The 288358-nt window shown below is 37.5% G+C and overlaps 2 protein-coding genes across 5 annotated transcripts; one reads left to right on the top strand and one right to left on the bottom strand.

Annotated features, from left to right (window-relative positions):
• Positions 1 to 53404: 53404 nt before the first annotated feature.
• Positions 53405 to 219529, top strand: FBN2 (fibrillin 2). Of its 4 annotated transcripts, none has more exons than XM_065745584.1 (66): positions 53405 to 53625; positions 54208 to 54290; positions 57283 to 57381; positions 57942 to 58037; positions 60061 to 60156; positions 91102 to 91299; positions 100908 to 101033; positions 111377 to 111502; positions 115586 to 115738; positions 116509 to 116745; positions 117518 to 117655; positions 123440 to 123559; positions 123764 to 123889; positions 124523 to 124645; positions 127817 to 127939; positions 131973 to 132125; positions 132998 to 133051; positions 136725 to 136850; positions 139504 to 139629; positions 149335 to 149454; positions 154300 to 154437; positions 155707 to 155757; positions 156199 to 156324; positions 158914 to 159141; positions 160967 to 161092; positions 163190 to 163318; positions 167348 to 167473; positions 168270 to 168395; positions 168713 to 168835; positions 168965 to 169090; positions 170502 to 170627; positions 171689 to 171811; positions 173129 to 173251; positions 174541 to 174666; positions 175706 to 175828; positions 176171 to 176293; positions 182085 to 182246; positions 183009 to 183077; positions 183712 to 183837; positions 184296 to 184421; positions 185042 to 185194; positions 190104 to 190172; positions 190676 to 190801; positions 191179 to 191304; positions 191727 to 191852; positions 192857 to 192973; positions 194779 to 194907; positions 195214 to 195333; positions 198494 to 198619; positions 198852 to 199004; positions 199602 to 199667; positions 199944 to 200069; positions 200180 to 200299; positions 201476 to 201598; positions 202020 to 202151; positions 202854 to 202979; positions 205293 to 205499; positions 206873 to 206998; positions 207584 to 207706; positions 207841 to 207957; positions 208616 to 208744; positions 211678 to 211797; positions 213493 to 213724; positions 215019 to 215178; positions 216312 to 216323; positions 217665 to 219529. In XM_065745584.1, exons 1-66 carry the CDS (start codon positions 53405 to 53407, stop codon positions 218037 to 218039), a joined length of 8709 nt encoding a protein of 2902 aa, XP_065601656.1. In that variant the 3' UTR covers positions 218040 to 219529. The 4 variants fall into 4 exon arrangements, with proteins under 4 accessions (XP_065601656.1, XP_065601655.1, XP_065601654.1 ...); XM_065745583.1 differs by lacking the exon at positions 216312 to 216323 and adding an exon at positions 216087 to 216098; XM_065745582.1 differs by lacking the exon at positions 216312 to 216323 and having other exon boundaries at positions 217671 to 219529.
• Positions 219530 to 230958: 11429 nt separating this feature from the next.
• On the bottom strand, positions 230959 to 285320 carry SLC12A2 (solute carrier family 12 member 2). Its single transcript, XM_065745608.1, has 27 exons — positions 284582 to 285320; positions 269151 to 269270; positions 267188 to 267263; positions 266524 to 266619; positions 265236 to 265375; positions 264605 to 264715; positions 262501 to 262609; positions 261898 to 262025; positions 261718 to 261802; positions 256731 to 256879; positions 252756 to 252863; positions 251426 to 251549; positions 250289 to 250390; positions 249033 to 249188; positions 248034 to 248133; positions 246204 to 246315; positions 244459 to 244599; positions 244148 to 244254; positions 242287 to 242366; positions 240940 to 241080; positions 240198 to 240245; positions 238738 to 238860; positions 238479 to 238590; positions 237964 to 238050; positions 236261 to 236396; positions 234819 to 234886; positions 230959 to 231726 (listed from the first exon to the last, which is right to left on the bottom strand). Exons 1-27 carry the CDS (start codon positions 285146 to 285148, stop codon positions 231591 to 231593), a joined length of 3462 nt encoding a protein of 1153 aa, XP_065601680.1. The 5' UTR covers positions 285149 to 285320; the 3' UTR covers positions 230959 to 231590.
• Positions 285321 to 288358: the final 3038 nt, after the last annotated feature.

The following is a 288358-nucleotide window of genomic DNA, read 5'->3' as shown; positions in this document are numbered from 1 at the left end:
GTTTTGCTCACAATTTTTTATCGTTAAAGTGAATTTGGGAACAGAATACCACTTGCCTATTGTAAAACAACTACCTGATTACCTTTTTAGCTCTATGTATTTGTTGGATGAGTATAATATGGTAGTAAAGAACACTGCAGTAAGGAAATAAAACTACTTTAAGATAAAGAGGGAAAGCATGGTGGTTTCACTTTGGTTGTAAGCATAAGAAAGAAGGAAATAGCTAAGAGCAGTCAGTTTCAGTGACCCTGAGTTGGAGCTATTGTGAGGACACTTTTCTGGCAGAAACCAGGTGGTGTTAGAAGTTCTTATTCATCAGCTTCTGAGACTTTCCAGGAATAAGACAAAGTCTGTTTTTAAGTGACAGTAACGGTCTGTCTTGAGTGCTTTATTTTTTTGTATTCTTCCAGATACTCCTGGCAAACATCATGTATCCCCAGAAATTGCCTAGCAGTGAAAATATGTACTTGCTTTGTGGTTTCAGTGTAAAACTATTTAAGACACTCTGACCTGGCTACACTGTTCACTGAGCGCGTAGTTCAGTCCTGAAAACTGCTGCAACACAGCAATTATGTTTTAATTTTTACACTAATGTAATTGAATTGAAATACCAAACTAGATTCCCTCTAGTTTGGTAGGGAAAATTCATTCAGTTACTGGATAGCTTTGTGCTGTACTATAAAATGCATGCAAGTGTTTTGCTCTTAGCAACCAGTCATTTTCAAAATCCACCTTCTGCCTTACACTGTGACAAGTAATGCACACAAATACTATTAAAGAGTATTTAAGGGTCTTAATTATTTACAGTATAATTGAACTGACCAGAAGCCACTGCACCGTCAAGAACAAGAACTAGCTCTACTTTCTTTGAGTTTGGTTTTTGCTTTGGCAGGTGTTGAGGCTGTTTGGATTCAAATATTACATAGCAGCTGTACAAATGAGAGAGATTTTGCTGTCCCATTGGTTTTTGACAGGGTCTGTATGAGATCTTTAATGCTAATTGAAGTCCATACACATTTTTGTTGTCTTAATATTTTTGGAGGTCGTTGTGCATGTTGAGGTGCTGTAACGATGGGGTATGGAATCTCATTCCTTGCTATGAAGAGCTGTGACAGACTATGAAAAAAAGTGTTACTTAAGGAATTTCACCTTTAGTTTTACAATTTTCTTAAGAACAAAATGATTTTCCCATATGTTTTAATGTCGACAGAGGCATTTTTCTAAAATGTCTATTCTTAAAAATATTTGCATGCTGCAATTTCTGTAAATAATAGAATGCTTGTTCTCGGCTTTCAAGAGCATATCAGTATATTTGGAGCTGACAAGGAATAAAACCATGTAAATCTGAAGCCAAGTAAATGTAAATGATATCAAAAAAATGACATTAACGCAGCTGTGCAGATGCAGTCACGGTTACTATTTTAAACTTCCATGTATGGTTACAAGGTAATGTTATGGGAATTGATTGCTAGATTCAACAGCAAGAGTGTAAAAGTTAATGCTGAAATTAGTTCAGACTTCAATAGTTTTCTCCTGTCTGTTAGTTCCAAAAATACATTTGGAGTCTGCTGGGTAGCTCTGGAGATATAAAGAAATCATTTTTTGTAGTTCCACACTATTAATATGCTTTACTGATTTTAATACAGTAGTTTTCTATAGGTTCAAGCTGTGGTTCTAAACTGAACAAAATAGCACATGTCTAATCCAGTTAATCTTACAGGTTAAAATGTTGTGTGAGGTCTGTATGTGTGTCTCAGTGTACGTTTGTCTGGCTAATGCATAATAGGACCACAAAAAAGTTTTGATTAGTTGGCAGATCACTGGTGGCTAGAATAAGTATTAGCTGTGGTGGCCTGTGTAGCCCATGGCTGTGAAATGGGCACGAGTCTAAGCTGTCTACATATCATGGACAAAATAACTAGCAAAATTCTTTTTAATTTTTTAATTTTTATTCTTTTTAGTATAAAATTCTGTCTCTGTACAGTTTAGAAAGAAGTTACTATTATTTTTTTCTTAGCATTTGCTAATTGCTGAAATGTAAAATAAAATATCACTAGCAAACAAAGTCTCAGTTCTCAAATGTTTCTTGCAGTTCTGATAAATAATGGGAGTCTGTGCAAATTGTGAATGATCACAGCAGCCTTTTCTTCTTGTGTAACAAGAAAAAGAGATGTGTATCAACTATCCCAACTGGAATATTGGCATTAATTCAAATTGTGCTAAATAACACTAGGCAAAACAGTAAGACTATTTTGCTTTACTTTACTGTGGGAAGTTTCTAAAGAATGGAGCAATCTACCATTTTAAGTAATTCAGAATAGAAAAAAATAGTTGTATACAAATCACATCAGAAACATTAGATCTTCATTTTATGCCACAATGATGCTGGTTGCAGTAGCTGTTAAACATATAATCTAACATAAGGATCTTAGAAAGTAACCAGCAGCTAGCAACATTCATTTCCATTTGGACATTTATCAGTTAACTATTAGTTCTAGTAATAGGTTAACTAAACTAACTGCAATGGACCTAATAAACTGGTAATGAAAGAAGACATTTTCTTCTCTTGACTTCCTATGGCACATCCCTCAGATAGTCATTCATCATTCGCTTACAGCCTTTCCTGGGTTCTAGACCTGAGACTATTTTTCTAGGTGAATTTAAACCTACTGACGATGATGTTGTCTTAGTTATTTTTCATGGATCTCACAGACTTGTGCCAGTGGTGTGTCAGCTGCCAGCTGAAAACAATTCCATGTGCGTATTGAAGAAAGATCTTAGTGAGAAAAATATATAGCATATGCTTTCTGCATATGTTGGTGGAGGTTACCTAATGCAGTATATGGTACAATGGAACAGCACACTTTAGGTAGATCTGAGAAATCCCATGAAAGACTGTTTCAGTTTTTTGGCGCCAGTCTGATGGTATTAAAAATATTTTAATTAGGTGACTTTCATGGCCTTGTGTGTGCCATGAAGTGCTTAGAAGTGCTTTCCCAACATCTTAGCTTTACAGTAGTACAAAATTTATAAAAACATTATCTTCTCTAACTCCTGCTTTCTAATGCTAAACTTCTGATGAGAGACACAGACAAACTGTGTTCATTAATGTTTAACTGATATAAATATGTTATCAAACAGAGTTTTTACAATCACAGTATGAAATACATGTATTCATAAAAAGAGCAATAAGGTACATTAATTTTCTAGCTGGAATGGTATCTTCAGAGTAAAATATTTCTATAGTATGGATAATGCAAAGCCACAAATTTAATAAGTCGCAGAATATGCCGTTTTCTTTCTGAAGCAAGTCTCTAATTTACAAGGTATGTTTGACAACCATGTGCTTTAACTATTAACTTTTTGCATACTTTCTGCACAGTCATCAGTTAATACCTCTTATCTTTGTCTCATAAGACAAGACTTCAGTTCTCAAGGTGTTCCTCGTTCCCCCTTCTCAACCTTGTTCTCCCACTTTGACTTCTTAGTTGCTTTCATCCTTTATATGTAAGGAAATAGACTTCATGATTTCCTGGACAGTTACAGCAACTGTGTTGAGAGTAGACATACTACTTGCTTTGTTGTGTGCTGCCTTCGTGTCTGAGGACAAACATTTCATATTCTTATTTGATTCTTTCTGTTTAAATTTCAATACAGTGTTCTGATCAGGGTTAGGAAAGGTACAAGAGAATGAAGAAGAGCATAGGAAAGCAGAACACTGTGTATGGAGAGTAGATCTAGCAGAAAAAAGATGTTGATGTAGCAGTCTTGAGTACTTACTCTTTACTAGCTATATGAAATAAGGGCCTGATCCTGAAAACGCAAATGTCAGTGTAGTTGAATTGAAAAGAACGTCCTAGAGAGCTGTACATTTAATAATACTTTTCAGCCTTTGGCATCGTAAACCGTAGTGCTCCCAGTCCAAAGAATACAAGAGAAACACATGCTTGGGATTAAGATGACAAACAATTACATGTTCTTCCACTACATGGCAACAATACAGCTGGTATTGTATGGTCTTCTACATTTGTAAAACTGCCTGTCTGAGATCATTAAAAGCACCCAGTATTGCCTTATCTCTGCTGCTTTTGAAGTTGGGGTAAATTCTACTGGGTAATTCTGAAAATTCAGTTCTAGTATCTTTGTTTAAGTTTGACCATTAATATAATAGTAGTACAGTGGTCTTTTTGTAATTCAATGTGAAGCAGATGGCTGGCTCTTAAAGGAGACTAGTGTTAAAATCCAGCCCTAAATCTTAATAATTCATTCCTATTCTGATACCAAATACATTAACACCACGCATTTTTTAGACAATATTTTAAAGTGGAACTAACATGAAGTAGCAAACAGGTATAGTTTCTTTGATTTAAGGTCCAGTATTAAGTTGGTAGGTATGTAGTGGCTGGAAAGACCAGAGCAGCAACACCAACACTGCATGTTCCAAGTGCCATGTGTTAGGTGTTATTTAACTTACACAGAGTGCTAGACAGGAGAAAGCCAGACAACAGCTGTACAAGGTCTTTAAGACCTCACCAGTAAGGAAAGGTGTGCTAACAAAACAAACTCCAAAAAATTCCATTTAAAATAACCACAGAATCATGGGAATTAGATCATCTTTTCCACTCCTGTGTCAGTTGTTGCTCCAGTCTAGTTCTAAATGACTCGAGCAAAAGAATTTCCCTTAATAAACTATTTCATTAGTAGATTTCTCAGGACATATTTCCTGAGGTTTAGATTAAGTTCTTTTTGTTTTTTTTTTTCCCCAGTGAATTCTGTTACACAGTCCCTGCCAGTTCTTCCCTTATTTGAACACAACAAGATCTTTCAAGGCATTATCAAAATCTCATCCTACCCTAATTGTTTATGGTTTTGGTAAGTCTGAACTTACCTTTTACTCAAAACTTTGTATGTGTTTCTCTTAAGAGTTGACTTGTTTATTATCCCTTGTCCAATCTGCTGATATGTTATTACCAAAGTAGCAGCTATGCTTAGTTTTAGAGAATAATCTGTCTCACACCATAACATAGTGAACTACTACTTCAGTATATAAAGTTGTGAAAGAAGTTCTGAGAGCACAAACAAGTCAAAACTGCATTTATCATAATGTTTAATTACATAGGTATATTTTATTTATACAAGCTACTCTAGGGTTTTCTGCAAACTATTCCTTCTTGAGCTGGAAATGAGGTTTGCACAAGCTGTCTGCTGCTCTCTGCATGTTTTAGGTGTTACTTGCATACACGTGTGTGATGACAAGGGTTAAAAAAGAGATTCTAGTAAGGAAAGGATGATTTATATCCAAGGAATAGTGCCAGTTAGAATGTAGTTTTTTATTTTTTTAATCTTTTTATTTTTAAGTATTTGCTTCAGATTCATTGTTCCAATATTCTAACTGTTGATACTACATCTTACAGTCAATTTCTTATATACCTGGTAGTAATAATAAAATGCTGAACTGAATGCTTCTTCATTGTGTTGATTCTGAGGTTATTATCCATCTACTGCACAGGTGATTGTGATCTATCAAGTCTGATATATAGAATAGGGGCAGTAATGTAATGTTTGACCCCAGAGTAAATAATGCTAAATCTTTCTACTTTCCCAGTTCTACTTTTGAAAACATTTTGGCTTGAAGCCACAAACAATATTAGCTTTTTTTTCCCCCCCAAATATTATGGATTTATACTGCTCATCCTGGTTATATGTGGAAAATATTTGAATCATTTATTAAATGAAGTATTTTTGATAACACATATGGTGAAATATCAGTGAAGCATTTTAAGAAATAAAACTAACAAACTGAGATTAATATTCTTCACAGAGCAACTTGGTCCCCTTTCACACTCAGTAAGGTTGGGTTAGGGTGTGTTACATGTGGAAAATACTCAAAATATATAATTCCATTAAATCCATTGAGATGTCAGGGTTTATCTTGAAAAACGTGAATGCTCTTATGCTTTTCAATGGCTTCCTTAATTCCTGGAAATGATTGAAATATACACTGATTTAACCTTCTACACCTTAGTACATTCACTGACCATGAGTTGACATTATTTTCAATTTCTCATTTTAGAGTTGTATTAGGAGGAATTGAATCATACTCAAACCACAAAGTAAGTAAGAAATAGAAAGGATAAAATTTCTAAGTGGTCTGAGCACATATTTTAGTATGTAAACTCTTCTCCAGAGAAGACTTTTTCCATTTTAGAATCCTAACAAGTGATCTCAAAAGAAGTGCTGTGGTTCTGTGATGTCATGAACTAAATAATGAGTTCAACCTTTTGGCTTGCCTGTGCCCCATTGAGTGAAAAGGAGTTGTTCTGGGCCTCAAGCAAAAAGTTCACTCTGATAGTGATGCCTCTTAATTATTTCCATAGAAAATAACTGTTACAAAGATCACAATAACTCTATTTGATTAAGCAATATCTCAGCAACAAAACACTATTTTTCAACACAGTTGCTTCAACTGCTATTATTTTTCACCATCAATGGATGAGAGCCACCAGAGGTGACCGGCTGTTGCTATTACCACTGCTGAAATGAACCACCCACCACATCATGGAGCTCACATCCAGTGTTTGATCTTCACTGATGTTCAGCAAAAATCAGTGAATGTCAGTGGTCACCGTTTTTTTCATGGAGGAATTCCGTGGCACACCTTTGCATCATTCATACTTCCTTGTCAGACGCCATCCTGCCAGACTGCCCCTCTGCTGCCATCTGTCACACAGCAACAACATGTAATGGGACAATGGTGGGAAAGTTCAACCTCTACTGCTGTACCACCAACATCTGCCTCTGACACTGTGGGCCAACATCACAAAATAGGAGGCACTGCTTTCAGAGCAGCCCCCATAAAACGTATAATACAGTTAATAAAAAATAAGTAAAAAATTTTTTTAAAATATTTTTATTAAAAGAACAAAAGGGAGCAACAAAAACACAGAACTAGTGGGATGTTTGAACTTGTTATTGTGAAACTGAAGCATCAGTTGGGTTCAGCAGTATTTGTTGTGAGAGATTTCTGATAAAATTTTGCTCTTTCTGTGCTTCATTCTTGCAAATATCTGTTCATAAATGTATGCACTGACAAAAAGCAATGACACAAGTAAGGTGCAGTGGGGAAATGAGCAATGTTTGTCACTTGTAGAATACGTCTTATAAAAGTAAAGGGACACAATAAGATTTTTAAGTAGAAAGTCCAACTGCAATTCTATACGTTCCATTTGAATATTTGTAGGTAATGTGTTTATGTCATCTGAAAATTCAGTTGCTAATATACTGAAAAAAATGATGATATGTATCCAAGAAGGCCGATGCCAAGAAATATGAACTGATACTAACACTTCCATCAAAGGCTTTTCAATTTATCTCTTGAGGTCAACATCATAGGATGGTGAGTAAATCTTATGCAGTTAAACTACTGGAATGTGAGTAATAGATACTAAGCTGAGGAAAAAAAAAGATTACTCTCTTTAGAGAAGATGTCAGCATTATTTATTCTGTCAAATGACATCATGAATTTCAGAAAACTGTATCTAATCCAACTGAAATAAGCAAACAATGGTTGTATGTATATTCTCTAATTGCTTATAATAATAATAAAAAACATAAGTATACTTACTGACTTGTTAAAGAAATTTCAAAGCTTTAAACTAAGTTGACGAAACGTTTCATTCTGAAATCCTTCCTACTTAGTGAGCTGCAGCAGAAGAACTTTTGTTTCATTTGAATAAACAGAAATACAACATTTAATTCTAACTACCAGTGTTAGCACATAAGTTGTACCAAAGAAACTCGTATTGGTTTTTTTTTCTCTCCAAGGATATAAATATACTGAAATAATCATAAATTGCCTTTCTGTTTGCTGATAGAGTCATTACATGAAAATCCTCAAAATCACTTGCTATTGACATAAAAACAGCTCCCAAAAGGAAGAATTAAAGGAGATGACCCGTATATACTCCAGCCAATCTACACAGCCTTCAAAAGCAGTGCTGGAGCTGTCAGAAGGTCAGAACAGTTAGTGAAACACTTAGCCAAAGAGCCAGATGCTGCAGTTGGAAAGATATCAATAGCACCTCATCTATATGGCCCTCTGTGATGAAAATGAAGACAAGGCAGCAAATAAAGAAAATTAAATCTACCTAAGAGTTTTGGTTCTGTTGACAAATGTAATTCAAATTGCAACAACAGTGAGATAAAAACAGGGTCATTGTTTTCTTGTTCTGTGGATTTAAAGGATATTCCATGTGGACTAAGAGATAAAGATCTCATTATTGGAAGTTTTTGGAATTTGGAAAGGTAGGGGAAAAGGAGAAAATATACAGCTGTAACTTAGTTACTCTGAATATGGCAACATATTCCCAGCTCTTGCAAAATAAACTCTTTCGAAGCTCTGAGTCAAGGCATAGTTAAGCAATGATATTAAGTCAAAGAAGCCACATTCAACACTAAGAAATTGTACCCTAGAGTGTTTTTCTTTTTACACACACACAAAAAGTTAAATCTAACAGTTTCCTGAAAGGTTGACTTCATGTGACTCTTTGAGTCATCTCAATGGATCTTCTTAATATATTCTAAATAAATGGATGAACTATATAGGGATTATTTCAGGAAACAGGTTATGGAAAAATGGAATACTGCTAAGAGAACACCACCAACAACTAAATGTTTCATTAAGCATTATGCTCCATGGTAAAAAGCAGAAACTTGAGATAATACTAGAATTAAAAAAAAAACAAAAACCTGTTCAATTCATTTAGAAATTGTATTAGCTCAAAATACCTTTCAGTTGTAGATTTCTGTATGTACAGCTCTGATGTGCTTATATCTCAAAGGCTTTTTGCAGATTTTCAGAGGAAAATTCATTTATTGTTGTGGTACTCTGAAAACTAGCAGACTGAGCACTGGTGGGGCATATACTGTAGAGTTCTCTCTTCACTGATATGCTGCATGATGCCAGTTTGCATAAGCTGTCAGTGTCCCCTCCTGATCCATACAGACAAGCATTCACACTGAAAAAGAAAGCAGTGAACATTTACATATGGAAATATTAGTAATAGTCTGATTGCTACAGCAGTGTGGTGAGGGTCAGCAACTCCAGATTTGCTTTGTGGGCATACAGCTTACCTAACAGCCTTTCAAGTTAGCAGTCATTAATTCTTCTCCCAGCCTGCTTACATATCTGGGATTGACCTGACCCAAGTGGAATACCTGAACCTCATTCAGTTCATACAGCTTCACTTCTCAAGCCTGTCCAGGACCCTCTGGATAACATTCCTTCTTTTTGCTGTGTCAGCTTTAGCACTCAGCTTGGTGCCATCACCAAACTTGCTGAGGGTACACACTATCCCATTGTCTATGTCATTGATAAAGATGTTATAGAGGAACAAGATGGGCCACTGGGAGAAACCACTTGCTACCGGTCTCCTCCTAGACATGGAGCTATCGTCCACAACACTTTACCTGCAACTATCCAACCAATTAATATTTTGCTGATGCCACATTTATCTATCCTATCTTGCCTCAGACTCTAGCCAGGAGTGGCTTACTAACACAGCTTTCACAGACAGCAAGGTATTGTAAAACCTCACAGACTCTCACAGACTCTGCAGAGGGATAGTGTATGGAACACAACAGGTACAAGGTAATCTGTTCTTATGCTCACTGTGCGTCACTTCCCCACGTATTTCCTACCATAGCACTGGTTGCAGCAGAGTACTACTTGAATCCATCCATGATTTTGGATGAGACATAAAAAATGTAAGGAGAAAGACCGAAGGTTGGAGAAGTGGAGTTTTGGATGGGTGGCACACACTGTATTATATTGACACACAAAAAACGTACTAGCAATCTGGAGAAGTGTAGCATGTTGTAGACTGTACAGTTTAAACAGGCCAATGGAATGGGTCTCCCAGAGAATAGGTTGTCAAAATAGTGTTATCTTGCATAAATTAGGATCCTCTGTCTGAACTGTGTTTGAAACCTAGTATTACTACTTCTGGATTAGGTTTCTAAACCAGCTCACAAATTTACAATTATATGGAAAAGGAAGCAAGGGAATAATTCCACCATGTTCTGTAATTTTATTTCTCATTTCTTTTCCTTTGGAAGAATGTTTTTGGAACTACCTTGCTGCATGATCCTAACAAGTGTTTTAAACTTTGCATTTCCTGTTTTGCAGAGGTGTCCTACTTTGTGGTAAGTGCTAGGCCACTCCAATTAAAAACAGAAATGTCAGTTTTTAACTTTGTGAGTTACTTAAAATTAAAAATCTTAGTAATGTTCTCTGATTTCAGAATCTGGCTATCTGCTCCTTCCTGGTATCCATGTCTAGGTGATACTCACTGGCCTTCCTGTTGCACCATGCAATAGTTCACATGGTATTCAGAAACATTCAATAAAGCTTGTGCACACCCCAGACAGAGCCTGTATTGTATTTTCTTATCAGAGGGATTAACACTTGCAACACATGAAACAGTTTAAGAAACAACAAAAGACACAGTCTGCCTCTATTTTCAGTCTCTTGTTTTTTGTGTGAGTTTTTAAATAATTCTTCAAGATGCATGGAGTAAACCTGGAGAGTGGAGAGGTAGGTACATCTGCATCCCTGGTGATGATGCTGGGCAGCTAGCAGCTGGGCATCAGGCCAGGCAAATGGATTCCATTAACCTGAGAGTGAGCAGTGAAGTATTAGTCTTCTCGTAGAAGAGAAGCACAAAAAAAAACACATAGTCAGTGTGGGTAGGTACAGTCTTTTTCCTGTGGGCTTTTGTATACCTCCCCATCCATTATCCCTGGTTTTCTAAGAGGGAAGACATTCATAGGTTTCTGCAATGAAAGCATAGTTATATCAATTGCCTTCTCAGGAAAGGAAATTAAGGACTACTTTCTATCTTAGAACATGCTGTAGGAAAAACTGTGAAATCTCAAGTCTTCTTGGAATATTAGAGCCTCACTATCCCTTTCAATCAGAGTGCTTGAAAAACAAGATTAGGCTCCAAACTCTTGAATGCCTAAGTGCCCTATATATCCAAACGTGGTAGAATGAAACACTGCCTGTTTTCATAAACTCATTTGGCAAGTGAGGGAATATTGAAAGCAAAGTTGTGTAACTCTTTTTCAGCAAACAATGGTTTCCCCATGGAGTGTTTTATAGCATTTTCTAGTATGTAATCTGTTATTTGCTGGAAGCTAACATATCCTTTTCTCCAATTCTGTTTTTCACAGCCTATTGCACCTGAAAAGTATCAGTTGCAAATGATGGTGCTAAACTCTCAAGATCTGATGGTTTTACTTGTTTTTCGGTGATGACTTTATACACGCATATATATAATACTAAAACACACCAGTGCACACAGTTTACAGAGAAGGATATTCCTCCTTTGTCTATGCAGTAGTTTCTGATAGTGGTTGAGTCTTTCACATTTTGAGTAGTATATTCAATGTGAAATGGGAGAGATTTTTCTTTTTGTGGAGGAATGTTTGTACAGATGTGAGAAACATTTAAATGTAAATGCTACACTACTCACCAGACATCTGCCTTCCACTCTTTCTGCCATTAAACCTTTATTTAGCATTTTGTTTAATTCTATGGGGGAACCATTTTTTCTCACAAGGTCACAAACATTCTATATATTCTTCAGTGCCAAACATGTGCAAACTACAACACAGTCAATCTCTGCAACGGCTGCAGCCTTTCACAGGAGATTACTAAGCCTGTATGAAAAGATCTGGGGAGCAATGGGTGGCTTCCAATAGAATAATTTTCTTTCTTATCCTTTCTCCTCTTCCCCTTCTTCCCCTTCTTCCCCTTCTTCCCCTTCTTCCCCTTCTTCCCCTTCTTCCCCTTCTTCCCCTTCTGCATCTTTCTCTTTCCCTTCCCTTCCCTTCCCTTCCCTTCCCTTCCCTTCCCTTCCCTTCCCTTCCCTTCCCTTCCCTTCCCTTCCCTTCCCTTCCCTTCCCTTCCCTTCCCTTCCCTTCCCTTCCCTTCCCTTCCCTTCCCTTCCCTTCCCTTCCCTTCCCTTCCCTTCCCTTCCCTTCCCTTCCCTTCCCTTCCCTTCCCTTCCCTTCCCTTCCCTTCCCTTCCCTTCCCTTCCCTTTCCCTTCATTTAAGAACTGAATGTTTCTTGCCCACTTGCAACAAATCCTAGTATTGTCTGACTTTCTGCAGCTTAGAAAGCTGTGGGTTGTATCAAATTTGATTGGAATTAGTTGTCCCAACAGTGAAGGAAAAAAGTAGTCAAAGAACACAGTGACTCCTCTAAAGGATGACATTGCCTCATTTTATCCACCTTGTTTTATTTATTCATTCAAACTATTTTTGAATCATATTATTATAACATGGGTAGGGAAAATTATAACAAGCTAAATCTGTTTTCATAAGACAACCTTTTTATCTCCAAGATAAATTCATTGCTGACATAGCTATGGAATTAAGAAGTAAAAATTAAGATAAAGGAATTAATGAGAAGAAGATTGTAAGAAAGCAGAATATCTCACCTAGGAAACATCAAATGCTAAACTGAGTAGTGCTTTTTATATCATGTTATGTTTATTTGCTAAGTGACTGAGTAAACTTCATCTAGTGTGTTCTTCTTCCTTTCTGTGCTGTATTTTCAAGAGTTCAGTGCTGTTTTGAGGTAACTTAGTGATGTTTCAAGCTGCTAAAAATGTGAGGTGTTAAATTGTGCATTGTCACAGCCATGTATGTTTGTAGTATCTCCAATGAAGCCTTTAGAATTACTCAGGATTAAATTTGAAGCATAGATTAGCTTTTCCCTAAAAGAACTGTTGAAAAGGCAATACAAAATCGGACTGGTATGCATCATATGTATCATGCATTTCCATTGGAATGTCAAGCGCTCTAGAGCAGAATAGGTAGCATGGACAATTTCCAAAATACCTATAAAATAATTTAAAGAAAACCAACAACCAACCAACCAAACAAATGAATGAACAAAAACAGTGAACTATTCTATCAGTTATCCCTTACCTATTAAATTTGCCTATATCACACCTCAAATTCCCATTCTTTTTATTTATTAACGTAATGTTCTATTTATTAATGGCAGTGGATGTAATCTACCTTGATTTCAGCAAGGCATTTGATACTGCCTCCCATGACATCCTTATAACAAAGCTAAGGAAGTGTGGGATAGATGAGTGGACAGTGAAGTGGGCTGAGAACTGGCTGACTGGCAGAGCGCACAGGGTTGTCATTGGCAGTGCAGAGTCCGGTTTGAGGCCTGTAACCAGCGGTGTCCCCTAGGGGGTCCGTGCTGGGTCCAGTCTTGTTCAACATCTTCATCAGTGACCTTGATGAGGGGATAGTGGCCGCCCTCAGCAAGTTTGCTGATGATACAAAGTTGGGAGGATTGGCTGACACGTCTGAAAGCTGTGCTGCCATTCAGCAAGACCTGGACAGGCTGAAAAGCTGGGCAGTCAGAAACCCGATGAAATTTACCAAAAGCAAGGGTAGAGTTTTGCACCTAGGGAGGAATAATTGCATGCACCAGTAGAGGCTGGGGGATGAGCTGTTGGAGAGGAGCTCTGCAGAGAGGGACCTGGGTGTCCTGGTGGACGACAGGTTGACCATGAGCCAGCAGTGTGCCCTTGTGGGCAAGAGGGCCAATGGCATTCTGGGATGCATTAAAAAAAGAGAGGCCAGCAGGTCAAGAGAGGTGATCCTCCCCCTCTACTCTGCCCTGGTGAGGCCTCATCTGGACTACTGTGTCCAGTTCTGGGCTCCCCAGTATAAAAAAGACAGCGATCTCTTGGAAAGAATCCAGCGCAGGGTCACAAAGATGGTGAAGGGCCTGGAGGATCTCCCATATGAAGAAAGGCTAAGTGAACTGGGTCTCTTTAACCTTTAGAGAAGAAGACTGAGAGGGGACCTGATCCAGGTTTATAAATATCTGAGGTGTGGGGGAGAAAGTGGTGAGGCCAGACTCTTTTCAGCAGTGTTTGGAGACAGGACAAGGGGGAACGGACAGAAACTGCAGCACAGGAGATTCCGCACGAATGTGCACAAGAACTTCTTTACTGTGAGGGTGACGGAGCACTGGCACAGGCTGCCCAGGAGGGTTGTGGGATCTCCTTCTCTGGAGATATTCAAGACCTGCCTGGACACCTACCTCTGCAACCTGGTGTAGGGAACCTGCTTTGGCAGGTGGGTTGGACTCAATGATCTCTTGAGGTCCCTTCCAACCCCTATGATTCTATGATTCTATATAAGCAGTACTTAATACAGGGAGTGTTTGGGTAGTAATATTAGAAAGCAGAATTCTTCAGAATAACACGTTTAATAACCACAGTAATTAACTAAATTTGGGGCACTTTAAGTACTTCTATATGACTGAGTTGAGTCTGAAATTATCCCTCCCTCCTCAGTGAATATCCTAATCACTTGCACTGAAGTAAGTCCAGTTTTCTCAAGCACAGGAGAGAACTGAACTAATCTGTGGCATTCATTATTTCAGAGCAGAGCATGTCTCCAGGACGTGATTTAGCAACATGGATCATAAGAAATGGAAAATTGTCAGAAGTTTGGCAGATAATGAGTTTTTAAAGCACTGTGGCATTCATTTGTCTCTTGTGAACTTTGCATCCACAGCATTGTTTTATTTTTTTGTTGCAATATATAAAACATGAAGATGCTAATATGTAATCTAGTATTCTGGGCCATCTCTGGTTTTCTTACAGATATAGTTGTTCTCACATTTGCAGTAAAACATGCAGTGATTACGTCAGTGTAGAAGAAATAGATGGAAAATACCATTTGATGTATGTGCTACTGTCAATGAAATCATTTTTCCCACTGACCTAAATGAGTAATAAAACTCATTTAGTTTAACTTACCTGCTTCATGCAGTTTTCCTGGAAAAGCAAGTGGTAAATTCTGTAAGCAGAAAAGAAGGTGAAAATTATGTTTTTGAGAGTCTACAGGAACCAGAATTCACCACCCAGGAGTACAGTTTTCATGATTTGGATGCTCTGAAAACTATTGTTAAAATTCCAAGTCATTTGAAAGCACTCAAGAAAAAAAAATTACAATTTGTGTGCAGTCCTTAGAACTACAACAGAATCCAGTTTCCCACATTATTTTTCTTTCATGATAGTCTCTAGAGAACCAGTGGAGCAACATAAGGGCTAAAAGCATAACTGCTCTAGACTCAATTCCTTGTTTTCATAGCCCTAGATGACTACAACACACCACCATTACAGAGGGCCTAGTGAACACTCTCTTGATCTGTTGGTCAATTGTGCACAACATACAAATTTCTCAAGATTGTTTATATTCCATTTAGTCTGGTCACAAACCAAGTTACTTTATTGTGGACTATGAAACTATAGGCTGCGTATATTGTTTTTAGATATACTCTCCTTTGTACTCTCTTACCTGAGAACATGAAATGTGTGATCTTAAAATACCAACATAAAACTATGATATATTTGGATACAAGTATTACATATTACTATAAGAGATTTTGCCATAATCAATGACATTCTAATTTTGAAAAGAAACATTCAAAAATGCAAAAGAGTGACAGACCACAACACACAAGTTTTCAAAAAGTTTGGCAAACTGCTCTTTAATTTCCAGACATCTTTAATTTTTAATTTTTCTAATGCTTCATATGGTTCTGGATTTCATTATTGTAAATGTAGCAATGAAGCTGAATGTATACTCTTTTCACATCAAATATTTCTTCAGATATGAGGGCTTATGTTTAAAAAAAGAGCATAATTCTCACTATGCAGAGTAGTGTGAGGTTTCAAAAACTTTCCTCTAGCCTGCAAAAGAATGGATAGTTTCCCATGTAGAGTTTATTAGTAGAGAGCTGTCATGGTTTTATGACTTTTGTTATTGGTATTGCACATCATAACATCATGTAGTGCACTGGGAGTTAGCAAGTTAACACTTCAGTTCCATGGATTGTATTATCGAGGTACCTGGCAATTAGAAAAGAAGAACTACAGCAGAAGACTTTCTGTTTCCATTTTCCTTTCAGAGGGAAAGATAAAACTGTCTACAGATCACGAGATGTCCCTTTTTTCCTTCTGCTGCTTGGCTCTGCAGTGTGCAGGCTCCTTAGCCATCTCATCTTCAGAATTAGAGGAAGGCCTTTGTTTTTTGGACACTGCCTCTCACATTTACTTGATTTATTAGCTTCAGTTCCAATTATATTGTATTATATTGTGTTATCTTGCATTATGATATAATATTTAGTAAATTAAATTTCCTCCTCAGATTGTTGTTGCCATTGTTGTTAAGACCGTTTCCTTACCCTTTCCACTTCTTCCCCTCCCAGTGGGAGTGGGTCTCTGGGTCCTCCTGCCCTGTTAGTCATGGAACTGGGCTGAACTGGCCTATAAACTATTGGCAGAGTGCTAAGAAGAGTTTTTTAAAATATCATATTAATGATAGTTCACATTTTCTGCAGAGAAATGAGGATGACTCATACTAGCATTTTTAATTGAAGTAAATACTGATAAAACTCCCATCAAGGATTCCAAAAACAAATCATAGTGACAGTTTAATATATAGATCATAATTCAAGGAAATAAAATTTTAAATTATAAGAAGGATGTGCTTCTATTGCTACTTCACCAAATATGGTCTGGAGACTGATCAGCAAGAACTTTTATTGTAGATATACTGACATGTATTTATTAATTGAAAATCTTTTATTATTATTAAATTACTTTATTGCTGTGGTCAGACAAGTACAATATTTTCAATGTTCACTGAAGAAATCATTAGTTCATGATCTTCTGAAAAATGGCAAATGACCTGTGTATTAATTATTCTGGTGGAGTTACGGTAACTTGTGCCTGCATTTCCAAAACTAAGCACAGGTAAGGTTTGAGAGGTTTTCCTGTCAACCAGTGATGTCCATCCCAGAGGACTGGGGGCTTGCCAATGTGACTGTGACTCCCATCTAGAAGAAGGATCAAAAGGAGAAACTGGGGAATTACAACCTGTCAGCCTGACCTCAGTACCAGGAAAGGTTGTGGAGCAGATCAACCCAAGTGAGATACACAGCTTGTGCAGAATAACTGGGGGAGGATCATGTCTGGCCAGTACAGATTCATGAAAGATATGTCCTGCTTGACAAACCTGATTTCCTTCTGTGATCGAGTTACCTGCCTGGTAGACGAGGCAGTGTTTACACTGCCAACATCAACACCCCATTGTTGACCAATACTCCCAGGTCCATTTCCTCTCCACAGTCTTCAGCAAATCCTTTGGCAATGTTGCCCATAGTCATCTCCTGCAGACTCTGGCAGCCAGTGACATGAACAAATACACTCTTGGTTGGGTGAAGAAGTGATTGGAAGGCCAGGATCAGAGAGTGGGGGTGAATGGAGCTAAATCCAGCTGGTGACCAGTCATGAGTAGTATTCCCCAGGGGTTGGTACAGGGGCCTGTCCTCTTCAGTATCTTTATTGATGACCTCACACTCAAGTCAGTTTGCAGATTACACCAAGTTGGCTGGGAGTATCAATCTGCCCGGGTGTAAGAATGCCCTTCAGAGTGAAGTCTGGATCACTGGACTAAGCCCAATAGGATGAAGTTCAACAAGACCAAGTGCAAGGTCCTGCACTTTGGCCACAACAATCCCAAGCAACACTACAGGCTTGGTGAAGAATGGCTGGAAGAAACAGACCTGGAGCTGTTGGTCAACAGACAACTAAACAGGAGTCATCAGTGTGCCCAGGTAGCCAAACAGGGAGGTGGTCAACTCCCTGTGCTCAACTCTGGTGAGGCTGCACCTTAAGTACTATGCTCAGTTTTAGGCTCTTCACTACAGGAAAGTCTTTTAAGACCCTCAAGCACATCAACAGAAGGACAACCAAGCTGATGAATGATGTGGAGCACAGGTTTTATGAGTAGGAGCTGAGGGAACTGCAATTATTTACTCTGAATAAGAGGAGGCTCAGGAGAAATCTTATCACTTTCTACAACTCCCTGAAATGAGGTTGTAGCAAGGTGGGGGTTGGCGTCTTCTCCTAGGTAACTGCGACAGGATGAGAGAGAATGGCCTCGTGTAGTGCCAGGAGAGGTTCAGGTTGGATATTTGGAGAAGTGTGTTCTCTGTAAAATTGTGAGGCACTGGCGCAGGCTGCCCAGGAAAGTGGTGAAATCATCATCCCTGGAGGTGTTCAATAATCATTTAAATGTTGTACTAAGGGACATTTTTTAATGGGAAAATACTGGTTGTTGGGTGGACAATTGGAGTAGATGATTTTGGAGATGTTTCCAACCTTGGTGATCCTAGGATTCTATGATTTTATCAGCACATTAACAGCATATTCAAAGTTCGTTCCAGTGAGATTTCTCACACAGGAAAGAGCTTCTGAGAAGCTTAGTCACTATGGTTGGTTTCTTTGAGTTATGCTTTCTCATTGCTAACAGACACGGTGCTTGTATGCCATTATGGAGAACATATGTGATTCTCATATGTTCTTAAGATACCCAATAGAAATATTTATGCGTTGCTTATTCCAGTGAAAATTAGTCTGTTCTGAAAAGCAATTGGATTCTTGTGGCAGCTGTGTTCTAAACCAAAGAAAATGTGAGAGCAACTTGAACAAAGACTTTGTGGATAAGCCTTTGCTATTTGAAGCCTATTTGAAGCAATAAATAATTTTCCATGTGTCTAGAAATACACAACACCTGTGTGTTGTAAATAGAATATGTCAGCAAACCTAGCACAAAATGTAAATTGAGAATGAGTGATAAAATTGCATTCTGGTAGTTTTCACAAAAGCTGTTTATACTTATCACTGGATTTGGCAGCTAGCTTGAAATGTCAGCACGTGATGTAGGTGAAAGTTGCAAACATAATGGTTAAGGTCTAGATAATGCTCATATTACCTGCGTTTCTTACATATAATCAATTACATTGAACATGAAAATACTCACATCTGGTGCTCCATAGAGGGTATGATAGCATTTCCTGCATTATCATATGGATGTTTTAGGTCACACAGAGACAAAAGATACTATTTGGTATACATGATATGGGTTACTTGTTTTACTTGCTGTTGTAAGCAGGGTATAGGCAGTAAACACAAGTCCTATGCTATCAATCACCTATTATTACATTTCAGGAAGGAATAAAGAAATTACTTTATAAAACTTCACAAAATAAAATAATATAAAGAAAATAATATAAAAATGCTCTCACTAGCTTTGCAAAATTTCCTGAATTTTAATGCGGTGTCATTCATGCTTCTCTGCTTACATGTGTTGTAGTGTGACAGTCCTCAGTGCATAAAGAGTATTCAACAACAAATAATGTACAATAATCATAAACAGATATGCACTCAAACTCAGTCACTTCTAGTATAACTGCAGCCTGTCTTTTCTTGCCCATTCATTCATTGTTCTTTCTGTATGCTGATCATAAAGAAGATGGTGTTTTTTCAGATTTCTGCAGTAGTACTAAGTATCCATGAACCTAGTGAGACTTTACCTAGAGCTTACTGGAGGTCTTGAGGTCTTGCATAGTTTTGTTGGTTTTTTGCTTTAAAAATTATTGCAACATTTTCTTGGTAGGGAGGAAGCAAAGTAGACCCTTTTTTTGTTGTTTTATATTGGTTTTTGGTTTTTCACATTCTTCATAAACAATTCTGATTATTGTCACTGTTTTCAGTCTATGTTTGTATAACAAACGTTAACTCCAGGATCATTTAGAAATCCTGGAATTTTTTTTATTCAAAGGAAAACTGATTTCCAGAACTACTTCCAGAGGTATTTGTTGCTTGTTAAATATTAGAAGGAAGAGTTAGTAGTGTATGCTCCAATTTGATATGTTTGCCATAGTATGTTTCAAATGCATAATGTAATATTATATTAGACTTCTCTGGAGTGTTTTATATTAAAATGCTTTGGATTTTTTTGGATTATATGACACTGTATTAGCTTTCACAGTTTTGCATTAACTTCAGGGGAACGTGAGAACGCAAAGAAATGAATCTTGAAGTTCGAGCAGGAATCAATCATGGCTGATGACTTAAGGCTGAGTTGAGATTTGTATGCATGCAAAGAATTGAGATTTGTATGCATGCAAAGAATTTTTTTTGTCTTCTTGACCATATATATGTATATATATATATAAACACACATATCTCATTCCTAAATTTTGAATATACACTGTAGACGTAAGTATTTGTTGTACATTTATACGTTGTTTCTATAGACTGAGCTCAAGCAAGCAATTCTCTTAACAAAATTAGTAAAATCTTGAGGACACTTTCTGTTCTTCAGAATGTCATAACGGAGATTTTATTTCTGTCAAGTTAAAACCTAGTAATGTCTTGAGTACACACTGTACTTTAACCCTAAACAAAGGAATTCTTTAAAGCTAATTTATTATCTTTTTTCAAATAATTATTTTGCCTGGTGGAAACTATAGAAAAACCTTTAAGAAACAGTGAAGATTGATGTCTATCAAAACAGCTGTTTGTCTTTTTAATTATTATTTAAATTTAATTATTTTAATTTAATTAAATTTTAATTAAAAATAAGCAGTCTATGTAATCATGTTCGTATTTCTACCATTTCACAACATCATATCCTGCTGAAAGACTTCTGTAGGCTTGGGCTTCTGATCTGTAAGTGGGAAATAAGCATCAGTTCTCAAAAATTAAGTGTAATGATATTCACAAATTTTGTAGTAAAATTATTTTTATAATGGTGAAACATTCAGCTGTTCTGTTACTACTTACCACCTACTTTAAAGCTTGATTTAAAGCCTGCATTATTTTTTACTTAGAATAACATTTTCTATGATTATATTTTATTTTCTGTTGCTTAAGTGTGTGTATATATAGAATTTCATTACTAGGCTATATGTATGTTTCTTTTTTGTTTTTCTTTGCTACTTCAAAATAAGAACAAATACAACAAGCTATCTGAAGAGAAGTATGTATATGAAAAGACTATTTGGGCATAGTTAAGACTGTACTTCTGTCAGTGCTGCCTTTCTTGTTTCCTGTTTGAGCAGCTCCAGCACTATTGCACCAGTTCTGTTCCCATTTTGCGTAGACTGCTACAAGTTTTAAGCAGGAATGCAGGAGGACCTGAATCCTTAGGCTACTTTCTGTTAAATTACCCATTTGAGCGCAATTGTTATGAAGTCAAAAACATAGTTTCCTTAGTGGCAGGTTTCTTGCTTGCTTACTCCTCTGGAAAGCTGTGATGGTGGCAGCAATCCTGTTACATACTATAGGGTCAAAGGCCGCCCTGGTGAAGATGTTCCTTGTAAGTTCTTTTGCAGATGGGAAGGAGAGTGCTTGAATAAAAAATATAGTAGATCTATAATGATCTATACTGGGCATCCAGTTTCTCTGGTTGTACCAAATAGATGTGGTTTTTGAATAAGGACGGGTCTTGAATTCTCTGTCTGGTTCTTTATTTTCACTCTCTTGCCCTTCATATGGCTTTAGTACAGCCAAAACTGCCTTTGAACTTGACCAGGTCCAAGACCTTCTGGAGTTCTGTATGCTACTGATGCCATACGCTACCTTGCTTGTATTCCTCCTTCACTTGTATTGGAAGATGGAGGAGACTACTGGAAGACAGCTTAGCTGGTAGCCAGTTGACTTTGAAAGGTTATAGGATTCTCATCCTGGAAATCTGATTTCTTTTTCCAAGGCACAGACAACCATTCTCAGTATCTTTTTTTTTTTTTTCCCCCCCTCTTGTTCTTGACCACCCAAATAGATTTTAATCTCTGCCCTAAACTGGTTTAATCCAAGCTCAGCCTGTGTTCTGGTGTTGGAATAACACAGTTCACAGAGCACTGCTGAGAGGACTGTCTTTTAAATTGACCATGTCCAGTATTCATCAGTATTCATTCATCTAAAGAACAATGATACTCTGCTGTCCAAGTCAGGGTTTGAAATGGAAAACAGAGCATAGGGAGTAGATGCTTCTGTTTTAGTAGTTAGATAGAAAAATAATTATGCTACACAGTTGCCTTTACGGTTCCTTCCAACTCAATTTTGTGATTCTATGATTCTATGAAAGCGACACAAAAGACAAGAAGTTACTAACAGTGATCTCTTTTGATTTTTATCACAGTTTTAGAAGTAGATGATGGCTGGAATTAGACAGCATAAGCGTGTTAGATTTGTCTGGAGAAAAGATTACGAAGGAAAATTTACTCAAAAAAAAAAGAGAGAGAGACTTAGAAATAATTTTTTGTTAATATTTGTAATACTTTTGAAGCCTAAGGAGTTAGGAGGGGTTTAAGCTGCCTGCCATTAATCTCTTAGCCACAGCAGGATTCTAGTCACTTGAGCCCTGGACTGGAGCTGGATAAAATCACGTTCAGTTTAATTGCATCACTGCTTGTTTTCATGGTGTAAGTTTGTGTTTGCATGACTCAGCACTGCACTGTGTGGACAAAGCCACCCAAGCCAGAGCTATCATGGTCTCTGCACTGTGCTGCTAACACACAACACAAATGTGCCTTTGGAATAAAAAGTGAACTGCTGAGTTGTAAATCAAAGTAGTTAGAATTTCGGAGTTTGTGAATGTCTACTACAGTACGGATTTTTTCTGTGCCTCTTGAGAATGAAGGAAAACTTGTAATTTTAGCTTTATAAGGCTATATTAAGTTTTATTACTCATTTATTGTGAGAGATCCTATTACATATTTTGTCATAATAAAAAATATTTAGTGATACAATATTATCACTATTTTATTGCCTCAGAATGTGTAGCTAGACATGCTGGGGAAAACCAAAGCTTAATGAAGTTTTAGCATAGGCTATAAAGACTCCTTGAGAAGCACTGAGCTTGGTATTCTGTCCCTGTGATGTCAACCCAAGTAAAGTTGGGTGCTGAAATTTCCAGAGAAGCTAATGAACCTGTAAGCCACAAGTTCAATGTATTGGAAAGGGGAAATATTGAAAAGGAAACAACAAGATAAACAGTCCTTCAATATTACAAGCAAGGAAGCATATTGCTCTGACAACCAGATTGGTTTGGAAACTTTGATCTAATGGAAGGTTCTCTTTATCTTTTCCTACTTTCACAGGTCATAAGACATTGTGAAATGCATGGGTCTCCAACCTTTTGGCTCACTTAGAGCTGCACTAAATAAAGAACTATTGTTTTGGGCTGCACAAATGTAAGTCACTCTAAAAGCAATGCCTCTTATTTATTTCTATGGAAACTACAACCATTACAAAAATCACAATAACACTGTTTCATAAATTCTCAGTTTTTCAACATAGGCATCACCATGCATTTTCACCAGCAATAAACAAGAGCCTGCATGCCACTCTTGTAAAAATCTGCATGGCCCATTGGAACATGTCACTTGCCACTGCAGAAATAGCAACGATACGCTGAGAAGTAGTTGAATTTAAAAATAATGTGCCTTGTATGCAGATTTGATTTTATAAATCTTTTGAGCGATGTCCCTGAGGACCACAGTAAACATTATCAGTGATAAATACAGTGAATTCTGACTTTTGTACAAGGGTGGAAAGATCATTTTTGCATAACAAGTGAAAATACAAGGGACAGAGATAAACATAGGTTGCTCTGAAAGTAATGCCTCCTGTTTCTTCCCATTGAAACTACAATAGAAGAAAATAGCACAATAACACTATTTGATAGAGCAAATTCTCAGCTAGAAAACACACTTTTTCAACAGTCACCCCAAGTAATTTTAATAAGGCAAGCTCTGTTTCCATGCCTTTTTGCTCTGCTGTGCCAGTAGGTGCTATTAAAACACTTATTTAAGCAATAAATTTAATAATAATTAACATAAATCATAGAAAAATATATGATTTTATTGGGGTTTTACAATTACAATTACATTTTATTAGAGTAAATTAAATACTACTGTAAATCATGGTGCCATCAACAGCAGGCTGAAGTCTTCAACAGAAGTTTAATAATCTAACATCTTGCTCAGCAGTGGAAACGCTTTCCAGGATGAAAGGGCTTGTTGAATGAGTAATTTTCTGGCCTGTTTGTTCAATTGCCTTGAACAAGAAAGAGCAGCCTTTGTAGTGGTCAAGATTTAAGACATTCAAACATTTAATCTGGAAAGCAGTTCTATTTTTTTCTTCTTCTTGGTGATCATGAAACATGAATCAAGAGACAAATCTTTTGTATACTGTCCTGTGTCTGTGAAAAATAATACAGTTCATTTCTATGATATCAAAGTGGCTGCATTTTGCCTGGTTACTTTGCATTTCCTGTCTTTGATATAAAAAATGAGTTGCTGAATTTTTTTGTTGATTTTTTGTTATTGTTGTTATTAATTTAATGTGATTTACTTCTAGGTCTTTAAACATTTTTTCATTCGTGTGTTTTTGTTGTTTATTTTTTCCACATGGAAACTGCATTAATAACTGCTTCCTCTATAACAAGGAATTACAGTCTAAAAGTGTATTATGAAAGCAGTAATAATAAGCTGACTCAGGAAGACTTGCCTCTAAAATATTAACTCCTGTGTTATCAAGAGACATAAAATAATTTCCTCCAGTTGAAATAGAAAACAATAGTTTACAACAGGAAGCACCTCATTCACTCTGTAACTATTGTATATACAGTAACAACAAGGATTCTGAGCCAACTTAATACTGTTGTCCTGGGAAAAGGAATAGCAAATACCTCTTAAGGTATTGGAGTGCAGATTAAATATTTGGCATTACTGTGTTTATACATTCTGACAGAAACCTTCTATGTTATGGATGAAACCGTTGTATGAAGGAGTTTGTACAAACAATCCAGAAGACTCCTGGAGTCTGATGAGGACAACTTCCTGGTCCAAGTATTGGACAGACCATCCAGAGGTAAACCTTTACTCGATCTGGTACTCGACAGTGTAGAGGATATCATTGAAGAGGTTAAGATCTGAGGTAGCCTGGTCAGCAGTGACCCACATGTTGTGGTCAAAGGCCCTGTGTCAGAGTGGAAGCCAATAATGAGTAGTGTCCCCCAGCAATCTGCCTTGGGACAAATGCTCTTCAACATATTTATCAATGATATAGACAGTGGGATTGAGCGTGCTCTCAGCAAGTTTGCCAATGAAACCAAGTCAAGTGGTGAAGATGACACAATAAAAGGAAGGGATGTCATTCAAAGGGACCTGGTTAGGATGAAAACTGGGCCCAAGTGAACTACATGATATTCAAAAGGGCCAAGCTCAAGATGCTGCACTTGGACTGTGGGCAATCCCAGATGAGTATTCAATCTGAGAGACAAACTCATTGAGAGCAGCCCTATGGAGAAGGACTTGGGGGTCCAGGTAGACAAAAAGTTCAACATGAGTCAGGAGTGTGTGACTGCATCCCAGAAGATCAACCATATTCAGCACTGCATCATGAGAGAGGTAGCCATCTGGGAGAGAGAGGGAATCATCCCTCTCTATTCTGTCCTCAGGAGACCCCATCTGGAGGATTATGATCAGGCCTGGAATGTCCAGCACGAGGATTCAGAGCTGTTGCAAAGGAGGCCATGACACTGATCAGAGGGCTGGTGTACCTACCCTATAAAGAATGAGGGAGCTGGGCTTGTTCAGCCTGGAGGAGAGAAGGCTCCAAGGAGTTTTCACTGGGCCCTTACAAGTCCTGGTGGGAGTTTGTAAACAGGAAGGAAAACAACTTTTTCACTATCTGACAATGATAGGACAAGTGGGAATAGGGAATAGTTTTAAACTGAAATATGGGAGATTAGTATAGATGTTAGGAGGACATTCTCTATTCAGTGGATGGTGAAACACTGGAATTTAGGTAATTCAGAACAGGTTGTCTGCTGTTCCTGGAGGCATTCAAAGCTAGGTTGGATGTAACCCTGAACAGACTTTGGTGAGTGGAAACCCTGCTCATGTCAGGGGGTTGGAAAAGGATGGGTGTTAATGTCCCTTCCGAACCAAACCATTCTGCGATTACATACCCAGATCATTACACCATCAGTATCTCTGCTGCATTATCTGGTCCCAGGGAGATGATTCACAGAGAGCTCCAGAAAGATCTGTAATTCTGAATTACATGGATGTTATGGATAAAAGGTATGTCATTTCAGACATACTCTGTAGTTCAGACCAGTGTCAGAAACTAACATAAGATATAAAACAATAAATCACTGAATAGTCTAATGAGGAATAGCGATACAACATGATGACCTCCATGATATAAAAAATATTTAGCTTCCTACAGAAGAGAAATATGAAATATAACTATACTCATTTTGTAACTCTGTAAAAAAATATTTGTTAGAAGTTGCCTCAGGAGATTGATGTAACCTAGAGATTTTTCGGGTGATCATTTGATGTGACCACATAAGATTAGGCAATGACGACAGCGGTTGGAGTGAAAAGCTTCTATATTCCCATCATTTATGTCTCTGAGGGAAATGGAGAAACACATGACACATTTACTGTACTGTGGTCAGAGTGATTTCTTAATTTACAAGCGAAGAAGACATACTCATTTATGAAGGGATTTCTGCATAAGATTGACCTTAACCTGCTGCATACTTTTCGTGAAATGAATTAGTTGAGAAATATTCTGTGCAGTTCATTAAACATGATGGTACTTTTTCCTCCTTCATTCCTTCTATTAAAGGAAGGTGTTTAAGTTGATGTAAGAGCAAGTAGTTAGAAAAGCATACTCTTAAGAAATTACATGTAGCATGCTACTATGAGGAATGAGTTGCTTTATGTCTATCTACAGTCATTTATGTTCAGAAGTAGCTGTATATGTGTCTGAAGGAGAGCTACAAACATTCTTGTTCAAACAATGCAAAGTTTCCTGTTCTGGCTCAGAAATTTTTGAGCTGAGAAATATTTCTGTCATGTTGTCTGTTTTAAGTGACAACTGTTTAACTTATTTATGAGTTTTGAAGCTTGATACCTGTTGTCCTGGAAATGGTTTGTGGGTATAAAATAGGGAAAGCAGCAGCAATCTAAAGTTTGTACAAAACTGGGAGTGACAAATGCACAGTAACTTATGTACATAGTATACCCACAAATGTATCCGAGGAAGACACCTTTTAACTTACTACAGGAGATGGAAAAAGAGGCAATACACTTTCAAACTCTGGCCATACTAGGTTCTAAACTTGAGCTGATGATGGTTTTAAGAGTACAGTTCTCCAAGAGAGAAGTTCGAACATTCGGGCTTGCGATACAGAGCTGAAATACTGACTGCTTTTATTACAAAAAGTAGTAAGTTATGGCAGCACTCAAGACACCAAGAGATTGTAGTAGCACTATGCAGTGTGGCTACTGATTGCCTGTCTCTTTTGACTTGCTGTGAACAGCACAAAAACATTAACAACTATCTGTTGCTTAGGGACTCAGAATTCAAATATTTTCTCAGGTGTAGCACAGGTATGCTGTATTCACGGATATTAGCTTTTCCCACCTTACCCCAGCATGAACTTTGTGTGTGAGGGACATGTAGTACAGTGTTGCTTTGTGAGTGGATGTTCAAAGTTTACATGTGAACACCTCTTCAAAGTTACAGCTGGAATTTTCATAGATGTGTAAAAGGTGAAAGCACGTCTGCTTAAAGTTAGCTACGTTGCCATGGCATCAGCTGTGTAACTTTACATGTAAAACTACTTGGATAGCTTTGTAAAACTAACTCCCTGGGAAAGTTTACTGATTATTTTATATAAATACCTCTTCCCTTTGCTCAGTGATTAAAAAAAGGTTAACTTTAACATAACGTAACTATCAAGTTCTTGTATGGAGATGGAGGTAGAGAGCACTTGAGGTATTATTTTGCAATTCTTTATCATGATAAGTTTTATAAAGACAGAGTTACAAATTCTCAGAAAGTAGTAATATATAGAAATGCTCCATGCCCAATTATATTGTTGGAATTTATTTAAATTTCCTGACAGCCATAAGCTTGTATGAAACCATATTTCATTCAAAATATACATTACATTTGCAGAACAACACAGCTTCTTAGGACTTCAAATACTAGAGGGAATAGAGGTAATTTCTCAGAAGTAGTGTTTGGAATGACCAAACCTAGGGAGTTTCCTAGATTTCTGGACTATGCCATTCAAGTTTACTCTGAGTTCAGGAGATGTTTGCTTATTGTAACTGAAGGCGTTATTATGAAGTTAATTGTTCTTGTTTTAAAGTTATCTACCAGTAGATTTAATACTGTCAAATAGTTCATCAGCTATTGAAAGAGCAATTTATATGCAGTGTGTATCCCCTTGAGCTTGGAAAACTGGTTTTTTGCTAGGGTGAGGTTCGTGCAAAGATTTCTGAGTTTCTTATAAACCTGCTATTTCTATTTCCTTCCCCAATTATATCAAAGCTCCCTCAAAACTCAGGCAAATATTGTAAACTGTGTACAAATACTCTTACAGTGAAAGAAAGGTTACCATAGGAAGATTCCATTTAGTTTTTGTATTCCCAAAATTAAATCAGGGTCCGTAAGACTTCTATTCCCAATGCATCCATACTGTCATTTACATTCTTCCACTCCTGGCTCTCCAAATGCATCTTTATTTATTTATCCACTGTGTGTGTGTGTGTGTCTGTGTGCGTATGTGTCTGTAAGGAGAAGTGGTGCACATTTTGCAGCTTCAGTCCTTCTTGAAACTATTTGGCATCCATCAGGCCCAAGTAGGGGTACCCAGAGCAGGCCATCCAGAAAGCTACAGGGAAAACCCTTGGCTTTTATTCTTCAGGGAAATCCCAGCAGAGGAGAAAATAGGGGTTCCATCACACATCTGAATTATGCATTTAGTCAATTACAGGGCCGGTGTCAAGCTGGATTGCAAAAACTTAGATTACTGGGACAGGAGATTCTTGCCCTCTGAGGTCTATGGTCCAGCTGACCTGTGGCTTCTCCTCCTGCTCACACAAGAAAGTCAAGAGTAAGGAATTCTGCAAACAGATGTTAGTGTCCCTGCTCTTCACACCCCAAATTCTGCACATCTGTAGTGAGGTCTGACAAAGGAAGTCAGGAAACCTTTCAGCCTACCATTGTGGTGTGGTATCCCATCACAATGTGTGACCTGAAGCCCTCCTCTGCATTCTGCAGAGCAGAACTGTGCCTCGCTAAATGCCAGAGTTGCAAATTACATTTGAAAGAAAACTTTTAAGATGCTGTGCTCCATTCTACAATTAACTCTTGTGAGGAAATTTATTAGGAGCACTTTTTTATTCTTTTCAGTCCTTTGTGAATATACAGAAGACTTTTTCTGTATCCTTTCATCCTGCAACTGTTGATACTATAAATAAACTTTCCTTAAGACAAATGTCTGTGGGACTCCACAGAAAAAGGAAAAAAATCCTCAGATTCCTCAAGTACGTCTTTACAGCTGCAGTAGTTGGCACCAGCTATGAGAGCTGTACAACATTAAATTTTATGGTTTTCTAAGCACTTCAGGTACCATTTTATACCATTCCATTGTATCAAGCTTTCCATTATTTTTGGCAGTACATCCTAAGGAATGTCTGCTTCATTCAGAAGCAGTACTTGTGCCAGTCTCAAAATGGGGGGAATTGCATGAGATGGCCACCACATCCACAAGTCCCCCATGCTTAGAAAGACCCTCAGCACATTCACAAATTATCCCATGTTTAAGAAGATACTGATTCTTACACCATATTCAAATCAGCTAAGAAATTCTACGTCCTCAGTTGTTGGAATTAGAGCCTTTCCAGAAAACTTCATTCACATAATTGCTTTCATTTTCCTTGTTGGCTAAAATGGTCATAGGAATCAGGGCATCACTTTAAGATGGAAAGCTGGCTTCACTTTATTTACAGAAAGGAAAAAAAATGAAAAAAAAAGAAAAGAAAAACAACCAAATACTTTTGAATATCTCCATTACTGAAGCACCTGTTATGGGCAAAGTTGCATAATGATTTTGGCTCAGAATGCATTGTAACCGTCTAAACTATTGGTTTGGATGATGTTTAAAGAACTTCTTTAAAGATGTTTCTTAGTTTTATGTCTAGACTTTAGCTCTGAGGTCATTAAGCAGCTGTGTTTAGTAGTTGTTGGCACACTTTGGTACGCTGGCAGAAGTCTGAGTAAGGAAAACGGAAAGTGGCACACTGCTGACACTGCTCTCAGACACCCTTACATTGGCCAATAAAGAGTTAATTGTGGAAGGTTTGAGGCTTGTGGCTGTAATCCTATAAGAAACTATGGAAACCCTTCTTTGCTTGGTAACACCAGTGCCCTTGTGAGAGAGGGGGGCCTGGAGCCAGGCTCTTCTAGATCAGGTCTAACAGTTGTCCTGGGAGAAGCCAAAAGCTTGGAGTGCCCCAGGCCTGAAGAGGACATCAGGAGATAGCCCTGGATGGGGATCAGCAGGATGGACACACATAGCTGGGTCACAGGTTGAGGCTGTCACTTCCCAGGAAGGCTGCTATTGTGCTACTCTTCCTCGTGTGAGCCATTGTTGAACTCCAACAGTAAGCCTGCTGAAATCATTATGACCTTTCACGTGGTTCTGGGTCAGCTTGTGTCAGCATGTCAGCACATGGTTCAAATGAAGTACATCAGTGAGATATTTCTCATCCCAGCTGTAAGAAAAAGGATCTGCCTTGCACTTAGACTACACAAAGGGCTGCCAGTAAAGCAAGAGTAATGCTGATGATAATGTGCTGGGGGCTGATTTCTCATCACCTGTAAGGGACTGAACAGACTCCAAGTAAAGGCCAGTGGGACAGACCCTGTTTTTCTTATATCAGTTCCCCATACTTTATTGGCATTACAATGATATGAGGAAGAAACACATCATAAACTGTTCTTTCTAAAAAATATTGATTCACTTGGTAAACATCAAGAAAAAGCAGCAGAAATTTCAAAGAAGTCACATGAACTTGCCGAAAGTAATATTTATCTTCATTTTATTTATTTATTTTCTATCCATAATGGATATGTATTTCATTTTAGGACTTTAGTACATGAAATAAAGGCCTCCTCCAGTTCTCATATTTTAATGCAAACTTTGAAATACTGATTTCATTAAAAATTTTAAATATTGACATGTTTTGAATGATCAGTCCTTCTAGACTATAGTCTAACTCAGAAAAAGAAACAAACAGTAAACTATTTTTATACAAGACTTTCCCCTTCAAAGTATACATATCAATATCAAACTTATTTGAAGATATTTTATTATGAAAGCTGCTCTAAAGGTAATTCATCTTATTTATGTGCATGCAAACTAATGAAGAGCATAATAACACTATTTGATAGAGCTAATTCTCAGAGATGTAACTCTCTCATGGGTGAGCTGGTTGAGATTCTCTTCATTTTGTGTTGTGACAGCCATGCAGTGCTGTCTGGAACATGGTGTGTCTTTCATGTTGCTGTTGCCAATGCTAAAACTCACCACCCACTCTCTCACTGTGCTCACACCCACTGTTTGGTCTCCATAAATGTAAGATGTTTACATTCAGTAAGCATCTATAACTGTCAGTGGGTACCATTTTTTCTACACAGAGGAATTCAGTGACACACTTTTGTTTTGTCCGCACCGTCATGCCAGACACCATTCTGCTTCCATCTGTCACATGGCAACAACATGTAATGGGATATTGGTGGGAAGGTTCAACTTCTACTGCCATACCACCAACATCTGCCAACCCTGACTTCATATGTCAACATAATAAAATAGGCATTACTTTCAGAGTAATCCTAACAGAAGAGAATTTTCTTGTGGTCACCATTTAATAGCTGCCAGTTGGAATGATGGTTAAAGATGACTTTATCTGTTTTATTAAGTGCTTTAAGAAATGCATCTACAGATAGCATGACACCCTCGAGACTACATAAGTATCCACAGTTAGAATGGATTGAAACAGTAAATGTTGAAGGGAAGTGTCTCCCAGCAGGTACAGACTAACCTGTTGTACAGCTGCATGTATGAAGGTTTGTCTGTTGGAAACAGTAGCTGAATTCCTATTTTTTCATAACAACAAAGTTTTAAGGAGTAAAGACCTTGAAGACCGAACCCAGTTTGAATCCAGTTACTTTGCGTTGTGAGCTAAAATAATGTTCATCTATGACTAGTCCTTCATTTTTTTAAGTTCCCAGATAATATGTTTCTTACATGGTAGTGCTCAGAGAATCAAAGCATTGTAGTATTACTTACATGCATTCATTTTCCAGATTTATTAGTGAAAGGTACTAGAACTTTACTCAAGGCAGACATTTAACAGCTTCTAGTGACAGATACCAGCTCCTAAATACCGCACAACACTATCAGTCTTAAAACTCAGTCATTTTTCATACATCACTATCCAACTTCACATGTCAACTAAAAGTCAGCTTAGTTTATTTAAAATTAAACACGTTAAAGTTTGAACATTTTAAATTTTCTTTAAGATATTACAGTTCATAGGGCAGCCTCAGACTTGGTACCAGAGCTTTAAAGCTCAAGTACAGGAATCACAGTTTTAGACCAAACTCAGATTTTTATTTATTTATGTATTTATATATTGCAAGGCTTTAAATGTTGTCAGATGTAACTCCACCTTTTTACACAATTTTTTCATGACTTCAAATACCTTCATGGATTAAACCTAAAATCTTATTCCATCTGCTTACTTACCTAATGTTGTGTGTGTTATATATTGGAAGCAATTTGAAAGCATATATTTTACCCAGAGCTTAAAATATGATGCTTCTTTGAGATGCTGCTGTAATATGTTCCTATACAACACTACCATATATACATTTTTGCTTAAGATAAAGTGCCTGTCCTGTGGAAAGATGAGAAAGCATCTTGTAGCTGTGAAAGGGATAGAGACAATATACTGCAAAAGGAGATGAAAACAAACACGCAGTACTTGTCTGAATTAGTTCCTTTTACATTAAGGAAAACAAAAACTCTAAGTCTCCATGGAAGGGAAGTGTTTCTCTCCTCAGTAATATTTTGAGCCAGTTCAGCAAATTCACTCCAACAATTAAATGAGACAGAGGCTCATGGAAAAATCTCTCTCTGGCAACCTGTAGCAACATAATCAGTGGTTTTCACATGCACGCAAGAGCTCTTTTCACCGGAAGATTCAAACCAAACAGCATGTAGCCAGGGGTGAAGGAGTAGCAGGGACCAAACATGAACTGGAATGGGGAATGCATTCTTCAGGAGCTTTGATTAGCAGTACTAAATGAAGCATGATTTCCAGGTGCTTCTTTCAGCCCATGCTCCTGTGGAGCCAGACTGATTTGTCTAGCGTAAGAGAGTCTTTCTGCCTGCCTGATTCTTGTAACTCTCTTAGTTCAGGAATTTGTGTGATTTGTTCTCTGGGATACATAGAGCGTTCAAGACAAGCACTAATAATTCTTGTCACAAACTTTTTAGCTAGTCCTATATCTATTTCTGTCAAGGCAATGCCCTGTTTGTCAGCCTGCTGTGCTCAGAATATATTCTGCCAAATAATTGCAGAAACAGAGCAATTTGTTTAGTTAGCAATCTGAAGGTAAGGATAAGTGCAAGCAACACGTAATGCAGGGGAGAGCTTTATTTTCATTTTGGAATGAAAATTTAATTGCCTAATGCAGAAGTAGTCAAATGGTCCACCCTAAATTAAGAGGACATTCTTAGTCATATTATTTTTCATTCCACATAGACGAATATTTTGATACTAGGCAGACATTCTAATAAGTATAGAATGGGATCTTAGCCCATACTTGAGTGTACCAGGCTTGAAGGAAGACGTGAGAAAACTACAGAGGGTGGTAAGGACAAATTATGAGCAGATTCTTGTCACCTTTTGGTGGTGACTTGTCATCTTCTTTCTAATATGTCTTCAGTGTGGGCAATATTTGAGAGGTCCGTAATCAGTTGCAGAAATGGGTCAAGTATCTGCTCCACTCTGTGCATTACACCCATTCCAGAGGTTCCAGTTGTCTTTGTCCAGTGTATTTCTCAATGTGCATCAGAGCATTCTCATGCATTCAGCATATGTGAGCATGCTGAAAAGCACTAAATGTTGCTGACTCCAGAATATTTGAAATACTAATTTTAATGCAGTCAGCAAGAGCAACAGTTACATTACACAATATATCCATTAATATCTTTTAATCATGTCAGATTTTCAGAATTTTTACCCATGGGGGAATAATGTGGGTTTCTATGTCCCTCTATTGTTTGCTTTGTTTTCTTCTTTGTTCAAACTGAAGGAAAAAAAAAAAAAAGTTTCCCCCCCAAAAAGGGGAATAGTATAACAAGATTCTCAAAAAGTTTATAAAAAAATATATATAAAACTAAGATGGTGACAACCATTTCCTTCTGAATTCACACAAAGTCTCAAAAAATTACATTATTCTTTAAGTGGACTGCGAATAAACTTCATCATATGGTAAATTAAGAGGCAATAATATGTTGCGTCCAAACTAAATAGCTAGAATATTCATTTACTTGATGTGCTTGTGTTCAGGAAAAGAGCCTGCCAGCTTAGTGCTGAGCAAATATCTGTCAAAAGTATCTTGCTGCGAGGAGACAGGAACAATTTCTTATTATAGTTGAACATAAGATGTTGAATTAATGGAAAAAAGACTAAATAAGTAGTTGAATTAGTAGACTTCTGGAAGACAGATGGAGGAATTAGGTACTCAGCCAAAATGCTGTTTAAAGAGCTAATAGCTTGTATATGGATTATGCACTCATTGAAACACATCAGTGACACGCAGCAACATGAAATGTTCTTTACATTTCTGTAATACTCCACATAGAATATTGGCAGACCACTTATTTTCATCCTAAATAATCTTTGGATATGTTTGACTTACTCAGCCATGAACAGTCTTAATTGTCAGTAACAATAACAATAATTACAACACGTAAGTATGTTGCCAGCTGTCTAATTTGTATGGAGCATGGGATAAAAGTTTTCAATCTTATTTGTTGAGTGGTGTGAAGCCCTAGTAAACACAGGAAAGCATCTTTCTCTCTTGCAGAACATTTACATCTTATCTTCTTACGTGGGTAATTTGCCCTCTTTTCTTTATGGCAAGTTAAATACATGAATAGGGAAGACAAGAACATAGGAAAGGGTGAACAACCAAATACCATTACCGTGGGTACTTCATAGCAGGGCAGATTAGACTTCTTCTCACCCCATACAGGTTTCCAGTTCTTTTCAGCACAGTGCTGCCATTTGTGCTAGAATTTAAAATGTTTCAACTGAACATTTAAACTAAACTACAAAACTTATCCATCTCTCCCATCTTTTCCCTAGTTCAGTTAACAAACTCACCTCTAATCGTTCAAGAGAGGACGTAAAATTAGCAAACTCCCAATAGATAGAATCATATAGAATTAATGTTCATTTAAGATAAATGTGAACAAACACTACAGGTAGTGGATAAATACATCACAAAGACAAAGAAGGTTAAAAATGATGAGAAATAATGAAAAATGAGGAAAATAGTGTTTTTTCAGTAGCAATTTTTGAAGAAGTGACTACAAATTTTTTGCCAAACATACATATACTTTTTTCTATATTAATGTTTTGTTTTTGTTTTTTTTTACTTCGTTAATTTTTTGAATATTTTTCTTCTCTTTGTTTTCTTTTTCCACATTTTTTTCCTCAGTTAATATGTCTTAATTGACTCTTTCTGTTAGATTTCTTTCATTAATTTACTAGTCATGAAATGAATACAAGATAAAATAAAACTTCTTACACAATCTAGATAATCTATCTGTTCCAGCAATGGTGTAGAATTGCCATGGAGTTTTCTAGAAATCAAGACATAAACTTTATAATTCTATTTTTTTTATCATTATTCTATTTTTTAAATTTTGAACATAAAATTGTGAAAGTCTTCATTATTTTTTCAAAAGCTAAAATGATATGTTAATTAATTTAATAGATCTTTATAGTAAAATAAGTGAATCAGATTGTCCAGCTATGTGATTAAGATGTAACAAGCTGCTCATATTTGAAAACATATCACCAGTATGTGATACACAAGTGAATGAATGTAGTAAATCTAGGTCATTTTATGACTCTATTAAAATTGCGTTGCCTTTCTGCCCCTCCAATCTGTTTCATAAATCATTTTTTAATTGCTTTGTTCTTTTCTGAATATTTTGTTTTCCCCTGGAAAGGTTGCAAATATTCATATTCAAAAAGCACTGTTTCAGTTGCTGCCTGTCCTGCTGGCAGAGATCATGAAGTATCCTGAAGTGAATCGTCCTCCCAGTGACTGGCATAAGCAAAGTGCATTTTGGGGTGCTTGGTGCTCCCAGATGCTGATCCTTCTACATGATTAGTAAGCTTACAATAGCACTTAGGAGTACTGTGGTAGTGCTCTTTTAAACAAAGACTGAAGTAAACTGTTCTTCTCAACCTAGCCATAATTCTGTGCCCTCCCTTCTCTGAGCAGAAATACTAAATACTGTATAGTATGGTTTGCTGAAGCTGATACATGAGATCCTTTGAATTTGAGAATGGAGTGGATACAGTGTGAGTTTTGATTTTGGCTTGCAGGACTTTACAGTGTTATCTGATCCAATCCACAGATGATGGCACAAGAAAACTACTGCCAGATCTAGGCACGGGACTCCAAGTCTTGATGGAAGTACCAAAACCTCAAGTGATGAAAACCAGACTTCACAAAGTAGTAGAAAATACATGGTAAGGAGCAATTGTAATTGGTGGAACTGAATAAATGACCTCAAGAAAAACCATAAACTGTGGGTTTATGGAGTAGAGAAGTGACAAGGTGACATGAGGCTATCTTTCTGAAATATGATACGTCACAATTTTTACACCAAGGTAGACATGGGATAAAAACCTTATGTTTGATGTAACAAGTACTTGAAGCTACTGGAGACTACTGCTCAGAAAGACTCCTCCTCCCCACACCCACACACTCGTCCATCTTCAGTAATACTGAAGATTTGGGATTCTCATCTGTGTATGCATATTTCTCTAAGTTTACATATTTGGGACAGTTACACATAGTTCCCGAATTCAGTTACTGGAGACAGAATGCATTAATGAAATCTCATCTGAACTGGCTATGCACTCACTATTTTGGATGATTTCAAGGTCAGTAAGACAGAAATGATAAATGAGTTACAGTGACTCAAAACCAATAAATACTAAAGTCCAGATGGGTTTTATCCAAGGTTGTTAAAAGATACTATGAAAGAAGAATGTAGACTGGTGGCAGTAATGCTGGAAAACTAAATTATTGAGAGGAGGCTTTGGAAGCTGCAAGAAAAAAGAAGGATGATATTAAAAACAAAAAACAAAAAAAACCAAACACCATATACTAAGCAAAATACTATGAAGTTACTTAAAAGGCATGTAAAATTGATGCAAGCAGTTTGCATCTTATATATAAGTCCTGAAAAAAACCACATTTGGGTAATAAATAAACCCTTCCAGGAGATTATGTGTAGCTAATGGTGCACAGTTGCAGATGTCCCATTCTGAAGAGTCACCTTCATCACCTTTACCCCACCTCTATTTTAGCCAAGGTCAATTACAACAGCTTCAAAAGTATCAGTTCAATCCTTTTGCTGGGGCTGAAAGCAAGATGACAGACCTTCCTAGATATCTCTAAGAAAATAATTGAATAAGATGCATGAGGAGGGCTGTCACACTGCTGTTTGAGATCATTCTTGAACAATTCTAACAGCCTCTGATAATTATTTTCTATAATTTTAGGTAGAAAAAAGAACCTAGCAAATTACTGATTAGTCAACCACCCACTGTATAGAATTGCAATCCATAAAGATATTACTGAGAAACATCTGGAAATCCTGGAACTCTGATGTCTATGGACTGAGGAATGCTGAGGAACCAGGTTCTGTGTTGATCAATAAACAAAGTGGTCAGCTAGCAGAAACAAGTGGGAGGTGTCTTTTATTTCATTGCCTTTTTGGTTTGGTGTGGCTTGCCTTTCTTTTATTGATCTCTACGTTTTACTCTGACTACGTAAAATTCTGTACTTAAACCAGGAATAACTCTTATCTCTTCGAAGGACCAGTTGTACTCTGCCGTATTACTTACAATATCTAGCTGCTGTTTTAGTCTCTTCATATGATAGGGCTATGCAGAAATACAATGAGAGTGAGCAGTATGGAATAATTAGATATTTAAGATGTTTCAGACAAAATGTACTAGAAAGTTTCAAAATGCTTAACTATGGTAAGTTCTGGCACATTTAAATATTGGAGAATGTCCAAGTATTTGACAAAAAAAAAAAAAGTCAGTCAGTACTGCTAAAAATGTCATCAGTTGATCGTGCAACCTAGAGGACTTCAGATTTAACCTGATATTTAACCGAAACCTTGCAAATTAATATGTGATGTGAATTTCTAATAACGACTACTTTGTCTGACATGCACATAATTTTGGTGAAAGTAATTATGTGGAGAACATTGTCACCAGCACTGTCGTCTGCAGAACTGAAGGATAAATGTAACTGCGTGCATACTATTTCATTGCCAGAAAGGGATCTGATGTAATAATGTATAATACTGATTAAAAGCTTTAATATCACACAAAATGTAATATTCATAAGGAATATTATATGATTATATGATTAAAGCTGGTCAAACAAATGAAGGTTTTCAAAATTCAGTGATAGTGGGAATGCTCTGCATAATTCTACTGATGCTTTATTCTTCTAATGAACCTCCCCCCAGAAGAGTGGTACCTACTAAAGACTGATACAGGTGTCTTCAGAAAACAACCAGGATTTCATGTGACATTGCATTTTGCCCAGGTACAAAGAACCTAGATTGTACAGCGAGATGAAATTTTCACTTCGGAGAGCAGAAATAAGAAGTCTGTGGAGGGCGATCATATCAGCATGAAGTTTCATCACAAGCCTACAGGCAAAACTGTGGTAAAGATTGAGAAATTATGGCACTGTACAAATGGTCCAGCTGAGGTTCCAAAGATATTTTACAATGCAAGCAGCTTAGTAAATGGAAAGATGAGACAGAGTGGAGTCCTGTTTGCATAGCACTGCCTAATTTAATTAAAAATAAATAAATAAGAGCATATTATATTCAGTTACACTAAATGTTTGATTACAACTAATATAACTCAAAATAATTTTACAACATCAGGGAAGAAATTATTTTGTGATACAGAGCATGATACAGAGCTTTCCTTTTGTGAGGTGATAATTAAAATTATTGCTAAGTTCTTCATGAGCTGATGTTTCTGTCATTTGGATTAGTTACTTTATCTATAAATAATCTTTAGATACTGGGTTGTTGATGAATTTGCTTCACCTTCATCATTTTTGTCACAGCTGTAACATTTAATTCATTTAATTACTATATAACCACCTAAATTAGAGAAGAGATTTAAGAGTAGCTGCAATGTTGAAAATTACCTTCAGAAAATATAACCTTACTGTGATAGAAAAAGGTAATTACCAAAATAGTTAAATGCAGACAAAGTGAAAGGAGAAAAGGAGGAGAGCAAAGGATAGAAATGAATAGATTCATAATTCCTCAGAAGAAGACTGTTAAATTTATTTCTCTGTCACAGTTAAAACATGATTCTGGACCTAGATAACACTTGACTCATGACATTAATCTATTTATTAGGAAGATCTTGCCAAGATAAAGGAACTTTGCCTTCCCCAACAGATGAAGTTTTCTTACTGAAATGTATTCCAGGTCATCATTACTAAGTAATTGACACGCAAATGGAAAAGGTAGTTTTCTTTCTACAAAAATGAGTTTATTTTCTAGCATGGAAGTAAAAAATGCTAAATCACCACATAAGATTTACATTTATTAATAACAAATGCAGAGCTATGTTAATTACATGAACTTCTACCTAAAGGATGTGTAGGCTGCTTTGAAACACTCAGGTAGAGATGTTCTGGCCTCTCTGAACTGTGTGAAGCAGAGCTCATTGAAGTCTAAAGCTATGCTATCCAAAAAGTGCTATCAAAATCATTAACTTCATAATTAAAAACAGGAAAAATACTGAACACAAAAAGAATACTAACATTTAAAAATCTTAACTTAAGGAACAGTGAGAAAACCTTGATGAAAAGTAGCTCTAACTCCTTTATATAGTGTCCATAGAGTCACAGAGCTCAAGCTAGACACGAGCTCAAAGCTCTCTGGTCCAAAGTTCTACACACTTCAGGTTCAGATCAGATTGCTCAGGGCTTCCACCTATCCAGGCTTGCACTTCCTCTCTGGACATCCTGATCCACCACTTGGACGTCTTCATGGAGAAGTTTTTCTTCCTTATATCCACATTAGAGATCAGAGCACCATTGTGCTAATAAACTCAATTCATAAATAGTGATCTGGAAATCCTTTGTAGCCTGCTATTGCAATTCTCATAGTGAGAGTAGTACATGATGTCTCTGAATGAAGAAGACCAAGCTTGGTTGAACTTCTTTGGAGAAAAAAATGATTGTGGTAGCAGACACACTGAGTCTGAGCCTATGATTCACAGAAGCACAATTGCCGAGATACAAGCTAAAATCTGTGGCGGGCATCAGAGCCCTGTGGTGCTAATGAAGTGACCAAAAACAGCTTCTGGTGTGGGGAGTTCTGGTGCCCTTGCTGAAAATGAGACGAGGAAAAGATGGTAAAATTAGATAAAAGCCTTCATGGGCAGCTAACAGATGGGACTGTATCTTTTATAAGAATATGTTGTATGGAGGGAACAATTTCCTTCTCTTGTTCTATAGAGCTGAGATCCTTAAGGAAGCAGAGTTGTAGACATCCTTTAGCTCTGGGTCTTTTATAACCAATTCATCAGAAGCATCCCCTGCCCACCTCTCTTGCTTCAACTTAAGCCTGTTTTTCCTTGTTCTTCAATTGCAAAGGAGCATTTCTCATAGAGGCTGACAATTACTCTGATCTTTTCTTTCAGTCATGATTTTCATTGCTACATTCTGAATGAACACAAAGATGTTCTCTACTCAAGTACTATTATTCAGCTTGTTACTTGTACACCTTGAGAAGGTTGAGCTGTCCTGGCTTGATCTCCTCTTATGGTACTTCAGTTAATGAAATTGTAAATTATTGATAATTTTTTCAAAAGTTTTTCTCTTCACTATTATTTCAATTAGGATGATAATGCTAACCAAAATAGCTGCCTAGGCTTTTGCAAACCCTGAATTGTGCCTCCATCAGAACATCTCTTTCTGCCCCGTATCTTTAGTTCTTTTTCTGTGCATGATGAACAGAGTATTAAACATCACAATGTTTTCAGATGCCAGCATTTCCTCACAAGCAATTTTTGTAGTCTGAGTTCAAACTTAATATTAAGGGTAAAGCTATGAATTCAAAACTAATAATTTTCAAAATCAAATTAGAAATATTAATTACACATTTTCTGAAAAAAGAACAAAAAAAAAACCAAACCAACCAACACATTGTAACACTTGGAAAAATTAAGAAAACGATCGGATGCATGTGTATTCTTATATTATTCAATTTGTAATGATGAGCAATTAAATTTGTAATGATTAGGAAAACATTTTAATTTGTTACCTTATTTATATTGCTATGCTGCCAATACCATAAGGAATGATAATTTTAGGGTAAGAAGGTGAGGAATTTGGATTTGAATTTTGCTACATCAGCAAATGAAAAAGACTTTAAACTACTTTTCCTTCAGAGATTTATTAGGTCTATGAACATTAATAAGAGCTAGGTCCATGCAATCACCTGCCAGTTTCTGTTCTCAGTTTCTCCAAGACTTAAATCTGTGTAATTCTGGTATTAAAGTTTTCTTCTACTTTATTTCAGACAAGTGGTTGAAAATAAAAGACAATATTCTACACGAAAATACCTTTCTTCCAAAAATTCTTATGTAGTCAGTATCATCAGTTTCATACTGCTTTGTATGGTAGATCATTGCAATATCTGTTTCTGGAGTGTAAATCTGAAGCAATTAAATTTTGGGTTGATGTGTTTTTTTTGGTTTTTTTTTTGGTCTTTTTGTTTTTAGCTATGACTTGGCAAAGCTAAGCAAAAGCTTCCTCTAGTCTCAAATTACAGATTTTAAATACATCACACTTCAGTAGGTGATAGTATCATACTTTTTAAAATACCAGAAAAACCTGAAAATGAAATTAATGAAATTTTTCAGAGAAATACGCCATATTGCTTTTACACAAAGAAAGTTACTTACTTTTCCCCATTTGTTTATTTAATAAATTATTTCAAGAATAAGCCTTAAAATAATTTCCACTCTTTCCCCAAGAGAATGGAAGTATTATAAAGTATATTATAATTAAATTAATATTTTACAATTGTATCTATATTTTACAATTGTATTGATAATTTCATACGTGGAAGACAGAAGTCCATTCTACAATTAATATATTTACATAGATCACTCTGAAAGTAATGACTTCTATTTAATTCCATGGAAATTACAACAAATACAAAGAGCAGACTATTTGATAGAGACAGTTCTCATCTAGAAAAAGCTATTTTTCAGTGTAGTCAGAACCATTACCTATGCACCAGTGATGAACAAGAGACTGCATGCCACATTTTTAACTATCTGTGACAGCAAATGTGACCTGCTGTCATTGTCGACAGTGCTTAAATGCACCACCTATCTCACTGTGCTTGTACTCGCTGTTTGGTTCTAGAAACATTCAGCAAGTGTTGATGAATGTCAGTAAGTGCCATTTTTTTCTGCATGGAGGAATTCAGTATTTCACATTTGCTTTATCTGCACATCCATATCAGACACCATTCTGTCAGACTGCCCCTCTACTGTCATCTGCCACATGGCAACAACATGTAACGGGATACTGGTGGGAAGGTTCAGCCTCTACTGCCATACCACCACCTGCCTCTGTTGTCAAGGGTCATCATAGTAGAAGAGGAGACATTACTTCTGGAGTAGTCATCATACTTATGGATGCAAAGATATAGCTATGAAATATTTAAATATGTGGCTACATCGTTGTTTAACATCTGAAAGCAAATTTAGCAAACAAACATAAGAAAAACTGCATTCTTGCTTCTCTTCTTCCAAATTCTCTATTTTGATACTTTTCTAGAAGACTGATACTACTACTGAAGTGGGGAAAGTAATCATCAGCTCCTGCTCAAGCAACAGGAAAGATTATATGTATTCAAAGTTAGACAGCTAAGGGACACAAAATGTGCAGGGGGTTGGTGACATACTTTCCTATGAGAAGTATCTAAGATCAGAGCCATGAATCAACCTGTTAATACCACAGAGATCATAGAGATTAAACCAGGCATATATCTTTGAAGTAACGTAGCTAAACTTAAAATGGAAATATTGTAAACTAAGTTAACTTCTCAATAACAATTGCAAGCCCATTCCTACTGCTTATTTCCTAATAGTGTTGTAGAAACATGACAAAAGAATTCAGTGTTGCATTGAGCCAGTTAAGAATTTGCTGAATTAGCAGATACAGATGGCAATTAATTTTCTAGACCTGACAATAATTTGCTGTCTGTCAAGAGAACTGGTTATAGTCAGGATTCATCTCATAGATTTAAGATTTGTCAAAAATTTTAGTTTTCTTTGAAAAAAACAATTCAGAGTATGATTAAACATGAATCTTCATGTTTCTTAGATTAAGGCATCAGAGATGAAAGTGAACTTGTCAGACCACCAACCTTATTTTGAAAACTCAGGGCTGTATTTCTTTTTTTTTTTTTTCACCTTCAGTATATGTATGGCTTTTTTTCATTCTAGTCTCATCATTTCAGACTTTAAAATGAATCTGTTCCCTGATTTATTGCCCAGGAATTCAGGCTGCTAGTGCAAGGTGTGCAAGAATTAATGAAATTGTACTAATTGTACTTGTATGTTTATTCCTCTATTTCCTCAAACTGTTTAGAGTGGAATTGCTACCTTCTCTGTCATTCAGGCACATACTCTCTCTCTCTCTTTCCCCCCCCCCCCCCCCATTTACAGGACTAAAATTCTTGTTCTGTCTGATATCTTACATTTTGACTATGATACCACTCCTTGTCTGCACTTTGAAATGCAGAATACATAAAGACTGCAAATACAAAGTTGTTTCACTGATTTCACATCCTTTACTATGTCAAGTATAGCTTATCTGGCTGTCCTTTGAAACTCTTGCAGTCCTCTTTATTATGCCTTGTTTGGGACCAAGGGACAGTCTGGCCTGTGATAAAAACTTTCAAGCAGAAGCATGCTTGAAAACTTGATATACTGCTGCATCTCTCCTGTTCTCTTTCCACTTTGGAAAAAACTCCAAAAGGCATCTGTGAAACATTCCTTTCCTTCCTAAATTCTTATTTTAACTTATTAGAAGCATGTTTATGCCATTCTTGAAGAGCACACTCCCGATCCATTAATAAAGCCCCTAGATGTCACTGTAATGATATAAAAAATGTTAACCGTTGTATGGAATTGTTTTACAACAGAGTGCACTCAAGCAGCTTGGTATTGATCGAGATTGGTGAGGATTGAAAGGATTGTTTTGTAACTTGCCATTCTTTGAGAATATTATAGAGAGGTTGTGTTCCTTCTGCCTTTGCCATTACCTGGATAAATGCCTGAGACCAAATAAAAAGGAAAATAGAAAATACTTCCAGAACAGCACTGTTTGAGTAAAGATAAATTAACTGCAACATAGTTGAAACTGTACTCCAAATAGCAAAATTTGAATTATAAGGTCAAGGAGAATCCAGTGTGAATAAGTAAGTGGCCATTCTGACCACAAGCAGACTATAAGTGAGGTAAAGTATACTCATGGTTTCAAGCACAGATTTTGTTTGACCTTTAGTTAAAGAGTATTTCTGTTTGGCAACAAAAAACTTCGTGAGTCCCCAGAGGAGTGACATAAGAGAGGTTTGACTGCGCTGTGTTTACGAACAGGAATCTTATTACTGTTGTTGAAGTATAGACATCACTATCCAGATCCAGGACTCAGCATGAAGGATGAATACTTTGAACAAAGAAACTATGTTGAAATCTGCCTCCTTTCAAAACTGGAATGTCATGTGCAAAGATGACTTTTCATTTGGAAAAGTTTGTGTGGGGTTCACCCAACTCGGCATATTCTGCCATTCTATTATTTCAGTCATTTCTCCCCGCAGTGGGGTCTATCAATTTTCTCAGGCTGGAAAGATAGATATTAGATGTTTTCTACTGACACATTCACACATATTTTTCAACACTGAAGGTCTCTTTAATATCTGTGCCAGTGGAAGTCAGTAGAGAATGTGGCTTAGTTTTAGCAACTGTTTTGAAAAGCCCTTACATGGTAGTCTTACAAGATTTTGCTCTTACTCTGTGCAAAACACTTTCCAGGCAAAGGTAAGAATTACTAGTATTTTCTTTGTTTTGTCTCCTTATCTCTTTGTGAGAAATTGACAGTGATAAAAAGTATATATTTGTATGTTTGTACACAAATAAACATAACCTTTTTTTCCGAGCAAATGTGAACAACAGTTCAAATATTGTATGTATGCTAAACAATAACCTGAGGTCCAAGGGCTAGGTTTCCTAGATTGTTTAAAAATATATATGTCCTAGGTAGCACACACAAATTGGAAACACAGACTTTTGATTTTAAAATGTCATTGATGAGTTAAAAACAGGAGTATTTGGTCAAAGAGATCTATGACTGTTTTTCTTCAAATGCAAAACACATATGCAACTTGTGAAATGTTTTACCATAGGCTGCAGAGGAAAGGGGTGTAACTAGCATTTCCTTTTCAGTCTGAAAATTTACAGGAATGCAACAGCACATCTGTATGGAATTAGCATGGCTTCTCTCTCTTTATACATTGAGATTCATATGACTGCAAAGCTAGTGTCTGTAATCGTGAGTCCAGTTTTATTTTACATAAAAGAAAACATCAGGACTGATTGTACTTTAGGGTCCAGTAATTAAAAAGTCTGTAGTTATATTTTTGAAAAGAAAAAGAATATATATATATATATATCTAACAATGAAAGCTGACAGGTTCATTGTATTTTTTATCCCTTACATCTTTAGGTATCTGTTTAAGAAGCTGTTCTTAGCTAACTATATACTAAATCATGAACTTACATTTATAGCCACTGCAGATGAATTTGAGACCATCCCTAAAAGTTCAGATTTTTTGTATGTGTCTACAGGCATTTTTGGTGATTGCCAACTTACAGCACTTGCACTGCTATGTGACATATCCATCCCATCACTGTTCTATGTGAATAGTGTGCTGTATGTGACATGCCGTAATCACTGTGTGCTAGAATAGTACTTCTGAAATAAGTTAATGTAAATTTGGAATTTGTCTTAGTATAGGTAGTGCTATCGCACATTAAAGAAGCATTTCATAAGGACTGAAAATATATGACTGACATTTATTTACTCTATGTCTTTGAGCATAGGCCTTATTTAAACCTCCTGAACAATGATCAAAGTTTCATACATCGAGATCATACTGATTTGAACTGTAAATAAATGTGGTATATGTCTACTTTAATTTGCAGGAGAGTGAAAATTTCCAGCTATGTTTTTCACTGTCATGTGCCTACGTAAAGGAACTGCCATAACAGTGATTTAACAATGTAACATTTTTAGCTTATACAGAATGCACACAGTCAGAGTCTATCTATAGTTTTTCTATAGTATCTTCATAAACCTATTTAGTTCTGGTAAAAATAAAGTAAAAAATGACTCTAATATGCAGAAATGATGATCTCATGTCTATCACAAAAGGGAAAACAAATTAAATACAACAAAAAAACTGGCTTCATTGATTTCCTGTTAAGAGTTATTTTTGTTTAGATACCATTACTGCATAGCGTGGGGCTTGTGAGAGACTCTTGGGACTGCTGCCAAGTTCACTTTACTTTGGTGATGTTGCACAGATGCAATGGTATTCATTGAAAAAGAAAGAACATGGGCTTTAAACAATGATGCAGCCAGAGCAGCAGATAGTACAAACCAAACCACTGGCAAGAATGGTGGAACTCAGGTGAACTGACATTTTGCTGCCACACTTAAATATTCACCCAGTTCATCCCTACTTCTAAAATTTGATCTTCATATGAGCATGCAAAATTGAAGCTTTGAAGGGATCAAGGCTGATGCAGTCTGTTTTTTTCTTTCAGGTTCCTGATTCGTGGTGCAGTGCTCAGATGTTCAGTGGTCAAAGCTGCAACTCCTGGAACTTCAACACTGACTGGTTTAGACAAAGAAAACTGCTTCAGAGCATGGAGTAACTGTGGAAATGTTGTTAGCATATTATACAATAAATGGTACACATGCTTTTGTGAAGGTAAATGAGCAGAAAAACACAGATGTGAACACATGGTGTCATCTTGGTGAGATTTAGGATACTGGGATCCTTTGTTTTAAAGAATGTTGTTAATGAGAAGCTGAGTCAGAAAATAATGCTTAAAGGCACCTATAAAAGAACAACCATTTAAAATCACACAGCCATAAAATTATTAATGTATTTAAGTAATTAAAACCACATAGTCCGTGGTTTAGTGCCAGATTATATTTCTCTGGAATAATTGAGTCCTTTCATGTGCTCCACCTACAGACTCCCCAGGGTAGAGTTTCTAGAACAAAGACAAATCAAAATAATTATAGCTACAGACCTCTTCCTGAAATCTGGGAATTACTACACCAGCTACACACTTTTTTCAAAGACACAACAGAATATCCAAGAATCTCAGTTATGTTTTCTATTTTGTTTAATTTCACTTGTTTTAAAATAGGCACTGGTGTGTCTGAGCTCTAGGAAGGGATGAATTCAATTTCCTGACATGGACACAGATCTTGTTTCACTGCTGATTCTTGCAGATAAAATCCTTTTCTGCACCTAGGGAAAAAAAAAACGCAACAAACAACAATCAACAAAAACAAAAAAGAACCCTGTTTATTTTTTGTTTTTATTTATTACTAATACCATTCGATGTTAAATTTTAAAATTCTATGTGGGATCTCATTAGTAGTGGCTGTCTAAATTAGGAACATTCACTTTTGTTTTTCTCACTTAAAAATGAAAAATCAGTGGAGTGATCCACCCTACCCTTTCCATGCCGAAACAAACAACATGGGAGTTACAGGTAAAATAATCACTTGAGTCCTGGAAGGATGTATTAAGGTAGTCTGCCCTGTTTGTACTTCCATTTGCATCAGAAAGTTAAAATAGCTGCCAATTTAAATGTGTTATTAACTTACTCAAGAGTTATTAATTCAGAAGTAGGATATCCTTCTATAGCTGAAGCATTGTATCATTTTTTTTTTTGTTTAAATGTAGGGGAAAATTATCTCACAAAGCATTTCATTAATTTTCACCTCATCTTTTCATTACTCCTTGTTAACACACACCATATGCATTTTTAAATCTGTAGTGACAATTTTGCTTTGAAACCACTGTTAAAATTATTTTGAATTCTACAGATGGTAAAACACACAGGAATGCAGGAATTATGAGAAGGACTTTTTGTTGAGGAGTAGTATCTGAGGTCATAACTGTAGCACAACTAAAAATGAATTAATAAAAAACATGAATATAGAGTAGAACTCGAATGGTCATAATATACTTTAGACGCATGAAAATTTTACAGAGTACAGGCACAGAATTTTCTAATTTCTTTGGATTGAGAATAAATTTAGAGTTAGAAGTAATCATTTTTCTCTCATCTTGCTTACTACTGGTTAATCACTGCGACTAAATTGTGGGCAAATTTAGAGAGGAAAAAAGGAAATTTGGCCAACTAGTCCAATTCCTTGGCTTCTCACTTACTGAGAGAAACGCAGAAATGCAAATAAGAAAAATTTCAACTAAGAGTTTACATGAGAAAAATTTCAACTAAGAGTTTACATGAGAAAACAGTAACATCAGAAAAAAAAAAAAACAACTTCTCAAGAACAAGCAAGTTCCACACAGATTTTATGTGACAAATAGCAGAGTGGGTGGATAGAAAAAAACTATATTTTATATATATGAATCAATATCATTCATGATTTGATAAATATGGGAACTCTCTAATCTTATAAATTATAAATCTTATACATCTTATAAATCTTATAAACACTGTGGATCTCAGGCTGTAATAAATAAGTAGATCCTTCCTCTCTGGACAACCTGGGCACAGTCTCAGCTACAGAACTGACTTTGGCTTTGAGAACCTCATGTCAAATGAGATCAGCTCTGCAGAATGAATCAAGGTCACAAGAATGGATGAAGATCGAGAAAGTCTGAAGAAAGACAAAAAAGTAGAAGGTAAGAAGATATTGGAAATAAAAAGTGAACTGTGGGAGAGGTCTTTAACATGCAGAAAGTAGGATTTGTACCGGACATTAGAAACAATTTTTAGTAGTAAGCCATGAAGGATTGCCTGGGAACCTAGAGGTTATTGGGAAGCAATAGGTATTTCATAACTTTCTTTATTAAAAGAGAAAATGTTCCTATAAAAGGAGGAAAGAACAGACTGCATTTCACAGGCATTCTACTCAACCCATTAATAACATCACAATTTACCCTTCCCCAATGTTTTCCTATATTGAAATGTTTTCTGACACATCTAGAAGATGTTTGTGTTCTGAATGCTCCAGAAGAGTTGTAACAAGAAGTAAGGTGAGAATATTTGTATTCCTGTCATGAATTTTGCTGAATAATATTGAAAAGATGTTTATATTTAACAAGAATCGTTGTTTTGAAGAACAAGACAAACATATAGGTGGAATTTGAGATGTAATTGGAAAAGATAAAGTGAAATCTCTGAGTGAGTAGAGCTTCTTGTTGGGTATTGTTTCCAATTGATCAAATTCCTCTCAGTGATGTGAAAGAGCATCATATCCATAGCATGTGGATAACAACATTGTGAAGAAAAAAAATTTTCTTTTGTTTTCTTTTTTCAGTCCTGACATGCTCTTATCATTTGTGCTTGTCATATTTGTACTGTTACTGTTGGTGGCTTCTTGTTATTTCAGAGTATGGCATGGGTAAGAATAATTTCAACTGTAAGTCAACTGTTGACACTGAGAGAAATCCATTTTTAGAACTAAAATAAAATATTTACAGCTGAGAGTATATTTGGACTTTTCTTTAGGAAAGTGATAGTGTAACAGCTCATTCTTTATCTTTGTTTCCAAATGTCAAATAGTAGGATGCCTTAACTTAAATATAACTCTTATCCTGGTTTGGAAAACAAAATTCATACATACATAGATGATATTCTACATCACTACAGAAAAATTTGGATTCTAAAATAATCATGAATAAAGTAAGAGGTTTTTCTCAGGAAATATTTTCTGTATAGAAATGTACAATTATACATTTCCTGATCATCCACTATATGTAAGTTCATAAGTTCATAAGTTCATAAGGTTGGAAAGGACCTATAAGATCATCTAGTCCAACCATCCTCCTATCACTATCTCTACCCAACTACTAAATTAAATCCTTTAGCACCTCATCTAAACGCTTCTTGAACAGCGCTAGGGATGGTGCCTCAACCACCTCCCTAGGCAGGCCATTCCAGTGCCTGACCACTCTTTCAGAAAAGAAATGCTTCCTCAGGTCTAATCTAAATCTTCCCCAGCGTAACTTGTGGCCATTCCCTCTCGTCCTGTCATTATTTATCAGGGAGAAGAGGCTCACCCCCTCCTCACCACAACCCCCCTTCAGGAAGTGGTAGAGTGCAATAAGGGTTCATGTAACACTATGAACTATTTTTATTAGAATTGGTCAGACTAGAAATGAAACTGCAGCTAGAGCAATTCATCCTTCCACTGAGGTCACTTGATATCTACGCATCAAGGCATCTTCCATTTATAATAGCTACAGAATAAGATCGGAGGAAATCTCATCAAATTCACGTGCTTATTAACAGTTGACAGACAAAGCCTATCACTGCCTTCCTTCCCCTTCCTTCTCCTTCCTTCCCTTATACTTCCTTCTCCTTTCCCTTCTCCTTCCTTCTCCTTCCTTCTCCATCCCTTCTCTTTTTTCCTCCCTCCCTGCTTCCCTTCCTCCTTTCCTTCCCATCTTTCCTTCTTCCTTCTTCCCTTTTTCCCTTTCATCCTGTCTTTCTTGTGTTTCCCTTCTTTTCATTCTTCCTGTATTCCAGAATTGTCACTAGCTAAAGAACCCAAATATTTAGAGTGATTCTTTTCCCTTGTCCATGCTTTTTTCTTGTGCAGCTCTTCAAATTCTTCTGATATTTTTCTAGTGCTTTACCTATAAAAAGTAGTAAAGCTTCTCTTTCTAATAAAAAACCCTCTTTCTTGATAAGTATTTCACTTGTACACATATTTATATGGATCTTGTATAACATAATCCTAACAGAACTACTATTCCTTACTTTTGAATGCTGCATAGTTTTGTGTACTAGTTTCCTTCAAAATTCTAGAAAGATGCTGCCTAGCTCTCTCTAACTTTAGTACACTGGGGACTCAGCCTTATCACAGACTCGTAGAATGGCTTGAGTTGAAAAGAACCTTAATGGTCATCTCCTTACAACCCTCCTGCTGTGGGTATCGTCACCATCAACCACAGGACCACGCTGCTCAAAGCCACATCCAGCCTTGCCCTGAATGCCTCCAGGGATGGGGCTTATCATTTATGTGCATATCAGCTGTGGTAAGCTGTTTTGTGTGTGTGTGTGTGCGTGTGTGTTAAACAGCTACAGTTTTATATTAAGAAACTAATTCAAAGTATCCATCTCTTGGATTTGAACCATGACTATTCTTTTTCCTGAATCTTCACTGCATATCTGGTTCTTTCTGTTGTCGTACTTCACTCTTACTATTATTTAACTTCTTTTTGAAGATGTTATTTTGCCATTCTTTTCAATATCTAGCTCTATCGACTGGGAATTATTTATTGATATCTGTCTTTCCTGATATCCAAGGCCCTAAGCTTATCTTGGATCAGCCCTTTCATTTTTATTCTTTGGAGGCTATCTGCCTATTCACAATTTTTCTTGAGATAGATATTCACTTTCTGGAATCCTCTCTCAATGTCTTTGTTTGGAGCACCTCATTCATGACAGGCTTAGCAACTCCAAATTTGAGGAAATTCCAAACCTCAGCTATATTCTTGAGGTTCCTGGTCTCTTATTTCCAACTATTTTCATAAACTTATTCATTTTGTTAATTTCTCAAGGCATTACTTTAAAGATTCAGAATCTCATCAGCAAGCTTACTCTTGGTACTCTTCCAAACTTAAATGAAAAGAAGAATGGACTCCTGATCAATTGGAATGTAGATCAGATAGGAGCCACGCTTAGAGCAACAGCTATCAAAGCAGGACAGTGACTTGAATGAGAGGATGGCTTTGTGACCTCTAAGCTGATAACAAAGCATAGTTCCTGCCCCTCATTCCAGAATTAGAAGTGCCTGATAACACTCACTCAGACCAGAGGGCAGCTGCTGCTTTGTTTGTTTTGCTTTGAAAGAAAAAAAAAAAAAAAGAGGTTTTGTGGTGGTTGCAGTAGCCTCGGAGTGCCGAGGTGGTCATCCCTATAGCTGTAATTCGGAGTGACGATAAGAGCACTGTCCCACGGCAATCAGAAGGGCCCAGAGTCGGTGACTTCCAGCAAAGAGACTATTGTACTGCTTTTGTTGGGCCGTGCTGGTGCCTGGCTATCCCACACATCTACCTGCACGACCTACAAGAGTAAATGAGAAGATCAGCCATGTGCTTTCTTGTCTGCACTGGTTTGATGACGGTTGTACAGGTACAAACGATGAAAGGAGAACACGGAGATCTCGAGGGCTGTGAACTCCATGAAACATCTGATGGAAACTTCACGTTTTCCAGGGCGCTCTGAACAGCCCGGCCAACCTGCTGGCACCGCTCGTGCAGGAAGCACCGGGCTGAAAGCGGCCCCTGCCTGAGCCCAGGGCCCGGCTAGGCGCTGCACTCCGTCCCGCCCCCCGCCCGTGGCCGAGCTCGCCCCTTCCCCCCGCGGTCGCCTCCTCACGGGCCGGGAGGCAACGTCCCGACCCCGCCTCCCCCAGCTGTAAAACCGCTCCTTGTGCTTGGCAGCGAGCTGCGCGCTCCTCGCAGCCCATCCTTGCGCGCTTCTTTCTTTGGACTTGGTTAATTATTGCCTTACTACTATTTTTACTAGGGACGTTCAGCCCGGTTCCGTTGGATTTCCTTCTTTTAAAATAGATTTTTTTTTCTCTTTTCAGAGGGAGGGGAGTGGAAGTTCTGTCTCAACTCCTTTTATTCTTTATTTTATTATTTTTAATTGTTTTTCCTTACCCCCCTCTTTGGAAAGAGAGGAGGTGTGTGTGTGTGTGTGGGGGGGGGATGCAACGTGGACCCTGCTGCTGGCACCACCGCGTCCCGCTGCAGCCTGCGGAGGAGGACGAAGAGGAAAGAAGGAGCCGCAGCGACTGAAAAGCCTCCCCGCGAGGAACTGCGGAGCGCTGCCCTTCTCGCTGCTCCTCCGCCGCTTCCCTCCGGGGCCGCCGCCGCAGCATGGGCAGACGGCGGTGGCTGTGCCTGCAGCCCTGCGTCCTGTGGCTCAGCTGCCTGGCGCTGTGCGCGCACGGAGCCGCCGGGCAACAAAAGCCGCCGCCGCGGGTCCGCCCTGCAGGAGGAGCGGGCGGCATTTACGCCGCCGCCGCCGCGCACCGGGACGAGGGGGCCGGCAGCGCGGGCCGGGTCCGCCGGCGGGGACAGCAGGAGGCGCTCCGCGGGTACGGGCGCGCTCCGCGGAGGGGAACGGGGCCCCACCGCCCGCGGTCCGGGGCTGCGTGGCGCTGGGAGGGGTAGCTTGTCTTTTTCTTGCGCTGGGCTTCGTTGGTTTGAGCGCTGAGAAACTGAACGAAAAGCGTCTTTCCCGAGGGTCTCGCGGGGACTTGTTGCTCTCACCTAGTTTATGAGTCTTCGCGATCCGTCTTGTCCCGTGTGATGCAGGCAGCTCGTGTAGCCAGGCGTGCGTGCTCTGCTCTGCATCCGTCCCCTCGGGAGTGCCAGCAAGAGTGGGTGCATGTGTGTCCTGCCGCTCGCGCTAACCGGTGCTGCTAATGGGAGATAGAACGGCTTGGAGCGCCATGCCGTAGGGAAAGGCTTACTCCTTTGCGAGGGGCTTAGTTCTAAGTCTTGGCTATACTTTTTGTTTGTTTCGTGTCCCTGGCAAACCTAAGTTTCTTCACCGTGTGCTCCTAAAACAATGCATTCTGCGTGCATAGATATATACTTCAATGTATTTATATACATACTCTTAAGTATACATTGTTGTACATGCACACATTCATACGTATTTATCTGTGTGACAGGCCAAATGTGTGTGGCTCTAGATTCCATTCCTACTGCTGCCCTGGATGGAAAACGCTCCCTGGAGGAAATCAGTGCATTGTTCGTAAGTGTTTTGACTTCAAGTTTCTACTGCCCGAGGGGCAGTAATTGTTCTGTGAGTTACTGCTCCGTTCAGTGTGAGAGAAGAGAATTCCTGCTGTAATTCATTTGGCTGGATTTGTCTTTGGCCTTGAGTTGTTTTTTCTTTCCTTAAAAAAAAAAAAAAAAAAAAGGATTTACAGGTCCACATTTCCTGTACTTGAAAGACTGGCAAATTGCTATATTTTCTTTGGTGTATTTGTCAAAGGCATGTTTCCACTTATGTGTAGAGCAAGACAGTGAAGGAAAAATGAAAAAATAAATAAAAAACAACCTTCCATAAATCAAATAATCTACTGTAATACTGGAAAGAAAGAAACCTAAAAGGTCTTAAAAGAAAGCAAACAAGATCTGAAGTTTTCTGCTGTGGTGGGCTTGGAACTGCAGTTCTTGGGAAAACTTTTACATCTGGGGTGCCCATTCTTTGTTTTTTTCTAGTTGTATTTTTATAGGTATAAGGCATGCAGACCGTGATTACTGCCTGGCTGTAGTAGATACAGCCCTGACTGATGCACCATTCACAAGGTTTGGCAAAAAAAAAAAACCCTGAAAAAAACCCAAACAATGGGAAATCTACTGGATACTCTCTGTAGGAAGCATCACCTGTCTAGAAAGGAAATACAGAATTAAGTCAAAGTTTCTGTCTGTTAGATAAAAGCTGATATTGGTCACATCCTTCTTAATTTAAGGCTGTTGCCAGTCATTCCAGCCTGTTGTCTTCATTTTTCCTAAAAAGCATGCTCAGCTTCAGAATTCAGATTCAGGAACAAGTAATGGAGGGCCTTGTAGTACTCTGTCAAATGCGCTACAGAGGTCCAGGACCAAGCAGGTGAACCAGCTCCTTGGTATGGCACTGAATGTTGGCTGTGGCTGCTGCCTGCAGACCAGGGGCTGTTCATACATCTTCATTTTACGAGTCAATTGGCATTGCTGTTTCAGCTTACTGCACCATGGATTGCTGATGTTCATCTCAGACTAACTGTAGCGTTTTTGGTGTCAGTACAGCTGTGGAATAAAAGGAGCTTCTCACAACATTCAGTCCTCATCTCTCACCAAGTCTCAGTTGTGTTACTGACTTACTTAAACATGAGACTGAGATTTAGGAGTGGATTCGGGCTGCCCAATATGCTATTGACCTGTATTAAATTTTTCAGTCCGCTGGATATCCAGCTCCACAGCAATCAGAGAGAGACAGCGATTTTTGGTGCTTTCAGAAATCTTGATCAGTCACTCTTAAGACTCATTGGGAATCAGACTTACAGACCTCCATCTCAGGTCTCTTCACATCCAGAATAACTTCTGACTTGCTATTAATTTGTATGCACAAAGGACACCTTTTAGCTCTTGTTTAACTTCCTGGAGATTAATTACAACACTCCAACATGTTTGAATTTGCCAGGTCAGTAGTCAGCAATGCTTTCCAATTTTTATTTTGGGTAAAAGTTGAAGAGTGTGAATTTCTACACTTACGGTTAATATTTGTGTAGGTGATGGTCCCTCTTGCTGGAGCTGCTGAGCTAGGCAGTGTCCCTGGGCAGCAAATGTCATACTGGAGATGAGTTGATTATAATTAGCTGGTGACTGTAGCTTGCAGTTTTCAAGTATGCTAATGAGGACACAGCCTTATAAAATCTCTGGTTTGATCATGTTCCGCGTCAGTACAGAGCTTTTGATTTTGTGGAGAAAGGGTAAAAGAGGATGCAAATTCTGCATAAAGAATATTTGAACTCTAAACTGGGGCAAGAAAAGTTTGCTTCCTTATGAGAGGTAGCTCATTCAAGCAAGTTCTCTTAAGTCAGAAGTGGAGCACAAACATTCTGGGAAAGGCATCATCTTTTTAATGTACATGGAGATTTTTTAGGACCTCAGTATATCTTTGGCAAATTATGAGGAATTTGCTCCTTTTGTATTCCTTCAGTTGAGCTGTTCTTACTGATTATTTAGTTCACTCAAAACCCCAGAGATAGTTATAAAGGTACAAGGCTTTTTATCTGCCCATCTATCTGCCCATCTATCTACCCATCTCTGTATCTAATTTGTACTCCTGAGATCCTCCCGTGCTAGATAGGACCTTGAAGTTATGCGCTCTGCCGTAGTGCATTTGCTAATCCAGCAGATTATTTAGTTGAGTTCACTGGGATCCCATTTAAAGTTTCGATTTAGACTTTTAGCTCTTTTTTGGCTCTGTGGTTTCTTTGTGCAGTAGAGCTCCCTTGACTGGTGGGGGGAGGAGAGAAGGGACAATGAGGGGCATGGTGAGGACAGCACAATGGTGTGCACTGTGTGCACACAGTGTGTTGTGGTTGGGCTTCCCAGAGACTCATGTAAAATTAGTTTCACAATGAGAATGTGGGGATATTTGAGCACAGAAACAGTATATAGGGAAACTCCACACAATACAGAAAGATCAAACATTGGTTTCCCACAAAACCAGTTGTGTGGGGATGGCTAATCTTAGAAAAGAGAGATCCTAAAATGTTTCTAAAATGGGGATTCTAAGAGAGAAGCCATACCATAAATTAGAATTCATTGATCATATTGTTAGTATTCATTCAAAACTTGGATTCTTCCTGAAGTTTTCTATAGAACTTCGTGGTCTAGAATATAGAATTCCAATAATTTAACTTCATTTATGTAGTAGGCTGGCATTTCTAATTAGGGAAAGAGTTGATTATTTGTATGAAGTGGTCAGACCACTGTTTGAATATGCCAGATTCAATTCTGTTTGTCTCCAGGTTTGTCAGAAACACCAGTTATTCCAAAATTCCATTTGCTTTTCTTAACTTACATTTATTTTTTATGTGTATATTAGCTGAACTAATGAGTTGAGGGCTCTGGTTTTATTTTTTGTTGTTTGTTTTTTAAAGAGAAGCTGTTAAAACATTTTCAGCTTTTTCCTGTAACTTAAGACTAATGTTACTGTCAATCATTGACCTTTAAAATGTGTTCTTCCTCAGCAATCTGTAGAAATAGCTGTGGTGATGGATTTTGCTCTCGCCCTAACATGTGCACTTGTGCAAGTGGACAAATATCACCTACTTGTGGACCAAAATCTAGTAAGGACATATTGTATTTATTTTCCTTAGAGATTTCATTTTAAGTAATTCTTGTTGCATGTCGACTTAAAAATAACTATTGTATAAAGCCTTTAAAAATTACTTTTTATTTCTAAATATGTATGTGTAACTTAGACTTCAGTATCTCTAGGCTTCTTGATATGGATTGGTTTTCTGTATGTTCATTATTATTCTGAGTGACAAAATTGGAAAAGAAAAAAAGATGTGTTTAAACAGATAAACATGTTTAAATGCAAATGTATGCGGTATTAATGTTTTCCTTAAGTCCATTTTCCTAGGAAAAGAAAATCATGCAGCCTTCAAGTTAATTAGAAGTACTGAGTTGCTAAATATGGTTGTGGAGAAACTCTCCTCCCTGTATCTTCATCTATGCTTTTAAAATAAAGGCTTTCCAATAGCTTCAAGTGACAGCTTTTGTTACAGGATTCATGAACGTGCCCTTACATATGACGCTGACATCTGTTTTTAGCCATACTTGCTTGCTGCTGTGATGTTTTGCTCTAATGCTCATGCCCATGTGTCTGTCCTGGCCCCTGCAGCGCAGCAGTGCAGCATCAGGTGCATGAATGGTGGTACCTGCGCTGACAACCGGTGCCAGTGCCAGAAGGGCTTCGTTGGGGTCTCCTGTGGACAGCGTGAGTAGCCATCCTGGTGTGTCTGTTCAGTCCTGCAGGCCAGCCATCTCACTCCAGAGAAGGTATAGAGATAGAAAACTGCCTCTTAGCAGGGGCAGAGCAAAATGTCAGTGAGCAGTGTGATCCTGTTGTGGGGGACAGTTGGAAGTCAGTTTGCATATGAAGTGCATTTGTAGTCTCTGAAATTCAAGCTAAGGATTGAATTCACCAGATAGTTTTGGCTGGAAAAATCCTCTGGGAGTGGTGACAGTATACATCCCACTTACTTTTTTTTTTTTTTTTTTTTGGTTAATTTCCAAACCATATGGTCAATAGTTTTTCATTCTCTTTGAAGAAGTTTCTCAGAAGAAGTGCTTAACTGGTGTATTAGAGCAAGTTTTTCTGTTTTCTCTTTGACTAAGGAAAAAGATTCAGTATGGTTCAAGCTCTTGGATGTCTTTTTAGTTGTCAGACAAGGTAGATATTGAATTATTTGCACAGTTCTGCCTATCTCATAGGACAGAATTGACAGGGTATACGGATTCAGCAAAAAAGAATTACTCGAGACTGCAGACTTTTAGAAAGGATTCAAAGAAGTATGGTGTTCTGAGGCTAGATGTTGAGTCATTAGCTGAGAAAATAGCTCCTGGAGGTCTGAAGGAAACAGAAAAAAATAAAGGCCACTATGCAAAAAAATGGTCAGATTGGGTAGTGTGGAAGAACATCCTTTTGTCTTACTGTTTTGTCTTACTCTTTAGAGCAGACTTTTTTTTTTTTAATTCTGCTTGTGTAAGCTCTCAAAAAAGCTTAAAGTAATGGTTGTAATAATACAATATAACTTTTGTTCACTTACAAATTTATTCTAAGGGTTCGTGGCCCCATCCTTGAAGTCTTGAGTCAAACTGTGAACACTCTCAGACAGGGCACGTTTAGATTAAATATATAAAAAAAGATGTCTCTGAAACAATCCATAAAACCTGAACATGCTGTTGAGACTGGTCTCAGGGAACATCTTTTTATGTTTCCCACTGTAATATAGAACACAATTCTGATTTGAAAGATTTACTGTCTCTACATTCCTGAGGTCCTTTTGTGCTGAATACTCAAGTACATTATAAACCCTGGGCTAGAAACTTCTAGGTTGGGACCTCTTTGCTGCCATTTGGATGACTTTAAGACAGTGGGACTGTTTTTTAGGTCAAATTTATTGACTTGGATTGTATGCTAACTTTGAACAAGGCTATATGTTCTAGAAGCAGTGACCCAGATAGTGGCAGAGTTGATGAAGAACTTAATTGGTATTATTTGAACTGGTTGGTGAATTGACTTTCTTTCAAACTGGGAAGACTTGTTTGCTTTGGCAGTAGGCTTTGTTCTTGATTCTCCTTGTTAAATAGTGTGAGTGAGTGTGCAAAAATTCCTTAACTGCAGAAGTACCTCTTCCTCCTTTCTATACTGTGCCTTTTTACCAAGAAAAAGAGAAGTTTTATTTCGTTTAGGGATCCTTTAGGAAACATGCTTTCTGATGGTACTTAAATTAGTAATTAACTTAACTGGTAATTCCTTTCCCTTGCTTGAAGCATATCTTCTTCTGCCAGCAGTATGAATCCTGAGTGCTGTGTTATCTGTCTCCCTGAATCTCCAGGTCCTTTCTGAGAGGTGTGCTGCTGTTGGAAGTCAGTGTCACAACTTAATGTGTGCACAGATCAGCTGAGTTTATACCTGCTAACTTTGGTGATGGATGTTAGTTCTTACAATTAGAGACTAGCACTGCACAACTGTTTAAAAAATGTACTGAAGTTAGGTGTCTGCCAAAAAGCTGTGCTGAATAAGATTAATTAAACAGCTGCTTGCAATTAAGGTGGAGCAGGTGTAAGTACTAATGGAATTTGACCTGAACAATCATTATTGTTAGTGTTTGATCTTTGGGTCCAGAGACACTTAGAGTAGTTGAGGGGAAAAAATGATTTTTGAACAGCACAACTGAGAATCTAAAATGCTGTTAGTGTAACTTTTTTCTTCTTCTTCTTTTTGTTGATTAAAGCTGTCTGTGAAAAAGGCTGCCAGAATGGAGGACGGTGTATTGGACCTAATCGCTGTGCATGTGTCTACGGATTTACTGGCCCTCAGTGTGAAAGAGGTAAATGAATAAATAAGGCAATTATGAGCAGTTATGTGCAACAATGTGCATGTGCAAGCTTCGTGTAGTGTATTTGCCAGATGAACCAGTAAGCTTACAACAAATCATTTGTTATTTGTACTTTTAGAAAACTTGTCTTTGTGGTTGGGTAACCACAGTTCAAGGTGGCAAGTACAAAGCTTGCAGAGCTGGGAGGAATTTGCTTATTCTATTTTGTGTGATAGCTAGAAGATGTGCTATCTTCTTCTCTCAGCTGTGTGATACAATGTTAGAGCAAATTGCAGCTCAAGTTGCTGTGTATTAGAATCACACATGTAACTAGTTGAGGATTATTTTCAGTATTACAATTCTTTTATAGAGGGAACTTGAAAAGTAACTTGCTCTGGTTAATTCTATTTTACAGGGAAAAATAAGACAAGTAAAAAACTTTTCTCATTTGTGAAAAGAACTGAAACACAGCTTTAGTTAAAGTGCTTTCATTAATTGGGGAATCAATATAGGGTTTTATTTTAAGATTTTATAGAGAAATTCATTAGCCTTCTTTTATAATGGTCATAGAGATGCTGACAAAAGTCAGTTGTAATGATGCTGAACAAAATGTTTTTAGTACTACACCATGCGATTAGCACAGAAGTAATTAAGGCACTAAGTCTGAATATAGCCATTTATTCTAAATCTGTTTTCACTTTCCGAAATCTAAACTTTTTGCTTTTCAGTAAATGGGAACATTGTTTTTATTTTGGAATCAAGGTGGCTTTGGAGAAATAGCAATGTTGAACTGCTCAGTGTTAGTTGTAACTGTAGGACATATTTTGTGTGTTTCAAACTAACAAGTGTAACCTACTTTACTGTCCTCTGGACTGGATTTTTAAAGAGTGAATATAAATGGGAGCTGCTTTTTCAAGTGATAATCAGAATCATACATTCTTTAAAATGAAGTTGTCAACAATAATCAAAGTTGATGTTGAAGAAATTAGCAGAAGTGTAATTCCTTATCTTCCTTTAGGTTCATAGGTACATTAGGTTGGAAAGGACCTACAAGATCATATCTAGTCCATCCATCCTCCTATCACCATCCCTACCCACTAAACTACTAAATCAAATCCCTTAGCACCTCATCAAAACGCTTCTTGAACAGCGCTAGGGATGGTGCCTCAACCACCTCCCTAGGCAGGCCATTCCAGTGCCTGATTGTTTGGTGTTCATCAAGTTGGTGTTTGTAAATACGCTATCATCAAAAAGGACACTGAAGAACTGAGCAACAGTGTTGTGAAATCCCAAATGATTCTAAATATTGTTGTTTTACTCAAACGTTCAACAGATTGTTAATATTAAAAAGCAGGATGGGGTCATTTACGACAGTAAAAAATAGTCTAGAGTTCTTCTTGCAACATTCTTACTTCACATCAGCAGTACGTAAGACATCCACTCAGGGAAAGTTCAGACTTCATAGAATCGTAGAATAATTTAATTTTCATGATACCTCAACCAGGGCATCTTGTCCTGCCCTTCAGTTTGCAGGTATAATGTGATCAGCTTCCTCAAGTGTGGTCCTTTCTGTAACGCTGTAGTGTAAAGACCTCCAGAGTTGGAAATTTCACATTCTCTGAACAACCTGTTCCACTATTGGACCATACTTGTAATAAAAACGTCTACAATAATATCTATTCAGAGTTTTGCATGTTCCAATTTGTGTTTGTTGCTTCTTGTCTGAGTGCTGTGAGACTCCAAGAAGAATCTGTCTCTACACTATACTCCCCTTGAAACCCCTTCTTTTTAAGGCTGTACAAACTTCAGTCCATTGGCCTCCTCACACTGAACAGATGTTCAGCTCCCTGATCAGCATAGTGCCCCTTCTCTGAACTTTCTTCCTCATGCCCTTATCTTCTATTAGAGAGTGAAAAACTTTGCCTTACTCTGGTGCAGTCTAGTAAGTGCCAGATAGCAACAGAGGGCCACTTTGCAGGAATAGATGCTTCTCTCCTCACAGAACTGGCCTTCTTTGCTGCAGGGATGGACAGCCAATGCATATTAAGGTTTTTGTCTACTTGAAAACACCCATAATTGTTTTCTCAGAGCTGGCTGGCTGTTGGCCTATAGCCTGCTTTGTTCCATTGGGTTTGTCCATCCCAGTTATGAGACTTAATCTGCTTTTGTTGAACATCTTGAGATAACTCCTAGCCCATTTATTTTAAGATGTCTGGTCACTTTGGGTAGCTTCTCTGACCTCCAGCATATCAGCAGGTGCCTCTGTTTTGATGTCTTCTCCACATTTGCTGAAAGTGCACTCTTGTGCTGTCATCCAAGTTGTTAATGAGCAAATTGAGTTGTTACTTGTCCTAGCACTGCTCCCTGAGGTCTGCAGTAGTTTTCTGACCTCCAGCTGCACTTTGCACAACTCTTTAAGCCAGCAGACCAATTTTCTGCTCACCTTACCTATTGTTCAGATATTTAGCCTATTTCTCGCTAATATTCTCATGATGGAAGGCTTCTGCTAGGTCAGGCTTCATGTCTTCATACTAGTGACCTCAGGTTTGAAAGCAGTTGATGTCAGTTACCCTTAATACACATGCTGTTTGCTTATGAATATCTTTTTGCCTTTCTATGTTCAGAAATGGCTTCTGCTATAGAATTCTGTGTTGCAAATTCAGCTGCAAGGTGTTCAAAGCTGCATGTTAATTATGAAAACAGCTTACATTGTTTCTGACATTTGACTGGGAAAATAATGTGCTGGAAGACAGAAGTATCTGAATTAAATGGAACAAGCATGAATTTGTATTTGCTATTCCAAGTTTGTTTTATGTACCCACTAGATGTCACAAGCAACAGAGAAATTTGCAGTACAGATTTGTTTCTTTGTCTTTAATTATTTACTGTTTTTGTTCTTAAAACCAGATGTACACTTATTGCTGTTGGTTTAGTTTTTGCTGTTATGTCTAGCCCATTCCTTACAGTTGACTTTTGTGAATGAAGCTCAAGGACCCAATTCTTCTATATTTATGGTAGTATGGAAAGTTAGAAACATCATTCTATTATGAACTCTGTTAGTGTTTGTAACTGTTTTCAGCAATCTGTCTTTGTAGAATGAACAGTTTCTTCTAGCAAAAAGAAACACTGCATGTCTGTCAATTTAGGATGGATTTTCAAAGCAACCTATAGTGGTTGGACAATATGAGTTTGCTTTATAGTTTGACTCTTACTGCATAAGTGGCTTTTATTTGGATACCTTCAATAGATATGTAATAGTTATATCTGGACAATAATGTGATAGAATCATAATAATTAAAATGATTTTTTATTATTTTTAGAAATATTTAATTTCTTGCAAGACAACTTGGTAGACTTCTTTTTTGTGAGAAGCAGTCATCCATGGTTAAGATTTGCTTTTAGCTTAGAATCTGACTAGTTTCAGCACTGTGGAATCCTGTTGATAGACATGACAAAATCCAACTGGGAATGGCCTAGAGACTTTTTTTAGGAATGGTTATGTGTGAAATAGGTTGTCTTCAGTAAAAGGTTCTAGTGGTAACAGATGTTGTAACTTAATTTTTGCAGTGACAAAAGCTTTACAGTCTGCTTTCTTACAATTCATTGTAAAAATATAAAACTGTGGAATTTGATACACAAAGGAAGTAAACACCTGTATTTTGGCATCTCTATTAGCTGTCTCTCAGAGTCTTATACTCCATCTACAAGTAAAATGTCATATGCAGAATGTTATTGTTTTAGGATTTTAAGTTATAGGCTTTTTTTTGTTTGTTTGTTTGTTTTTTGTATTTAGTTGGAAGGTATGTTGTATTTAGAAGCCTGAAGCTTCTGGCTTGAAATTAGAGGAAGAAGGCAAAATTTACTTTTGCTAGTGTCAAAAATATGTAGCACATTTATACTATATATAATATCATGTAATATGCTTTTATAAAGTGGAAAGGATTAAATTAAATTTCTCCTTTCTTGATGTTGCATAGACTTCTTCAGTTTATTTGTAATATCAGGATGGTAAGTAGTATCAAATGAATAAAGAAGGATATATGCGTTCTATTAAGTTCTGTCTTTGTTATTCTTAGATAGCATCCATTACGTAGTTCTAATTCATGCTTTTTCATAGGAAAAAATACTCTGATATAACTTGATAATCTATGTTATAACATGCGGTAGCAAACTTTTCATGAATGTTTTAGAGATACTAGACATTTGTAACTGAGAAAAGTAGTTGTCCACTAGGTGACATGTATACTACTATGCTTCTCAGGATAAGCAGAGCATGATGTGCCTATAGAGAGGGGTTAATTTCACTAAAATAAACAAACAATTTCTGAGCTTTTTCATAGATACCTAAGGTTGTAACTGTGGAAATGGCTCAATGCATTGTATTTAACTCCAGGCACATGGTTGATGGGTTGAAGAAGGTTGCACATTATTTTTCTTACAGCTGCTGTTGCATGCATTACTCTGTAATTGATTCTGGTATTGCCTTTATTATGAGGGTGACTGCCCACTTGAATTGCTGTTGAACATTTATTAAAATAAATATATAATCTATCCTTTTCATCTCTTCCATTAGCTTGCAAATTTTTGACTTAAATGGTATAGAGCATCTGTGAAGACACTGGATTTTAGGATTTTTAACATAGCATGCTTTACTGACTTGTAAATAATTTTGCTGCATTTCCAAATACAAATGACAAGACAAAATTCTCCAAAGAAAAAGCTGGTAACTTAATGTACCTTTGTTCAGTAAAAGAAAGATGATTTCTGTAACGTGTACTGGTAGTGACTATTAACAGTCTGTTATGTAATACTTGTAATTTTTTTTTTACAAGAGCTGAATTACATGAAAAAAACAATTGAAGGATACGTCAAACATTCTTTTTCTCAAACAGTAATTTATAGGTTATACTTCTATCCTAATTAGTTAATAATTTACAACAAAATATAGAGTGATTTCTTTATCTGTTTGTAAAGGTCCATGATACTTTACAGTTTAAAAAAAAAAAAAGCCTCTATGCTTTAATTTTAAACTGAGTTTAGCAACAGTTCATCAGTTCATAACTCCTTAGCTACAGTCATATAGTTTGTGATTTTTTGTGATTTGCAAGGGAAGTTCACATAATCTTATCGGACTTAAAGGGATTTTTTTTTACAGTACCATGTTTTAAATGCATACTTTTTATTGTTCTGTTAATTAAGTTCATTTAAAATAGATATTTTCTTCCTAATACAGAACATATGTGAACATATGTGGCTCTCCTTATTGGCCTCCCAGACTCGGTTATATGATAAAACGTGACTGCTTGTTCAGCTATCTGGGCTCCTAGCAGACTAATTTCCGGGCTGGAGACAGGAGGCTGAGCAGCAACTAATGACTGGCGTGATTACAGTATTTAACTTGAGACTTGCTGGGTTAACAAGAAAGCAGAATCTGTCTGGGAGCTCGTGCTTTAGTCTTTATGATATATACAATGACCTTTTATATTTTCTGTCAAAGTCTGTTTTTTTGGTCAGCTTCTTCTCTGTGATTTGCAAACACACAAGATTCAAGCATTTGATTATTTTTCTGTATTTTTTCTTTTTTTTACAAAAGAAATTTAAAAAAGATGTTGAAATCTAGCTGTCCTTCACAGTGAAAGAAAATTGGAAAAAAAAATCCACAAGAAACCAAATGAACCAGAATAAGTGGTCTCATCCTCAGTATTTTTTTAGCATGATCAGTTCTTTCAAATTCTTAAGACTGTCTATATGAGCAGAAAATATTTTTGTTCCTGAACATAGTCTTTTTAACATGATTTATGGTGATTTATGATACATGGTGTAGAGGTGTGTGTAGCAGGATCGAAAAGCAGCAACATTTGTTTCTTTATTTGTCATGGATTAATGGAGAAGAAGTGGGAGAGAGGGATCCTGTTACTGTTGAAAATCTGCCTTCATCCCCTGTAGAACAGTGCTTGCAAACTCTGCACTAAAGCTGTGGGGTGGGGTGGGATCTAAGGGGATTGAATTGAGTAGGAATACCTTGGGAAGGACATTGAAGAAGAGAGAGGACTTCAAAAAGGGTTGGGCAGATGAATAAAGAGGAAAAGCATATAGCAAATATTATAGCAGTTGGATACAGCACAAGAACTTCAGAAAGGGGGAGCTTTTGGGTTGTTCTCAGTAAAATTGTTGCTTATAGATCTCACCCCGGTGTGCTTGTTGCACCTGGAGATCCTAGTGGTACATGAAGTGACCTCCTGGTGTGGGCAGCAGCTCCGACCATTGACAGGAGAGTCCAAGGAGAGATGGACTGATGGAAGTGTGCAAGGAGAGTTGACAATGGAGTGGGGGCTGGCCTTGGAAATGGAGTACTGCAGGGGGATATCAAAAAAGGCTTGAGGCCGAGGATATCTGGTGGACACGAGCCAGCAGTGTGTGCTTGAAGCCTGGAAGGCCAGGGCTTCATTAAAAAAGGGGTATCCATCAGGAAGTGGGAGGTTATTGTCCCCATCTACTCAGCTCTTGTGAGGCCCCAACTGGAGTACTTTGTCCAGGCCTGGGGCCCCCAGCACAGGAAAGATGCAGAGCTCTTGGAACGAGTCCAGAGGAGGGCTGCTAAAATGATCAGAGGGCTGGAGCACCTCTCCTGTGAGGAAAGATTGAGGGAACTGGGCTTGTTCAGTTTGGAGAAGACTCCAGGGAAACCTCACTGTGGCTTTCCAGTACCTGAAGGAAGCGTATAAACAGGAGGGGGAGTGACAGTTTACATGGGTTGATAGTGATAGGACAAGGGAGAATGGTAAAAGATGGGAGATTTAGGTTAGATGTTAGGGGCAAGTTTTTCACTCAGAGGGTGGAGACGCCCAGAGATTTTGTGGATACCCCATCCCTGGAGGCATTCAAGGCAAGGCTGGATGCAGATCTGGACAGCTTGCTGTAGTGGTTGGCGACCCTGCCTACAGCAGGGAGGTTGAAACTAGATGATCTTTGAGATTCATTTCAACCCAGGACATTCTATGATTCTGTGATATCACTGAAACAAATGTCTGTTTCCCAGGATAGGAGAGCACATATCTCACATTGTGTTTGAGAGCAATTCCTTTCATCTGACCCTCTCAGCAGGAAGGTATTTTGTGTTGATCTTCTGTTATAGGACGAAGATGAAAATGGGGGAAAAAGAAAATATTTCTTGAAGCCAGAAAGATGAGGAGAAATAACTGGGGTAAAGGAAGGGGCATATCAGTGAAATCATGAACTATATATACTAATGAAGTGGAAGAGGAGAGATTTCAGATGCCTAAAGCAAGGAATGAATAAAATATTTAAGAAATTTCACTTTCCTATGTATGTAAAAGATCTTGTGCACAGCTTCTCAATATCTGCTGTTGGTTGTTGGATCACGAGAAGCAGAGGCAGTTCAAATTCTGCAAGTTACAGTGAGAACTTCTGAAGAACTTTTGAGAGGTTATACATTTGATTGTGTGCTTTGAAGCAGTACCTCTGTGACTGTAAACTTTTTTTGGATGCTTGATTGCAAAAATGTTCTTGTGGTCAGTGAGCTTTTCTCTTTTAGTAGGAGCTGTGGGGATGTACTATCTTAATTTTGCAGGGTATTTTTAGGTTTGTTTGTTTTTGCTTTATAGTAACCAGTATGAGGCTAAACTGAAATAGGTGTTCATTATGTGGGGTAGAATGGTGCGCATGTAAGTGGGTCCCTAGTTTGAAGAGCTAACCAGACAAAGCATGTATTATTGCCCTTCCCCCCAACCCCTGAGACGGACTGGGGCACTGTGAGATTGCAATTCATTGAAGAATGAGCAGGGTACTTTCAGCAGGCTTAGCAGTCAGCCAAATATCCTGAGTTGTTTTAACTAGGAAGGTCATACATCTCATTTTCTTGGAGTTAGTTTGAGACTGCTGAATTTTACGTGCTCAGGGAGTGAATATAACTGAAAATGCAGGTCATTTTTATTTTTGGGAAACACAGGAAGAGAGAAATGCAATATGTTTGTCAAAAATCAGCCATCATTCTTTTCTTCTTGCTGTGAGGTCATGTGATCTTTCTTTCTCTCTCTCTTTTTATTTTTTTTTTAAGTGCACAGAAAGTGGAATACTTAACTGCTGAATACTAATTTTGTCTATATTCAGTCTGCTTTTAGCTACTGTGAGCATGTGTTGAGATACTGTTTGTGAAAGAACCACTCTGGGTTTGTTGACTGAATTGAAAAAAATGCTGACAGCCTCACCCAGTTCATAAGGGTGCTCATCTACAGTGAGGTAAAAACATGAGTTAAAAGCTCTACAAAATATAAATCTTCCCTTATTTAAAAAAGAAATCTTAAGAAGCGTTAAATAGTGAAAAACTATTAGCAAAATGCTGCAGTTCTGTTGGTTTTGAAAGCAAAAAAAAAGCTTATTTAAAGTAAAAATATCATATTTTCCTCTAGGATAGATAGTAAGAGATAACAATTACAGATGTTTGCAGCAGTAAGAGGTAAAATTTTATCTGACATAAATTTGAGAACTCCATATGTAAATTTTGAAATTATTTACTTGTGAAGTACAAGGTGGTGGGTGTCTAACTTAGAGAAATACAGCAGATTGTTAGAAAATATTTCTAGTTATTTTCGCTATTTGTTTGAGACTGAAGATCGCAAACTCAGTAAATCTGAGTATGATATGCTTCAAATTTTTGGTTTGCACAGTTAAGTCCAATTCCTATTCAGGGAAGTCCAGTTGAAGATAATTGGATACATGAATGGTTTGATCATAGTATCACAGAATCACTGTCATCTCCAATGTCATCAAGTCCGCCCATTAACCTAGCACTGTAGGGTCTACCACCAAACAGCGTCCCAACAAACCAAGCACCACAGCTATGCATCTTTTAAGTACCTCCAGGGATGATAAGTCAGCTACTTCCTTAGCAGCCTCAGTGCTTCACAGTCCTTTAAGTGGATGTGTTTCTTCTAATATCCAACCTAAACCTCCTCTGCTCAAAGTTGAGATCAGTTTCTTTTTGTACAAGCTTTTTGCTTGGGACAAGAAACCAACTCCCCTCACTGCACCCTTCTTTGAGGTAACTGTAGATAGCAGTAAGGGCTCCCCTGATCCTCATGTTTTCTTTAGATTAAATAACCCTGATTCCCTTGCCATCCTTCAAAGGACTTATCTCTATGCCCATCACCATCTTGAAGTGTATTCTTTGAACACACTCCAGTGCCTTTGTTCTTGTAGAGAGGGTCTGAAACTGAAGACAGTATTCTAGGTGCAGACTCATCAGAGCCAAGTGCAGGGGGAAAATCACTTTCTTAGTCCTGCTGTCTGCATTCTGATGCCGCTGGCTATTTTGTCCACCTGGGCTCATTGCTGGCTTATATTCAGATCAGCACTCAAGGTTCTTCTGTACTGGGTAACTTTCCAGCTGCTCTTTCCCCAGAAAGTTGTGTTGTGTGGGGTTCTTGTGATGCAGGTGAAGGACCTGGCACACTTACTCTTCTTGATCATCATTCAGCTGGCCTTGGTCCATTGATCCAGCCTGCTCAGGTTGCTCTGCAGAGCTGTCTACCCTCAAGCAGAACAACTCTGCTGTCTGACTCGTCTGCAAATGTACTGAGGATCTCCTGTTGGACTGCAGTAAATCTGAAGGGTAAATTCAGGATGTTACTTTCATGCTCTGTTGTAAGTATCAGTAGCTATGAGAACTACAGGGTTCTGACACCATGTTACTTGGTTTTACCTTTCACTGTAATTGCCAGCAGAGAAAAAAGAAAAAAAGGTTTCAACTTCTCCTTCTCTCCTTTTCACAAACTGACAACTTTTCAAAATAGAAAATTTAGCAAGATATCTACAGAGAATGTGTGGGTTTGCTGTAAAATTTCTTCCTTCTCACTATGCAAATATTTAACGTTTTGCAGTTTTAGAAAGGACGTAGATAACACTGAACATGCTGTTGGCCGTAATGATTAAGAAAGTAATGTAATCTTTCTCTTGTTTCTCTTTTTAATTTGAGTACTTCAGCATGTGTTGGTTACTATTTCTTCTATCTTCTCTGCTAACTGTATTATCACATGCAGTCTGTTTTACAAGTATTTAGAAAAAATGGGTGCAGCAAACAAAGTCACTTTATACTGAAAAGCTTGTGAAGGCTAGCATATATTTGTGAGTGTAGTATATACACAGTGAGTAGCATGTTGTCTCTGAACACAAAATATGAAGCTGGACATGCTGTTTTGGACAGAAAATAACCATTGATGGCAGACCCAGAGAGTTTGAACCTGTGGCTCACAGATGCAATGGAAGCTCCATCATCTGGCAACAAGCTAAAATCTATGTCAGAGATCAGAGCTCCATTTGCTAATAAAGTAACCAACTATATTCTCTAGTCTAGACAGTTCTTCTGGTCCCTTGCTATGAGTTAGTAGCACAGAGCGGTTATGAGTTTCTGTAAAGCTGAAACTGGGAAGAGGAGAAACAAACAAACAAAACAGAATAAAAACCCCAGCAACCTGAAATAATTGGCTGTCCATTTTCAGTAGGTACATCCAGAAAATGAGACCGTCTCAAATCTTTCAGTAAAACAGCCTGATTACTGTTATCAGTAGTTGATTTTCAGGCATTTGGTATCCTTAATAGTTTTCAGCTAGTTCAGGCATGACAGCTAATTATTGAAGTGACTCATGGTTACTGTACTTTGTGTTAGACAGAACCAGAAATTATTTGTCTTTAAACCAAGTTTGCTATAGGCAGATGAGAATGTAGGTTTGAATGACCTTTTCCAAAGGTCTTGAGAATTTTCTCCAGACTAAATTGAAGCTCACCTGCAACATGGAATATTTCTTCACTTTTAGTCAGGGTTTGAATGGGAAGTACTGTACTCACACTGTGTCAAACTGAAAATGGGATAAGGAACTAGCAGGGTTAATATAATCTATAGCTGGCAAAAATATAGTTTCTTCATACATAGATTTTTCTTTTTTGCATCTTGGACTGGATTATATTCAAAATCTAGAGATTTTTCAGTGAAAGGAAAGCCAAGAATCTCATAGTAAAAGATCAACAGTCCCTAAAACAAGTAGAGAGTGTGTTGTGGAGGAGGATAAAGAAGGTTGCAGGAAAATCCTGCCTAGTTTTGTCTCCTTCTTTCCTCATTGAATTTTTTTCTCCTTGTCAGATGCATTAGATTGACTTTTTTTTTTTTATTTTAATAAATTAATGGGAGGCTGAACAAGACTGTGAAGAGGGTGAACAACCCTTCAGGCAAAAAAAAAAAAAAAAGAAAAAAAAAGAAAAAAATATGCCTTTTGTTAACCTAATTATTTGAAATATCTTCTGAAGAGTATGGGCATATTTCCAGATTATCTCCACTAAAATCCAGGGGAGTTAAGAGACTACAGTTTACAATTTTGAGGCTTAGTTTAGATCAAGATGAGGGATGAGAAAAATGCCCTTAAGATGTGGGTGAGAAAGGCATGGCTAGTAAGTGAAGTGTGGGAAAGGCAATCTGAAATGTAAAGAAGCTGTTGTTATGAGGAACATGAAGGCCTCCCACTGGATGAAGTTTGAGTTCTTAAGCAGCTTGTAAGGAAAGCTTTCCAACAACAACAAAAAAAATCATAAGTTAATTTGCTTACCTTGAAATGGTGTACTGAAGAGAAAGCAAATAAAAAGAAAACCTAGAACACAACAGAATTCTGATTTGCCAACAGGGGCTGTGTTTCTTAAAGAAAATGCAAAGCCCCCCAGAATACTCAAGTGAGTAGGAAAAATGTGGAATTTAGAAAGTACTGATGTTTACTGTTGCTTATGTAAGCATTGTAGGCAGATTTTAAATTGGTAAAAAATGGAAATTACTTGAAGAACCTAGTTTGAGAAGTATTGTGAAAATGAAAAACTTAAATGCTCTATTTTTTTTCAGATGAGGCAAATAGGTTTCCTGACAAATTTAAAAATACCCTGTAAAGAGGAGGCTCGAGAGGAAGCTTTGGGTCATTCAAGAACCTTGAAAGTTGTTCATTTCTGTAATGACTACAAGTTGAAATTGTGTTTGGTTCCTGTGCTGCTTAGAAATTGTTTTATTTTTTGGAGATGAGGACTGGGGGAATGCTTGGAAACCTCTGCCCATGAAGAAATTCTGCTGAAATACAATTTGAAATGCTTTTTATGTTGCAGAGAAGTTTTTGTTACCGGAAAGAAGCTCTTGAAAATGCCTGAGTGGGGGGCTGCAGCACATGAGAGATCTGCCGTGCAGAAACAGTTCCCCCTGTCATAGACAGATAAATGAGAAAACATTCAGTGACTTTCCCCACAGTATTCTCCCAGTTCTGTAGTCTAGATTTTTTTCTGATCAAGTGGCGTTTTTATCACTGACCTCTTCTTTCATTCCATGTTTTCTTGAAGAGCCTTTGACTGGGGTCCTTTTGGGATTCCTGGTGGATGGTATCTGCTCCCATCTGATAGATGTGTTGACTCATTAAATAACTCCACTAAGTATATAGGCTTTGATTTCTCTTGTACAAAAGCTGCATTGATTCTTCCACAGTGCTGCATTAATCAGTATTCCTTCATCAGTTAAAGCCTATATGTTGACAAAAGGAAGCATACAGCATGCTTTTTGACTTGGAAAGTTTTTTAAATTCAGATTGGTGCTGGAATGGGTTTAGGAATGGAAGCTACAAGAATTCTGCAGTCTTTTTTGCTTTCTTTTAGAGAAGATGCGTGACTTCATATAAACTTTGTAGTACAGTTGTACTGTCTCTCTGTAGCCTATGTCTCCCTCTGTAGTCTATGTCTCCCTTTGATTCTCTGATAATTTGCTTCATAGGTCATCTGGTTTTTAAACCATGGTCATGGATTCTCTGCATAAAAATAAATAATCTCAGGAATGTTCACTTCCTCCAACTCTTTTGTATGATACATTTTCTATTACCAATATTAAGTTTTGAAAAGAAGTTTTTAAATTGAAACCTTTAACTGTCATTAAGATACAGCATGGAAAGCATTTTATAGTGATTGTCTCAGAGTTTTATGTAAAGTCTTTCAGGTCTTGATGGGGGCAAATAAAAAAATAGTTTTGCCTTCTATCCTTCCTAAAGCACCCCCAGGAAGCGTTAGGTGTGAGATTGGGTTCTGGGCAAAGACGACCTCTTGAAAGATACAGTACTGTGGCTAGTGTCAGTGCAAAAATGATGAAGGCAATTATGTTCCCCTCCACTCTCCCACTTGTTTCCCAGTGGAATGGTGGAGAGAACAGGAAGGGCTAAAACTGAAAATACTGGAGCTGAGATAATGACAATTCTATTCATGAAGAAAAGTGGCAAGCTCAAGAGAAGCCAAACAAGAAATTCATTCACTGCTTCCTGTTGGCAGGCAGATGCTCAGCCATTCCTGGAAAGCAGGAACATCACACAAGGATGGATGATGTGTGGGAATACAAAATCCGTCACTCCAAATGTTCTCCTCTTCTTCTTTCCCCAGCTTTGTTCTTGAACACATCACGCATTACAGAACATCCCTGGTGGTCGTTGAGGTCAGCTGTTCTGGGAGTATCCCCTCCCAGCTTGTGCATTCCCTGCCTCTGCACTCCTGCTGGAGAGTGCAAAGAGGGAAAAGCACTGTGCAGCTGCTATGACAAAAATGAACTCTGTACAGCAACCAAAAAGCTCCTCAGGCAATTCAGATTTACAGTGGACTTTTAAGAAAAGAAAGAACAGGAACTTCCAAGAATTCATCTGTAGTTGAAATTCACATTATTTTTTGAAATTCACATTGAGTTAAGAATTAAATGTTGGTGCAGTAAGTTGAAAATGAACTGTAATGCCATCAGGATAGGTTCGGTCTCACTGAAGTTTTAGGTGAGAGTTCTTTATCATTTCAACCATGTGAAGTATTGGTGTTGTAACTTGTTTCCCCTGTTCTCATGGTTTCAGATAGTATTATAACTACTCATCAAACGGTCTTGAGTTTATGATTTGATGCAAATCCTTAAAGGATTCCATTGGTAAATCATGTAGTTATAGAAATCATTGTTATCTGAAAAGCAGTCAAGAAAGAATTGGCTCTGCAGAGTTCACTGTTGGGAAGGAGAAAGAATATGACCCAAACAAAAAGTTGTACAAAACATGTTACTGGCAAACATTTTATCAAAATGATGATAAGTAATATTTAATTAGAAAGTGCACTGCTGTGATTCCTTTGGGAGAATGCTCATTGTTCTGCGTGCTCAGGCTGACATGCTCTTCCCAAGAAGAGAGCCACTGTGAGTGCAGTGATCTGGATCTTCTGAATGCAAGGACAGAGGGTATCATTTGCATATCATTTGCTCTAGTTTTGTCTCAGATTAATTGTTACACAGCTTTAGCTCTTAGCAGCTGAGACTACAATGTGGCCAAAGTATGCTGCACCATCACAAATTGCTTGGAATGTTGAAAATTGAATAAAGTTGGAGATGACCTATCTATCTTTTCATTCAGTGGAAAGCAGGGTGCTTGAAGAGATTGAAGGTAGCAAATTTGTTAATATTAACTAATTAAGTAATAACATTTTATAGAATTAAATTCTTGTGATGCAAGAAATAAATTTGAATTGTTTTGTTATTGTGCTAATATTAAATATGTTTTCAATGAAATTATGACTTTATATGGTAAAACTATGGAAGAAAAATGCCACATTTTCAGGTAGGTATCTCCTTAGAAACGTTAGTTTATAGGAGCCTATGGCTGAGTTTAGGTGAGTCTTTATAGAGATTTTTAATTATTTAGTTACCACATTAAATTAGCCAAGTAATAGCCAGTGATGTGGAAAATACTCAGAAGATGAAAAACCTAAAGGAACAACATTGGAATTAACGAATATTTGAAATCCTACTTTATTTATGTAGCAATGAGCTGTTGATAGTAGTGGAAGGAAAGCACATACACAAGTAAAACTGAATCAAATGAGAGCAATGTAGGTAAAGTGTAAAATCTGCATCAGACAGGCATTGGCAAAAAGCATCTTGATAAGCCCCATGGAAGATGACAACTTTAGTGCTAAAGGTCAGTCTGTATCCAAGTTTCAACACATTGTTCTTTCACAGCAGTAGAATGCTGCACAGTATAACACTACCAGCACATTTGAAAAATCTGTAGTAAGGTATTGGCTGGGAATCTTGACATGCCACTGAACTCACAGAGGTGTTAAAAGCTGTGCAGCAAGAACTTTGGATGAATTTCAGGAAAGGCAGAAAGGAGATCAGTAACATTAGATCTTAACTGCGGTCTTAAATATAAAGGGAATAAAATAAAGATGATAATAATCCTTAAAAAGGAAATATAACATCGAAGAAATGACAGAAGTCTGCTTTCTCTTCTCTGCATCTGTAGCTACTCTGTGTGACTCCATATGGGCACTACCCTCAGCATGTGGCTTTGTGAGGTTGTAACAGTCTTGCATTCTTTTTATCCTTTTTATGTGCATGTTTGCCTTTTACTACAAGTTTTCTCAGTATTTTGTGGTGTGAAGAGTGAAACTTGCATTTTGAGTCTGAAAATGTGATCAGGCTTGCTGATGCATCAAGCGATGCAAAAAAGTTAAGTATCACTTTAATTTACAGATACTTCTCTTGGATGTCTGCAGGGTGAGAACTAACCTCATGAAGGGTAATAGCAGTTTTGTTATAAGCACCGCAGCTACATATTGTGATGAAAGAGGTTGTAGGAGAGTGTATGCTCATTCATCAGCTTTACAACTGTGGTTCAAAGGGTATTTTTTTGGAAAAGAAACTGTTGACTACTAGCGTAGAAGGTTATTGGGCAAAAAGTGTTGTAAACAGTTCTCCATCTTCAGATTTAAGAAAGCATTTCTTGAAGGTTGTTTTGCCTCTGGAGCTTAACGTGTAGTGCAGACTTACCATACGTGTGCAGCTTTGTATTTTATGGAGGTGTCATCTGATTTTTCATGTAGGTCATGGCATACATTATGTGTCCTAAAAAATGAATGATGACAGAAGATTTCCTCACTCCAGACAGTGGCTTAATAAATATCATCATCTACTCTCAGGGCTGAGGAAGGACAGAAAGTTTTAGTGGTATGATAATCATGTATGATTTCTTCTCTGCTCGAGTGTTCCTCTCAGAAAGCAGTTGTGTAACATCATTTTAATACGAGTGCAGGAACTGTTATTTTACATCCATCTTATATTATACTTCTTCATCAGGAGAATCAAGTCATTTTCACTGTCCTGGTTTTACAAAAGTGATTAATGCAATTTCTCTTACAGATGTATTAGATGTTTTGGGCACTGTTTGCAATTCAGGATGTAATAAAGCTAGTGGGCTCCTGAAGTAGCTACAGAGCACTGCTTTTATAGCAAGTGCAGGGGAATACATATTTAGAGCTTTTCATCACACCTTAAAAATATCATATTAAACTCTCCCTCATGCTGGAATCTTTGTGTAGTCGTTTTCTTTAGCTATAATTCTTTTCTGTCAGATGAACCCTTCCCTGCCATGCCTAGTGAGAAACATGACCCTAATGTCATGACATCAAGCCCTCTTGTCTGCTTTTTTCTTTACTGTGCTGCTCTTCTCCCTTGTTATTCTTTCATTTTGGGGTCAGGCACAGTGGGCTGTTTCTGTAATCCTCCCTGTATTTTCAGTCCCAGCATGTTTTTCCAGAACAAGTGCATCATGCCTCGGTTCCTATATGTATGTTACTATGAATCTGCAGATCATATCAGCTAGAATTTTTATTTTAACTTCTACTGCTTCATGACCTTGAGCTGTCTTTTATTCATTTTTATTTTTATTTTTATTTTTATGTGTGTAATTTAGAACTTAGTTTACATGCTAAACACGGAGAGTACTTTCACATTTTTCAGTGAGCCTTGCAGTATAAAATACTGTAGGAATAATAAAAGGGTAGTATCCTTGTTAATTTCTGACCTCATTTCAACAATTCCAAGTGATGTGATTGTTTTGCTATTTCACTGTAATATGGCTTTTTAGACTTTGTAGTACCTGAGACATAATCTGCTTACCTCAGCTAAGCAGTCAATGCACCCAAAATTTCATTGCTTCTGAATATTTTTGTAATACAAGCCTAATCCGCAATATCTGTGATAAATGGAAAGTTTAAGAAAGGCCTGTCAGCTAAACCCAAACCATCTGAAAATAAAATACAACGGTGGAAGAGACATTTTCTAGTATAGAAATCGTATTTTTTGAAACTAAAAGATGTTTTCTTTCCTGAGAAAGAATTATTTTTGAAATCCTGGTTGACTGAAAGTTGGAGATTGATGTCACAAAATTGAATTCCAGAAGTTAGAATACTATCTTCTGTTCTGTAGTTGACTGTTGAATGCAAGTGTGACAGTGTATATGTATATTGGAAATTATGTCAATTCTCTGTTTTAGAAAAAAGGTGTTTTGCAAAGTTAATTACCAATAAAAATTCAGTGTGATTATGCAAAGTTTTCAATTTTTTATAGCTTAGTAGGACTGGAGATTATCGTTTCTACATTTGATTCCTATTTCCAGACCCTTTTATTTGCCTGTTGTAAGTGCAGATTAGGTTGTATGCATGATAGCTCTGTAGAGCTCGCGATCTCCCTGGGACATCACGATCCTCTCAGAGAAAGTACTTTGACAGCAGGAAGCAGTTACTGTTTTATTACTTCCTTAAATTGACTTAAGTTTTTCCGATTATAACCTTGTGTTTTGCCCGCAGAAAAGATATTTTGATCAAGGTGGAAGGCCCTGTTTTAGAAATATGCATAATTTCCATCAGCTGCTGGAGCAATTGTTTTCAGTCATAAAACAGTACAGGGAAAAAGGTCAGTGCTGCTTTACTATTGTGAGGGATCAGCCTGCTCACAGATGGACTAGCATTATAAGCAGAGTAAAGCCATTGTTCGAACTTCTCGAGAGAGGGTGTCCAAAAGAGGTTTTGAGGACAGCACAGGAATAACAAGATCTGTTCTTTCTGAATAGAAATCTGTTTCACTTTATTTCTATTACCATGTCTTAGATGATGAGAAGTTCTGTAACGTGATGAGTATTTTGCAATCTAAAACAATACATGATTTATCCAAACCACATTAGTTAAGCTAAGACTTCACAAACTGAAGAACTTTTATTTTTTGACCCAGTAGCTTGGAAGAGAGGGTAGTTTTCTTCTTGTGTCACTGTATTTCAATAAAATTCCTTTTAGTTAGTGCCAGAAAACTTTTCTCTGAAGGTGTATCGCTACTGTGTTCTCTCTGTATTTAGAAAGGCCTTCTCTGTCTCTGTTATCAGTCCTATGCCTTTTGTTTATCTCCTTATCTGTATAAACAAAATTCTGAAGTTCAAAATCACAAAGGCACAAGTGATGTGTAACTCTTTCTAAAACACAACAGTATAACAAGCAGCAGTGTTGCTTTTTTTTTTATTTTAATAATAGAATCATAGAGCCATCTAGGTTGAAAAAGACCTTCACGATCATCGCATCCAACTGGTAACATCCAACTGGTAACCTTATGTTACACATTAAGAAGAAAAAAGATATGCAAAGAAATACAGAGAGGGAGTTAGGAAAGATTTGAGACTGCCTTTGAAAGGAGTAAAACAAACCTGACACAGAAACTTGTACTGGTTTATTGAAATCCACTGGAAAGATTTCTGCTGATTTCATTGGCATCCCATGAAGGAAAGAAAAGATGTTTGAATGCATCAGGTATAATTTTTATTCTGTGCTGATTTCTAGTAACATTTGGAAATTCACTGGCATACAGACAGCAATTAAGCATACTTAAGGAGTTGCTTTTTGGAGGTTGAGAGGGAAAGATAGATCTTGCTAGACATAAACCTAGCAGATGTGTCCTGAGTCTTTTCAGATGTGATATGAGTACTCAGATGCCCCGAATCGTGTACCTAAACTATCAAAGCTGTAGTAATACAGATTCTTAAAAGGAGACTTTGTGGGTCAAAACAGTTAACCAACCCATCCATCTTTATCAGCAGTGCTAATTTACTTTTCAAAGCTGGAAATAAGAAGAGATGGAAATCTCATAATAGCAAAAACATTGTGAAAGTTAGTGTTTGCCCATTGAATTTGTTAGTTTTCAGTATGATAATTTGTAGGCTTTTGTTACTAATACGTTGTCAATTAAGATCTCAAATGACTCCACACTCTTGTTGGGCTTTGAGATTTCTTCTTTCCCCTTCCTAGCACCGGTAACAAGCTTCTTGTAAACCATGCTGCTTTATGCTCTAGTACTGAAAAAAAAAACAACCATCCTTTGCAACAGTAAATGTACATTCCAAAAAAGGTTTTACATATTCTCAGTGCTCAGAATTCTTCTGTCAAAGTGTTTAAGCGTGTGGAGTGTGTTGACAACACTAGTTATGTCTTTGCTCAGGCTGATTTTGGTTGTACTTTTGCTAGCCATAAAATTGTTTATTCCAATTAAAGTATGTAAGTGTATGCTATTCTTAGATGGGAGTGTGCAGGAAAACACACTTAAGATGTCCTAGCCTGCAGTGCAGTTAATGTTCTGTGCACTCACAGGTTCTGTGTTAAGTAGAAAATCTGAGAAAGAGAAGTGTCACTGGAAGTGTAAAACAGAAACTGTAGATATATTTCTTCAGTAATCTGAACAGTATTTGCAAAGAGGCTTAATAGAATCACAGAAGTTTGGACCTCTGGGTCCATCAGGCCCAACCCCAGCTCCAGCAGCACCTAGAGCACGGTGCCCAGGCCATGTCCCAAGAGCTGTGGAGATCTCCATGGAGGAGACTGCCCAGCCTGTGTCCCATTGCCAGTGCTCCATCACCCGCACAGCACCGAATTGCTGCCTGATGGGTGGGGGAGCCTCCTGTGTTTCAGTCTGTGCCCATTGCCTCTGGTCCTGGCACAGGGCACTACTGACAGGAGCCTGGCTTTGTCCTCTGTGCCTCTTCCCCCTAGGTATTTACAGGCATGGATAAATTGCTCCTGAACCTCCTGGTGATTCTGGAAAATAAGAAATGAGAATCCTGTTTCTTTTGTTTCGTTGACTTTTCCCGTATAGGGTGTAGTCATTCAGTGTTAATCTCATGTTTGTTTTGATTAATAAAAAAGGAGTTTAGTAAAAAAGTCTAAATTTTGAGCCAGGAGGATCAGCGTGGAAGATAGAAATCTGTGGGGCTGTAATGGATTTCTTGGCTGGGAGCTAGACAGATACCAGATATTCAAAAGTAATTTCCTTGCTTTATTCTCCTACTGTTTTTTTTTTGCACACTATGGCAGTTCTGCTACCAATGGCCTGACCAGTTTCGTACTGGAGATGAGATTTTACTAGACGTGGGAGCTCTTAGCAGCTGCCAAGTCTAGTCTGAGTTAAGCTCAGAGCATCTTTCCGCTTACTTCTGGTGAGGATGAAATGCATGTGTATGTGTCTGCCCGTCTGTGCCATGCCTTTACGCTGTTTCTGCACTCAGTCTTCCCTTCCACCCAGTGCCCCTTGTAGGGTTCCTGCTGGCAGACAAATGAGGGGCTTCTGCTTTTGCAGATTCACGAGAAATAGCGGAAGCCAATGCAAATATGCTTTTTAGGTTTAGTCCTGCACTGCTAAGCCTGGCAGAAGTCCCAGAGAAGCTACTGGGAGTTTTGATTAAGAACAGAATTCAGATCCAGGGCCACTGTTTGAGTTTCAGCATAGATCTGGTTTTGCTACCTAACTGCCCTGGTCTACAGAAGCTAGAGAATGAAGGCTAGGAGGTGCTTCTGTTATTCAGCATGGAATGGTCAAACAGTGAGGCTTGTGATCTGATGAAGAGCATATCAGATTTTAGAATTTTAATTATTCTGACAACATGGAACAGGAGAGCAATTACATATTAGAAAGAAAGCATTTCATTTCAAAGTATTGTTGAATTTGAAATGAAGTAAATATGAAGTTTGGAAGTATTTAGTGTTTTACCCGCATTAAGTCTTTGGCCTTGTCTGACTTTGTCAGTATTAGTTATGCAATGCCTTAAAATCTATAAATGCTCTAATGAAGATCATATGGAGAAGAGTACTCCAGGTACTATCAGACATTGAGTTTGCTGTAGCTGATCAGCAGCAGATTGTGTCCAGGCTTGCAAAATACTGGAGTGCCAAAGGAATTGTGGTTTATTCCACTTCAGAGTAGCAGGTCTATGTTATGAGAAATGGCAGTAAACTGTTTCTCAGGAGATGACTGATGTGAATGAATGCCTCTCCTGTTTTTTGATTGTTAAAAATAAAAGTGATTTACAGTGTCCCATTGAAAATACTGCATAAGCTGAAGAGTAGTAGTTTCGTTTTTTATTTTTGCTGAACAAAAGCCAGAGATCTGAAGAAGAGGAAACCATGTTTATGTCACTCCACAGAGAGACCTCTAGTAAATAGTTACTGGCTGGCTGTTTTTAGTTTATTATCAACTCAAATGGAGTATCAGAATAGTCTAGACAGTCATCTGGGAAAATGTTTCTTGCAAGCTAAAAGTGATTTTTCTTTTAAGAGCCATGTATGAAACATTTTTTTTTTCTTCATTTCATTACATTAAGAAAATAATTCAGCTGTCTCTGGCTTCTGTAGGGTTTCTGTTCTGCTAGCACTTTTTACCTTTTTTTCTTTTTTTTTAAATAGGTGTTTCTTTTGTTTTGGGCATGTACACTTTAAAACAGCCTCTGAGAAGGATCGCAGTTGAGTCCACAGTGCTGTAGGTTTTCCTCTCTTGCCTGACCTCAGCAGTATCTCTTCTGCATGTAATGGTGCCTGAGTTTCTTTTGCCACTGAACTATGGCATGCTGGTGTCTAACTGGGGTCTAACATATAGGTACTATCTCCAAAGTAATATGCAAATTGCCAAAGGATTAAAAAACTTAACAAAACAAAGCAAAAAGGAGACCACATCTCCACATACTACAACAGTTTGAATTAGATTTAACTGTTCTTAATTTTGTAGCAATTGAAAAATTTGCATTTTTACCTTTAAATTGTTCTCTTTTGGCTGAGAAATGTCCTAGTGTAACACGATGAGATCAGAGTTTCTGAGAATAGTTAAGCATTTTCTTTGGGTCTTCAGTTCTTCATGTGAGTAGTCTTAACCAGAATAAGCCTGCCCACTTTCATTAGTGGGATTGGTTGCTAATATGTGTAAAGACTTCAGAGGGGCTTGGGATGTTAGAGTGGGGGAGTTTACTCCATGCTCTTTGTACTTCAACAGGAGGAAAGAGATCTCTTTGTGTCATTTAAAATTGGACATATGGCCTTCAGGCCATAACAAAAATCTTTCTGTGCTCTCATGTCTCCCCTACAAGGCTTTGTTAGTACTGCGTACTCTCACAGTGAGTTCATTCTTTCTGTACTGCAAAAACCGACAGAAGATTTTATCTAAGTATATAAAGCAAAGGATGTTTTCTTTTTGGCTTGTAGAAAAGAAATGATGTTTAGTGTGGAAATCAGTATGGTAAAAGACAGAAAAGCCTAGGGGAGCAATTTCTTCTTTTTTTTTTTTAGAAAGGCCCCTATGTTGACAAGCAGAGATGTAGACTTTGCTGCAGTTCTCCAGTGGAGGTTGCAAAGAGCTGTTGATGTTTGCTTCAGTGCTGAGGTCCAGTATTGACATAAAAGGTCACGGCTTCACTTTGGTCATTCAGTATTTGTTGGAGTAAGGTCTTACCATAGTCTGTGTGACAGAGAGGAAAACAAAGAGTTTTTCCTTTCGCTGAAGTTTTGAAGTGTGGGTCTTTGGATTCTGGGGAGTAGGGGTGTTACTTGCCATCCAGTAAATAGTTCTTGAGGATCATGGGTTATGGATCAGAGTGCCATTTGCTGGGGATTTTTGTACCTCAACGTGAGAAAACAGGATAGAGTGAGAAGCAGCAGGATGCACAGAGTTACTTTATTGTTTTGAATTCTGTGAACATCTCACCACAGTGAAGATGTAAGAAGCTAGTAACACAACTAGCACAAAATTAAATTAAATTAAAATTAAAAGAAAGAAAAATTGTACTTTCTCATTTAGTTGTACATTTTACACAGAGGTAAGTTAGTCTGCAGCTTCTTAGAATAACTGTTACTTCCTAGTTCATCAGCTCATGTATTTGCTTGTAGAAATGTTTAATGAGAGCAAAATATCCAGCCTTGATTGTGGACTTTACATATAGTAGCAGTACTTCTGGAAGTGTATTGAAATGCATGTATCTGTAAGAAGCTGACAAGCTGACAATGGAGTCCTTGCTAGAACCAAGATTTAGGAATAGTTTATTACCAGCATTTTTTCTACATCTGAAGTTTTCATCAGTGTATGATACTGCAGTTGCCTATGAAAGAAGCTTCTTCCAAGAATTTTTCCCAGTATTGTTTTGCTATTCATGGGATTCTGCTGTTTTCAAAAGGAAAATACTTGTGTAATTCTGTCTCTCACTTTGTTTCCTTCTTTCTCTGCTTCTTGTGTGTGTATGTTTTTAAAAGTATATATGAAATATTAAAACCATTTTTCATGTTGTTTATATTAATTACAGAAAATAACACATTTCAGAAGTATGGTTGATTATCTGTTGCTTTGCTGTCCTTTCCCATGTGCTTAGGTGTCTAAGAATGAATTATTTTTATTAAAAAAAAAAAAGTTTAAAGATCTGCAGATACTACGGCAAAACTTCTACTGTCCCATTTCTGCTTAAAACTGACATAATATCAATTATAATAAAATGGGTGTGCAAACTCTGGAATGTTGGTTTTGGAACAGAGCTACTTTCTCTGTTCCAGCGTAAGGAAAATGAGAATGTGCTTAGAATGGACACGACAGCAGTGCTGGTGGAAACTGGAATTTTGCTAAAAGCTACAAAGCTCGCATAGACTACTGCATTAAACATGTCCTTTTTTTTTAATATAATTTTTTTCTTCTCTTTAATTCAGAACTACTCTCCACTCACTTTTTAATTGTCATGTGTATATATTAAGTTGCCTAATCAATCACAGGAGTTTGTTTGATGGAAAGTCTTGCATCACAGCACTTGGTCAAAAACAGTCATGTGGGACCAGTAGAGTACTTGTAAGAATTAAGCCTGAAAGTGAAAGCTGTCAGCTCTATGAAAACATTCAAAGCTTCATAATACATTTAGCATAAGTATTCAAAAACTTTTTAAACTAAACAATTCTTCTTCAATGCTGCATTTCAAAATAAATTTTATAAAAATCCTGGTTTCGTTCAGTGACCACAGAATCCTGTGGGGATTTGTCTCAAGTTTTTGAGTTATCTATGATTTAAAATGTTTAAAAGACTTCAGTGTTCATTATTTATATGAATCATAAACCTAATTAAGAACTTGACATACAAATTTTCTTGAAATTAAAAAAAAAAAAGAAAAAAGAAGGAAGTGGAAAGGAGGTGGCTCAGACATTACTATTCAGGCTTTGGTTTATATGAACATCTTAGTCTAAATAGTTGTACTGCCCATAGATTATTTTTTCCAAGAGAAATTAATAGCTTTGCCAAGTCTCTTTCATTTTCCAAGAGACTAGCTCTCATTTCTAGCCAGCAGTCTTTTTTCTGCAACTTGTTGGATGTCACCTTAGAAAAAAATGCTTTTTATTTATATCAAACCTGAATCAGTACAATTCATCTAAGTTCTTGTTACCTTTGAAACTTCCCTTATGGTGATCCCTTGTTGTTGGCAGCCACGTATTACTGCAGAAGAGAAAAATTTTTCCGTAGTTGGATGATTAAAATACTGATAGAAAAGCAATTTTAGATAATCTTCAGTGAAACAAACATATGTACTTTTGCAATGTTTAATCTTTTTGCATATTCTGAGTTATGATGATGGAGTTCAGAAAGAAAGATACTGTTTGCATATCCATACATTTCAGGTTTATGGTCTGAACTCAAGCCCTGCTGTTCCATAGTCAGTTGAAAATTCAATCAAGGAAAAAGTCATGATGTCCCATTTTTCAGAAACACAAAGGCCTGGACAGTGCTGTCATATGTGTAGTTTCAGTGGGAGAATGGTGGGTGTACCATGCTCTACCAATTGCCTGACATTATGGTAAAGTCACATATTGTGTTATTTGTCACTGCAGGAGGACAGAGATCAAGTATGCCTTTAATTTTCAAAATATTTAGATTAATGTTGCAAATGATAAAATTCCAGTACTGAAAAATCTCAAGGAACAGGTGCTGCAAAAATAAATCTCTGTTTTTTGGAGACTGATGAAGGTTAGTGGAGCCTGTGTAAGTTATCCACAGCATCCTATCACAGCTGTAATGGGGGCAGTCACAGCTGCAGCATGATTTGGGAACATCTTTTGACAGTGTGTGAGTTTAACTTCAGATCTTTGCCAACACAGGCTTGACCTGCTCACCCACGTATCACCCACTGTGCTGCAATTTTCTGTTGAAGTGGAATAAGGTTCTTTATAACACAAATGGCAGATGACAACCTTCCAGTATTCAGATCCTAGATTCTTGGTTATTAGGTTCTTTATCTAACAGTACTGATGTATGAAATGGATTTTTGAGGTATCTGTAATTTTGAGGTAATCAGACTTACTGTATTTGAGTCTTTAGGTGTAGTGGATACTGGAATGATTTATTTTCTCATCTCTTCCTTAATATTTGCTAGATCACATCTATCAGAGAAGGGGTCAGTGTGAATTATGAAGGGCATATATGTATTGAATAAGGAAGTACAACAAGTTTCTCTCATACTAGGTTTTGTTTTCTAATGGACAGAGTTGAGAGACATATTTATGAATCTTCTGTTCACTCCTTGTGTGATTCAGACTGATGAGCATGCTCAATGTTTCTGGTATTTTACTTTGAGTCACTGAAGTATCAATATTTCAAATAGCTTATAGCTAAAACTATTTACATTCAGGCACATTGCTTCCTCACTTAGTTATGGTTATATGGAGTTTTGTTTAGGTAGAAATGATGGGAGAGACTTCACAGTTTCTTCCTACTAATCTTTCTAGCACTCATATGTAAAGTCTAGGATTAATTTTAATATGTTGCTCCAGTGCTACAGGCTTTCAGCCTTAAGAGCTTTTATGTATGTGGGGCTTATGTGGGTGCAGGTCACTGAAATTGCACTTCCAGTAGTGCTGTTGGATTTCACACACAAATGGTATTTTGATCTTGGAAGCTTTCAGTTAAAATTTCAGTCTGTGAAAAGAAACTTCAGGTTTTTGTCTTCATCCATATAACTTGTAAGGGACACTCTAAGTGCATTAGGTGCCTTTTTCCTCTCCTTTTTCTTTCTGTCTCACTTTTGTCACTTTTCAGTTAACTGAGAAGGCATAAGAATTTCGTGGGTGGCATGAAATTGTGGAGACAAAGTGTGACAATGTTAATATGGAAATAGGATCCTCATATGTATATAGAAATATTTTAGGTTTCTGTCCTGAATGACAACAAGTGGTAGTTGGGATATTAAACATTGTGTTACAGGCCTCCAGCTGCTGGGTATTAGGCACCAGGAAAAAACATTGTGTGGCAGACAGATTATCCCATGTCAACTTACGACAAGCTTTTACACTTCCACTTGAATCATCTGCTTCTGTCCAGAAGGTAGAGCAAGAAAAACAAGTAGATGGATAATGAGCCAAGTCCTATACTGAAATTATGTTTCTAATCCTTGTGACAGGTTGCTGCCAAATGGCTTTTATTTTTTTATTATTATTATTTTATTTTGTAATTATGAATAGAATTAGAAATAACTTCTGTTTTGTATTGGATTTTGTCTATTTATTAATTATTATTATTATTTTCAAAATGGAATTGATGGAAAAAGATTTCAAGAACACTGATTGTCCCATGTAGTTTGTGTGAATACAGAGAATATACTTCCATGAAAGCATAGATATGCTGTGGTACAGTTAAATTTAGAAGTCCACTATGCTATTTCTAGATCTTCTTTGTTTTCCCATAATGTTCATGCCAAGAAAAAGTGTGTCTTACTAAATTTAATGATAGTAATAATTCTGATTGTTGATAAAGACTGTCATTCTTCAAGTCATGGTGCATACTGAATACAACTTTCTGAGGTTAAAGAAAGTGAGTAACACTTATGTGCTGAAAATCACTTTCTTTCACCAAGACAGTTACCCTTCCTAAGCAACAAATGATTTGTAACATATGTTCTAACATATGTTCTTTCTGGCAAAGCTATTCCAGCAACAATGTTGGGGAAAGAGCAAATGAAGAAACACCTAAAAATAAAACAATAGGAGACGGATGTTTGATTTATAAATTCAGGAATTTGAAGATCAGATGAACCATTAAAATAATCTGTCTGATTGGCCGTGTGAGGAAGACTGTAACCTATTGCTGGATTAATCGTGAATCAAATCCACAGCTTCCTTTGGAACTCCCAAGCATCTTCAGACTTGCCTCTTATCTGAATCTATTTGCTTCACTTAAGTATATGCTATGTTACTAAGTATCCTTATATAAACAGCTGTACATTACTCTCAATCCAAACATTCTTTCCTTCCCCTTTTATTGTGAAACCTTATGTCTGTGTTCTTCCTAGGTTAGAGGGCCAGCCATTGCTCAGATCTTGCTAAGGATCCTTGGACTTTGTTTTGGATAATCTGAATGCGTTAAGATTTTTAAAATTAATACATTTTTAGTGGATACAAACTACATTATTTTTATACATTGGTATTAATATATGCCGCACTTCTGAAACTTATTACCTTCTGACTCATTGCATAATACATAGGTCACTCTGAAAATAATGCCTCCTATTTATTTCTGTGGAAACTACTGCAAAGATCACAATAATACCAAGTGACAGAGAAAATTCTTAGCTACAGAACACTACTTCTCAACACAGTCACCATCATTAGCTTATGCATTTTCACCAGGGATGAATAAGAACACATTCTTGGATAGGGCCCTGGGCAGCCTCAGTTTGGGGGGATGGAGGGGTGGGTGTGCAGTCCTGCCCAGCCCAAGACATTCTCTGATTCAGTGAAGTGCACTTGACACCTCAAGTTAAAGCTCAGAGTTTAATCATGTCTGAATGGATTACAGATGTAGCATGGATGATTTTGGGGCAGGATCACCAATCTGTAATAGTAAAAATGCAGCATAATTTGAAGAACAGCTGGTATAGAGCAGCATTACATCTGAGTAGGAATTCTGAAATATGCTTGGATGTCAAGATTAAGAAAATTCAAGTCTTCAACACCATTTGAGTGAATTAAGAAATTGAGCAACTGTTATGCTGAAATTTTGCTGAGAAATTGTGCACTGAGTTGCCATCTGAGAGTATATCCACACCTATCTGGGCTTGTATAGAATTCCACCTGAAAGTAGGACATTTGTTGTTACCATACAGATCAGTGTGCCTCCAGAAATCACGTTACTGAAAGCCTTACTTTAGATAATGATTGTATATTAGCATTATGCCAATGGCTCATAAGTGATCTTTCAAGGTTTCCTTATGCGTCTATTTTATCTTCTTCAGCTTCATCATTAGGAAAAACTCATTCATGAGGAGCCCAAAATTAATCTGCACTTTGAGGAAAGTTTCAATCTTTATTCATGTCACATGTGGACAAAAATTCTGTAATGTTCTGGTTATGGTCCTGTAGTCATCTCAGTACATAGGGTAGGCCATGGACATTCCCAGAGTCTGACTTTTATTTGTACTTCAGTCATTAACGAGAAGATAAAATGAATTCAGTCTTTTTAATCATTCGTATTACAGCCATATTCACAGTGTATATAACTTGCTTGACATTAGAGTGAGAGTCTGCTTGCTGAACGGTTAGTAGTAAAAGCTTTTTCTACACATATGAAGCTCATTACTTTCTCTGTGTGACATAGGGAATGCTTTTACAGATGATATTGGGCCATAAATTATAATACAGCCAATTGCTAAAGAACACAGTACTGTTTTCCAAGAATGAAATAGTGTTGTCATTGAGTTCAATAGCTGAACTCCCATTTTCTTCCACTGGGGCCAGGATTTAATTCCTTTTATTTCAGATCTTGAATTCTCAACAGTTCTGTTTTTCTTCTGATAGCAGTCTGTCTATTGCTGACGATTTGCAGGTTAAATACGGTCTTACCACATATTTCTTCAATCTTTATGAAACCTGAATAAACTTCATGTGAAAGAAATATACAGTCATAGTCTGTGATAGGTTCTTCCTTGAACTTACCTCTTAAATGAAATCCAGACAAGATTACTGTGAGTTTGTGTTTCAGATATTTGTCATTCTCATATGAGGCTGATGCTTGATGCGTTTTTCTTTCAGCCATCAAGGTCTGATTTAGCTCTCTCTCATTTGGCAGGGAGTTAATCAAGCTGAGATTGTCATCAAGCAGCCTGTCTTCCAGTATGCTGAAAGACTGATCTCTGGAACCAAACTTTAAAGAACAGGATTTTCTTTCTGTAGTGAACATTTTTTTGTGGGTACCCCCTCTGTGTTAGCATTCAAGGCCAGTCTGGATGGGACTTTGGGCAATCTGGTCTAGCAGGAGGTGTCCCTGTCAATGGTAGAGGGGTTGGAAATTGTTAGTCTTAATAGTCCCATCCAACCCAAAACATTCTATGATTTTATTTAAGTACTGTTTTGGATACTTGATGGACAGGTGGTGTTGTTCAACTGCACAAGTTTGACAGTAATATTCTAAGGAAGGTCAAGAAACATTAAAATTCACAGTCTCTACAGGATATTTATTTTAATAATGTTTGGAACACATACAATGTCTGTTATTATACATTTTTCTTAGAGGTACTTACATGCTTCCTTAACTTTGTTAATGTGAAGAACCTAGTTGAAAGTATTTTCCACTGTGCATAAATAACTATCACAAAGTCTTTTCCAAAGGGATATCTGAAGGAACGTTGTCAAAGACAGAGAGCATAACATCTATTTCTCTTTAAGCTAGCCTTTAATTTAAAAGACTTATTTCTTAGCACAGGGAAAATTTAATATGGAGTATCTTGGGAGGACTATTTTCTTCTTTTGCAAACGTGTAGAAGCTCTGATTTTCATTACTTAGAATGAATCTAGAAGGCATCAACTATAGCTTGCTTCTGAGCACAGTTGCACTCCAAAGAGCAGATGGCAGTATGTGACTTACACATCAGATTTGGAATCTCTTTTTAGTAGGAAAGAAGCATGAGAACAGGACAGGATAACACAGAAAGCAGCCATAACCCCACTGCTATGCCATTTTTCACGTGACCATCTCCTGTGGAAGCTCTGCACTTTCTTGTCCCCTTCCCTCCCCCCGCCCGTAAAGTTTCCATAAGGATATGAAATCTGAGTCAGAGCAACCATCTGTTTCTCATTTGTTCCTAGAGAATTCGAACTAATTGTTCCCATTTTGTGTTTCCTCATAAGGTCAAAAAAATCTTTCTTTTTATACAGGTTGAACCCAAATAACTAAATCATTTACAGGAATTTGATCTGGAGTATATTTTCATACTGTTTATATACTGTGTTCAGTGAGCTGAATGTTGCTTGCATAGGCTGTGTTAGTTTGCATTATTCCTCTGAAATTTAGTGGTACTCTAATTAGTGCTATGCATGTTGCACTTCGTTACATTAAGGAACATAGATTGTGTGGCAGAATTTGGCACAGCCTTGATCAAAGTAGAGTGAACAAATGTGTAGCTTCTGTGGTCTGGAGCTTCTTCCATCAACCACCATGAATTTACTTAGGAGTAAGTCCTTGTTTGACTTATATATTCTCATTTGCTTGTTTGTTTTAAAATCCCTTTAAGTTATTATGGAGTTTGATGATTTTAATGATTAAGCTGCCTTTCATTAGTCACACTTATCAGAAAGAAAGACGTTGAAAGGTAAGATAACATTCCAAAAATGATGGGTCATGCTACTTCTGTGAGCAATAAACTGACATAAATTTCCAGATCCTCCTGCTATTTCTTACTATAGGTGTTTACTTGGTCAAAAACTGATTCCTACTTTATTTACTAATACGCTGCCTCATGTAACACAGTGATGTTTCCTCTTTTCCAGATTATAGAACAGGCCCTTGTTTCACACAAGTTAATAACCAGATGTGTCAAGGCCAGCTAACTGGAATTGTTTGCACAAAAACCCTCTGCTGTGCAACCATTGGGCGTGCATGGGGTCACCCCTGTGAAATGTGTCCTGCTCAGCCTCAGCCATGTCGTCGTGGTTTCATCCCTAATATTCGCACTGGAGCATGTCAAGGTAAGCCTTTTGGTATAAACTGTACATGACTATTGTGCTGCTGATATGCATCAGAAAAGCTCTGCATCCACTTAAATGAGATTCCTGTTTTCCCTCTGTGTGTGTTCTGAATCTTACTCTTAACAAGATCCTGATACAGTCTCTTTCTTCTAGAGTTTATTGAGTATTCATTTAGAACAGATCTTACATGCCTGGAAAAAAAATGAATACCAGTCAAGGAGCCATTAATGTAGAGCCTGAGAAGGTCAGAATGTCTGTTGAATGCAGCAATCAGCTACTGCAGTAGTGCACCAATTAGGAAACAGGAGTTGCTTTGGCCCTTAAATAATGTATACATCGTTCGTCTACTGAAACATTCACTCCTTCTTGCTACTGAATATTTTTCTTTTTGAAAAGTGTTGACAGTTATTACGTAGGACTTTTTTAATCACAGCATTTATATAAATACTCCTGTTAGATACTCTATATAGATTAATCATCTGTGGTGCCTGGAGAAAGGTTAGAGATAAATACTTTATCAGGGAGTATAGAGTTAGGACATGGGGAAATGGCTTTAAACTAAAAGAGAGGAGGTTTAAGTTAGATGTTAGCCAAAATTCTTTTCTCAGAGGATGGTGAGGCCCTGGTACAGCTGCTCAGACATGCATCCCTGGAAGCACTCAGGGCTAGGTTGGTCCCTGGGCAGCCTCAGCTGTTGGAGGTAGAGCTGGAACTGTGTGGGCTGAAGGTTCCCTCCAACTCAAGCCCTTACATAATTCTATGTGATTCTTTTGTTATTTGTTCATGCTAGAAAAATGCACTAATAAGGAAAGACTTCAGTCTTCTGTTTTCAACTTAATGAAATATAGTCTGAGAAACAGGAAAAGTTCCATAACTTATCCAGTATCTCTTTCTGTGATGGTAAGAAACTGGTTACTCCTTCTTGTAGATATTCACTGTAAAACAGCTATCCTGAAAAATAACAATCTATTCCTCTGTTTCTGTCGATGGATTATAGAACTAACTGTGAAAACAATGCAGTAATAAGGAGAATATACTGTTCTTGTATTAAATAATGTTTGTTGCACACAGTCTCTTTATGGACAGTATTGTCTTAGAACCTTCCTGAGGAGCAGTGGAAACCATGTGTGCAGAGACATTTGAATATATTGAATATATTTCCTTTTTGTATAACTTGGACCTGAGACACCATCAACAATCACTTGCTTTGTTGAGTTCTTTTTCCTCAGGACACTTCATGAGTGTTCTGTCTATTAGTAGTGGAGATTAAGTTTAGCATTTAGACTGAAGTCACATGCTGTAAATCAGCTTTATTGAATTCTGATTGTACTCTATACAGTGAAATGAAGGTACAAAGAAGACAAAATTCTGTTTAGTTTATCAGTCTCCAGTCAGAAGGGTGATAGTCTGGTGATAAACCAACAATTCTGGTATTTTTTATGACAGGTGTTTTTTTTGGTTGTTTTCTGACTTCAAGAGATGTACATATATATATGTAAGGTCTGCCTATGCATGTATTATGGCTTCTGAAATCTACATGAGAAAGTGCATCTGTGATACTGTCAGTTTTACATCAGTAGATTCTTGTGGCTCAGCTGAGATTCTTTTTAGCAAAGTGATGATGACTAGAATGATCTGTTCTAAGATTTATGCAGGTAGTACAAACCTTGTAGTGCTATAATACTTTCTATTTTTATTTGCTATTAAAATAGCAGAAAGCATACAGTATCAAGATTTGATTGTATAATACACATGCAAGAATTTCTGTTACAAAATTCAGAAGAAACATACCGATTCATGCATATTCTGATGCTCAGAAAAGTAAAAAGGAAAATCCATTTTTAGGAAAATGGTGATTCTGCTGCTTCAGGAAAGACTAGATATTCTTCCCCTTTTACCACTTTTATTTCCCTGTGTTTTGAATTGTAATGTTGATTTTGCTGTTCTTTCCTCTATGTTGTATCATAGTTCAGTGGCTTAAAATTTCAGAAGTCTAAATTATGTACATTTTGGCTCTTGCATAGTCACTCTTGGTAAGAGTTCTCTGAAGTTAAAGATGAAGTAGAGATGTAAGATTTTTAATTACTTCAGATTAAAACTAGATAAAGCATCTTTTTTTTTTAATTAAATTTTTCTTCACAGAGAGTTACGATTGATCTGAAACTACAGTTTAGGCTACTTGCTTAAATTCCTTCGTGGAAATTCTTCAGCACTGTCTTTGAAAAAGACATCTATTTTATTTAAAATACTAAGATTACTTTTAAACAACAATAAATACCTTCATTTTTCTTCATTTCAAATGTGTTTTTTGTGTTCTGTATTTACACTGCTTAAAGCATCCAAATTACACAAAGGAAGATAAATACTCCATTGCACTTTTCCATAAATGTCATAAATAGGTCTCAGTTTGCTTTTAACAGCTTATGCCATGTTCCTCATCTTGAATTGATTAGTATATTTTAGATATTCTTTTCATAATAATGTCATAAACAGAAACATTGTACTGAAGGCATGCATGTTGGTTGCTACCTCAAAGTCAAACTCCATTGTGTGATGAATATACTGGCCAGATATAACAAACACTTAAAACTTTTGTGCCAAACTAAGCCTGGCATGGATTCTGGGACTTCATTTAAATTATGTGAGAGATCAGTAGAGTTCTTCAGCACCCTTGTCTGCAAGAGTGTGTTTTCTTTTTCTGCCAGTTTATTGTGTGTGGCAGAAATGTTTAACTTATTCAGTTAACGTAATTGCTGAATTCCACTGGGAAGTGTAAAAACAATGTGGTAATCTACTGTGTGATGAATTAACAAAGGGAGTTTGAACAACCGTTTTTGCTACATTTTTGGTGTATTACTACCGTACAGGGAGATCTCATTGTATTTAAGTCAGCAGAAGTTAGTACGTGATGTTACAAGATAAGGGTAAGGCACAAAGACATGATCAAAAGTTAAGTTTTCTGTATGGAAAAAGAAGGACAAAGGATTATTTGATCAACAAAATCATTACGTTGTTTATCCAACTGTTAAGACAGTGTGTTGCAAGCTTTGAGTTTTGATAATTGCTTTTATGTTTGCTGTCTGAACAATTCAATAATTCAATAATTCAATAATTGCTGGTATGAACAATTCAAAATCAGTAGAACTGACAATCCTTAGATCACAATTTCAGTAGTCATTTATTAGCAATCGAACAAGTTTTAACTGTTGAAGTTGATCCAATCATGTATAGAACATGCACATTACATGTTGCTATGTTAGTGTATATCCGGTAGCCCTTTTGCTTGAGCAAACTTGAACAGATGAATGGTAAAACAGCATGCCTTTTCATTCATTTTGTCTCCATCTTACTCATACATAAGTTAGTATGTAAGTCTTCCTGATTGAATAAGGCTTTTTGGGATTAATTGTGTTCGAATAGTTATGCACTTGTATATAGCATTATGGTAGTATCATTATTACCATAAATGACTAAGTTAAAGAAACAAAACAAGTGAATCAAAGTGCTTTTTTTTAATTTAATTTTTAATAGTTTCTGTTCAGCCTCTGCTTAAAATTGGTAATTGTAGCTGTTAAGAGATCCCCTTTCCCAGGAATTCAGGAAAGAACAGCTCTGAGTGTTCCACTTGAAAAATCTTATTGCTACTGCTATGCAGCCTTAGGAACAGCATAACGGCAGAAATCCTCTGTTGGATGTTTTTTCAGTTCCTCCTTGCATTCTTTAGCAATCCATTTCTCAGTTACACCCTTTCCCTTCAGACAGTTAATTTTTCTTGCGCTTAGAAGGGAAAAATAGTCCATGGCAGAACTGCTTTGGAAATACCAAGGTTCTTCCTCCTGCTCCCATTGCTGATAATATTAAGTATATGTAATGATTACATGAGTAATATTTGTAATACAAAACTGATTATTTTTTTTTAAATTTACGTTTACTGAACATCATAGATATTGATTTTGTACAAAAGTGAGTAGGTAGCTAAATATTAAATTAACAGCGAGGAGTGTTGGATGCTAAAATGTGTCAGATATACTGATTTTGTTTGCAGGGTCATTTTCCTGCCTTCAAAATGAGTATTAAAACTTAATAATAATTGAAATATGAATTTTTGCATAATTATTGTAACTGCCATCTAATATAGCGTGAACTCTTTCCTGAGGTTCTATATATAAAACCTGATAGGGTTTAATTTTCCTGAACTTTTTTGTTGAGAGTTTTCTGAGAAACAGTAAAACAGTTGATTTATCAGAAAGGAAAGCTGAACTGGCCTGTGTTTTCAAAGGTGCTTGTTTAAAATTCGCTATGCAAATCCTCCAGGCAGTTACCATTTACTGAGAAAACTCTTTGCAAAAGTGAAGCACCTGTTTTCATTTGTCAAATGTGATCAAGCCTATGAAGACATGGAAAGTTCTGCCTTATCTGTGGCATATTGAACCTCTGTGTACAGAACTACATCTGAAGAGTTATAAATCTTATTTAGCATTTATGGCAAAAAGGTTATCGCTTTATTATTTTAGGGGTTTAAAAGTATGAGTAAGGGGTTAGTTAATAATGCAGAAAGTCATGTGTGGCTTATCTTTTTTGTCGGAAATAAAAGAATAAAATTTTTCATGATTTCAGATTTCTTGTATTGTCAGAAAAGAAATTCTTGCATCTGCAAATGGCATTTAGAAAGCAGTTTATAAAATAGGTTCTTTTAAGCAAGTAATTTGTCCTTTCAGGTTTTTCTCACTTCTAAAATACTGATGGATTAACATCAGTAATATTATCTGTTAGCAAGTTAGGGCGTATGTACCTATATTTGTTATAGTTTTTAGGCTACCAGTGATGTTGTAGAATCATAAAATTCAGTTAGAAGGAACTCTTAAAATCATCTAGTCTTCAACTTTCCTGTAATGAACAGGGACATCTACAGTTAGATCAAGCTGCTTCGAGCCCCATCCAGCCTGACCTTGAGTGACTCCAGGGACGGGACATCCACCACCTCTCTGAACAACCTGTGCCAATGCCTCTCCACCTTTATTGTACAAAACCTCTTCCTTATGTCCAGTCTGAATCTCCCCATTTTTTAGTTTGAAAACATTTCCCATTCTTCTGTCACAACAGGCACTGATAAAGAGTAAAGCCCTCCTTTGGATACTGAAATGTTGCTATCAGGTCACTTTGAAGCCTTCTCTTCTCAAGGCTGAACAGCCCCAGTTCTCTCAGACTGTCCTCAAAGGGGAGGTGTTCCATCCCTTGGATCATTTTTGCAGCCCTCCTCCATGTTTTGGATGCACTCCAGTAGGTGGAAGTCTCTGCTGTACATAGGACTCCACGTCTGGATGCAGTACTCCAGCTGAGCTTTCACAAGGGCAGAACAGAGTGGCAGGATCACTTCCCTTGCCCTGCTTGCTGGTTCATGTCCAGCTATCATCCATCAGTTCCCCCAAATCCTTTCATCAGGGCTGTGCTCAATCTTTTCATCTGCCAGCTTATATTGATTGCAGGGGTTTCCAGAACCCAGGTGCAAAACCTTGGATTTGTGGAACTTCATGACGTTCACCAGCTCCCACTGCTCAAACGTGTCTGGATCTCTCTGGGTGTCATCTAATACCTTGGGCTTGTCAACCACACCACACAGCTTGGTGGTCATATGCAGACTGCTGAATGTGCAGTTTGTCAATGTCACTGATGACGACTGTCCTCTGAGGGAAATCACTTGCCATTGATTTCAGTCTGGACACTGAGACATTGACCAGCACACTCTAGGTACAATCTCTCAACCAGTTCCTTGTCCATTGAGCAGTCCACCCATCAAATCTGTATCTTTCCAGTTTGGGAGAGAAGAACGTGCTGGGGGCAGTGTCAAGGGTAGATGACATCAGAGACTCTTCTCTTGTATGCAAATGCAGTTAAACAATCATTAAAATCCACTGGTTTGGTCAGGCAGGACCTGCTCTTGGTGAAGCCACGCTGGTTATCCCACATAATCTCCCTCTCTTCCATGTGTCTTAGCACAGCTTCCAGGAGGATCTGCTCTATGATCTTCCCTGGCACAGAGGTGAGGTTAACAGGTTTGTAGTTCCCTGCATTATCCCTTTTACCCTTCTTAAAAATGGATGGGATATTGCTTTTTTTCCAGCCATTAAGGACTTCACCAGACCACCATGGCTGAACATATATCATTGAGAGTGGCTTGGCAACTATGTCAGCCCAGTTCCCTCAGGACTCAGAGATGCATTTCATCAGGATCTGTAGAATTATGAATATTCAGGTTCTTTAGGTGGTTGTGAACCTTATCTTCTCTTACAGCAGGAATGGCATCACTCCCCAGTTCTCAATTTCCGAACCACCTGTTTGACTGCTGTGTGAAGAGCAATCACTAATGAAATGTGAGACAAAAGTTGTTGTTGAATACTTCAGCCTCCTTCTTGTCCAGTGTTACTAGTTTGCCTGTGTTGCTCACGAGGGGAGGTACATCCTCCTGGACTTTTATTTTCCAGTTGGTGTATGTATAGAATAATTTATTATTCTTGGCATCTCTTGCCTAGTTCAGTTCCACTTGGGCCTTTTCCTTCCTGACTCTGCAGCCTAGCAGCATCCTTGTGATCTTCCTAGGATACCTGTCCCTGCTTACACTGCCTGTGTGTTTTTTTCCTTACTCTCTAATTTGACCAGCAGGTTTCAAGTCATCCATGTCTCTTACTTTCTTTCTTAATTTCCTACACCTGAGGATGGAGAGTTCTTGTGCACTAAAGACAGTTTCTTTAGAGTTCTTCCGACTCTGCTCTGCTCCATTGTCCTTTAGGACAGATTTTCAGGTGGTTTTATTGATGAACTCCCTGAATAGCTAGCAGTTGGCTTTCCTAAAATTAAGCTTCCTGATGATACTCTTTGTCTGTCTGATATCTGTCAAGAGTTTGGACTGTATCATTGCATGGCCGCTACATTCCAGGCAGACTCCAATCCTGATGTCACCAATCAGTTCATTTACATTGGAGAGTAACAGTTCCAGCACTGCATCCTCCTAGTGGGGCTGACTATTTATTACCTGGCTCAGAAAGTTATCCTTGATACATTCCAGGAGCCTCATTGATTGCTCACAGCTCGCCATGATGCTTTTCCAGCTGTTGTCAGAAGGGCTGAAGTCCCCGGCAGGAATGAGAGCCTGAGATTGCAAAGCTTTGTTGAGCTGCAAGAGGAAAGCTTCATCAGCAGGCTCTCCTTGATCAGTTGGCCTGCAGTAGATCCTAACCATGAGGCACAATTTATTGTTTCGTTCACTAACCCTCATCCATAGGCTTTCAAACTGCTTGTGGATATTATTCAGTGACAGCTCTTCACACTCCTATCTATTCCTTCCTTGATGTAGGGGGCAGTGCCTCCTTTCCTTCATCACCTGTCCCTTCTGAACAGCTTGTAGCTGTCAGTAGCCACACTGCAGTCATAGGAATCATCACACCACATTTCACTGACAAAAGCTGAGTGTACTCATTGTCTTTACATTAAACATATGTTAAAATAGTTAACATATAAACCCTGAAAGATTAAGACTGAGATTAATGTAGAGAGGCGAGATAGCTCATATGATTCAGTGATTTTCAGCTTCTCACCGTACGTAATGAGACCACTTGTGTTTTTTAATGGACAAACGTTATGCATTGTAGCATAATTCAGACTGGCTATTCAGACCTCTGTAGAACTTGATGTTTGTTTGTTCTTGTAGCACTATATGGTTAGTACTGAAAGAAAGAAATAAATGGGATCACTAAATCTTAAAATGTTGTTCTATTCAAGGTTTCGTTGATGCATTTCTCTTCTGGGAAATGATTCATTTCCTGCTGTTACTACCATTAATTTATTATTACTTGACATTTTTGATTCACAAAACAGTAGAAGATACACAGTGATTATTTTTAATCACCGATCTGCTGACACAGTTGGATTAATTTAAGTAAACATTAATAATTGACACAAGGTACGCGTATAACGTCTTGAATTCATTTTGAGCCCCAAAGGTGAAAAGACAAACACTATATTAGTTTATACTCTGATTGGAGCTACTGAGTGGGATGGGTGCTATCAAATAATAAAACTCCCATTCTGTCTAGACATTGCTAAATCACATTCAAATTCTTTGAAGTATTTTAGAGGGGAAAAGTTTGCTTTCTGTGCAAATTAAATTGCACCCATGCACTAGTTATTTTTAAATAAAAACTTCCACAGAGATAATTCCTCCAGTGAAGTCTTTAATCTATTCACAATCCCTGCCGTGTTTGGACTCTGTACTGTACTAAATCAGCACAGATTAAGAAACAAAGTGCAAACTTTTCCTGCATTTTTACTTGAAAACAAATCCAGAAGTAACAAAAACTGGATTGTTAAATGAGAAAGTAGTATATACTTGGCTAGAAGAGGCCCTTTGAAAGCCAAGTGTCTCTCTTCTCTGTGACCCGCAAAGGACACTTACCTTTATTTTGCTCTGTGGAAAATCACTGAGATCCATTGATTTTTATCTCTTCTATCAAAGAACAAGCTTAAGAGAAAGGTTACCTGAAATCAGCTTCACAGAATTGTTTCTGTGGGTTTTGGAGCAAATGTTTCAAATCTTCTCTCCTCTGTAAACATTTGGATTCATGTTAAATTTTATTATGAAGGAATTGCTGCAGTTAATTAATTCTGAACTTTGATAGCTATAGGCTATCTCAACTTTTAACAAGCAAGAACTACCGAGAAGCTAAATTTACACATATAAATATTGAACATTAGACTGGAGTCAGTTCTTCCTTTGTGTCCAGAGAATTACACAGTCTGCTTTAGCACTGGTTATTTCATAGCAGCCTTTAGTATCTTCCATGTTATATTAACAACCCATTAGCACTTCTTAAACGTGATTCTTGTGATAGTTTTGTATAAAAATACTTACAAAATATGCAGAATGTTTTATATATAAACAAAAGAGAGTAGGGGGAAAAGTACTATTTGAATGGGAAATACATCATGCTAAAACACAACAGGAAATTACTAGAATTAAGCTGTAAAATCAATGTGGTGAAACATTTTCTAAGAACATTTATTTAATGTTGGAAGTTCAGCTTAAAGAAAACTGAAATTCTAGCCTTATGTTAGTAAATGGAGACTATGTAGATCATCTGCAGTGCTGCTTGTCCTGGCTAAATAGCACCTATTTTCTATCAACATCAGCAGTTTGATTCCTGTCTAATAGGAATGTCCTGCAGGAATTCTCACATCTAGTTAAAGTGGGCAACGAGTTAGTCCATGTGTACATGTCTTATAAAAATAAGCATCTATTGTAATGGCCAGTGTAAGGAACAATCTTAAGTCATGGGATACCAACTCAAAGTTATATATTATTTAAAAGCTCAGTAAGTCAAGTCAATACATGGAAAGTTTTGAGTTTAATGGAATCAAAACCAACATGCATGAAGGTGAGAAGCATAGTATTTTAGTTTTTGCCTTACCCTGTGGTGGTGCTGATGAGAAGAAATATACTGTGCTTTGTTCTGGTTATTATTGAGAGTAATTTCAGAGGTGTCTATCATGATGAATTTTTTAATCTTACATTAAATATTCTTTCCCCTTTTTTTTTTTTTTGTTTGTTTTTGTAGATGTTGATGAATGTCAGGCTATCCCTGGAGTCTGCCAGGGAGGAAACTGCATTAATACTGTAGGTTCCTACGAATGCAAGTGTCCTGCTGGTCACAGGCAGAATGAGGCAACTCAAAAATGTGATGGTAAGTGATGTGAGACAGCAAACCTAAAAAGTAGTTAAATGAAGCATCAGAGCTCTTTGGTAACAGAAGAAAAGAGACATACTGAATATGCCTATTCAAATAAGACACTGTAAAGGCCTTGTGTTTCTTCTTGGGCCACAACTTTGTTTCTACTTTGCTGTTCATATTTTGCATTAAACGTTATTTCTGTCAGACTTGTGTGGGTAACAGCAGTGTTCATGATGTCTGAAAACTTGGCAAGTGTTTATAAAAAGTGAATCTGTGAGCACTCAGTTGCAGTAGCTGAGTTATTAGGATTTTGTTTGTATTCTCAAAATTGCCCAAAATACTTCAGTGCGAGTAATTGTCAACCTACCAATTATGTCATGAAAAGCAGATGTGGTAATGTGTGTAAGAAATTTCTTCTGTGTATAGTTTGTTTTGAAGAGCCTGGGTAAGTGAAAAATATTAAGAAAATTCTTTGCAGGAGAGAAATCAAATGGGCCATATTTAATAAACATAGTACACCATTTTTACTCAGTAAACATACTGATACAATTGGAAGCAGATATTCTATGTAGTTTAAAGTAATATAATAGAAAAATGCTGAGTATTTTTGAGTTTGAAGAAGAGTTTACTGATAAATAAACTAGTAATCTTAAATTTTAGTCATTGATCTCAACCAATTTGGTAAATATATAATCGGATTTAAGTTACAGTGATAGGAGGACTGCTTTTTCAAGATGTTGGTTTGTGGCTGGGAGGCAATTCAAGTATGCTTTGTAGCCTATATCTGAAGTCAGAGTTTTCTGTTGTTTTTCCTGTGCAGCAGGATTCACAGAAACATTAAGTAATATAATCAGTTTGAAAAGCGTATTTTTAATGTGAAAAGGTTGCAGCTGGTGTTATTGTAAGTAATACTGAAGAGCAGATAAAATACATGACCACAGATATTTTTCTCTGATTCTGCCCTTGTCCCACCTTTCAGTCATTTTCTTCTTTGATGTTGGCTGGTTTCAATTTCTGCTCTATGCACAGTGATATTCCCATCCTGTGCTGTTTTAGGAAAGCTGTGTATATCTTTTCAAAGTGCCACAAGAAACAGCTGGTAATGCATAATGCTGCAACCTCAGAAATAAGTGCTGAAGGCTTTTCTTGCCATGTTTGATGAATATATAAAAGCAGACTGAGTATGTGTCCGTGTATGTATATGTGTATGTATACTTAGCTATATGCAAGAGTGTGCTGATAGATAGCAGGGAGTGCACAGAGACATTAGCACTCTTCAGGAAGCAAAAAAGTTTGCAGTGAAAGCAGCTCCATTTGAACCATGTTGGAAGTAAGGGAATACCAAGAGCTTTACTGAGGCAGAGGAAAAATGCTGCTGTTGTAATTAGTTGAATCTGTGTCACTGACTCTTAAAACATGTAATTTCCCATTTATTTCTGTATTGGGTTAATAGTGGCAGGAGAAGCAGCTGATATTTCTGTGGCTTTGTATCTGTCATCATTACCCCCATAACATGTCTAACTTGGAAGAATTTCTGGTGAATTACAAATGAGGAAGCAGAACACAGTAATTAGCAGTCTTATATGCTATTTGGAAATCGGAAAGAACCACTGTCTTTGAGGAATTGTTACCTGCTCTTCAACTAAAGGAGCTCTTTGTTTGTGCCATTAGTTGCTTTGTATTGTCTTTTTCCAGCTTCAGTAATCAGACCAGAGCATCTTTAAAAGCATATCAAAATGTGAGAAAATGTCTTATCACCACAGGAGCTCAAGTAGAACAACTTGGCAAATTCTCCTTCTTCATAAAGTAGTGATGTTTTTAAGACAGTGCTGAAGATGTTGTAAAACTATGGTAAAATAAATAATATGGTATATAAAAGAAAGCACGACAGATGAATGCCAACACAAAGTATAATGATGAAGCCACATAGTCATAGTCCAACATTTGTTCCTTCTTGCTTTTTCTACTGATAATAAGTGTTAGTCATTTGAAAAGGCAGTTGGCAGCTATCATTCAAGAATACACACAGCTTAGTTTATGACTTTAAAAAGCTGGGCTGAATGTGCAGACAGTGAGGTGGCTTAAAATGTGGGTGAATTGCCAAGCCCAGAGGGTGAGGATCAGTAATGCAAATTCTAGTTGGAGGTCAGTACCTGATGGGTCTAGTCTTGTTTAACAAACATCTTAATTAATGATCTGATGTAGAAAATGGGTGAGACAGTTCATAAAATGTCTACAATAGATACTTTGTCTGCAGTTAGAAGTCATATCGATCAGTTAGTTTTTGTCATTTTAACCTTTGCCAAAACAGTGTTAACTCAAGAAATGTCCTAAGTACAATTAACATGTAATACACAGGTTTTGATTCGACTGAATACGTGTGCTGAGTATGAGAGGTAGAGTAGAATGTAGGTACCTATTGATGTTGAGGGACTGCCCAGCTGTAAAGCAGCTTTGCATTAAGAGCCCTGAGCATCCTTCTGGACACCATGTTGAACATGACACAGCAGTGTGCCCTTGCTCCTAAGAAGGCTGATGGTATTTGTAGCTGGATTAGTCAAAGTATCAATAGCCGGTCAAGTGTGGTGGTCCTTCCCCTCTACTCAGCATTGATGAGGATGCACCAGGGATATAGTGTTCTTTTCTGGGCTCTCCAGTACAAGAAAGGCATGGGTATATGGGAGAGAGTTGAACTAAGCACCACTAAGGTGATTAAGGAACTGGAGCTCCTGTAATGTGAGGAGAGACTGAGAGAGTTTGCAGCCTAGAGAAGTCTTATGGGGAATCTTTTGTGTATATATGTGCATATAATTTGTGTATATATGTGCAGTGAGTCAGGCTCTTTTTAGTTGTGCCCAGTGTACAAGTGGCAGTGAACACTAGCTGGAACACAAGAGATTCTGCCTGAAGGTTGGGGAGTACTTCTTTATCTTATGGGTGCCAGAGCACAAGGAATAAGGTGCCTGAGAGGTTGTGAAGTTTATTCACAAATCTTTCTTGACTTGGTCATGGGCAACTTGTGTATGTCCTTGGTTGAGCAGACATTGGATCAGATGGCCTCCAGAGTTCCTGCCAGCCTCAGTTCTGTGATTCTGTGAACTTGATCCCCACCAGCTCAGAGCATTGACACAGTGAACTGAATGGCCACCTAGACTCACCTTAATTCTGACATCTATTTGACATGATTAATTTTGTTTACTATCCTAATCATGTCATTAGTTCTAATGCAATGCACTTCTGTGACAATGATTATTTTATTATCTGCTGCTTCCAATTTCTTTGATTAAAAGGCCATTTTTACTGTCACAGTGTTCCATGGGATACCAAGAACTATAGTTACCATGAAACTACAGTATTACTACTTATGAAAATTTCTGGCAACACTGTATTTCAGCGGAATTCAAGTTTAAGTTTACTTATCATCAGAACATGAACTGCCCAAATTCGGAAACATTTTTAATAATGCCACCGAGTGTGAACAACTATGAAAAAAAAAAAAGACAAGTCTTGAATGTTTTCTGGAGTGCAACTGTGGCGTCTCTCTCAGAAGAGTGGAATTGAAAATGTTAGAGCTATGATCTACTCACCATTTCAAAACTGAAGGAAGGTCAGCTGTAACTGACAAAAGAAACATTTGATGTATTTGATTACGTGGGCAATAAATTGGTTAGAACAGTGTGTTTTGTTGCTGATATTCAGATGCATGGTTTCAGCTGGAAAGCTTTTCAATGGAAGGCTTTCATTCAAAATGGTATTCATTGAATTACAGCTGTTTATTTTGACAGCAGTCTTTTAGTTTGAAAATGTTTAGAATTTATTGTAGCATGAAATATAATGATTATAATTATGTTAGAGAGTACATTTTGCTCTTTTTTATTAATACTTACTGGTTTCTTTTTAATTAGTAATGTACTTCTTAAAATTCTCTCAGTCATTGTATATTTATTGTTAGTGAAACTTGTGGAGCAGGAGTAGGGCAGTAGTAATTTATGACCAAGTCAACTGCTGTACTGAGTCTTAAAAAAAGAAATCTACGTCACTAATGTTGTAAATACATGACCAGAGCAAAAACAGCCTGTGAACATCTGAAATGATCTACTGCTATGTCTCTGTTTAATAGATTAAATCCCTGTTCAGATGATGTCTCTAATCTGCCTGTGGTAGTGCTCATGCTTTACTGCTGCTAGCTCTAAAAGATTTCCATGTGGAGGATGCCTGTAATCTCTCAGACAAGGATATACTTTCACAGAGATTCAGAAAAGGCAGGTCATTCGTACTTGTCAAGTCCAGACAATATTATAAAATGCTAACCGTACTGTGATGTGCCAGTTGGATCCTAAATATTTATATTTTTACTTATAATTTAGTATTTTACTTATAATATAAGTAAAATACTAAAATAAAATAAATATATTTTTAATAAATAAATTTATTAATAAATAAATTTATAATAAAATAAATAAATTTATTTTTATTTATAAATGAATAAATAAATAAAAATAAAATAAATATATTTTACTTATAATTTAGTATTATACTAAAAATGGACTTCTGCAAAAGAAATTAGCATTAAAATAAATTGTACATGTAAGTATTGAATATTTGCTGAAGTGCGTAAATCTCTAATAAGATAATTAATCTGAAAACCACAAAATCTTATTGTTCTGTTTCCATTCATTGAGGGTGTCAGAGTTCAAAACTAGAGTAGGAAGTAAAAACTGCCTCAGTGTCAGGAACATCTACACCAAACACCAGTGTTCTTCATCTAAACCCAGAAAACAGAACACATTTTTGTCTACCTTTTTCTGCAGGTACTATATTATTATGAAACTGTAATACCACTGGACAAAAGGAGATGTAAGGAGATGCATTACTGACAAGTGTGTATGACAGGAGTTTACAGTGGGATGGTATAGGTTCTTTAGGGAATACATGAGAAATGGAGGGAGATTGCCTTTCATGCCAAAGAGCTGATCGAGTCCATAAATATCGATGTCTATAAATATCTGAAGTGTGGGAGGCAGAGGGACAAGGCTGGACTCTTCTCAGCAATGTGTGGCTATAGGATGAGTGGTAATGGTCACAAACTGATAGACAGGAAGTTCTGCACAAATGTGTGTGGGAACTTATTCACAGTGCAGTGATAGAGCACTGGAACTGCACAGAGAGGTGGTGGAGTCTCCTCTGGAGACATCCAAGATCCACCTGGACGCCTACCTGTGCAACCTGGGCTGGGAGCTGCTTTGACAGGGAGTTGGACTCGATGATCTCTGGAGGTCCTTTCCACCCCCTACAATTCTGTGATTCTGTGATTCTATGAATGTAGAGTTCTGTGAAACAAATGTCAGACTCACTGCAAACTTTTCAGTCAGAGAGGGAGTTAGTAAAGGTAATATTGCAGTAAGGGTTATTTTTACAGGCTGTCAGATGGGGATGGGAAAGCAGATGAAGTTTTCTTAAAGCAATTCAAGGGAGAACACTTACTGATTGTTCTGGGAAAATATCTGAAATCTACTGGAATGGCAATGCTGTGGGACACAAGCTGTCCAAGAGGGTTATGGATGGTATCAGGACCAATTTCTTAATGCAAATATCTCTTCGGTCTCTCAAGTGTTGCAGTCTCGTGGAGCTTCTGTTCACGTACAGGAAGAAATGAGCTGGGAACATGAAAGTCTGTGACAGCCTTGGAGAAGAAATAATAGAATTTAAGATTCTGAGGGGAGTAAGGAAGGAGAGCAGCAGATTACAGATCTTGGACTTCACAAGAACAGACTGATTTATTCATGGAATTGGTAGTAGGGATCCTCTAGAAAAGCTGCAAATGGGCTCAAGAGAGATGGTTGTTCTTTGAGAATTATGCCAAGTGTATGTGTCCCTGTACTCACAAAGACAAGGAGACTTGACTAGATAGCAGCCTGGCTAAATAAGGAACTCATTACTATTTTTAAGAAAATACCTAAGTTTATCTTTTCTGCTATTTTTTTTCCCAGTTGTTGTAGATAGGCAGGCTTTTCAGCCTTGTTTGCTGCGTCACAGGATGTTGGCATGTTACCAGTATTCTGGAATGACAGTGTTTGCAAATAATTGAATTTATTTTTGTTGGCTGATTGTATATCTGAATTGTGTATGTTATTTTTCTCTGGCATTTGTCCTTTGATGCCAGACTTACTTAGTGTTAGGTTTCCTTCCTTCTGAAAGGGGTCATTAAAGTATTCTTTGTTGTCTACTTCTTTAACTTATCTAAAGCTTTTCTTAATTGTTAAAAATAGTATTTAGCAGTTCTCCATATGGTATACGCAAGAAGAGGTGAACTTATTTTTAACACATATCTGCTTAAAAGTTCACGGTACCTATAAGACTGCACCAGGGAGAAGAGAAACATCATCTGTGGTCTGGAACATTTATTGTTTCATAGTCATATTGCAGTAGTCAATGGGTTTTCATTTCCAGCCTGGTTGTTAGCCTATGGCAGGACAGATCATAGCCTCTGGCTTTGTTCCTTCTAATACCCTGCCACTTCCTCTGTGGCAGAAGCTAAGTATTAATTATTTTACGGTCACAGCTTCCTCACAGGGAATTATCTGTAGAAGGGACCAAAGGGTCCAGTCTGTATCATCTCTTTCTGTGGTTAACAAACTAGTGAAACTGTTACTTCTCTATTTACCTTGTTTCGTAGCCAAGATGGCACTGCTGAAATAATACCAGGGTAATACTATGTTTACATAATGCCAAGAGTGCAGCAGAGACTGAGAGAAGCCACAGCTTTATTTGTCTTTTTTGTTATTATTTTTGTGAATGCTGTAAGACTTTATAATCTCTCCATGTGAGATTTATAGCATAAAACTATAGTTCTTCAAATTACTACACTTTAAGTTAGTGGGGCTGTTGATATAAGTGAAGTTGCATGATTTATAAATGTGAATTGAAGCACTGTGAAGAATATAACGTATTGGTCTTCTGTGAGTTAGAACCTATGTGCAGAGAAATAATCTAGTAGAAATTGGACTGTTCAAAGTGAGAGGCTGAAATTTTACTTTGAATGTTCAGACCTTTTTTTTTAATCTAGCAGCAAGTCTTCCACCTCATAGGGATGGGTTTGGGGTTCCCTTTTATGTCCTTTGACCTTAAACTTGTGGGTTAGAGTTTTCTCTCCTGTTGTTCCTTGTGGAAATAGCAACTATTGTGAAGTCTAAGTGAGAATGTTAATGTGTTTTTTGTGCAATCATGCATACTGTTAGAACTGTGCTAGGCAATATTGCATTGGTATTTGTTTGTATTATATTTGCATTATATTTCTGCATTTATTTCTTTTTTTAAATGACCACGAGGAAGGCTTATATTCACTATGTAAGATTTATTTGAAGCTTCAGATTATAATTTAGTGACACTGACCTTTCAAAATTAATTCTACAACAGTAAGTAGGTTTAAAAGACTTCCAAGGTATACAAGAACAATTCCTATGAGTAACTGTGCATGTATGCCCTCACATGTAGAAGTGAAACTAGATAGCTTAGACCATTTGGCAAAATATTATCTTTAAAATTCATTTACTTCAGGGGTCAGTGTTACTGCTTCTATTTATAAGCTCATCTATATTAGTGATTTATAGACTTCTGACAGTAGTTAGTAAGGTTTATTCCACTATTAGGCAATTCATGGAAAGGTTCAAGGTACAGAGGGGAGAAATTAAGCTTTTGGTTGTGCTTGCCAGATTAAAAGGTGGACTTCTACTTGTTTCTATGAGGGCTGCCTCCTATTTTATTATACTGGCCCACAATTTTAGAGGCAGATGTTGGTGGTTTGGCAGTAGTGGTTGTACCTTCTTGCATCTGACATCTTAGGCCAACATAATGAAATAAATGATATTACTTTCAGAGCAGTCCTTGTAATATTTCCTTGGGGTTGAAGGTGTTCTCCTAGTGATTGTAGAATAAGGGAGTCTTCTTGCATGATTACTGAATGACTCTGCCATCAGAAATGTGTCACTTTCCAGAAGTAAGCTGTTCCTGCACACTCCTCCTTCTGTCCTGTTTGCTGCTTTTCTGATGTGATGTTTTAGTTTCTATGTGCACATACAGAAGGCAGTATTATGCTTTAGAGGACTTAACAGGCTTTGAGAGACATTTGCATGAAAGATCCCAACAAAGCATTCAGCCAGTTCTAGTCCTGTTTTGATTTATACACGTTGTTCATTTCATTGGATTAAACCATATGGTAAGCAGCTCACGGCATTATATACATTGTCTTCAATATTGTAATGTAATACAAGATTTCAGAGATTTCCTGTGGAATTATTTGCTTTTGACTTACACTGTCATTTCACATTCTCGAATCTTTATGTTAGTCAACTATGAAGTCTTGAGTGAAAATACTATTTTTTAAAAGACTTTTGATTTAGAAGGAATTACATTTCATTTTGTATGTACTTGAACAGTTGTCTAAAATGTGGGAGTAGCTGTTACCATTTTGTAACTATTTTAAAGTAAAATTTAAACTTCTAACATCCTTTGAAGTGCTTAAATAGCCTCATTAAGCAGGCAGAATCTTCACTTTTATTTCCTTTGTGTGAAACAAACAGGGTCTTAGGATGCTTGTAGGTGTAGAGTTTGTAGAGATGTTGCCTCTAAATTGTCTTTTCTACAGTCACTCTCAAAAAATTGTAACCGTAGGGATGGTCAGGGTGCTTTGTTCACATTTACTTTACAAGGAACAGTTCTCACGTTCTTAGTGTCTTTGTGCAAAACTTAATTTTCCTTGCAATTCTTGAATGTCCCCTATTCCGTATCTAATGGGAGTTCTTTATGTGTGGACCTTCCCACTCTGGCAATTTACCTTTCTGATAAGAACTTGTATGTGCTAGTTTTGGCACACTGTATTTTCTCAGACTTCTAAGTGTGGAGAATGTAACGGGAGGAAGTACAAGCACACATAAAAGCCTCCTAAAAAATAACACTGGATAAAGTTTATTTCTCAGGTACTCATTAATCTCAAGGCAATTTCTAGAGTGACAGGGTTGAGGAAATAATGGTCTATATGATACTGCAACAGGGTCACAAGACTTTACTACTAGGAATGTGAAGAATCAGTGTCACTACAAGATTATTTCTGCCATGTGCTTTTTCTAATGCTTCTCTGGCATTGTTTGACATGAGACGGTTTCAATTGTCTGGTTTCTTTATTAAGTTAGCTCACTTCCCAGTGTAAAAGAGACTATACCCAGACCTTTGCTAACAAGTTAAGCCATAGCCCTTTACTTAGGACTACCTTCGGCATGAAGCCATGCAAAACCTGTAGCATCTTATCATTTCAACATGAAAATGTAGCTCATCTCAAGCTATTTAGAAGCTTGGTTTTGCTCTGACATGTTTGCTTTCCATTTTTGAACCTTGGCCACACTTCACCTTTGCTGACAGTCAGTTCAAACCAAAATGAATCTCACTATTTAGACCCTAAAATATTCAAATGTCTTAAGATTTTTTCAGTTTTGGAATGAAGTCGCTTTTTTCATAAAGTGGCTCACTTGTATAAATGATTATGACACAGTCTTTATTCTCATGCTGTTTTCCTTAATTGTATTTCTCCATCCCAGCTTGCTCTGCTGTGCTTCACTTTTCCAACAGTACAGAGAGGTTGCTGCCTCCCATTGCTTCTCATTGCTTCAGCACTTCATTTTATTTTGTGCTGGGACACTGCTCCATGTTCTGGAGTCCTGTCTCTCAGTGCCCTACAGCTCCTCATTATCTGCAAGAACTAATTCATCAGCTTGATGCCATCTCAATTTCTGTGTGGTCGCAAAACTTTTCAGTGTTTGGATGAGATCACTGCTTTTGGATAACAGAAATGTTTGTGTGGATTAAAAATACTTGAAGAGAATGGGAAAATTCAACATTTGATCTGTACTTTTGAAGACTATGTCCAGAATTCTTCATTACACCTGAAATATTAGAAGAAAGCGAGAAAGCTATTAGATCTGATGAACAATACTTTTGTGGTCACAGAAGCCCAGAGCTGTCATGCTTGTCATCATCTTTCATTCAGCTCAGAAGCAGGACGTATTCTTCTTCACTGTAGTAGCCACTACACAGAGATGACATTCAGTATGTGTTATTTAGAAGAGGTCCAGGTCTGCCTCTCTCTCACTCTGAGGCTTGTACACTTTTAACATGTAAGGAAAGCCTGCATTAGAGGACAAACAAAGTGACTTGTGCATGCTTCCTTCACAGCAGTTTATAAGCACCTGCAGTATATTATTTAATCTGAGCTTAATAACAATTTCGGAGAGGTTATCCTCCTTTTTTAAAACAATAACTGGAAGTTATTGCTCATTATCTTATCTATTTTCCTTTTTGGATAGATATTGATGAATGCAGCATCATCCCAGGAGTCTGTGAAGGTGGTGAATGTTCTAACACAGTGGGAAGTTATTTCTGCCTCTGCCCCCGGGGATATGTTTCATCTACAGATGGCTCCCGCTGCATCGGTATGTGTTCCATCCTGTAGACTAGAAGAGCATTTCAGGTTATTGAGGCAGTTAATACCCAGCAGCAGGACGTCTATCCCAACCATCTAGCATTTTCTCCCAGGACCTTGATGTCCTCACTGACTAGCCTTGCTCTTTTCCAACAACTTAAAATACATAACCTTATCTTCTTCTGATGATTGCCTCAGCAGCAATCTTTATCAGTATTGTTGATTGCTCTATGTTACTAAAGGCAGGGAACTCCTGACAGGGATCTGGATTTGGGTCTGGGACTTAAGAAACCAGTGTCAAGCATTAAGTAGTGTGCTCAGTTGTCACTAGTTTACTGAGTTGTCACCAACATACTGAATATAAACTTTCATTAGACTGCAGCCTTCACAAGGCAATATTTAAAAAATCTGTTTCAATATTTGTAAGATAGATGTATCCTTATTTTCTCAGGTGGTAGTGCACTTCATGGATCTTCTTATTAGGTTCCTTTTATACAGCTGCACATGTGCTGAATATATAGTCCAAGCTATACTAATGAATTAATGAAAAATACATCTATAATAATATTTTCTAGCTATCATGTGGGAATTCTTATTTTGGATATCTCAGAGCAGTTTGTTCTCATGTTTGGAAAAGGATGGTAATTCCGAAGGGAGTTCTGAATTACAGATACATGGTTTAAGCAAGCAACAGCACAGGACCTGCAAAGGATTTCACATGAATAATTTTCTGCACAGTGTAGTCAGTAATTATTACCAAGGCCCGTCTGAGGAGTGCCAGGCTTTAAATATGGTATGCTTGGTGTCTTGAGTACTAAGAACCTATGATTTCCAAGGTGATCAACATTTTGATGGATTTGGGCATGTTTTTACTGTTCAGTTTTTAAAGCCAAAGCTGGATGTATGCAGAGTGTGTGTCCTAACCTGATAAGGCAAGCTCTTGTGTCAGTCTCCTTCCCTTAAATGACCATTTGTCTAGAAGTTCTTGTACTGTCAGAGTTTCCACTGCTGGATAAAATGGTGCTTTAGAGAAAAGGGAGGAATGTAATCATTAACACAAATTATTTTTACTACATTAAAATAAATACTTCCTTTTAACAAAAATGTCAGAATGTACTTAGTTATTGTAATTTATACCACATCCTTCCAAGTTAATTCAGCTTTTATCCTATTTAGCACTCGGAAGTATGACAATAAAAGAGAGGATTTGTCCTTGAAAGAAGTAAGATGTAAAAGCACTGACATGTGTTTATGTATTTTTCACATGACAGTACTGAAAATACAGTTGTACATTCAGTCTACCTTTAACATATACACAGTTTCAGTTGAAACTAAACATGTTTGAAAATGATCAAAAGGAAATGAAAGTGCTCAAAGTTATTTCTGGCTTACTATAATTGTAACTTTAATTTATGCAAACAGGAGCATCTGTCATAACAAATCCTTACCTTAGTTACCACGTATACTTAATAATTGTTTTACACTCTCTATTTGAATAGTAGTTGAATAGGGGAAGGCAGCTGGAGTGGAGGCATCTTGCTGGTAATGTGGGAGGTGGGATGGCTGCTGCTTTGAGGAAGCCTAGTGGTGCTCCTAGGTGCAGGGCCAGCTCTTCCCAGCTCTGCAGTCATGTTGAGTGCTGCAGCATCTTTGTCAGCTTTTGAGAATAGAGAAGTGTAATGCTTTATATTTAAAATGTGTGAGTGAACAGTTCTTCAGCATGCGGAAAGAAGAAATCTTTGATGTCCCTCCTCACTCAAGCCTTCTACCATAAGTATTTTGTAATGCCAGGCTCTTTGCTTTATAGTCTAGAGTGCATTTCTCTGAAATATTTTGTCCTTTCTTTTTTAAAAAATGGATGAAATCTCCTGATGTTCAACTAAATGTTCAAAAGGATTTTTAAATACAGCTTTAGGAGTTTTGACCTGTCATTTCAAAAATGTTTCTCATTAAGATAAATGTTTTTGACCTTGGTAACTGTTATGTCTGTATTTTATATAGATGTAGATTGTATTTTAGGGTTACCTTAGAATTGCAGAACAGCTTAAGCTGGTATGGACTTTAAAGCCCATGCAGTCCCAACCTCTTGCCTGCCCAGGGCCCCATTCAACCTGGCCTTGTGCATCTCCAGAATTGGGGCACCACAGCTTCTCTGGGCAGCTGTGCCATGGCCTCACTGCTGTCTCATGAAGAATTTCCTTGTAAAATCTAGCCTAAATCTCTCTTCTTTTAGTTTAAAGCTGTTCCTCCCTGTCTCTTCACTATCAAATTGTGTAAAAAGTCAGTTCCATTCTGATATAAATTCACCACAAATACAGGAGCCTTCTCTTCTCCAGGTCAAAGGAAAGCTCAGTTCCATTAGCCTCTCTTCATAGGGGAGGACCAGAGCCCTTTGGTCATCTTTATAGCTCTGGGCCTACTTCAACAGCTGCTCATCATTCCAGTGCTGTGGGTCCTGAGTCTGCAATTACTGCAGATGGGACCTTACAGGGACAGAGTAGAGGGAGACAATTACCTTCTGTCTCATGCATAGCGTTCTGTTTCACTGCATGTGTTAATTGATGGAGAATACTTGAATGAAAATGAATAGATGACTTTTGTTATTCTTGCATGTTTTTTGTCTTCAAAAACTGTCAATGAAATGATTCCAGAGAAAATGTCATATTATGTTCTTACAGAGCATGATGACATTTGCACAAGGCTACACTTGGTAGGAGTTTTGCAAAAATGAATTTCCTGGTTTTATTTAAATGGTTGTTTATAGTTATTTGTATATATCTGGTTTTTATACTTACTGATTATCATAGCAGTTCAAAGTTAGAAGCTTTTTTAAATTAATATATTTACATAGAGTGGGTTTATTTTTTCCAGTGACTATATCTGGAAACGTGCTTTAGCTATTCTTTGTCATATTGAAACTATATTACGGGTAAAGATAACAAATTGATCACCTAGGTGTTGTTCCTTAAAGTAAATCAGCAGAAGATCAGCAACTAACATGAGTTTCTTCAAGTCTCTTGTTTAGCAAAGGCATATAAATGTACTAAGGGTTTTACAGTGACTACATTGAAATATACACTTTTCTCCCATTTTTGATTGTTCAATAGTAGAGCAAGCTGTGATAGAAAACATTTAATTGCTGATCATCTATTTTTTCAGATTTGATTATTGACTTAGCCTTGTTATTTTACAAGCTTTATAACGGTGATGCTCTTAGTAAGTAATATCAGTAGTGAATAAGGATAGATGTGATTGAGACTACAGTAACAATCATGGAATGGTCAAAATTGTCAGTACCTCTGACAATTTTGTCATTGGATTGGATGATGATCAAAAATGAGTCCATCCAGTCCAACCCCAGCTCTGACAGAGACACGCAGATCAGGGTGTCAAGGACCATGGCCAGGTGACCTTTAAAGATCGGTGGGGAGGAGACCCCACAGGCATTGGGCAGCCTTTCCCAGGGCTCAGTCCCCCACGCAGTAAAACATGTTCTCTGATGTTCAGGAGGACACTCATGTGTTAAAGTTTGTGCCTGTTGTTGCTTGCCCTGTTGAAACCAAGAAAAGGAGAAAAGCAGGTAAAAGAGAATGGGTAATCAAGATCCTTATGTTCTGTATGCAGGAGATTCCTTGGCTGGGATCTGAATCTGAAGAAGATGCTATTTACCTTAATCTAAAAACTTACCCAACAATATCTGAAATAATTGTATGTAACATCCATAGGATATTTATTCTTTCCAGTACATCTGTACTGAGTGTTGACCAAGCCAATATAAAAAGTGCACCTAGTCCTCTCCACAAAGTAGTCTGTGAAGGAAACTGAGAACTTGTCATGACTGGGAGGAAAGACGAGTTTGACAGCTAGATGTTAGGTTAGTGCAAGACTGGTATCACTCAGAATAAATGACCAGGAAGCAAATTAGTCATAGAATAAATTGGTGCTGATCACTTGAGATAGTTGTTGAATATTTCACTTTGTTTTTTAAATACAACACTTCAAACATTTTACCACTTACATGAATTGAATCAGGGAAAGTAACTGTGAGAGTTCATATTACTATTCTTTGTTTTCTTTCTAAATTGACTTACAGATCAAAGGGCAAGTACATGCTTCTCCAACTTACTGAACGGCCGCTGTGCCCAGGAACTTCCTGGTAGGTTCACCAAAAGACAGTGCTGCTGTGAGTCTGGCCGGTGCTGGGCCATCGGATCTGTTCCTGAGATGTGTCCTGTTAGAGGATCTGGTGAGTGGTCTGGTGGTTTTTTTTGCTGTTGTTGTTTTGTTTTGTTTTCTCCTTGCTGTCCTTTCTACTTGAGCTGGAGACCATTTTAAACTACTTTAAAATGTAGGCTAAAAGGAAAAGGATTTAAATTATTTCTTATTCTTATGTTTTTAATAATGATATTTCCATCTGTGAGCCATTTTTTTCTGGACCGTTATTGTTTGGGACTAGTTTCTTTAACATCCTTTTGTTGACATTGGAAATAGTTCTCGGGAAATGGGGAAGATTTTGTGGTCAAGCTCTAAGAGGAAATGACTCTGAGGGTCCATAGTTCATTTCAATTTAAAGGAACAGCTGCTCTCTCTTTCCATAAAATTTCATGTTACTTTGAACTAGGAATGCATCAGTATTTCATTTATTCTTTCAACTCTATACTTGCAGAACAATATTCCACATCCCTCATGAAATGTGTTTTCAGTTTATCTATATCAGAATCTCTTGAGGTATCAGGGAGTTAGTGCTGTTGGAAACATCAACAAAATGGTTTCAACATACAGTTGTAAATCAAGATTTTTCCTTTGTGTATTCTTCGTGTCCTTCCTTAAATAACACCTGTCACAACTGTGGAATTCTGTTGAGGTTAGAAATGCGAAAGGGAACACATAAGATTAAAGACAATGAGGAGCCAGTGGTTCTGGTTGCTGCAGCACACAAAGATCTGTATCTTCCTGGTAAGCTGATTTTGAAGAGTTGATTTACTGTATGCCTCATTCTGTGCTCCTGTTCAATAGATGAACACCACAGGCTTTGTGTGGATGGTGTGCCTGCTGGAGGTGGTTCCAGAGGTGGTGGTGGAACAGGAGGAAATGGATTCCTTCCCGGTGGCAATGGCAATGGCTACAGCCCAGGAGGAGCAGGATTCATTCCCATCCCTGGAAGTAATGGTTTCTCCCCCGGTGTAGGTGGAGCAGGGGTAGGAACAGGTAGTCAGACCCCTGCTGGAAATGGCCCAATAATTACAGGGCTAAGTAAGTATTTGTGTTCTTATTACTTATTAATCTCTTTTTTTATTCCTTCATTATTTTTTTTCCTGTTCTTCTGCTTTGTTTTTATTCTGAAAGACACTGTGTTCTTTACACATGTTCTTAGCATGCAACCACATACAGGAGACCTTAAATGATATATTGGAGTATAGGATATATTGATATATTGATATATCCAATATAAATGATATATTGGAGTATACTACTTTTCCAGTAGGAGTTCAGATGAGTGGATATTTTTCCTTCACTTCAGTTGCAGAGTCCTTGAGCACGTAGCCACCTTTTGGGTTTGTGTTTACAAGCTGTTTTCACTTAACACATGACTTAGCATGACTAAGTTTTCTGTGTATCAGTCTCCTGACTGTTCTCCTGACTGACTCTGCCAGTTTATTTTCTGATTGTATACAGTTCACATGTTGGCTTCCCACTTTACCATGAACATTTGAATTTTCCAGTTGTGCTGGTGCCTGCTGATCTGTCTTGGTCAAAACTAATAACACTCAAAATTCCAGAGTACTTCCAAAATACTTAGCAATACTTAGCACCAGAGTACTTCCAAGATACTCCATAAAGTAAAGGATTCTCTTTTGTTGTTTTCCCAAATGTAAAACTTACTCATTCTTCAGAAGTACTTCCTTGACTGAAGGTCCAAAATGAAGTCTCATGTATGTAAGTTTTACTTGTACTTGAAAATACAAATGTTTGTCTTGTGTTCTGTTTTTTTGTTTTTTGTTTGTTTGTTTGTTTTTTAAATTAGCAATACTCAATCAGACAATAGACATCTGTAAGCATCATCCCAACCTTTGTTTAAATGGACGTTGTATACCAACCATTTCTAGTTACCGTTGTGAGTGCAACATGGGGTATAAGCAGGATTCAAATGGTGATTGTATTGGTAAGTAAAATTTTCTTAAATATGTGTTATTCAATTTTTAAAGCACTAGCATTTTTCAACTTTTTTTTTCTTTCCCTCCAAGAACAATGTATGCTGTCTTTCTCCTACAAATGTTGTTATGTGACTATTATTGCTTATGTGAAAGAGAGTGCAAGGACTCTGATATTACTCAGAATAATTTATAATCTTCATGAGAGTTGTCTGCTTCCTAAAAGAAAATCTTGACTCAAAAATATGGTTATTGAGTATCAGTCTACTTGATGGTTATAGTATATTCTTCTCCTTACATTCAGCAAATTAACTTCTTTTCTCATTTACTCTTTCATAATGCTTCTTCATTTTATTTGTAGAAGAATTAATGTTGAATGACATTCAAGGTATTAAGGTCAGAATTCAAGTTTTTAAAGACACTAAATCAGTAATGGAATACATTAGTTACCTTTTTAAGAGTTTATATATATGCTATAGAATTCTGTTACTGAAAATGTGCTTTTGGAATTACTTTTCATTGTGTCTTGGATTAGGTGAAAATGCAGAATCAAAGAATCACAGAAAAATGTAATTAGTACTAGAGTCATTAAAATGATGTTATAATCCAAGACCTTCAACTAAAAGCTGGGAACTACTGCAGCTTTGAATTGCATGTTCTTCCATTCCCCCTGAACTGTAAACTGAGTACCAGGACCTGTCTGGCTTGGCACACTGCCTTCTGGAGAAGTAAAATAGGGCAACAATTGAATAGTAGTTTACGTGGGATTCCCCTTTTTGTTACTGATGTTGCTGCTTTCCTTTCTCACACAAATTTAATATGTCCCTTGGGAAGATGCTGAAGGGATCAGGAACACAGGTAGTGTTCTCCTCGATCATCCCTGTTGGAAACTAGGTCCTGGGAACACTAAAGGTTTTGGGTACTATGATTTTGGATGCATCATTGATAGGTCGATATCAGTCGGGACACAACTGAACAGGAGAGGCAACAATAAACTGGGCAGCAAGCTGGCTGGTCTAAGCAGCAAGGCTTTAAACTAGATTTGACTGAGAAAAGGGTTTTGCTGCTGAATGTCAAAGGAAGAGCCATGGAACACTTCACTACAGGAAACAGACAGGGAAAATTTCAGATTTGTCCTACAGGATTTTGGGAAGTTTTCTTCAAGAAGATAATGCTGCTGGTACCCCAGCTAAAGTGGTTGTACACCAATGCATGCAGAATGGGAAGTATCCAGGAGGACATAGAAACTGTAGTGCAGTTAGAAAACTGTGACATAATTGCTGTCACAGAAACATGAAGGGACAAATTTCAGAAGTGGAATACTACAGTTGAGGGCTACAAGCTTTTGAAAATGGGATAGGCTTGGTGAGAGGGGTGGAAGAGTTGTCCTCTGTGTTAAGAAGTGGATAGAATACAGAGAGCTGCCTCTCAGAAACAGACACAAACAGGTTGAGAGCTTGTGTGTTAAAATTAGGGACCAAAAAAGATGTCTGGTGCTGGGGCTCTTCAACAGGCAGAGACAAAATTGAACTTGGCAAGGGGTGTAAGAAAGGATTCTGTTGGTACATTTGTCAGAAGAGACATGCCAAGGAGTATTCCCCCCTGGCAGATGATCAGTCAGAGCTGGAAACAACAGACATGGGGAAGCTGAGGTACTCAGTGGGTTCTTTGCTTCAGTTTTTGCTGGCAGTCAGGCTTCCCACACCTCTCATGTCCCTGAACCCCTGGGTAGGAGTAGGGGAACCAAAATCCCCTCCGCTGTTAGAGCAAAATGAGTCTGAGACCACCTCACAAAAGTGATTGTATACAAGTCTATGAGGCTAAATCACATGAATTTCAGGATCTGGCTGATGTGGTTGCCAAGCCTCTGTCTATTATATTTGAAAAGTCATGGATCTCAGGAAGTCTTTGGTTACTGGAAAAATGGAAACATCATTCCTATTTTTAAGAAAGGGAGAAAGGAGAACCTAGGAAACTATAGGCTGGTGAGCCTCACCTCTGTGCCTGGGAATATCCTCTTAAAACACTTGTCAGTGCACATGGGGGATGAGCAGGTGGTCTGAGACAGCCAGCATGGCTTCACCAAGGACAGATCGTACCTGGTCAGTCTGGGAGCTATCTGAGATGGAGTGATGGCACTGATGGACAAAGAAAGGGCAACTGATGCCTTCTGCTTGGACTTGGACAAGTTCTTCGACATGGTCCCACGCCACATCCTTATCTTTAAAATGGAGAAATATGTATCTGAAGGCCCCCAGCACAAGAAGACAAGGAGCTACTGGAGTGTGTCCAGAGGAGTGCCACAAAGATCATCAGAGGGCTGGAACCTCTCTTATGAGGCACTTCTCTTATGAAAAGAGGTTGAGGAAATCAGGTTTGATTAGGTTGGAAAAGAGAAGGCTTCAGGGAAACCTCATTGTGTCTATCCAGTACTTGAGGGTAGCTTATAACGTAGAAGGAGATGGATATTTTACATGGTCTCATAGTGATGGAACCCTAAAAAAGGAGAAATCTAGATTAGATGTGGAGAAATTCTTTACTCAAAGGCAGGTGATGCAATGGAATGTGTTCCCTGGCAATTTGTTAGCAGTAGTTAATTTTGTGCCACTGAGATCAATATCTCTGAACTGTGGTGAACTTTGAATCTTGGGAAGCTGCTTCGAAGGCTCTGAGCATCTCCTGAAATCTGGCACAATGAACTAATCTGAACTAATCATTACTAATTATTTTGACTCCTCAGTGGTTTTTATTTTAAGGAACAGCTTGTGTTTGGGAGACCTTTTATGAGACGGTAAACTTTATGAATATTTATGTTGATAACATAGCTTTGTTTCACTGTTACTTTTTAATTGTATTCCAGAGTAGTAGTAAGTCTTAAGTGCCACATTGAAGTGCTGATTTGTGAATGTTAGTTGCTGTGAATCACACAAAGTTGTCTTGAAATTTCAAACCCTGCGCCGTGGACAGGGTGCTCCCCACCAGCTGAAGCTGCCGAGGGCCTCATCCAACCTGGTCTTGGGTGCCTGCAGGATGGGGCACCCACAGCTTCTCTGGGCAGCTGTGCCAGTGCCTCACCACTCTCTGATTAAAGAATTTTGTTCTAATGATTAACTTAAATCAACCTTCCTTTATGTTAAAACCACTCCCAGTTCTCCTACCACTATGAGATCATATAAAAATCAACTTGCTATTTATTTATACGATCTCTTTAGGTACTGGAGTTTACGTACTGCATTCTGACCTGAACTTGCGTTATGCATCTCTCATGATGGAATGTTACCTGATGAGGTTTAAAACCCAATAGCAGTCCTAAGTGATCTCACACATAAAGTCAATAATTCTCCCAAACTGATAATGGTTGTAAATGCTACTATCTTTCTTTAATTAATTTTGTTTATAAAAACTCTGCATAAAACTGTAAATACATTGAAAGTGACAGTAACCCCATAGCTGCACTGTGCTGAAATTTGTATTACCAAACAAGTAGAATTCTGTTTTTAAAATTTTGTTATACATCTTCATACTGGTCTTAAGAAGGTTTTGGAAATTCAATTTCTTTGACAAGTGTTACAAATGAAACACTGAGACAGGGATATAAATGTGATGTAAGCGATGAAAAGAAATATTTGTCACTGAAAAGGAGCGTGCTGGGAGATAGAATGAAATGAGTTAAATATCTGTCTCATATGTTTCCTGTTTACACTGCTTGGATATGCATGTTTGCAATGCAAACTCAAAGCCAGCAATTCTTTATATTAACATATACTTGCCATTTCCCTTTTTCACCAACAGCTTATAAAAATAAGTGGAACTTAAGATGCATATTTTATAGGGAGATCATCTCATGCACAAGGCTTTGCAGGGATTTTCTAGGCTTATGGCAGCTATTTCAAAGAGGAAATTTGCATTCTTGCAGTAGAATTTATAAATTAATTTACAGCGAGGTGCTGTAAATTATAATTTGGACATTTCTTTAACAGATGAAGCTAATTGACCTATAATAATTCCATAAATGTCATTTACTGTAGGAAAACTAAACAGTATAAGGGAATACCTTATCATTTGTAAGTTTCCCCTGTCCTCTATCTTAATGCAATATAAATTTACAGTAAACTCATTTGAATTACACTATTTGGCAAAACATTAATGTGAAAATGTGATTGAGATTTTGACATGTTTTTGGTAGCTGAGAACTTTGTTCTGATGGAATCATGTCTGGGTCTCCTTTGTTCCCAAACTAGCTGAGCACTGAGGAAAAATACCTACTCAGGAGGAAGAGCATCGCAACAAACAGGCACTGTAGAGAAGCATGAGGGCAGGAAGCTGCTATAACTACTCAGACTTTCTTTTTTTTTTTTTTTTTTCTGTGTAAAAACCTGATATGCATTATTTTCTTAATTGTATTTAACAGTCTGAATTTCTCTTTTCTTTACCTTTCTTTATTCTTGTGGTTTTACTGGTGCGGTGCCAATGCAAAAAGGAATAAGCTAAATATTGTAAGAGAAGGTATTTGATACTTCCATTTGTTTTACCTTCATTTACTTAACTGCTTATCCAGATAAGCAGTTAAGATAAGATGTTCCTTATAAGCACCAGGAACATTGTCAGCCAGCTTACAAATCATAGATTTGGGTAATCCCAGATCTTACTGATGTGTATATTGATGCTATTCATTTTAACTGTGTATACACAAAATCCTGTAAAATATATGGTGTTCTTTATGATTTAATTGACACATATATAATCTAGTAATTCATGTCACAGCACTTTAAAGAAGTATGCATTTATTTAACAATAAGTGAAAATATAGAGTGGCCTGAGTTGGAAAAAAAAAACCAAAAAAAAAAACCAACAAAACTATAATTTTAATCTCTGATTCAGTGCCATTATTTTCAAGATGCAGTGAAATAAGTTACTAAGTCTTAGACCTGATAAAGGTGGGAGCTTGTGGAGGGCTTCAGAGAACATGAGGAGGAACAATCAGTGTAATTTTGGAACTAGGAATATCTTTCTCAGTCCAAAGTCACAATTAACTCATAGGAAGCCATTGGGAAATACATCTGAGAAGGGTTCTTGAAAGGCGGTAAGTTTTCAGAGCCCTGTGTCAAATGGGAGTTATCTCCAATCAGTTAGTTCAAATCTATACTGATTGAAGTGCATTTGGTTGATCCAAAAAAAAAAAAAAAAACTTTTGAAAAAATAAGATTCATTGCAGAGAAGAAATAGATAAAATGCAGCACTACTGAAATGTAAAAACAGGCTGGGGCTGAGGTTGCAGTGGAACTTAAGTAATTGACATGTAATGTACAGACTGCAGTCTCATTAAGAATCCCTCTTGCTGCTGCGTGGCCCTTCCTCACACTTCTACAACAAACCTGTAAAATAATCACAGTTTTTAGATGCCAAAATCTGTTCTGGTTTTAAAATGCAGATTTTGATTAGTACTGGTTTTACTCTAAAGAAGAACAAGTGGTCGTTCAGCTAAGTGAGACTTTTTTAAGTGAGTTTTACCAAGCTACCTCAGATACCATGTCCCCAAATCCTCATACTTAATCATTCTTTTTTTTTCCTTCAAGAGGCATACAAATCATGCAGTGATACTTTGTTTCTTGAAAATATCAAGCTAGTTGCACTGAGAATTCTTTGTTCCTAGGAAAGTAATCATTTTGAATCATGAACAAGTTTTAATTTTCTGGATTTGACAGTTACTGTCTTTTTCACTTAGAAGCTTATAGACTTGAAAAGTAAGATGTATGCATGGTGTATTGACTAATGTTCCGCTGTGCTGCCAACAGATGTTGATGAATGCACATCAAACCCATGCTCTAATGGAGACTGTGTCAACACACCTGGTTCCTATTACTGCAAGTGCCATGCAGGTTTCCAGAGAACTCCTACCAAGCAAGCTTGCATTGGTAAGAAAATTGGCTTCATGTCTACAAATATTGCAGATGTTCTGACTCCTATCACATCATGTTCAAAGTAGTTATAAGTGCTATTTCAGTAAATTCAGTAAAAGTAATATTCAATCAACATCACTGTATTTTTCAAAGCAATTTCTGTTCCTATATGCACTTGTATTTTCTAAAAACTTTTTATCTGATTTTTTTTTGCCTTAGATATAGATGAGTGCATCCAGAATGGTGTCCTTTGTAAAAACGGACGATGTGTAAACACTGATGGAAGTTTTCAGTGTATTTGCAATGCTGGATTTGAACTGACTACAGATGGAAAAAACTGTGTGGGTAAGAACTCTTCTTCATATGTGGCCTGCACTGGTCTGGTTATTCTAGAAAATAAGCTTCATAGTGCTCTTTAACTTTTGTGAAATAAGGCATGACCTGAGGTGAACTTAAGCCTCTGCAGTCAAATAGGTATTAAATGAAGCAGTGTGCTTTCAAATAACAGTTGATGTGGTTTTTGTTTTTGAAGCTACATCTCAGGAGACACAGGTAGCTCAGTGCCAAGAATGGCATCTTTTCTTAAAGCTTCTTATTGTTTCCTATATCAGTATAGCTGAAGAAGTAATTGTTATTATTTTGGCTGTACTGTGTCAAAAAAATCTTCCAAGATAAAAAGCATTTTGCAACAAGCTCTTAATTAGGATGGGTGACTGAAGCTTTTTATCCTTTCACATAATAAAGGATGATGCACATGGTTATTCCGTACAGTCATCTGAAACATACAAAACAACTGATTATGGTGGTATATACATTTGCTACTTTGTCTATGGATTGAAAAATTCAGGTGCTTCATCAGTTGTGAGAATAATTCAGTCTTCAAGAGGAGTCTGTCACATCTCTCCTGAGTGGTTATTTACACTGTGTCATTTTTTGGAGGTGAAGTGGTATAAACAGTTCTCTTTGAAATGCTTTCAGATCATGATGAGTGTATGACTACGAACATGTGTTTAAATGGGATGTGCATAAACGAGGATGGGAGTTTTAAATGCATCTGCAAACCAGGATTTGTTCTGGCTCCAAATGGGCGCTACTGTACCGGTATGTACAATTGTGGAGTAACACATTAAGACAACTTGGACTGAAGCAGCTTTTCCTGTCTATTTGTTCATGCAAGAATGGCAATCTGATTAGATGAATTTGACATCATACTAGTATAATTTGCTACTGTAGATGTATTAAGCTTCCTGAAAATAGTTCTTTATATTACATTTTTAAATTTTCTTTTGAAATAACTTAATTGTTTAGTACTATTACATAACACTACAGCAGGTGGTAAATTACGTTGAAACACCTTGGAATCATTTTAAATGCAGCAAAATATGCAGACCCTTCACAAAATCATAAAATGAGTAGCAATATGGGAAGTTTAACAAAGTTATTTTTTTTTATTTTGAACATACACGAATATTCCTTCTATACCACTCTTCTAGCAATACAGAATTTAAGACACCAGAATTGTAGAATCATTGAATCGTTCAGATTGGAAAAGATCTTCAAGATCATCAAATCCAACCACAACCAAACCATACTACCCTAACTCTGACAATCCACCGCTAAATTGTGTCCCTGAGCACCACATCCAAATGGATTTTAAACACATTCAGGGATGTTGACTCAACCACCTCCCTGGGGAGATTATTCCAGTGCTTAATAACCCTATCTGTAAAGAAGTTCTTCCTTATATCCAGCCTAAACCTCCCGTGGCACAACTTGAGGCCATTTCCTCTTGCCTTGTTACCTGTCACCAGACCAACTCCACTCTTGCTGCAATCACCTTTTAGTTATTTGAAAAGGGCAATAATGTTTCCCCTCAGCTTCCTCTTCCCCAGTCTAAACAGCCCCAGTTCCTTCAGTTATTCTTCACAGGGCGTATTCTCCAAGCCATTCACGAGCCTTGTTGCCCTTCTTTGGACCTGATCCAGCACCTCAGTGTCCTTTCTGTATTAAGGTGCCTAAAACTGAACACAGTACTCGAGATGGGGCCTCACCAGTGCCAAGTACAGGGGAGGATTACTTCCCTAATGCTGTTCACCACACCATTCCTGATCCAGGCCAGGATGCCACTGGCCTTCTTGGCCACCTGGGAACACTTGTGGTTCAGCCAACTGTCCATCAGCACACCAAGGTTCTTTTCTGTCAGGCAGCTTTCCAGCAACTCCTCCCCAGGCCTGTAGGGTTGCCTGGGGTTGTTGTGACCACAATGCATGACCCAACACTTGGCCCTGTTGAAACTCATACCATTTATATAGGCCCATCAATCCAGTCTGTTCAGGTCCTCTGTAGCACCTTTCTACCCTCCAGCAGATCAACGCTCCCTCCCAACTTGGTGTTGTCTGCAAACTGACTGAGGGTGCACTCTATCCCCTCATCAATATAATTGATAGCGGTGTTGAATAGGAGTGGCCCCAGTACTGAGCCCTGGAAGACACCACTTGTGACTGGCTGCCAGCTGGATTTACCTCCACTGACCACAGCTCTCTGGGTCCAGCCATCCAGCCAGTGTTTAACCCAGTGGAGTGTCTGCCCATGCAAACCATGCAGCCAGCTTCTCCATGAGAATGCTGTGGAGGACAGTGTCAAAGGCTTTACTGAAGACCAGGTAGACCACGTCGACAGCATTACCTTCATCCACGAAGCGGGTCACCTTGTCATAAAACGAAATCAGGTTTGTCAGACAGGATCTACCATTCATAAACTGGCTGGGCCTAATCCCCTGGTTGACCTTCATTGATCCATGATGTCTCCTGAGATTAGCTGTTCTGTAACCTTCCCTGGCACTGAGATGAGACTGATAGGTCCATAGCTACCAGTGTCATCTTTATGGCTCTTTTTGAAGATGGGCATCACACTTGCCAATCTCCAGTCCACTGAGATGTCCCTACTTAGCCAGGACTGTTGAAAGATGATAGAGAGTGGCTTGGCAACCACATCTGCCAACTCCCTCAGCACTCTATGATAGGGATACTCTGTGATAGGCATTTCCTTTACAATATCAGAAGATTCATAGGTTCATAGGTTCATAAGGTTAGAAAGGACCTACAAGATCATCTAGTCCAACCATCCTCCTATCACTATCCCTACCCAACTACTACTAAATCAAATCCCTTAGCACCTCATCTAAACGCTTCTTGAACAGCACTAGGGATGGTGCCTCAACCACCTCCCTAGGCAGGACATTCCAGTGCCTGACCACTCTTTCAGAAAAAAAATTCCTCAGGTCTAATCTAAATCTTCCCCAGCGCAACTTCTGGCCATTCCCTCTCGTCCTGTCGTTATTTTCAGGGAGAAGAGGCCCACCCCCTCCTCACCACAACCCCCCTTCAGGAAGTGGTAGTGTGCAATAAGGTCTCCTCTGAGCCTCCTCTTCTCCAGACTAAACAATCCCAGCTCCCTGAGCTGCTCCTCATAAGACTTGTGCTCCAGACCCCTCACCAGTTTTGTTGCCCTTCTCTGAACACGCTCCAGGGCCTCAATGTCCTTCTTGTAGTGAGGGGCCCAAAACTGAACACAGTACTCGAGGTGCGGCTGTACCAGAGCTGAGTACAGGGGGATCACCTCCCTGCTCCTGCTGGCTACACTATTTCTAATACAGGCCAGGATGCCGTTGGCCTTCTTGGCCACCTGGGCACACTGCCGGCTCATGTTAAGCCGAGCATCAACCAACACCCCCAGGTCCTTTTCCTCTCTACATTCTTCAAGCCATTCTGCCCCAAGCCTATAGCATTGCATGGGGTTATTGTGGCCAAAGTGCAGGACCTGGCACTTGGTCTTATTGAACCTCATCCCATTGAGCTCAGCCCAGCTGTTCAGCCTATCCAAATCCCTCTGAAGGGCCTCCCTACCCTCAGGCAGTTTGACACATCCTCCCAACTTGGTGTCATCTGCAAACTTACTGAGGGTACACTCAATTCCCTCATCTAGGTCATCAATAAAGATATTAAACAAGATGAGCAAAGGGCAACATCATTTATCACTTATTTTGTTTTATTTGAAGTACCTTGCCACTCCATAAAGTTTTTCTTACTTTTTAATGCACAGCTGAAATTCTGATTACTTAGTGTGATTCTGAGGTGAGACTTTATTAGAAACAAAACAAGGATGTGTTAATGATTCATCTGCAATCATATAGTGAATAGGTGATGTTCAAATACTAACTGTAAACTAGCTGAAGCAGCAAACATATTGTTAAATTGTGTTTCTTCCTAATAGATATTGATGAATGTCAAACATCAGGAATTTGCATGAATGGTCACTGTATAAATACAGAAGGATCATTTCGATGTGAATGTCCTCCTGGCTTGGCTGTTGGAGTTGATGGTCGTGTCTGTGTAGGTGAGTGAGATTTTTTTTTAATTGAAAAGCAACGGGAATTTTGCTTTCATCCTAATCACTGATGAAGATTGGAGAGGAATGCACCGTTTTTCCAAATCTCTGAGGTGCACTTGACATGCACTAGGTGGAAAGATACTGCTGGGTTTCTTAAATCAGCTTTGGCCAAGCCAAAGGAAATAACATTTTTTTCCTTCTTCTGCTTATCAGAACATTACTTCTATTGTGTTTCCTAAACCAATTCTCTCATGAACATAGTTATCATTGGACATATTGGCAACCCAAAGGTCAGTTGGTAGTGTGTACTTTGACGTTTTAGCAGAGAAATGTGCCTGTAATGGAGCCTCCAGGAGTGAAAAGTACAACTCTTAACAGCACAGTGCAACAACAACTTTTTTTTTTTTTTTTTTGCTGCTGGCTACTAGACTGGCATTGGAGCTCGGATTTTATCAGTTTTTATGATTTATGCCACGATATATAACAGATTAATGGAGCAATGGAGGCAGAGAGCAAACCACTGGATTAGCTCTGTAATAGTTGCAAATATTAACCAGAACTATGAATACTCCTGCTCGTGGATTCATGTATGTGTCTAATCTGCATGTCTGGGTAAAATGTCTAACTTGATCACAGAATTTTAAGGTTATTTCACAACAAACATATGTGAGATACTGCATGCTCGTGTTGCTATTATCGCTCCATTTAGTCCAAGCTTAAAAATTTAAGAAGTCCAAAGTTTAAAATTCTGTATTATGCAGAATTTCATCATTCTTGATAGAAAAATCTAGTACAAGATTTCTTATCAAGTACCTGTGCAAAATAGGCAATTCAGTTTAAGAAGTGCATGTTAAAAGCTCAGAATGGCTTAAAAATAATCTTAATAAAAAGCAGTTTCTTAGACTCAGTTGGAATGCAAATATTTGTTATTTTAAACAAATGAGATTTTTTGGTAAGCAGAACTGTACTAAAAGTTGAACCAACAAAAACAATGATTGTTCTCTGGTCAGGTTATTTGTTTTCTTCTAGTTTATTAAATGCTTGGAGAAAGACAGTGAAAAGATATAAGAATGGGAAAAAGCTTGATGTACTGTTTTTAATATAGGAATTTCACTGCATAGTGACACAGCAGCACAACCAGATTTGAGTACAAGCTGTTCAGTACCTTTTTCATGGTCCAAGTTGGCCTCATCTTCACCCTTGTCAGTGATACAGCTGCAAAGAATCAGTCCACTGCTCAGTTTTCTGTGTTCCCATTTACCTAATGTTGCCACAGTTCTAGCAGTGAAATGCTTCACAAATTGGCTGTCACCTGTGAACAGTATGTTTTATTTAAAAACGTCCAGTTCCACGTGTCACATAGCTTTAAGGTTTACCAGAAAAGCTTAGGTTTTCAACAGGAAATATTCTTAATATGACAAAAAATGTAACAGAGAATCACGATTTATTTGGAAAATTCTCTTTAAAAAGATGATGTAATTATTCCAGGTATAAGGTAAAATAGGAAACTTGCAATAGTGCATAATAAAAATGTCCTTATACATGACCTTCAGAATGGAATGTCAGAGCCAATTTGCTGGTCAGTATTTTATGTGTACATATATATTTACACATGCTGTATTAGCTACAGGAGTTCTCTGTCTGGCTATTCTGTCTTTTGTTTTGCAAGACAACCTGGCTCCTAAAAAAGTATTCGTATAATTTGAAATTTAGTAAGTTACATGGAGCATTCTTCTAGCAGTGATCCTATGCTAGGCATAGGAATATGCTAGGCAATTACCAAAAACAATAATTTTAAAATAGAGAGAGACTACAGTCTAACTTTTAACTTAAGCACTATTTCCCTTTTGAATAGTAACATTGATCCTGATGGGATTATTCATAGAATATAGTGCACTTCTATTTAATGTTAATAAGTATGATAGTGTCAACCACAAAATGTTACACAAGTTTAGGAAAAAAAAAAAGTACAGCAAAGGAGAACAAATAATTGGAAAAGGAACAGTTAGATAACTACTCAGAGCCAAAGTAGTATTTGCACACATCTTGGGTTTGGCTATACTTCTAACTGCAACTTCATGCTAAGATACCTCTGCTGGCTCTATGTGTATGTGTGTCATCTCAGAACTTGCACTGACCTGTAGCTGTAGCTTTGCACAGTGTTGTTTGTTCTCTGCTGAGGTACTGTTAGTTATGATTCAGTCTGCATTTCACCTCTCTGGCCAAATACAACCATCCAGAACAAAACAGCTCAGTTTAGTTTTAGTCTGTTTGGTTATTTTGCAGTGCCTGTCATAACCATTGTGTGATTTGGCCTTCTAAGATGTCTGGAGAAGTTCAGAGGGTTTCACTAAGAATAGGTCAACCACTGGTCTCCAGGCCCTGACCACAAACACAGTGGCGATAATATTTACAGGTGCTCAAGTACTTCACTACACAATTTAAGAGTCTAGAAATGGTCTTCCAAGACCATCCTCCAGAAAACTATGGAATAAAATCCTAGAGACAATACACATGATTACAAAAGCACCAATGCTTGGATCTGGTTCAGGGCATAAAATGTAGTCCAGGGCTCATTGAATTACTTAGGAAACTGAGCAGGCTCATGAGTGAAGCGTGTGGTCAGAGCTATTGTGACATGGCAAACTTCAGCTTGGCAGGGTGCCTCAAGCAGGTGATGTACAATCAGAGCATGAGAAGCACAGCCCTGGGAGAACATTTTTCCTGTCATAGTATTGCTTTTTAGCTTCTCCAGGCATCAGATTAGTTACTCCTCCTTTGTGGTCTTTGTGAATCGCTGTCAGTGTAAATTAGACTATTCCTATAATTAGTGAGGAAATTCTCCACCATGTTGCCTGTTCTTATTTTATAAAAACTTCGTTTTGTGTGAAAAAGCACTTGAGCCCTTCTAGTATGTGGTATCTGTAGCTTCCTCCAGCTGCTTTCCACCTTCACATCTTTGAAGATATTCCTATAGAGTACTTCCTCCATGGTTTCCAATCTTTTCTCCCCCTGCAAATTTCCCTTTAAGACATTTCCGTCTCTTGAATTGTCTCATTCTCTCCCAGACCTTCTCTTCTTTGAGAGGACAGTGATCAAAGCCCTTTTATTCATAACAGAGTGTGACAGATTGACATCTGGACTTTCTAGACACGGAGGAAAAGGACGTGGTGCAACTATTTTGCAGGGTACATAAGCAGACTTTCCTTGTGCAGTAATACTTCATTGTTGTCAAGCATAAAAATCTTTTCCTGCTGTCAAGTGCAAGTGATTTGTACTGGCTTCACCTAGGCTCTTGGCAAATAACAAGTGCTGAAATCTGGGCTGCATTTAGTTGTGCTCCAGAACTGCTTGTTCCATGGGAGACCATGGACAACATTTTATGTACAGGCTATGCCATTTTGCAGGAGCCAGTTTACAGCAAAGAGCAGGCAGGACACATGAAGAATTGCCAGTTCTCATTGGAATTGGCTCTGTAATATTTTTCGTGCAGATTTCTTATGTTGTTTTTGGGACATGTTTAAGCAGGCATCTATCTGGATTCCCTCAGATTCTCTTTCGTTTAAGTGCATATTAGACCACAGTGTATCATATTTTTACTGGGAGTTCAACAAGTAATATAGTTAAGGCCATGTTCTGGCCTAGTCTGTAAATACCTTGAAGTACTAGCAAGGGTCTATAGAAGTGTAGAAGTGGAAACTGAAGAGTACGTACTCTATATCCTGCTGTTCTCAGTTGCACATTTGGGTTGACTGTCCACTCACGTTCTTGCTGGAAGATAGCCAATATTATCCTATAAACAATTATACAAAAGGCATCTGACACTGAAATGGCGGATAAAAAAAAAAGAATAACTTGAACAACAACAATAGCAAAACATGTTGAAAGCTGTCTAAGAGGATTTCCTAAAGTTCTGACTAGTGCTGACCATTCTGTCACCAATACCAGCGGGTCTCTTTCACAGATAGTGAATTCCTCATTTCCCCATTTCACTTGGAGTCTAAATAAATAAAATATTTATTTGCCTTCCCTTTATTAGATACTCATATGCGTAGCACATGCTATGGAGGCATCAAAAAAGGAACATGCATTCGTCCTTTCCCTGGTGCTGTGACGAAATCTGAATGTTGCTGTGCCAATCCTGACTATGGTTTTGGAGAGCCATGTCAACCCTGCCCTGCTAAAAACTCAGGTAAAATGTTATATTTCTTCAAATACTGATGTTAAAAAAAAATAAATCTTATTCAGATCAAGAGCTCATTTACATCATACATTTATGAGAAATAACAGTTTACTTAGTAGAATTGTACACTGAAAGTGGTTTCTCCTTTAAAGAAAAACAAACTCTGGTATTCTGTGTTGAGTGTTTTGTGTATTTCTACAACGTAACGTTTGAGGCAAACCAAGTTCCTGAGCTGACCAGACAGTGACAAAATTGAAGCTGAAGGGACATGAATATGCTATGAATGAAACTGGATTTTTGAATTAAGTGTTGGCTCTAAATAATGATTAGGTGAAGAGAATAAGCAGATGTCTCTGATAAATATGTACATTTCCTAGTTAGATAAACCTAGTGTAAGAGAATGTCTTTAGAAATCTATCTTGTATTGGAATTAGTTCTCTGAAAAAACATGGAGACTGCTTTAAAAAAGTGTCTTTCAAACAGAATTGAGATGAGAAGTCTTGTATCGTAGTTCCATCACATGTTTTCTGTGACAGCATAAATTTTAGAAGACGTAAAGAGAAATTCATATAATGATTGAAAGTAATATCAGAGGGAGTCAGTACTGTGAGGACTATAATGAAACCACTCTAGCATTTCATTCTTGTAATCAAATTCTGTTTTTGAAGGTGTGCAAAAGTTCAGGGTGGAATGTTACTGTCATGTTTAGCTAAGGTACCTAAAGTTATCTCATGTGAAAACTGACATTTTATTACTTAAATTGTAGAAAATTATTTTGAAAAAGAATCTAATTGATTTATTTTAGAATTTAAAAAGTGAAACACTGCAAATGCCTTTTTTTTTATTTTATTTCCTCCAACAACTCTTGCGTCAATGAGTAGCAGAGTTTCATGGCCTGTGTAGCAGTGGAATAGGTATTACTGTGGATGGACGAGGTATGTTGTACATTTCATTTAATATATATGTGATTGGAGGTGGGAAAAAACTGTATGCTTAAAAGTATAATGTAATATAACTAATAGTTTACTTTTATAATTTTCTTTATTAGAACAGACTAACTAAATAGCATCTAAAGAAAAGGCCAGAATTAGTTCCCTACAGCCATAGATGTTAACCCAGCAAGAAATAAATAGTCATGTCCATTCTAAATTTTGACATTATGTGTATTTTAGAATATATAGGAGACAAGTTCCCCTCACTTGTGTATTGACAGGAGTCACTTGCATTTTCAGCTGATTTTCTGTCAGATAGGATAATAACAGAACAGTTGTTCACTCCAGATCCAGTGTTTTTGTTACATAGACCCCTTCCACTAAGAGATAATTTCTCTGATGAGTTACTTGGAAGGGAGGTTACTAAAAAAAGGTCCTCCTATGTCAATCCTGAAAGTGAGAGGCTGTATTTGGTTCTAGCTCTTTTTTCTGTCACCAGTGAGGGGAATTTTACAAACAGTAGTTGAGCCAAAACTGAAGGAAGGACAAGACATGCTTTAGCTTCCAATTAAATAGGACAGGTTGAAAAATCACAGTATCACATAGTTTTAGGGGTTGGAAAGGACCTCATGAGATCATCAATTCCAAACCCCCTGCCAAAGCAGCTCCCTAACCCAGGTTGTGCAGATAGGTGTCCAGGTAGGTCTTGAAGATCTCCAGAGAAGGAGTCTCCACCACCTCTCCAGGCAGCCTGTGCCAGTGCTCTGAAAGAGTGGTGAAAGACGGTTTTATGGTTTTGTTACTAGGTGGTTCCCTGATGAGTCTAATAAAGTTGCAGCCTTATACAGTACATGTAATATTTCCACGCATTTAATCTGTACAGCTTTTCTCCTTGTCAGCATTAAAGCTCCTACTCAGTTCAACAGGAACGGAATGAGACCCATGGAATATTATGCCTAGTAACAGTCTAAATTAATTCTTAAAAACCAGCATTATATTAGAAGAGTTCAGTATTGTAATTACATACATATAGTTTTATCTTTTGTATGAGATCATTCCTTAATGTCTTGGCAGAAATACATAGTTTGTACATCTCACAGAGAAATAATAGCATTGCATCTTGATTTTGTACAAATATTATCTTACTGTTAAAATTTGCATGTAGGAGGCTTTACATTCTTTTGGATACATGGAAAATGAAATTTCTCACTAAAAATGTAAAGCCAGTTAAGCTGTCCACCAACTGGAAGATAAATACCATAATCATTAGGAGGACCTTGGCTCATTATAACCATTATTTTTTTATGTTTCTTAAGAAAACAGTAGTATTTTTTTCTTGCACATGAGCCTTGCAGACAGTTTCCTTGGTGCTATTTCTACTGCTATTTATACCAAGGGAGCTTGTTTGTCAGTTTTATTTCCCTAGGGAGGGGAATACTGATCCTGCATCTGCTCACTAATTTCTGTTGTTTCCCTCATCAACAGGAGTGAGAATTTTATCAAGAGTGACTGGGAATACATTTTAACAGTGAAGGTCTTGTCATATAGATTGGCTTTCTGTTGATTCATAGCTTGTTAATTAAGCTGCTATCCATCACCACATACTTAATCCTTGCATTCAGCTTGTGGTTAAGAATCCCAGAACCTCCAATTCTTCCTTTGGGGGAAATCTGGACCCACTGATGAGGGCAGAGATTTTACTGTCAGGTTCAATTAGAAAAAGCAGAGGGAGGGACTGGACCTTCTAAATGCATTAACTTTGAGGAGTTGGACTCAGCAATCCTTGTGGGTCACGTCCAACTCAGGGTATTCTCTTATTCTATTCTTAACTTCATAAGGAGAGATGGAATCGTGAAATGTGGTTTTCCTGCAAGATACAAACAAGGACAGTAAAATACAGAAAAATTACTGATTTAAGGACAGCATAAAGCTGAAATATCACATTTCTTTAAACTTTCTTAAGAAATGTTCAGATGTCTCAGAGCTATGATTTTAATCCAGTCATAGCATAACTTTTAGAATTATAGAATTGTTTGAAGGGACCTTTAAAGATCATATAGCCAAACTCCTCTGCAACAAACAGGGTCACCTACAGCTCAGTCAGGTTACTCAGTGCCCCATCCAGCCTGACCTTTCCAGAGTTGGAACACCACTACATCTCTGAGCAACCTGCCTCACCACCCTTATTGTAAAAACCTCTTTCCTTACATCCAGTGTAAATCTCTCCTCTTTTAGTTTTAAACCATATCCCCTTGTTCTAATCACAACAGCCCCTGCTGAAGAGTCTGTCCCCTTCTTTTTGATAGCCCCCCTTCAAATACTGAAAAGTTGCTATCAGGTCTTTCTGGAGCCTTCTTGTCTCTGGACTGAACAGTATTTTCCAAATACATTTCAGAGTATGTGTAAGTTATGGGGATATCCTTATCTAAACTACAGTATGGTTTGAGAGGAAATGTCCTTTGTAAAAAATTAAACTGTAAAAGTATTAAACAATCTTTTTATGAAGTCACAGCTAGACCAGCACCCTTATGGTTATTTCCAGTGTTTGGAAAGAGAGCTATTCAAGTAGTGGGCTTACCATATGGGAAGAAATAACTTAGTAGTGAATACCCCTCTTTTCCTCAGAGGCAAAAAAAATAAAAATAAAATAAAAATAGCCCATTCCTGCTCTTATAAGTTCATATGAATATTCTGGAACTCTCCAACTACAGCAGAAATTCTATATGGGATTGTTCATTTAGGGAATATATCTCATTAATCATCCTATTCTGTCCATCCAAGAGAAATTCTAAATTTCCAATAAATACTGTGATTTCTCTAAGTCTAAATATGCTGTGGTATTGATGTATGCATTAGTTCTGTATTAGGAAAGGTATTTGGATCACCTAATAAATTATATCTCATTACCTAGATCCTTAAGCCACAGGCGCTGAGTGCTCAGGCTTGGTATTTTGCATCAAGGTATTCTTACAAACACATAGTCATTCTATTGATTTAGGCTTGAGAGAATGCCTGGAGGTCATCCAGTGTAGCCTTGTGCTCAGAGCAGAACTAGCTTCAAAGCTGAATCAGGTTTCTCAAGGACTTGCCGGGTTGTATTTGGAAGATGTCCAAGGATGGAATTCCCACAGCCTCTCTGAGTGCCTTACTCTAGTGCTTAACCACTCTCACGGGGAAGAATTCTTTCCCTAGCATTCAGTTAAAATTTCTCCAGCTGTAGCATCTAATTCTTGTCTCTTGCCCTTTTATTGTATAACTCAAAGAAGAGACTTGCTCTATCTTATCTGGAACTATCTTAATTATGAGAGAACTGCTATCAGATTTCCCTCTCATCATGTCTCTTGCTTGCTAAAGAAACCCAGTTAACTCAGCCTCTTTTCATGTTTCATATGCTCCACCCCTCTAACAATCTTTGCAACACTTTGAGGGATTCTCCCCAATCTGCTGATATCTTTCTTGGATTGAAAGGGCCTAAACTGATCATAGAATTCCAGATGTAGTGTCATCTGTGCCAAATAAAGGGGAATAATCACTTCCTTCAGCTTCCTTGTTTTACTCTTGTTCCAACAGCCCCAACCTCCAATGGGTCAGGTGCTCCGACTAATTTGATACTATCTGCATTACTTGGTTGGATTTTTCATACCTTTCAGTGTCTATTTATCTTCTGTTAATATAGATATCAATGAGTGTGCACTGGATCCTGACATTTGCTCAAATGGGATTTGTGAAAACTTACGTGGTAGCTATCGTTGTAACTGTAACAGTGGCTATGAGCCTGATCCTTCTGGAAGGAACTGTGTGGGTAAGTTGCTCTATTTTGTTAAATGGTGGAATAATTCGTTACCACATTGACAAAAATTTGAAATGAAAGAACATGTGTTGCAAGGGAGAGATACTTTTTTTACAAAAAAAAAAAATATCTATCTATCTATCTATCTATTGATTCAGCCTTCCTTGGTAACAGCATAGCTAATATTTTTACTGCTTTATTTTTATGTTATTTGGTGGAGGTGTTTTGTGTTTTTGTTTTTTGTTTTAAATAGTATTTGTCTGGGATGTGTGGGCAGGAGATATCATTGCAGGATTTGTTTTTCTCAAAAGCATGGATCAGTTAGTATTATATTCTGTTATACAAGAGCACCTAAAATGTGACATTTTCAAGGAGGGATGGTAAGTTCCCTAGAACTGGAGGTCATGGTTTTTCATAATGAAATGTTAACAGATAGCTACTGTTACAAAAATGAACAGTATCTGCTGGCCTATGTGCACAATCCGTACAGTAGTTTATGATGTCCCTGTGTTAACAGGTACATTAGGATTAATTACTGCATGGTGAGTCCTCAAATTTGTGAAAGCTTTCAGAAGAGAGAAATAAACCACTCCTGCAATTTCCCAGGTCATAACTGGATACTGAGCCCAAGTTTAACAGCTAGTCTTCTGTTTCTCAAAATATATTGATTGTCTTGAACATAATGCCTGCTATGTGTTTCCATGGAGGCCACAACAGATACAAAGAGAAAATAACACTATTTGACAGAGGAAATTCTCAGCTACAGAACACTATTTTCACCATCGTTGGCTGTGCATTTTTGCTATTGAGGAAAAAAAGCTTGCATGCCATACTCATAAAAATCTGCATCAGCTATCACTGTTGAAACACAGTAGCCGGTGCCATTTTTTCCCACACATAGGAATTCAGTGACACACTTCTGCTTCATCTGTACATCCACGTTGGATGCCATTCTATCAGACTGTTACATGGCAACAACATTGTTGGGAAGGTTCAACCCCTGCTGCCATATCACCAAGATCTGCCTCTGATGTTGTGGGCCAACATAATAAAGTAGGAGGCATTACTTTTGGAGCAATCCCCATTATTGTTTCAGGTCACCACCAGGATCTCAGGAGTGAGATTTTTTTAATTAAAAGACTTTCAGTTGTCAGGTTACTTGTAGATTGGTTTGTAGGTTGGTTTAGATTTATAATAGAGCATTTTCTTTAAGTGTTTGGCAGTACCCACCAGAAAAGATCTAACATTATATATGACAGTCTGGATAATTGGTATTACTTCTCATGTTTCTATATGATCATGATTTTTTTCATTTATTTGAGGAATTCTTATATAAAAAAGTATATACCACAAGTACATTGTGCAGTAATAGGGCTTATAGTCCTATTATAGCCCTGCAATTCTTAACACAAAACTTAAGTTTTCTTTAATAGCTTATGGAAATCCACCTGAAACCACTAGAAAGTCTAGTGAATCAATCTAATGAATCGAGATAAGCTTATAAATAGAAGTAGTCAGGAGCCACATTATTCTGTGTTTTTATATTGCATGTAACAATAGATGGAAGTCTAAATCTGAAGTTTAACAGCAACATCCTAAGAAATAATACTTTTGTTACAGAGATAGTTTTAAGTTAAAGGACATATGACAACAAATTCAAAATTAATTAGTCTATTTCCTTGCTAAACTTCAATTCCAAATCCATCCTCCTCTAATTAGTTAAAATCATGTGAGGTCAGATTAAGGACCAGTAAAATGAGGAGCTTCCTTGTGGCTGCAAAGCTTGAATTTCATAGATATTTGGGAAATTTAAGACTCTGTTGCCTGAAGCCTAATGGAATTCATAGGAGGAATAGGTTGCAAAATCTAATGTTGCTGGCAAATCAAAAGCCTTGAGATTGTAATTATAGTGCTTTCTTGGTTTTTGTCTTTATTTTAAACTTAAACTCTCTAAAAAAGTGAGTTAATTGAAGGGAACAATTTCAGCTGCAATTTTAACTGTAGGAAAAGAAGCAGTCAGAATTTAAGAAACACTCTGAAGCAGAAAATGTCAGACTTACCACTGTTTATCCTTCTCTTGTGAAATGTGTTGGGAATTAAAAGAAAGACATTTAAGATTATGATTTTTTACTTTTTTATTTGAGAAATAGTTCAGACACGAGGAAGTTTGATTGCTTTTTGATAGCTATACTTAATCTAAAGGGTGCTCAGGCAGTGATGTTAATTGATGGGTTTTTCTTATTCAGTATGCTTCCTATCCTAGTCTAAATTGTAGCTTTTATTTTCTGATAATATGATACACACCTGCATTAGTGGTATATACATAAGTAATCTAAGAAAAAAAAAAAAGCCGGTGAAGATCACGTAAAGATGATATAGTTATACGATTGACAAAGAGGTCAAGCTTATTCCAGAAACAACTGAATAATATTTTAAGACTACCCATCAACTTGTTTTTAAAACTGCTATTGAAAAGCTTTAAAAGAAGAATAGGATTTTTGGTAAAAAAAAGGAATCTGAAAATGGTTTCGATTTTTGAAAACAAGAACTGGCATTTTGCAATGCATAGTCATTGTAGAAGACAGCACATCTGGTAGCCTAATAATGCAAGAGAGGCTTGTTAGAGAGACCTTTGGTCTTACTGATATTAACTCATCTGTTACAGACATTGATGAATGTTCAGTGAATGGGCTGCTTTGCGATAATGGGCTCTGCCGAAACACTCCTGGAAGTTACAGCTGCACTTGTCCAAAAGGTTATGTGTTCAGCACTGAGACAGACACCTGTGAAGGTGAGAAATCTTCAAATTGTTAATATTATTGCTTTTTTTTTATTTGATTACATAACATTAAAGCTAAATGATTAAAAACCATTCAGACTGGTGACAAGAGTGAGAGAAAAAGAGAGAACTAAGATATAGCATAAAGCATTCCTCTAATAATTTCTCTGCAGTACTTCTAGTGTGTTGGGTCTTGCCAGTGAATTTCTTTCAAAGTAATCAGTTCATTGTTATATGAAAAAGTTCTCCTTTCTTTAGACAAGATATACCAAAGATGAAATAGAAGCAGATATACGCTTGCCCTTGATTATACAGTGATGACATAAAATTTATAATTTAGGGAAAACCTTATGTTTTGATCACAAGAGACTCTCCATTTTTTTCCAATCAGTCTGTGGTGATTTTTAATTGTAGATCACACTTCTGGTATGCCTGTGACATTTGAGTTCCTGGATCTGTATGTTCCTGCCTAGTTATAAAAAACTGCCATTTTATTTCTTCGCAATTCATATTTTATAGTCAAGATTGCTTTTGTTTATTACTAATGGATGGAGATGCTAGAGCAATGAAAGTTCAACTCTGCAGAAACTGAACACAGAATCACAAAACTGTTGTGACTACAAGGAACTGCTGATGAAGGTTGTCTTGTCCAACTCCTTGACTTAATCAGGGCCATCTTGAGCAAGTTGCCCTTAGCCATGTCTGGATGGCTTTGAAACATCTTCAAGGAAGGGGGCTCAAGAACTTTGGGAAATTTGTTCTAGTACTCAGTCAGCAACAGAGTAAGGGATTGCTTGCTGCTACACCAGTTTGTGCCCATTGGCTCTTATCCTGTCATAGAGCAGTACTGAAAAGAGCTTGTCTCTGTCCTCTTTGCACCCTACTTTTGAGAATATACACTGATAACATCCCACCTGAACCTTCTCTTCTCTGGGCTGAACAGTCCCATTTCTCTCAGCCTTTCCTCACAGAAGATGTGCTTCAGTTTCTTCGTCATCCTGGTGGTGCTTAGTTAGACTCTCTTTAGTATACCTTTGTCTGTCATGTACTGGTGGAGGCTCAGACCTGGACACAGCCTTCCTGTGACTGCAGCAGTGCTGGGTAGAAAGGAGCACCTTCCTCTGCCTGTTAGCAATTCATTGGCCAGTGTAGCTGCAATTGCCATTAGTTTTCTTAGCAGCAAGGGTGCATTGCTGGATCTTGTTCTACTTGGTGTCCACTAGGACCCACAGGGCATTTTCTGCAAAGCTGCTTTTCAGCTGGGTTGTCCCCAGCATGGATTGTTGCCTGGGTCTGTTCCTCCCCACGTTTGAAGCCCCCCCAGGGCTTTGAACTTCTTGTTGAGCTTAATGGGTTTCCTGCTGGTGAATTTCTTCAGCCTGTAGAACTCCCTCTGGATAGCAGCATGTGTCTCTGGTTTATCAATTCCTCCTCCTAATTGGTGTCATCTGCAAACTTGCTGAGGGTACATACTCCTTCAACAGCCAAACTGTTAATTAAAATACTAAACAAGAATGCACTCAGTATTGATCCCTAGGATACACCACGAGTTACTGGCCTCCATCTAGGCTTTGCTTTACTGTTCACCACCCTCTGGGTTTGTCAATTCTGACCCTTTTCAATCCACTTCACTGTCTGCCCACTCAGACTATATACATTAGAAGCTTCTCCATGAGGATCTTCTGGTGACAGTGTCAAAGGCCTTTCTTAAGTCCAGGTTGACAATATTACTCATACTGATGATTTAATTAGTAAAGCTTACAAGGTTGGTCAAGCATGATTTCCCTTTGTTGAATCCATGCTGACTACTGCTGATGATTTTCAACTCTGCCGTACTCCTGGAAATGGTTTCCAGGGATAGCTACTCCATCAGCTTTTCAGGAATGAAGGTGAGACTGACCAGGTCCTCCTTCTTGCACTTCTTGAGCATACGAGTGACATGTGCTTTCCTCTGGTCTTTAGGCATTTCTACCCATGTCTGTGATCAAGCAGAGATTATATGAAGTATCCTCACAATGACGTTTGCCAGTAACCTCAGTGCTTGCAAATGCATCCCATCTGGACACATGGACTTAATGAATGTCCAGTTTGCTAAGTATTCCCTGAAGTGATTCTAGTCCAGAGGAATAAATCTTGTGTGTTCCAGCCTTTCCCTCTGATTTGTGGGTACTGGGATTCTTGAAGACTGGTCTTTCTAGTAAAGACAAGTGAATTTTAAGGGGAACTTTTAGTTTTAAATCAATTTTAAGCAAAGCTATGCAATAAGGGAGTTGAAATGAAACTGTTAGCTTTTGTCTCATTTTTAATTAATATTCAGAGCAGTAATATATTACTAGATTTTTTTACATTATTTTTTACTTGGTTTCATAACCATACATCTCATTATGATTAGGAAGTTTTTATATTAAATAGTTGTACAGTGATTATGAAGGTACAATTCTTTTAGAATACTTACAGTATAAACCAATATAATCTTCTAAATTTGTCTGAAGCAGTGCAAAGACACTACTATCCTCAGCTGCTTGTTATTACAGATCAGCCAAAGTTACTTCTATACAGCTAAGCAAACATACAGAATGGAAAGTGGAAGCACTCTTTAAACTATTCTTGCTGTGTAAGATCAGTCAGGTTAACTTAAAACATTTCATTTGCAACATATGCTGAATGGGCTAACTTAGCAGTGCAGCACTGAGGAAGGCTCGTGCTCTCTGCCAGTTTTCTCTAGAGCAGTAGAAGCAAGCAGCATGGGGCCAATAGCATTTTGAATGTCTCCAACTGTTCAGAAAGTGAACATGTGTTTACACTCAAAACATCTCATGAAATGGTTTAAATTCTGACAGTATCAAATCATTCACCTCTTCACCCCTTCTATTCAAAAGGAATTATGTTTCTTTATATTTCAGTACATGTGTGTTTCAGAGGCCAATTTTGAGAAGTGAAATCTCTTCTCTTCTTATATGTTACAAATTAGCAGCACTTGCTCAGGTTAGGCATTTTCTTTTTATCATACTCCCATGGATTTACAGCATACTCTGTCCTAAATTGTCTTAATGCCTAGTATCTAACCACAGTGTTTGGGTGAGATATTGCCTACAGAGTCTGTCTATATGTTGTGTTTCCATGCCTAAAAACATTTCTAGCAGTGAAAATTGCTTACCATCTGCTTTTAATTATCAAGATGGAACAGCCAGCAACTTCAAAGCATAGCACTGACCAAAAGACAGACCAGTGAGATACCAGAATGGAAATAGCTTTATTGAATTGGTAGTATATCCAAATTTTCAAATGTAAAACTCAGTATGTATTTTAACAGAAATAGATGTTATCAGAAATAGTAGTAAAGGGTTTAGGGTTTTGAACAAAAGAGGTGTGTGGTATCATAACAAAATCTGCAGGGAAAAGTGATCCTTCTTGTGTTCTGAGCATCCTCATGACTATTCCATCACATTCTTGCATTAGATCTTCTCCTAGCACAGGTTTTGGGGATCATAAAACTTCAGAGTTCATAAAATCATAGAATCAGATTATCCCGAGTTAGAACGGACACACGAGGATCATCAGGTCCCACTCCTGGCTCCACACAGGACCACCCAAAATGCAAACCCTCTGTCTGAGAGCATTGACCAAATGCTTCTTGAACTCTGGCAGCTCATTCCATGCCCACCACTGTTTGGTGCAGAGCCCTTCCTTGACCCAAGATGATAGAATTTACCTGTCACAGGTGCAGAATCTCAGTTGGTGTTAGTAAATCTCATGCCCAGCCCTTTACTTGGTCAAGATTTTTTTGCAAGGCCTGTCTACTCTCAAGGGAGTGAAGCTCATCCCAATTTGGTGTCATCAGCAAACATGTGGCATATCTTCAAGTCTTCCATCCACGTCATTGATGAAAATATGGAGAACTGCCCCTAACAGGAGTCCCATGAAACCCCACTATTGTCTGTCTGCGAACTTAATGTAACCACATTTACCAAACCACTCTGAGCCCAAGTCATGAGCAAATTAATTGTTTACCAGTGTCATCATGTCTTTCACTAGTCTTATGCTGGACATTTTTTTCAGTTCACTGAGGGATGGACAAGTTCTTTGGATAGCATTGCCAGCAGATTTTGACTGCAAAATCATACTGTCTAAAAGAGTTACATTTAAGATAAGATAGAGTTCAAAGCAAGTTTTATGAAAACAAGATTCTAGCAGAAAAATAAATGGCTGATATCTTCCCTCTTAATAGTAACTTGTATTACTTTTTTAAAGAATATGAGACCTCTTTCGGATTTAATCCATAGGATGTATGTGCACTTCCCAAATTAACTATTTATGGATTATGTCTAAAAATAGGAATAGGTAACTCGTGTTACGTTCATAACAATACAATACAGTACTTGGTGACAGTCATTTAGTAATATAGGAACTAAGGCATTTCATAGTTCAAGCCAACCTGAAAGTAGAAAATGCAAACACCTTACTCTGAGGTTGATACATGAATTAAAGTCTGCTCTCTGCTGTGAAGGAGGAATGACTGGGTTGATCATTTGAACTCATGAAATGCAACTGTCCAGGTTTCTCTTTGGTGTGTTTTTTATTTTCTGGGTTTGAAGATAGTAATCTATCTTCAAATATTAATTATGATTAATTATCATAAAAATGATTAATGCACTTAATCACTTGTTTTCCTTTTTTACCTGGAAATGTTTATAGTACATTTTTGGTTATTTATAAATGAGTTTATCTCCTTCATAAAGTGACAGTTGCTCTTTGCTCTTTTTCATAACCCTATATATCTGGTGAATTCTGATAAACGATTGCATGATTGAGCACAAATGCAGTGATATTTAAAATAATAGAATATTTTATTAATGTAAAAAAGTATCATTAGAAATTTAAAAAAAAAAGAAGACCAAAGATTTAACCATTAACAGCAACTTAAGATTTGTAATAATATTTTCTTTTTTGACAGTTATTCTAGTGTAATCAACTCTGAAATACTTGTAATGTTTTATTGTCTCTGTGGAAGATTTGGAAGGATATTCAGTTTCTTTCTGTATATTTGTATATATAAAATCACTTACACAGGTTGTGAAGGATCTATCATCTCCATCTTGGATGGAGTGGAAGTAAATTAAGTTTAGATTTATAGTTTAGTAAATGAAGTTTAGATTTCGCTGATCAGCCAAAAAAAAAAAAAAAGAAAAAAAAAAAAAGGATTCAGTAGTGGTTTGGCATAGAACTCTCTATAAAACCTGTTAAATGTATCCTAGCGTTGAGTTGCTTGGCAAATTTAAGGAATAAATTCATCTCTTTTTGTCTAAATACTGTTTCCAAAGGGACATAAAGTCATCCAATTTGGAGTTACAGGTTCCCTAGTTGTAGAAAAAAGTCTGAAGCTTTGTGTTGTGCTCTGAAGATGCTCTGATGCTTATTACTCACCAGTATATTTTTAATTAATATAACTGTCATCAGTAACTGTGATGAAACAACAAAACCATTCACTGTTTTCATTTGTAGCTGAAAATTTTTATAAATTTGTTGCAGAGAGTATGGGAGTTGTTTGAGCCTTCAGAGTCTGTGAAAGTTGAGATTTTTACAACAAGCTCTGTGGTTTAGGCTGTGTTTCCAGTGACATAACTAGTTAAACATAAACCAGATGTGCTTTGAAGTTTGTTTCCAGGAATGTATAGCAAACTGTTTCAATTTTTGTTTCTGTGACATTTACAATGTACACTCGCTCCACTAAAGAAAAAACTCTTAAAAAAAAATCCTTGGTAAATATTTTTGTACATTTGTTTTTTATTTTAAAAGATAGAGCTGTTTTTAAAATCAAATATTTTTCTGGCTTTTTTTTTTTAATTACCATATAATACTGTTAAAAGAAGGTTTATGGAAACGATTTTAGGAGTTTGTTTACATTGTGCATATAATACTTTTTTGTCCTGATTCAGCAGAGCATTATTGGTGAAGTATGTTCATCCTTTTTTTTTTTTTTTTTTTTTTTCTGAATGGTGGTTATAAGGAATAGTCAGTGAAATATTATAAGCCTCTTTTGGGGAGTTGCTGGTTTGGTTTTTGTTTCTTTCTGTTCCATTTCGTTGGTTGGTTTTTGCTAATATAGAGCTGAAGCGTATCACATGCAGAACGTTAACAAACCATTTTTTCAAGCTTTAGGGCCCAAAGCACAGTCACAAGTTCATTTTGGAAACAACTAGAAGTTCATGCCTCCAGAAATGCATAACCTCATTCTCACAGAAATCTGTTCTCCCTATTTCTAACCCATGGAGAGAAATGGCATGGGATGAGAATTCCTTCATCTCCATCAGGGCAAAGTAAAATAAAGAAAAGCATGGCTCTGTGAGACAGATTCCCTCACACCTGATCTTGGTTATGTGCTTTTGCCATTTTCATGCCAGAGAGGAAAGTGAACAATTGTCTGTGGAATCAGTGATTGGCTGGCACTGGCAGTAGGGAGGTGTAGTTGTTCCTATTCCATGTTTTTGATCAGTTGGCTGTTCAGTTTGATTCCTTTTCTTTTTTTTTTTTTTTTTTTTTGTCCTTTGCCAGAGAGTGAAGAACATAACCCATAAATAAACCCATAGGTGCTTTTCTCTCCCCCCCCCCCACCATCTCCATTCTTGGATCTTCTTGTTCTGGGGATGCTGACTTTCATGTATGGTCCTCAGCCATTTTTTTCCAAGATTTGGGTTTCTTATTAAGTGTGAAAACCAAAAGCAGAGACTTTCCTAGAAGAAAATTAATTATAAACATAACTTTTTAATTCTCAGAATTAGGCATACTAACCTGATACATTTTTCACTTATAAATGCAAATTATTTAAAGTCTTGTGCCTTTGTTATATTTTGAATATAATTAAAGTAGTGTCTTGGATAGAAGTAGCACTTCTTTCTGCTCAATATAGTGTTTTGTCTTACACAGTGATGCTGTCTATAAAGATGTGTGTGTGGTGGGGCTGAAAACTGAGAAAACCATGTTACACTTTCCATGAAAATCTCCTGCTTTCATCAGCAAAATTTTTAGGCGGACATCAAGCATTCTAACTGCAATTTTCCTTGCTGGGCCTCTGACTCAGTCTGATATTTTAATTTTACCTTTAAAAATATCAGACAAAACACTTTTTTTTTTTCCAAGAATGATTAGCCAGTAATAAAATGTTGATCTGTGTATTTAGAAATGTGTAAACATTGTGACCTCTTCTTTGAATAGCTGTTACTCCTCTATGCTACTGCAGCTTGCTGTTGTTCAGCAGTTTTTACTTTTTACTCTGAAATTGTACATAAATTTGATGAAGTTGGAAGCCTAATTTTGCATGTACCCAGAAGAAACATACTCTTCAATAAGTTGTCCAAATTGCTTTTCACAAAAGCTTTCATGAATCTCTCCTAAGGAGAGGGTTTCCAGTTTCTGAACTTACTGTCTAAGTGATTGTTTCCTTAGTTGTTTGGCTCCCAGCTGGCTTCATTGTATTTGTTCTTGCAGTGCAAGAGATGGTGAGAGGTTGATGTTTTTGAAAGGGAGTAACCATGATTATCTTTTACATAGTCCACTTTCTCTTCCTTTCTCCCCCTGTATTGAGAGCTATTCAATGTGTAGTGCACTTTAAGATAGCCTCTATGCCTCAGTGTGATCTGTTTCTAATCGTGGGAGCAGAATACTTGACTTCTCTGTGAAAGCAGCATGTATTACTCTCTGCTACCAGCTATTGATGGCTAGGGAAAGACAGGTAGACTAGGGAGGCAGGGAACATAACCTGGATTGTAAAACTTGAGATAATAAAGTGTGAAATGTATTTACAGGGCGGGAAAGGGATGCAGAGCAGATAAACATTTTCCATATTGCCTACTGGGGTGAAGAGGTTCTTAGCACTTGCTCTGTACAAACTGTCTTCTGTAGATCTATATGATTACCTCCATGCTGTGTTGATACATGAGCAGTGCCAAATTTGTCCTGGCTCCATGTGCTTGCCTACAGTGTTGTTGTGCTCTTTGGCAAGCTGGAGTGGGCTGTGATCTGTTAAGATCAGACCTGAGATAACACAACCCACTGTATCTAGGCAGGCTGTCTGCAAAGAGACATGGAAGCTGTGCCTGATGTGGCATCTGGCAGATGCCTGATAGGGGCTAGCAGCTCTGGAGGAGTAATGCAGGACCAGCAGTAGCATGGGACTTAGCAGCTCAGGCACTAGTACAGCAGTTAGCCCTGTACAGGGAGTCCTTGAACACATTGCCTTGATATGGTAAAGCCTCCTGGATCTCATATCTGCGTCTTCATAAGCTAAATAACACACAAGATTGAGCTTAGATTTTGCTAACATAAGCTCATTTGCTTTCAAAAACTTGCTAGCATTCAAGGATAAGTCTATTTGCTATTTTTAGGCAAGTAATTCCATTAAGTAAAGGAACTGTGAAAATTGGCCCTTCAGTTAGGTGCTTGCCTTGGATATGAAGAGTGAGGTGACACAGTTTCCTAAGCATAGTGTTTTCTGACTGTTTTCCATTTCTCAGTTTCTTTCCCCCTCCTCCCATATATATCCTTTGGTGATATTCTAAACTGTGCCTCTGACCCCATAAGTCCCTCAAGACTCGTTCATGGAATCTTCCTTCAGGTCTAATGAAATGACAGCTTGATACCTCATAGCACACCGAATAGCGAGTGGTACCTTGATTTCTGACCAACGAGCAGTGTATTTCAGTCTGTTTTGAAAATGATCTGTTGATACTGTTAATATTACTGGTGCTTAATACATTCTGTGTTAATTTATAATTAATTTATATCATGTTCTTTTTGTGTATCAATATGACATTATTCCTTGGTCAGTGCTAGCAAATATGAGTATGCACTAAGAGTATTTCTGGACTGGCAAAGGAGCTGTCTGGTTAGATTAGAATGTATGGCTTGATTTGGAACCCAGATTAAAAAAAATTGAACTAGTTGAGTTTAGGAAAAAGTAGTGTATGTGCATCTGCAACTGTTCTTTGAATGAATTTGCTGGTATTGTTTTGATCTTAAAACTGATTTCACTTTAAATAAAAAAGCAGCAAATAATACTGTCCACAGGGATCCTATTCTTTTATATGAACCAGCTTAAAAAACTCATGGGCAATAAACGGAGGGAGTTAGGGGCAGAGGAAAGTACCATTTACATTACTGAAGTTTCAACTCCTCTTTCTTGAATACTTTCCAGAACTAGAGAATTGCAGCCAGAATTGGAATATTTTGATTCTAACAGGGTTTTCTTAATTCTTCCAAAGCCTTATGGAGCCATAAATGACAGAAACAATAAGACTTTTTTTGTGCACAGCATGTTGTGGCTAGGAATACATTGCTTTCCATGATGAAAGAGTTCTGATTTCTCACAAGGCTGTTATGATTTCTGCTGGAAAACTTCATATTCCAAGTTCTTGGAAGTGACTGTCTTTGTATAAAAGAGTTGTTTAATTAACATGTTCAAAATACACACTCCTATACTCATGCATATAAATGCTAACTGCCTGTCCCTTATTTTTTGCATGTCATGCTTCAAAAAGACAGACAGACAGGAAGACAGACAGTCAGACGAAGAAAGAAAGGAGGCAAAAAAAATGGATATACCAGACTGTCTTGGCAAAGTGTAGTCCACAGCAGCATTTACACTCTTTTTTATTATTATTATTATTTTTTTTCCAGAAGCACATTACAGTCCTAACAGTGTCTTTACTTTCTGGATTATAGATATAAATGAATGTGAAAGCAGCCCATGTGTCAATGGTGCCTGCAGGAACAACCTTGGATCTTTCAGTTGTGAATGTTCACCTGGCAGCAAGCTGGACTCTACAGGACTGATCTGCATTGGTGGGTCTTCTCTTCTGTTTTTTTTTGTTGTTGTTGTTGTGATGTTGCTGTTGTTTTAATCTGTTTTTCTTACTAACTTAAGAAAAAAAAAAAACTAACCAAAAACAAATCCAACAACCAACCAGACAGAAAAAAAATCACCCAAAACCAAAAACCCAAACATTTATAGCATTATTTAAATCAGCAATAAAGTTATGTATTTTGCTCATTTTCCCCCTGTAGTGGACTACCTGTTTAATTGTGTAAGATCAAACAAACCCATACCAATATGATCATTTCTTGGAAGCAGAAGCATGTTAAAAGGAGATGCAATGTGCATGAATGTCCATACAATGATATGTGCTGCTATGCTGAAGCTGATTGATGTTATTGTTATTAATAGGAATTATGTCATTCTCCCAACAGACAAGATGTGAGTAAAACAATAAGTCTAATAGCTGAGAAATTGTAAAGCAGAAAGCTGTTCAATTTTTTGTCCTCTTGAAATTTGAAACAAGAAGGTAAAACTGGAGGAACAAATAGTGATATAAAATCTAGCATTCTTTGTAAACTGTGAAAATTACTTTTCCTATCTATCAAAAAATAGTAGTGGTGTTTAGCTTACAGCGCAATTTCATACCTTACCTCTTTTGTTGAAAACTGCTAAAGGAGAGTAAAACATATCAAAGTTTGTGAAGGATCCTTGTCCCTGGGGCAAACACATAAATATTGTTTTTTGTATATATACAAGACATACATTTACAGAAAAATGATGTAACATAAATAATGTTAGCATCCTCTGAGATTTTCTATTGCATTGAAATAAAGCAGAGGACAGCACAGATTTTATCAGAGCAAGCAGCAACAGTTGTCTGCAAGATGTTATTCACATTATCTCTGGAAGCCATGCTTTTTATTTTTTTTCTTGCCTTTCCAAGAAGATTCAAAGGGCTAGAGACATCTGCTCTCCTCAGGTGCTCAAAAGCTGCCATTGTTTCATCTTATTTGTGTAACATAATTGAAGTCATTGTAAGATATGTTGAATAATTTGGATTGGAGTGTCATTAATAATGGGATGATACTGAGTTTAGATGTTTCTTCTGGTGTTATTGATTCAGCTTTCTTGCCTTGCCAAGACTTTCTTAAGATTGGAAATGTAGAGACTGCAGTTTCTATTTAATGAAGGCATCTGTCTGTGTCTTAATGAATATTACTTTTGCACCTAAGCCGTCTCCTAGGTTTTTTAGGGATACTACCACCATCACTGTCCTGTACAGTTTAGTATTCTTCTTGTTCTGTTTCACATTGTGCTGATGTCTTGTCATGACCACCTTATTCTATCCTCATTTTAATTTTGTTGTGTTTTGACATCCAAAGGCATTACAGGTTCATTAAGAGTTTGATTATAATGGTTTACTTTGCAAATTGTTTCCATTGGGATGGCTAGAGAGTGAGGTCCTATTTGGTCTGAGTACTATTTGTAAATAATGTAAACAATTAAATAGTCAAATAAAAAGGGAAGGATAGGAGCCACCTTATCCTGTAGGTTTAATTGTTACTCATTCTTTTTGGTCAGCATTCTCTCTGGAAGACTTTTCTGTAGTACAAGTGAGAATATGTTAAGACAGAAGTGTCAGCTGAGCTCATGTAAGAAATATAGTTTTATACAGTTAGAATTTGTGATTTCATACCTTGACAAGGCTTCCACTGGAATTTTTACTGATGGGAGAAGGGTAGACTAAATTACTGGAAGGTAAGAGTTTGAGATTATAGGTTGTGTTTGGTGTGAAAAACTTATGAAACACTCAACAAAAGGAAGCTGATTTAAACTTCTACAGTAGGAAAAGTTTTTTTTATCTGTTTGCCCCAGTTTGCACTAATTACTGTTGCATCAGATACAGAAAGTATATTCCAGAATGGATGTGTTTGACTAGAATGGCATTCTGGTTTGGATATGTGTTGTATTCTTAAGAATGATCAAAGTAAGAGAAGCATCAGTTTGATTCTGAGGTTTTGCATTAATTTCAGATTTTCTTTCATGTCAGAACCAGAATCACACCTATGTTGTAAGAATATTTCTTCTTTCTTCCTTCCTTTCATGTTAATTATGAAAGTTTGAACTTAAATTGTCAGACATATTTGCAGTAAAAAACAAATTACATCAAAATTAGAAGTTATGTGTCTGGCACACGTTCTCTTCTCAATCTGTGGAGGCAAAATTTAAGTCTGTTGTCTCTTCTGGTTCCTTTGCCTGGTATGCTCAGCCTTAATGCTGAAGAACCAGGTTTTGTTATCCGTTTTCATCCTTACTGCTTTTAGAAATTCAGCAAAGATATAAGTTATTTGCCTCTTTCTGTAAAATTCCCTGTGAAGAGGTAAAATGACTTGCTCCAGTTAGAGCAAGAATTCAAAGCACAACATTTGGCTCATAGTTCCAGCAAATTAAGGTTGTTAGTTTAGCCTTTACAAAAAGAACTTTTAACTTAAAAAGGTGATTTAGTATGCATTTGTTTTGCTTTTTAACTCTGTGTCTGTGGTACTAAGGCTACTCCTCTTAAAGAAGTCGAACTGTTTTGAAATTCATCTGTTGGCTGTACCACTGCTTCATTGCTGTTTTGGGAATTGCTTGGATAGTAGGGGTACTGCCATCTGCGCTGTTCAAAATGTACATTTAATATATGATTTTAATTCACATTTAGTCAGTATTTTTGGAATTCATATAGTGAACAGCCTGTAGGCTGCCATCTGCCTGTAGTATGCATATATTCTTCTTCAAGTCAGAATCAAAGAGATGCAAGCAGGAGAAGGAATGCTTTGATGCTGAATAATAAATACCTTTTTTTCACCAAAGCAGAAGTCAGAGTGGCTGCCCTTTGTAAATTTTGTCTGGACAAGAGAGGTTGTGTAAAATAAAGGAAATTAACTCATAGCCAGAAAAAAGATAAGACAAGCAGACTTTGGCAGGATAATGTAGATGCAGCTGGTGTAAAGAAAGTCATCTGCTAATAAGTGCAGTTTAAATTATTTTTGAGATATTTTGACTTTTTTATTCTGTAAATCTGTCTACTAAAAATGAGTAATATCACACTCAAAAAACTGCTAGTGAATGAAGCAATGGAAGCATCTTTATTTTAACAAAATAAAGCAGACACATCAGTGTCTGGCCAGCAAGCTGGATGTAGCATGAGGTAGTACAATAGGGCAAGCTGCTTTCGGTCTCCCTGTATTAAGACCCTGAGATGAGGACGTTTGATGAGATAGCACATGCCCATCCCGTAAAAGGTCAAGAGCAGATCCAATTCCTAAGTTATGTCTTCGTCTGATCTTGTGCTGTTATTCCTAGTCTTGGTTGTTGGATAAAGGCTGATTAAGGACTAGAAAAAAATATTTTTTCCAAGATCCTTTGTTTTTCATTGATTTGTAACTTTGTACCCTACATTTCTGAGACCAATAGTAATCTAAATAATGTAACTCTTATAATTAATCGTTTATGAAGTAGATTTCCAGTTTCTAGAACTGGTTCCAGGAACATTCTTCCACCAGCTTTTTTTTTTTTCTGCCCAAAGAATGGTTGTGCTCTCAGCATTCTGCATAATTTTCTAATAACAGTTTTGTAGAAAAGTTCAAGTTTTTTAAAGAAAAAAAATCTGGAGCACATTGCTCCTAAGTATGAGATATGAGTAATACCAGTCTACAGCACCTAGTAGATAGTCTGACTTTCTGTACATGTATAGTACTTAAACCTTTAAAACCAATTCCTATTAACCTTGCATTCATCGTCTTGTTAGTCAACTTGGGCCATTTGCTTAGTTTTGAAGTATGGGTATGTGCTCTTTGTTAAACTCTATTGAGGCTGGCCTTTCAAATCTGGGTTAGATTTTTACAGACCGCTTTTGCTTTCCTATCACAAAGGTTGTAATCTGCTTCAAAAATTCTGGTCTCATTTAAATATAATAGCATAAAGATACTGAATTGAGTACTGTACTTTCAAAAACTCATAATTGATTTAGGATATAACATATTTTGAAAAGTGGCTTGTGCACTGAAGGCATGGTTGTTTTAATTGAAGACTTGGGTACCTAAAAGAGAATTTCAAGTAGCAGAGTTGACACTGGTGACTGAAAATCCCTCTCTGCTCTGTGGATGGTTAGCGTGGGGAGCAGGCAGGAGGTGCTGCTTTAGCTGTGCACATAATGGAGTGGATTTGCCCTAAGGCAGGTTTGGATTAACAGCCTAGCACTCCAATTTGTGATTCCGGAGCTGAGCGTGCTGTGGTTGCATCCTCAGGAGCATAGCCTGGAGTGTAAACTAACAGACATATTCAAAGCACTCTTAATGTACCAGCAGAGTTGGACCCCTAAAGCAATATGCCACATCTCTGTCCCCAGTATTTTTTCTTTTCTTTCTGAAAACTTTGAAGAGTCCCTGATTCAGGCGGGGTAAAAGCAACTGGATTTAATAACTTAATTTAACCACTGGATCTGAACCCAGGGCAAGGGGGAATCCCAGGTTACAAGCTCTGTTTTTATTGCTACTTGTATATCTTAGCCTGAACAATCACTAGATTAAGCAAACAAATATATCTACTGGATAATATATCTACTAGATTGTTGTTGCTAGAGGATCTTTACTACCTGTAGGACCTGGACTATGGAATGTCTCTAGTGGAACACTATCGCTCACTTTTGGTGACAGTGCTATTTATTTCTTTTGCTTCTAAAACAAAAAGTGTACAAGGGGACTCTGATGCAAGGTCCTACTCTAAAAGACAGACTGTGCTCCCTTTGTACCGTGTCTGCCAGTGGCACGATGAGCTGTCAGTTCTTCCTGCTGTGACAGTACCATATTGTTTCTGTTGTGCTGCAGATAGCCTGAAGGGGACTTGCTGGCTTAACATCCAGGACAGTCGCTGTGAAGTCAACATCAATGGTGCTACACTGAAATCTGAATGTTGTGCTACTTTAGGAGCAGCCTGGGGCAGCCCATGTGAGCGGTGTGAATTAGGTATGCCATGCTTTCATATCCTGTGTCTTCTGGGAGAAAGATGATTGAACCACCAGAAAAAATTATCACTTTTTTTCTATTAAAACAAACAAGAACATTATAAATTTAGACTGTTTTCTATAGCATCTTTTGTAATCTCCACCATCAGGTATCATTCTAACTTTGAAGCTGTGAAAAAATAACATTTGAGTGGATCATTGAGTACTTACGTATGTTCCTTCTCCACAAGTGTTATACACTGGGATAGCTTGAAGTAAGGACTAAAATAATACAATGAAATACTTGTTAAAACATTGAGGGCTGTTAACACTCGTCCCAGCTGTTTTCAAACACATATCATCTATCATTATTGTCCGTAGAATAGTTCTAGTATTAGATCACAAGGTTAAGGCTAGAGATTGGAAGCAGGAGTGCTAAATGTATTCTCTGTTTTGTGGAGAATATGCTGTGCCACATTCTTGCCATAAGGTTTGAATAATACTTCAAGCGGCTGAACCAGTGTCATGACATTTTAGCCTGTGGTTCTTAATTGAAACAATAACTGTGGGCAGATGTGTCTGATCTAATAAGTGTGGTGCAAACAACATCCAGCAGTGCTCTTAACTGTGCAGTGGAGCATCAAGCAAAGATACCACTTTGACATCCAAGAAGCAACATGGTAGTGTGAAGAACATGTTGTGTAGCGAAGAGCATGGTAGCTTATAGGACTAATCAAAGACTAATTAATATAGAGTGCTTATTAGCTCAGATGGAATACATCTGGCCATTTAATTTCTTATTCTTTAGCTTTGTAGATTTCAGCAAGCTTGCATATCTATACATTATGCTACATTTTACGTGTATATCCTAAAATATCACATCTTTACTCAGATGCTATATAAAGCTGCAGTGGAAATAAGGAACAAAAACATAAAACCAAAAAAATCCCTACAACACTTTTTGATAACTGGCATCACTAAACCTTTAGATCTTCAAGTAACCTTACAGAATGTGTACCTTTAAGTTACATCTGAGTGCTGAGATTCATCTCTCTCTGGCCCCTTTAATGGAAAGCGCAATGAAGTAATTACATAACATTTAATTTCCTCAGCTATTATTTCTTCTAAGTAACACAGTGGTTTTTGGTAGTTTTCTTCACTGAGACTAGATCACTTACTACATTATACAGTCAAATTTATATAATGTAGAGAAATTGCAAAGGTACTTTTATATTACTCACTCTCATACATCATTCTGAAGCAGTGATGTATCTTTTTTGCTTGATTTCAGATACAGCTTGCTCAAGAGGATTTGCCAGAGTTAAGGGTGTTACTTGTGAAGGTAAAGTTTTTTGTGTTTCCTTTCACTAGCTGTTGTTTTTCTCTGTCAGAAAATAAAAGTGCATGCAAGCTGTGACCTATTAATGTTAGAGGTGCTATCAATTAATGTCTGTTGTGAAGTTAACTCTGTTGGAGAATGTCAAAATAGTACAAAAAGGATGGAAGGGCTCCTTCAAAATATATTTAATTCTTTTTCATTCTGTCATCCACAAACATCACTTTATCTTACTTAGAGAATGTGGCATCTTAATGTCCTGTGTGTTATCATCTTGCAAGGGTCCCTAGGAATAGAGGGAGCTAGATGCTTGTTCAGATCCTAATACAGCATGAATGGAACTGCTGTGCTTTTGTACAGCTGAAGTTCTCAGTAAAGTTGTCACTACCTCCTTCCTGAAATTAGCATATATTCTGAAACTTCTTTCACTGCTTTGTTTTCCAACAGATGTAAATGAATGTGATGTTTTTCCGGGTGTTTGTCCCAATGGACGTTGTGTTAACAGTAGAGGCTCATTTCACTGTGAATGCCCTGAAGGACTGACATTGGACGGAACAGGGCGAGTGTGTTTAGGTAAGAGTACAGTCATCTTTGGCAGCCTTTAACTGTGTAAAACAATTATCCAAAATAATTCTTAAATGAGTAAGAAAGGACATTCAGTTTGTTTCTGAACTGCTGGCTTTGTTAAGTCTACGTTTTAATTTATGTCTGCTTGGATTTCAGATGCCTTCACTCCAGGGAAGAGTTGAGGAATATGAATGTTTGTGTTACGATGGGTTTTGCCCTCACTGCAAGCAATAGGTTTTACTAGTGTTACCCTTACTGTGATTCACATCGCCCAGTCTAACTCACTATGAGCAAGGCAATAAGTACTTTGCTGGACAGCCAGGTGCTTGTAATACATAATGACTTGTTCTTTTCTCTGTTTCTATCTACACATTTTATGAAATTCAGGTACTATACTGTAGCAGAAATACACAGACAGAAATCAATCTGTTTGAAAGTGAGCACAATGGGTGTAGGTTAAAATAAAACTTCATCTTTGTTGTGCAGTACATCAGTGTCTTCCACAGACAGAACATGATGTCAGTGAAGACATAATGTCCTCTACAGGAAAGGCTTTAGGAATAAAAAGTATTGAGCTCTTATGTATGCTAAAGAAAGCAAAAATATACTGTAGCAAGAGTAGTTAATGTTATTAGTCTGCTAGTACATGAATTAAATCTGATAGTGCTTTTTACAGTCACAAGTTTTATAAAATGTCACATTGCTAAATGTTTCTGTACTGTCTGGATTATCCTAATAACACAGCATTACCTGACTTGGTCTTCTTTTTCTTTCCTTTTTAATTGCATATTCTATTAGATATTCTATTAGATATTCTACTCTCTTAGAGAACTTTTTTTTTTTTTACATCTGATAAACTGTAAAATCCATGTTCAGATACCACAAAATATTTTCATGGTTTAAAACAACTTATACTGTGTAATTTAGAATGATATTTATCTGTAAGATAATTGGGAAAAAACAGTGACAGATATATTGTGATATCTATTATGTATCCTATAAAATTGCATGTCTGTTTTAATTGAAATTAGTGCCACACATACCTTCTCCATTTATTGATTCAGTTTTTTGCAGTACATCTTTCCAATTTGCCTTTTTGAAATCTTAAAAAATGAGCAGTTAGAGATGAAAATATGGAAGTTGGGGAATGGAATACTTAAAAGATTCTGGTATTTCTGTTAAATATTTTTTTTCACTTCTAAGGACTATAAAAATGTAATTACTGACAACATTTGATTTCTTTTGAGAAAACAGATCAGGACAAGTACATTGTTTCAGCCCTTGCTTCATATCAGTCAAGATTTTGGCTGTTCCAACCAGTATTTTCTATTTCAGCGGTGATCTCATTCCTCAAGATTTGAGTTTAAGCAGTCAGTTTTCCTTTAATTGCTCCATTGTTTATCAGTAGCTGATATAAACAGCTACCAGGTTGTGTTTTGTATTTGTTGATGATATTTTACATTATGAATGTAATTCTACAGATGCTTTTTAAAATTACAGTTTTGTAAATAAACAGATGTACATTCTCAGCATAAAATTTCTCTTAGAAAAAAAGAAATAATTCAAAACAAAGTCTGCCAAGATGCATGTATATAGCATATGTAGTTTATCCTATTATGTTTGCTTCTTTTTTTATATACGCCATACTCATCAAATCTCTTTCCAGTCACTGTCATCTGTGGCCTTCAACTCTGTATTACTTCTTAGTGAGAAACTTCATAAGAAGTGTTGGTTGCAACAACCATATTGCTTTCAAGCAACACACAGAATTCTTTTACCCTCAAATCCAATTTTTATTTCCCTAATTTATAAAAAAAAGTATTATTTTACATTACAAGATATGTGCTTTCTCCTGTGCTATGTAAGCACTGTGGCGTATATTTCTCAAGTGCTTTTATTTCCTGCAGGATCCATTGGTCTGATTCTAGCAATAACAAATATTTATAAGAATTATATTTGCTGAATCTGTTGAAATGGAAATAGATATGAATTTGATATAAGGAAATCTTCAGGAAACCATGAGTATTCCTTAAACAATTTCAATTTCTTATACTTTCTTCTAAATTGTTTACCTTAGGGTATGCATAAGGTAATTTATATTGTGAATTTGTTAGAGGATGTATGTGGAAAATAGTTCAGTAGCTTTTTCATGTTATTTTTAAAACAATGCATTTTCTCCAAAGCTTTTTGTGCTAAGTATATAGAGGTTCTGCATAGTTTCCTAAAGCCTAACTTCCAGTTCAGTGTATCATACCAAATATTTTGGCTTCCAGTCCATTTCAGTCATACTAGGAGGATGTGAAATCGTGGACACCTTCTCTAACAGTGCTGTTGTCTGTTTCCTGTTATTTGTAGCTTTTTTCAGGTTTTTGAAATTTAGAGGAATCTTCCTAAGTTGCAGAAATTAGCATTTACAGAAAATTTTCTACTGCTAAGTGACATGACAGAGATCTGTAAGCTTACCAACAGCAACTTCAGACTTGAGCAGAAATATATCTTGCAGAAACTGAACCATGTCCTGGAAATAGTTGCTTCTACTAGACATAAAATCTTACCAAAGTGTAATATTTCTCTTTTTTGTTTTAAAATGAGCAGATATTCGCATGGAGCAGTGTTACCTGAAATGGGATGAAGATGAATGCATTCAGTCTGTACCTGGCAAATTTCGAATGGATGCCTGCTGTTGTGCTGTGGGTGCTGCCTGGGGCTCGGACTGCGAGGAGTGTCCTAAGCCTGGCACAAAGGAGTATGAGGCTCTGTGCCCCAGAGGTCCTGGCTTTTCCAACAGAGGAGATATTCTAACTGGCAGACCATTTTATAAAGGCAAGAGTTTCATTATTATCTAACGGATGTAAAAATTATATGTACATCTTGGTGACCATTCTAATGAAATGCCAGGGTCTGTATCTGTTACATACCTGGGGTGAGAGATGCTGTAAAGATCTTCATCGTACAGCTGGCAGTACAGGTGGAAAACCTACTGCTTGCCTGTTGTTCAAGAGTGTTACAGAAGCCTACCAACAAAAATTGGAAAGTTTGAATTTGGGAAGGACAAAAAAGATATTACTATGACTAGAATTGAAAGGAGGGGAGCTCTAAATGATGAAACTAGCAGAAAATATACACCTTTTGAAAGTAGCACTTTGCAAATACTGAACTAAGACTGATGTGGAATTCCACACGTCAGAATGCAAACACAAAATATTACTGTGATTTGCCTGGGGGTCTCTTAAGCACAGTCTGAAGAAGCATGAATTCTTCCTTTGGTTTGCAGAGTCTAAACCAATCAAGTGATCAAAACGAAAGAGTATTTGTTATTACACTTCAATTCTGTATCACTGCAGCTCCATTGCCTCATAATGTATGTAGAAAACATTTTGGACATTTTTTTCCTGGAGGAAAAAAAAATAATAATTCCCATGCATAGAACACAAACAAAACTGAAGAGGCTGGGAAGTTTTAAGAAGCCAGATCTGAGATATTTTAGATGATTGAGGTCTGAGAAGAAGAGCAGTAGATTTTTGTGTGTTCAGAAGCTAAGATGATCCCTGAAACATTTGAGAAAACAGTAAGAGGCTGGCCCACAGTTTCACCATATATAAGCTCCAGTTTTCAGGAGTTACTTTACTATTCTTGTGCAAAGGCCTGAACATTCAATTGTGATTTACTAAACAAGTTAGGAATTTTCTCAATTCCAAGACTTTTGTAAGGTTTTGCTGCTTGTTTCCGTTTTATTTGCACCATACTTATTTCACATCCACACTAATGCCCTTCAAGATAACAATATTGCCATATCGCAATAGGCATGATAAATCTCAAGTAAGGACATTCACCAGCAAATTAGAGAGTATAAGAAAAGCTTCTTCAAATGTGTAAATCCCCTTGGGCAAGTGGATAAAACAGGCTGACATGTGAATAATCACTGCAAGTTCTTTTAACAGCCTATTTCACTCCAGTGTCCAGAAAAAACTCCTTTAGAAGAGGTGAAATATTTTTATATTCTCCAAAAGAACAGTTAATTAATTCCTAAACTGATCTTCAGATACCACTAAATTAAAAAGAAAAATCAGACAACAGTTACGTCTTTTATGAGGAAGTTTGGGAACACAGTGAATATTCATTGCTGCCAAGTGAAGAACACATACACATTTGTGTTATAGACATAACACAAATTATAGACAGTGTGGAGAATCACTCAGCTTAGTTGATGGCTGATAAATATAAACTTTTGACTACTGATTTATGTATTGTAAAGTGAAGTAGATAAACACTTTTTTTCCATTTTCTCCATGCTCAGCTTCAGACTGATGCCTTTCCTCCACTCTTCATAGTTTCTGCCACCATGTTTTTACTGCACTCAGGTTGCACTCAGCACCATACCAGGAGCTGGGATTCTCAGAAACCCAGAATGGTTTCTCTCTGCCACTCTCTGTTGCTGCCATTCATTTTGCTGTGTTTTCCTTCTCATTTATTTGCCCTTCCCCAGCCCTGAGGGGTGTACTCTGCCACCCAGACTAATCCTTTTATGCCAATAAAAAGAACAAAAGGAGAAGAAAATTTCCATTCAATATATAAACATATAAATACAAATACAAGTAAATAAATACATAATGCTTAAGCACTTTTTTTGTTTGTTGTTTTCTTGTAGATATCAATGAGTGCAAAGTATTCCCTGGAATGTGCATGAATGGTAAATGCAGGAATACAATTGGAAGTTTCAAATGTAGGTGTAACAGTGGATTTGCTTTAGATATGGAGGAAAGAAATTGTACAGGTAAGTCTTGCATTTTCTCTGGTTTTTAAAGGAACTTGTGATGGTTACCTAGCTTAGTGATCTGGAAGCTTAATGCAATTTATATCCTTCAGTTACTAAGAGATTACTCTGTGGTCATTGTAGACAACCATCTTGTTTTCCTTTTAGAAAGCAATTCTCTAATTAATTTGAATTTCTTTTCATACATGGACATTAGGAATCTGTTAAATTGGTGCTAAAAGTGCTTGTCGTTCTCTGTCAGTACAAACTGAAAAATTAAATGATCTGAGAGACCCTGTTATTAATCGTTTTTCATTTAGGTAAGGTAACTAAGCACATACAGAAATACCTGTGCAATTCTGACATCAGTGTGTTAGCTCAAGAAGAGGCATACATATTATTTAAAAGTTTAGTGTTTTGTTGGTTGCTACCTAGAAAGCAAAAATGGAAGACAAGTGTGATAGTTTCCCAATTATGAGAACCTGGATGCCTGCATTGTGGGTGGCTCTGTGTTGAAAATGAAGGAATTTTTTTCTTTTACCACACAGGAGTCTTTGAGTAATATGTAATATGAAGTGTGGGTGGTAAGGCATATTAACTGAGGTTGGTCTGGATGTTAATGTTGCCCTAACTGGTGATTTCCTTGTTTTTATAGTGACTACACTGATGAGAAATGCATTTAAGTAACTTTATTTCTCATCTCACAAGAATAGGTCAAAAAACTTCTCCCTACAGAAGGTTTGTTTGGTTCTGTTTTTCACAGAAATTTTGTTCTGATTGAAATGTTCCACTGAACAGATTTTATTAAGTGGGAGGCTTTTTGTTTGTTTATTTTGTATTAACAACAAAGTATTTTATAAAGCCATGCAATTAATGACATCCCAGGCCCACCACATGGATTACCATTCCACACCTCTACACATATGTGTATGAGAACTGATTTTCTACTGACAGAATACAGTTTGTGGCGAGTAACAGGAAAATGAAATTTTTACATGTGGTGAAAAATGAACCATTTTAGTCTTTGATTCTTTTTTTTTCTTTTGTTCTTTCTTTTGTTTCTTCAGTTAAGCTTGGATTTTTCTTTTTTTTTTTCTTTATCTACTTCAGTCCATTGCCCAGGTCACATCTTAGAACAGACATGCTAATGTCTTTCTCTGATATTTTATTCCTTGCTTCCCAGATTCTTTGGATGACAGAACCAATCCCATGCTCTGTCCCCTTGGATTAGCATCTTCATTGTTTCAAATACTTTTCAGTTTTTATTCCTTGTACAGACTTAATGTTTTCTTAATAGATAAAAATCAATGACAAAATTGTGAATGAAGTTGAAGGTGGAGGTTGTAGAGTGGAGGGCATGAAGCAAAGGCATCGAACCTCAGTTCACCTCAGAAACAGTGGATGGGCAGTAGAATTAGGAGGAATTAAGGAGAATAAGGTGTGTCTGAGAAGATGTGAGGAGATGGTGAATAATACACTGTCCAGTTCTTTCCAGACCTCTTTTTCAACAGTAGTCAGTTTCTGGATCATATCTTATGTTACAAATTCTTGTTCAGATTACTGCCTTACTACCAGTATGTTACACAGTGAGTCTCTTTTACCTTCTTCAAACTTGATACAGTTTTCAAGAGAAAGTTTTATTCAAACTAAATAAAATACACAAGCTACAAAAAACTAGTGAACTAGTAATTCTTGCTTTTAGTGGAATGGAAAACTTTTTGTATTGTTATAATGCAGTTGAGAACTGCCCTTGTGAAAAGTAATTAAGTGTCAATAACAGTGTGTTATTGGGGTCAAATGGTACATCTGTAATAGTGACTTAGAATTTATTACAGTTATCTTCCTTAGAAATATAACTTTTAGCTTGCACTTAATGGAAGCCTTATTGTTACTTAGTTTAGTCTATAGCTGAGAACTCTAAAGTCATTGCATTGTGAGTCTTCCACATACTTTTTCACATAATCAGATTATTTTAAATATTAAATGAATTACATTTCTAAACTCATTTATGTACTACATATGATTTTCATAGAATTCATTTAGAATGACCAATTTCCTTGAAATGAACGATCACCATAAAGTCTGGTTTTTTCTACCTTTTCATTTATTGTTAAATAGATATTGATGAGTGCCGGATCTCCCCAGACTTATGTGGAAGTGGTACTTGTGTTAACACTCCTGGAAGCTTTGAGTGTGAGTGCTTTGATGGTTATGAAAGTGGGTTCATGATGATGAAGAACTGTATGGGTAAGTGTTGCCAAGATGATCTGGAGTCCTTCCATTTAGTGTACTCTGTACTATACTATCTCTTTCTACTGAATGCTTCATATGCATAATTACTGTGACTTCTTGAAAAAAAGAAAGAAGAGAGAGATGTCCAATAAATAGGACTGATAACAGAACTATTCATACGGCTTTGGTTGTTCTTTTGCTGATGATATTTACATATTTCTATATAGATAGTTTAGATTGTTAGTGACTGTTTATTCATATAGTTTCAGCAGTGGCTAATGAAGTATTTAAATAAACAGCTAAGAATAAATGGTGTTTCAAAAGTAATGTAATTCATGTTTCCTTTGTACTATTAGGACTTAAGATATTCTGAGAGTATTTCCTGAAAACCCACATATCTTTGAATGGTCTAAAGTTGTAACAATAGATACTGAAACACCAAACGCTGATACCCACCTTAAAAATTTTTTATGTTAATGTAACTTTGAGATTTTTGTCTTGGTTGAATGCTCTTTTCACTAGATAGAGTCACAATAAAATTGAACTTAAGACCTAACTTACTGTTGATGAAAGAGACAAATCATTCAAATTCTCTTCAAAGTCTCCTAAAATAGTATCACCTTTGAAAATTGTCCAGTCCAACCCCTGCTGAGTGCAGGGTAAACTAGAGCAAGGGGCATAGGCAGTTGAATATTGAAAAAGGCCTCACCAGCACAGAGCAGAAGGGCAGGATCACCTTCCTCTCCCTGCTGCCCATGCTTCTTTTGGTTTAGCCCAGGATTTGGCTGGCATTCTGGACTGTGTCACGCTCCAATATAAAGGAGGGAGACAAGGTTCTTAGATTTACCCGGCATGAGATTAAGAAACAACAGTTCAAATGTTGGTCAGACCAGTTTATTACCAGTACTGACCAGAGTGATGGGGAAGGGGAAGGCAAGCAATAGGAAAGATAGGAAAGAAGCAAGGGTTTGTACAGCACAGGGAAAACCACCAGCCAGGATCCTAGGGGTGGTCCAGTTTACAGCAGCTCCGAGGGTCCGAGGCAGAAGAGCAGGGGTGGCAGAAGCGGGGAGAACAGCAGCAGCAACGGGCAGCCCTGAGCAGCAAGCAGCTGTCCTGGAGAAGCGGCACCGGGTCAGCACCGGAGAAGCAGCAAACAGTGATCAGCTCGTGAGGGTTCAGATGGTAGAACACCTCGAAGGAGCGGCGAGGTCCAGGAGAAAGCAGCATGTCTCAGGCAGCAGGCCCAGGAGGGAGTTCAGCAGCAGGGATCAGCTCATGAGGTTTCCAATGGAAGAACACCAACAATCTCATGGTGGTTGATCCCTCTTTTATCCTCCATTTTTCCTGCCTACATGACAAATCCTGTGCTAGCGTGCCAGGCAGGCGTCTCCTGAGATGGCTGTCTCTACACGGAGATGAGTACCACACATAAGAGTGTTAAGCAGCCATTGAGCTGCAGCTTATCTCTCTTTCGTTGCCCCAGGACATGCCCATCTGCTTGTCTCTTAGACAAAGGATTTCACAACCCTTGCCCAGGACTTGGTTGGACATGTTTGGACATGTTCATCAGCGAACTTTGAGGCAATGGTATAAAATAATAGCCTCTTACAGGCTGTGAGGGCTCTATGTCCAGTTTCCCATCCACTAGTATTCCCAGGTCCTTATCAGCAGGGCTGCATTCAATCATTTCATCCCCCAGCTTGTATTGATAGTGGGGGTTGCCTTGTTCCAGGTGCAAGACTTTGCAATTGGCTTTGTTGAACCTCATGAGGTTCACCTGGGCCCACTACTCAAGCCTGTCTTGGTCCCTCTAGCCCTCTAGATGGCATGCTATAACTTTGATGTGTCAACCACACCCCACAGCTTGGTGCCATCATCAAACTTGCTGATGCTGCACTCAATCCCACTTTCAATGTCATTGATGAAGATATGTACTTCTGAGTGTGTTTATTCCTTTCCAGGAGCAGAACATGGGCTTTTTTTTTTTTTTTTTCTGAGTTTTCTTTTTGCCTGTTCCTCCTGCCTGTCAATTTCACTCAGAATGGCAGTGCAATTATCTGATGTGTCAGCTACTCTTCCCATTTTTTTTGTCACCTGCAGACTTCTTACGGGTGCCCTCTGACTCATCATCCATGTCATTAATAGACTTTTTAAATAGTCTTAGCCCCATTATTGCCTGCCAAAATATACCACTAACAGACAGTTTTCATCTGGGCTACATGACACTGATCACAGCTCTTCAAAGCTCTTGGTTCAGACAGTTTTAAGTCCACTCCACTATGCCCTTATCTAGCTCATAATTCAGCAGTTTGTCAGCAAGGGTCTTTGGGAGCACAGTGTCAAATGCCCCTCTGAAGTCAAGATAAAAAGCATCTGCTGCTCTCTCATCCACCAATCTAGATGTTGTTTTGGTGAAAACTTTCAAGTTGGTCAGTTACGATTCTAAAAGTCTCTGCTAACTACACCATATTGTTTTCATGTCTTTTGTATGTTTGGAAATGAATTCCAAATGAAAATGTTCTCTACTCCATCACCTTCACAAGGATTAAAATGAGGTTAAATGACCTGTAGTTCCCTGGATCTTCTTACCCTTTTTGTAGAATGGTTTGATACTTACTTTCCTTCCATCCAAAATATTCTAATTGCCATAACCTTTCAAAGATGCTCCATCCTCACAGTGGCATTGGTCAATTTCATCAGCAATTGTCAATACATTTCACAAGATTCCATGGGCCTGTGAATGTCTAGTCTGTTTAAATGTTCCCTAACTTGATAATATCCCACCAATGGTAATTCTTCCTTGTTTCAGACTTTAGCATTGATTTTAAGTCTCAGATTCCTGAAAGCAAATACTTACTGGGAATGATGAAGGCAAAGACAGTATTGAATACCTTATCTTCTGCCAAATGTCTAGTGTCAACTGTTTCTTTTCCTCATTCAGCATGAATCCTATTCTCCCTCATCTTTCTTTTGCCAATGGTATGTTTGTGGAAGACTTCCTTTTTGTTTTCTTAATGACCCTTGACAGGGTCAAACTGTGATGAAATCCCTGCATTCTCAAGCAGGGCCTCAGTATTCTTCGTAGGTCACCTGTCCTTGTTTTTTGTGGTCCTGACTGAACTTAAATATGTGGTCCTATGGCCCCTGTGCAGGCCTCCTGTCACCTGTAATTGATTTTCTTTACAGTGTGATGTTTGATGCTTGAAGGTACCAAGAGTTACCAAAAAGTCATTGCCTGAATCAGAGGTTAACATAACAAGGAAGCTAAACCATAGAAAGTTTCCGGAGAGACAAGGCACAAATGCAGAGAGTGAATACTGTTTGCTTACTGTAAGACAGGTGCAGGGAGCCAGAATGTCAGATTAATAAACAGAAAATGGAAAAAGTAGAGAAAAATGACTTTCTTGAGGATGTTTTGCAGAAACTAAGAAAAGCAAGAAGTAATTCTGAATCAAAACATCTTTGAGCTTTGAGTATAATCCAAACAGAACTGTATCAACAAAGAAGTTAGATTCTATCATGAGTCAGTTTCTCCCCTAATGTGACAAAGTTGCAAAATCCTGTGATGCTTTAGCATCCAGCTTACAAAATCTAAGTCTGGTTTATGTATTTGAATGAAAGTCTCTCGTTTCAAAGGAGGCTAGTTGTTGTTCTTCCTGGGAGTCCCAAAATATGACTGCATCCTGCAGTCATAGAATTCTTTTGTTTGTGATTCTTTCTATCTGAACCTTAGCTGTATTCATCACATTTGAGAGTCAGATGCTCAGTTTGCATTGTACATTGTAGAAAGTATGTTTCTCTGCCACCTATCTACATAAACAGTAGCTCTAAAACTGAACAGCAGTTTAGTTAAAAGTTTGCATGTATGTCCCCTTAATTTCAGTGTTACACAGAATGATGAAAAGGAGTCACATTGCTTGAATTAAACTGTCGTTTCATTTGTGAACTCCAGAACTTGACACTTGCAGGCTCTGACAACTGCATTGTCCTTTTTGCTCCTTAGTAATGAATTTATGCTTACTTACCATGGTTTATTTTCAGATATTGATGAATGTGAACGCAACCCTCTGCTTTGTAGAGGTGGCATGTGTGTGAACACAGAAGGGAGTTTTCAGTGTGACTGTCCTGTGGGACATGAGCTGTCATCATCACGTGAGGAATGCATTGGTGAGTTTCAACCAAGAGTGATAGTCTTCAGCTTTCTAAAATGAGCAATATTTTGTGCTATGAAAACTTCTTGTTACTGGTAAGGATGTGACTGTGGAGTATTGTTCACAGATCCATGTTCTTCCTTGGAATATCTTCAAATAAAATGAATACCTTCAAATTAGAACCTTATAGCAGACTCCATAAAATCTCCAGTGCCATTGGCACTGTTGACTTCAAAGTGAATTATTTTACGAGGCCTCTAGGGATTATTAAGCAGCTCAGAGGACTGTACTGCTCATGTTAGAAACTTCCAATTAAACAATATAGAAGTACAAAGTGAATTTTGTTCCTATAATAACAAAAACTTTTTTTTGGTCCCATAGTGAAATAACAGCTCTGCTTTTTGCACATAATTTACTAAAAGTGATGGAAAAAAGATGCAGAAGCTATAATGCAGGTTACCTCTTTGGTTGCTGTGTGTGATGCACATTCACTGTAAAAGTTGGCTTAAACTCCAGCAAATTGCAGTACCGTGCACTTTCTGAGTCAATATGCAGCACATGCTGCAGTTAATATTCACAGACAAGAGGTGAAGAAAATAAACATTTCATCACTATACATACTATATTTGATCATTAGACCTGCTACACTGAGGTCTATACCTTGAACTGGAATATCCCAGGAGCAAGAAACTGAAAATGTTTGAATTCCTCTGGTTTAAAATGTTATTCTTTTATCCTCTTTCTCTGGCATTTCAGCAGTTACAGTCTACATTCTGGCTAGTAAGTAATCAATATGAATACGTCTTTTCCAGATGTAAATGAATGCTCACTAAGTGACAGTCTCTGCAGAAATGGCAACTGTGTGAACATGGTTGGAACGTATCAGTGTTCCTGCAACTCTGGATACCAAGCCACGGCTGACAGACAAGGCTGCGTAGGCAAGTGCTATGTACCTTCAGCTATATATTTCTACTGCCATGTGTATTATTTCATATGGCTTTCCTACTTTCCACATGTTGTCTTTTACTCCTATTTTAACATCCCTAGTAGTAAGTATAAGCAAAAAAAAACCCAACTAAAAGTAACTACGTGTTCTCACATGTGAAAAAGCAGTTGAAAGATGAAGATGAGCAAAATCTAAATCAGGAGAGTGGCAAATTAATGGCAAAGTCATTCCTCTCCTAGTTAAAATTGCAAGAGGAGATGATTTCTCCTTATAAATGTGGACTTATTGTAACTAATGTTGCTTCCGCAGATATTGATGAATGCATGATAATGAATGGAGGCTGTGACACCCACTGCACCAACTCGGAAGGCAGCTACGAATGTAGCTGCAGTGATGGCTATGCTCTAATGCCAGATGTCAGGACGTGTGCAGGTATATTTTAATGTCTTTATTGGATTTCATTAAAAATGTATTGAAAATTACAGCATTTGAGCCAATTTGAGTATAATCCTTTCTAAGTCTTCATCAGTGTGAGAGATTTACTTTTTACTTTTATTTCAGATATTGATGAATGTGAAAACAATCCAGATATATGTGATGGAGGGCAATGTACTAATATTCCAGGGGAGTATCGCTGTCTCTGTTATGATGGATTTATGGCTTCTATGGACATGAAAACTTGTATTGGTATGTATCTGTATGGACTGACAGTAGTACAAGTCTAAAAAGTGTACAGCTAACATTTTGGGAATTTCTGCTGAATCCTTGAAAAAAGATTGGAACGGTGTAGCTAAGTTGCAGAAGACAAATGATCTGTAGGTCTTTCTTGCTGCTGAATCAAGTGAATGAATCTAGTCCTGTAAATCCAATAATAATATTGATTTAATTATAATTGTAGGATTTCTCTAGAGCATCACTACTGAGAAGACAGTGTTTGGGAGCCCCACAATTTTATTATACCTCTTCTAAATATATTAGTTTGTGCTCGCAACTACAGAAAGTTATCACAAGTGATTATAAAGGAAATCAAAATAAAAGTATTTCTTTAGTTTAAATTAACATGTTTAGTTTGTTTTGGTGCTTATGTGAAGCCACCATCATTTACATTTAATGTTTCGTTTATTTTAAGATGTGCTGGGCTATGTTGCTGAAATTGTATTCTGTGAACCTCTGTCCAGTAAACCTTTCAGTAGTCATTTTAAGAAGTGCACACGTGTGTACACACAGGCACAATGAGGAGAAGTTGTACTATCTAATGCCGATCAAAGCTGTCCTATGATTACAAAGCATCACAGGTTAAAAGGACTCACAGGAGTCATTGAGTCTGACACCAGGCTCCACACACCACCACCTCAAATCCAAACCCTGTGTCTGAGAGCAGAGTCCAAATGCTTTTTGATCTGTGGGCTACCACCCTCAGATGCAGAGCCTTTCCCTGACCTCCAGCTGCCCTTCCCCTGACACAGCTCCATGCTGATCCCTCAGGCCTGTTGTAGTCCTGTGCTCCCTGAGAGGAGCTGTGCTGCCATGAGGGCTGCCCTCAGCTCCTCTGTTCTGCACTGAGCACACCACGGGACCTCAGCTGCTCCTCATACACCATGCCCTGTAAACCCTTCACCGTAATTGTAGCCCTCCTTTCGGTGCTGTCTAACAGCCTTTCCTCCACTGTGGCAGCCAGCCTACAGGCAGCTCAGAGCCAAGGGCACAGTCCATCCCCTCGCCCATTGGCAGCACTGGGCCTGCTTGCACCCCAGGGTAGAGTTGTCCCTTTGGGCTGTAGAGCACACTGCTGCCTCATGTTCAGCTCTGATCCCTTTTTTGGGGGGCTACTCTTCACCTTATCCCATCCATCTGTATGTACAGCCAGAGATTACCTGTCATAGGTGTAGAATCTGTCAGTTGCTGTTGTTAAACTTCACACCCAGTCCTTAAATTTGTAAAGATCTTTTTGCAAGGCCAGTCTACCCTCAAAGAGGTTAGCAGGTTCTTCTAGCATGCTTCTGAAATTTTTACCTGAACAACGACATTCCAAAATGGAAAAGTATGCTCTTGGGTGACAGCAGTATTTAACTAACAATAAACTTATGTTCACTTACAGATGTGAATGAATGTGATTTGAATTCCAACATTTGTATGTTTGGGGAGTGTGAGAACACTAAAGGTTCCTTCATTTGTCACTGCCAGCTAGGATATTCGGTCAAGAAAGGAACCACTGGATGCACAGGTAAAGCAAATTTCCAGCATATGTTTCTTGTGTGTATGCATCTTAGTTGGATTTAAGGTAAAATATGTTCACATGCAAGCAAGGTTGTTGTTTCTCCATAAAAATAAATGTGGGAGTCTAACTGCTGTATGTGTCAGCATGTACCTAGGAACTGGAAAAGGTATACTCCACCTCCAGTGTCAGCGTAGTTGAAGAGGCCTCATAGGTAATTGCAGTTTTAAACGCAAGCCTTGTTCTTATATAAACAGGGGGAATATCTGTGGTATGAAACTTAGGTTGACCAGGTGCATCTGCATTTGTGTTGGAAGTATTCTATCTGAACCCATTTGTCATGCATACTTAAAGTATGAGCTCATCTTTTCAACTACAACTGCAGGAAATGACCCAGGAGTGTAAGAAAAAGGTCAAAAGGGAAAACAGTAGAAGAAAAGTATGAAAAAGAATGTGATTATGTAAGAGGGAAAATAAATAACCTCCTTTAACCCATGCTAACAAATTTTAAAGAATCAGAATAGTTTGATTTCAAACTGTGCAAATTCCTGTAATAAATACAGTTTCCTTTGCAGACTGGGTTGACTCTGTAGAGGCAGGATAAGTTCTTCCAAAATTACTTTTCCAAGAAAGTTGACAGAATTTCTCCTATAATTTTATGTTTAGGAATTCATTTTGAATCATTTTAACAAGTAAACTAATTTTTATAACTAAAATATGCCTGCTCACCCAAAAATCTAATCTCCTAGACATTTCAGCATTTGTAGTACATCTGTAAGACAGCTTTAATTTTACAATAAAATGCAACTGTAGGAAATCAAACTGATTTTATCATTTTACAAAAAAAAGAACGTATTGAAGGCATATTGTAAGTACAATTGAAAGTAAAATTATCACTGTTATTAAGTTATAATATAAAGCAGTTTGCTTGAATTGTTATGTGGTTTTGAACTCTTGTCTTTTAAAAGATTATAACACAGCACACTGGGAATGAACAACATGTAAGAGCGCCTGTGCAATATTCTGGTGCTCCTGACTGTAAATACTAATAGTTTATTTTGTGCTTATAGATGTGGATGAGTGTGAAATTGGTGCTCACAACTGTGACATGCATGCCTCATGTGTCAACGTACCTGGAAGTTTTAAATGTACTTGCAGAGAGGGATGGTTTGGAAATGGCATTAAATGCATTGGTAAGCATAAAGAAAACTAAGGTTTTCTTTCCTTCCTGTTGTTTTAATAAAGCACGCAAGAGAACTATGAGTACTCCATTAGAAGCACATAATTCTTTTTCTCTCTGCTACACTCTGTGATTAGAGGAGCATATAAGGTTATTACATTTCAGGGATTTGGGTTTTTGGAGGAATTTTTTGTTTTTCTTCTCAAAAGCCTGCCTGTATAACACCCTACTAAATTAAATAGACATTTTATAAAGTTAATATGAAACATCTAAAGTGTGCAAAATACAAAGTTCAGTCAAAAGTATAATTGACTTCTTTTTATGCTTTTCTGCTAGTAAGATATTATTTCTCTTACTTAATGCTTTTTTAATAATAATCCTATACTACAGGTAGTTAATAGGCCCAATATAAAAGAGATTAGACTCAGCAGATTGGAAACTGTTCTACTTCTGCTGGGCTACTGCAGCCAGTGATGTCCCCTTGCCTTTGCTTTAATCTTTCGTATAGAAGAGATAATAATATTTGCCTTTTTTTTTTGCACAACTGTGGAATCAGAGTTTCACATCTGAATTAGACTTTATAATATATGAAAGATAAAATGCTGTATTATGAGATTTTACAGTGGACTTTAAAGTTAAGTCTGTGAAGAAAAATGCTCTATGATTTTATTGTTACCATATAATAAAAAAATTGTGAAGTTCTACTATGCAAATAAAAAGTCCTACTTGAAGGGATTTAGAAAATAAAATTCTGACAGCATCCTTGTAGTTAAAATAGCTGCTGAATACAGAATGTTCTTCCAGGAGACCCCTCTACAGAATGGTCAGATATGCCACAGCACCTGTTACACTGTGATACTTGTTTCTGATGCACGTCATGCATCTTCATGGCCTCTATCATTAAATCAAGCCATGATTGCTCATTAGCATCATGAGAGTTGTCTTTTTTATTTCTTCTCCCCCCCTCCCTCCCCCCCCCCTTTCTTCTTTTTTAATCTGAAATGATACTTAAATTGATAAGGAACCTTGCCTTGACTTTCATAGGTTAGGCTGCTCTTGTGTTCTGATAATTAAGAAGAGTCATCAAGCAGGTGTCAGATTTTGACTTCACCATCTTTGTTTTATCATGTTGTGTTTTTTTGTCGTATTTTTTTAACTCACCTTGATTCCATGTTTTTGAACAGGATATTAACATTAAAGTAATGGTGCCAACATTTTCACTATTTAGTTAACTGAATTCCATGCATTGCTAGGATGTTCTGTGGTTTTTCAGCTTGATAGTTACATGTCAAGTATTCTGTCTTCTGCATTTTTTTGCCTCGATGTGCAGATCTTGATGAATGTTCTAATGGAACACACCAGTGCAGTGTGAACGCCCAGTGTGTGAACACCCCAGGCTCATACCGCTGTGCTTGTGCTGAGGGATTCACAGGGGATGGATTTACTTGCTCAGGTATGTAGTTTCTGTGAAAGCTGATTTGTCATTGGTTCTGTTGTGTGGAAGCTTTGCAAAGTTAGACCCAAGCCCAAACACGTAAGAGTATCTTTTAAAATCAGTGTTCTTCCTATCTCCTGAAGAAATGCTCACAGAGGTGGCTGACTATTCTTTAGGTTTTTATGCCACTAAATCCACTGAGACCATTAGTTGAGTGAACTTCCTGTGCACCTTTCTCCACAGCAAATACACATCTGCTCTCCCAAATATGGTTGAAAATTTTTGTTATCTCTGCATTTAAATTAATTGGTAGCTGTTTGCTATTAACAGCAAACATTGTTTGGCACACAGTGTTTCAAATAATCCAAAATTTAAAGAATTATATAAAACGTAAGGATTTTTTTTTTTTTTTTTTTTTGTAAAACAGAAGTGTCTGGGCATTGAGTTACTGGATTTTATCACTTGAGGTTGAAGATGCAATAATGTCTATGCTCTAGAGTTCTAATATGCTCTGTTCGTAGTCTGCAAATTTGGAGGTTTGAAGGGGTGCATCCTAACTATAGTAAAATACAAAGAAATTAATGTGAATGCATTTGTTATTTGCTAACTAGTTTTATACCAAAACTCAATACGGTCTTCTGATTGGCATTGCGAGTTTTTGATTTCAGAAGTTGAATCTTCAAATTTTGTTTGTTTATGTGTTTCTAGTTTGTGGTTAACTTCAAACCATAATGCAGTATAAGTCAGATCTGTTATTTGGAAATTTGATAGGATACTAGATATAAATTAATAAAATGAAGAAACCTTAATAATTTTGTTTTAACAATCAGAAGCATCTCTGCCAGATTGTTGAGCACTTACAGTGACTGCAGTGTTGAATGGCTTTCTTTGCCATTGTGCTTTTCTATAGCTGATGGAAATCTTACAGTGTAGATGAGTCACACCATTTTAAAGAGCAAATGCTCAAAGTAATGAATACAAAAATGTTTCTGTTAAACTAATATATCAATATAAAACAACAAAAAAAAAGTTTTGACTTCATTGGCAAAGCATGTTTATCAAAGTTAATAGTACTGAACTGATAACATTGCATTATTACAAAAATTTTAATTCTGATAATGAAGGAAATCAGCTGAGTAGAAGAAGTCAATTTAGAAATTACATTAAATTTGCTTTTCTCTATTCTTCCAATTTATCTTCAGGTTGAAATATTTTATATCAGCAGTACTGAGCAACTTTGAGTGGTAGGATGAAATTCTTTGTATTTTGAAGGATGTCATCTCATAGAAAGTTTATCTCTCCCACAGATGTTGATGAGTGTGCAGAAAATATTAATCTTTGTGAAAATGGACAGTGTTTGAATGTCCCTGGTGCATACCGCTGTGAGTGTGAGATGGGATTCACTCCTGCCTCAGACAGCAAGTCATGCCAAGGTAAGCTACCCGTACATCAGATTTATTTTTGCAGTTAGGATTGGCAGCTATAAAGCAACAAGAATTGCTGGAAGGACCTCTACCTGGAAGCAGAATGCACAGCACACACTTGACATATAAAAATGATTTCTTCAAGCAAGGAAGTTTTCCTGATCGTGGTCCAAAAATCTGAGTAGAGTTTGGCTCTGTAGTCTGGGGATTTGTGACTATTTTTCTTTGTTTTGTTTCTAGTGAATAGTATGTTGAAAGCCCTACGTTAATCACTGTTGTTTTATTGTATTTATATAGGAAATACAAACTTCATTAAGTGACTTCATTTTAAAATTTTTTTTTAGAAAATTTAGAGTAGGCAAATTACCACCATATTTGACAAGTCTGTAACACCCCTTAAAATGTATCTGGGAGGTTTTTTAATTGTCATCCATTCACTCTCAGTATTGTAGCAGATCATCTATAGCACAGAAGTTATTCTCTCCCTAAGCCAGTTCAGTTTCTATTCTCTGATGTTTTTTTGTACTTATCTTAAACTTCATTTTCCCTTAAAAATATATCGTTTCTTTCTCTCTTCTCCCTCCCAGAAAGTTACTCTATCTCATATAGTCTTGTAAAGAGGCATTACATCACCTCTCAACCTTCAGCTAAGGCAGGCATGCCAAGTTCATCACTGGCATTTTGTTACTGTGATCATTTTAATATTCCTTTGTTACACGTCTTCCAATTTTAGCTCATCACTTTCGAACAGAGTACTGTACCCAGATTTACCAACGCTTTGCAAATTGGTATCAGTGTGTTCTGCTTTCCTCTGACCTTGCTAAAAATAGCTCACTAGGTCATGCTAGAGCTGCTAGAGCCCTTCACACAGCTGCATGACTTTGGCAGCTTAGGAATCTTGCTATCTGACAGTAGCTGCAGACTTTTTTTTTCATGCTTTCAACTCAGAAGTTACATGTCTCCATTTACATTTTGCAGTACAGTACAATATTGTAAATACTAATATGGTAATTTTATGTAACTTTCTGTTTTTAATATATTCCCTCAGATATCGACGAATGCTCCTTCCAGAATATATGTGTGTTTGGTACATGTAATAATCTACCAGGAATGTTTCATTGCATCTGTGATGATGGCTATGAACTAGATAGAACAGGGGGAAACTGTACAGGTATATTTCATCTGTTCATAGATGTGCTAAAGCTAAAATATTTTTTAATTGCACCAAGTTAATTAGAACTAGGGTCCACAGAACATCCATTGTATTCACTTGTAACAGTACAAGTGTATATTTTGCCTGCTAATTGTATGCTATGAAATTATTTAAGAATGGAGTAAAACATATGCAGCTGCACAAAAATAATTCTTACTTGTTCAAAGAATTATTGATAGTTCTTTCCTTCAATTTAATTTAGCAGTATTTGAAATTTTCTTGCTCATTTTGTCTTAAAACAAAACGATTTTTCCTTTCCGTCCAGTGAATGGATTTATAAACATAGCCTTCCTATTTCAGATATTGATGAATGTGCTGATCCCATTAACTGTGTTAATGGTCTTTGTGTAAATACTCCCGGGAGATATGAATGTAATTGTCCTCCAGATTTCCAGCTGAATCCTACTGGAGTGGGTTGTGTGGGTAAGTAAAAGCTACTTTGAAGTATTAATATAGAAATAATTTAATAATGGTGTTGTATGAATACTGGATATATCAAACAACAGAAGTTTTGTCCTCTGTTCTAAGGCAAGGTGGCTGTTTTAATGCACATGATGATAGCAAGACAGAAAAATAATTGATTCTTCTATTTAGTTTTCTAGAGACTAAGTTATTGTAAATAACTGACGTTGTTGGCAAATTCTTACACCATATTCAATTTGTCCAAACATTTTCTTACACCATATTCAATTTGTCCAAACATTTGTTATTTCCATTTCCATTCTCCTGAGAGTCAGCAATTCTCATTTTAAGAACTGAATTTTTAAATCATAGCTTTGTCTTGGAACTGATTAATGTGTTGTCTGAAACAGATGGCCAAAGCTTGGTTGACTGTTCAGCTTAAGTCAATACTGAAATACAAACAGCTTGTGGTACCTATTTAGCTGTACACAAAATAGAAGACATGCTTCACTGTAGTTTATGTAGATCTCTCTGGCTTAGTACATACATAAAGTGAATTTTCATTACATTTTCCACTTTTGTTACGTTTTCCGTTTGATATAGGCGTGATCCTGGGAGAGCCTTTTAGCTTTTTATTTGGAAAATAGCCTTTTTATTTTAATGCCTTGGGAGCTAACTTTTGCTAAAATTGTTAATCAGAACATTTTCCATTTTCTGATAATTTACATTAATATTTATTTGTCAACACATTATGGTGCCACTAATACCACCATATGTTGCTTTGCTGTGTCCTGGAGCTAAGTCCTGTTTGAGATGTTCACAGTGCTGACCAATTTTGACGCAGAGAGTAGTGGTCAACAGCTCACTGCCTGGGTGGAGATCAGTAAATGAGTGTTGTTCCCCCAGGTGCAGGGACCAATACTCTTTTAACATTTTCATCAGTGACATTGACAGTGGGGTCGAGTGTACCCTCAGCAAGTTTGCTGAAGACACCAAGCTGTGAGATGTGGTTGACACATCAGAGAGATGGGATGTCATCCAGAGGGACCCAGACAGGTTTGAACAGTGGGCCCAGGTTAACCTAATTATGTTCAACAAAGCCAAGTGTAGTTTTGCACCTTGGTCAGGGCAACCCCCACTATCAGAACAAGCTGGGGGATGTAATGATTAAATGCAGCCCTGCTGAAGAGGACGAGGGGGTAGTGGTGCATAGGAAACTGAACATGAGCTACCCATATACCCTCACAGCCCTGAAAGCCAACTGTATCCTGGGCTGCATCAAAAGCAGCATGGCCAGCAGATCAACAGACATGATCCTGCCCCTCTGCTCTGTGCTGGTGAGGCCTCACTGGGTGTACTGTGTCCGGGTGTGGAGTCCTCAGTACAGGAGAGACATGGAGCTGTTGGAGTACATCCAAAGGAGGGCCACAAAAATGATCCAAGGGATGGATCCAAAGACAAGCTAAGAGAGCTGGTGCTGTGCAGCCTGGAGAGGAGAAGGCTGCAAGGTGGCCTGAGAGCCACCTTTCAAATGTCTGAAGGGGAGCTACAGGAAAGAAGGGGACAGATTCTTTTGCAGGGTCTGTGGTGAAAAAACAAGGGGAAATGGTTTCAAGCTTAAAGAGGGTATGAGGGTAGAAGAAAAAAATATTTTAGAGTGAGGATGATGAGATATTGAAACAAGTTGCCCAAAGATAAGGCAGATGCTCCATCCCTCTGTCCCTGGAGACTTTCAGGGTGAAGCTGGATCAGGGCCTGACCAACCTGATCTAGCTGTGGATGTACCTGTGCATGGCAGAGGAGTTCGACAAGATGACTTTAATGGTCCCTTCCAACTCTAAGGATTCTACGATTTTTTAAAAAATATTTAAGCTGAAATATTTGGAGAGGAAGACAATATATGTAACATAATAACAATATAATTAATAATATAATATGTATTTGATAGGATGAGATGAAATGGCCACAGACTGAAACATAGGAAGTTCTGCACAGATGTGCATGGGAACTTCTTCACAGTGCAGTGACGGAGCACTGGAGCTGCACACAGAGGTGGTGGAGTCTCCTTCTCTGGAGACATCCAAGACCTGCCTGGACACCTACCTGTGCAACCTGGGCTGGGAGCTGCTTTGGCAGGGGGTTGAACTCGATGATCTCTGGAGGTCCCTTCCAACCCCTACAATTCTGTGATTCTATAATCTATTCCCATTGAACTAGAAATCTGCATTTCTGTCTCCTAGAGACTCTTTTTAAAATACCTGCCTTAATATTTTTCTTCTTCAGTTGCATTTTGACTTAAGCTTAGTTTTGCTCATCTCTTGATTCAGTTGAAGTAATGATATCCTGCCTCTTGGGCTCCCTTCTTCAGCAATTAACTAAGATCCTTATTCTTTTTTACAGCCTGACACTGTGTGTAATCAGTGCACAAACCCTGAATTATAATCAAATTATTTGAATAATCTCAGAAGAAACTCATGAAAATGAATTATCCTACTGCTAACTAACATGGGTTTTGCTAAAAATACAAGGACTTGTAACTGTGCTTTGCGACCAGTTACCATAATGTCATCTTCAGTAGGTGTCCCATGTTTCCACAAGGCAGCATTCCACAGGTAGAAGGGAACCTTTTTCAGGGTAAATCTAGCAACTGTGAAATCTCAAGTGAGAAAGCAAGCCCTACCCCTCTGATGAAAAGAAGTTTGAAAACCAAGTGAAAGAGATACTGTCCCTTCATTTTTACTATCGTGAGGCATCCCTCTGTGGTACACGAAGACTCTTCTACTCTCTCTCTTTTCCCTCAGTTTCCCCAACTTTAGTTCCTCAGTGACTGTCTTTACAGGAGATTAGATCCTGTGTCTTAGTTTGCTGAGCAAGCACATTTTTAAGTACAGTTTCAGATGGTGACAGAGCTGAAATTCTCTTGCATATATATAGAATGAGCTGTAACCCTCAGATGCACATTTTCAATCACTCTACAGCCTGATTTTATGATTAAGTGCAAAAAACACTGAAGATTTTGTTTTTAATACAGGCATCTAAAGCCTCTGGTTCTCTTGAAATATCATCAGAGTAATATAATAGAAGTCCCTCTCCATGAATGAAATGAAACAATAGTGCTCCTTAAGAGATGAAGGCATCAAGTGCAAATTGAGACATCTTATTTATACTGTTTTATGTAATTATAAATGTTGTTAGGTTTTTATATTTTTTCTTTCATCAGCAGTTCTTACTAGTAATATTTCTAGAGAGTTAAACAGATTAACACAGGAAAAAGAAACAGTAAGACATTTGCCATTCCAATGCAGCTATGCTGCTTTTTGTTCCAGAGGTTGTATGCTTTGGATGTGTCTGCTTTACTGACTTAGGCAGTTCAAAGAGGGAAGGACTAAAGTTCAGTTCACCTGGGGTTATTTGTTGTCTCAGAACTGCAAGTCCAAATTGCAACATTACTGACAGTGAAGTTTGTTTCATTGGCAACTGTCAAGTCTTACCCAGTTTTCACTCCAAGGTTGCAGTCACTTGGAAAAAAAAAAACACATAGAGACCCTAACAGATATTACCAAGAAAAAAGGTTTCTTACTTCAGAAATGCAAAAGCTATGCTAAAAGAAGTGTTCCAGAAATGTCTTGTGAAAGAATAGCACTTCTGGTTCTCTTCAATCACAACTATCTCTTGCACGGTTGAGCAAAAATGGAATTTTTCCTCTCGGAAGGAACAGAAATATTATCCTTGGCAAAAAAAGAACATGGTGCCTTGTCAAGGCAATTCACATGAGTAGTAAACTGAAACGTAAAACCCTTTATAAACTCAGTGTAGATTCTCTGCTAGAGAATTCTGCTGTCTGCCCTCTTTCCAAGGACTGTCATCTCCTTTTTCTCATAGTGAACCTGTGGTCCACTGGCTGGAGCCATGTTCAAGAATGCTCTTTTTTTATTAACACTTCTCAAAAGAAGAATAAAGAGAAATCTCTTCTTTGCTTCTTTTAAGAAGGCAGACATTTTGTGGTGTCACAAATGGAGAGGAGTGTGCAATTCCTCTGAGAGCGTGAGGATGTAGTTATTCTGAGAATAATTGTGTTTGGATTGTTTCAGGTGAAGTCCATAATGACAACAGGAGGATATTCCTTTTTTCAGTATTATCAGATTGTAAAACTTATTACAAGGAATCTGGTACTAAATAAAAAAGAAGGGTAATAAATGTAATTATAATAAGTAAAAGTGTACTTCTACTCTTAATATTCTGATCAGTGGTTTCAGGTAAGTCTGGTGTCTTGCCCCTAAAGAGAAAAAGATAACCCGTTTCTCTTACTATCGGAAGCCCAGAAGTATGTGTCTACTACTCAACCCATAACTGACTGTTTCAGCTTTACAGCAATGATCATTCATGCTTAGATACTGACATTTGTATCTGTTACAATGTGCAATTAAGGTTTTCCATAAGATTCACCTGAGTTTGTTTATTAATGCTTGAATTTAGATTATTTGGAAAGCTGGGAGATCTATTAGTTGGTTTAAATAGTGTTTGAAAGAAATATTCATGATCAAAGTTAATGTGACGTAGTGTTGTTTTTTGTTTTTTTTTCAATTATCTGAGGATCTTGAAATCAATTTATTGCTAGCAATTCAGGAAGTTTCCTTTGCAATTTTTTTAATAGATATATATGAAACTTCAGGGTAGTTTAAGCAGCCATGGCATATCAAGATACTTGTTAAACTGTGGAGGTTTTGAAATGATGAATGATGCACTTTTGTCATGCTTTGTTCATCTCACTTCATCTAAGAATGCTAAGACTATAGGATGAGGCACTAGCTGCAAGTAGCAAATTAAAAGTATGGTGTTTACTTGTAAAATATGCACTCAGGAAGCCATTGAAAAATTCATTTATATGTTTCTTAGTTATATGACTAACAAGAATTGTAAAAATGCAATACTATGACCTTTATACAACAAATATTTCTTTTTCTTGTCAAGTGTGTTTCTACGCTTCTTTAAAGGTAACTTTTGATAGCAAGTTAGTTTTTAGCTCTGATCGTTAAAATTATAACCTTAACTTGGAGGAAAGTTAATGTTATAAAAGAGGAAAGTATGTTCCTCTTATTTGACTGTGATAAGAAATACTATAATAGTCAGCTGACTGCCTGCTCCTCATATTTATGACTCACTGTTTGTTACTATCCACTTATGAGGCACAAAGATAATACTGGCAGTAGAAAGAAAACTCATTTCTTTACTTCTTTTAACAGGTTCACTGCTTATTCAGTCAATGATAACAGTTGTCTATATCACAAAATTGTAATTTGAGTAAGCAAACTGCAAATTTATATTATTTGTTTCAATACTAACGTTTGTTGGAGAATTTATTTGCAAGTAGAACTTCTGCAGAGGATGAGACTTCATTTTGTAATTCCATAGAAGAACAGATAACTACTTCTAAATTCCACAGAAAATGAAATAAAGTCTAGTGAAAATCATGAAGTAGAGAAGAAATATTATCAATAAACTGCAGCAAGGTTTCTGTTATTTTTTGGATGGAAAGACTGGGAATAGTGGATATGCTACATTAGGGAATCGTGCCTTTTTGAAAGGCAGACATTTAAAAATGTTCTCTGGATGTTCAGGAAGCTGAAGCTACCCTTTCTCCATGCTGTCTCAATGTCAGGAACTGCACTTGAGTGTTTCCAGATTGTTGGTGACTTTAAAAGAAGTGTTATTTGACTTCTTACTACTAGAAATGCAACGTTAAAATGAATACCTACTGTTGCTTTGCGCAGATCATTGTCTTTAGCTGTACTTCTATGTGCTTTATATGCAGATAATCGTGTTGGCAATTGCTACCTGAAGTATGGACCACGAGGAGATGGAAGCCTATCCTGCAATACTGAAATTGGAGTTGGAGTCAGTCGTTCCTCATGCTGCTGCTCTCTGGGAAAGGCTTGGGGAAACCCCTGTGAAACATGTCCTCCTGTTAATAGCAGTATGGAAATTTTCTTACTTTCCTGTTCTCACATATTATAAAAGATACTAATAAGGAATATAAAGTGTACCTGAAATCAGCTATATCACTGTTTGGTTATTGGTTAAGAAACCGGTATCCTTCAAGAACCCAAATGTTGCATGGTCCTATTTGGAGTTCTTAGTTATCCACTCCACACTGGTAGGGGAAAAAAAGAAAAAAAAATAAGTCTAATGCTTTAAATTTGGATAACTGTGGTAACTCTCAAGTGAGAGTTTTGGTAACTGTTACATAACAATTTCTATGTCACTCCAGTAATTTCCAAACTGCTAGTTGGTAATACCTAGCAACTTTGTAGATGTGTGAAGTTCTTTCAATGGGTAATGCAAAAGAAAAGTCATGCTTGTTACTCTTAGCAGTTTCATCATAGTATGAAATCCAATTTTAATGTATAGTTTTATCTATTGTATAGTGCCACTTTTTGTTAAAGGAACCAATAAAAACTTAGTAGGATGCATGTATGCTTTATACAGGCCCAGGTAGCATCATACTTGACTATAAGAATATTTGAGGTTACGGCCATGTTTAAAGCAGAGTTGCCAATATTACCTTGTTTTTTCAATCTCATTTTTTTAAACTTGCTTTGTTTGCATGCGTAGACAACGGGGGTAGAAAAAGCCTGTAGAGAAAAGTAAGCATTAATACACTTATGAAATGCTATGTTTCTATTGTTAGCATTTTATACTTCTTAGAACTGAAATGCTCTCTCTTTCAATGGCTTAGCGGAATACAATACTCTTTGTCCAGGAGGAGAAGGATTCAGACCAAATCCCATCACTATTATTTTAGAAGGTGAGTTCATCAAAATGCCTATGAAGGAAAATAGTAAAAACGTGCCATCTTCAGAGAGTTATATACAGGAACTATATCTTGAAGAAGTTGTTACTTTTTTTATTACAGAACAAACCAATATTAATATAAATTGTACAAAAATTAAAAGGAGCACTGTAAAAGAAGATTAAAGAAGCCCAGCATTTCTCTAGGAAAATAAGTGGATGCATACCTTTTGTGTGCCTCCTTACTTGCATTGGACTTAAAAATTGGCCCCTGAAGAATAAATCTTTCATGAAAATTACAGTTTATCTGTGGAAGGTATAAATTTCAGGAAACATTAATTGGATAAAAAACTCTAGTTCCAGTGAGCATGCAGGAATGAGAATTAGATGCCAAATTCCTGTAGACAGTACTGCAAGTTGAATTCCATGTGCTCATCAAGCTGAAAGGTGCTCCAGAAAAAACTAGTTAAAATAGGAGAGAATGAGCATTGCATCCATGCTTTCATGAAGTGCTATTTAGAAGCAAAAAAAAAAAAAAAAGTCCACATGGCAGTTAAAATCTACTAGTTAGTAAAATTTCAGGGGGGTGCTCATAGTCTCTTGTTTCCTTTCATCATAGATTGAAAATACATTTTTGTCTTTGTTTTTAGACATTGATGAATGTCAAGAGCTTCCAGGTCTCTGCCAAGGTGGAAATTGCATCAATACTTTTGGCAGCTTCCAGTGTGAATGTCCAAAAGGCTACTACCTCAGTGAAGAGACGAGGATCTGTGAAGGTTGAGTCCTTGAAATCGTCTTCTTTTTCACAGTTCAATTATAGCAAAAAACAGTATTGCTTTCAGTCCTAAATTCATAACTAGATTTAGTGTCCACACTCTTACTTAAAATCTTCTCTTTAATCATTGTCTTTGATGTTACTGATAGGATAATATAAAGCTTGAAATACAACGTTTGCTTATAGTAATTTGTATGTCTACGTACTAGATCTCAACTCAATAGAGTCACTATGTAGTATACAGGTAAGGTGGCTTTTAATGATTTCTGGATACTTTATATTGCCTATTAGGTTCCTTGTATTGACCCAAATCTAAGTGGTGCTTTTTAAGCTGTCCTTTAAATGCAACATTTTTTTATATCAGTATTGTTTATTATGGATATATGGATATCAGAAATACTTGCCAGGGCTTGGTCCTCTTTCCCTTAGTAAATCATAATGTTTTCGATTTGTCTGCAGATATTGATGAGTGTGTTGCTCATCCTGGTGTCTGTGGTCCTGGCACCTGCTACAATACCCTGGGAAACTACACCTGCATTTGCCCTCCTGAATATATGCAGGTCAATGGTGGACATAACTGTATGGGTATGTAGAATATTATCTTTATTACAACTGTCTAGATACCAGCTAGTTTTAGAATGAGATTCTTTGCTCTGTAATTTCCTATTTGATACGGTCGTTTCTAAACTCTTTGAAATGTCTTGCCAGAAAACTGAAACTTCATAGCAATAGACTTGCAGTTATTCATGTTTTTTATAAACTTTAATTCTTATATTGCTTTTTTGTACCTTTAACTCTCAGAATATAGTGTCTTATAGCCTGAAAAGAGAACCAGATGACTGGCAGTGTTCTTACGGTCTTATTTAATAGAACTCAGAAATATTTTTTCATTTTTACTAGCCATTTCCAACAGAAGGATTTGATATATAATTAGGTCCATTAAGCATCTACAGTTTATTTCTGATTCCTTGGGAATATTGCTTTTACCCTCTTTGTATTGAAAATATGCCAGATTTCAGGTATTTCTAATAGAAAGAAAGCAGATAACTGTAATGTTTAAATTCTTTTTAAATGTATCTGTGCATGCATTTGAATTGCGTTCAGAAACCAGAGTTAATGAATCATTGTACTGGGTCATGGGACGTTAGTATTTATTTAAGTCAGTTTGTCATTGACTTTATAAATGATTCTTTTCTCACACCTAGACATGAGGAAAAGCTTTTGCTACAGAAGTTATAATGGAACCACCTGTGAGAATGAACTGCCCTTCAATGTAACCAAGAGGATGTGCTGCTGCACATACAATGTTGGAAAAGCCTGGAACAAACCGTGTGAACCATGCCCAACCCCAGGAACAGGTGAAGACTACCATCATCATCCTTTTTTATTTTTTCACTTTACTCATCTGCTCATTTGACGTATTAGATGAAGTTAACATTTCAGCCAGAAAAAAATAACAGCTTTGCCATCATTCCCAAGCACAGTGACAGTACTTAGTCATCTTCTCACTGCCTGGATTAAGTCTGGCTGTGCTAAAAGGGAGTAAATATTTCTTCCATTCTTGAAGTATCACTCCGTATTGAGTGGAAAGATACAGCTTGAATGCTTGAGTAAAACACAGGTTGAATAAAATATCTAGGAAGAATATGCAGATTTTTCCCTCTAAGCTTCCTCTGAGGTTAAGGACAAGGGAAAAAGGTATTATCAGGTCTCCCTGTATGGAGTTAAATAAAAAGACCTGGCAAATACAGATTGACCTTTCTGTCATCAGCAGGAATTTGTCAGCCCAGTAACTAAGATATGTTTGTTATAGTTAGATTGAATGATTGATTTTTATTTTATTTTTTATTTTTTGTGATGGGACATGAAGAGTCAGGATTTTATAAAATAGCTCTATAAAATGAATGTGTACAGTCACCTTGAGCTTTCTTTCTAACAAATACGAAGGCTTTCACAGGTCTTGTATGGACGTAAAACTGTATTCAGACACAGCTGTAGGTCAAAAATCTATGTTTGTGAAGGTAAGACCCCCAGAGTGACGTATGAGGCATAAGCAAGTCCTCTAAATATGTGATTACAAAACTCCCATCTCTACAGCTGTCCACTTGAGGTTTCTGGAAAAGCAGTCATCAGACAGTAACACTGGGGTAAAGATGTCTGTTTTCTGGTCAGTCTTCCAAAATAATTAATTTAGGGTAATATAATTCAGTAACTGCATTGCTGGTGAATACATTTATCCCAGTAGTTGTAATCTCTGTCAGAAGAGAAAGACGGTGTTTCATTACTTAAATGTATTAACCATTCCATATTTTTCATTTGTGTCTCAAGTCTAAGCTTAATCCTTTAGTTGCTTTTACGCTATGTCTACTGAAGATGATCAGCTTGCAGAGGTTTAATGAGCAGGGCATACTAAGAGGAAGTAAAAATTTTGTTCTGCAAGTGGGGTGAAAATAATGTTTTTTGTGTTCTTTTTCAGTTACTCTTAACAGAGTCTCTTGCCTGGAACAAATCACCCTTGAAAGCTCAGTTTTCAAGGAAAAATTATTGGTCAGAGAATTACCAGCTTGGAAACCTGACGGTAGCACCTGGAGCTCATTAAAAGATTCTTATTTTTGTAGAAAGAGCTCTCCTAGATTGGAAAAAAAAATTAAAAAAAAACAACCAACCAACCAAACAAACAAACAAAAAACCACCTGTTTTGTACAAACACATTTTACTATTTAATCAAATCTGCACTGAGCTAGTGCTGCTAAAGCCATAACTCTTTTGAGTGCATAATTTGTGGTGTTAGCGTAAAGAATGTATTCCTTTCATTCCACATAGTTTATATAGTGACATAAGGGAAACAGCATATAATTTAGTGAAGATTTTCTCCCACAAGCAATGAAGAGGAAAATAGGACTAGAAAGAAAAATGCCCTCTTCCATTCCTTTCTTAAGCAGGAAGAAGGAAAATGAAGGAGTGCTCTTAGCAGTCAGGAATGGGAGATGAAAATAAGAGGACAAATGCATGTTTGCTGTCACAGAGAGCTCATAAAATTATTTCCCGCAGTCATTTGTTTCTGTACCATAAAATTGTCAACATGATGACAACACAATGAGAAAATGCAGCAAAGTGCTTGCAGGGATTTGTGCAATTAATGTTCTCATGTGGAGGAAAGAATTCTACTTTTAAATGGCTAAGGCAGGGTCTCAGAAACTTCTGCCTTTCTTAAAGCTTTGTTAAAACAATTTTACTGAGACAGTCTGCAAGGAGATGTGGGGTTAAAATGTTTCCTGAAGTACTCTAGCATTGCCTTGTTAGCTGTTTTAAGTGCTTTTCCCGTATTAGGAAACACAACTGACCTCTTTTCACCAGGAAAATAGGTTGTGTGAAGGATCAAGCACAAATTGCTAGAGTAAATGGTTGAATAGTTGAAGTTACAGGATATAATCAGTTGTTCTGAAATCTGGGCGAGGGCTAAGCATCACTGACAGGGATTAAGATACAGCGTGACCTTATCCAGTGAGCTCAGTAGCTCATTAAAAGCATTATTCTGCTCTGATGAGAACTGTATTTTTCCTCTAAATGAACTTCACATGCCAGTTTTTTCTTTGTGAAATTTTTTCTTCCATTTCATGTTATGGAATCATCATGCATAACAATCAATCTCTGATACCTTCAGATAGTAAAGATTATATTGCTTACAAGTACTAGTTATACCGATCATAAACATTACCATAAAGGTCTGACTGAGTTTATCGTTTTTGTGAGAGCATTTTCCACCCAAAGAAGTGCAAAAAACTGCTTCAATGCTGCAATGTTGTCAGGTATTTGCAGAACTTGTTTTTGTGTTTGGGTAATTTTGGAAGTGCTTGACTTCAGAGGGTTTTTTCCATATTATATTTTAGAACTTTTTGTCCGGTGATAAGTAATACAATGAAAAGTATGTGTTTCTTGGAATTAATCTTTAAAAAATAGTTGCAAAGTCAAGCTTTCAGGAAGTTAATCTCTGGAGTGATTGTACATTGCTAATTTGGCACTCTTTTATGAAAGCATTTTGCTGCTTTCCTGAGGTATTACATGCTGTTTTTCTACACAGTGCCAACTGAAAAAAGAAAAAAAAATCTATTAAATAAAGTGTAAAATTTGTAGGAAAGAAGGCTTATAGCCTTCAAAGCCATTTCTTCATTGTCCCAGAACTAATGTTAGGCATTATCACAGGAATAAGTTGTCATCGTACAAAGGGACAGGGTAATAAACATTAATTCTTACCAATTAATACTTTGATTACTGACAGTAGTAAATGGCATAAATATATCTGTAGAACATAACTTAAAAAGAAAAACTTAAATTGTATGTGTGCTGATATTAAAGCAGAAAGTTGCTGGACAGTGAAGCACTGTGATAGTGAGCTCTAATTCTGTAGTCCATTCTGTAGTACAAGACAAATCTCAGCAGGCATTAAACATCATTACAGAGCGGAACAGAAGATAGAAGAAAATGCAGAGGTTCAGATGCTGGATCCTACTCAGATAGGAAAATTTGAATATTTGAATGTGAAAAAATTATTTTTCCAAATCATATTCTGATCAACAGTCAACTACATTTGCTGAAATTAATTTGTATTTTGTTTCAGGAAGTCAAGAACTATTCAAGTTCTAACTCCTGACAATAAAATAAAATTTTAAGCTAATGAAAAGTGACCATTAAAATGGAGAGACATGAAATTTAGCCAGTAGAGAAGTAAAATATTGTTACATTGGATGAGAGATAGTTGCTTATGGAAAAAAAGAAGGTTCTTCTTTTTTCCTTACAGTGGTGGAAGAGATGCCATAATAATTTGTCAAAATTATAGGTTTAGAGTTGAGTTAAGTTCATATGCTCACTCTCACTGAATAGCAGCTGTCAGACATCAGACTTACTGTAGGGTTCTCATCAGGGTGGAATAGTGGGCTTGTGGAAGTCTCTAGATGTTATCCTTTCAGAACCACTTTGAATGAAGTGGGACATTTTAAAACTTTTATCCATATTCTTTAGAAGAAAATTTTACTTTGTCTTAACACTCAATATGTATAAATATCTACCCCATTACTTAGATTTTTTCATTAAGAAGGTATAAAGCATTAAGAAAATATACTTATTTTTATGGAGAATTTTAGTGTTCATATAATCTAAGATTTTAAACAGGAGCTGGATGCTTACTGTTAGCAAGTACATAACCTAAAGCAAGCTACTAATGCAAATAAGTTGTTTCAGTCTTCACACTAGAAATATTTTGCTTCCCTCAGACAAGTGGAATTTCAGTATAGAATTACACCAGTACTCTCAGTATCTACAAATGACATAGCAAACAGTAATTACAGTCATATTATTTTTGGTATTTGTACCCAGATCAAAGTTAATATATTGTACATGTCTTGCACATTTATTCATGGAAACATTGTTTACCAGTAAAATCTTAACGCTAGTATAGGTGCTTTATGAGAAGCACCTTTTCTTTTCTTGAAGATGTAATCATATATTTCTTGCGTCCTGCAATTATTACTAGATTCCATGGTACCTAGAAATAAGAACTAGAAAGAGGTGTTTGTTCACTGGTAGCCAATTTTCTCTGTTGGAAATCCACTGAATTCCATGCACCTTACCTGGAATAGTGTGCAGTTACTGATTTTGTACTTGTGTGCATTTCCCATAGAGTTATTTGAGTTTGAAAGGAGCTTTAATGGTCATCCAGACCAACCCCCGTTCTCAGGATGCTTTGGGAAGTGGGTATACAGTGAGCATAATGAAACAATGCTCTTTTTGAAGCGCCTTTTTCAAAGTGGAGTGTCCATCTTGCTCCTCAGTTCAGTGGAACTAAGTTGCAGTAGTCTTTACAAAAAAGGTCAGTGACAGTATTGTCACAGAAGGCTAAGTACAAGTAAGTTACTTTTTTATGCCTTGTTTCTGAAACTGTTGCTGCAGATTCTCTATAGGTTTTTAGAAAGCAGAATCAAACCTGAAATGGCAAGTTACAGAGTTCTATTTAAAACAAAACCTGAAGCTCTGCTTGCTCAAGTCAGACAGTTGTTCTTGTGCCAAAGTCTGCAAAGATTTGCAAAAAAAGGCAGGTATGAGTGCTCCATTTGATTTCATTTATTGGCAACTTGAGTTTTCAGTATTTGTACAGAACGTAGTGGCTCCTTCTTCTAATTTCATTTGGCTTATATCAGCTCTGGGAAAACTACAGGTAATAACTGGGAGATCATAAATACTAAAAATACATTTTTCTCTCGTTTGCTCTAGCTGAATTCAAGAACATATGTGGTAATATTCCTGGCTTTACTTTTGACATTCATACTGGAAAAGCTGTTGGTAAGTTTGAGTAGAATTATTTTAACCAACAATTGTTAGTGTTTAAGGCTGCTGCGGGTAGGACTAAAATGAATATTTCATAAAATAAAATCCTTATTTGTAATGTAGTCTTGAAAGTGACACACCATGAGAGCAAAATTATAGTGGTTTGATTTTTCTATTTTTTGATTCCTACTTTTTGTTATTTTTTGCTCCTTCTCCATTCTGTTTCACAGGTCTGAGTTATAGTTGCTAAGATGAAGGGTTTTGCCTTCAAAAATGTTGATGGACTTATCAGCACATTTGTAACAGTTCCACATCTTGTCTTATATTTAGTATTTCTCTGTATTACTTACTTCACATAATTTATCTTTTCTCATACTGGGCATATACTTAAGTTTATGTCCTGTATATAACTTAAGTAGATCAAAAGGAACCTCCCAGCTCAATGTAAAGAACAGTGAAATTGAAAATATATGCAGTATGTAAAGCCACAATAACTGACTAGCTCATCTGAATTTCAGACATCGATGAATGTAAAGAAATTCCAGGAATCTGTGCAAATGGTGTTTGCATCAATCAGATTGGCAGCTTCCGCTGTGAATGCCCAACTGGATTCAGCTACAATGACCTGCTCTTGGTCTGTGAAGGTGATTTGAAGTTTCTACTTAGTCCCATGCTACTTATTTTTCACCTAAAAACCGTCTTGTTTAACATATGCAAAGGCACCAAGGAACTTAATATGAAGAATTAATTTATATGCCCCTTTAAAATTGCATGACTGCATCTGTGTGTAGGGAGTTGGATTCATAGGATTTTCCTTCATCCAGAGAGTGTTGTTGATGAAGTGCTATCAATTTTGCCTTTTATTTGTACTTATGGCAAAAGAAGCTGAAAGTCAGCATCTTCACACTCGTTTGAGGACAGCCTACCAAGATCAGTCTTGCATGTGACTGACAATACAGTCCAAATACTAGGACAGAAACAAATATCTTGTGGTTTTTGACTTTGACTCTTGCTATTTCAGATATTGATGAATGTAGTAATGGAGACAATCTCTGTCAGAGAAATGCAGACTGTATCAACAGTCCTGGTAGTTACCGCTGTGAATGTGCTGCTGGTTTTAAACTTTCACCCAACGGTGCCTGTGTTGGTAAGAAATCAATTGATTTCTCTAGTTTGAATCTGTTTGTACCTAATCGAGGGTCTGTACTTGATTCTCTTGAAGGGTAAAAGCAACATTTATTTTCTGTTGTCTTGCGTATTCTAATGTGTATTTTATGTACCAATTTTTGTTTTATAGCTCAATTTCTCTGTGCAAGGTAAGAAAAGACAGTAAAATTTTTAAATAACATTCTTTGATGTATTGACAAAATAGTAACAGTAGTTTTGACCTTGAGGTGTATAGGCAAAATGTTCTTATAAAATGAATTTTTGTTATGATACAGATTTAGTTGTGGATAATTTTGAATCTGTTTTTAATTATAATAACAGATTGTAAGAATATGTTTGTGTAAAATGAATGAATAATAAAAGTCAATAATGTGTACCATCTGTTTTATATTTTTGTTATAGATCGCAATGAATGTCTGGAAATTCCTAATGTTTGCAGTCATGGTTTATGTGTGGACATGCAAGGCAGTTACCAATGCATATGTCACAATGGTTTTAAGGCATCTCAAGACCAGACTATGTGCATGGGTATGGAAAGAAAATGCTTTTGTGGTTTAAAAATAAGGGGTAGACAGAAGGGAGTTAAGTCTAGATGTGTATTTTTTAATTATATGAGAAGAATACGTTGGCAGACTGTTCATGTGTTTTTTATGAATTCTTATGAATGAAGCATATGAAGTTGTCATTGAAGTAAGTATGTCAGTTGGAGAACAAATCACGGTACTCTGATACGTTGCTCCGTGTTACTGAAAAATATGTTAACTCTGTTTTCACGAAAATACACAGCAGCACATTTGAAAGAAAAGCTTTAGGTGATGTGATAAGAGTTTGGAGATTACGAGAACTATCCCACAGGAAAAAAAAATAGAAGTCCACAACACCTAGGAGATTAAAATCTAAGTGTCTTTCACATCCTCATGAAACTCCAAAGTCTACCTGAGCAGAAGGTAGAAAGCACTGAATTCTTAGTACCTTAAAAAGTGAATGTATCCAAGACTTTATAGGCAAACCTTATAATTCTAGATGCAGTACTGGCATCATAAATTAGTTTATACAAACTATATTGTGAACAATTACATAACTCCAAGGTAGAGCATTTTCTGCAAATTTTCATGTGCATAAAAATAAAATGTGCATATTAGGTTTCAGACAGTTCCAAGGCTGTGAAGCTCTATCCTTTGTACGGAATTCATATAAGAAACATATGTTAAGAAATAAAGAAGTTAATAATTATTCTTTGGAAAATAAAAATACAAAATGCTTTGAGATACCATATATGCCCTTATTTTTATCTTTCCCGATAGGAGTATATTTTAAAATAAAAATGAAAATACCAGTTGTACATAATGTACCTACAATCTTGTGTATATCCAGGAGCTTACACACCATGCTGTAAAAATTGGTATTATAAATAAAATATATGAGAGATAAAAGGAGGGACTGAGGTTTAGAATACTGTCACTGTGTGCATATATGTCACACTAGCAAATACCTGAATAAATTCCACCGTACACTTTTGTTTCTCTTTGCAGATGTTGATGAATGTGAACGCCATCCATGTGGAAATGGAACGTGTAAGAACACCATTGGATCATATAACTGCCTGTGTTATCCAGGATTTGAATTAACTCATAACAATGATTGTATGGGTAGGTGATGTAATCCAAACTTTGTTTTCGTTGTTGCTGGCTTAATATGCCAAGGAGGTCGTATAATAAAAATTCAAAGTGAAGATGTTTTGGAATGCTAGGGAAGTTACTTGAATGCAGGAATAGAGGTTAATAATAATTATTATTATTGAAAATTAATGATATGTACTCCTGGGCAGCTTGAGATAATGTAAACCCTGAAACTCTGGACCACTGGGACAGCCTTTCAGTTCACTGACATATTAAGGCAACCCTCAACCCAAATAGATGAATTGGGCAGTTATAGCACACATCTTTTCATACTGGCAAAGTCCATAAGGACTGCTCAGAATAAGTATGAGAAACATCACAACACCAGCATTACCTCAGGAATTTAAAATAATTTCTTTATTTTGCCATATTATTGAAAATTTTGCACAGTGTGAAGAAGGAAAGAGACCAGCAATAAGAAAGCCAGCACAACTGATCTTCTAAATCTCCTCTCCTGAGATGAACTCTGCTTATTCAGAGACATTGCTATTTCCTATTCCTTAATAGCAGAGAGCACAAGGATATCAATGGTTTTGGACAATTTTAATACTTTTGATAAAAGAATAGACTTTCTCAGCTAAAGAGCAGACTTTTTAAGTCTCAGGAGATTGGTCTTGTGAAAAGCCTAAGCCAAAAAGTAAGCCATCACATTCCTTTCTGCTACAGAAGAAAGACAAAACAAAGTCTGCTGGTTCCTTTGTGGTTCAGGGGAGACAGCTCAAACATCTTAAAAATATTTTAAATCCTTTGCTTGTCCAGGAAAGAGAAAATTAAAAAATTGTTCTAGAAGGAAGAGACTGCAGCCAGAGGACGGTATTTATTCCACGGAGGTTCTTCACAGTGGCAGTAAAAGCTGCTAGGATGCTGCCAGGAGCATTGAGTGCCTCTCTGCCAGGCTGTGCCTTCAAGGAGGCTAAGGAGCTCAAGCTGACTCTGCCACTTGGCTTTTGTGAACATGTTTCTTGACAGTCTGGAGAGCCCCAGGGCTTTCTTCCAAACTATCACAGTCGTTCACAGGCAATTTGAGCCCATCCCAGTGTTATACTCTGAAGATATTTGTGCCTGTGAAACTGTAACATACAAGAAGCTCACTGTGGAATAAGCTACTAACCAGACACAGCTCTGCAGGCTACATCTTGTTCAGGAGCTATTACTTTATGTTTTTGAAGACAACTTAGAAACCTCTTTAGCAAAACTGATGTTAGTCTTTGTCATTCAACTTAAAATATTTTATGACTATAAAGTGTAAGTTCTTCCATCATAATGCTAACCCAGTCCCCTTGATTTTCCTGTCTTCTTGCACTTTTTCATCTGTAGTACTCATCTGTAATACATTGGTGTATTATAAAGTGTTCCTTTCAGTTTGCATATTTACTTGAGCGCATATAAAATCCAGAGAAAGTCCAGAACACCCCATGTAACCTTTTCTGTGTCAGGAGTTAGTGTAATACAGTCACTTGGCAGTAGTTAACTGTCTCCAGATGCAGTAGCTGAGGTAATGCTGCAAGATTAAGAAGCATAATACCTTACCCCCCAAAAAAGTGTTTTTTAAATAGAACATATAACTTAAAGCACTTGAGTGAGAGTTACTTTCCATCTGTCAACTGTTCTCTTATTCCTGCAATATTTGCCTTCCATGGAAATATGCAGATGTATTGCTACTTGGGTTTTTTTCATAACATACTGTACATGCTGCACCCGCTTATAAGTTTCAGTAATTAAATTCTTGGAGGGACTCAACTCTTGCTTATGGGGTTTTGCTTTGTTTTTTACAGATATTGATGAGTGCAGTTCCTTCTTTGGTCAGGTGTGCAGAAATGGCCGGTGTTTCAATGAAATTGGTTCCTTCAAATGTTTATGTAATGAGGGATATGAACTTACTCTAGATGGCAAGAATTGCATCGGTATGTATGTTACCACAATGAGGGGTCACAGTACTGTTGAAATGAAAAAAATTAAACTGAATATTAAAGAATAAAAAAATAACTTCAGTTTGAAGTATGTATGTACTTCATGACTTCAGTGTAACTCAGTAGAAGTAATTGCGTTTTGGAGTATTTGATCACTGTACATTTAAATGCTTTAAAAAAGAAAACTTAGAAAAATACCCTGCCATCTTTTTAATGAATAACGCTATTTTGTAATGTAAGAACCATGTCATAAGAATTACATGATTTTAAACCTTTCCTGATACCATCTGCTCTCTTAAGATACTAATGAATGTGTGGCACTGCCTGGTTCATGCTCCCCTGGTACCTGTCAAAATTTGGAAGGATCATTCAGATGCATCTGTCCACCAGGATACGAAGTGAAGAGTGAAAGTTGCATTGGTAAGGCAGGTTGTAATTGTTGCTTCTAAACAATGTAAAAATCAGAAAAAGTATCTGATTCATAATGGGTGCGAAGTAATTGTACACACTGGTGATTTTGAATTTTGTGCTACTTCAAATCTTGGGGCCAAGGAATAAGTAGTAAAAGTCTACAGGAAGATATTTTAGAGGCAGAAGAGAAGATAACATCTTGTACTGTATTGTATTATATTTTGAAACATGAATTTCTCTATTCATGCAAACTGAAAGTTGCTAAGTTTACTTTTCAAAAATAAAAGAATGTTGAATTTTTAATGAACCCACATTTTTCTGCTGTAGATAAAACACACCAACTTGTGTACTGGATTTATATTATGTTTACAAAGCAGGTTATTATTTTCAGTTCATGACAGATGCTTCTGACTTCACAACAGAGTGATGAATTTAAAATTCTTGATAAATTTTTGGAGTTTTAGAACAATGGTCTAAATTGACTTATTCTAACAATTATTTTCTGAATTAATGTTTTATATACCGTCTTTCACATGTTGAACTTCTCAGGAAGAGATTGGAATAGGAGTTCCATTAACTTGCACATTCTTGTTTGTTCAGAGAAATCTCATTTAAACATAATTCAGAAGCTGGGTGCTACATGATGAATTAAGATTTGGTATATGAGGATGAGAAATAAATTCAAGTTGCAACTCAATTTTTATCAGAACTGCTGTGAATGAATTTGCCATTTAAATATACTGTGTGTGAGGCACTTCCAAAAAGGGTGAATGCAACTGATTTTCAGGAGCAAATTTAGGAGTCTTTGGTTCCTGAATGGTCAGAGGACAAGTGTTAGCAGCTGTCTCTCCACTATAGCTACATAAAAAAAGACCGATTCTTAGCTTAAATTACTGAGGTTAGCAGCTGTGACTTCCCCAGATACATTCATTGGAATAACGCCTGATTGTAAATGAGTATGGAATAAAGAAAAAATATAATAATTTGTCTAACACTGTGAGTGCAGGAACAAAGGCAGGACAAAAGGATCTTTTTTGAAATTGTATTATTCAGTTTATTATTATGAATTTTATATTTATTAAGAGGATATATTTTCTAAGTCTCAGAACTTTCTCATTCTATTGTATCTTACCATAGTGCTTAGTTTGCCTGCCAGCTTTATGGCTTCTTTTGTTCTCTACTGTTCCCACGTTTGCAATTGTGTTTGAGAAAAATTCAAATCATCTGTGGTTGTAAAAATCATTGATTTAAAATGAAAGCTTTTGGTTTTCCTGGAATATCACTGTTTATGAGAATCCTGACAAAAGTCTTGATATTTTTTACAAAGTCAGTGGCTGCCAAATAGGTGTTTGTTCTGCCATATATCCAGAAAATTTGAAGATGAATTTACTGAAAATAGCCCAGATAATCATGTGATTGTAGTAATACTTTGATTAATAATCTGACAGCTCTTGAAACCTCTGATACTCCCAGTGACTTTCTGTTGATGTTACACACAAACATCTTTGTTAGAACTCGTTGCTTCTCTCTGTAGTTGAAATGGTGGATACAGCTAGATAAATTCTAGAGCTTGCAGTGATTCTGTGCAGGAGCAATCACAACAGCTGGGAGCCAAATAGATATTCTTGGTTTTCACCTACCTGCTTAGTGGTATCATCTTTCATTACAGGGGAAATGGAGGGGGCAAGATTCTTAGCTTTGCTGCCAGTGTTTGGTTAGCTACCTGTCCATCATAGGCACAGGATTTTGTTCCACTTGTCCCAAGCCATTCCGTGTAGTAATAAGCAGAACATCAAAAGAAAAATGTTTCCATCCCATTAATGCAACTGAGTTGATGAGCTTTGTGTATTACCAACAACCACACTAACTGGGAAATTACCTTTCTTTCACTTAAAAGTGTGAATTCAAGACTTTACATAGGAAGAGTCTGTTCACATGCCATTTTATGCTATAGTGGTTTATTCCTGAGCAGTACAACCTAGTAGTAACTTCAGAAGGGGGACCCTAGGTGACAGTTTTCAGACTAACTTCATGAGAACCTGTCTCTACTTGTATTGTCCCCACATTCCACTTATTTTTTCCTATGCAAAGGATTGTTTTTCTGTTGCTGCCTTATCTGATAAAAACAGATCAGTTTTGTCATATTTAATATAGTATAGAGTCCAACTTGTATCAGGAAAAATGACACCACAGATTTGTGAATCAGCATCAATAAAAATTTACTTTCATGGAGAGTACCCATTTCTGCCTATACTTTAAGATCAGCATGGATATAATTACAGATATACAGGCAAATGTCTCTGATGTTTCTTTAATTTCTGTTGCTGTAAAACTCAAGTGGGGTTGCACTGTAGGTATAGCTTTGACAAATTTTAAAATACACCTCAGTACTTGTTACCTTATAATTATCTTTAGAAATGAGAGTGCTAAAGAGGCCTTATTTCTTCTGCCAGCATTTTCAGAAGAGAATAAACTGAAGTCTGGTTTAAAATAATAGATGTAAAAAGTGAATGTATATTAATGAATTACTTTACTTACTCTTTGTCTATCTAGACAGCAACCTAATACTGTTTTAGCGGCACAAATTTACAGATACTTGGTATTTACATTAGATACTCCTTTGCTTCAAGTTTTTAATGATTTTAAATAAAATCACTTTTTTTTTTTTGTAGCCTTAGCTATATTTTCTAAGTTATTCAATTAAACAGAATTTAATAAATGAAACCTGGTAAATAGAAATCTATGTTTTATAGTCCTTCCTCTGTCTGTAGTTTCAGTTCAAGGGTCAGTCAATCAGTGTGGAAAAAATGCCTTTTATTATAAAGAATCCCCAACATGGAGTGTTTCTGAAAATTCGTGATCAGATGTTGCATGTTGGTTGGAAAATATTTTTCCTATAGCTGTATCTCCTTCTTTGTTTCAGTCTGAAAGCATTCATTTAAAGTTTATATTGTAACTATGACAAGAAACAAATATTTGCAGAGGAAAGGGAATGCCAGTGAAACACTCTATATCAAAAGAGTGAGTTAGACATTCAGAATGCTTTATCTCTTGGTTGCTTTATTGAAGGTGCACCTGTGGTTGAATTTAAATGAATAAATAATATTCTTAAACTAATGAATTCATGTCTGATAAAATTATTGTGAACATTTTCTCATAAATTTTGCAGATATTAATGAGTGCAATGAGGATCCCAACATCTGTCTCTTTGGATCTTGTACAAACACTCCAGGAGGTTTCCAGTGCATTTGTCCTACAGGTTTTGTGCTGTCTGATAATGGACGGAGATGTTTTGGTAAGTGTAAGGATGAAGTACTATAAAAGCTGATTCTAACAGGTAAGTACTGTGTAAAAAACATGAAAGAGTCCTCTGGGGCCCCCTCCCAAATGGCATTACGAGTGCTGGAAAGTGCTTTCAAAACAGCAAGAAAAATACTATCTTGACATCATTCCTTCTTGAGCTAGATATGCATTTTTTAACCAGTTAAGAGCTGCTTGCTTCACAAAATGTTATTTTGTTATTTTAGATACCCGCCAGAGCTTCTGTTTCACTAATTTTGAGAATGGGAAGTGCTCTGTCCCAAAGGCTTTCAACACCACAAAGGCAAAGTGTTGTTGCAGTAAAATGCCAGGAGAAGGATGGGGTGATCCTTGTGAGCTCTGCCCAAAGGAAGAAGAAGGTAACACACTCAGGATTCAAATAAAGCTTTTTAGGTGGGAGAAAAGGAAAAGTATGTTTGTTTTGTGTCCTTTTGATCATTTGAAAGAGAGATGTGTTTATCATTCTCTCTTATAGCCTTTAGTAGAATCATTATGGGGTAAACTAAACGAATAAAATCAAATAGAAGAAACTAAAGAAAAACAGCCTCAATTACTGTTTTGTCTGTGATGAGAAGTGAGCTGGTAACCTTCAACAATATGGAATCACAGATGCTGATGCATCTCATCTGCTTTAGGGAAGTGGATGAGTAAAACGGGACAGTGCTGAGGATCTCTGAAGTTATCAACACTTTCAGTTTTTTCTTCTCCAAATTTCAAGTGCAGAAAGGAAAATACATCATGTGCACTTGGAAGCTCAGCATGTTCCAGTACTGCTATCCTTCCTTAGAGGTGGTGTCACTTTCACATTTGGAAAATATAGCATGAGGGCTGTGATATAAACAGTTGAGATCAGAAAAATGCAATATAGATGATGTCTGATTTTAAATAGGTTTAACCATTTATCATGCTTCTCTTTCTCTCAGTTGCTCTCTATTTAAAAATATGTACCTCCACAGTTGCTTTTCAGGACCTCTGTCCATATGGTCATGGGACTATTCCTGGAATTGATGATACACGTGAAGGTAGGTATTCTTTGCCTTCTTAATTGGAAAAAAAAATTATACTTAAAGCTAGACCTGGATTTTGCACTGTGTGATGGCTTACTTCCCACAGCCCATGGGTGACAAGATTCTAACTTAATAAATGTGAATCATTATGAGGTAGATAAGAAGTTACCTTTGAAATCATCTGGAGAGAGACTAACAGAATGGGGTGCTTTGTTTTAAAAATATTTTATTAAGACTTGATGAAGAACAAATTAGCTAATAAGTGGTTGCTATTATCTTCCTACTTTTTAGATGTTAATGAATGCCTTGAAAGCCCAGGGATTTGCTCAAATGGTCACTGCATCAACACTGATGGATCCTTCCGCTGCGAGTGCCCAATGGGATACAACTTAGATTTCACTGGAGTACATTGTATCGGTGTGTCCCTATTTCATATATGTTAAGAGCTGTAGCATTTTAATTTAAAACACAATTAAAAGTGTGTCCCAGTTCTCTTCATCTTACATTTACTCATTCGTTATGTACAGATACTGATGAGTGTTCAATTGGCAACCCATGTGGGAATGGTACATGCACTAATGTGATTGGCAGTTTTGAATGCAACTGTCATGAAGGATTTGAGCCAGGGCCAATGATGAATTGTGAAGGTAATATGTCTTCTGTGTTTTCCCTTTGATTTCTGTACATCAAATTGCATTACTAGACAGGCATTTTGTTCTGTAAAAAGTTTCTCTGCTTCAGATATCTCATTGGGAAAGTAATAAATTGATTTAATCATTATTTTTGGTTTATCATGGGGCTTCTAAAATCATATGTTGTGTTAGTCTTTGTTTTGTTATTATACTGTTTGATGGAGAGGGGTAAAAAATGTATTTATATAACAAGTTGGGCCCCCAAAATAACCTCACCAAAAATACAGCTGTCCAGTTCAAAAATGCATGAATTTGCAGAGCATTTGCAGAAGCAGCTTAGTTATGAACTGACCTACTCACAACTGTAGTAACAAGTGAATTGTGTTGGATCCAGTGAACTGACATGACCACTGCTCTATCTATCTAGTCTTTTTTTCATCTCTCACTGTTCTGAAGTCCTAATTCAGCACAGTAAACAAAAATAAAATTTCTATTTAAAGGTAGTAAACTAAAAATTTCAGCGGCTCGTTCCTCTTAATAATTGTGGATCTAGGGAACATATGATTTGCACAGGAGAGCATTTCCCTGCTGAGTGGGTTTAGTATCCATTTATGAATCTGTTGTCCAAGAATCTGCCTGGTACAGTCTTGAAGCTACTGGTAACATCTGCATTTACAGCCTCTTGTGGCAGCAAGATGCAGAAGTTCGCCACTCTTACAACATAGAAAAATATTTTCTTTTATCTATTTTGAGCCAATCCTCTGTTAGTTTCAATAAATACCTCTTATTTATTGTAGCATGGAATTTGAGAACAACTACTTTGTTTTCATCAGATCCTTAACAGGATCCTTCTTAAAAAAATATTATTATTATTATTGTTTTTATGAATTGTAATTAGTTTACTTTTCAAAGTAAGAATTCATATTCTTACAGGTGAAAAAAAGCTGACATCTCCTTTTGCACACATATACATTTCAAAATTTGCATTTGATGAGAATCTAAGAACTGGCTCCAGCCTGTCATTCAAAATTCAAGTAGAATTCAAATTCCATCTTAATGGTATCACTGTTTTAATGCAGAGCTTCATTCAGATTCCCCTGAATGGTGACAGTAGAAGTACAGGTATAAAAACTTCTGGGTGATTGTTTTAAAACTTGGTGGAAAATGATGGTTTTGTTCCTTTCTGTTCAGATATAAATGAGTGTGCTCAGAACCCCTTGCTCTGTGCTTTTCGATGCATCAATACATACGGGTTCTATGAATGCACCTGTCCAGTTGGCTATGAACTGAGAGAAGACCAAAAGATGTGCAAGGGTAATGTAAACTCGCAAATTGTAGAATGTAAAATGTAAAATTGTCCCCACCTTCCATCACCCTGTGTTGTCTGAAGAGTATTCCTGATATTTCTGTGCATCTTACATTCATCTGTTCAGTGATATGTAGCAAACAATTGTTATTTTCTCTTTAAACACACAAATAAAATTTACATAAGAGCTCTATGTAGTGCTTTTTGTATACTTGCTGTGGAATGTAAAACCAAGAATGTCAGGATGATGAAATTCATCTTTTAACAGCTCCCAAATATTATTCCTATAACTGCAGTTAAGCAGATTTTTTTCAGTGCTTGTCTGCTAGGAAAGTCTGGATGTCCTTTTTCCTGAGAAAGTATTTGTTGTCTTTAGTAACTGAAGCTATTGCAAAGATGTTCAAACACAAAATGTTTGTGTTTTTCCAGATCTAGATGAATGTGCTGAAGGTCTCCATGACTGTGAATCAAGAGGCATGATGTGCAAAAATTTGATTGGTACCTTCATGTGCATTTGTCCTCCTGGAATGACACGGAGACCTGATGGAGAAGGCTGTACAGGTAAAGCTTAGAAAAGAAGGAAGACATCTGATGTAATTCCAAAAAGCAAACAGTTCTCTGTATGTGTGTTAAATAAACTTGAAAGTAGCAGTTCATTAGGGACACTTACTTAAGATATCTGTTAGTAGTCAATATCTTAAACTTTCTTTGTATTTTCAAGACTTGAGCCTCATCTGAAAGTAGTCCTAAAGGTCTAGGAAGTGTTTTAGAAGAAAAACTTTGTTTCTTTAGTTGTTCAACAAAGTCAGGAAGTTTTTCAGACACTTGTTAGACTTAAAGCATTAAGTAGCCAGACAAAAGAGACCTTATCTTGTAAATAAGAAGAAAAAGTATTGTAAATAGAAAGTTATATTTCCTTCTACAGTAATGCTGTCTGTAAATATTGTGTCAGCTCCTTAAGGAATTACAACTATGAAATTTTCATGTAACTGTTAGGCTTTATATATAAAAGTCACAGAGAGCAAGAGATGTGGATACTACCATAGCAAATCTGTTCACTATGCATGCAGAGAATATAGGAGGATTAGAGCCTTCATCTTAGGTGCAGAATATAAATTATGGAGTAAGGTATAATTAATAGAAAAGTCTTCCTTCTGCTTCATCAGTTGTTGATTTTTCTACTTCTTGCAAAATGCTGAACGCGTTTTACAGATCTGATACATTCTCTTGTAACAGTAACCTGCATTTGGTATTTTTGTATAGATGAAAATGAATGCCGTACCAAGCCAGGCATCTGTGAAAATGGTCGTTGCATGAATGTTATTGGGAGCTACCGATGTGACTGTAATGAAGGATTCCTGTCAAGCCCATCAGGGATTGAGTGTCTTGGTAAGTGCCATTTTCATACACATTCCAGCTTATATCAAAGAGTATAAAAGCAGCCGAGGATGTGGAGTGTAGATTAGGTTTCTGAGTACCTAACAATTGTTGCTCTTCGGTGAAAAAATTAAATAATATTCCTAATTAATTAGCATAATGATATCATATTAAATAATGACAGAGTGGGAAGCATCTTGAGAATGTGGGCTGAACTGAGCTATCAGGGGCCTGACATCCAGTTTGCAAACTGCAGAAACGTGCTGCTATCCAGGCAAATTACTTAGTTTTAAAAAAGCAGGATTTAGTTACCTTAACTAGATTACAAACTGGAATGCAAAGCAAACTGAAAAGTTTCCATGATCAGGACATGATTTTAATCAGCACAGTATTTCAGGTAGGCATCCAAATGTTCTCTGCTGTTAATGTAGACCATGAATATGAATAAAAAATATGTCTCAAAAAATATCAAAATATATTTAAAAGTTATTGAGGCATGGCTACACATTAAATACTGATGAATGATTTAATATTCAACAACCTTATTTGTTATCAGTACTCTTAGACTTGTCATTTTCACTATAAAACTACTTGTTCCATTTTTAAAAATCAAACAGAACTGCAGAATCTTAACGTTTTCATTATCAGTGTTCAAGTGTAGATTATTCAGAAGTGTTTTACAATACCAGCATGTGAAACTGCAAGAGTATGTAGGAGTGCATAAAGCACACTTGCATTAAAATACTTAGATTTGATTAGAATGCTTAGGTATGTGTACAGTGTGTAACCATCTGTCTGTAAATTGCCATTAGAACTGTGCTGACTTCATGGCAAAGCAGTAATATTCAAAGTGCAGAGTATTTCCTAAGGATTAGGACCAGATGGGAAAAGGCTGCTGCGGGCTGTTAACTCCAGCCAGTTATAACTGGCAAGGAAATATCCTGCTTTCATTATTGCTTTCTTATATATTTTTATGTATATATACATAATATGTATGTAATATACATAACATATACATGCATTATGCTTTGAAAATGATGCTTTGGGTTAGTTTGCTTGTTACTACTTGTTGTTGTTTTTTTTTTATGCTGTCCAGATGACACATGACTGAAAAATGAGTCTCACAGAAACAAACTATATCTTCAAAATTAAAGCACATACATTAAATCTTAATTTATACCATTTAAAATATATTCTGTTCACATTAAAATATGTTCCATCTCAAATCAGGGACAAGGCATTATATGTTCTTAAGGGTTTAAAGACCTGCACAAAATACGTTCCTATGGGAACACAAACCTGCTGAGTCCTGCTAACCACTAGGGTATCTAATACAAGTAGTGTTTTCCATGAGGACGACTTTATCTTATGAACCCAAAACAATTTTCATTTAAAGGCAGAATTCACCTTTTACCTGATTCATGTAAGAAATCTACAGATGATATTCTTATACTGTTAAACCAGAAAGTTGTCATGGTATTCTGAAATGTACAGTTTCAGAGGGATATGAAAGATTTAACTTTAAGACAAAAAGACAGTACCTTTCCTTTAGAAACATTAGCATCTTTCAGACTGTAGTTGACAATGTTTCCATTTATATTAACAGATTAGACAAGAGTCATAGTGTATTTAGAAGTATTGTCTCTTCAAAATTTAGAATTTCTATGATAACTGGACACTGGAATCTCGCTTCCACTCCCTGTTCAAAGCAAATGTGCAGGAGGGAATGATTGTGTAGTTCTTACTCATCGTTTGTGATAGATACTAATCAAAGCATTGAACAATAAAGTTCTATATATCTCTATACAATTCAATAGTGAATTGCATAGAGACTTGTAAGTGCTAAGGATTTTGTCATTTAAATCATATCAAGGTACAGATGATCAGATGCGCTAGTTTGGCCAGTAAAACAACACAAAACAAAACAACAGCCCAACCCCAAGAACCCCAACTCCAAAAATATATACTAAATACAAGCCAAGCATAGATAGCTTAAATAGGTACTCAGTTTGGCTTCCAAATTGTTTTATTATCAAGCAAGCTTGCCAGATATGCCTCAGGCCGTATCCTTCCTAGAAGTACAGCTCATACCAAGTGATACATGTACTGAACTTAAGGAATGCCTGGAATAAACTTGGAATCACAACAGATGTTCAGAAGACGTGACAAGTTTTTGAAAGGCTAGGTCAAAACAGACTTCATAGAGTTGTTGCTAATAATTTACTGCTGGCATGAGTTGACAAAGCCAGAGTAATACATCATATCCTTAATGGTGCAGATGTTTAGCTCCTACTCTTTCTTGATATCCTTTCCTTTTCCTTACAGATAACCGTCAAGGCTTTTGCTTTGCTGAAGTTCTACAGACAATGTGTCAGATGGCCTCAAGCAGCCGGAATCTTGTCACTAAATCTGAGTGCTGCTGTGATGGTGGCCGAGGCTGGGGTAACCAGTGTGAGCTCTGCCCGCTTCCTGGAACCACTCAATACAAGAAACTCTGTCCACATGGGCCAGGATATACCACAGATGGAAGAGGTATTTGCAGAGATGAAAGGAGGTAGAAAATGGTAAAGGAATTCACTCGCATACTTAAGAAAATGCAGTATTCTCTTTGAAGCTCCTTCGAAGAATTTCCTCTGAAATTTTATTTTTCAAATGCTGCTGCATGACCAGAAATTAAAAACATCTTTAAACGGTAGCTGCACTAGAAATACTTACAGCTGTGCATAATTTTCAGGGTTGAGATCTAAAGAAGGATCAACTGCTAACTAAAAGCAAGAAATGGTCCCGAAGCTTTTGAATGCTACATATAAGGCAGAAGGCAACAGCAGTTACTCGAACAACTGTTTCATTGAATGCTTTCTAGTTTCTATTTACACAGGAGAAACTAACATAAATTTTTAAGATGAAAAAGTGGTGAAAAAAGATATCTTACCAGTCACAACAAAATTCACTTCTACACATTGTTTTTTTTTGTTGTTGTTGTTTTTTTTTTTTTTTTTCTGATGGAACAAAACAGAAACCAGATTACCCAGTGAAATAACAAGAAATTTTGATGTAGAAAATGATAGTGAAAATTTCAGGAATATTTCTCCATGTGTTCAGGCCCGTTTTGAAAGACAAAGGGTAAAGTTACTGTCAGAAGCATGATGATGAGGAACTGTGGAAAAGTTGAAAAAAGAGGGTATTTCTTGCCCCTTCCCAGTAATATTTCCATGGCATTATGCAGGATCACAGAGTGGTTAGGTTTGGAAAGGACCTCTGGGTCCATCACCCCCAACCTGTGTTCCATCAGAGACACCTGGAGCAAGGTGCCCAGGACCACATCCAGGTGGCTTTGGAAGATCTCCAGGTAGGCATTTCAAAAGCCTCTCTGGGCAATCTGTGACAGTGTTTCATCACTAGCATAGCACATAAGTGCTTCCTGGTATTCAGAGGGAAATTTCTGTGCTCTGGTTTGTGCCCACTGCCTCTTAGTACTGGGAGCCACCAATCATCATCCTGCTTGCAGCCTCCTTTCAGGTTATATTTATCAAATCTCCCCTGAGACGCTTCCTGTCTGACCTGGACATCCCAGCTCTCCAAGGCTTTCTTTGTAGGCTTCAAGGCTTTTTTTCTTTTTTCTCACTAAATGCTAGTCACTTCATCATCTTGGTGGACCTCCTGTGAACATTTCCAGTCTATCCATGTCTATACTGTTTGGGAATGGGAGGCCATCACTGAGCACAGTACCCAGGCACAGCCTAACCAATGCTGAGAAGACCATTGGTAGAACCTGCTCTTTTTTTACTTTGTATTTTTTTATTCAGAAGGAAGAGTGAATGATAGATGTCAAATTCAAAGCTAATACTTATTTTTTAATGAGTATTTTATAATATTTTTTTCCATGTGTGATATTTTCTTCCCAGATATTGATGAATGTAAGGTCATGCCAAACCTTTGTAGAAATGGACAATGTATCAACACTATGGGCTCATTCCGCTGCTTTTGCAAGGTTGGATATACAACTGACATAAGCAGCACATCCTGTGTGGGTAAGCTTCAGCCTCTTCTATTTTTTATTTTTTTTAATTGGTCCATAATTACACAGTCCAACTCTCTGTCACCCTTTGTAAGCCTCTGTGTGTCAAAGTGGTTTTTATCTCTTTATTTCTTCCCTCTTTTCTTTATTTGTCTTCCTAATATGTCTTTCTGGTTTTATATTTCATTTTGCAAAATGGGGGAACAAGCTATAATTGGCAGTATTCCTGCAGTAGAATGAGCACTGAAATATGTTCCAGCTGTCTAACCGTTCTGACTGACAAAGGAACTAACTGCTTCGGAACTAACTGCTTCGTTTTTCTGTTGATTAATTCATCTACGTATATCATAGTATGCCTGAGAAGGAATCCTTTGTCTGTAAATGAAAATATTAATGTCACTGTCACTCTGATGTTTAACTCTGCAACTGTATGGCAACTCCATAAAGAATAAATGGTGACAATAGGGAAAGAAATGAAAATTCTGAAAAAATGTAAATCAGTTGCTTTTTCTACAGTTTTCTCTTAAATAAAGTGCTGCTTAGGAAACATCTTTCAAACAAACCAGTACAAGACATATTTAATAATTCCTCTCTTTAGATCTGGATGAGTGCTCCCAGTCTCCTAAACCATGCAATTTTATCTGCAAGAATTCAGAAGGGAGCTATCAATGCTCATGTCCTCGAGGCTACATCCTTCAAGAAGATGGAAAGACGTGTAAAGGTAAGTGAAATTAAACACGGTAATTATAATTTTATTGCACTTTGATTGAAATAATTTTGAAGTGTAATTATTTTTAAAAGTGAGATAATAATATTTAATTATTTTTAAAATGATTTTTAAAATCTTACTTCCAGATCTTGATGAATGTCAAACGAAGCAACACAATTGTCAGTTTCTCTGTGTCAACACCCTTGGAGGCTTTACATGCAAATGTCCACCTGGTTTTACTCAACATCACACAGCTTGTATTGGTAAGAAAAAAATAAGTTTTTTCTATAAAAGGAACTTCCTCAATTTTTATCATTGTTTTTTCAACATATAAACAATGTTAATTTGGAACAATAATATCAGCAGTCCAGAAAGCAGGTCTTGAAAAGCAACAGTTACAGCTAAAGTAAAATGAAAGGGTATCCACCAACTGTATTTTCTAGCTTAGTAAACAGTTATATCTATTTAATACATGTTATTATATTCTAAGTATAACCACATGGACACAAAGGAGTAAAGTATTAAAATCTGATGTAAAATGTAGTTAAAAAAAAACAAAAAACTGCCTTTTCTTCTTTAATAGATACAGATGTCTTTAGATCTCAAGCATATGAATCTTGCTAACTGGAACTATTTTAGTTAAGCTAATACAGAGGTGCAGCATTTTTCCTCTGTCAGCAATTACATACCTCGGACTTCCAGACTCATAAATGAATCATAACCTGTGCTTCCAATTTATTAAGTACTTATAGTTCTGTATGAGTTATCAGATCATCTGAAATTTGAATATGAAAAGGAACATTTTTAAGATCAGTGTTTGCATCTCTGTGGTTTTCATCCTCAAAAAAAGTGTTTTATGAACATGCATAACATCTTATCCCAAAGGATACTATCTTTTTCTCTACGCTGTTTATTTTTAAGATAACAATGAATGTGGATCTCAGCCATCACTCTGTGGATCAAAAGGAATTTGCCAAAACACTCCTGGAAGTTTTACCTGTGAATGCCAAAGGGGATTTTCTCTGGATTCTACTGGATTAAACTGTGAAGGTAACTAGTGAAGGTCAATTTATTTTCATAGTGCAAATACATACCTCTGTGTACAGCTGGTCCTATGATGTCAAAGATAAATCACATTCATAAAACAGAGCAGCAGACAGTAAAAGTATGTACCAACAGTAAATGGGAACATATTTGAGGTATTTAAAATGGAAATGTATGGGCGAACGTACTGCCTGACTCTTTCAAACAAGCTAGAATTAAAAAGGGCTATTTGGTTGAGCAGTCAACTATTTTCAGAGTGTCATTTCGCCTTCATATAAGGCTTATTCATAAATATATATATATATGTATATATATTTTTTTCCTTTCATGTACTCTGACAGGAATCTACCTTTTTTTTTCTTTTTCTACTTATAATCATCTTCCTGAAGGTATCTAATATCAGATTCTAAAATTCCTACTTTCATGTCTTTCATATTTTTATCTTTCTTTCTTGGCCCAAAAAGGAGCTCCAGTCAACAAATCTGGATTCTGGAGTTCCAATGCCTTTAGTGGGTCTCAGATACTGAACAAAGAAGGAAGAGGTGCACAGATTTATGACATATCAAAATGTCAGTTACTTTGATGAAAGCGTTTAAAATAGGAATTGATATTTGGAGCATATCTTTGGAGTAAAAGTGCAGCTTATGCAGGAGTTGTAAGAAGCATGGTCTTCTGTCAGTTTACTTTGTTCTCTTTAAGTACATTCATCCTTCTTGCATATTTTACCCAGTAGCTGTAAAACAAAGCACTAAATTACATGTACCAAGGCATTCACAAGATACGTAACTAACTAAACCACCAGAACTGCTCTATGTGTGTTTAGTGACAAGAGAGCAGCCTGGCAGTGTTGTTTTCTGGACTTGAGGCTTAGGGACATGGCAGTTCCATGGAATTTGTGGACGACTGTGGACATCTGGAGTGTAACTTAGTATTTGTGGTATTGTTAATTACATTATTTTATTTTTTACTGGCATTGCGAGCTGTACCTGACACACTTGTCTACTTACAATGGCTTGGTATGTAGTTATTTCTAATGGCAGACACTGTTTCATATTGTTGTGTTTTTACATTTTGGTTTAATTTGTGGCTTTCTCCTTTGTTTACATATTGATTACAGATTTTATGGCTGGCTTTTCTTCTCAATTGCTAAGGTGAACAAGTGTACTACAGCCAAATGTGTTCCTCACATTGCCGTAAGGAAGACCCGGGGAACTACAGGCCTGTCAGCCTGACCTCAGTATCAGGGAAAGTTATGGAACAGATGTTATTGAGGGAGATCACACGACACGTGCATGGCAATAAAGGGATCAGACCCAGCCAGCACGGGTTCACCAGGGGCAGGTCGTGCTTGTCCAACCTCATCTCCTTCTATGACTGGGTGACCAGACAGGTAGATGAGGGAAAGGCTGTTGATGTAGTCTACCTGGACTTCAGCAAGGCCTTTGACACGGTCTCCCACAGTATTCTCCTAAGGAAACTGGCAGCCCGTGGTGTGGACAGGTTCACTCTTCTCTGGGTGGAGAACTGGCTGGAGGGCCGTGCCCAGAGGGTAGTGGTTAATGGAGTTAAGTCCAGCTGGCGTCCTGTAACGAGTGGTGTCCCCCAAGGGTCAGTTTTGGGGCCCATCTTGTTTAATATCTTTATTGATGACCTAGACGAGGGAATTGAGTGTACCCTCAGTAAGTTTGCAGATGACACAAAGCTGGGAGGATGTGTCGAACTGCCTGAGGGTAGGGAGGCCCTTCAGAGGGATTTGGATAGGCTGAACAGCTGGGCTGAGCAAAATGGGATGAGGTTCAATAAGACCAAGTGCCGGGTCCTGCACTTTGGCCACAATAACCCCATGCAATGCTATAGGCTTGGGGCAGAATGGCTTGAAGAATGTAGAGAGGAAAAGGACCTGGGGGTGTTGGTTGATGCTCGGCTCAACATGAGCCGGCAGTGTGCCCAGGTGGCTAAGAAGGCCAACAGCATCCTGGCCTGTATTAGAAATAGTGTATCCAGCAGGAGCAGGGAGGTGATCATCCCCCTGTACTCAGCTCTGGTACGGCCGCACCTCGAGTACTGTGTTCAGTTTTGGGCCCCTCACTACAAGAAGGACATTGAGGCCCTGGAGCGTGTTCAGAGAAGGGCAACAAAACTGGTGAGGGGCCTGGAGCACAAGTCTTATGAGGAGCGGCTGAGGGAGCTGGGATTGTTTAGTCTGGAGAAGAGGAGGCTCAGAGGAGACCTTATTGCACTCTACCACTTCCTGAAGGGGGGTTGTGGTGAGGAGGGGGTAGGCCTCTTCTCCCTGATAAGTAATGACAGGACGAGAGGGAATGGCCACAAGTTGCGCCAGGGAAGATTTAGATTAGACCTCAGGAAGCATTTCTTTTCTGAAAGAGTGGTCAGGCACTGGAATGGCCTGCCTAGGGAGGTGGTTGAGGCACCATCCCTAGCGCTGTTCAAGAAGCGTTTAGATGAGGTGCTAAAGGACTTAATTTAGTAGTTGGGTAGAGATAGTGATAGGAGGATGGTTGGACTAGATGATCTTATAGGTCCTTTCCAACCTTATGAACTTATGAACTTATGAACTCACACTCAAACACTTCAGAGTGTTCTAGGAAACTGAAGGCTTAGTTCTGCAGAGTTGGTTTGAAAACTGAAGTCCAGTTCCAGTTCTGTTCTAAACATAACATCAAAACAACATTATGAGTAGTTACAAGGAATAGTCTTTCTTCTCCAAATCTGAGTCATGTAAAGGTTCAGAAACTTCTGTTTGATTATTGATAGACAGGAAGTTGAGCTTTCCAAACAGACATCCTCAACAGCTTAGAATAGTATTCCTCTGTCATTAATACTGGAGTTTGGCTGATGATCGAAGTGAGAGTAACATATTTCACAACATGTTTATTGAAGTAATTATTTCATGTTCTACTTCTCTCTCAAATGCAAAGATGTGGACGAATGTGATGGCAATCATAGATGCCAGCATGGCTGTCAAAACATCCTTGGTGGATACAGATGTGGATGCCCACAAGGGTATATTCAGCATTACCAGTGGAATCAGTGTGTTGGTAAGGAAACAAAATGCACAGAATACATTTGAATAGCAAAACTGTCATTGTGATTTCAGTAAGAACCATCCGGTGAGGAGAAGGAACAGCACTGTGTATGTCTGCAAAGGATATGCAAGCACACAGTTTTTTTAATCCCTCTATCCTTCCCTTCATCAACTTCATACTCCCAGTGTAGTTCTGAAGACAAATAGAAAACATATCCACATTCATAACATATCTTGTTAAAACTCTGTGTGACAAGGTGTCTCTCCTAATTTGACTCCCTTCTCAGGAAAATCCTCATCTTGGACAGGTGGAAAGGTGTTCCCTGAATTCAATTCAGGCTTAAAGCAAACAGCTCTGTTGAAGAAAAAAAAAAATCAGTTTTTCATGAATAAGAATCCTGTGTCACCATTAATTTTTTGGAAATAATGTAGGACAGTGTCTATAGCAAAAACACAGAAAAAATACCAGAATAATAATAAAGGGTTTTCTACTTTTGAAATACAGTGTGAGGACTTGCATTAGTTCATTAGGCAGGTGATAAGGACAAATTAATTAGCTTAACAGTTTTTTCTTCCTGTGGGTCATTCAGTCCATTGTTTCTTCTCTGTGTTTCATTAAGTAAGTCAATTCTCACATCATACAGAATGTAAGAAATAAAAACACATATAAATGAAAAACAGCACAGCCAAACTACCCTGTCCTGTATAATTCAATAATCAAAGGATAGCTGTGAGCAGTGATGTAGATCTCCTGTAGGTTGATCTTACTGTCCTGTTGCACATCAAAATCATTTTTTACATATGCTTTAGACTAAATAACATGCCACACAGTTTTTCTTAAGATGCAGCTGACACCATCACTCCTTAATAGTGCTGCTCAACACAAAAAGCAGGAACGCACAGGTAACAATTCCCAAAAATCTCCCAAACCATCTGTAGTCACTGAAAGTGGAATAAAGATGGACAGTCCTCAAAAGAACATGACTTACAGTAACTGCAGGCAAAATGGTAGAGCACGCATCAGCTACGCTGGAGATATCACCTACGGGGAATCAGTACCTTGCTAAGATAAATGAAATAAGCAGAATACCTACCAATTATCATATACATCATCTTTCATACAATAAACTACTTTCCTCACTCATTTTTCACAAGATAATCTGCAGCCAAATCAGTCAGACTGGGTGGAGGAGCCATCTCTGTATCTTACTGATGACAGTTCTTGTTTTTTCTTTGATTGTAGGTGGCTGTTCAGATTGTCTTTCCCCTAACAGTACCTGAAGTTTTCTACTACAAATATGTAGTACCTCCACCCTATCTCTAGCTAACTATGAACACTATTATGGTCCAAGTATGACTGAAGTTCCAACTCTTTTCTCTTCTGTGAATCTCATGTAGTAGGAATATACCCTGCCAGGATAAAGAGTATTGGCATGGACCTCTAAACAAAACTGGAGACATGCCTTGGAAGAATGCAGAGCTTTGAGGAGAAGCCTAGAAGTAACATTATCCCAAAACACCTTTACCAGCTTTTTAAGTTTGGGACTTCAGCCAGTGTATTTTTAATTCGTTGACCATGTCTCTGTACTAAGGTCATGGACGTAGCAGAGTTGAAGGACTTGCATATGTTCTGATTTGTTTGCTACATGTGCCTGTCTGATGTCTGTCCAGATTAGAAGGTACCAATACATTTTTATTTGCTTTCTAGATGAAAACGAGTGTTCCAATCCTAACACATGTGGCTCTGCTTCTTGCTACAACACACTTGGAAGTTACAAGTGTGCCTGCCCTTCTGGATTTTCTTATGACCAGTTTTCCAGTGCATGCCATGATGTGAATGAATGTTCTTCTGCCAAGAACCCCTGCAATTATGGTTGTTCCAACACTGAAGGTGGTTATCTTTGTGGCTGTCCACCAGGCTATTACAGAATTGGACAAGGGTAAGTATATTACACACAGTGCTTCATCAGAGGGTCATTCAAAAGGGGACAGAAAGGCATGATGGCAGGACACTCAGTCTGAAGAGCTAGTGAAGGACAAGCTACTGAATAATGTTTTTTCCTTAATTTTTTGTGAACAATATACACAAGCAGTATATAAACCAAGTACTAAAACAAAGAAGAAGTCTGCATCTGCAGCATGACACCCATTTTAAATTTAACACATAACCAACATTATGCAGTTAGTTCTGATTTCTCCACTGGTATCATAACAAGAAATATCCAGCATATTTGAAAGGTCATGACAGTCCTATGAAGTGTTCACTAACTGGAAAAGAGGAAGGGAAAGAAAGAAGATGCAGGGAACTACAGACCAGTCAGCCTCACCTCTTTGCCTGGCAAGATCATGAAGCAGATCCTCCTGAAGGCTCTACTAAGGCACATGGAAAATAAAGATGAGGTGATTGGTGGTAACCAACATGGCTTCACCGAGGGCAAGTCATGCCTGACAAACTTGGTGACCTTTTATGATGGAGTTACAGTATCATTAGAAAAATGAAGAGCAACTGACATCAATTAGCTGGGCTTGTGCAACGCGACTGTCCCTCACAACATCCTGAGAGGTTGGTGCATGCCAACCTCATGTTCAACAAGGCCAAGTGCAAGTTGTTGCACCTGGGTCAGGGCAGTCCCAAGAACAAATCGAGGCTGGGCTGAGAATGGCTTGAGAACGGCCCTGAGGAGAGGGATTTGGTGATGAAAGACTCAGCATAAGTCAGCAGTGTGTGCTTGCAGCCCAGAAGGCAAACTGTATCCTGGGTTGTATCAAGAGAGGTATGACTAGCTGGTTGAGGGAGGTGATCCTGCCCCTCTATTCTGCTCTTGTGAGACCCCACCTGAATTGCTCTGTCCAGTTCTGGAGCCCCCAACACAAGAGGTTTAAGACACACTGATAAACTCAGAATGTTAAACACAAATGAGTATCATCCTGATACATGACAAACACTAAAATCTCTATTTCCAAACTCAGGGAATATTGGTTTTGCTTTGTTTCCTCATTATGTCTGTAAATGAAAGTTAGAAAAACTTACCTTCAGCCAGCAGTTCCATTTCATTCAGTATGTTAATGTATGTAATTCACTAGTGCAAAGAAAATTAATTGACAGACACCTTGGTGAAGAAAGAAAAAGGAACAGGATACAAAAACCATAGTACAGATTTTATGCACTCACTTTCTATTTAATTGGACAGTTCATAAAACTGTAAGAGCTAAAACAACTGCTTTTATCAACAGCCACTGTGTCTCAGGGATGGGATTTAACAAAGGCCAGTACCTGCCTGTGGATGGAGATGCTGATGAAGAAAATGCTTTATCCCCTGAAACCTGTTACGAGTGCAAAATCAATGGCTATCTGAAAAAAGACAACAGGAAGAAGAGAAGTCTTAATGACACTGTATGTATCAGGAAAACTAAGTACTATTAACAGTTTTAATTTGAGGTATTTTCAGAGATTCAACACTAAACACTGTCAGTAAGTGGAGGGAGTTTTATTACAGGCCATATTCAGTGGAAAATAATCTGTTTTTCCCTGTTTGCTTCATAATTTTTACGCTTTTGTCCTATTGGCATGAATGTTCTAGCAGTCAGAAAGACTTCAGTGGTTATCAGCAGCTCAAATTTTTAAAGCTTTTCCAGTCTGAGATGTGGTCTAGTTCCTCAAAGTATCTCAAATTCAGTTTTCCTGTAATTAGGGATTGCTGGGACAGTTGTCATTTCTGCAGACTGTTCTGCTGTCAAGAGTTGTTTGGACAGCATCCTGCAGTCTTGGACAGCTAAATGTATCTTTTTGCAGATTGCTGGAGTCTAAGTAAGTTTTCCTGGCTGCCTGTAGCTGTGGGGGAACTAGAGTCTGTGGCCTAAGCTGATGAGGACCTTGCTTAATTCCTATGTTTGTCAAATTGCTGAGGGTGCTAGAAAATTACAGTTCCGATTTAAATTGTTGTTCTTATTTTTCATGGACTTATTTATAAAAATAAGTTATGGAATACTCATAAAAGGCGAGCCATAATATTTATGCCTGTTAGATATGTTTGTGTTTGTTTCAAGTTAAACGTGCTCTTCTGTAAGATGGGATGTTGTCTCGTATGTTGTTGGCTCCTGTCTTGGAATATGCAGTTAAGTAGTGGGACTCAGTGAGGGAGAGATTTCTCTTCAGGAGTTCAAGAGCTGTGTAATTCAAACAGGCAAAATGCAAACACCTGACTAAAGTAGGTAAGATGTGCTGAACGCACAAGTCACATTGAAAGGATGAGTCAGCAAGCCTCCTTTTTAAAAGAGTAAGATCTTAGAATAATCCAGAAGCTACCATCTGCAGTACACACTGTTGTGCATGACCGCTGGCATCAAAGGAAGTTGTGATGTTGGCAGAGTTTCTAAAACAGACATCAATCATATAATTTCTTCCCTAAGAATTACTGTGTTGACACTTTAGATGATTGATTTCCGCACGCAAACCCAAACTCCACACAAATATCCCCATCCCCACTCCTAGATTCCATTCTGAATTCTGTGTTCATCTCACCACAGAAACACCTGGTGGTTTTGAGAAAGCTTTTTCTTTTGCATAGTTAATTAATATCTAGTTCTGAATTATTATATCTACTTATTACTGTTGGATAGCACTAAGATTTCTTACCACCTGAGCAGTGAAATAAGATTTCACATCAGGAAATGATGGGATAAAAATATTTCATATTCACACCATTATTATGTGCATGGAGTGTGGTATTTGATACAACTCTGTACTTGTTCCTACTCACAGTTTTACTTGTTTTTGCTGTGTGTTTTTAATTACATTACAGAATAGCTCGCATATGTATGCAGATATGATTGGAATTCCCTCAGAGAGAAGGAAGAATCCTTTCTCATCTTTAAAAGTGGAAAAGTAATCTTGACAGCTAGGCTGGATATTCACTTACTATCAAGTTTCCCAAAGAATACTGAAGGCCTATTTTTGGAGAAGCTCTTTTAAAAGCTATTCTTTTATAGATGGCTTTTGCACTTATTCTCAACCTCCCAGTCCCAAATTGTTCACTACTCATACTTCTGTAACACATTTACATGGCAGCAGAGATATACTTAAGCATTGTTTAAAGAAAAAAAACACAGCTGATGTAGCTAGAGATGTCCCTGTTCATTGCAGGGGAGCTAGACTAGGTGACCTTCAAGGATCCCTTGCAATTTAAATGATTCTGTCATCTGTTTGAAAAAACAATGGAGGAAAAGCAATGTCGGGTGGTTTTCCTGCACTCCTCTCAGTGGTGAAAGGGCAATGAAAACCAGGCAGCATTACATAGCAGCTTCTGTAGAAAGCAATCAGTACAGCAGTTCTCTCTTGGGTTTGGTTTATTTTTGAATCATTATACCTCGTCACCCAGCGCTGAGCTTGTAGAAGCCAGGATTGATTAAAATAGTTCTGTCACAAGTTTCAGGAAGTTCCTATACAATGTTGTGTTGTGTCTGTTCTGTTTCTGTAATGCTCCACACTGAAGCTAATCATAAGAACAAGACCTTGCCTCTCTTTCAGTCTTAACTTCAATGCTAAACATATGTCTATTCTTTACATGGACTTTTTGCACGCATGAAGTTAAACAGATTCTGAAAGCAGTCTGAAATCTGAGCCCCCTCTATAGACTTGATGCTATAACTTTAATTATCCTGTTAAGCCTGTGAGAGAAGCCTTTAAGATTTACAGGGTGTGTTATATGAAATCAAGCAGTTCTCCCAGCAGGAAAGGATTTTCAACGGCTTCTTTTACTGCTAGAGTTTGAGAAATGCAGAAACCGTTGCTAAGCAATGATTCTTCTTCTCTTAGAGCAAATGTTTCTTTCAAATGTTTCTGTTTCTTTCCTGCTCTAAATTTCCCTTCCTCTGCTTCAGATTGAGCAGGTTAGCTTGGAAAGCCTGGACGTGGACAGTCCTTTGGAGATGAGAGTCAACATTTCAAGGCTGGACAACAAGGAGCGCATCCTAGAACTCATGCCAGCCATTGAGCCTCTTACCAACCACGTGCGCTACGTTATCTCACATGGCAATGATGATGGTGTTTTTCAAATCCATCAGAGGGATGGACTCAGTTATTTGCACACAGCTAAGAAAAAGTCAGTGCCTGGAACATACACACTGGAAATCACTAGCATTCCTCTATATAAGAAGAAGGAGCTAAAGAAACTGGAAGACAGCAGTGAGGACAACTACCTCCTTGGAGAGCTCGGGGAAGCTCTGAGAATGAGGCTGTGGCTAGAACTCTACTAGCCATCTTCCAGACTGAGTCCAGTTCTTCAGTCGCTTCTCTTCATCTATTTACGCACCTGAACGTATCTGCTTTTCTAAGGCTTTGGAACAGTCACTGACTTTTAGGGGATGAAGGGAGAAGGGAAGACTTCTCTCTATTCTACAGAGACTGCAGAACCACCCTTGCAAGAGGGGTAACTTGTGGCAATCATGATTACTGTATCTTTTATATAACCTCAATTTAAAAGTATATTAAAAAGCTAAAGTTTGAGGAATCATCATATGGCACTAAATGGCACAAAAAAAAAAAAAAAAAGTGAGCTATTTTTTTCCTGTTAGCAGTCTGTAACACGTTGGGTATTTTGCTATAGTTCCTAATTAAAAAAATATAGATGTTTATTTATTTTTAATGCAGTAATATATGGAGAGAATAACAAATTATGTAAACAAAAAGGGAAACTTGCTTGTTTTTCTTTAGATTTATAAATTTGAGCTATAACATTTTAGTGGTACTTTCTTTTAAAAAAAAAAAAAAGAGAGAGAGAGAGAGAGAGAGAGAGATTTGGAAGATGTTTCCTTCTGTATTTGTGCCAGTCATTCAAATAGTATATAAGTAATTGTAAGATTTATCAGAGCTGAGTGAGCACTGTGATACATCTTCTGGCTATTCTAAAGTGCTCATGAAAAACTTTGAGTGTTCAAAGGAAAAAAGTCTTGAAGGACAAGAATTGCAATACTAGTTGCAGCAAAGATCGTATTTCACAGCAGGTCAGTAGGACTGTATCTCTGAATCAGCCACATCCGATAAAGTAAGAGGCACAACCACTGTAGCAAAATACCTTGACTGCTTTTAGTACCATTAGAATGCAGAACCAAACCGTACTGTACTTCCTTCCAATAACCTCAAGGAACCACACATGCTAACACACCTCATTCTCAGAAAAGGTGCTCCACGTGCTTGCGTTACTGTAGGCAGCTGAAGAAAACGTCACTCTGAAAGGGACACATGATGTTTCATACTGTTTGGTGCTGGCTTGAGTTAATGGTGCATTTACAAAGAAAAAAAAAAAGAGCTGTATCAGGACTGCCATATGTGCAAACTATTTATGCAGTGCAGACAAGGAAAATGTGTATTTGAAATCCATTTGTTAGAAGTTTCATTAATACTGTAGTTATACACCGTACGCCTCATTTTATCGTAGCTTATTTTGTAAGGACGATGTGTGTACAATGAGTTGACATTTAGTTTACTTTAGTAATGTTTTTTAAAAGATGTTGTACCGTTATGTGTTATGTGTATGTCTCAATGGTGCTTTTTCTGACAGCTGGTGCCTGTAACCAGTTGTGTAACGGAATCTCATATGTGAAAAAAGCCAAAGCTGACTCCAGGATTGTTTCAGTCACATATCGGTGCTGACCAAAGATTACTATCAAGTTATACTCAGTGGTTTTTCTTTTCTTTTGTTCTTTATGGGGATTTTTGAGAAAGAAAGAAAGAAAAAAAAAACAAACATTGTACATTTTTATTAAAATGTTTGTAAGAAAAAGAAAGTTCTGTTTGTAGGTTTGTATGATAACACTTTTCTTGCAATAAAGCTTATTTTCGGGTAGTTTGGGGCTTTTTAAAAGCTAATGTTATTTGCAGTAAAGAAGCATCTAATTGCAAACTTGAAGGATTCCAGAGGTAGTAAAGATGGTTGTTGTGGTGCAAATGCTTTTTCACTTAGAAATAAAGTTACACAGCACTTAGGAGTAAGGTTACACAGCATTTGCTGACTTAGTTCCTCTATCAGCAGAGAACTAAATCAGCCCTACGCAATTAGGGCTCTGTGTTGATTACCTCAAAAACAGGTCATCGTGTAGCAGGATCGAGGAGGCTATCTACTAAAATAAAAAGCTCTTTAGAAGTCTGATGAATATATCCAGTATAGCACTGACTTAACAGCTCCGATGGCCAGTTTCCAAGAGGGCTGGCTGCTCTTTGTCCAAAATGGGAGCTTTCCAGGAAACACTTACTGCAAGAAAAGCTGTCAGACTAAACCCAGTAGAGCATTATCCTCTGCTGCCAACTCTCATAGGAGAGAAAATAGTAGCAACGCTCTCACTAATATCTCTGCTGAGGCTACAAGTTTTGTAGGATTTTACTGGAATACAGAGAGTTTTTGCAAGTACTGTGAGCGCAGCGGATTTAAGGAGCCAAGCACAAATCAGCATTACAGACCTTTTCTTCTAGACTAGAAATTTCCATCAGATACACTCATGTTAATTTCTCAGTTAACAAACTGTAAAGAAACTGTACCTATTTACTGGAAAGGTGGTATTGTCCTCTACCACTTTAAAAAGCACCAGACAGCAATACCCATAGAAAAGCTGTCTTCTTCTTCCCCTCAGCTTCACATCCACTTGAAATAAAATCTCAGACTTAAAATCAGCTCTGAGAAAAAGGTCCAAAACAGAACCACTTCGTCCCCAGCCAGTCTGTCACAGCAGATGCTTGTATCCACACTACACCTAGTTCTCCAGTCTACTACATTGCTGGGGGGTACTGCTGACTTCAAGCATTCAGTAATTACTTCTGAGGGCTCTGTGTCCTTTCTTCATAGTCATAACTTAGGGCACCCAGTGCAATGCCCTGACTATTCAAACAGTCCACATGCCATGATCCTTCCTGGAAAGAGCAGACCTGTAGTAGCTGTTCATAGGCCAGGTTTTTCAATTAGCATCCTAAAAGAAGTATTTTTCTACAGGGCTTTGTTAGAATCATAGAATCATAGGGGTTGGAAGGGACCTCAAGAGGTCATTGAGTCCAACTCCCCTGCCAAAGCAGGCTCCCTACTTGGGTTGACTTGGAACCAGTGGTTCAGCTTCGGTGTAATGGATGTGTTCTGCAGACAAACAGCACAAGAACTGCCTCTGCATTCAGCCCACAGAACCTGGAACCAGCAATTCACAGCAAAAAAAAAAAACAAAAAAAAACTCAGCAAAAACTCTCACTTCTTGGGTTTGATTTCTAGTTCTTCCCACATGTCATGCATGTGGCCAGGCACCTAAATGAGCATGGGCTGTGAAACATATTTTACGTCCAATGGTTGGATTTACATAATCTACTCCGATGGGATCAAGATTCACAGTCGTTTGTTCACACTTCTTTTAAAAACAAGAAAAGGAAAACAGGGGCACAGAGAAGTTCAGTGTTCCACATGTAGCATCAGATTATAGTCCCTATCATGGCTGCTTATGCATTTGACACCAGGTTGCTGTAGCAGAGAGAGAATACATATCTTTGTTCCCACAACTATACAGAACAGACTACCCATACCTGCTAAGAATTTCAGTGTGGGTCATATGGCAGAAATGTTTCACCTGAGAACATTGCTTCAGGATGTGTGTCCAGTAGAAAGTGTTTCTGCCTGGGGCTAACCCAGCCCTTGAGACATAAGGAACTCCAGCAGGAGCTGACAGTGCTGTGTCATCTCTCTGAAGCCTCCAGAAGAGCTGGTCACCCACGTGGAGGTTTTGAATTCTGAGCTCCACGGCCAATTCAGGAGCTCTGCAGCACTCTCATGCACAGAAATGTGTCTGTTGTCTCACAACATCTCCCATGCAGAAGTAAGCAGCGCTAGATGACATCCAGCCAACCTTACAAGCCACTCCTACAGATGACACATTGAAGAATTTAATGAAGAAGTGATGAATACAAGTGGACAAGAAATAATACAGTCCTCTTCCTCAAGGATCTGAACTTCAGTCACTCATGGGAACAGCAGTTGAATTGAATGGATGATAATAGGATTACAATGGATGTTAATCGCGTGATTACAATGGGATCATTCCTACCACAGTGAGGAAGTCTTTGTCTACATTTCCCAAATAAATACTATACAGAGTCTTGTTGATAATGTAAAAGTACCTCAAACTGAGGGGTATCATCTGATATTACCAAAAGATCAAAAGGAGCTGAATTTAAATTGGCATAAAATAAACTTCGTTTCCTATTCCAACAGTTTTAATAAACTGGAAATGAAATATAACAAAAAAGCCACAATGCTTAGAAAAGATGAGCCAAACAAAACCCCCCGTGATATATTTAAGGCTATGCTCGCTCCTGAGGTACCTCAGATTTAGGATCATAGAACCATAGAATTATAGAATCCTTAGAGTTGGAAGGGACTCTGAAGGCCATCAAGCCCAACTCCTCTGCATTGAACGAGGACATGCACACACTTAGATCAGGCTGTCCAAGGCCTGATCCAGGTTTGCCTTAGATATCTCCAGGGATGGAGTATCCATCACATCTCTGGGCAACCTGTTCCAGTGCCTCACCAGCTTCACTGTAAAGGACTTCTTCCTCCTATCTAACCAGAATGTGCCCTCCTTAAGCTTGAAACCATTTCCCCTTGTTCTTTCACCACAGATGCTGCTAAACAGTCTGTTCCCTTCTTTTCTGTAGCTCCCTTTTAGACATTTGAAAGGCGGCTCTCAGGTCACCTTGCAGCCTTCTCCTCTCCAGGCTGCACAGCACCAGCTCTCTCAGTCTGACTTTGTTGGAGAGGTCTTCCATCCCTTGGATCATTTCTGTGGCCCTCCTTTGGATGTACTCCAACAGCTCCATGTCTCTCCTGTACTGAGGACTCCACACCCGGACACAGTACTTCCAGTGAGGCCTCACCAGCACAGAGCAGAGGGGCAGGATCATGTCTGTTGATCTGCTGGCCACGCTGCTTTTGATGCAGCCCAGGATACAGTTGGCTTTCAGGGCTGTGAGGGTATATGGGTGGCTCATGTTCAGCTTCCCATGCATCACTACCCCCATATCTTCTTCAGCAGGGCTGCGTTTAATTTTTACATTCCCCAGCTTGTTCTGATAGTGGGGGTTGCCTTGACCAAGGTGCAGAACTACACTTGGCTTTGTTGAACATAATTAGGTTAACATGGGCCTGCTGTTCAAACCTGTCTGGGTCCCTCTTGGATGACATCCCATCCCTTTTGTGTGTTAGCCACACCCCACAGCTCGGTGTCATCAGCAAACTTGCTGAGGGTACACTTGACCCCAGTGTCCATGTTACTGATGAAAATATTAAAGAGTATCAGCCCCAGCACTGAGCTCTTCAGGACACCACTCATCACCTGTCTCCATCCAGATGTTGAGCCATTGACCACCACTCTCTGTTCTTGATCCAGCAGCCAGTTCTTCATCCACAGAGCAGTTCGCTGATCAAATTCATATCTCTACAATTCAGAGAGAAGGATGTTGTGGGGTACTGTGTCAAACACCTTATTGAAGACCAGACAGATGACATCAGTGGCTGTTTCTTCGTCCACTAGTGTAGTGACACCCACCATAAAGGACCACCAGGCTGGTCAAACAGGATTTGCCCTTGGTGATGCCATGGTGGTTCTTTCATATCATCTCCCTGTCTTCCATATATTCTCCATGATCTTTTGTGGAACAGAGATGAGACTGATAGGGTGGTAATCATCCTTCTCACCCTTCTTAAAAAATGGGTGCAATGTTGCATTTTTTCCAATCACCAGGGACTCTACTGCCACAACTTTTTAAATATCATTGAGATTGGCAACTACGTCAGCTTATTCCCTCAGGACTCTGTGATGTACTTCATCAGAACCCATAGAGTCGTGGATGTTCATGTTCCTTAGGTGGACACGGACCTAATCTTTGCTTACAGTGGGAGAGATGTTGCTTCCCCAATCCCCTCCTACCAAACCAAACATTTGAGGGCTGTGTGGAGAGCAGTCATCAGAGAAGACTGAGGCAAACAATTTGTTGAGTACCTCAGCCTTCTCCTTGTCTGTTTTTTACAGCCTGCCTGTGTCATCCAGTAGGGGAGGTATGCCCTTCCTGGACTTCCCTTTTCTGGTTGAGGTACCTGTTGTAGTTCTTGACTTCCCTTGCTGAATTGAGTACAAGCTGGGCCTTGGCTTTCCTGACCTCATCCCTACACAGTCTAGCAGCTTCCTTATAGACTTCCTTTGGTATCTGCCTGTTTCCACTATCTGTGCATTTTATTCTTGCCTTCCAGTTTTATGTCTCTCACTCTCAATCAAGGAGACCAACATCACCAGACAGCACAGCCAGCAGAGCTGCATCACTGCAGTTTGTTGTTCAACAAGCCGCTGAAACCTGTAGGAAAGCACTTTTCTCTATCATCCAGTGAATTATTAGGCACAGAGTACACAGTATTTTAAGTCTTTGGTTTCAGTCTGCCTAACTCTTAATGAAGTCCTTCCAGTGTGTTGTATAGTTACACTGATCGTAACACAGAAGGATGGTCAGAAAAACCTGCTCTTGATTCAGAGCTGAGTTTCACTGGGAAGGCTGCTAGTGTGGCACACCTACTAATTCCTGGACATGCTGTAAGCTATGTGGATCAAAATTCCTTTCCCCTCTTAGTATGTGATGCAAGAAAACACCATTTCTAAGTATCCCACAGAATAATTAGGTCCATTCAATCTCAACATAGCAAGACTTTGGCTGAACAGCAGCTGACCTGGAATCCATGTTAAGGCTGACACAAAAGCAGAAGAGTAAAAGGAAATTTCATAGTTAAATGATTTCCCAACCGGTGGGAACACAGATGAAAATGTTATAAATGCACCCACTTCAAATACCCGAGTGTGTGGAACACAGAGCCAGCCACAGCTGAGCTGTTCCCTTCTGCGCAGGGCGAGGAACATCCACCACTGCCAAGGCCTTCCCTCCTCAGAAGAAAAGCAGTGGCTCTGGTCAGAAGGAGATGGTGTTGCTCACAGACAGACCATTCATGTCTGTGAACCCAACATGCTGCACGGCACTTCAGCTCCTCCCTTCCTGCACTCTTCCTCTTCGATGGACCAAAGAGGTTCTCATGTGTATGTGTTTGTGCCTCACATCCCATCTGACCGCGAATGTTCTTCAGCTCTTTCCAGAGAAAGGAAAACAAAACTTCTCTTTGTCAGAACATACGTTCTTAAGGAAAGCACAGCCCAGGCGAAATATCCAAGAAAAATACCACAGTAACCAACACCTGAATTGAGCACAACCAAAGCAAATGAAAAGCTCTCTTTCCCATGAAGTTACATTAAAAAGCCGCCAAAGCATTGCTACTTGCGAGACAAAAGCTGGTGAAGAGGACGTGAAATGAACCTCAAATATGTATGTGACTTGGCGTTATTAATACCAAAACAAATAATAAAAAAAGAGACAAAAAACCCATACCAAGACCCCCAAACCACAACCCTCGCTTCCCAAACATGCCTTATTCATGTAAGTGTTGAAAAAAAAAAAAAAAAGACACTTGTGACCAACTGTTTCCAAGTGTGAAGCATAGGAAGATTAAGATTTCATCAAAAATCCCTGAGGAGCACCTTGAGAGCTCACTGAGAATTGCAAGCTGTACCACTGAACACAACTGATCAATTTCACAAAGTCAAATATCCCACTGTTTTTATGGTTTTTGTTTGCTTGTTTGTTTTTCTTCTCTCTTCATGTTTTAATTAAAAACTGTATGCACTTTCTTCCTTATATACTTCTATGACATAGACCACAGGTGTCAGAACTTCAGAACTTTTGGCTTGCCTGGGCCTCATTGAGCAAAGATTTGTCTCAAGCCACGTATAAAATATATAATAGAGCTAATGTATACCACTAACAAAACTTTATTTTCATACATGCTGACATCCACTGTTTGGTCTCCATATACGTCCAGCAAGCAACCCATAAATGTCAGTGGGCGCCATTGTTTCCATGTGGAGGAATTCAATTACACATCTCTGCTCCATCCATGCTTCCATGTCAGATGCCATTCTCTCAGACTGCCCCTGTGCTGCCCTCTGTCATGTGGCTGCAATGTGGAACGGCATGTGAAGATTTGGCCTCCACTGTACCACCACCATCTGGCTCTGACAGCGTGGGCATCATAAAATAGGAGGGATTACTTTCGGAGCAGGCTTCATACCACTGCTCGTTGAAGGATATGCAAAGGTTTTAATGAGAATAAACTTAACAACACTCAACTGTGCAATCAAAAGCAAAATGTAATTCTATATGAGCTTAGCCAAAGTCCCACGGGGAAGCCCACACTTTACTCTGTGGTTAACCCTGATTTCGTATGTTAATAACGTGAATGGCTGTTGTTGGTCAGCTCCATAAAATGTCATTTCCTTTGAGGCGCAAGCTCTGCTTGGCAGGAGCTGTGCTTTGACCTACGATTTCTAGGTTACTGATGCTTAAATTACTATGTTTCACAACAAGCAAGCATGCTTTACTCTTGAGCCTTTATTTTGCACTTAACGTCTATTTGTTCTGTTGGTTGGTGTTGTTTTTTTATATATGCACCCACTCCTCATGGTACATCCTGAATAAATAGAACAGCAAATTCATTGAACACCAGATTATCAGAAACATCCTCCCATACACACATTCTGCTCTACACTTCATGTACACTTCTCTTGTGCGTTTGTCTGGGGGCTAGTTTATACCCTACGCCGTTGGTAACAGCACTGACAAGGAACTAATCTGGATACCCCCATCATGTGCTGTCATCAAACAGGTCTGGGAGTGAGGACATGCCAAGGCTAATCTCAGCTCTCCCATTTTCACCAGGAACCTGTGGAAATCCTTCACTTATAACTTCCTCTACCCATCTGATTTGCAGAGACAAAATTAATTGCTGACAGGCTAGAACTGAACGAGGTTCAGCTATTAATTGGAAAGCATTTCAAGAGTGGTATTCTCAAGCTCAGTAAGCTTGAAAATGACAAATGCTGCAAAATTCTGCCTCCTTCGGTAGTTCAAATCAAGAATATTGGAATTTTGGGGATGACAGTAGGCATTTTGGGGATGGCAGATATTTGTCTTGTTTAAGTATGGAGCAACAATATCTTGTTGAAGTGCTATAATCTCTCTGAAATGCAGTTGGACATCAGTCAAACTACTCACTCTGCATTTCAAAGGTCTTCTCCAAGTGAAGCTTTTACTCTTTTAGCTCACTAGTTAACACAGATGGAAGTAACCACTAAGAGAAAAGGATGTCACCATGCTTTGTGAAATGGTGGGTGCCTCCCAGAGGCCATTCGAAATCAACAAGCAGCACCTGCATGGAGACTAGTGCATCCCATATAAGAGTATTCTTACCACAAAAGGAAAACAAGAAATACACAGCCTGCCTACTCTTGTCCAGTTCAGTCAGAACTATGAGAAATGTATTGATAAGAAGTCCCATTGTGCTGATATGCACCAAGCATATTGAAAGTAGCAAGTCATTTAGCCCATGAAACAATAGGAACCGTGTAAAACTGAGTCATCTGTCTGACAGTGCAATCGTGTTCATTGCCTGAAAGGCAACAGTGCCACCGTGTGTTACTGTAGTTTGAATTCTCCACAAATTCAGCAGAGAAAACTTCTTTCACTAAAACCAAGGTTATCAGGATTTGAAACCGCTATTTCGTATTTATTATGATATGAAAACAGAAGGACTAGAGATGAGATACCCAGACCCTAAATCCCCCACCGGAACTGGATCCACACGCAGTTTTCCCTGTGTATGTCTGCAGGGGGTGGCAATGTGCAGCCTTCCTCCTCTTGCACGTGGGTGCAAGCACTATTTATTGCACACCACTAGCACCTTATTTCACAAAGTTTCACAAAAAACACAGTAAAAATGCAGTAAAAAACCACTATGCATGAGCAAACACCAGAGCACTTCACTGACAGGGAAGATGCTGATGCCACTACTTTTACAGTAAAACATCAATGCTGACAAGCTGCTTAACACCTGCAAGTAGAACAATCGCTAAACTTAAGGGCTCACACTGCTAAGTTCATCTGTCTCACACTACATCTTGTGCATTAGGAAACATTCCAGCACTTTCTTCCTTCCTAAGAAGTCACTGAGCTCCTGACAGCGCACAGCTCCTTGGAGGGAAGGAGCTCAGAGTACCTTATGTTTTAACAGAAATGCCCTCCCTCCTTTTGCTTTGAGGAGGCACATACTGCTGCTTTAACTATCCTGGTTCAGAAGTTAACAGATCCACCGTTTCCACTACCTTATTCCTCTCCCTTCTAAAGGCAGGCACCACTATGAAACAAACCTGTCTCAAACCCAGAAATCTGCATGCCATGCTGTCAACAGGCACATTTGATAAAGAGATTTGATACTGATTTCCATTCTGTTGCTCTCCAAGTGTCACTCCTGTGGCCTACATTTAAATATATATATTTACTAAATTAAGGACAGTGGTTAGTGGTTTGAAACTCCTGGGGGTTAACTTTCAAAACTGTAGTCATCCAGCTGTGATATGAGACAACAAAGCTGATAAGGTTACAAAGTTCTTCAGTGACTCTATGCATTGCCCTTTCTAGTTGTACTTTTAAGTTAAAATTCCTCATATCCCAGCATGCAACCAGTTTGAGAGAAGTTGGTCCTTCACACATTACTTAGGTAATAGGAACAGATTTTTCAAATGGTTACAGTCCAGCTTAGACATACCACATGTTGCTGATTAGTCCAGTGTCTTTTATGTCATGAGATGTCTCAGAGCAAAACAAGGATTACTTTTCTTATGAAGCAAACACTGTCTGTGGGCAGCGGCAAGCATTCCATTCACAAATAAATATTTCTCTCCTTACATTGCACAACTGAATGGCATTTCAGTAATTAGGTCCTATGCAAATTCCACAGTAAAAGAAACAGCAGATGCATACAGTAAGCAGAAATTAATACAGTTAGAAATTAATCAGTTAAATCACGAACGTGATTCACTATCCCCAGCAATAAAGATATGCTTTGTTAGACGACTCAGTTGTACTGAATTCACTTCCTTTTATTGCAGTGACATCCCCATGGTACAAAGTATTAACTGCAATAGTTACATTAAAACATTAGAAAAGCATTTGTGTGTGACAGTTACAGTACAGTATCAAATATTACATCTTCAAACCAAGTGGGTCAATACCCACAGATGCTCAAACCTTTAAACTATTTTCAGTTATTTTTAAATATGCAATGCCAGAAAAGCATATAAACAGAATGTTTGTAAAAGGAAACCTAAATACAGAGTGAGCAAATAAATAACTGATTTTCTCCAGCTACTGCTGTCTTTCTAAACCCAAACATAGAAACCTAATCAATAGAAAGTATGAGTTTCCATGTGTCAGTGATATTTCATTTTTCAAGTAATTAACTACAATTAAAACTCAACTAAATTTGGTGTCAAAATCAAAGCAGAAGTAGGAGTGACTGCCACTAACACTGCTAACAACTGCTATTAGCTGTTGAAGGTTTAGAGTAGCAAATAACTTTGAAAATTGACCTCATGCCTAGCGTTAGTGGACTTGTGAGACTGCATATGTGAAAAGCATCCTATAGTATTTCACAGACATCACCCTAACTATCCCCATATGCGTATTTAGATATATTTCATATAATTTTATACACATATATGCATGTATACACACTTCATTTGGTTTCTGTGTTACAGATCACAAGCAATGGTTTCCTGAATGGGCAAAAAACCTTTTAAGTAAGTGTACCTGTGCACAATTAATTTTATTTTTTTTTTAAGATAGCAGCACTAAGACTATGCCTTACTGCCTGTCTGTTCAAAAGAGAAAAACCCACAAAACAAGAAGAAACCAAGAAGAAACATGGCAATGATTCCATATTCACAATGTGACATTCATATTCCCCAACAACCATGTCAAAACCTGTAATGGACAATGTTAATTTTGATTGTGGGAATCTCTAAGTGAGGAATCCCTAACTCAGAAGGAAGCAGAAGTTCTACTGCAAACTGTCTTACCAAGGCTTTTTTTCTGTAAGAAGCTCGGCTCATGCTGGCATCAGTTATCTCACACTTAGCAGCAATACATGCATGTTCTCATTAGGTGAAATGGTTCAATAGACTTGAATCCAATTGATGAAAAAAATGGAAAAAACTTTGCAGTTCACCAAGAAATCTACAGAGAAAAACTATTTTTTCTCTTGAATCATAACTTGAAGCTTTACGTTGCTACACTATGACTAATTGCTCTAGTTTTCAAAAGGAACAGTTTAATTTGATCTTGTACTTAGCATAATTTTCCGTGCATCCTTAAATGAAAGTCACTGAAGCACTAGTAAACTGATCTCTTAGCACATCCAACGCTAATATCAAAAGCTTGTGAAATGTTTTTAGGCAATCCTTTCTATCCAAAATATATAGGAATTTAAAAAAACAGTTCACATTACTAACCTCTGTATAAAGGCCCAAGTGTAATTTCTTGTGTAGGTGTTCATAAAGTAGACTAAAATATGAAGTTGTCAAAATATACAATGAGAGGGCACACAAGATTGGCAGTTTCTTGATTGAACATAGAAAATGTATAAAGTAGAATGTATGGAAAAAATCTAACCTGGTAAATGATCAAACCTGAGTATATTTTAATAAGACTAGGTATAGTTTCCGACAACTGAATGAATTGACTAAAAACATCTCCCCTAGTAACTAGTGGTCCTTTTAACCATTTATTGAGAAATGCGAGAGAACTTTCGCTTTTGCTTTTTTTTTCTTTTTTTTTGGATAGCAAGATTCCACATAGTGTTTACTGTTTTCTGTTAGATAGTATCATGTTACTCATATTATCCCCATTTAAGCCTCAAGTTTTGTTTCAAAATAAGTTCTAAGTGACAACAAAATATCATTAGGCCAGGAACTAGGACAGGTCCTTTCTTCCAATTTCAAGGAGATGAATGGCCTTAGTCTGTAAGACTATTTCTTTCATACTAGAACTAGATTTATACAGCACCCTTCACCATCACTAGCTAACTTTAGCTGTGTATTTCAGACTAATATCAAAGAAGAGCACAATGTAAAATTTGAGAAAAAGGATTCTGATAGTACATTTTTATTTTGAAACAGAACTGAATTTTGTAACAGTTAGAACAGAAAGTCCAGACAAAGATTTGTCTTTGTTCAAGTGACCTGTCCCAACTCTCACCTTTATTTAAAAAATCTAACAGATATAATAAAAAAAAAAAATCAACAAAACTTTCTGACAATAGAAAACATACAGTACTAATAGCTCAATGGAAGACTAAAAAGCAGCATTCATTTTTACTGTAATATGGAAGAGACTAAAAACTAAAGAAAGTCTATCTAATATCTTAGTTGAAGGCAGATTTTGACATTCTATATAAATTTACAAAGTACAACATGTGGATGAGATTTGGTTAATTTCAGAAGGCACCTCAAGGCTAAAAGGCTTTTATAAATCTATAATCCTTTCATTGATGAAAAATAAAACACTTTTATTGCTGCTATTCAAATAGCAAACAAAAAGCTTGCCTTGTTCTTCAGTCTAACAAGGAATCCTCCCCCATTAAGCAAGATTAAATTACAGAAAATATAGAATAAACTGAAGATGTCACAACTTTAGAAACACATTGACTTTCCTTGTGTGCTTTCAAGTCAGTGAAATAGTGAAAGAAGAGTCACTTTTTGCCTTTGTGATGTTAATAATATATAGACTACATCAGTCGCTCTTCCCGGGCACTTAAGTACCATGTCCTTACAGCTGTCTCATGCGCAGTACTCTTAAGAATAGAAGGTAAGAACGCTCTGATGATTCCCACGAACAAGGAGAATCGGTGGCAGATCTTTCGAAAGAGCTTCTAACCAGGCCATGTATAGTGCACTAGAAACTGCACCTTTTCGTGCAACTGGCAGACTCCTGAAGTTCACATTAGGGAAAAACAAACAAACAACAAACCAAAACAACACATTTATCATGATAATGAAAGTACAATTCTGCAAAGAGGCACAAATTAAGTCAAGTTTTCTTACTTCCTGGTTTCTGCTTTTTTTCCCTCAGAATTCAGTTAGTAAGTTGAAGAACTTGTTAGCTTAATCAACAACAGGCTCTACCCATACCTCACTTTTGGCCTGTACTTAATATTCAAGCAGCTTAATAGGGAAATCATATTCAACTGGATGATTTACTATTTCTAATCAAGATTTTAATACAGCTTTTTTTTTTTATGATCCTAAACTGGTGCAGCCTTCTCACTGACCTTCCAAAGCATCCACACTGTTCTTCTTCACAAAATAACTTTAAGACTATTTGCCCCGATCTAACTTCGCCTGTGGTACCACATTAAGATAGTTGCAAGTGAGGACCAGTATGAGAACCTGTGCCAACAAAAAAAGGCAAAGCATTCTAGTAAATGGGCATTCCTCACTTAAGAGGCACTGAGGCACCCATCTGCCATCTGAACAATCTCTCCAGAGAGGTTTGCTGCCTGCCATAGGACCACATTCATGATATCAAGAAGAGATTTTATGGTACTTGGAAAGATTTTGAAGGCATAAAGAGCACAGGTAGCATCCTCCTCTGTCATCCCAGATGGAGTCTGGGATCCTGGTCAGAAGAAGCACATGGACCAGGTGAATGAAAGTTAAGTGGATAGGGCCATTCTCGTGGCTTTGGGTTCTATGATCTTGGACACCCTACAGAGACTGGGCATGCTGATGATGGATGGGACAAAACTGACCAGGTAGGGCAAGAGTGCTCTGGACAGAAAGCTGGTTGTACTGATCAGCAGACCTTAAACTAGATTTTACAAGGAAGGGGACATAGCTCTGTGTGACAGAGAAAAGCCAGGGAACACTGTCACAATAGGAAGGACACTCATTTTTTTCACAAGGAAAAAAACCTCAAGATTGTCCCAGAGGTGTTAGGGAGTGCTCCTCTAAGAAGGTAAGATACTCAACAGTCTAGCTGAAGTGCCTCTACACCAACACACTTAGCTTGGAAAATAAGCAGGATAAGAACAAAGCTAAGTTGGAGTTAGAAAACTCAGACTTAAATGCTGCCACAGAAACATGGTAGGACAAATTATATATCAGGAACACAGTAACACTGAGGTTTACAAACTTTTTTTTTTAGAAGTGACAGGCAGGGCATAACAAGCAGAGGAGTTGCTATCTGTGTGAAGAACTGGACAGGATAGACTGGATGATCTTGCAGGTCGTTTCCAACCTTGTAATTCTATAATTCTAGGCAGAGAGCTGCCTCTGAGAAACAGCTATGAACAGGTTGAGAGCATGTGGGTTAAAATTAGGGAGCAGATCGGAAGGGACATCTGATGGTCAGGTCTACTACAGGTCATCTGATCAAGTGGAGCTTGTGGATGTGGTCGTCTTCCTTCAGCTACAAGAAGCATCACGCTCACAGGCTATCATGCTGATGGTGGACTTGAACCATGCAGATATCAGCTGGGAAAACAATACAGTGAGCTGAAAGTAAGACTCCTTGCATCTGCCAAGGATAACTCCCAGGCAGGGGACAGAACAACCATTAAGCATTAATGGACCTGGTGCTCAACAATCCAGATGAGTTCATTAAGGAAGTTGAGACCAGAGGTACTCTGAGCTGTAGTTAATATGGCTCTGATTGAATCTGTGATCTCTAAGAATACAGGCCTGCCAAAGAATAGAGTTCAAGACTCTGAGCTTCAGGAGGGACAACTTCAGGCTGTTTCAGCAATTACTGGATGAGAATTCCCTGAGATTTCTCCTAGAAACAAAGGAACAGAACAGAGTGGCAACTCTTTAATGATACCTTTCTGAGAGTACGAGTCTTCCATTCCTATACATAAGAAATCAAGCAGAAGAAGCAGGAAGTCCAAACGGCTCAACAAGGACCTACTGGTTAAACAGATGAGAAGAAAATGCATAGGCAGTGGATGCAAGGACATGCAGCCTGAGAATAATACAGGGATGACATCCAGATGCAATCAGGAAAGCCAAGGCACAGATGGAACTGAATTTGGCATGGGAAGTAAAAAATAATAAGAAGGCATTCCAATAGGTTCAGTGGTCAGAAAACAATGGCCAAGAAGAGCATATTTCTCTAATAAATGAGAAATGACAACAGAAATTGAGAAAATTGAGGTTCTCAACAAGTTGTTTGTGTCAGCCTTTTCTGGCAGCCAGGCTTCTCACACCTTTCACATCCCTCAACCTCTATGCAGGGATTAGGGGAGCAAAATTCCTCCCACTGTAAGTGAAGAACAAGCTCAAGACTATCTGATGAGATTAAACACATACAAGTCTATCAAGGCTCAATGACATGCACTCCAGGGTCATTCAACATCAGAGTAGCAGCATCAGTGGAGAAAGGAAGAAAAATATTGATATGAATGATGGATTGTTCAGTGGACAAGGAACTAATTGGGTGGTTATAGCCAAATGGTTGTGGTCAATGGCACTATGTCCAGGTGGACGTTGGTAACAAGTGGTGTCCTCCAAGGGTCCATATCAAGACTGGTGTTCTTCAATACATTTATCAATAACATAGATGTTGGGACTGAGTGGGCCCTCTGCAAATATGCATGTGACACCAGTTTGAGCAGTGCAGTTGTTGATAAAATAGAAGGAAGAGATGCCATTCAAAGGGACCTGGACAAGTCTCAGGACCCCAGAAAGAGGGTCCCTGAGAACCTAATGAGATTCAAGAAGGCCAAGCACAAGGTGCTGCACTTGGTCAGGGCGATCCCAGAGCCAAGCACAGACTGGGAAAAGAACGCATTGAGAGAGCAGCCCTGTTGAGAAGGACTTGGGAGTTCTGGAAGACAAAAAGCTTACTTTTGCATACTAGTAAGTAGGAAGTGTTCTAAAATACCTCCAGTACTGACATTTTCTTGATTATTTCTATAATTCAATGCCAATGCATAACTTTTTTCCTGACCTGTATGTACGTATTTATAGTTCATGTTAAGAGTTCTGTATTAATTAGAATAACAGTAAAAATCATTTACTTACATTACTATTACATTAGCTGTACTTGAATGTTCTTGGAGCAACTCATTTAGCCTGATCTGCCGATAAGTCTGTAATGAAAACAAAATTTGTTACAAAGATATCTTCTAGAAATTACAAAAACGTTCAGTTCAAAAAATATAGTTACATTTAATTGGTGTGAATTACTTCTAGAAAGCATGTACTCCCCCCTCAGTTTGGCAACTTTTTCACTTTCCTTGAATGCCTAATTCCAAGGCTTAGGTTGAGAAAATGTGAAAGCTTAAAATGTACAAATAAAGTACCACAAAAGCCAACTGCAATACAGTTCTAATAATATCATCCTCCAAAGCTCCTGGAAGCAAGAACCCTTATGCTCTCAAGACTTGTACAAGGTATCTTGTACAGACAGAGCAAGGAGGCATTCCTGAAGTGATCCTGATCTCCAGGAATGGGCTCCCTTTTTATCACCCTATCCTTTCCTATCTTCTTCTTTCCTCCACTTCTGTTGACAACTTATTTCTTAGCTTGTATTACCAGAGTCACCTGCAACTCTCTTTTCTGTCAACTAACTGGCAATAAACATTCAGTATTAGCCACTTCTTATAGTCTTGCTACTCCCAGTTCAGCTTAAGCCTCTTCCTGGCCTGCTGGCACCTGTAGAAACAAATTAGCTATTGGGAGAAAATGGATAAATTACTGCTATGATTTCACTGAGTTTTGTCGGTAAGACACAAAGGACTGCAAAGACTGCAAAGCATCTACAAGAAAACTTAAAAGTTTTCCTCAAGTATCTTTGTAATATGCAGTTACCAGATCCTGTCATAAGCTGCCAGTCAATCTGTATCTACGTGTTTAAATTCTTGCTTTTTACACTTCAGTGAGGCATGACCTATCATTCCCATTTCTTGTCTACTGCAAATCCTCAGAGAAGCTGAAAAAAATTCAGGAAGCAGAGAACAAAATTAAAGGGTGGAATAAGTTCCAGACGCTGAGATTTTAATAAGTCTTCCCTTAGCTTCTTGTCTGTCTCTGCATCCTGTTATAGGATGCACCTTAAATCTCTTCCACAGAAGCACTGGAAAAGGAATCTCTCTGGAGTGTATAGTGCACAACCATTGGAGAAAATGCTACATCTTTAAACATTAAAACCACAACTAGGTAGTGGTTTGTTTATTTTTAAATAAGGAAACACTGAAGAGTAGACTGGACTCAACTAAATAAAACCTATGCAACAGCATAGGTCCAGAATCATAAAATGCACCATTATTTTTTTTTAATATAATGGAATCTCCCCAGTCTGATTTAGATGCTGCTTTCCGCTAGTTATTTATGAAAGTGATGAAAGTAGCTACAGGAAACAAAGTAGCTAGATATCAAATCAACTTGATAGTATTACACACTAATACAGTAGAGGGAAAAAAGGTTTTACAGGGTTTAATACAACAAGCTGAAGAATACAGAACCTTTGTTTTATAAAGCTCAAGTTCATTATCTGTTATCCTCCATGGTTCATCCTCTTTCATTTTATCTGCAACTTCTTGTTCTTTATCATCTTCATGAAGTCTGAAAGGCTCTATCATTTCTTCAAAAGCTGCAATACTGTGAAAATTAAGTGAACAGTCATTATAAAGTAGTGACATGTCTGTTCTATGTCAGCAATGACTTTTATACTAGTAGGAGCTCGGAACTGCATGCACTTACAGCACTCAAACAGCTACATATATATGCCATAAGGGTAAACATTACAGTTTAACATCAATTAGTGACTTCCACTATTTTCTGGGTGTAAATATAGTTTCAGACAGTTTAAAAGAAAAACAACTTCTGTGAAACAATTTTTCTAGAGTTATTTCAAAGCCAATGAGTGCTGTGTATTTTCTAAGCTAGAATAGTTTCTTCCAAATTAATTCTGAAAGGGGAATTTATATGTCACATATGAAAAAAGCCCCAAACCACAATCAGGTCTCATGCTATTGCTGTTGGAGCTTCAATTTTCATTCTGCTTTTTTAATCTTTCTGTAACAGCCTAAGAGTGGCATACAAATGCAAATAAGCTGAGCAACTTTGTTTCCTCTTCATTCAATTTTTTTATTTTCTTAAGAATGTGAGCTGACATTTTGAAATTACTTGGATGTTAAATCCAAAGATGTAAAAAACCTTCTGAAGATTAGAAGGGCATTCATTTCTACTCAAAGCAGCCTACTGTAATGCTATAATGGGATGTAAAATACTATGATGATAGCAGGGTGGCAAAGTCTTTGACTGCAGCAAATGCTAACAAGCTCAAATGCACCAGCCACAGATGCAGAAATGAAGGAAAGCAGCTGCTTATCTTTAGAAGACCTCAGGTAGGCAGGGATCTCCAGCAAGAGATGCCCTCAGCTCCACTGCCAACCATTAAATGTGGTCTGGGAAGGGATGGATCCTGGCTCCTCTTCCAGTCACTCAGGTACATTACATGTACCTGAGCTCCCCTGGGTTGGCCCTGCCTTCCCACCAGGTGCTCAATCACTTGGTTCAGGCCACCACTTTTTATTTCCACTACACTTACCCTACTTTCTCTGCCCACAGTATGATACTTCAGCAGAAAATTAAGGCTGCTGCACATTATGAAAGTTAACCCAACTTTGAGTAACTCCGGTTTATGAGAAGTGAGAGGTCAGAAGAGCAATTAAAAGTTCAGCATAGCACACAAAAGTATGTGTTAAATCCTGTGAAATAAGGAATTTTATTTTTCGTTCCAATATAAAAGAACTCGAGGCACTACACACACCTTCTGAAAATTGCAGTACGTAAAGATCAAAAACACTGACACTATTTAGGATATATTGCAATATCAGTACATACTTACGCCTAAGCATCCAGGCAGTTATATTAGAAGTCATCCCACCATTAACAGTATTCTATTACCTCTAATGTTTCCAAGTTTTTAAAGTTTCCAATGTTTTTAAGTTTAATGTAACAACTGAAGGGCTAGAGATCTGAAAATTAAGAAACTGCATGTTCTCAGATGCAAGAGTTTTTGCTTAGTTTACTTCCTATTTTTCTGTGCAATACGAGGATATCATACCATCTTCTTTATCACACTTGTGTTGGAAATAACTCTATTCTAATTCACGAAACAGATCAAGTACTCAAAAGCAAGGTACGTTTTTCTGAGACTTACTTCTCTTTCTTTGGCTTAGTATTAATATCTCCAAGAACCATAATGTCTGAGAAGTCTATCCGAAACTTGCTGAGCAGGGTTGCCATCCTGTACCAAAAAAAAAAAAAAGCCTTAATGCGTGTTCAGATTTTTCCCCAGGGTAACCAGATAAGTATTTGGTAAATATATTTTTTTAAAAAGGCAACTCAAGTGTGAAATTGTCAGCAGTATGCCAGGTTTATAGCAATACTAATCAGACAATCAACAACAAACTTAAAATGTTTGCTTTTAAACATAAGAGCTTTTCCCTTTAAGACTCCCTTCAATCTCTCCCAAGCAATTCTCTATTTAAGATCTACAGAAAACAATGTCAGACTGCTGCAAAATTATTTTGAGTACCTTGCCCAACGCTATTTAATGGCAGTGAAACTTCTGGAGAAGAACAGAATATGGTTACATCAGCTCTGAAAAAGAACAACTAAAAAAGGCTAAAAAGTTTTTGTTCTTATACTCTTAAATTTTGAAGGCAAACTTACGCTCTTCTGTCATGATCGATCCTGTTTATTTTTCCACCAATGAACACTCTGATCTTACACTCTTTCCATTTTTTCTTGGTTGTAATAAGATATGGAATTAACAGTGTCAAACCTGCATTTTGGTAAGAATTTAGGAATGTATCAGAAAATACAGTTTCACATAATAAATACAAGCTACTGTTAAACTCTTAAGAAACAGTTTGAAATTGTTTCACTTCAATAGTTCTTCTCAACAGTTTTAAATTGTTAGGTACATTACCTCCATCATCAAAGAGCCACCAGACATCAATATTGCTTTTGCCCTGTTTCTTCTGAAACTGACTACTAGCATCAAGAAGCCTCTGGTCAGCCAAATTTAAAGGAGAAGACAGGCTCTTTGAACCTGGGAAAAAATGATGTTCTTTTTTAAGTGTTTTGATTAATAACCTCAAAATTCAAATGCAAGGTTTTAATACTCTGCAGACTGCCTTTATTTTTTATTTAAACCACTATTCTCCAGACACAAAATCTGAATTGAACGGATACAAAATGACCCATATTTAAGAAGTCTGCAAGTTCTCAAGTTCAGCAGTTAAAATATAAACTTCTTAATCTTTTAGCAGACATTTGGACAAAGGATTGCAAGATCTTGATATACTCATTTACCTGGACAACTACATTTCATACATACGTCAGAGCATTAAGCAATATGCAGTTGCTACCTCTTGCATATGACAGTATTTCCCTGAAATTCATGTAAGAAGCTAGTTTACAAGGAAATAACTCTACAGCACTAATCTTTCCTCAAATCCTTCCTTCAAGTGGACAAAAGGTAATTTCATGTGTGCTAGGCTCAAAAGCACAATACAGTTTATTTTGAACGACAATGTTATTCAGTTTACTGAGATGACAACAACACTGGCTTTTTGAATTACATTAATACATGAAAACATTTTAAAAGTACAATTTAAAAATATAAAGTCAAATTAACCCTTTCCCCTTAGTTAAGAGCCTAGTTTTAATAAGAATCAGGAGTTTGGAGTTTGAACAGTCCTCTCAGTCCTTATTTTATTCTGAAATTAGAGTACATCTGTAACTGACTTTCTGTAACTGACTTAGCATTTGACTTCAACACATATTGGAAGTTTCTCCAGACTGCCATCTTGTGGTTTAAAATGTAACCTCACATTACATTATTAAAACATAAGGGCTTCTGGATGTTGAAATTATGAAGGAAACATCAAATAGGATAAGATGCTTCTTAGGTAAGGCAAAAAAACCTGCCCTTAATTCTCAAAATAGTCTGAAATAAACCAGGTGAAAATTCACTTCTGAAAATGCTGTTCATTTGAATGAGTACTTCACATTACTTGAGATTACTTCAATTCTCATGGACTGTCTGCACAATAAATAGCTTTGCAAACTAAACAATTCCAATAGAGCAACAACCATGGCTTTAAAAGAGGACTGAAGAGAACTTCTACTACATCATCAATACTCCTACTATACTCAAATCAAGTGAGGACTCAAATACCTCAGAAATGAATAACTAAGTAGGCTTCTGAACACACCTAATCCTCACAGATGAAGCACATTCCAAAGCAAATATGAAGAAACAAATTGAGCTTGCACGGCTGATATTTTCCTGTCTTTCAAATACATGCGTAGGATGGAGTAAAAAAGGAAAATTGAAATTAACAACATGAAATATGATTTAACAAAAAGGTGAAAAATGCCTGCCTTTTTTCAACAGTGGTTGTGTTGTAGTCTTTCCATCCTCGTCCTCCTCTGGAAGATTTTTAAAGATACAAAATAAAAAGGTTAATATCCTTTGTGATGTTAATGAAAACAGTACTAGTGTATAAAAAAACGAAAAGAAAAGAAAGATGCAAAATAAAATGGACTTTCATACAAAGAAAAGCACACAAGTATAGCCTACCATGTCCTCAGAATAATTTGTATTTGAACACAACAATGAACTAAACGTATTTCTCAATAGTTAAGCCAATCCAAAGTTTTACTTGAAAAAGAAAAGGAAAGCTGGTTACTGACATGTCAAGTATCCTGGATGATTTGTGATTGCTAACATGCAGATAGTAATATATTCAAACCAGAGGTGAAAACCACCATCATGAATTCACCAGTCTTGAAAGTCATACTGCTAACAAACAGCTTTCAGGCCTGATTCTCAAGCAATTTTTATTGGCACTCAATCTCAATAACTAAGAAACAAAAAAGGCTTCTTGGTCACAGCCCATCATCAATTTTATTTAAATTCTATTTTCATTCACCTAAGTATTTTGCTTTAGAGACCGCCAAGTATGTAAGTAATTAGATATCAATAGCCCAAAAAGCATGAAAGCTTTTTTTCACAGATGCAACAAAAACATCAGGAAGAGAGAGGGACTGAAGGGGCAATGAGAGGAAGAATGAGAACTCAAATTTCACAGCTACCTAGCAGTTAGCTACCGTAAGTAGTTACCTTTATGTAGAGAAGAAGTTCTCTCACTAGTAGATGAAACAAAAGCTACAGAAGTGTCTGTCTCAGTCTTCTTGCTATAATCCACCTTTACGATGACATCCTTGGAACATGGAGATTTTTCTTGGGATGACGGTAACTCTTCTTTGGGAAAACAAAGAAACAAAATAAACCACTGATTCATCTCAAAGGCTGTAAGATGGACATCTGACTATACTGAGGCAGTCTGTATTCAGCTAAACAGATCAAATCCACTGCCAATGTCATACTATGGCAAAGGGGGAAAAAACAAATGAGCAGCTTCACAGAAGCAGCAGTCCTCACATGAACAGAGCTTTAATCTCATGCTACTTCCAAGATTTTGAGTTTTGAATGCATTACCAAGGGCTAAACATATAACAGAACTACTTCCATTGAATGGTAACATATATATATATTTTTTTGCAGATGTGTAGCACTGTGATGACAGTACCTCTAGCATAAATTACATTTCAAAGTAGAAGCTAAACATAACTGCTGGGTAGAAATATTTCACATTGCGGTAGTTTTCCCCTCCTGTAAGCAAGAGGAAAATCCTCTTAGGAATAATGGGATTTAGTACCAGTGTACCAGCAAGCACAGAAATCTATATATGGTGCAAACTATGTTGACAAGATACCTTAAGTTTGAAACATGCCACAAAAGAATTGCATTTTCTGCTATTATATGAATAGAGTTAGACTACTGGTTACACATCACATTTAGCTTCTTTGTTTACAATCAGAAAGGGGAAAAAGTATTTGATGAAAGATTATACATGCAAACTTTAATTCCAAGTCAAAGTTAATCTTTACACAAGGTCCCAAAACAAAAGATTTCTCATTTGTTTTCTTTTAGGCTTGGCTTCAGTGGAGCTGTTAGGTAACTGCCAGAGTTAAAGCAAACTCATTTATCTCAGTGGGTAATATGACCTCCTTGACACCTGTCAAAACCCAACAGGCTACTGTTGAGGCAGTGAGCTGAAGCAGGGAGAAACACATGATCATAGTATCTGATCAGGCAGCCAAAGTCTAGAAATAAGTAATCACTGATGATTTTGTTCTTCAAATCTTATCATTTTTATAATTCCACTGAAAGTAACAGCTTGCAAATACAGTTAGTTGAAATGTTTAGGCAACAGAATTTGCTTTTCTGCGCAAGGGTTATTTTTATTGTATATTTCACGCTGACTCATTTCAATGATTTTTATTCCATGAAACAAGTTGTGTGGGGCCTTGCATTTTTTCCACTCTAAAAAATAATATGTATGTTCAGAAAATTATTTTACAAGGTAATAAGAACGGCTATTAATCACAGGAAACAAAATCTTACCTTGCCCCTGAAGGTGAGAAATGTCTAAGCCCTCCTTTAGGCGGATTACAACCACACCATACTGGATGTCAAAGGCATCACTAAACAAAATGAACAACAAAACATTTTACCTGTTCTTCCCCAAAAGATCTACTTTACATGCCCTCTGCAGATAAATATTAAATGTTGCCATTTAAACTCCCAAATAAAACACGTATGCTACAATTTCAGTTTCAGTTCTAAAGGAACACACATAAAGGTTATCTACTGTATTTCCTCCCTCCAATATAGAACAGTGACAAAAGAGTAACAGGTCACTCAAATTCCACGCAGATGAGGACAAGATAAACTCGAAAATACAAATGGCAATGGAAACTAAGGCATCAAAGAAGGGATTTCTTGTGAGATCTTTCTGAACTGACAGTTATGAACTTCCAAGACATTGGGTATTAAAGGAATCTATGAACAGCTGTTAGACTGTGACATCTAACATTGTCTGCGATGGCAAAGAAACTCACTCTTAAAGACAAAACTAAAAAAGGAATCTTAAATCTTAATTATTAATCATTAATTACTGTAAAAAAAAAAGACTGAATAATAGCCTGAATTAAAGTCCAAATAAAATGAAGGATAAAAAGAACGTCCAAAGATTTAGGACTTTTAAGATGAAAATCTAAGATAAACTTAACTGCTTGCATAAGCCATTTATCAGTCTTTATCATTACAACTAATTCAGATAACTCCGATGCTTTTGCCATTGAGAAATTTCACAAGATTTCACTCAAACACTTTTCACTGCTTTTAAAGAAACATTTCAAGTATCAACATATTTTATAATAAATGTAAAAAAACCTGAGATTGATTTAAGTAGTTTTGCCCATTATTTCACCTGTTAGATCTCTACAGAATTGCTATTATGCATCTCAGAAACATTCAATTTCCCAGAAATTTTCTGGAAATACACTTAACCTACAGTCACTACCTCCTGAGGTTTCTCTGTGTTACAGACAACTGCCTGACTGGGCTGGCCAGGAAAGTTCTCACAGAACAAGCCATTCCAAGCTAAATTATGAATAAAAAAAAGCAAACTCAAGAGCTAACCAACATATTGCCTTATTTTTCATTCTATTTTGTGCTCCTACCTTTTTCTTAAGGAACTGGAATAGTGAAGGGGTGTGACTTTTTCCTTTTCTACTATCTGCCTATAACCCCCTTCCCAACTTGCTTTTAAAGGCACAGCAAATAAGTATAAAGCACAAATAAAACAGGTTTAACAGTATACTAAGAAAACAACAACAACAAAATCTCTTAAGAAAGTGCAAAAAGCTGTTTTTCTAAAATGTTAGAAAAAACATTTCAGTACTTTCAGTATTACCAAAATATAGTCAGAATACCCCTTTCTTCTGCCTTTTAGCTTGTACAGTGATGTCAGTACAGTGCATCTACACTAAATATTTTACTTATAAGAGGGCAAAGTTTAACAAAGACAAAGCTTCAGCATAACAGTTGATTCATTCTCTACACTTGATCTGCACAGGGAAAAAAAGGAAACCCCGCTTTCAACAGAAAATATGGTCTAATGAATTCACCAGACACGTAAGACACTGCTTCCTCTACTGAAGGCAGGAACTGTTAAATCTCAGACTACCACCACAACTCTTTCTGGACACAGAGTTATGTGGAAATCTGGTCTGCTAAAGCTATAAAGAGTTGCTCATAATTTCTGTATCAGGAAAAAAAACCTGTCAGTGCTGCAATACAAAAAAGCTGAGTTGATGAGGAGAGCTTATGCAACAAAGACATTGAGGTAGAAGTTCCTTCACTTCTTACAAAATAAACTGAAATGGAACACAAATGCAACCCCTCCTCATTTTTTACTTACTGAAATAAATTAATGTAGGTTTCAACATCTCTCATGTCACTTTGTCTCCAATTTTTCTTAAATCCAACAACAAGAGTGTTAGGTCTCATTCTACCCAAACCAGCAGCCTAAGGAGAACAAAGTATATTCTAAAATCATGTTACTGAAACAGCTCAATTATTTATTTCAAGCAGAAAATAAAGCTTTGAAAAGTTTTGGGTTTTTTTTAAGATAACTTTATACAATAAAAATACTTCTGCAATATATAAAAACATTTCTATTTTTTGACATTCAATGTCCCCATTTCCATTAAGAAAAACAAAGAGGTGCACCTGCATTAAGTACTGTCCTCCATCCCTCAAATCCTCTGCATGCACTGGGGCATAGAAAGCCTTCATCTTGTTTTTAATTAGCCATCGCTGATATTTGGCCAAGTCAGCTGACAGCTCCTTCATGGCTTGCCTCCGAGGACCCTTTCAAAACAAGAAAACATGGAAAAGAGTGATCAAGAATTATGAGCACAGGCTTTTTTTTTTGTTTTTTTCTTTTCTTTGAAGTTACTTTATTGCTAGAATCCAACCCAAACTTGTCTGAAACTGGCAAAATCTATGACACTAAAAAAAACATTTTGTAAAGTTATCTTTTTTTTACTATTTTTTCTTTTAATTACCTGCACCAGCATGTATCGCTGTACTCCTCCTAGACATCAAAATGCTGAAATTATGTTTCTGAAGACAGAATTGGGCAATATCTGCTTATAAGCATACTGTTGATGATACTAACTCGATGTTTTTTTAAGATCAGAAGCAAGCCTTATTTAGAAAGTGTGGTTAAGTTTATGCATATATAAGAGTAATCAAGGTTTGTATTAAAAAATTACAGTTTAAATGTTGTATTTCCTTAGATGTTCTTAGTACTGTGCCTGCAAAAGTGGGGTATTAAAACATCTAGCAAAAACTTTGCGAATCTAATGTTACTGAATGCACTTCAGAACATTTGCCAAATGTTTGATGCCTACAGAAACTCTGCAGCTAACTGCAGTTTTGGAACAGATGGCAGTATGACTACCACCTTGTATTAAGACAGTTCATCACAATGTTAATTTGGAGAATAGTTAAGCAAAGTTTGCTTCCTTCTGCCCCCTCAACCACTACTGGTGTTCAGCAGAACAGATGTATTCTGTTCTTGTGCTTAAGGTGATCAAGTTGTTCTTTGTTTGTTTTTCTGTTGTTGCTGTTGCTTTTTTGTTTGCTGTAAAATAGCAAGAAGTGCTGAAATTATGTTCTTGAAGAACAAGCCCTCACCCACTCCCATGATTTTCACATCCTGACAGAAACGAGGAAAATTTAGTGAAATAATTAGGGGTGGTGAGAATCAAAGAAGGGAGGAAATAACTTAATAATAACTAGGAATAATTTTTCTTTCATATTGCCGGTGGAATAAATCAGGTAACCGAAAGAATTAAAGCTAGTTAGAAGCTAAATAAAACTCTAAATTACCAGCTAAATGGTACAAAATTTCCTGCTCAAACAGATTTACTTTAGGCTAGGCTGTACAAAAAATAATGACAAAGCAATGAAGATACCTGCTTCACTGGAACACTAAAAAGAAACCTAGCCACATACTGCTCCAACCAAGGCATGATGGAGTACTTAAAACAAAACAACACAAAGGCAGAAAGAGACCCAGACTATAATCTAATATTCCATTTACTCCTACAAAGCTTCTTAGGAATTTAAATGTCAAATGATCAAAGAATTTTGCAACACTTCACTGCTCTTCCACCATATTTCAATGCATATCCTTTAGCACATTTATTACTGCAAGATCACTCTTTAGTTAAAGTAGATGATGAAAAGCATACTGCATAGATGTTTATGATAGCTGCCTTAATAGCTATTAGCTAATAGCTAATAACTTTCATAGCTTCCCTAAAATAGCAGGGCATCTAACCATGAATGGTGATGACACATACGTGAATAGATCCTACTCTATTTGAATGCCTTTTCTTTAGCAGGAAAGAGAGCTTTGTTAAACAAAAAAACGCAACATAACTTTAAAGATAGAATACACTTACCATATGCACATGGCCGCAGATCATCAAGCCCACATTTTTGGTAAAAGCATGGACAAGGTGAAGTAAAGCTGGACGTGCATTTGGAGCGCCTGTCATAATTAAGCACTGTGGCCTAAAATTGTGAACAATGGTAGTGAGGAACAGTTACAAGATGTCTTATCTAGAGCATTTATAAAATTTACGAAAGCTTATCCTAAATATTGGTCCAATTTACAGTGAAGAGGTAGTGACCTCATCCATTCTTACAAGACTACATTAGATTAAGCAAAGATCAATCTCTCACAATTATCAGCAGATCTATGATCAATTGGTTCTAAAAAAAAAAAAAAAAACAACCAGTAAACTTAAGTCTGAAAACTTACACATTTAAAAAGATCAGAAACAGACTTTAGAGAAGACTAAGCCAGACAGGTGAATTTCTTCCCCTATTTGTCAGATACATCCCTACACTTTCTAGCTTATGATTCTTATGTCATAAAGGAAAACTGTACTTACACAATTCCTCATCTTATTGCTAGCATTCAGAAGGCAAACAACTGCAAGTTGTAGTAGCCATTCTTTCTAATAAATTATAAAGCATCAATCTTTATTGTAGATTTTTTTTTTAGATAAGAATCAACAAAGTTATATATCCATTCCTCCAGAAGCTACAGGTATTTTAAAATTTTTTACTTTTTTTTTTTTTTACTTAACTACATAGGTTAGAAGCCAGTATCAGGCCAAAAATTACTACTAAAGTTTGTGTTTATACCTGGCAAGATCTGTACCTTCTTCACAAAACAGTTACTGAAGTTCACAACTCAGAAAGCTACATATTAGCAGAAGAGTTTAAGTACTTCCATTGGAACCTTGAAACACATACAGGCCACCACTCAACCTATCAGCACAATCAGGAAGTTTTACTTCACAAGAATTTTCCTATAATATCTGTTTCTTCAGCCTACAATCCATAACAGACTTGCACCAGAGACACTGCAATACTGTTCACAATAAGACAACACAAATTACCTATGCCAATTTTTACATTTGCATTAAGACTGAAAATTGCTGCTCTTCACAGATAAGCAACAATTTCTGAAGTCAGACTATTTTGCTGGTAGCAGTGCAACTTAGCATCAGAAGTAATACAGTGTTTGTAAATAAATGGATTTTAATGTCACGTAAGTCTGGATTTCAGGAAGAGCTGTTTATGATAAACTACTGCCTCAAAGTCTTTAAGTCAGCATGGATTTTTAAGTTTTTTTAGAGCACATTTCCTCTAGAATTGCCTATTCCTGTGAAGTGGTATAAATACTGCAGGATATTGCCTACTTTAGTAGGCTCTTCCTGGGCTGTTGTCAGTCACAATGGCTAAATCAAATCAGTTCTCTCCTTCAATTGTGTGAAACACAAGTGTAGCCTATTTACTGTGGCAATGAGAACATGTCTAACGTGAAACTGGTGTTGAGGACAGCATCCACAGTATACACATCTCAGGGATTTTAGCTTATATCAGACTTAACCTTATGTGGACTGAACACTTGTAAGCAGTCTTGATGACATCTTCCAGTTCAGTTTCATTAATAATGAACACAATTCACAGACCATGAAATCCATGATGCATCAAGACAGTAAATAAGCAGGCATCATTCATAGGGCTGCTTCTGAAATGCACTCTTAATCTGAAACAAAATGCTCATGTAGCCTTGTCCAGTCACGTTTATGATACTGACATTCAAAGCTGTTAAAATTCACAGGAAGTAAACAGTTTAATGAAAGTCATGAAGCAAACGCCATGAGTCTACAGTACTGATTACACAGCATAAATAATTTGCTGTGTAAAACTGTTACCTGAAGTTTTTCACATGATCTTCTACTCCAGATAGACGAATAGAATGCTGTAATGCATTCAAGTAAGTCAAAGCTTGAGTTGATGACCCCCAGTTCACATCTGTGAAATACAAAGTTCCAGTATTTTATAGTTACTCAACTTTTTAAAAATCATGTTAACACAAGAATTAAGCTACATGTGAATGTGCTCTACACTACACAAAACCAACCCTCAAGTTACATACACAATTCCATTTAAAGATGAAACCTACAAGGAAGTTCTGGAAAATAAGAGTTTGTTATTGTATAATAAAAGGAAGAATGAACTGCATTTTTTGCAACATTAAAGAGAATAACCTCACAGCTACAAAAATAATGCTTTTGGAAAAAAGGAGGTTAGAGCTATGTTACATCACAGCAAAGGAAAAAGCAACCTTAGAACACTGCCTCAACAAGTCAAATACTGTCTGTGAATAACAAATGCAGTAAAGAGGATGAGGTCTAGATTAAGCAGTACTTCTTAGATTAGCTTTTAAGATTTTTTTTTTTAAATATGGAAATGAAAGTTCCCAGTATATTTGCTATTTGTTCACATTTGTTTTTGACAGCAACAATTATCCTTATGATCAAAACACTTGAAACTACACAGCCCAGGATTTCATCTTTTCCTTACTGTCAACACTTTTTGGCTCAGATATGCTCCATCTTCCACTTATAACTATAGTGTTCTTAGAGGAATAAAGAGTGTATACATACTGTATATATACACACAGTGTATATTCTTGTTCAGAGCTACAGGAATGGTGTACTAAAAAGACCGAACACTATCAAATCCCTTTTCCAACTGGAAAGGTAAAGAAATAGACCCTTTCACTTCCAGCCAGAAATATGCTTTTAGAAGTCTGAATCAGTTAACCAGAATATGGTTCCCCTTTTTTTTCCCCCCTCCAAACACACAATTTTTCCATCTTCTATATCCCTCTTCCTTCCACTAGAAGCAGAAATGGCCCCTATACATACCTGGTTTCTTGTAAGTGACATAAATGTAGAGTCCAAGGACTATGACATACGTTAGAAGTGCAGCCCACCAATTTATGACAAACATCACAATGCAGCACAGAATGGCTCCAACAAGAGAAATCCACATATTGTAGTATTTGAAAGCAGGGCGCCAACCTAGTCAAAATTTAATTTGGAGGTTTAGGGAGGAAAGAAGGGAAAGAGTTTAATTCTCAAGAGAAAGAAGGTGCTGTTCCTCTTCTCCATCCTTAGTGCTCTGAATCGCATTTCACCATAGCATACAATAGTTTCAAGTATGATAAGAAATAGAGACTTTGACACATTTATAAAAACTTCTAATTTTTCACCATCTTTCAAACTAATTCACATCTTTCTTATCTAGACATGCACAAGTTCCTAATATTGTCCTCTAAAAGCTACCTCTAAAGTCTGAAGATGTTCATGTCAGTATTTTTTAATCGAAGCAGACTAGATATACCTTTGGCAATAACTTATATGAAAACTATTTTTGCTTTTCAAAGCAAAATGTAAGTCATTTCAGAGTATAATATGTTAGTGTAACTCCCCCTCCTCTCTTACTTTCAACTGTTTCTAGGTAAGTATGCTCTCTAATTTCACACAAATTTTCATTACATGAAAAGCACCCTATTTCATCAATACATACAGATAATTCACAAATACATTTGTACAGGGCTGTGCAATGATTAGCAACATTTTAGCATAGGGGGTCAGGTATGAGGAACACTAGCCTGCAAATATTGCTGCTTAGCTTAGTCTTACATTCTAACTAGCCTCCCATACCAAACAACAGCTATAAAAATATGTCTATCCCACTTTTTTCTGGGATAGAAGACTAAATCTAAAGATGACAAATTTTTGTCATCAGAAACTGATTTAGCAAGAAAGCTTTCTTGAAGAGATAGTCTTAAGAATATTTGATAAGAAATGAGATGCTAAGTCATTTCATCGGACAACTATTCAAGAGTTACTGAACAAGTACTGAATTACCTTCTGTTTCCTCAACAGAGACGACAAATACTGGTAGTTCCCAAGCTTTTCTGGACCATTCCATCCTCCAAGTTTTGGAAGACTCAAGGACACATCATATTAAGAATTACTCAGATGTGTTGTGAAAGTCCAACAGACATTTAATATTGAATTAAAGCAGAGTTTCATTTAAGTTAATAGCTTTTGAATTATTGTTCTGCATTTAGCAATTGCAAGATAAACTATGAACCCAAGAACATGGTTCCTACCTGGAGATTTGGCAAGGGAAGCATGGAACACAGAGAAGTTAATCAAGGCATATGAAGCCAAGAAGAAGTTAGAGATAATTGGAGCAATGACGTTCAGTTCAGCTGTAGAACAGAAAAAAAAGTAGGCTGTTGTAACATACTATCAAATAGATTTGTACATTTCAGAGTTAACTTTATTATACTCAATTTCATGTTATATAGGTAGAAGCATTTTGTGCATTTCAATAAGCATAATAACTAAAAGGTTTCTTATCAACTGAGTCATCTTCTGATAGTCAGGAAGGACAACTTCCATTTTTTTTAAAAAAACAGCATTTTCATGTGCCCATCAGGTGTTCTAATTATTATTTATTTTCTCAAAACAACTTAAGGTTATTTCTTCCCCACCATGGTTTGATCAAACAGTGCTGTAATACACTGCGTTCTGAAGAACCTGAGAAGTCAGATTTCTTTAGTTAATGTCTCAGTTCTGAAACAAAAAAAGAGTAAAAGGCTCATAAGAACAAGAGACACTCATCTATAGCGAATGGTAAGAGCAAATGTGACAAACACGTTTCATTTGCTTGCATTTTAATTGAAAATCTGAATTAATGGTACTAGTACTAGTGCATCATTATGTATCACTTCCATTACAAGAGTGATGAATACTCTCCCTTCACCAATGAGATTGAAAGCATTAAGCTCTTCCATGACTATCTTCACCATTGCCAACAGCAGCAATTATCTCTATCATTTGTAGTGCAACTAAAGAACACACTTTAGAAAAGTACTGTTCATGTAAGCTTGCCGTTTACTGAAGTAATTTGTAATTATTAAAAATCCAAATCAGACATCTTACATCACTCTAAATAAAGTATATTTAATTCATTGACAGTATGTAAAAACAGATGCCTGAAGAGATTAGGGAAAGTACGATCTACTTACTGTTCAATTTAGATTTATTCTAGTTCTAAGCATAGAGATATTTAGGGGATGCAAGAAAATCCTCAAACTAAACAAATTCAGAATCCTTACTTAAAAAAAAAAACAGATGTGCATCAGACCTCCTCAGGGACAATGTCACCAAGTCATGAGATGGAAAAGAATGCCTTATGAAAGACAAAAGGAGATTCACATCTACTGTAATTTTGAACTAACCAATCAGTATGAATCCAAGAGCAATTAGAAATGTTAGAAGATATCCTCTCAGTGGTTCATTGTTCTTCCCATAGCCTTTAGCAAACATCTGAAATCCTGGATAGATGTTGTCCTTGCACAAAGCCTAAAAAAATAAAATACAAGAGTAAGAATGCATTTTGTTAAAAAATATCTTTATTAATGTTTACTCATGCTGTCTTTCACTGCGTATATTATCTTCCTAGAAGAAGCTAACAAATACTAATTCTTGTTAACAACTGAGTTACCATTTCGCTATTTTGCATTTCCAATAGTCTACCCTTCAGCAACTACTATTGGTAAGAACAAGCGCTGCCCTTCACAAAATGCTTCACTGTGCTTTACAGGTGTTGCTTTACAGGTGTCTTACAGTCAGTCTCATTAAGGAGAAAATCGATTTCTTCAGAAAGTGGAAAGTTTACCTAATGTTTATGGTAGTTCTCCAAACCAACAATTTTGCTTATATTCTGCAACAAAGACTCTTTTGTGCTGACTATTTACTGCCATTTCGGGGAAGAAGGTCCATTAGAGAAAAGTTTTACTCAATTAAAAAGAACATGAAATACAAAAAAACAAGATTGAGGAGCCGAAAATGGGGCAAAATTCATTTGGAAACACCAAAAAAATTAATGTAAGGAGACATAAGCAAGAACTGGTTCACAATTACATTATCTTGTTAAAGTATTCTGTGATTAAGATTCAAGAACTACAGGTTCTAATCCACGCTGCCTCCCTTCCAATTACTTTGAGAAATGAACTCATCTATTATTTTTGCTTGTATCCTAATGGTATTGCATTTCTTGGAACTTGCAAGTTCCAGTAAAAAGCAATTTACTGAATATCTAGATGTTACGCTCCCCTCATTCTTCAGAGTAAAAACAAGGTTAGCAGCACATTTGCCTGCCACATATAAACACCCCCATATGTGTGATCAGTAAGTTCCAGTTTCAAGAGTAACCACCACTTCATCCACTTCAACCCTTGTTTGAGTCATTGGTTTGTTCCAAAAGGCAGAAACTCTTAACAAACTTAGTACAAGTGACATTACAGCGGTCTGTAATAACTCACCCTAAGAAGGTAATCAAACATTCAAGATCTGATGTAATTACATTCTAGCTACATTTAATAACAATGCAACAATGTAGTATGTAGTTTTCAAATTTTAAGCAACAGGTAAACATTAGATTGACCTACAGGACTTAGCTGTTACAAGTCACGATTACAGTATGCCAGAGCCCCTTTTCAAAAGTTCTGATTTGAAACTTAGTTAAAATCATGCTTTAAAAGATTTTGGATTTGCAACCATGCTTACCTGGAAGATTTTAGGTGCACTCACAAGTGACGCTAATGCAGATGACAGAGTGGCTGAAAAAATACCTGCAGAAATCAGCGGTGCAAATCCTGATACCATGCTCATCACCTGCAAGTAGAACAATTTTGTTTCCCTGTGGGCTTTTCATTGCTGATTTTATTTTTTAAAGACCATTAAGTAGCATAATATTGCAACTACACAAGCTACTATTAACCATGTACAAGCAAAAAATATAAAACACTTGGTAATCTTCACTTTAAAGCCAATGACTAACACACATTCACATCAATGTATGAAGTTAAGTCGGGGGAACATATGAATCCTATACTCAGGACAAGAGAAAGTAGCTTATTACACAATATTTAGTCCAACCATGTAAGTTGACTGACAGCAGAAGTCTCCTCAGGCTAATAAAAAGACAAATTTAAGTCACAGAAATAAAATATGTAATGTAAATTGTGTTGACCATCCAGCCACTAATAAACAGCTCACATGACAAAATAACTGAATCTGGGGAACATCTCAGTAAAGTTTGCCTTGTTAGGTTTATTTCGCATTCAAAACCACAAGGACAGGACAAGTTTGCTCCTCACCTCTGCAAGAACATACCTTCAACCACCTGAGTGAAATACAATATACTGTTACTGGCAGAATGGAGGACTAGCAATAAGTGCTGAGTAATCCAGATGTAAAGGAATGATGTTAATATGTCCAAAAAAACCCAAATTAAAAGCAAAGCAGTTTCTGTCTAATTGCCATACAGCCTAAGAACCATCTTCTGCTATTCTAAAGTTCTACTCCATTATCACAGATGCACATAGCATTTTAAGCATCAATTAAGATAAGAACAGTGGTTTTAATGGATATATTTCCTTATGAAACTAAAGTTTTGGCTTCTTGAAGACAGAGTAGTTAATAATTTGACAGCATCTCGAAAAGCTTAGAATTTTAGTTGGAGAAACCCAGCACGGCAACTTAAGAGGCACAATATGTCCATTCAAATGATGTTCTGCACTTTTGGACTGATCGGATCTCTCTCATCCTGGCAAGTTTGTCTAGAATAGAAGGACTAAGACCGCAGAAGAGGAGAAAGGATCATGCAAAAGTTTCTAGTTTTTAAATTATTGTCAACTGAACTGACAAATTCAGCTCTCTGAAACAAACTTTTTAAGTAGGACATGCACACAGAAACAGTATAGAGGGAGCTGATTCAGTTTTCTTCATAATCCTATGTCTTAAGTAATAACAAAATTCAGCATTTTGTCCAGATCAGATTGTCAGAGATCACTGAGTCTCTCAGGTTCCATTGGTCAGTTCAAGGTGGGCCTAGTCTATGACAACAGAAACAAAAAATTACAGGTGCACATGATGAGCATGAAGTAGCTGTCACAGGTAGAACGGGAACTGAGTGAGATTTTAAAGTATATTTGAAGCTTAAAACATAAAAGTATGGTAGGACAGGTTTTTATTCATCACTTGAACAAACCTCATGACACACTTTAGTTGCACATACTGTGAATTTGTCCATACTAGTAAAACTAATTGGTTTTACAGTCAACAAAATACTACAGCTGTAATCTATGCTTCAGAAACATAAACAAACAATAATCACTGCAGAAGTTGTATGAAAGTAATCTTCCTTGATCAACAATAGCTTTATCAATCTTTCCTAGAAGGACTTCTCATAAACAGAAGTTGTTTATCAGTTACCTTTACTTTTCTTCCCATCCAGTTCAAAATATTTTTATTTCTAGGCCTCCACTCCACCACATTTGTATGGAGACCTTGCACTTACCCACTCCAACCTTATATTCTCTTTATAGCAGCACTTTTCTAGATGCCATTCATTGCCTGTGTTTATTTACAGTAATTTGAATGTTATTTCTGTTTAGTATATTTGAGAGAAAACAGAGTAAAACGATGCAGATGTTAATCCACTTTATAAACTTGCAACTTATGCTACTCAAGTAACAAACTTCTGAAGTTGGGGAAGAGGAATATAAGAACATAACATACACACCATTATCTAATTCCTCAAATCATGGAGCCAACATACTCTGTTCAGCTATAGCAGTGAAATTCCTGTCTTAGAAATAACAGAATATCAAGTATACACATCTAGTAAGAATTGCCCTATGACAATTGGTACCATGCAAAATGCATAATTAGTCCCTTAGCAGAAGTCACTGTGTTGGTTTGGCATTTCCTCTCTAGAAAGTTTCTTACATTTAAAAGATCTGTGATATTAAAATACTCAATTTCAACTACAGTTTAAATTCTTTGGGCAGGTACGTGAAAACAAACTCCAATGAAGTTAACTGTAAAGTTCACAATGAACATGCAAAACTTATTGAAACCTCACTTTCTCTGAACTACTATTGCATGTTCCACAGACTTCCTCCTTTCCAGAAAGGATGCTTTAGCAAACTTTTAAACTAATTCTGAAGTTGAGTACTTTCATTCATTCTACTTCCACTTTCCATCCAAGGTTAGATGCCCTTATGAAAACAGTTTGTATATACGGCATACCAGGTATGTGATCAAATGCTGCAGTTAAATTACCCCGTTACTCACTTTTCTTTGTCACATCTTCTGAGAAAACAGACTCTGCTCAGAGAAGCAGAAACATGAGAGTAAAAAGAGGCAGTGGAAGTTCTACTAGACAAAGCTTCACAGGGAGGGTGGCCAACTCTGCAGTACGTTGCCCAGTGAGACTGTGCAACCTCTATAATGAAGTTTTCAAAACCCAGCAAAGGGGCGGTATGTGTGGCAGTGCATTCTCTGATCAGATTCTAGCCTTTAAATTTGTTTAGCCTATTTAGAACCTACTATTTTTTTCTGAGAAAAGCAAAACTGACATGGGAGAAGTACTACTGAACAATGACAGAAATGTATGCATCTTATCACTAGTAATTTTATTGAAGGTCCAAAACGAATTAAAATACGATCTGAGGAAGTCAGGTCTTAGAAGCATAGAATTTTGGCTTCTTTCGAGCTTAAATGAGTATATTTATCAACAGACATCAAAATAATTATTCCCATAACAGCACTTTTGAAACTTTTCTAAATTTAGATTTTTTTTCCTAAACCAGAACAAAGCAGCACTACACAGGTACACAAATTATACAACAGAAGAAAATATTTTACTCTAATAAAATGGTCTGCTCTGGAGAATTTTGGCTTGTAAAAACTGTAATTAGCTTTTCTACCCAGCCTTGATGGGAATCTGACAGCCTGATGTAGGTACATGTACTTCTGAACAAAACACACTACCCATTGAAACAGATACTTTCCTTCAATATAATAGTCTCTACTCAAATTTCTGTAGGAATATTAGAAAAGTGTAGGGAAGAAACCACTGAAAGGCAAGTTTAATTCAAATATCAATGAGTATGATTTCCTTGGTTTCTTTCAACCCCTTACAAACAGTTCACAACCACAAGTTATGAAGCATGAATTGCTATGAACTAGGAAGGTTAAAGACCACAAATGCCCCCACAGGCCCATGGTTTTTAAATACAGTAACGTCAGATACATTCTGAGGTTCCACAAAACCTATCATAAAATATAATACTGTGACAAGCAAGTATCAATATTTGTAAAAGTATATTTGCTGAGAAACAAAGAAGTTACTGAAGCAGGCCATCTATGATTACTATGCATCACTTAAACAAAGAATACATCCATCCACATCAGTGAATGATGACATTCATATCTAAATAGAGTGAGCTGCAGATCCAACACCTAACTCATGCAGTTTACTAAGGAGAAAAGTAAATACTTATAACCACCTGAGTATGAACAGGCCAAAGTTTAAGACAGTTGCCTTGCTCTCCATGTTTATACTGTACCGGTTACCAACTGAAAACTAACTTTATATTTATGGTAAGAATTTTTAGCCTACTCATTTTTCTTAACAAGTAATTCCAAAAAATCCACAAAGCCCACTGAACGAAAGTAAGAAAAGTTTCATACCTGAAAATTGTTCATCAGCCCATAGTGACACTGCGTCTGACAGGATGAGAAGTCATAGTTCAGCTTGCAAGCTGCAGTAGTGCAATTTGTGAGCTCGGTAATAATGGTATTATTAATGTTCCCTGTGGCATCTCGAACAACACAGGAGCCTAGAGTGGACCCAACCACAACAGTAAGCATCAGACCAAGCCTAAACTTACAAACATGCAAAGTCAAATCCCCTTCTACATAAGCATATTTCTTACAGAGGGACATAAAATTATGACATTTATGGTTTTTAATACATTTCTGTTTCAAGCACATTTACCCTAATGTACAAACACAAACAAGCAAACATAACCTTCCAGGTGTGAAAGTTTTTTCTAAAACTTGAGTTTTAGAAAAATCTTACTACAGAAAAGCATGTCAACAGAACTGATAAAGATTAACCATGTAATTTTAGCTTACTACATTTCACTGAATCATGAGTTTCCCTTAACTTTTTATTAATAATCGGCCTTGACTTCATAGTTTCATTTTTTCAATTTTCCCTGAAGAATGTACAAACGTACACAGGTATGCAAATAGTGCAGTTATCTTTCCTAGAAAATGAAATGTGATTTTCAGAATCTTTGATTAGAGGTAAACCAAGCAAGGAAGATAACCTTCCTAGACTATTTTGTAAATAGTTTTCTTGAAGTTTTCCTCCACCTTTCCACTTTCAATGAGATACTAAAACATGTAAGATAACATATAAGGTTTTATATACATGCTTCAATTTTTAGAGCCTACTTATACTCTTTTCACATGGAAGTATATTCACCCCAAATACTTCCACAACTTTTAACCTCACTATAACACATGATTTCTCCTTCACTGGCTGTATATTGACAGGCTGTACATTTGAACAGTCAGTATTAAAAATAATCAAAGCATCAATTTGTCATTGAGGCCTGTTGCAATTCCATCTCTCATAATTTAACAAAATACATCTTAACTGTGGTACCTCAAAAGTTGGTGTCTCCTACCACATTTTCTCTTTATGTTTTATTGTAAACTATCATCTTCAGTTTGGCTATGATTGATCCTAACTACTCAAGAAAACTTCAGGCACAGCATGCCAGCCTTTAAATACTAAGAACAATGATCAATTAATAAACTTCCCAATTTTCTATTTAAACTTTTTTTCAACAGCTTTTCTAACAAGTGGAGATGACTAAGTATTATTTAACACTATTTCTATAGTTGAGGAAGTTAAGTAACCTTTTGATATTTCAAGGAACAGGAATTAAATAAGGACTGGGGAAGAGAAGAGGGAACTCTACAGAGCAATTAAGGCCAAGTGAATTAAATTAATTTGGTCTTCTAGGACAAGAAGGTCCTGGGAACAGAAGCATGTGATTTCTGATTTCTGATGACTTTACTGACTTAGTAGCAAGTTAAAAATAAAAAAAGTACAGATATGTGGCAAGATTAAGTTTCTCAAGTGTCAGTAACTGTTATCTAATGCTATTTTCACAACAGGAAGAGAGAACAATTAATTCCTAAGTATCTATACTACACTTAGACTGCTTCCAAACCTTAAGAACTTCAATAAATCTAGTAGCTGGACCTGGTAAGGCAGACTTTACTTACTGCTTCTACTTGCAAAATTTATCAGTTGTATATTAGGCCCATTAAATTTCAGCAAGTTTCCTAACTGGTCATTTCTCTTATGCTTTTCTGTGGGTATTTGGAATGGTTGCTTTGTTCTGTATTCTTTTATTTCTTTTATTTGGGATTAAAAAAGCCCATATGAAAATAAGCTGGGTAGCAGCTCTTTCACAAAAGGAGCCCTCTCTATTCTGTATCTGAAATTCCTTGTTTATTATTGTACATGCAAATTCTCAGCTAAACTTAAAAAAACGTACCCTTTAGTATGACTCAGTAATATCTAACAGCATCTTTAAGTTTTAATGACTTCCTCAGCATTACACAGGAAGTATACAATGGGGAATAGTTTGTGGGGGGGATAGAACAAGAGTATTTCCATTTGCCTGATTCATAACAAAAAAAGCTAGATTTCACTCATTTCATAGTTTCTGACATTATAATAGCACTGGTCTCTTCAATTACCAGATTTCTAATTGTAAGTCATTGTCAACAAATACAGTAGGATATTTCTGATCAATTAAACACTTTCATCTTCAGTTTGTTCTACAAAGAGTTCCTTTTGCAATATGAGAAAGTGAAGTTCTCCATGTCTGAAAGTTGATCAAAGTATTCTATTAGAAAATTATTAGTAAGTATCTTGCCCATGTGGATTCAAGTTCTAAAGTATTCAGATTTGGTAGCAGAAGCCTGTGGTCAATCTAATTAGGAAATAAAGTACATAATTATGCTGCATAGGGCACAACTGCTTCAGAGTATTTGGCAGAGCTACAGTATAATGCTAGTCAATAGATGCGGACAAGGAAAAGTTATCTTTGCAAAGGAAGTGTAATTAGTGGTAATACTGAAGATGGTTTTATAAATGCCGATTTCATTCAAAGGCAGCATAACTAAGATAGGGCAAGGTCTTTTAATAAAGAAAACTGATTAGTACTTCCAGAAAGTAATTTCTGTGACGTGTCTAAAAATGTTTCCGATCATAAGCAAGATACACAAATGCGATTACATTCTTACATCCTTAACATTACTTTAATTCATTTATTCTATGAATGGAGAAAAACTTTGACAACCACTGAGGCTCTGGAGCAAAACGAAGAACAACAAACACAAAGGCAAGTACTACTGAGAATATTCAAACCACTGTGGCATGGAGAAGGAAGCCTAGGAACAGAGGTACTCAGACCAACCTACAACGGTTTGTCCTCCTGCCACATGAAAATAAAGCTACAGAGATTTGTGAAAACACTCCTTCAGTTCTGCAAATGGGCTGGCCAGATACAGATACTGTTTGCTCTTTTCAGTTACACAGCTCTTAAGATCTTTCCACAGTTTGCTTCAGATGAAGTAGCTGTCTACCATCATCTTCAGACCAACACAGACATTTCATAAGTTCATAAGTTCATAAGGTTGGAAAGGACCTATAAGATCATCTAGTCCAACCATCCTCCTATCACTATCTCTACCCAACTACTAAATTAAGTCCTTTAGCACCTCATCTAAACGCTTCTTGAACAGCGCTAGGGATGGTGCCTCAACCACCTCCCTAGGCAGGCCATTCCAGTGCCTGACCACTCTTTCAGAAAAAAAATGCTTCCTCAGGTCTAATCTAAATCTTCCCCGGCGCAACTTGTGGCCATTCCCTCTCGTCCTGTCATTACTTATCAGGGAGAAGAGGCCTACCCCCTCCTCACCACAACCCCCCTTCAGGAAGTGGTAGAGTGCAATAAGGTCTCCTCTGAGCCTCCTCTTCTCCAGACACAACAATCCCAGCTCCCTCAGCCGCTCCTCATAAGACTTGTGCTCCAGACCCCTCACCAGTTTTGTTGCCCTTCTCTGAACACACTCCAGGGCCTCAATGTCCTTCTTGTAGTGAGGGGCCCAAAACTGAACACAGTACTCGAGGTGCGGCCGTACCAGAGCTGAGTACAGGGGGATGATCACCTCCCTGCTCCTGCTGGCTACACTATTTCTAATACAGGCCAGGATGCTGTTGGCCTTCTTGGCCACCTGGGCACACTGCCGGCTCATGTTGAGCCGAGCATCAACCAACACCCCCAGGTCCTTTTCCTCTCTACATTCTTCAAGCCATTCTGCCCCAAGCCTATAGCATTGCATGGGGTTATTGTGGCCAAAGTGCAGGACCCGGCACTTGGTCTTATTGAACCTCATCCCATTTTGCTCAGCCCAGCTGTTCAGCCTATCCAAATCCCTCTGAAGGGCCTCCCTACCCTCAGGCAGTTTGACACATCCTCCCAGCTTTGTGTCTCTGCAAACTTACTGAGCGTACACTCAATTCCCTCGTCTAGGTCATCAATAACGATATTAAACAAGATGGGCCCCAAAACTGACCCTTGGGGGACACCACTCATAACAGGACGCCAGCTGGACTTAACTCCATTAACCACTACCCTCTGGGCACGGCCCTCCAGCCAGTTCTCCACCCAGAGAAGAGTGAACCTGTCCACACCACGGGCTGCCAGTTTCCTTAGGAGAATACTGTGGGAGTATTAGTTTAGTATTTCCTGAATATGCAGTATTCTAATCCAAGGGCCATCCCCACGCTAAATTCTAAGCACATTAATCTAAGTGACTGCAAGAATTTTGGGAGTATCAGTATAAAGGAAGTCTTAGGTTATCTTTAGTCTGAAAAGGTCACTAGTCTTAGAAAACACATTTTAGAAAATGAGCACATCTGAAAACCAAATTCTCCATCAACAAAAATTAAGACAGCTCTATCTAATCAGCAAGTCTAGAGAGGTCATTCTCCCTCTTCAACTCTCTGTCAGTGAGGCCACTTCTTAAGAACCATATCCAGTTCTGGACTCCCCAGTTCAAGAAAGACAAGGAACTGCTAGAGGGAGCCCAGCAGAGCATGGAGCATCTCCCATATGAAAAAAGGCTGAGAGATACAGGACTATTAAGCCTGGAGACAAGAAGTCTGGGAGGGGGATCTTAGCAATGCTTGTCAATATCTACTAGGCAAGAATCAAGTGGATGAGATCACACTTTCCAATAATGCCCAGCAGTAAGACAAGGTGCAATTGACACAAACTGGAACACAGGAACTTCCATATGAAAATGAGAAAAAGAACCTTTACTTTGAAGGTGACAAAGCACAGGAACAAGCTTCCCAAAGAGGTTGTGGAATCTTTTACTCTAGAGATATTCAAAACCCAGGCGGACATTTCCACAAAGGAAAAGTTACCTACTGTAGGGAACCTGCTTTAGTAGGAGGAGGAGGACTTGAAATCCAGAGGCTCCTCAGACTCTAAGATTCTGTGATTCCATGCATAAAAGTTGAACTGAATTACAAAAACTCTATCAAAACAGCATCAGAAAGAACATTTTTACTTCTTACCTACAGATACTGCAATTCCCATATAAACCAATGTAGTAATTAAGATGGCCAGCAGTGTTCCCTTAGGTATGGCTGACTGAGGATCCTGAAAGAAAAATATCAGTAGAGAGTCGTGACAGAGATAGATGTACACTCAGTGGTTGTGAATAAAATTTGCTGATTTTCTAACTTATTACTTACCGCAAGATCACCTGAGATATTTGCACCAGCAAGTATGCCAGTTGCAGCAGGGAAGAAAATAGCAAATACAGAGAAGAAGGTTTCCTCATTTCGGAAATCTGGTCCAAAATTCTCCATAAATATTTCAGCTGTTGGCAAAGATTTGTGTATTTAAGTCCGTCGATACTGATATGGTATCTATATTATTAGCCAATTCTAACCTCTGTTAGCTCTGTGTAAAGTCTAAACAGTCAAGTATTGTAGACTAATTAACAAAAATCAACTGGAGAACATTTTGACACAGATAAGCTCTAATTTCTCAAAATGCAGTTTAAATAGCTTTTAAAAACAGAAAAAGTACATGTAATCTCACCCAGCTTTCTGAAAATGTAGTACAATTGTAATGTTGTAACTACTATGATCAATATTAAGCTGACAGTATCAACTTTATGCCCTAAAACTTTAATAAACAGCAAGAGTTTGAAAGAATCAAGAGAAAATTTCTATAGTTAAAAAATTGGTGGACATCTAAAACAGCTAGTAGTTGTTTAAGATTTTCACTCAATTATGACAAATATTATCTTTGTGAAAAGTCATCTTGAGATATTATCTGTTCCAACATACCTTGATAACCAAAGAAACCTTTAGCCTTCTTGCTGTCCAAAGGAATAAATGTTCCTATTACAAAGTCTCCAATAGCAAGTATGAGGATCACCAATAAGACTATCTGTGCCTGAAATAATGATTACAGTCAGAAGAAAAAAAAAGAACTACTGCTTCAAATTTAAGTATCCATGTTAAGAACATGTCAAGTCTACAGAAAAACAAGTGAGATGTAAGGATGCCGCTCAGTGCTTACAGAAGTCTTCAGTAAGCCCAACTGGAGAACTCAAAACGAGGTTACTAGAGAGCAATTGCCACTGGATGTATGCAGTAATGTACCTTGGCTTTTCCACAAAGGTATTTCCTAAATCTCTTCTTCAAATTTAGAAGTCTTAGACTTTAGAAAAAGTGGGCTTCTAAAACTTCAATATTAAATCAAGTGATAGGAACTTCAGTTCTGAGAAGCTGTTTCTGAAGCATAAAAATACATATGCTTTTTAATGCTGGAAAAGCATAAGCTTTTTTGGTCAAATTCAAAGCTGTTACTTATAGATTTCCTTGTCATATTTTTACAAGAAATTCTGTAAGTCACAGGAAAGAACATCACAGATACTATCATCAAGAGGAAAGGTTCAGTGTTTTGCTACAGTAAGCTGGATGTTAACCCATATGAAGTGCTTATCTGATCAGCTCAGCAGGTTACCATAGCTGCTTTTTTATGTAAGAGAAATCAAAACAATAGCCTTGATTTTGCACTAAGCAGGATTTTTGAAAGCTAAACTCCTAGTAAGAATGAGGCTGTGCAGTATAACAGTTCAGGTTTGATATGAAGGCATTAAACATGAGAACACATCTACAAGTTATTGTCATGAAATTACTCTTGCTACAGAGCAAAAACAAGAGTTGAGACTTTAAATGAGTGCCTACAGGTTCACTAGCAGCTAATTCCCTCAAAACAAAAACTAGTTAAGAACAGCATTACTCAAAGTTGAATGCATACAAACAACATGAATGGAAGTTACAGACAGTAAAGAACACAGTGAGAAAAGCAAACAGTTTTTTAAAAGAAGCATGCTGATCAATTAAAAATGCATGTCAAAATTATTTTTCTTGTTTCCTTCCTCCCTGTGGTAGAGACAAGTAATGCATTTATCTTCACTATCCTTTCCAGCAATCTCTATTTTTACAGCTAGAAACAACAAAGCTCTCATTTTGATTATGAGTAGCACCTTGACATGAGCGTAAGAAGATTCTACATTAAGCTGTCTCTCAGTGTAGAGAATAGGGTCAATTCTCACTGCAGAAAATATCTGGTTCACAATCACCCGTAAACCAGGAGAGAGATGAAGTGAGGCTCTTCTCAATTATTTGCAAATAGAAGAGAGAAGTGAACATGGTATGGAGGAATATGCAGAAAAAGCCTCTGAGTTCAGAAAAAAAGGTGAGCAAGCTAGGCTGACCATCAGAAGGTTAATAATACAGCTTCTACCTTAAGGTATCCTAGGATCTGTATGTGCTTGGTTTCAGAGTTATCTAAGACTACACAGCCACAAAAAGAAGTATCTCAGCCCTCCTATACATTCATCAGCAGGAACCTTCACATCACTCTTCAGCTCTGGGCCTACTGACCACACAGCACTGCCTGGCTACTTTAAGTTAAAAAACAAAAACAACAAAACAGAAGACAGTTAAAAGGAAAAAAAAATACCAGTTTTGAACCAGCAGTAACTACAATACCTGAGCTTGGCTTCAGCTCTGGACCTGTATTTTCCAACCAGAACATTCATTTGAAGTTCCCAGTGATAGAACTCTGTTTCCTGTTTTGTTATTTTTGTTCAGAAGATAGTAATTTTTAACCTACTTGAAAGAGCCATCAGAACAGATTTTTCTGTTCTCTAAGTTATCTGATCCTAAGCTGACAGTTGAGAAAAACTATTTAATGCTGGCTAAATCTGTGCAAGCTAGCTCTAGACAGAGCTGTTATGTAAGAACTGTCCACTGCTTAACTGCTAACACACTGAGTACCTAATACCAACTGCACTAAAAGCATTAGAAAAAAAATCAGGGAACTGAGTAAAAAATAGACAGAAAATGAAAAAGTCGAAGTACAAATTAAGTTGCTTACTTTTGCTTCCCATTCCATTCCTGCAACAGAAATACCTAGCAATATAACCACGGTGATGGCACCTATGATTCTGATGTCGTTCATTTCATCCATCATCAATGTTCCATTTTCCTAACAGAAAAAAAAATTAGTCACATACTTCACCAAGAATTACAAAAACAGGTGCATTTATCTTTAATTTAACAGAAATTGCTGTTAAAATCTATCTGAAAATGGAACTTAATAAAAAATACTGTCACTTAAGAAAAACACAGCCCAGAATCCAAAGAATCTTAGTATTACAAACTTATGATTTTGCATCATATATCAACACCTCCACCTTCCTACACCTGGTTAAGAATTCACTGTGAATTCACCATGGTATCTTTCAAGGAGAAAGAATGCAGAAAGTTTTAGTTTGACACAGAATCACACAGAATCACAGAATTGTAGGGTTTGGAAGGGACCTCAAGAGATCATCTAGTCCAACCCCCCTGAATTTGTTTTATATCAAAAAGCTATTACAGTATTAGTTTACTGATATTAAATATCTGCAGTAATCTTCTACTTCATTTTACATTTTCCATAAAAACTTCCACTGGAAAGTGACAGTTCTAATTAGGATAGAATATAATCAATACAATCAATATACCTTAAGGAGCTCCACAACTGTTTCTGCAAACCCAACAACATACATTGCTACTGCAACAGCATTGGCAAATGCGAAAATCAGACCTATGGCACCACCAAATTCTGGTCCCAAACTTCTGGAAATTAAGTAATATGCTCCTCCTGAAAGAGGGAAAAAAAAACGACGACAAAAAACACTACATAAAGGAGCCAAAGAAATACATACAGGCATCAGTAACTTAATGCTTAAATGACATCAATACAATTATTCTTGTATCTTCCCTGGTATATAAGAAAATATCCTAAATCCCAATATTTTAGAGCCAGGCATGCTGGAGTAACAGAACTACATACTAAGTTTAAGAAAACTGTTTATAGCTCATAAGAAAATATACCAGTTCAAAACCCAAAATATGTCTAATGGAAAATTTAGTACATCTTTTTTAAATTAACTATGTCTCCCATTAGAAGAGACAAATCTTTTATGCATAATGCAGTACATAAAACAAGTGTACACCAAAGCTTGACATAAGATTCATTCATAAGATCTTTTCCACTGCATTTGTTTACTTTGTCATAGAGAACCTTCTCTTTTCATTCTTAAAACATCAGAATTTTACAAGCACAGGAAAATTAAGCATGTATTTTCTACTTTTTACCACAATTTCTAGTAGTATCTCATAACATCATGAAACGGCTTCAGTACAGCATTAGTACTGACTATAATACTGTCTTACAGGAACTCATAACCACAGTGAATTAACTATGAAAGCCAGCAGTCACCCTCAGAAATGTTGGAGATGATCAGAAGAATTTGGAAGTCTGTGTGTATATAACAAAAACCACAACTGAAATACAACACGTCCTTCTACAAGTTCTTATGCAAATGTATCTTATACTTTTATAGGATTTACTTCTTTAGGACTCGAAAACATAAAAGCAAACATGCACATTCTTAATCAACCAATCCAGTGGCAAGGAAAAACACACTTGTTCTAAGACAAGTCCCTGAAAATGTCTGCATTCCAGGAACTAAAAATAGATTATGTTTCTTCAATGTTGGAAAAGCAAACTCCTAGTCAAAACAAATTACTAGACTAATTGTTGGCATTTCATTTCACAACTTTGAAGCCAAATGTAGAAAATTAGGAGGATTGTGGTCTTCAGAGAACTTAACTCGTCTTTACTTTTTGTCCTTTTTTTGTTACCACATGCTAAAAAAAGTAGTAAAGAATTTAAAAGTTCCATCTTTAGAATGTATGCTTCAGAATTATGACACACTTTAAAAAGCATTATGAAAGTAGCTTTACCTCCTCTTACAAATCCATTTGTGGCTATAGCTGAAGTAGACAGTCCAGTAATAGTTGTCACAACAGTGGCCATTGCAATAACTACAACAGACAGACCTTTTGGAAAAAATGAAAAGTGTTTAAGTTATGCAGAACTGAAACATAGAAATCTTAAAATTATTTAAAAAACTGGTCTTGCAAATCTGACTTAAGTTTACTATATGTGGTCCTGTACATTGAAGCCAAAAGAAAGGCTCTGTTTCCATTTGTTCCCTTTCCTGGATTCAAATGTTACGGACTGAAGATGACATCTAGTTGAGTAAAAACTGTATGCTATACATACAAGGGAACACATGCCTTCAGCAGGTGAAAGATATAATACAGTCCAATACTAAGTTGGATGAGTTTCTTCAAAAGGCATATATACTAGAGTATAAAGTCTATATGCAGATTTTAATAACTGGAGATCAAAAGTTTATCTCCACAGTTTACTGAAGACTTGAAAGTATCAATTTTAAAATTACAAACCCTGTAGCTAAATGAAAACTTGTAACTACACTGTTTGAAGTTCTGATAAGGTAAAATACTGGCCATATTACAGCAATTTTCTACCCCAGTTTAATAAGATCAGGATCAAAACCTTAGACTGCATTTAAAAGTTACTGAAATACAATTGCACACATACCTATTCCAGCTTGTCCTACAATCCACGATAATCTGATGAAGAGCATCACACCCCAAATATTTAACATACATCGTACCTAAGATCACAAGAGACATATAACATGTCATACAGCTGCAATCATCTCTACTAACGCATTCTACTTTAAATACTGCCTGAATTACCTTGTTACTCTCACTATTTTACATTATTGTAAAAACCATTTGAATTACTAAGTTAGACAGTTTTTTGTTTAAAATGAAAGGGAACTGAAGCACAATTAAGATATTACTACCTTGAAGAAGATAAAGTTAAAGCACTTCAACACTTGACATTCTAATACCTCTATCAAAAAAGAAAAGTAACTCAGGTCCCAACCTTTAGGGCTCAAGATTTGTACTGCAGAACAACTCACTAAAATACAGTTCCAAGGTCTCAAATTGTTTTAGTTCAGATCTCCCACATTTTTCAAGTACTACAGCAATATCCTAAGTATTTTCTTCTTTTAATAAACTGAAAAACGCAGTATCTTACAGTAGAGAAACACTAACAGGAAGGACAGGCAGAAGATACTGTAGGAAGGGAACCAAATCTGTTTCTTCTTATCCTCAATAAAATAAGAGTTTGTACTGTACACTGTTCAGCTAGGAGACCAACAGCAAGTTTCAGGTGTCCCTCTCAGCTCAGAATACAGAATCAATCCTGTACAATGTTTAGCTGGTCACTGAAGGTAGACAGAAAAATCTCTCTCCAAAATGTTTGGAGAGATTTATATTGTCTTGCAAAATGCAAAAACATCTGAGCTGGAAATAACCTCAGCAGCTTATGCCAACAAGGAAATACTAACTGGAAGTTTCAAATCTCCTTAAAACTTGAAAATAGATTTTGCAAGAAACCAGGCAGCAACATTAATCCCATGAAAATATCTAATATCAGCTTCAATATACTTCAATACACTATCAATACTTCTTTCAAACTTTTTGATACTTAGAACTGTTGCTCAGAAAAAAAAGCATAAATGCAAAATTTGGGTTTAGAGAAATTCAAAGTCAGCTTCACACATGCTTTAAAACAAAGAATTCAGTCTTTGGTTGGGGTACGTTAAAAAGGGACTGTACCTGTTTTACAGATGCTGCATGTGCTATTTCTCATAAGAAAGTATATCACTACTTCAAAACTTGTAAGCAAGTTGCTAATGCACAGTGGAATCTTGCTCAACTAAAATCAGGTATTCTAATGCTTGAGTTCAGTAGGTATTAACCAGTTGTTGCATTTATAGCCTCCACTACAAAGTCTCACAGCTTTGGGAAGTGCAAATATTAATCATGGTTCTCTTTGCTATAGTACTAAGGAACAAGTTAACATATATTTGGAAAAAAAATCCCAGTGTTATAGATCTATAACTTCTCATTATTCAGAGTTGGAAAAGACTCAGACATTTCTTTCCCTATCATAAAAAAGTACTAGTATTGAGTGTTCAAAAAACCTGGGAAAAGTCAACTTCTTCCAACAGGTTCAACAAAATTTACATACTTAACTGACACCAAGTTTTGCCATACAGACGTAGGTACCTCCATATAACAGTATTTATTGTTTATGTAAAAAAAGTAAGAAGTTTTGGACAGAGAACTTTACAAAGTGAATACACAGGTATTCATCTCAATTTTCATAATCCAATTACAACTCATACAGTTTTATAGCTTGCTTTTGTTTTTACTATGAATATTCATAACATCTTCTAGCATTTTACAAATTATGCAACTTTAAAACAACAAATCCTGTGCAAAGAAACCATGACTGCTCCAAAACTCATTAGTTCTGTAGAATTTACATCCTTAACATTCAGTAGAAAGACTACAACAACAATCTTTAGTTTATTTTCACATCCTATATCTTCTTAAAACAAAGACGTTACAGTCCCACCTCAAAAGATAAGGTTAAGCATTTTGAAGAGGCCTTTCTATAAGGTACAATATACCAAACTCACCAGTACACCTTTTATCCATCCAAATTTAACTATCCCTTTGCTGTCAGGTGTGTATGTGGCAGCAGCATCCCCAGCTGGAGTTCCCTCCTCTCCATTTGCATAGCCATCTTCAAAGGGTTCCTTAAAAGAGGAAACATTTGTTTTATGTGTTTAACAGTGTGAAGAAGAAACAATACTCAGATTTTAACAGGACTGTACTTGAGCAAACAGAAAAACTATAAAGAATGACAAGGCATAAATTCCATTTCACATTCCATGCAACAGGCATGGAATAGCTTACAAATTTTGATAACAAGTATTAAGAATCTCTTCTACAGCACCAAGAAACAAGTATATTTTGCTACAACAGATTAATAATTTCAAATACAGGTGATTGGTATAGCATGTAAAGATCTATTTATTAATCTGAAAGTGTACTGACAAGTCACCTGTTTCATCCATGAGACTTCTTGTAGCCCAGGCTGAACCATTAATTCATCAATTTTTCAGGACTTAAAATATTGACTTTCCTGTAAGCTATTCTACTATTCATTGTAAGACGATGCTGCTGGAAAGGACAGTGGGGGAGTGACGTTTCAGGAAAGAAGGAAGGAAGAAGGATCAACTCACAAACACTGTGCTTCTGTTCAAAAGGAAAGGATGAAAGATGGGAGGAACTTCAGTCCCACACACAAAGACCAATTTGTGGCTTCTGTTTACCATTTAATCAGATGTACAATACATAAGCCTCAATTATTTGATGTAGATAAATATATACACACGTGCATAGGAACATACACTCTTTCAGAGCAAGCTTACTGTATTTTGTTTTGCCCAATCAAATCAATAACTAAACATTTGAACATAAGTATTTCCTACACTCACCGCAGGAAACCTTCAGAAAAGATCCTAGGCATAATATGCTAGTAATGCAAGGCAACAAATATAAGAAAGAATATACAAGGAGAAAAACTGACCATTCAGAGGATGCTATACAACAACACAGCTTAAGCTGTTTCTGTGAGACAGCTTGCAACACAATGAGGCAAAAGCAGAATTTATCTACGTTAAGTATGAAAAAGCAGACTGAACTCAAATTACACTTTCAAGTATTATCTCTACTGCAGGTACACAAGAAGTTTAGTGTTATTCTGTTCCTAGATTACCTTTCCAGAGATGCAGGGAAGTATTAACAAAAAAAAACCTGAAAACTTCATCTAGGTATTACTCCACCTAAGTATTAATATCTTCCTTGATTAAACAAGGTTGTTTTCAACAATGGTTAAAAACTTTTTTCCAACAACCTCTTCCAAAAACAGAAAAGGAAAAAAAGGCTTACAATAAAGCAAGAAACAGATTATAACCATAAACAGAAACTTCCATGCCAGGCTTTTCTGAAATGAAGAATGTTTTTTCACTTGAGTTTTCACAGCAGAAAAGTTTTCAACAATAATTCAAGGGAGCAATATAGTCTCACAAAGCCATGGGATGGCACAGCCCTTACCTGCAGCATGCTTCTGAACTCAGTAGTACCCTTTGGACTATTCCTAACACTAACATTCAGAATGAGTGCACTAACTTCAGAGACCACCAAAAGGGGCTCTGAGAAGAAGGCAGAATATATTTGTTTTAAAACAAATAGACTTGCTTTTGAACAAGAAAAAATGAGAAGGAACACAGTTAGAACTTTTGAAAACACAAAACCTGACTGATATCTCTAAACCTTGCACAGAGAATGCTTTCAGGTTCTTAATGAGTCTCAAGCTAATCCGCATCAACCAGAAAGAACCAACTGCTAGAACAACATCAAGGTTTGACACAATCCAAATCTATTTCTGAATTATCTTCTCTGTATTACATTGCTTTATCAAGAAAATGCTTAATGCAATGCACAGAAGTTTGCCTGTATCAAGTTAAGCTTGTGTATGGGAACTGCTGAATCACGGCCTGAAACACTGATTGGTCACCTGAGGTGAGTACCGAGTCAGCCATGGGGGCACAGGTGAAGGTGATATACCTGTGTGAGTGGAAGGGGTGGAGCCTGGTTCCACCTCTCTCAAACCCCATTTAAGGGCTGACCACCACCAGGGAAAGATCTCTTCTTGGAGATCCCTCCCACGTGGAGTCCCCTGCGAGCCTTGTCATCATAAAGGTGAGCCATCTTCTCTTTTGTATTATCTGTATACTGTTTATATAGAACTACTTAAAATATACCATCCTCTATACTATCCTCTTGTGGAGTGCCATCATTGGGAGTTATTTACCTTACAGCTCTTCATAGAATTCTGTGGTAACATGCACACTATCATTGCCTTCCACACCACTAAACTGAGTCGCAACAGCAATCTGAGAACATTAAGAAAGCCTGAGAGCACCTTAAAATACTTTCAGCCCAGAAAGCAAGCCTTGAAGTTATAAAGATTATTTAATAGACAAGTTCACAATCATGAAACAAAAACCTGCAATCAAGTCTGCAATTGTGTAATTGTACACAATTATTCCTTCACAGGGAGAAACATGTTACCATCAGAAATCACAGCACTACACTTGCAACAAACTCAGTTTCTAAGTCTGGTATTAAGGGAGCTGTGTTTGTATTAAGAAAGCAGTTTTTAAAACCTTCTCCAAGAAAACTGCCAGTATTTGACAACATATTCTGGTTTACAAGACGTCACAACATTTCTAATAACCCACCAAAAGTACTGTTTTCATTATTTTTAACACTGAAGCATTATATGCAATTGAAGTAGTTAACATTTACTGTATCACAACAGTTTTAAACAAATAAGGTAAACATTTTGCTGCACATTCTGCTTTTTAAGAGAAAGTTGACAGCATCCTAGCATCTAGTGCAAAAGACAATTACATAGTGCACTGTATGATCACAGCTTATCAAGTAATAAAAGAACCTCCTATCATCATAAAACTGCAAACTTCACTGGAACATTCAAACAAGTCTAATACTTACCCTGCCTTATTGTGAAGGAGACAATGGCTTGTAACTGATATTTATCAGCTACCAGATCATTTCCAAGATACTCACACAATGAATACAAGAAAGTTTTGTTCTGTATGCCTAGTCTCTCTACACTGTGCAATACTTTTTTGAAAAACATTTCAAAGTACACACAAAACTTAATAACTGAAAGCTTTCTGCTGGTTATCAGTGCCAGTGAGTGCCCAAAAAAGCACCAGCAACAACACAAATATTACAAAGCGTGGACACAAAATAATCCCAAGTTTAGCCCCTTAGAGTTGGATTAATAAAGCACACACTTTATTTTTCCATGTTTGTGGTCATGAAGAAGCAAACATTTTAATCAAATCACTGTGTGGGGAAAGAATTTGCAAGCACTGGTTTACTAACAGCAACGGGTATAATTAGATCTTCATCAAAACTAAAAAATAAACAGCACAATACTGTGGGTCAGGAGGAGCAGAAGAAAATGGGTAAGGTTTTACCATTTCAAATCAGAAATGCCCTTACTGACACAATTATTTAACAAAGTAGTCTTTTACTAAGAAGCAAGACCGCTCAGTCACATTGTTCACCCACACTGAGAGGATACATTTATATGTTGACAACAGTTAAACACTGATAATAATCTAGCCAAGAAATAGTTGAATTCTATTCCTACACACAAATCTGCATTGCTATACCACAGTTCATATAACAATTTAAGATAATCTACTTTCTCTCCTGCTTCATAAGGATATGAATGAGCTATGTGTATTATGAATAGCCCACATACTTATTAGAAGTGCATTAGAAATAAGAAAAAAATTGATAGGCAGAAGAAATTTGAGACTTTTCATACACAGTAAGTATACTGGTGTCCAGAAAACTTGTCAGCAAAAGCAAAGCTACTTCATTTAATGAGAGTTCTGAAACAACTGATAGTAATTGCTTAAATTTCACAGCACATTCATTTGTGGTGAACTTACCAAGATTCCTTCCTTCAAAGCAACATACTGAGGCTTTGTAGCCTACTGTATGAGGTGGTACCAGAAAGAATGCACATTCATTCTTTGAGCAGAAGTGCAATGAAGCCTCAAGAAAAGGACAGGACATCTACTAAGTCTGTCTTTTATACTATATGCCCTTGGAGAAAAATCCCACTGAAAACTACTTATTCAGCTAATCATTTCCCTTAATTGTTAATATAGATTGTATTTCTCTGTACTTTGAATGAAAATCTCACGTTCATACTTATACTGAAATCAATAACCAAATGATCAGGGACTTGCAGGTAGCAAACATGCTTGCTAAGCAATGGTTTTAAGCACGCAGATTAAAGGATTGATTTTTCAAATTTTCAAGTAAGTTTCTCTGGAAAGGCAGAGGGAAGGGGCACCATTAGTGCAAGTATACCATTCAACATTAACAGGAAGATTATGGTGTTAAGTACAAGGAAATTCAAAATTCTGAATAAAGGCTTTACAGATTCTTGCTTTCTTAATGAACATAAGTTTCCATCCTCTAGACATAAATACCACTTCTATTAGGAGACAGAGACAAAAATACTTAGCTCAAATTGATCTCACTAGAAAACAAAACACTTGTCTAAACTTAACATTATATCACCACATCAGATATTCATTCAAATTTTGTAAAATATTCTGTCAAAATCTGACAGTAAGTGTAGTTCGGGTTCCTCCCTCTTCCCTCACCAATATCCTACCCAATATTTTAAACACACTTCCAAAGTACTCCCAAGTTTGAAGCTTCTCTAAACCTTCTTTTGCTAGAATAATCTTATGGACTTTTTTTATCCAAATAAAAACTCTGTGACTGCAATCTTTAAGTAGAAGCCTGTACACAATGTGCTTTGTAGACTGATATGGCATATTCCAATAACAAGTGATTTATTTGCTTAACCTTTCCAATTTCCCTTGCTCTTGTGAAAGCAGAGGAGGCCAGAGAAGCATCTGAGACTACACTTTTTTTCCACTGAGGTCTGATCAATAACTGGTTTAGTACATGAAAAAAAAACAAAACAAAAAAAACCTATGTGCTTTCCCTAACTCAAATTCCCTTGGCTTCAAAACAGTAGCTTTTCCTTACCTCAGTAGGATATGGTAGCGAGGTAAACTTAAATAGCTAGTACTATCAAACTGTCAAAGAAAATCAAAGGGCCTCATATTTTCACGCACTAACTTCTACAGCAATATTTATAAGTGGTTCTCCCCTGCATTTAATCAAGAGAATAGTCGCATGCATTCAAGTCTGCCTTTTATTTACATACTTTCATACCAAGCATAGCACTTTCATCATTTAAGTTTCTCAGGATGGGGCAATAGGCAAGGCATCCAAGAATGGCTCCTCATCAATTCAAGTATAGGCACAACAACTGTGTTTAACATCACGTCTCTGTTCTCACTAGGGATCACCAAAGCCCTGACAAGGTGACTGTGCTTTTATCTGCTACCAGTCTTGCGTTTAGACACATTTATAGCAATTGCTGACAATGGAATTCTTCCTCACACATCTTCTACAGGTCTTCCAACAAAGCTTTCAGCTTCCCTCAGAAAAAGTCAACTCTGCTGGCACCGCCACTTCTAAGAAATTCCTTTTAGCAGAAGAAAGTGATTGGTACAGTGTACTGACCCAGACACTGTATGCCTATTGTCTCAACAATCAAAGTATCATTCCATGTAGAGATTACAGTCATAAACAGCTCAACTCTGCAGCTGCAAAAATTAATGGTATGGCTACCAAGTACTAAACTTGCTACTATAGCTTGCACAATTGTTATGAGCTGACAAAGCTCGTAACAATGGGGGAGAAAAAATAATGACCATTTGTTACTGCTTTTCTAATACAGACATGCTTTTGCTAGAGTACAGATAAGAAAATGAGAGATTGAAGATGTATCAAATAATCAGCAGAATTACAAAACGTTTCTCTTTCAGGAAAAAAAGCCTTCCTTGAAGGAACAGACCTTCCATTTTCCCTTCTGGAATGAACTTTTAGATTCTTCCTCCCACATTGCTTGTGATATTGCTGATGATCTAAATATAAAATTTAGGAAGCACTAAATTTACTTTATACACAGAATAGCTGCATGGAAAAATGTACAACTCCGACGCAGAGACAACTTCTGTACCAACATACCTGCAAATATATGCAAGTGTGATACCATAGAGCAAAGAGTAAGCCAGCTAGTAAAACACTTTGTTCACAGCATGCAAACTTTTGGTTAATACAAATGCATGCAGTTTGTTCTTGAGGGTCTTCAAATAATTGTTCTCATGTTTTAATGGTTTTATCTACATAGTTTAATGTGGTCTAACAAACAAAGCACTGAGTTTCCTTTCCAAAGCTTGTAAATCTCTGTGGAGCCATGTTAAATGTATTGTTGTCCAGGGACAAAAAAAAAGAAGTCTTGTGATTAATTTGCATGAACATTTTATGGAGAATAGTTTCAAATTCAATTGCCTGTGAATACAGAGTGTTTAAGTGCTTAAATATGTGAGAGCTAAATAAGCCAACACAGTTCCAATCTTTCACTTGATCTGGTGACACTAATTTTCAAACAGTTCCTCAGCCTACTACTGTTCAGAGTGGTTTAGATACAGCTGATAGCTTTGCTCTGGAGACTAACAACAAATCATAATGTATTTTTAACAGTAAAATCAAAAAACACATCCACAGTTCTGACAGCTTCCAGGTGTTCTCTGTAGTGGAAACAGTTTGAAAAAAATTATAGATTATTATTCAAAAATATTTTGCTCTACTATCTACTTACAATACAGTTAGCACTTGCATGGAGAGCACGTTATGATCTACGTTCTCTACTGATCTGTTTCAGAAGAGTTAATTCTACAGTTTCGTTAAGACACTGCTTTCACTTACAGCAAAATGAATTTTCCAAACCCCCCTTCCTATTAAGAATTCAGAACTATTCAATATATATCAATATTCAGACCTGACTGCAGTAGTGTTTCTTACTACTTATCTTGACAGCTGTCAAGAAGAAAGAAAGCCTGCTAATGCATTAAATGGCACCCAGAATTTACCCACAGCAACAACAGATTAATAAACCAGAAGAAGCATGATCTGTTCTTAAAGATTCACTGAATCAAACAAACGGATTCAACCACTGGATACTAGTCTCAATTAAAGGAAGTTATTTTCAAGTTTACAGCCAAGAGACCAAAAAACTTAAGTGCTTTGGCTAAAATACCTTCTCCACAATTACATATTTACGATGCAGCAGTAAATACTTTTGGCAGTGACTCTCAAAGATTTTAAAAGAGATTGCAACAAGCAGAGTATTTTGCTGTTATCTTAAGCTGAAATTAGCCTGTAGTACTTTGATTACAATAGAACAATTTTAAACACAGAAATTTATAGTTACAATTAACATGTCAGCTGAAGACTTAGCCAGCTCCACATCTCTGCTATCAGCTTGTATTTCACTGTTTTGCAACTCAATAGTGCTTTTACACAAACATTAAACAATATTTGAGTGTATTTATTCATATCTTTATTTTTTGATTTTTAAGAGCTATTCAAACCTTAGGTTATTATTTTCTTCCAAAGGGATAAACAATCACCTATTTTTCTTTCCACCTCTCACTGGCAGTTAGAAGCAAGACTGTTAATCAAGAAATTTGTTCATACGACTGATTTCAACATAGGAGTAAATCACAGTACTCACAAGGTAGTATACTTACTAAAGGACAGATAGGAACCTTACTTATTAACCACACTACCACTTAAATCTTATGTGCATGTTTTCATCCTGATGGAGTATTTCAACCACCTAGATATCTGCTGGAAAGAAAAATAAAAACATTGTGAGCCACAAGCAAACCCTTTCCAATGCATCAGATCAAAACAAAGTCTCTCACAGTAGAAAGTGCTCATCAGTGCATCTGGACACAATGGTAGCATCAACAGTACTCAATCTAACGATCATAATGTCAGGATAAGAAGTTTTGATTTAAATATCTGGACTCCATTAGGAACCTCAGTAACTGAAGAGGAACAGTCACACTGACAGTGAGTAAGCCCTGAAGTCCAATATCCAAGGCAAGGTTGAGATTTGAAAGGCTGCAGACAATAAGCAGGAATAAGAAAGACTGAATTCTTCCAAGCACCTTACGCACAACAGGGCAGCAGTTTTGTTGAAATCTGCAAGAGACTAGACCCTGGCATACCTGTCTGAAATAGAAACAGCACTTTTTCCATGCTGGAAACAACAGCAACAAAGAGCATTCTGTAGAAGCACCAAGATAAACAACCCTCTACAACTTCATTGATTCTTACATCCCTCTATAAGGACAAGACAACATGAATACCTTAAGTGAGCTCATAAAACCAAAATGAAAGAAACAAAAGATGACCTCTGTCCCATGGCACATCTACAATGCCCACATCCTGGACTCCCAGAAATTCTGTACACAAAGTCAGCCCTTCCTCACAAGGAATAACTGACTCAGGTGTTAAGAAAATTGTAACTCTCTGGCAAAGGAAGATTTAAAAAGGTGTCTCCACTTCTAGTCAACAGGAATTTTATCATTAATGTCTAGTTACAAAACACAGAGACATAGCTTCCTGCACAAATGCTGTGGTAACCAAAGCACCCAGCTTTAAGAGGAAGAAATACTTGTGGCCTACTTCACAAATTAAGTCCTAGTTTTCATGGATCACAGTAAAAGGTTCTATTTATATAAATCTAAGCACCTTTTTTTTGTTTAGATCAAATCTTACCCTTGAGGTTTTTACAACTTTTAATAGCAGAGCATTAGGTCCTTCTGGTGAAGAACATTAGAGTTGGAAGCCAGAGCTCCTTTACTGTCCTCTCCAGAATCATACAATTTTCCCAGCTGCACCACTGAATTTGATCCTTTTCAAAAGAATCACTGTACAATGAATAACTATTAAAGTCATGCACTGACTGCTGTACTTATTCAACATGAAAAGAATAACTCCCCAGAAAAAACAAATCAAGGTTCTGAACGAAAGTAGTTTTCACTCAATTATCCCAAAATAAGCCCAATGCATGCAACAGTTAAAGGTCTGTTTAAGATTTTTTTTTTAAACACAAGTTTCTTTTGCTCCAGAATGCAGCAGATGCAGCATTAAATTACAAGAGAGCCAAATCAAATCTTATTAGCAAGCCACTGGCATAGCAGTTTTGCATATTAAAGTACAGCCCAAATAACACAATGTTCTGTCCATAAATGCAAGACAATTCCTATTTCAGTCTCACTCAAGAACTTGTTTTCAATACAGCAAATTCCCAAGTCATCATCTACACTCCACCCCTCTAAAAGACTGATTTTTACAATTCTTGCTCAAGAAATTGCTTTTTAATTGTCATCTATTTCAGACTAACAGAACAGGGTGCACTTCTCACTCAAGAAGTAGGGGAGTAAGGAGTAAGTGTAGCACAGCAAGCAGCTGCAACATTTTAAAAACCTCTTCAGTTTCTAATTTTAAGCCTATTTCCAGGTAATGAACTTACACTGAACCCATTTTCTTATAACAGAAGAAACAGTCCAGTGAAGTAACTGAAAAATAATTTAAACACTGGTTAAATTTTTAATGTCATACCATAAAGTGACAGATGCAGCTTTCTGTAAAGGACCCTAAGCCACCACAGAGCATACCTAGCATGATCACAAAGCACAGCACTTGCACAGGCACAGTGTTATATTCAAGTCAAGCTGTAAGCAGTTTGGCAGCTTTAAGAGCAAGATCACACAGGATCATCTTAAGAGTATCTCTACCATATAAATCCATGCAAGCAAGCTGAAACATTAACCTGCCACTGACTACTTCTTCACAGCTACAATAGATGTTTCCATTTCCTCTGAATTCAGAAGTTTGCTTCTATTTTGTATTATTCGGTTCATTTGAGGAAGTTAACAGGGGAAATAAAGACTTAAGGTGAGCTTCCTTGTTAAAAGAGGCTGGATAGGAACATTTATTATTACTATTTTTTAAACTTACCACATTTGTAAATGAGCTATATTTATTGTCCAGAGAAAATGGTTTTTTTATGTAGAGAGAAAAAGCCCACCAAACAATTAAGTTTATCAGGAATAATCAACATGCTGAAGCAGAGAAATTAATCCAAGACGTCTCACGTGCTCAAGCTGAAAGAATTGGGTAACATCCAAAATACTGAAAGGCAAGTTATTTAAATCCCGCCAATGAGATTTTTTAAACCATTAGCAGTAATTGCAGTATGTCATTTACTATCTATGTCAAAATGAGTAGCATGAGGAATGGTTTTGTGGTTGCTCCCATTGTCTGAATATTATATAGGGCTTCAGAAAAAAATCTGAAAGATGCAGCTGAAGATGTAGTACACTGGTTTGAATTATTCCAAGATAGTGATCTTGCCAAGATTCTACTCTGCAAGAATACTCTTCAGGAATGAAAATCATATGAAATCTGATCAAATAGAGTACCAAAGGAGGAGAAAGTTAATTTGAAGACTGGTATTCATTCTGCAGCACCTTCAGTTTTTAACCTGTTCTGATGTAGCTTATGCTGAAAGAAAACCTATTCAGAGAGAAATCAATCCTATTCTTTCACATTTTGGTCTTTAACTTCTTACTGATACAGATTATATGTGAGCAAAGACCAACTTATTAAAAAAAAAAATCAAGTTTCTCTGAACAAGCACTGCCTCGACCCTTCCTTGTACACCACTGGAAAAATCACTGTGTCTTCTCTTTTAACATCAGTGCTCATGAGGCTCAATGTATTGCAGTAGTCCCCAGGGAGAGATGCCTGAAACCAAAAGACATGAGGACAATCCACTGGGATGTAGAAGAAAGCATTTTCCTACACTATTCATAAACAGAATTAAATAAATTTGAAGCAGTGCTTATCATCATCTCATCCTTTTTTATATTCTACTTTTGTTTATATTTTATTATCCACATTACAGTAATCAAGTAGTATATTACGTGATTTATAAATGAATACTGTGGGTAAGCACTCAATTTACTGACAGTTGGATAATCAAATCAAAGACTGGTGACCATTGCTGTCATCAGAGAGTTCACCCCGATACAGACCACGATCTCCAGCTTTGGTATGGAGCTGCTTATGTATTTTTTTATGTCACACCAGTTTCCAGATTTAAGTTAAAGTTGTATAAATACACAACCACAAGACTTTTGGATCCTTTCAGCAGCACTCCATACTTGCATTTTCGAACTACAACCTGTTAACATCTGTCATTTCCAGCTTCTCTGGAACAAAACAGAAACAAAGTAGTAAGAACAATATTAGCAGTTTGCTGAAGACTGTTCAAGGGTTTCATTATTCTATGGGTGTTCTAGACTAAAGACATCACAAAGATTAGATAAGATTCATGCAACATAATTTTGCAAAATACAAGCTGTCCTTATAAAACAAACCCTAGAGGACTATCACAAAACAAACTTCTGAAAACTGCAGTTCATTAGTTAGCAGCATCAAGGAAAAATAATTGTATGGTATCGAGATAAGTGAAAATTTGTCACACTGATTTTAGAAAGTATTGGAACACCATTCTATACAAAGCCAGTAAAGCCTCATCCAAGTTCACGTACACAGCTTACCACTTTTCAAAAACTGTAAACAAAAACAGTTACAGATGAAAGGCTTCTAGGATGTCTAGAAGTATGGTGACCAAGCTCAAAAGAACTTACTCTGTTTTATTTCAGTTCAGAAAGAAATACAAGTAGTGCATACAAATGTAAAGAACAGCGAGAAAGATGAGAAGTGATCTGAATTAAATCATAGTAGCTTGCAGTGCCTTGGGCACAGAGTCAGATGTGAACGATCCAAATTGTTTATTACAGGTTTTAATATCTCTTATATACTTTCACAATTTCTCTCTTGTAACTTTCCCACCCGCCTTTACATATCAACAATATAACTTCCCAAAACAGTCCTTAACCGTGCATACAGGCGATGATCCAATCAGGGCTGTGAATCTCCCCAAGGCATGCACTCTTCCTCCAATTAGGGTCTGCCATCATGCAGCTTACTTGAACTTGTTTTCCTCTTCTTCTGGAAGTGTCCTTGGTTCTCAGCCTTCCTTTCTCATGCTGTTTATCCTGTTCCACAGCTGCAGCTCTAAATATACTTTTTGCATTCCCATAGTAGCTCAAGCACTACAAGGCTGTACAATCAACAAAAGCCTTCAGGAAGGTGCTGCAAGAAGACTCCTACCTGCAGGAGCCAGCTGTCTGAAGAGGCTGTGAGGAAGAAGCAGTTTTCAGACCTCACATTATACCATTAGCTAACTGGGTAGCCTAGAATCATCTCTTAGTCTAAGCATCTTAAGTTCGGTCCTCTTTACAGACTACCAGAGACAAACCTTGAACTAGAAGAAAGCTGCAGCAGTCATTCACCATTTTCAAGAGAGCATACATTCTCTGTTAAAAGAGGTAGTACTATATGCAGGGTTTTTTTTTTACTGTGACTAGCATTTTAAACTGTAAGAGAAATTGTAGTGTTCCTTCAACAAAATAAAAATTAAAGATAGTTTAAAGAACTCATCATCCAACTTGATCAAAAAATTAGAAAAAGTAATCAACCCTGTGACTTCAGATGACTCCTGCACAAAGACTATCACTGAAGTTTTATTTACTTCTGTCTTCAAATTCAGAGGACAGATGCATGAATTTCTGTGTAGAAGAGAGCCAGGCACATTTTTGTTTCTAAATGAAAGCTTAACCCCCCCGGGCCCCCCACCCCATTTAACTGAGGCAGTAGGAATAAAGCTCTTCCTCTGAGATCACCATCTTATAGCCTGTCAAGGGAACCAGCTAGCATGCTCATTATTTAATGAACAGAACAAAGCTACCAGTAGAGGGCTTGGTCTACATACCACTTACCACAGTTCTAAGTGACTGAACAAAAGGCATATATTAAATCAGAATCATCCACAGACTGTCAAGTTTCTTGTTTAGAAAATCTCCCAATTACGGCAATGCCACACATGTTTGTACAGCAGAAGATAACTTTAATCTAATTCTGGCTGCCTTAAAAGCATTTATTTTCTGGAACTGTAAGGCCAGTGACATCAAAGCATATTTACATTGAGGAAGACAAAGGCATATGGAATGCCTTTTACAGGCTGCAGTTCTACTTAACTAGGCAAAACATATTCCTAAACTGCAAGAAAAAATAAGGAAAGCTAGGTCACTTCTCCATCTTCATTATTGTATGAAGGACATCCTCTCAGAAGGGTGGTGAACACCACTGCAAACACCACAAAAACATGCAGAGCACATTATGTTGTATCCCTCCCCCTTCTTTGTTAATAATAACCATCCTCACAGCTCTAAGTCTCTGGGGATTGATGATCCTGCATCACCTTATCTGTGACACTGGCAACTGTGAAAAGTATCAAACTCCCTCTATCTTATTCTAAAGAATCTACCTTCTAGAGAGATATCAACACATACCAAGCAGACAAGCATTGTACCAATTACCTTGGCTATTTTCAGCTAGAGGTAAGAGCAAGACCCTTAGCTGAACTTGAGAAGACCAGTGGGATGCAATTCATCCACAGAGTACTGGAGCATCACACAGATGCGTTGCTACAGCCACTTTTAAGAATCCCTTTCTAGTGTAAGGGTTTCAGGTGGTTGGTCTGACATCTATCCTATCTTCAGAGGACAAACTCTTGCAAAAAGGTATTCCTTCTGTAGATGCATCTTCCTCAAACACTATGTCCTCCTCAGGAGCACTTAAAGCAGGGCTTTTCTGTGAGAACAGTATCAGAACAACCGTTAGATATATGAAGAATGTAAACAAAACTACAAAAAAAAACAAAAAACAATATATTCTTCAACAGGCACTAGCACCAGCATTGAGGAAACACTGCCTCTCAACATGTGTTTACCTTTGAAAAGCAAGAAAAATATTGTGCAGTTCCAGGGTAAAATTCAAGCAGCAGACATACTGCTGGTGAGTGTATCTAGATCAGACCTGACGCAAAATAACAGCCAAAGTTGGTGTACACTGGATCAAGAAGTTACTCAAGACAAAGAAAATGAGTGACAACTCCCTGAGGAACAACAAGCACTTTCAGGGGGAACCAACAGACCTTAGCATATGTTGCATTTAGTAGTGCTAGGATGTTTGTACCAGGTGCCCTGCTAACAGTCTGACATACATGCAATAATGCAATACAGTTTAGGGTAGTACAAGAAAAATCACTGTTGATGAGAGGGGTTTAATTTTTCAAGTCCCTAAGAATTTGAAGGGAAAATATCAAATTAAAAAATAAAATCTTAAGACACCTATCCATTTCACAGAACAAATTAAGGAAATTTTAGAAATTAGTACTTTAAGTTAAGCAGTGCTTCTAATGAATCAATTTTGAGAATGATCTCAGAATGACAACCTTATCCAAAGCAACCTATCAAGAAGAATTCTTGCTATCCTTTATTTTACATTTGACGAAATGATGCTAAAAGAAACAACTTTGTCTGGAACTGTGCTATTATACACCAAAATGCTTTAATGGTATCAGAAAGAGCTTGCTGGACTGCTGCAATATAAACACATGGAATACCTGCCTGCCAAGCTTAGGATTGCAGGGTAGGTCCTGCTTACAGAACAGTTATCCAACAGCCTTCCCCTTTCTGCTCCTCACCCCAGCACAGAGCAGGAATTAGAAAGATGAAAGAAGTTTGGTGCATTTCCCATAGATCGCATGGCTTATTTATAACGCCTCTAACCCCACAAACACAATAGTGATTGGTTGGTTCTGCCTCCACACTAACTCAGACTAGCAAGCGTCGTGTAGACTGGCCCTGAGCAGACCTAAGGAAAGAGGGCTATGCCGTTACTGATAGTAAGCAATCTGCTATCTAACCAAGAGATAGCTCCTTGCATCACCAAACAATCCCTTCTCGTAACAGAGGGCCGTGCTTTCAGAAAACATAACTGGAGAACCAGCAGAAATAAAACCCACAGCACAGATGAATACAGATGCACTAAGCCGTTCTGAAGTAGCGGAGCCTTCAAAGACGACATTTTCTCAGAGAGCTGCACTGACTGGGAAAGACGGGACAAAAAGAGCTCTGCAAACAGAACGCTCCTCGCTTCATTTGGATGTGGCCCACACGTTCCCTCATTCCGACAGCCTAGCAGCAAAACCCACCGCCGCCGGGAACCAGGGGGCTGCAAGAAAACAGTACCGCAATACTTCAACGCTCCGAGATCACCTCTCGGAGAAGACCGCAGCAGCCTCTTCCTCCAGCTGCTGCCGCAGCACTTCGGCGACGCGCGCTCCCTCCTATCCTCCCCTCCCCGCCGCGATGCCCTGCAAGGGCCGCATACCCCGTTGGGCAGCGGACGCAGAACCGCTTCACGTGCGGAGCACGGCCCGGGGGATGCACGGCCGCAGCGGTGCGCCGGGCTCCGTCTGCCCCGAGGGGACGGACGGGAGGAGGGCCCCGCCGACCCGAGGCCCGCTCACCTTGTCCAGCTCGTCGTGCAGCTCGGCCAGGCTGGGCCGGATCAGCTTCTCGCCCAGATCGGCGGCCGTGTGGCGATAGTGGTCGATGCGGGGCACGGCGTCCATGGTGTTATGACCGAAAGTACGCAGGTAGTAGGTGTTGGTATGCGTGTCGTAGTAGTAGTGGTGTTGGCTGCCGGAGTGCAGGCTGCCCTCGCTCAACACGGTGTCGCCGCCGTTCTGGAAGCTGACGTTGGCACCCTCGGAGCTGCCGCCGCCGCCAGGCTCTCCGGGGCTTTCACCGCCGGCCGACGGGTCGACGAAATTCACCCGAAAGCGGCCCTTGGCTTCCTCGCCGCCCTTCCCCGCCGAGTCGCTTTCTCCGTTGGCCTTGCGGGGCGCCTCGGCCACCAGGTCCACCTGGAAGCGGCTCTGGCTCGGCGTGGGTCCCAGCGGTCTGCCCAGCGAGTCGGCGCCTGTACCCTTCCCCTCGGAGCGCGGCTCTTCACCCACGGCCCCCGGCACCATCAACCCGCCGGAGCCCGGCTCCCGCTGAGGGACCGGCTGCTGCTGCTGCTTCCCTTCCATGGCTGCTCCCCGCTCTGCCGAGCGGTGCGCGCGGCAGCGGCCCCGTCTGCTCTGAACGCCCCTCGCGGCGGCAGCTCCGCTGCTTTAAGCCGCCAACCAGCGCCCGGGGCTGCAGCGCGCCGCAGACAACGCAGCGCCGCGCCCCGCCCCGCCGCAGCGCCAGGTGATGATGATGCTGATGATTATGCCGCTGCCGGTGTGGCCGCCACCCCCTCCCGCCCTCCGGCACTGCCTCCCGCTGCCTGACAGCGCCGCGCGGGGAGGGGCGGCTGCGCCGTCGGAGAAAGAAGGAAGGAAGCGGCGCTCGCCGCGCTCCACCTGACCCCCGGCGCCGCGAGGAGAGGAACTGCGGCGCTGAGCGGCGTGGCCGCGCCCCTCGCTTCCCCGCTCGCGAGGAGGCGGGATGCGCGGGGCCGCCCGCTGCTCAGGCTCCGCCCGCAGCCGGGTAGGGCTGTGGTACCGAGCGGAACGCAACAACGGCCAAGCCGTCGCATCCGCCCGGCAGGGAGCGGCCCCGGGGTGGGGGATGGGGAAGCCGTATGTGTATAGGCCGGGGGCGGGGGGGAGCGCGGCGCCCCGGCCCTGCTGCCCCGCAGAGCCCGCCGGCGCGGGGCCATGTCTCGCGAGAGGAGCGCAGAGCCCCCGGGAGAAGGCGGCCCCGCAGCCGCCGGCGTGGCTTGCGGCCGCCGTATCTCGATCCGCGCTATCTGCTGCTCGTCGCGGGCGCGGAGGGGTGTGGGGGCGTCCGCGTGTGCGGCTCGGATAAGTGAGCGCGGAGACAGGCGTGTGGCCGTGGGTCGGCGCCGAGCGGTTATGCGCTGCGGGGGTACCTCGGAGCAGGAGCAGCCCTGAGAGCTGCCATCCCCTGTCGGGCTCCGATGTCTTCCGAGCGCACCGTGGAGTCCTTTCTGTAAAACTCCTCCCTACCAAGTTCGGTACCTGCAGTGTCTCCTTCCTCCGCCCTGCACTGCAAGAAACGCAGTTCTGTCTCAGTGGAGATGTCTGCACGATCCATTAGGAGATAGGAAGTTACTTCTGAGGCTTAAAGGGGAACCTCGGTGTTATGTGAAAACCACCTGCTCCACGGTAAGGAACGCAGATCAGCCAATACATCCTCATTGTGCATCATTACATATGCAACTCATAGCTCACAGAGTGGGGGGGGTAGTCAGTCAACAGTTCCCCCCCCACCTACTCCCCTCCCCCATCCCCCCCCCAACAAAAAAAAAAGGATACTAGCAATGAGCACATAAAAGAGAAGGAGGCACTGCTCCATTTCTCAGTGTTTCCTTTTCGAACTCAAGAGAACAAACATCATGTACTTTTTCTTTCTTTTTGTATCATTTCTTTCTGAGGAATTCCTGTAGACTCCAGAACTCTCAAGTGTGACAGATTACAAAAGACAGAATCTAGGAAATGTTTGGACTGTATGAAGTATGTGAAAATCAGCAAGTGAGCTTTGAAGTAAAAAGTGAAACCATAGTGAAATTTTGGTCTCTGCCAGTGAGCAAGAACTCCAAAAGGAGATGATAAAGAGATGTCAGAATTGAAGACTTCAGCTGAGAACTGGAAGCAGACACCACATTTAATAGCTGGTGATACACAAAGAAAACCTAGCCTTTTCCATAAGCAGGCATAAATATCAGATGACCGTACCTGCAAAAAATTTTCCCTGTGGTCAGGGGTGTAAAAGCAATATAGGTTTGGAAACAGTTACCAGCAGTTTCTGTCATTTCTCTGTATTTATAAGTAATAACAGGAAAGAGGAGGAAGGCGTCTCCTGAATTCTTGCATGCAGAGGAGTGTGATGAGGTTATAGCATGGTAGTTTGCTATTTTAAATAAAGCAGTATTCCACGTGTATGGCTGGATGGGTACTGATTACACTTGCAAAGCCTGCCACCTGTTTAATGTCAGTTCCCATTCCGTCCTTATGTTTGTACTCAAACATTCTGCCTGCCCTACAGCTCTGCATTCCCAGAGTCAGTGCAGGTCTCAGCTGTACTGAGGGAAGCCACAGCCCTGCCTGAGAGTGGTGGGTTGAGGAAGATAGAGCCCTGGCAAAGCATGTTTAAAGGTGGGTATTCTTCTTAGAAGTAGGAAAAGGTAATTGGGTGAAAGAAGTACACTGGTGGGAAGAAAATGGGGCACAGAAAGCCCTGAGAGGAGCCCTGCATTCTCGTAGTAAAATTCCAGGGCCTTGTGGATCCAAATTCCTCATGGGAATGAAAGGAAATGACAGAGTGTAGAGTTCTTAGCAATTGAAGTGTGAGTGTGCATCCATCTCATTGTATAAGATGATAATAAATAGAATCATGGAATTATTTGATTGAGTTAGAAGAGATCATTAAAGGTCATCTAGTCCAACTCCCCTGCAATGAACCTACACCTACAGCTCCATCAGGGGGTTCAGAGCCCCTTCCATCCTGACCTCAAATCTCTCCAGGGATGGGAAATTCACCGCTTCTCTGGGCAACCTTGTGCCAGTGTCTCACTACCCCTACTGTAAAACACTTCTAAATCCAGTCTAAATCTCCCTTCATTTAGTTTAAACCATTTCCCTTGTCCTGTCACAACAGACCCTGCTAAGAAGTCTGCCCCTTTTTTGCAGCCATCCTTCAGGTATTGAGGGGCCGCTACCGGATCACCTTGGTGACTTGTCTTCTCTATGCTCTCTCAGCTCATCTTCACAGCAGAGGTGTTCCATCCCTTGGATCACTTTTGTGGCCCTTTTCTGGACATGCTCCTGCAGGTCTTTGTCTCTCCTGTAGTGAGGACTCCACATTCAGACACAGTACTCCAGGGCCTCACCATTGCAGAGCAGAGGGGCAGGATCACCTCCCTCACTCTGCTGGCCACGCTGCTTCTGATGCAGCCCAGGATGTGGTTGGCTTTCTGGGCCATGAGGGCACGTTGCTGGATCATGTTCAGCTGCCATCTACCAGTACCCCAAAGTTCTTTTTGGCAGGGTAGTGCTCGATCCTTTTGACCCCAGCTTGAATTGATAGTGAGAGTTGCCATAATGCTGGCGCACTTCAAAATACACTTGAAAAGGAAAAATAAATACAAAACACATCTACTTTAAGATCTTAAATTAATGCTTTCTGGCATATAAGTACTTAAAACACTAAAAAGATAGTGGAATCTGGGTGTAGTTAGTGAACAAAATAAAAACAGTGCAGTAAATAAAAGTAAGAAATAAATTACTCTG

Source organism: Cyrtonyx montezumae, unplaced genomic scaffold (genome assembly GCF_038088225.1).
Source record: "Cyrtonyx montezumae isolate F1298 unplaced genomic scaffold, pur_monq_1.0 scaffold_36, whole genome shotgun sequence".
Lineage (NCBI taxonomy): Eukaryota > Metazoa > Chordata > Aves > Galliformes > Odontophoridae > Cyrtonyx > Cyrtonyx montezumae.
Note: the sequence above shows the minus strand (reverse complement) of the source record. Positions and strands in the feature narration are given on the sequence as shown.

Bases quoted from the DNA above. Each gene is read 5' to 3' on its own strand.
- FBN2 (XM_065745584.1), top strand. From the start codon at position 53,405: ATGGGCAGACGGCGGTGGCTGTGCCTGCAGCCCTGCGTCCTGTGGCTC. The intron at 195,334-198,493 runs GTAAGGCAGGTT...TAAATTTTGCAG, and splicing joins GAAGAGTGAAAGTTGCATTG to ATATTAATGAGTGCAATGAG. The intron at 207,707-207,840 runs GTAAGTGAAATT...TCTTACTTCCAG, and splicing joins AGATGGAAAGACGTGTAAAG to ATCTTGATGAATGTCAAACG.
- SLC12A2 (XM_065745608.1), bottom strand. From the start codon at position 285,148: ATGGAAGGGAAGCAGCAGCAGCAGCCGGTCCCTCAGCGGGAGCCGGGC. The intron at 250,391-251,425 runs GTTAGTTCAAAA...TCTGTTCTACAG, and splicing joins TCTTGGATTCATACTGATTG to CTGAACTGAACGTCATTGCT. The intron at 244,600-246,203 runs GTAAGTGTATTC...TTGTTTTGAAAG, and splicing joins TCTGCGGCCATGTGCATATG to GGTCCTCGGAGGCAAGCCAT.